This window comes from Coffea arabica, chromosome 6e (assembly GCF_036785885.1).
Source record: "Coffea arabica cultivar ET-39 chromosome 6e, Coffea Arabica ET-39 HiFi, whole genome shotgun sequence".
In the NCBI taxonomy this organism is placed as follows: domain Eukaryota; kingdom Viridiplantae; phylum Streptophyta; class Magnoliopsida; order Gentianales; family Rubiaceae; genus Coffea; species Coffea arabica.
The window spans coordinates 2,914,017-3,139,133 of record NC_092321.1 but is presented as its reverse complement, the minus strand read 5'-3'; the positions used below and the strand labels follow the sequence as shown (position 1 = coordinate 3,139,133).

Sequence of the window (225,117 nt, the reverse complement as noted above, 5' to 3'; positions counted from 1 at the left end):
CTTAACCTTATAAAAATGTATATTTCAACATGAGCCACACACATTTGTTTCCTGAAAAAGTAGGATATGATCAAATTCTTAATCATCTTTGCCACTAAAAGTGTGAGATTTAACCTTTTTTGTACTTAAAAAATGATTGAATGTGAGTCACTTGATGATTTCAGGCTAAAAATTGGTTTGAAACTTATGTTGGGATAAAAAATTGCTATTTTGAAATTGCAAGGAATGTAAAATTAATATTTTAAAAGTGAAGGACAAAAAAATTCATTTGACAAAATGTGATGAATGTTTTGAACAATTGTTCCTATTTTATTACACGTTTCTCTTTTTAGCACTATCACACTTTTGAAACCATTATTATGTTCAAATGAGGTGCCATAAGTGACTCTTTTAATTTCTTAAAACCTCTGTGTGTGTATATATATAGGTTGTAATTGATGAAAAGAGTTTTTTTTTCCTCTCTTTGAAGGCCTGGTGAAAAGAGCGCCTGGTGAAAAGAGCTAAGCTAGAAAGAAGTAAGATATAACTATTTCATTTCACTGAAAAGATGAACAATCCAAAGAAATTTCTGTTAATTTAGATTATCTAGTAAAGAGCACGTACGCAAAGTGCAACAAATTTCGAGGCCTTTAATCTAGTTCTCGCCTTGGGTTCTACACACACATATATATATATATATATATATATATATATATTGGGTATCCCATAAGTAACATTTAAGTTTTTAAAAGAAAATCCAGAGTAGAAGTACTGCACTTATTCTTAAAAATTTCAGAGAGTGCACTAGTACACTTGTAATTTGATGGTTCACCTCTCATGCAAATCTTTTTAGACTCCTTCTCATAGAATAGGAATAAATTAGATAATTGCCGTTTCAGATAAAAGAAAAAAAAGTAGCATTTTAGTTTGAAAAAAAAATGAAGACTAGTGCTATGAGAACATTTATGAGGTAGACCTCCATGACGATAAAGATAACGGATTTATGAGCTACCAAAATTCATGTGCTTTGCTTACATGATAAGGACATGAAAGAAAATTGAAGTAGTATTTATTACGGACTGATGCCTTCAGCATGCTAAAAAAAATTTCAGTCGCTCCTCAACTATCATATTTTGATCGCTGTAAATGACTAAAACACCCACCTATAATTTAACATCTTTAATTTAAAGATTACCGATTTTAGACTCCTTTTCATGGATTGATTGTTTGTTTGTGAAATACCTTCAAATTTATTGTTGGGGGGGGGGGGGTGATAAATACATATCATTAATTGTTGCACTTTGCTTAAGGTATTAGATCTTAAATGATAGTAAAAGATGACTTTTGTGGCTATTTGTTGTCATAGAGAGTGATTTTTATGGGTTTATGACTTTGTATTCAAGAAGAAGTCGTGTTCTTTTAATGCGTTGAAAGGGATATATACAAAGAAAGTTATTCTTTTTTTTTTCATAAGTATTTTGCATGTGGTAAACTCTAAAGTATTTGCGTCTTTTGATCCACAAAAAAACAAAAAAAAAGTGGATGAATTTTTTTTTCAAGGCGTCAAAATCATTAAACTTATTAAAAGAAAGATGGCCGCATACGCATTCAATAACACAAGGCAGCCTTTTTTCACGTTTTTTCATTCGTATTTCCATTGTTAACCAAGCACTCAAAAGCATAACGAATGGAAACTGTCGTAATTACAATATTAGTAGTACAAAAATCCTTCCTTATTTTGAAGCCAATATACGTAACAGCCCATGCAATATACATTAATATATGAAAGTTTTCTTGTTTCTGAAATGGGGACACTTGACTGACTGAGTGCAAACTGACATCATCAGTAAGCAAAAAGGCAAGCCAGCCGAAATAATTAATATTTATAATCCTTGACGTTGTTTAATTACAAGTAATGAGCTGGCAAGCGCATTTCAAGACATCAAACCCCTGCCAAGCCGTCTCAGGTTCCCAAGTCAGTCTTAATAATTCATCGAACGCAGATGGCAGCCCAGACCAAACGCGTCCGAGCGTTAACTGTCATTTTAACACGCAACTCGAGTGGCTTTTTTTTTTTTTTGGGGCGGTGGTAATAATCGGTAAGCATCGAGAATCAAAGAATAAATGAGGCCATTTTTTGGGACAAGCATTTAGGTCCCTGCCTATTGCGTATTCCTGGGGATGATTCCAAGAACTTTACTATGATCCTCATCCTCATCACTGGAAACAGATGGTCACCGAGTGACCCTTTTTTGCAGTGAACATGGTTCAAAGACTTGGCCGAGTCGTCATCGAATTCCATTCCGATGTCAAAACAGGACTTTCTGTTTCGATATCAAAACGAAATGAGTTGACTCCAAGATAATAGATCATCGAAAACTCGATCGAAACGTCTCCGAGATGAATAAAAACGGTCAATCTGCCTCAAATCCAATTTGAACCATGGGAGTGAAATGCCCAAAACCCCAATCCAGATTTTTCTTTCAGAACTATTTAAGATATTCCCGTTGCTGGAGTACTTTCCATCGGAACATGGAGAGTGCAACAGCGACAATATCAATTTTACAAATGAAAGCATAAAAAAAACGTTCCACCGTGTTTTTCTATACATAGAGACGCATTAAAGAACCGATGGACCTTTGGGCATCTCCAAGATCCCTTAAACAACAAATCATATGGTTACCAATCTGACACTTCCACATTTTTTTTACACGTCGAACATTACAGACACCATCTAAATCCTTTCTATCAAATTCAGCACCCAAGCATCTCTTCCCATCCCTAGAAGTTCCTGCAATTCGCATATTTCGCTTGCATTTGATGTAGTTAGACGTCACCAGAGGTAAACGAAAAATTGATAGCCTCTTTCAAGTTTAAAGGTATAATAGAATGGAGTCAAGAAATACCATAGCTTCATCAGTCTATGGAAACACACTAACCTGCTATATATGTACCCAAAAACAAGACCCCCCACAAATCCTCTCATACTCCGGGGGGCCCCATAGCAATCAGTATGTTTTCACATGCTTTGATGACCAGATCCGAACTAACCAACCGCCCTCTACAACCCTTGCGTCCATGATCCTCCTTTTGTTCTTCTTCCCAGCTCCCTCTTCAGTTTCTTTTTGCCCCACAGCCTTCAAAGGGGGGCGAGGACTGCCTATTTCCACCGATGCCGCCACCACTTGGTTTACCATTGCCACCACTTCACTCATTTTTGGGCGTGTTTTTGCATGTCTGGCCAAGCACCGATTGGCGACAAGAGACAGTTTGTGAGCTGACTTGATTAAGTGTTTCCTTTCAAGCCTTGGGTCTAAAATCTGTTGAAACTTTTTAGCATCTGATAAGTATGGCTTTACCCATTCTAAGAGCTTTTGTTCATTTCTGGGTCGATTGCGATCCAATGGCCGTCGTCCTGTGATGAGTTCATATAAAAAGACCCCATAACTCCATACATCACTCTTAGATGTTAGACGACCAGTTTGAATGTATTCTGGAGCTGCATATCCCATTGTTCCAACAACCTGATAAATGCACGTTTGTTTCAAGTAACTAAGTAAGAATGGCCCCATAATTACCTTTCATAAACTTCAATGCTCTTAAGACATTTGCAAAATATATAGATATATATATATATATATATATATATATTAAAACCACACATATGTTTAAAAAATACTGTAGCACTTTTTTGATGTGATATATATGATATAAAAAGGTGGTAAAAAATGTGTTAATAATGCAAGCAAGTCAGTGTGTGTAAATAAGATGTAAATAATGTGCAATCCAAACACATATGTTTCTTTTAAAGAGCTGAAACTAGGACTGTTATGATGTGCTAGTGAAGCTACTCTAAGATTAAAGCGCAGAGTTCCATTCTTCATGAACAACTTCATCACCTGGATTTGTGGATAGTTCAGTAAGAATATACAAAAACATTTTTTCTGAGCAAATGCGCAAAGTTAAATAGCTTGAATCTTTAAAAGTTAGACGCATCCAACTCTGTTACCAGTTTTGATTCATTTGAATTCGTCAGCTGCTACCATTTGAAATAAGATACAACATGTTGAGGTGGCCAAGCTACTCCAATATCATAGATCAACAATTACCATTACAAGTCAGTTTTCTTTTATCGTCAACAGTGGAGGTCATGCAAAAGTTACTCATGTTCAATCACATGATAAGCTGAACAAAAATAAAGATGTCATTTTACACGAAGGATGCAATAATTCATGCACAATGAGGACCGTGTTAGCACTTAACATCTATAAGGGGGATCGCAGCAAACATTTTATGAGCACATACCGCTGTTGAGACATGAGTTAATCCTTCTGAAGGACCCAATCTAGCCAATCCAAAATCTGACAACTTAGCATTCCAATCCTCGTCTAAGAGAATATTCGAAGCTTTGAAATCTCTGAAAATAATCTACAATATTGAAATGGGTCGATAAGACTATGCAAAAAAGTTCTCTTAAATTTGCCTTGAAAGCCAGAATATTAGCACAAAAATAGACACTTAACACATGGAGCATTCAATGGTCTAATTCTAATAACAAAAGAAAGAATAAATAAATGGCCTAATTTTGCTCTGAATGAATTAAAAGAAGAGAAAGATGCACCTAACTATCATCAAATCGGGGGAATGTTAGGAAGGAAAGCAAAATCACCTGAAATTCCATTTCCTCATGTAAGTATGCTAAACCACGAGCAGCATCTTGGGCAATCTTTAATCTCATAGCCCAGGAGAGCGGTGCTTCTGACTTAACTGACAAATGGTCTTCCACACTTCCATTTGGCATAAATTCATAAATAAGAAGCCGCTGGATTCCTCTCTCATCATCCTCTGCACAGTAGCCAATAAGTCTGACAAGATTTGGATGTTCAACAACCCCCAGAACATTAACCTCTGTAATCCACTCCTTGTGACCCTATTTAAGAAAAAGAATATCATGTCAAATACAAACATAAGAAACAAAGGATTAGTTAACTGCTCACGATGTGCAATTGATACCTTGACATAACTGAAGCAGCAACGCGAATAGTAATCTAAGACTTTTATCTATAAATAGCGAGAATTAATTAATTTTTAAGACCATTTAAACTACCAAAGATGCAGGACTACTAATTCTATGACATATGGCAGTTTTGCAATGCTATGTATTGAGAATTTGCAGCAGCAATGCAGTCTTCAATATGATGATGATCATTACAGTTTCATATGTCTCCTTTTCCAATTTCCACTCCTTTCTTCATATCAATAAAACCTTGAATATCAGTTGTACAACACCCGTCAGGTGTTAATGATAGCAGCAATCAAAGCTAACTTGTGTTAGAAAACAAGTACTGGAGCAAATGGAGTACAATCTAGGAATCCAAAATTTCTGTAATTAATGGTCATTTTCTGGTCTGTCAATACAGCAGCTGCTTATATCCTACAGTCTTATGCAGAAAAAAACCAAGATATAAAACCTAGTTTACCTTGCTTGGAAAACTTGTAGAGCATGACAAGGAAGGCATAACTTCTATGAGGAGATTAGGTTGGATGACCTCTAAAAGACAAAGTCAGTCAATTATTCTCGCAGTTAAGTTAGCTGCATATGTTATATCAGTGGGATGAACACAAATAAGAGAGTGAAAATCACGTGAACCTGCAACGAGTTATAACAGGAGCCAACGAACTTAAGTGTTACTATAGAAATCAGGACTACCTTGCTGCCTTGTTAACATGCATGTTGCAAACCACCGAAGGGGAACCTACCAGAAATACTCGACTGAATTCCCTTTTTAAACAAATTCAGTACCTTATTTTCACAAACTGAAATAGAAAACAACATTGAAGTGTTTCTGTATATTTCAATACCAAAGGCTCCATTTTAAAGCTCTTAAGCGAGTTCCATTCTCTAGTTTACAACTATTAGTTGCCATACTCATACCACCCATTAAACAATACTTGCCCTTTGTATGCAGGACACTGGTCCCACCAAAGCTAGCACTCCATGACAATTAGACTACATATTCAATTATACTTGACTAAAGAAGAACTACCCCAAAGAATATCATGAAACACATTAAGTTGCCGAATGCTAGTTGCGTTAAATTAAGAGTTAAAATTATCAACAAGATAAAAGTCATACATGTAAAAGGTTAATAATCTAGGATAAGAGATATTGACGAGAAGTCTTGCCTGCATTCCCCTGCTACCAAGTTGCTTTACAGCTACATCAACTCTTTTAAGAGGATCATCTGAACTCTTGATCACACCTCTATATACACAACCAAAACCACCCTCTCCAAGCTTAGTGGAGCGGCTAAAATTCTTTGTCGCTGCTTTCAGCTCAGCAACAGTGAACACTTGGAGATTGTTGGGCCTTTCAGACAAGCTGGGAAATTGGTTCCTTCCCCTGGACTCTGTACTAGCATCTGACATATTCTGAGAATTAAGTTCAGATCCTGATTGCCTGACATCACGATCAGCGAAAGCAGAACAGGAGGATGGGACCAATGTTGACTTTGTGGTCTTAGGATCATCCTTCCTTTCTCCCAAATAAAACTGGAAACACTTCATAGCCTTCAATACCCTGCAATTCCTCCGTGCAAATCCAACTGTAGGAGCAGAACATCAATACCATGCAACTAATCAAGAAAATATCAGTGAATGAGGTGGAACTAATCCTGTCCAAATTAGGTCAAACATCGCGTTTCCGTAATTGCAAAACAACTAATCGTAGTGGATAAAATTTGCAAACAAAGGAATTTAAGAGTGACATTCCATATTCAAGATGGAAACTTTAATAAGACTGCGTTACCAACAAAGAAACCTACCAACAGCATATACTTTATAACAACCCAAAATACTGCTATATTTTCAAGTATATTGAAGTGAAACCAATACCTCAGAAAGATCCAGAATAATCAACATACTTGTCCACATATCCCAAATTAACCGGTTACCACTAGGGGTGAGCAATTACGGTAATTACCGAATTACCGATCGAAATCGATTTCAATTTGGTAATTCGAATTCGGTAATTCGGTAATTCAGTCGGTAAATCGGTGGTATCGAATTAGTAAGAATCGAATTAGGGTCGAATTTGGTTTTGGGGTTTTTGAATTCGGATTTACCGAATTCGAATTGAATTTTGTAAAACGGTAAAATATTTACTTTCCCAATCAGATTACGATGTACCCTCATTCTCCGCTGCCCATTTATGGTTTCAGCAGCCTGGAATATCCTCCTTGCCATCATTATCCAATACTACCTGCCTCTTGTTTCACTCTTGGCCCTTTGCCATACAACACTGCAATGTTGATGCAAGGGAATTATGTGCAAGCAGCAACTGGCTTTGATAATCATCACCACATCAGTCAACCAGCAAACCTCGTACTTCTTTCTCCGGCTGGGGAGTACGAGGAGAACAACACTAATAATACTGGTGGCTGGTTTCAAGAATCTGATTACCAGTTTTCAAATATCTTCATGCGGATTAGGATTGAGCCAGAAGAAGAGACTGCATTGGTTGAACTGAGTCATGGGCAGGAGCCTACGGTGTTTGATCTGTATGAAGATTCGAATGCTGATGTTGAAGAATCGGATGGCCCTGGAGATGATTGACTGGAAGAAACCATCTCCCAACATCTGAAGACTAGAAGGTATCATACAACACCTGGTGTAAAACAGGCTGAGCGTGAAGAGGCTGAAATTTGTGTGGTGTGCCTGAGTGAGTACGAGAACGAAGAGATATTGGCGACCCTTGCAGTTTTCTGGAATTCGGTAATTCGGTATTTTTTTGTTTACCGAATTGAATTCGGGTTGAATTCGAATTCGGTAGTGTCTAATTCGAATGCGAATTAGGTCGAATATTTCCAGAACCATTTACCGAAAATTACCGATTTCAACCTACCGAATTACCGAATTCGAATTCGATGCTCACCCCTAGTTACCACGCCTATGAGAAGCATAGTAAAACTCCCAACTATAAGTAGTCAACGGGTTGATGTTCATCATAGCCCAGATGAGAGAAAGCAAGGAATTCGTGGCCATCTTTGCAGGAAAAAAAAAAAAAAAAGAAAAAACTATCTTTTCATATCTCTATTGCGCAAAAAATTAAAAAACTCCAGCAGGAACCTATTATGTTTGCAGGACGGGAGCAATTTGCAGCAAAAAAAAACAAAGATAAGAAAAAAGGATTCCACTTTCGGTAGGCACTGAAAAATCCGACAAAACTCACCTTTGGACTATGCAATCTGAGTGGATGAGAAGTATGGTGAAAATACCCAATCTCTGAAAGTATAGAGGAAAAAAAAAACCCAGAACTCCAATAGACGGCCTGAACAAGGGAAGGACGTACGAGTCTTGGTCCCTTTGGATGACTGGAAGAGTGGTCTTCACACGGCAATAGCCCAAAGTCTGCTTTCCAAACAAAGGAATATGAAGAACCCCACACAAAATTACAAAACCAATAATACCTATTTTCGCAGCCCCAAAAAAAAAAAAAAAGAATTCTTAAATTCTTAGAGGATATACAAACGTGTATGAATTATCAATGTACTTAGTTGGATCAAATATAAGAATGATGATGATGGGGAAGCCGCGGCATTAAAAGCGAGTCCAAGGTAAGGTGTGAAGTGTAAAGGCCTTCTTTTTTGAAATACTTAAAATAAGTAGTATTATTATTGTGGGGACATTCTAACGTCGAAGTCAAGACAAACAATGGATTGGAGGAGAGAAAAGGTCTTTAGTCTTTACACAAACGAGTTGGTAGAAGTTAGGACGTGGGGTCAATGGTTCTCCAAGGTAGAATCTTCTCTGGAATGAATTTGCAGAATTTTATTTAAAGCTTTTAGACCAAAGATTTTACCTTTCCACTGCTATTTCTGGGTAATTTGATAGCGGCATGCTTTTTAAGATTAATCGCCATCTCTGGTCGTAGTCTTCCAAGCTTACGCCCGTTTTTCGTTTTGGTTCCTCGTCCATTTCAGGATGCAAAGTCCAATTCCACCAGCAATGTCTAATAACAAGAAGGGCCTCCCCACCGCCATGAATGAAATTATGAAACTAGTTGGTGGGAGATTTCCCCGGGGCCGGGTAGGTAGTCATTTTAATGACATAACTGCTCTTCACTGTTTGGATTAACTGTTTTTTAAAGTTTTTTTAAAAAATTTTACTTTTAGATTATATTTGAAAATTTTATTTTTAAAAATATGATCAATCCAAACAAAAATTTTTTTTTTTGAAAACGTGCTGAAATTTGGACGACATGATCTCCAAGGCCAGATTGCACTGAAAATTTTGCCTGAAGAAGCACCACCATGTTACTTCATTCTCTAATAATCTCTTCTTGACATATGTACAATAAAGGGGGGGATCATTTTCCTTGCAAAAATTCAACAGTTATTTTTTTGAGTCATAATATCCTAATGAAATACAAGGCAAATTTTTGTAATCTCCTGTTTAATAACTCAATTCAACATTTAAATTTAATAAATTTAGATCTTAATATATTTAGACATGTTTGATAACCAACACTATAATATCTTAATTAATCAGGTGGCGTTGAATTTTTTAGAGAAACTTTACTTTAAAATAAGTGATAAATTATTCACTTATCATTTAGCGTGATATACACTCAAACGTATCAAATTTAATACTTAACAATTCAATAATTTAATATATTTTAATTTTAATTTTCAATTTTCAAACTTTAATTTTATCTAATGCATCCTAACATTATCGAAACAAGCATCCCTGATATAGTTATAACCCATGGGCTTGGATAATTCACATATATGTTGAAATAAAAATAAAATATCAATATGCCACTAATTTGATAACAAAGATATGTATATATATATATATATATATATATGTATGAATGTTTACATCCGATATCCATAGCCAAAGTTTATAAAAAATTGTTTTTAATATTCTTATTATTAAGTTAGAACAAATTTCTTGGTTTTCACTCATCTCCTATCGACCCATCGTTTCTTTGTTAATTTTCCGTTCTTTTTCTTTTCTTATCTAATTGGTTTCTATGGTTAAAATTAGGTTTTGGATTCGAGTGCTAGTTTAGGGTCTTGGGTGCCACCTTTGGTGTTCAACGAGTAAACTTAGGAGGCATAATAATAACAAGTTGCAAATTATAGGGGCGGAACGTGCAAATTTTCCAGATGGAAGCTGTTGCGCTTGCGCCTGCCTTAACAGCACAACGTCTGATCAATTGAAGAGGCTCACTGGAGGCCTTTCGGTTGAGAAAAGCACACACTAATCAGTACAAGGTCGTACCAGTGTTTTTCCCCTGAAGCTTGAATATCGCCATGAATCTCTCCGCGCCCTCTCTTTCTCCAGAAACAATGGAGCTCCTTCCCCACCCTAGAAATTTCTCTCTCTATCCAACCCCAAAATGTTTGACCAAAAAAGGTTTTGATTTTTTTGGCTCCTCTGAAGCTCAATCTCCTCGTTTTGACTCGTCTGATCATCAACCTCGTCCAATCTCGGCCCACTCTTCTTCTTTCTCACTTCTGGAAAAAAAAAAGGAGGAAGGTTCCTCACATGTCGAAATTCATCTGATGATCGATGCAATGAAGTCTCGAGATGCCTAAGCCGTTTTCTTGAAATCCCATAGTTTTAGTGGTAAAAAGAACCACTCGAGATTTCGTTGCTTTGATAATATCTCTTACTTGTGTATGAGTGTATTAAATAATTTGAATCAGTGAAATGTGTAGAAGGAGGGACATTTTTGCCTCTTGCACTCCACGCTTGTCGTTGTTGTTTGTTGTAATTGTTTTGTTGGCTGGTTTTCTGGGGCATGCCCGGTGTGCAGATGGGAATGAGGGTAAGACTTCCCCTGCAGCTATACCACTTGTTACAGCCCTCATTTACAGTCAAATTTCCAATCTTACTAAGGTATTCCACAATGATATCACCCAGGCTTTGGGATATTGCATCAAGGATGTGTAAGTTCTTTACTGTTTACCCCCTGAGTTGTCGGGATAGTTTTATTGCTGTGATCATTCTTGATTTAATAGCAGGCACGTGATCTTCTCTCTTCAGGGATGCTGATTTGAATGGAGCTTTCAATTTTACTAATTTGGATTTCTTGAATAATTGTGTCAGAAAGACAAAAGGTATGTATGCGTTTCCTTGCATGGGATCTATTTTAATTATATATGGACAGCCATTGTTTAAAATGGTTTTCAATTTGGTGGACGAAATTTGATTCTTTTAAGTGTATGCTAATGAAATGGGCAGAGATTAGCACTGCTAGTTACGACCTTTGTTTTGAAGTTGAGTGCACTTAAGCTATACATATCGAACTACAACAAGAGAAGTAAAGTACCATACTTCGATTCCACTGGCTAATCAATGATGCTTGAGGAAGCAATCCTTCCCTCACTTTGTTTTTTGAGAGGAAAATTTATTTGAATTGTTGGAGAGAGTTAAACTTGATGCAAGGCTGAAGAAAAGGACTATAAGACTTAAATTGGAATGATTTTAGTGCTTTTATCATGTAAAAAGACTTTCTCCATCGTCTTTGGCTGCATGAACTCCACGCTTGGTCCTCTCTGTCATGTAGTATCTGATTGTATTTTGATTACAATAAACAGATGTCCCCCAGAGATTATGTACAGCAGCAGAGATGAAATTCTACTTCTCCGGCTTTATGGAAAGGAAATCAGCTGAGGCTCAATTTTTGAAACCCAACAGGAACTGTAATTTGACGTCGTGGGTCCCCGGATGTGAGCCTGGATGGGCTTGTAGTGCTGGTTCAAACGTAAAGGTTGACATGAAAAACTCAAAGGATATGCCTGATCGCACACATGATAGTCAACCTTGTTGTGAGGGTTTCTTCTGTCCTCGAGGTCTTACATGCATGATACGTAAGTGGATTTGACAATTTATGATTTTGGATGATTCCCTTAAGCTCTTTACTTTGTCTGCAGTCAACTTTTATTTGTTTGAGTTGAATATTCAATTAGAATGCTTCTCAAGGCTAACTTGCTCCTGATTATTCTGAATCTCTGCTTTTTGTGCAATTTTCAAGTATTTTTTTTAAAATTTTTTTACATGCCAAAGCTCGGCAGGCCACTTAATAGCTTTAAGCTTGCTAACGTATTGAGTTCTCCTTGTGTATGAGAGGCATAGAAATGTGCTTCTAGAATTATGCAGTAACCAAGCTTAGTCTTTATCTGTACTAGTTTAATGCACATTCAAAATGGCGTAACATTCTTATTAAATGATGAGATGGGAAGGTTTCTCCTACTCCAAAAAGTGATTAGAAAAAAGAAACTCGGATCTTTTCAAGTTCCTATGTGATGTTGCTTTTTGTCTTACTAGTTAATTCAGCTGCAACTGATATCCATGATTTTGGTTGCATATGTCTAGCTTGCCCTCTAGGTTCTTACTGCCCACTGGCAAAGCTCAACAAAACTACCGGTATATGTGATCCGTAAGTTCAATTCCCAACTTGACTATGTTTTCTTTATTACATGGAAACATTTTGGTTTTTTATTTATGATCCTTTGATACATATGTTGGTAAAGATAATTTCAGATATCGGTATCAGTTACCTGCTGGCAAGCCAAACCACACTTGTGGTGGAGCAGATATGTGGGCTGGTGTTACAAGCAGTGAGGAGGTGTTCTGCTCTGCAGGATCTTATTGTCCAACTACTACCAAAGAGGTTCTTTGCAGTCAAGGGTATTGATTTAAATCTTGCAGCATTTTTTTTTCCTGGATCACAAGCTACAAAACAGCTGTTATTATCTTATTGTCCTCAATATATATAAAAATTCTCTGCCAACAGCAATTTTATAACTTTGGTTTGATCCTTGGCATCACCATTTGATGGTCTCTTAATTTCATGATTTTCAGACACTATTGCAGGCAGGGCTCTACAGCTGAAAAAGGTAAATATTCAAAATCTCAAAGTTCTGCAAACTCTAGTTTTTTATGTTGTAAGTTATCAACTGCAAGATAACAGAAATTATTACAATGTTATCTGTTTAATCATGTAAAGCAAGAATAACTCCTTTACTGTAATGTCATTTTTCTTCCTTCCTAATTTGACCTTGTTAAATAAACTGATGATCGATTCTCGTTCAAATCTCTCTTCTAAATCACTACTTTCTTAAAGATGGCATATGCTACAATGGTATATATAACCTTTAGGTGCATTTTTGCAGTTTGCTTCAAGTTGAGTACATGCAATCCAAATACAGACACACAAAACCTTCATGCGTACGGGGTCATTCTCATTGTAAGTGATATCTTGCTTAGTTCTGCATGAGTATCTTTGCATGTACTGTTCTATTCTCTGTTTGATATAGTTAAGCACTTGTCATTATTGTTTGCTTGCACTTGCATCTTGTAGTAAATCTCTGTTGGTAAGTTTATGTAGATTTTAAATCGGTTACCCGGCAGATCATAGTTTGAAATTTGATGCAAAATATGTCCTTCTTGCTTTATCCTTGAACAAATAGATGTACTGCATTTCAAGATGCAGTTCACTAGTCGCAGTCTCTTGTCTGGCAACTTTCTTTTTCTACTGTTGTGCTTTAGGATGGAAGAACAACATTTTACTTATTCTTCTCAAGTTAATGGTAACAGTATATTGTGTTTCTTTTGCTGATAAATGCAGGGTGCCTTAAGTTTTATACTTTTCATCTTCTATAATTTCTCCGATCAAGTCATCATGACTCGCTACAGAAGATTAGCAAAGTCCAGGGAAGCTGCAGCAAGAAGTGCCCGAGAAACTGCACAAGCGAGAGAAAGATGGAAGTCTGCTAAAGATGTAGCCAAGAAACGGGCCATGGGGTTGCAACAACAGTTATCCCGCACATTTTCACGGAAAACAAATGGGAAGCAATCTGATCAGTTTCTGCCACCCAAAATTCCAAGTGATTCAACATCACAACAATCACACAAAAAGGAGCCAGGCCACCTCACAAAAATGTTGCAATCTCTCGATAATGATCCAGAAAATCCTGAGGGTTTTAACATGGCAATAGGAGATAAAAATATAAAGAAGCAAAAGGTCAAGCCTAAACAACTGCATACTCGCAGCCAAATTTTTAGATATGCATATGGCCAACTTGAGAAGGAGAAAGCAATGGAGCAGAAAACTCAGAACATGACTTTTTCGGGTGTAATTTCGATGGCCACAGATACTGATGTTAGGAGTCGGCCCACGATTGAGGTTGCTTTCAAAGACTTAACCCTGACTCTGAAAGGGAAAAACAAAAATCTCATGAGGTGTGTTACTGGAAAACTCTTGCCTGGTCGAATTTCAGCTGTAATGGGTCCATCAGGGGCAGGGAAGACAACGTTCCTTTCTGCTGTGTTGGGGAAGGCAACTGGATGCACCATTTCAGGGTCAATTCTCATAAATGGAAGGCCTGATTCCATTCAATGCTACAAGAAAATTATAGGTTTTGTTCCTCAAGATGATATTGTCCATGGAAACTTAACAGTAGAAGAGAACCTACGGTTCAGTGCAAGATGCAGGTTTGTATTTGTTTACTTTATCTACATGCTTATTTACAGTGTTTACTTATTTGACAGTGCCTAACCCGGACTTGATTATGTAATTTGTGATTGTTCCAAGTGATTTATGAGTGCAAAACCTAGCTCAATTGGAAATTGCATTGCCTGGTTGTGTTAAGTAATTTAGAAAGTGTGGGATAACTAAATACTCAGATTTCTTCTTCAAGTTAAAAAATAAAAATCATTTATTATCTCCAAAGTACTAGGCTTCAAAAAATGAGAGGTGACAGGTAATAACATCCAAAATAAATTCTGTGTTGCCTTATTACAAAGTGTGTCATATTGTTTAGCCAAAAATATCTGATGTCTTTGCTCATATTCATGGGGGCATCAACCTTTCCATGTCAGTTTAATGCATCAACCGATTTTACTGGAATTAAGTATCCATCTCTGAACTGTTTTCATATTTATTATGTCATTATTGCATCACTTAAAGTCTACTTGAAATTTCATGTGATTATACATAAGCTGTTTCTTGCTCAAGATTTTGTAGTTTCCTGATCCTGCTGCACATGCATGAACAGTCCCACAGAACACGCTTCTAGCAGCTTCATATTTTCATGTTTTGATGGTTTAGAGTGTGAGTCATCATCTGCCAGTGATCACTTTTTGATTAAGCATTTAGTCTTAAAGTTTGAATCTTCTTTCTTAAAGTTTCACCATGCTAATTCTCCCTTAAAGTTTGAATATTCTTTTGATTTGACATTTAGTTGAATATACTCCACATGGACTGATTATTCTTGTATAAATTTTAATGGACTCGAAAACCATGAAGGCTACCTGCAGATATGCCAAAACCTGATAAGGTTCTTGTGGTTGAAAGAGTCATTGAGTCCCTCGGTCTGCAGGGAGTGAGGGATTCTCTGGTTGGGACGGTTGAGCAGCGTGGAATTTCTGGAGGTCAGAGGAAACGAGTAAATGTTGGACTGGAAATGGTCATGGAACCTTCTCTGTTGATTTTGGATGAGCCAACATCTGGTTTAGATAGTTCATCTTCCAACTTACTTCTCCGGGCTCTTCGACGAGAAGCTCTTGAAGGTGTAAACATTTCCATGGTTGTTCATCAACCCAGGTATGTAATGTTTTGCACCAATGCTCGTTTTGGTTGGGAAGTTGACTATGATATAGCTCAAACTAGAGGTTAAAACTATAAATGGCTAGTACCCCTTTTGGCTCTTTATGGCTAGTGGACTTATGTCTTAAACCACCTAATAGACATGTTAAGGCAGCAAGTGGCAATGCCCTTCCGTACCTTAAAGAGAATAAATAATCTCCTTTCCTTGCATTCAATCAGTGATAGATGAAAAAAAAGCTACTGATGACGTTGTGCACAATCTGGTTGTGCAAACATATGTATACTATTCAGTGCTCTGTATGTTTTATCCTATAAGATCCAGCAAATTAAAAAGTAAACAGAACATACATGTTGTGAGTTCACGTTCTTACGGTTGCCATTTAATTGCTGTTGGAATGTGTTTGTCTTTTTAACCATACATTTGAGATGTCATGACTTGTCCTTTCCTGCTCCAGTTACACATTGTACAAGATGTTTGATGACTTGATACTTCTAGCAAAAGGTGGCCTTATCGTGTACCACGGACCTGTAAAGAAAGTGGAAGAATACTTCGGAAGTATAGGAATCAATGTCCCGGAACGTGCCAATCCTCCAGATCACTTGATTGACATTCTTGAGGGCATAGTGAAACCTGGAGGAGGTGTGACTGTTCAGCAGCTCCCAGTTAGATGGATGCTTCACAAAGGTTATCCAGTACCCAATGATATGATGCAATATTTGGATCAAATTGCTTCATCCTCAACTGGTGTAAATGCGAGTGCTAGTGGAGCCAGTGAACAATCTTTTGTTGGAGATTCATTGCAGGAAAAGCAAGAACATATGCAACATATCTTTTTATCATCCAGTGACTTATCTAATCGAGTCACAGCTGGTGTTCTCCGACAGTACAGATATTACCTTGGGAGGTATTGAAGTTTTGTTCACATCAAATTATACGCTATTGTATTTTTCGACAACCTTAAGACAATACAAATACAAATTGTTAGTTACAAGGAAGAAACTGACTGACAAGTCTACCAATCACCGTAGAGGATTATGTTAAGAGAAATTGTATCATAACACACTTATAAATCACTTATGCAATGCATCTTTCTCTTGAAGATGGTGAATATGACTAGCTTGAATAATCACTTATCATCAGTGGCCTGTTGTCGTAGGTTGCCTTAGTTGTTCTATCTTGTTATTACTGCATTAATGTGCTTTAACGCTACAGGGTTGTCAAGCAGAGATTGCGAGAAGCTAAGATACAAGCAGCGGATTATCTTATCCTTCTGCTTGCTGGAGCATGCTTAGGAACTCTTTCAAAAGTGAAGGGCGACACATTTGGCTATCGTGGTTACATGTATACTGTCATTGCTGTTTGTAAGTAGAACAGTGGCAATATCTGTTTGATTGTGTTCTTATCAATTTCACAGAATCCGAGATTGAATGAACTTCCTAGTTGTTAACTGACATTATCTGTTTGTCATGCTTGTTGTAGAAGCTTCATAAAAGTTAATTTTTTAACTCTCGTGTGAAGTATGGCAGAAAGCTGTTGTGGTTAATTTTCGCTCACATGTTGTATTTTATTTTATGCAATTTACTCAACTTTTTCATCATAACCAATCATTGATTATCTTTAATTTCTAACTTGCAGCTCTCCTCGGCAAGATTGCAGCTTTGCGGTCATTTTCACTGGACAAATTACAATACTGGAGAGAGAGTGGAAGTGGCATGAGCACTTTAGCTTGTTTTCTTGCAAAGGATACCATTGATCACTTCAATACACTAATCAAGCCTTTGGTTTTTCTTTCAATGTTCTTTTTCTTCAACAATCCTAGATCAACCTTCTTGGATAATTACATTGTATTGGTTTGCCTCGTCTACTGTGTGACAGGCATGGCATACGTATTTGCCATCTTACTTGAGCCTAGTCCAGCACAACTGGTATGTACTAGGGGCCATAACATTTAGAAACCTATGACTGGCATATGTGGTTGGTTTGTGTTTATTTTGTCCCACTGATACTAATCTTCCTTGTTCTGGAAATGCAGTGGTGTGTTCTTGTCCCTGTTGTTCTGACACTCGTTGCAAATCAGGACGAAGGAGATAAAATAGGGAGTGCTCTAGCAAACTATTGTTATCCAAAATGGGCACTGGAAGCTTTCGTAATTGCTAATGCTCAAAGGTAGATAAGACACTCTTGTACTTATACTAGTGACTACTGCTCACAGGAGAGGTTCTCTTAAAATGATTTGTGCGGATGAGTTTTTTATGTAACAACAAAAATGATCTGATGTTTAGGCCTGGAAGTGCTCATAATTTGTCTGTCTTTATTTTTCTCTTCAGATATTCTGGAGTGTGGCTGATAACGCGCTGCGGGACGCTACTGCAATATGGTTACAGTCTAAACGATTGGACTCCTTGTCTAGTTTATCTCCTACTCTGTGGCGTAGGTAGTCGTCTATTAGCTTTCTTATGTTTGGTGACTTTTGGGAAGAAATGAGGTCGAAGTTGGGTTCTTGCCAATGATAATTTTTGTACAAATACAGGAGGATTAGTTTTTTTGACAGACTTTGTATCATAGTTACTGAATTTTGGATTGATCAGAGGATAAACAGTTTCTGACTAAGGAATAGGAGATGATAGTGGTCACAGACATTTTTACAACAAAAGGATGTGTATTGAATGCGTCGTCGAGGCTTTTTTGTTTTTTGGTTCTCGCATTCCCTCTTTGTACCTATCCATCCATGTGCACATAAATAATTTTATTAATCTGGTGGCTATTTTACTTATTAGTACTTCTGAACAATTTTTTTTTTTTTTTTTAAAAAAGAAGAAACGACGACGGTGTGTAAGACTCAGATTGAGCTGTTTGTTTGCCCTCCCTCATCTCTCTGCTTTGATCTTTTATCGTTTCAATTGTAATAATGAAACTGAGAGTGCTGATTAGCATATCACATTTTCGACTCCCAACTCTTGTTATAAATTCCAAATTCGTGGATTTCCTTTTTCATTTTGACTACGATGTGCCCTTTTTTTTTCTTTTTTGTGATTCGTTGTAGAAAGGAATTATGGAAAACTAGTCTCCAAGTTGAGAAGTTCACATTGTATATGTATAAAAAAAAAATTAGATTTTTTTTGGGGTGGCATGAATCACAAAAATACATGATCACAATCTACTAGTGAGATTTACTTTTTCGTAATTTTAGTAAAAAAAAAAAAAAAGCTGCAGGGTTGCTTTGAAAGCGAATTTCAATTTACACTACTAATACTTCTGTACCACTCTTTACTCATCAAGTACTAGAAGTCTAGAAGAGTGTAGCTGCCAACTCCCAACCAGTATATGAATCGTAGTGCAACATGAAATCGGTGTTTAGAAACGCCGCCTTCGCTGCAATCTCAGTGTCCCGCTCGTCCTCCTCCTTAAACCCTAAACCCATTTCTCTCTGCTTGTCTCTCTCACTGTTTTCTCCTCCCAAATTCCCTCTCATTTCCAACTCCATTCCCAAAAACGTAACGGTTGCGGGGCTCAGCTCGATTCGCCGCTGTTCTTTCAGTTCTGCAACGTCAATGACGACTGCGCCCGAAGGTGAAGCCCATGCTCCTCCCTCACCCGCTTCTGATAAACTTGAGAAACAGTTCGAGGACTTTCGGCACCATCTAGAAGATTCTGGAAACTTACGCGAACGGATTCGTGCTGTCGCCACGGAAATTGACTCCACTACCAGGCTCATGCACTCTAGCCTCCTTCTCGTTCACCAGACCCGCCCCATCCCAGGTACTCTCTCTTTTTTCTTTTTCCTTTTTTTTTTCTGTTTTTGTTGGGTGGGTGGGTGGGTGGTGGAGAGGGAAAGGGAAAGGGAAGGGGTTTGTAATTTTAGCTATTATCTTTCTTTTACGCCGCAGAATTTGGTTGAGCCATGGTTTTAGTTTAAAGATTCTGCAATTTTTTGTTTCCAATTTTTCTTGGGTTGTGCTATGTGTAGTTGTTCAACAAGCATTGACTTTGAAATTCTGGTTGCAAAATCATGTCAATTATCCTTTAACTGATACCTGTTATGCTCAATCAGAGGTCCTGGAGAAGGCAACGGGCCAGATTGATGTGCTGAGAGATCTTTTTAGTAGGATTGCGGAAATTATCCGTGAATGCCCTGGGCAGTACTATCGGTAAGTGGGAGATTTCAAGTTGTATCTTATTATGTTCTGTAGCTTCTAGTTTCTCACCTGTTACTCGGCCAGTAGTTATAGAAGGTCATGTCCCTTTTAAGCAGGTTTCATGGGGATTGGAGGAGTGAGACCCAGACTGTAGTCTCGTTGCTAGCTTTTATGCATTGGTTAGAAACTGGGACGCTTCTTCTACACGCTGAAGCTCAGGAAAAACTCGCATGTATGTTTTCATTTATGCTTACCTGGAATTATAACTTCCAAATGATAGGTCGATTCTCGAATGCTTTGCGCAGTTTATCTGCATGATGCATATGTCTTTTTTAAGTACAAATTAAAGGATACAAGCTAGAGTTCTTCTATGTTTCCTCAATTTATGTGCTTTTTTCCATTTTCACAATTGGGCATGAGAAAAGCTTCTACTGTGATATCTTAGGCTTCCTCTTTGATGATTTAAGAAGATTCTGTATCGGAAAATATTTGAATGTTTTGTACTACCTCTACTGTTGCTGTTACTGTCACACTTAGGACAGGGGTATCCCTCATTCAACATTTCCTAATGTGTAGGCAACTAATCTTCTGCTTGTACTTTTGTTTGCTTAATTATTTAATTGTCTCATCATTTTGTTTTGTTTACTTTTACCATATCGGTTTAGGTCTGTGTGGAGATTTTTTATTTTATCTTTTGATCCATGATGCAGTAAATTCTTCAGAGTTTGGGCTAGATGTCGAAGACTATCTTATTGGTACGTGATTTCAGGTTTCTGTTATATGAATCTTTCTGTTGACAATGTTAGCAAAGCTAGCTTGGAAAGAAAGATATGTTCTGCTGTTAAAGGCCACACAGTCTTGTGTTCTTTTCTCTGGAGGGCTTATTTGGACTCAACTAGAATGCCATAACTTTGTTGCTACTGATTTACTTTTACTCTAAAAAAAAATTTCAGAATGTCTATTTTGTGTTAAGGCCCTTAGAAGGATATTGAAAGCTGGAACACCAGATTAGAAATTTGTCGTCTTTTTGGAGATAAATATGCATGTGATTGGGTCTTTTTTTATAAATATAATTTTTAAAACTTGTTGGCTTCTTTGTTAGGTGCCATCTAAAGGATTCTTATGTCAATTGAGTTGTGCATTTCTTGTCCTCTAAAATGTTGAGTTTTTGGTCTCCTGTTTCATACTTTGGAGGATATACTGATCTATGATTTTCTGTTGTGCAGGAATTTGTTTTATGTCTAATGAATTGGTAAGCACATTATGGAGGTTGAAAATATTGTCTTTTGGTCTCTTGTTTTGACCTGGAAACTGAAAGTTACTTTTGTTGACATTGTTTTAGCATCAAACTCATCTACAGTAGAAATTACCATAAAAGGCTTTTGGGTTCTGATGGTAATAATATGATCTGAAAGAAGTAAAAAATGAGTTATCTGGCATTAATGAGCATCAAAAGAAGATCTCCCAACTTCTTTAAGAATGCTCACCGCTCACATTAAAAATTAATGTCTGAAAGCAACAAGAAACCTTGGTGTGTTTCTCATTTTGCCAGAAATCCTAAAGGAGCTTTTGCATGAAATCGTGGATGATGTCTGAATGTCTCTCTCTACATCTGTCTTCTTTTTTTTTTTATAATTCCCCTCTGGTGGGACATTATAAAGGCATTGTATGTTTCTCATGTGGATAAATAGTTCTTTTCAACAAAATGAGGGTTTTTTATTGTTTTGATTTATTTTAGCTCATAAATTTTCTCAATAGAAGTAATTCTGATGTGACATATGACATTCTATGAGTTTGCTATACACTGGACGCTGTTTGCATGTCTACAGTGTTTTCGTCAGATAACAGTTATTGGTCCTGCAGCCTAGATATGTGGTGAACCAAGTCACTGCTGGAGATTATGACTGTCCTCGCAAGGTCTTGAAGTTCTTAACGGATCTGCATGCATCGTTTCGCATGCTTAATCTCCGGAATGACTTTTTACGCAAGAAGTTTGATGGTAAGCTAATAATTCTCACATCCGCCATTCATGTTTTAACCTGTCATCGGAAGCCTTCGTGTTTAACCCTTTTTTTCTTGTTTTAAATTTCTTATTTTACTTTATTCTTGTAAAGCTTTTCCTTCTTGTATCTTCCTATGTGCTTGAGAAGGCTACTTAGTCTGCCAGTTCTGATTGCATATTTCTATTAGGTGACTGCCTGAATTTATTATTATTTGGCTTTTCAATGAATTCCTACTTATATATTCTCTGGCTCATGACAGGAATGAAATATGATCTTAGAAGAGTGGAGGAAGTGTATTACGACGTGAAAATTCGAGGCTTGGCAACCAACGGCGAGTTAGACGGAGATAAAGGAATAAAAGATCAAACTTAACTTGCTTTGCTTTTGCTCATTCCTTATACTGTTTTTGATATGAGCCCAATGATTTTTTTTTTTTTTTTTGGGGTTGGTGTTGGAGGGTGTCTACCTTTCAAATTTTATACCATCTAGGATGTAATTTATATCTTTGCAATTATGTTATATTCATGATCTTTTGCATATGATAGTTTCACAAAGACACAGTGATGGTCGATCTAGCTAAAAGAGTGGATAGAATGGTGCTCGTGCGCCTCGAATTCGTTTTGTCGGAATGTCCGGGGATACCCATTCCTCCTGCTTCACTCTCTTATCCCTCGTCGCTTAATTGCACCTGGAAGGGAAGCTTTTAGAGGTTGATGTGAAATTAGGAATTTATTTATTGTAGTATTTCTATTTCATACATCTGTATATTTTCTATCTTTGTCCGTGAAGTTATAATGTATGATAATAAAATATAGTAATTGTGATTTACACAATTAGAAATGATTGAGGGACATGTTTTAGTTTAGGGTAAGTTAAGATAGAGTTTAAGGTGTTGAAATGTTGGAAAAGTAAAGTTGGAAGGGTATGGAGAGGGGTGGGAGGGTTAAAAAAAATTGCTGAAATAGTAAAATTAAATAGAGAAAGTATATTAATGCAAGGTCGGATAATACTAATTGTTAGTGTGTATTTATATGGTAAATCATGTGTAATTTAGATATATTGATGAGGGTTTATTGGGCACCAATTAAAAATTTTTCTTTTAATTTATGGATTTGTTTTTTTAAATGGGTGTTTAGTTTACATTCCTTAACACACTTAAATTTCAAATGATTTACAATATAAATGCATGTATTCACATTTATTGTATTTCTTGTATTTATATGCTTTTCTTAACTAATGACATTTATGTTAAAAAAAAAAAAAAACAAACTTAACAAACAAGTGCCTACATGGCCAATGGCAGAGCCACGACATTTATATAGGGGATGCAATAATAATTTTTTTGTTAAATTTAAAATGTATAGTTTGTGGACTTTGGGTATAGCTAAGTGTTTATTATAAGTTTAATAGGCATAAAATAATTTATCCAAGATTACAAAAATAAAATAAAAACTCTCTTGAACTTATTATTTATTATGTATGGTAAGTTTCAGGTCATTCAATGGCATAAATTTGTAAAATTGTTAATATTACACATAAAAATATAAGATGAATATTCTAGTGTACGTGGCTGAACATACAAGTAAAGTTCACTTTTAAGTAAAATTAAAATTTTATTTTATTTCAATCTTCCATTCTTGAAATAGCAAGGATAATTGTAAAAAATGTCAACACTTCAGGGGACAAATATGGGGCTATATGAAATACTTTTAAAATTTAAGGTACAAAGTGGGGGAAGAGAGGGGATGAGAGGGTAGGGGATGGTAAAGGGTGGTGGCGGTGATAGGTGATGCTAGTGGGTGGTGGTGTTTAATTTTTAAAAAATGCTTTTAAAATTATAAAAATGCCTCAAATACATCTCCAAAGGTACTCCTAAAAATATCTAACCATTTACAAAAAAAAAATTCATATATATCATTATAGTAAATTTTTTAAAAAACACCCTAAAAACACCTAATCCATGTGGTTTGAATCATTCATTTGAAACTTAAATTTTAACATATCCAAAAGAAAAATGTCAATGTATAAAAGTCTAATTTGGAACTCTCTAAAAAAAGGTCCAAGTTGGTTAGTATTTGCCTCGAACTTTTGCGTCCATGATCTCATAATTTTCCTTTCAACCTACAGTTTGATTTGTTTGATGTTAAACCACTTGTTATCTGACAGTCAAAATTTCTTAAAAAAAAAAAAGAATTAATCTTTTATACATTAATAATATATACATCATTACCATGCATGATAATTTATCTAAATTTAAATTTAAATTTTAAATTTTTTTATGTGTCATAAATTCAACCGTGTATGCACAGTAAATATATCTAAGATTTATTAAAAAAAAAAAAAAACTGACAGTCAAATGAAGAGATTAGAGATTCTAAGTTAACTCAAACGACAGTCAAATGAAGAGATCAGAGATTCTAAGTTAAATCAAAGGAGGTCAACTTTAAGGTTGACAGGTCATGGCATCGGCAACAACACTCTAGTCGCTCTCACCACTACGCTCCTACACGCGTCGCCACAGCGGACTCCAAACACTGATTACACTACCAATCTCCTAAACATCTTTTGGATTCCGTCGAGTTAGTGTAGCACTGCAAACCTTGAGTTTCTCTTCTGGATTGCTTCATCTCTTGTTCTAGGAGTAGTGCTAATTGCTATTGTTGAATACTGCGAACTTTACTGCAAGGATTTTTTTTTTCAACCCCCTCTTTGCCGGATATATTCTTTCTCTCACTCACCGTACACTGCTCTGCGGTGGTGGTTAAAAAAAAGGGGAAAAAAAAAGCGACTGAAGTTTTTCAATTGCTGCTTCCAACTTGACATTGGTGTTGAAGCAGGTAAGCTTTTTCCCTCAAATTGTGTTTCTTATGGTTTTATATGTTGATTTTGCTTTCTACATTGCCGCACATGCACCCAATTTGGTTGTTACTTTCCAACAATTGTCACAATGTTGGGTTTTTTTTTTCTCTCTCGTTAAAATTGGCTGTCTTTGTTTTATTTCTTTTTTGGCGTTTTTAATCCTTTTCTGCCTAATTTTTTAATCTCTGTTGTGGGTTTGAGAGGGGGTTGAACGGAATTTGCGTGAAAGCAAGTTGAAATGCTTTTATTCTGTCTATTCCAACTTAATCTGAACATGGTGGAAAAATGTGGTTTAAAGATTTAAGAAGCTGCATTTTTCTGAAGTCTCGAAGGGAAAGAGGAAGTGGTTAAGTTGAAAGAGAATAAGAGAAGCTACATTTTGTTTCCTGCTGTTCTTGATATCAAGATTGTGAAGTTAAATAGATGTCAGATAACTTGGGGAGAAGGAAGTGCTTGGTTCTAACAGTTCCAGACTATTTCTATAATTCTGGATTTTGCTGAAAGAATTGTGAATTTATCATTCAAAAAGTCATGAGCTTTGCGATTTAATGTTTAAAACTATGATTACAATTCCAAATTGAATTTTCATAAGAAGGAAAAGAGGGAGAAGAAAAAAACTTCTCTTAACTTATCTTTTGGGCAAATGGGTCTTGAGAGTATCTTGCAGGTGACTATGTTTGAAAAAGGAAAGGGTCTATACATTTTGTATAAATTAAACAAGAGAGACGAAGAAACAGCAAATCATCTACTTTTCCACTAAAATGTACTGCTTTTGAGAGTATTGAGTCTATTCAATGCTATTAGGTGCTGTCTGGTGGCTTTTGCAAAGGAGGGGCAGAAGGGTTTCTGCAGTCATAGGCACTTTACCAATTTGCAATTTTTGAAATACCCGCAAAGAGAGAAGGGAACCTTAAAAATAGTTAAATGGGGTTGGGGTTGTTTCTTGCTTGTGGTTTCAGGGATGTTACCTGACTCTTTTTCTTCTTTCTGAAGTTTTTGAACACTATGCTTCTTTACGTGGTAGTCCCCTTTGATGCTCATTGTTGGATGTCCTTTACTTGTCAAAATGTTAAAGTTTTGCTAAATTTGAGTTTTGAGTCTTTGTAGACGAACCTTATGGCATGACCATCAGCTGATTCAATGAATGCTCTGAGGAAATAAGTTTTCCACAAACTCTGAGTGATCAATCTATTCAGGGTATATGATTACACCCACGCCAATATACTGTTGTTGGTTGGAGAACTGCTTTCTGCATATCTGATGTGAGAATTTTTCTTGAGTTCAAAATTAATTTGGCACTTGCATGGTCAGTAGCAATTGTTAACTCTACACGACATTCCAAGATCAGGAGTTATTATGTTCTAGCAACCAATCGCAGCTGATTATAATTCCATTCTAGGGACTTGCTGTCCTTTGCGTTGAAGCACCATGCATGTGCCATGTAACTGCTTGACTTAAAATTTTAGTTAGCTTTCTTAATTTGGTATGTAGTTGTTGCGCTAATCCAAAAAAGCTAAAGATATCTATAACAATTACTTCTGACTTGATTGATATTCTTGGCCTTTTGTTTGTGAGACTCTTCATTTATTACTTATCTATCAGGTCATGGAGGATGAATCTGCTATTCCTGTTTTAGAAGATGAGGCAATTCAATTTGAGTGTCTGCTTGTTGAGCCCCAAGATGATCATGTTTCAGTGGATGCTTTCTTATGTTTTCATAGAAATAGCCCAGAGAAGTGCATGGAAATGGAAGATATTCCCTGCAAATTTGGTATAGCCTGGAAACTAGTAGCACTACTGGACTATTCTCTCGTCACCGCCATTTACCTCTTGTTTTAGACAAATGCATTCATGTCTAAACCATGAAACCAATGGGAAGAAACTTTTATCTAGAAATTAATAAGATACTGATAATACCCTTTTTTGCAAGCCTGACACCAAAATTCATTGCGTCATCGATCGTGTACGGATCATAGGAATCTGCTGCTATCTCTGGAATCATACTTTAATTCATCTGCTGCTTGATGGACTTGTTAGTTGCATAAGCTCTCTACTTAATCTACCAGTGTCTGTTTTTCTCAACAGGGGGATAAATCCACTGTGCTAAGTTGGCTGAGTTTTCTCTTTTTGGACTTCTAGATTACTGATGTCTGACTCTTGTAATCTGGACTAAACATTTCCTTTTTGACTTTTGTGGAATTCAATCTGTCTTGACCTTTAAGCTTTAGTAACTGGGGAAATCTTGTCACTTATATTCTACTTTTTCATTTCTTCAGCGAGGAAATTGTACTGGAGAATGATTTTAGTGATGAATGTGATCCATAACACATCAGAAAAAAGGCAGTAGTGATAGTAATGCCGGGCCTGCAGTCAATTGTGCATCATTTCCATTAGTTTGTGCTACGATGTGTTTGAGTGATTTGTGAAATTCTATGTCATTATCATAGCCTAATGTTAACAGCCTATTGTGTTTGCGCATTCCTTTATTTGAATGAATCATTAACAGTTGATTTTTGGTCTATGTATTGGATGCAATAATACTTTGTTAATATGAAAGTTTAGATATTAGCTGTCTCTCCTAACCAATTATACACCAAGTTTTCAAGTTCAGGTGGACTTCTTTAGTAGTCCATATAAATTTCCTTGATGGAAGAAAGACTACGCACATCTTATCTGTATGCCACTATTTCTCATCAAAGTGAAAATAGTGTATATTAGTTCTGCCCCATGTTTCTCTATATGTGGCTAAAAATCATTTGAGGGTGCAAAATTTATGTTGCATTTTGTCCATGTTTGGAATGCAATAGGTCATCCAGTTTAAATGCAACACCATATCACAAGTTCAGGCTTCATCTACGGTCATAAACCCTGGTAGATATGCATAATTGACTTCTTCAAGAATTTGCTTATTGGTCATCAAATGGAAGAACTGTGTTCAGTACTAAAAATAGTTTGTCTGAATATTCCTTAGTTAACAAATAGGATCACTTATAATGTAGATTATTTGTTTACTTGTTTACAAAGGTGGGGACAATTTTGGCACTGATCCTGAGCGGAAACATCTACTGGGACAAGAAGTACGCATTCTATCCTTTCTTTGACTTCTAAATGGTTTTAATCTTCTGCGAATGTTTGTTGCAACCTTGCAGACTTCTGTATCTTGAGCTATTACTTTTGGTGGGAAAATTTCATGGATTTTTAATGGACTTTGACTTCTTCAATTCTCTTTAAGTTAATGCTTTCTTAGGATGTAAAGTATCAAGGTTAGACTGTGGTGTATACTCTACATATGCTTTCCACATCATCTTGTACTGATGCAGCCTGGAGTTGCTGCTTACAATTAGTTCCTCATTCCATATCATGAGAATTTTTAATTGGTTGTGAGTTGCTATGATGTTGACTTGTATTATCTAGCTTATGAAAACTTAATTTGTGCTGACAAGGAAGGTCATGGCACTATGTTGGCTTAATCGGACAGAATGCACTACAAGAACATCTTTATCTGTTTAGTTTGATATATTCTGGGAGATGGGTTATATGAGCTTTCTTTTCTTGCCTAATGCAAAGATAGGCATATTGACTAAGGACATAGATGGTGTTTCCTTCTATGCAAGAAATCCCAAGTCCTGGGGTACTTAGGGTTGGACACTGAAATACTTGAGGGCATAGCATCCATTCTCTTTATTTGTCCGACAATCACTGAGGCATATCTCTTCCTGCATATCTGCACCACTAATCTATTTCTCCAGATTGAGTTTGGAAATTTTACCGTCTGTCAAAACTGCTTCTGGCCTTTCATTTGCTTAGAGCAATATTTCACATGCTTGACATGACATGAATAAAAGGCTATTTGGTTTTATTTTCCGGAACCTTATTAGTTATTACTGTTTTATGGACTGCTGTTTTAGCGGGGACTTGATATAAAGCACAGTGAAATTGAGGCTGAAAATTTTCTAGCACCAAATGGTCCATCTAGTGTATGTGAAGATTATCTTCTAGGTGAGCTTATCTTCTACAGTTACATAGTGTTCCTGTGCCATATTGCTGTTGCTTTAGCTTACCCCACATTTTGTAACATCATTCAGATGCTGACTTTGGAGAAAATGGTAAAAATTTGGATCATGATTCAAGTATAGAATTGCAGAAACTAGTATCAGGAAGTTATGATCCAGCGGACAATGCTGGTGATAATGAGACTTCTCATAAATCAGATTTATCGGGTCCTACTGTTCTGAACAAGTGCATGGGCGATCCTGACATGAATGACAGCACGTCACATGATATTTTTAGCTGCACTGCTGATAGTGAAATGTCGCTTGAGGAGAGGTGGTTCAAATACCCTACATTTACTGTTGAAAATATGGAGGAAGATGTTTCAAGCTTGTTTTTGGAAAGCAATAACAAAACGATGGGTTGCACTCATAATGTTGCATCAGGAGAAGTGCTTTGCCCTTTGACTGCAAATCAAGAAACTAAACATGTCCCGATGGGCGAAAATAAAAATGTGTCTCTTCTAGGGAAGGATGCATCACCATCAAAGAGCCCCATCCAAGCCAGCATTGCTACTCATGCTGAAAAGAGATTGCGTAAGCCCCCACAGAGGTTCATTGATGAACTATCAGAACCTAAATCAAGACCTCCCAAAAGAAGAGAGGTTTCCACTCCATCTTCAAGGGGTAAATTTCCCCGAGTTGGTTCTCACAAGCATTGTGATATTAAATCTAGAGCAGAGAGATTATCTTCTGAGGACTCTGCAGGAAAAGCTATCCAAGTGCCATTCGGTCCTATTGTTCACAAAGAGGGTCGGACAAGTTGTGCTTTGCCTTTGGTACCGAAAGAGAGTCGGGCAAGTCGTGCTCCTATTGTAGCAAAGGTAAGAATGGAATATCATCACCTTTGGCCTCCTCATTGAACTCTGAAGATTTTGATTGATATTTGGCAGTGGGGGTGGGGGGAATACTTGAGTAAGACCACAGCAGTATGATTGAGAGTGACCTAATATTCTGGCATGCACAAGCGATGACAAATTCTGTTTTTCAAGAACAGTTAAATTTCATTCTCATACAGCAACTTGATTTTGCTATTTTGTCAGTGAGCTGGTCATCCATGAAAATTTTAGGACCCTGCACAACCCAAAGCCTCTTAATACGTATGAATGATGAAATATCAAAGTGAATGGAAGGAAAAAGAGAAAACTAAATGGAAGGAAGGAAAATTTATTTTGGAGAATTTTGTACATGTAATTGATGAAATGCTTGTCTAAACCTTCAAATTAGTTGACAATTTCATCTGTTCAGGTGTTACAACTTGATAAAAAACCTTTGTTACAACCCCATAAACAAGCTTTTGTACCACGCCATAAAGAAGCTGTGCTACAACCCCACAAAGAAGCTGTGTTACAACCCCACAATGAAGCTTCAGTGGATGAGTCAGAAGAGGATGATATTGCAGAGGTGAAATTGGGAGAAGATGGTGGCCGACGGAAGCATCATATTTTATGGACTGTTTCTGAGGTCAAAAAGTTGATTGATGGCGTTTCTGAGTATGGGGTTGGAAGATGGAGCCGTATAAAGAAAGACTTGTTTCCATCATCGGCACATCGTACACCTGTAGATCTTAAGGTAAATCCACTCTTGCTTATTTCATTTTAAGAATTTAAGATATCTGAACTCTGAAGCTCTTTATACTGGCTCTCAACATGTTTCAGGACAAATGGAGAAATCTTTTAAAAGCAAGCTGTGCTCAAACAGAAGGCAAGAAAGGGGTTAGTTAAACTATCCTTCTCCTTTTACCATTCTTTTTTCTTTTTCTCATTTTTATTTGTTCATTCTTCTCTTTTTGTTCATATTTTGCTTCTATTAAATATTCTCTTGGTATTGGTTTACATGGCCTTGTATGTTGGCTGACTTGCACCGAAGTTCACATAACCTTTCACATTGGTTGCACATTGTGAAACTTTTGGGAGTTTGTATAACCTGGAGAACTGGAACTTGCTGCAACACCAGTGTGTGATGGTGAACGTGTCCAATTTCCCATATATGTTTATGAATCAAGTGTATTTTTCAAACCTTATTGTCTTGTAAATATTGAGAATCCTGCTTGGATGGCATGTAGGAATAAAGCTTAAAACGTCTCCACTGATGCAATTACCCATAATCTTCAACCCAACCCTTTCATTTGGACTTGTTTCTTTATGCAATATTTGTACCGCATTTATGATGTAGGCATTAATGTAGTAGGATTATCCATGCAGGAAGATAGAAAACGTAATTTGGCTTGGCGTCCTCTGCCGAAAACCATCTTACGACGTGTCAGTGAACTTGCCACCATTCATCCATACCCAAGGGACCTGCGGTCCAAGCACTAGTGCTGCTTTACCATGATTCTTCCTCCTTTTAGCCTTGTTGGCGCAAACTACTGCTGTTAGAGTTGCAACGGAAGGATAGTTTGAAATTGCATCGGCTTGACCAGCCATGGAAAGCTGAAACATTTCTGGCCCCTTTCTCTACTTGTGTAGTTACTTTGTATGGAGAGACATCTAGAAACTTGGAACTTGCTATATTATAGCGTGCACATAGTGACTGCAGTCATTGCCACTGCTTCTAGATCTGCAGGAAAACTCATTAGTTCTGGGGCAATTAGTTTCGTGATCTTTCTTTTTAATCGTCTCTGTATGAAAGATTCTAGTGGATTCAATTCTTGAAAATTGGAATGGAAGTGTTGGATGATTGAAAGAAAAACAATTCTACCACTCGATATTCCGTCACTCCGAAAAGTGACAGTGTATCGCATTATACCGTCCCTTTGACAAAATTGGGATCAATTCCCGCATAAGCCATGACCAAACATGAAAGTCTGCATTGAGAATCCGAAGCTAGCGGAACTAGACATCGGACCTGGGGCGCCCATGCCAAAAGCAAGAAAAGTTCAGTTACATCATATGTTTTTTCCTCGGAAGAAATGCCCAATAAATGAATCGCAGAGAGGAGAACACAACAATAAATTGTGCATTAGTTTCTTCTAATCCAGGAAATCACGCGCAGAATTATATAGCATCTCTTCTATTTGTTACAGCACTTTTTTTTTTTTCTTTTGTTGATAAGTAGAGCGCAGTATATCTGCATTTGGATTGGTCATTTTTTTAAAAATAAGATTTTCATACACAATATTACAGTAATACGTAACAAAAACAATCACAAAAATACCAGAAAAAACTTCAAAAATAACCTCATCTACAGTAAAAGTTTTTCACCTATATTGTTATAGTAAATATTTCAAAAAACATCCTAAAAAACAGTTAATCCAAACGGATTTGATAAAATGCTACTATTTTGGTCTGTCAGAAAAACACTCAACTTTAACATTTTATTCACACCCCCCGCGCGCACATTCTTTTGGTCCTCCAAATCTTCCATGACACTATTGTTCCATTGTTAAAATGTTTTATAGAGGATTCAAGATTCAGTCTTGACACCCGAACTAAAAAAAACTGGTGGTAGCAGTTACAAGGTGAAAAAGATGGCAGTATATGCTGGTAAAGGATGGGCCGATATTTTTTTTATTACATTTATTTATTTATTTTGGAAACGTTAGGCCTAAGCTAATTGCAAGGAACCAAGTCTTGGGGCGGTCGCTCCTCTGCCACCCACTCTTCGTAAACTTGTCAGCTCATCTGGTGGATCCCGGAGCTTCAAAAAGTCTCTATCCAAGCTAATACCTCCCTTCGCTAACCAGTCGGCACACGCATTGGCCTCCCTCCATGCACGGGTAAGCTGACAATCCCAATCCCCGGAAAGCCACTCCTCCAGTTGAGCAATCAAATTGTGATGAGGACCATCCCGGTTATCCTCTGTAATCAACAGAATGCTTGTTTGGGAATCAGACTCCAAAGTAGCAGTAACTTTTCTATACCCCCAACTCCCATGATAATCATAGGCCCATACCATGGATCGAGCATAGCCCAGAGTTCAGCAGCCACGTTGCTTGGCATACGCCTATACCCTCCTTGGCGCAAAAACTACCCTTCCAAAACACTCCCCTTTGCATCTCTCAGTTCAGTAGACCCCCTGCGCCATCATATCCTGGATTTGTTTGACGATGACCTATCTACGTTAACTTTCATCCAACCTTCAGCAGGTTTCAACCGACCAGCTAATGGATCTTACCTCTTTAGGGTTTTGGGTTCACTTTCGAGGATTACACCAGCTGGGCTTGCTTTGCTTCGGCTTCCAGTTCCCGTGCCTTCATTTTCAGTTCCCTGTCATTTCCCACAGCATGAAATTCATTTCTAGCATTCCAAGCAAAGTATGGGACTTTCTGGAAAACGATGGGCCAGACGCTTTGCTGATTCATTCCAATGTCCGAGTTATTCAAGACTCCAGTCCACCCAATGCTGTAATGGTTTGTCAAAAAAATTGCTTCCACAAAGTTTGTCAAAGTTTGTCCACCCAATGCTGTAATGCTGTAATCATTTGACAAAGTTTGTCAAATGAAAGCGAACCCGTAATCAAGCAGGAGATGCCATTGACATACAAACTTACTTTCCAGTACAGAGTACATGCCACTGCAAGCGCCAAGAAAGAAGGCAGACATAGGACTACACACACACAAGTATATATAACTTTGAGGTGCATGGAGTCTCCTTCGTTTAGCGACGCAGAGTCACTTATCACGATACAGAGGGACACTTATTATTAATAACTTAAGATATACAGGAGTGTATCTTATACACACGGTGTTTGTAGCTAATTAACCACCTCCGCTGTCATTATTATCGTTGTTACCATTATCATCACCACTGCTGGAGCCGCTGCCGCTTCCCCACTGATTATAGTCCTGTCTAGGTATATTATGATGATTGTCGGTGCTGCTATAAGGGTTCTCCATTCCCCACTTCTCCCTCACCTTGCTAACAGATGGAAGCACCGACACCGATGTGGAACGGTCCAGGGCGCAACCGCAACTTTGAACCGTGGATGCAACTCCATTTTCAACAGTTACTCTTTCTTCATCGTGCATTCCTCCCATCATAGGTCTACGTGGAGCTGCCAAGCAGGAGCAAACCATCAACCCCACCAAGAGAACTGTAACCACCTTCATATTCTTAGTTTGTAGCTGCAAAACATCAAGAAAAAAGCCCATGATTACACGTAACATATACCCGTAGGAAGCTAAAGCGCTGACTTGTTTTCTTACCGAGCCCCGACGTAAACGAGCTTAGATTTTGCAAATTAAGAATTTGCACCGCATGAGGAGATTCCCCAGCTAGCTCCGTTCGTGCCTGTGTCAAAAGGACTCAGTTCATCAGGATTTTATATAGGCGGATGGGGAGACAAGTGCATTGGTGTTCACGACATCAAAAATCTACTTCATCATGGCGGGCCTTTCCACCAAAAATTGCAAAAGGGTGAGTTGGTTTCCCCTGAGAATTTTTATGTCATACTTTTTCACAGGATTGGACTCATTGTGGGGATAAATTTCTTGCTCATTAATCAGTACCGAGCAGCCAAAACAGGAAAGTTCCACTGAGGAAGTGGGACTACTGCTCAAGAAGTCAGCCTGAGCGTAATGGGGTTTCCTGTTTTACTTGCTTTATGGTTATGACTAATGAAAGCTAGGAATAATTGAATGTGTTTAATCACCCAACAAAGAAAAAGTACTAAAAAGGATTTTAAGTTCGTGGGTTTCAATGGATTATGTCGGAAATGTCTATATATGGGGCATAATGAACTTATTTAATTAGAGGACCATTATCATTATGCATACTAGCTAGCCAAAAAGCCTATTGCTTGGTGGAGGAAAAGCAATCCATTTGAATCTAAGTGCTTGAAACTTGACAATGGTTGTGAGATTCGGTTATTCAGAGACAGCCTCGCTGAGAGCAGAAAATTGGATCAGTTGAGCCTATACATACCGGTAGGGCAGGCGCAGCTGGTACGACAACCACATTGCTCAGGCTCAGCTCTCCTGTTTAACCAAAACCAGCATTCCCTGGCTGATGGAATTTGCCGAAAGCTTAGTGTTTAGTGCATGCACCGACTAGATTAGATGGATTCAGGCGTTCGCAAAATCTGAGTCACCTGGCAGTCCAAGGCCTAAGCAACTACTGGCTAACATGGTTAAATCTTTCTCCCATGCACGTTTGCTTAATTTGATAGGAACAGAGGAAGGTAGGTAATTCTCGTCCAAGATGACCAGCCCTGGCCCTTCAGTTCGTGTCAGCATTCATGTAATTCAATACGAACTTGTAGTACCAATTAACCAAGAAGCAATCATAATTGGCCACTTTGTTTTTAATATTTTCCAGCCAAACAAACTACTCCCTATATTCAAAGAGAAGCAACTTTCACTTCTTCTTTGTATTTCACTCTCTCTTTCAAAGTTTCGATCCGGCAACAAATGAGATAAGCATGATAACCAAAAAAGCTTAAGAATACGCTCACACATGCATTGCATGGTGAAACCGGAGCTCCGATTCCTTGGGTGGAAGACATCGAGAAAGGCAAAATCCCACGGATGGATTGGAGTAGCATGCTCCAATGGGCCATGGCCCAAAGGAGCAGCTAGCAGTCATCAATGACAGGCCTGCAGCCTGCTCAGTTGGACTTATTTCTAATGGAGCCGTGTAATTAAGCTGCGCGACTAGACCGGCTGTCTTAGGATCTTTCTCTGGAAACCGGACAGTAAAACATGAACGGGCCAGTCCCATGCCATGGTGGGTCAAGCATCGTTGTAACGGGCCAACAGCAATGACTTATTGGGTAGTGGAATTGGCAGCTTCATGTCTTGTCTCCCTGACTCTCTCCCCCGATCTTCGCAGTACTAAGAGTAGGAGATATTATCAGATGCTCCGGCCCTTTCCATTTACTGAGAACAACCAATCTAATCGAAGTAAAATACATATATATATATCATAGCATATACATAGGTTCACGGATTTTGGATTCTTGATAATGGACAAGAAACTTAACCACCATAAGGTGGCCTTTTAATTTTTTTTTTTTTTTAAAAAAAAAGAGAGAGAAAGAAAGAAAGAAAAAAAAATCCGAAAAACACAGAACAAGATGAATGAATGCGGCTGGTTGGGTAAATATTGAGTACACTTAGTAGCAGTAGCAGTAGTAGTTGGAATTGTGCAGGTGCCAGCTAGAATAGGCTGCAAAATGCACGTGGAAGCAGAGTGCTGGAGTCCAATCAAATGATTGGGAGGAGGATGATGTATTTATTAGGCAGGAGGACACGAGTGAGTCCGGAAAAGCAAGCAGAGTTGAGGGAGTGAGCGGAGGCGAAAAATAGTGGCAGGAGCCTGAGGTGTCAGAGCAGGAAGCATGTCGTGGGTCGTGGGCCTGCTTAATTTTGTGGCCCAATCCTCATGTGCCAGCCAGCCTCGGCCATTCCTCACTACATGACAACTTAATCCGACTTCCCAAATTCACCTCCCGGCCCTACTCTCTCTCTCTCTCTCAGATTCAGAGCCCAGAGAGTGAGATGGATCAACAGGATTCACCTTACCATCTTTTTTGCGCTTTGGGTTCGGTTCTATCTTCTTATAACTAAGAGATGTTTTAGGACGAACACAAATCAGGCAGATTAAGCATTCATGTACAGCTCTGCAAGTATCATACGTATGTTTCTGGTGTCAGTCAGTCGACCTGTGATTTTGCACAGACGTACCAGTACGTACGTACTGTTCCTCCATATGAAAGCTAAAACGAGCAAATGGTCGTAAAAAAACAGTAGTACTGCATAATTCACTCAATTCTGGAACTCCCAGTCCCAGCCGAAGATTCCAACCGTCTCGATCTCAGGAATTGGGATGTCCAATTAATTATCCGGTTGATAGAGTTCATTACCGGTTGATTGTTGATGCTAATCAGTACTCTCTTTTTTTTTGAGTGTAATTAATGGTCGCGTTTCGGGCTACGTACGTACGTAGTTGAGTGGACAGCTCCCTTTTATACAAGTATATAACCAACCAACCGTGAGTCGGCCAATTGACTGTGAGGAAAGATTTCGTCATGAGGGCCGCAGATGCAAATTAATCAGGCCAACTCAGTAGTCGTGGCTGCATGTCTCTCGCTGTCAGTGTACGCGGCCAATTGCCAGAAACCAAAAAACCCCAGAAGCGGAAATTATTCTGTTCGACTTCGACCGACGCACAAATTAGTTACCATTTAAGTTTCACCTCCAAAGTCCAGCCTCACCGGGGACATACATAGATTAAAATAGTTTCTGCTGTGTGTAATATCTGGCGACCATGAGTAAAAGCATGCTCAGAAACAAAATGTAGATTGTGCATCAGAGTGAGCGTTACATTTTACGAGTTGCGACGACTTTTTTTGTCGATAACGATAATATTTGTATAATTTAATCTATCATGTTCTTATTACGAAACCGAGGAGTCTAACCAAAAAACCCCCCGATTCCCGGCCCACACAAAAAGAATACCACAACCTTGCTCAGCTCTGATCTGTTCTGCTACAGGGGCAGCATGCACGTACGGTACCATAAACATATAGACAAATTGAAATGCCAAAAAAATCACGGAAACAGAGATTGAAATAGTACTAGTTACTATTATGAAATACCAGTCACCAAGTACTACTCTAGCTGCCATCTCAGTCAATCAATTGATCAACAGCTGCCATCTCAGTCACAAAAGTCACAAGCTGGTTGGTGCTCTTAGTGTCATGACGTGCCGTATGATCTTCCTCGTGATCCATTGCCTTTAAAAAGAACACATTTTCCACTGTCTAATTTGACAATCAACTTAAACCGCCGCTAATTTGACTTTTACTTTTGTCTAAACCCTCCACTCCACCCTCTCCTCTTTGAATGCACCAGTATCCTGGCAGTGACTACTAGTGATGGTGGCCCCTTGGAGCCGGCTCGACTGGTGTTGGGGTAGTCTCATTAGGTCCTAGCACCGTGTGATCGCGATTCGACTCTTTCTACCATCTTGTGTATTTTGAGCGACGGGTATACAGCGCATGAAAATTAGTCCGAAAAAGATGCTCAGGAGACGAATGATGACAACAACAACAACAACAAAAAAAAAAAAAACTACTAGTGCTGGTATAGTATTTTACGATATCTGCACATAATGTAACGTGCTACAATTAGAAGTGGGCATCGCACTTTCCCCAAGAAGCTTTATCCCATCCATCATCTTTCCTATACTATTTATCTTATCTTCTCCGTCACTGCAGCTGCTTCTTGTGGGGTCTATGTTTTGACGGCTTCAACCGCCGCTCATATACTGTCATGCCATGCCGTGTTTTTCTTCAATCTTCCCCTCCAAATCTAGCTGCACTGGGAGAGAGAGAGAGTGAATGCGTATGGATTCATGTACGTGCAGTTTACAAAATCATGCAATGCATGTTCGTACAATTTCGTATCCAAAAACAGTTCGAAGAATAGAAAAAAAAAAAAAAAAAGGCTACAGCATGGCAATGCGCAGCCAGCCGTCTTGCAAACGTAAAATATTACCGTCACACCCAGCATGCGGCATAGCTATCTTAGCTACACACGTCAAACATTTAATGAGATCTCCTCAAGCCCTGGCAGCTCTTTCCCTTTCTATATATACCCCGGCAGCCTTTTCCTCATTTCCGTACTATCAATCACACCACCACCCTTTCTTAATCGTCCATCCCTCGATTTCATGCAAGTTCTCCGATTCTTTCATACGCTCGAGCAAAACACAAGCATGAAAGTCATCCAGGGAAAATTTCTCAGGGCCTGCCTACGGAAGTGCAGAAAGTTGGATACAAAAGCAATATCTCCTGCACCCTGTGACAGATGCTGGCAACTGCTTTCATCACGGTCAGTGCGTAAAAAAAAGAAGACCGTTCCCAGGGATGTTCCCAAGGGCCACTTGGCGATCTACGTAGGTGAATTCAGAAAAAGATTTGTGATCAAAATTACCTTACTCGACCACCCACTGTTCAGAGCGTTGCTGGATCACGCTCAAGAAGTATATGATTTCACTGCAGACTCGAAGCTGTGTATCCCTTGCGATGAGAGCATTTTCCTTAGCGTTGTCCGCTGCGCTACATCCCCAGAAAATCAACCAATCTGCATCTCCCTTTGATGGCTCACCTAAGGAGTTTGGATCAGATTTTTGCCAGGATCTTTTTGACTCCCTCGTATATTAGCACGATGTTATATAGCTGTTACTTCTTGTACACCACGCCCAATCGGCTTGTAAGATTCATTTCCTTACTCATGACAATTGAATAGTTTTCTTGACCCCCTCCCTCCCTCCCTCAAAACCCAAAAAAAAAAAAGGTATGAAAAAGAGCAAATCACTCCAGACTTCCTTTAGCAACTACAGTGCGTCATGATGAAGACTTCGCTGGAAAATTTAGCAGTTACTAATACTTTGATTAGGCCAAAAAGGCACTGCTTACTAGTGGCATTTAGCACCCCACAAAAAGGTAAAAATAAATGCCAAAGAAAAACGTCCCAAATCAACTTCTCATGGTTTTCCTCAACGATTTCAGAACATACAAAGATTTAAAAGAAAATAAAAATCGCCTGCAAATTCCAGGAAGACACGAAAACAGCACTTCCTACAACCTTGACATATGGAGTAACTTCAGCAGGGTAAAAACCAGGAAATATTTCATCCATTAACACTTCACACTTCCTTTTTCTTTTCTCTTCATCTGTTGGGTCAGATGAAGGGGCAATTCATTTTCACACTGTCCTAAGCTATCAAGCAAGCAGGCGAAGGGATTCAATTCTATTAAAGCACATTTCATAACTGCTTTTCAATGAGCCTTAGAATTAGGATTCTCACAAGTTCACAACAAGCGAATAAGTGAGTAGAATTTTCTGCAGATACTATAAATCTACAAGTTCTTGAACCACCGAATGTTACAGTTTCTTCGAAGTTTACATTCACTGTTGACAATTTCGCAAGTCTAGCATTCTCTTATTCAACAAAGTCAGGATGGGAAATGGTGAACAGAAATCAACTGATGTTCGTTGTCCTCGAGCAGAGGTGGGCATCATGAACAAGAAACAACTACGTGTGAATCACGGATGATAAATATGATGCTCACACTTGAGTGGGATAGTTATGCTACAGGCCCGACAAGACCTACAAATATATCAATACCCAACTAGAGCTTTTTTACCTGTCAACAAGTTTGGATAATCTCACTGAAAGGGACACCGTGGAGTATGGCTGACTTGTTGCCATAACAGATTCATGTTATAGCATGCAGAAGGCCTACCAGAAGAAATTTCTGGTATGTGCATGTGTATCGCCTACCAGAGACGGTACTTTTGGTCCTATAAGGTAGCAAAAATGTGCCATTTGATTTAAATCCTAATCAACACGTTCCAAACCAGAGAGCTGCACTATTTAAACAGTTTTGATTACTATTGAACACAATCACTGGAGCTATTAAAAAAATCAGCAGCACATAGGATAGTTTAAACAAGAACAGCTAAGAACTTGATCTTATATGACCAAACACATGCAAGATTAGGAAGTAATATAATTTAAATTCTGAACGATAATAGGTAAAATGAGAAAAGAGGTACTGAACAAGCAAAAATTAGCACTACCCCTTCGTAACTCCATGACTACTACTGCTGAAGAGGAAATAGTTAGGGCCAAACCAGCTTAAGCTGTTGGGCAATCTTGTCAGATTAGCAGTGGATAGGTCCTATTTCCAGATACACAAATTCTTCACTTTACAAAACCACAGATGTCTAGTATAATCATGGGAAAAACTGATGATGACAAAATTTATAGAGATTACAGCACAATTATCCTGAATTCCAATTAACAAGTACATTCTCACTCTTTTGTTCCAATGGCACTTGAGAAATATTTCAAAAACAACTTAACTCTATTCTCCCACCTGGTTGGGACAGAATACTCCGTCCTATATCTACATTCGGTGCAGTGAGGACAAATATATACATATCGATATGCCTCACTGTAGTATACTTCAGAAAACCACAGGACAAAAAATAATAAACTTTTGAAGTGGCAAAACTACAAAAGTCAAGTGGTTTCAGAAAACAACCAAAGCCATGTAATATACATCCTTCAAGGAAGCAAATTTGACAAGTAACAGGCCACATGTAATCAATTTAACCCAAAATGAATAAGGGAAACGAAATCCACCCAATTGAACCAATCCAAACAGTAAACATTTATAATCTTGAGCAAAGTTATAGTGACACTATCTCTTATCCCTCCTTCCTCAATCTTCATAAAAAGCATTAAGCAATTGACTGGGTTAAAAGAGGACAATTTGGCAGGCAACAAAGCGATCCTTCTAGGGACAAAGTTTCTGCAAAAAACACCCAAAAGCAAACCAAGTCGTCACAAACTAAGGAATTTGCTTTGTATTGGTAACAAAGAAGAATTAGGTGCTAATTTTCCAAATCCAACATGACATAACCAAAAACTCCATAAAATAAATACTTAATCAAAGATTAACACAATAGTATGAGTTTGCTCAAACAATATATCAATGAATAGCACAGTAATACGATTCACTTAATTGAAAATCCATTAAAAACAAGGATAAGGGCTTCATTCATTTGAAGGTTGTTAGTTCTTTCCAACCTATTAGGCAATGCATCAAACACGTGAATGATAAAACTACAACCTTCACAATAACAGGAGACTGCCAAGGAGTAAAGGAAAAAATGATTTATGTGCTTACAAGTTCAATGTTTACCAAAGACTAGGCAAACCAGCTCAGATGCAATGCAAACTGTAGGTTATACACTTTCGACAACATGAAATGATGAGAACTATTTAGCAATACAACAACCACGTACACCAGCTTTGAATTCATGAGAGCTGAAAACAGAGCGCATTAAATGTGCATTCCATTTGCGGCAAGATAGTCAACGCACATTGAAATCAATTGGCTACTCGTAGCTCCAAAATGAGCACTTTTAAAAATTGCCCTATAAATATCCCATTATGTCATCTGCAAGTATATAACACCTGAGATGTTTACCAAAAAATAAGAGCATCGTGCAACAATCCAAACCATTTCATCCTTTAAGTAAGTCTACTGTACATACTTATGGAACTAAGATAAATGAAGGTGCACTAGGCAATTGAATTCAGCTTCAACTTAAAATAGCAGCACTGGAATTACATTCTTTTGCAATTTCAGCTCACTATAACATCAATGTTACATAGAGAATACAGAGCTCACTCTTTTATCAACAGTCTAGGAACTGCAAAACATATAATGAGAGTAACATCTGACTTACAATCTCTTGAAGAGAGAGAGAGAGAGAGAGAGAGAGAGAGAGAGGGAGAGGGAATAAAAAAGGGGATCTTGAAGTGCACAAGCAACCAGACTGCAATATCTTATACACATGAAGGGTTCTCATGCAGATATACAGATTATATATTGCCTCGTGGTAAACTACATACAAAAGCATGGCTGATGATATCACCAAACAATGGCAGTGTTGAATCATGATCGCTGCAAAGCATTGGATAAAAAGGGCGCCCCTCACTGTAAAACATTTAACAGACCAAGCGCCAAGAAGATTACTGCAGTTTTCAGCATCAGGAATGAGACAAATACTGCTATCTTCTGCAGGACAATTGAGCAGAGAAAGAGGATGCTCAATCAATTTTCACGTAATATCATCTGGTACCCTCAAGGAAGCCCTCCAACTCTCTTTGCCCAAATTCCCTCCCAATTGAATGAGCATCTTTATGCCTTGCAGCCAAGTAAAACAAAAGCCAAGCCACCATGAAATGAACTTCCATGACCGATTGGAAAACCAATGCAAATACGTCTCCAATTACGTGACTCAATAACCATCTTGCAAGAAAACCACAAGCCATCAGTTCCCAGCACTTGATCTCCACAGCAGGGTACAACAGCATTGCCAACAAGTGGCACCCTTCTTTCACTACCTCCCTCCCACTCTTCCTCGAGTCAACAATGGCAACCCACGTATCTATAGCAAAAATAAATGACACAACCAGTTCCACCAGGAACCAGGACGCCATAAACCCCAAGCTCTCTCTCTCATGCCCCAAAACCCAAGGCACGACGTCGGAGAAAGGCATCAATTTCATCCTCATAAAAAACTTGAAAAACTTGTACTGATCATCCATTTCCCCAAAAAAATATATCCCCATGAGTTGAGCCAATGCGTCCCTTACAGCCCACCTCATTAAAACAAATCCAGACAGCCTTCTTATCCCCAAATTTGACCCATCCCAAACAGCCCTGAAAAAGTTCTTGGATTTCCTTAACAAATCATTCAAAACCTGATAAAATACAATTCCATTGACCCAGGTGTAAGTAACCAAGAATGCCAAGATCACGTACCCATATGCAGCTGATAAAATCCCAACAAAGTATATCAATGCCGTGGTGTCGCGGCGGCCTAATTCAAGACCCCTTAGCAAGAAGTGTAAATCAACAACAGCATTTGAATCCTCGGTGGAATCATTAGCATCAGCGGGTAACGAGGCGCTTTCTTGAGGGGTTTCTAATGGCTCTGGAGGGGGTTTAAAGGCAACCACGCCAGAGCGAACTGTTTGAGCGAAAGAGACGCCGTTATCCACAATGGGGTCTGGCGAAAACCCCAGACTGGGGTTGAAATTGGAGAGAATCACAAAGGTCCCATTGAGTTGGAATTTAGTGGTGGGATTGAAGAGGGAGCGGGCGTAATCGGCGTCACCCGAGAAGAAGTCTTCGTCAAGGGTTCCGACACGGGAGAGGTGAAGAAAGGCGCGACGGCGGCGGCGGATATGGAGAGGGTGGCGGTGGTGATGGTGGTAATGCTGGTTGCCAGATAGGTCAAGACGGGAGATGAGGGACTTGAGAGAAGGATCGCCGTCGACGAAAGAGATGAGGTAGTGGGCCCCCTTCTCAACGTTGAAGCGGAAGGCGAAAACGAGGGAGACGAGGAAGATAAAGGTGAAGGGATGTGAAATGAAGAATTGGGTGGTTTTCTTGAAGATTTGAGCCGCCGATTGATTGCTAATCGGGGAGGGAGGCGAAGCTACTGGAGGTGGTTCGGGAGGAGGGTGGCGGTGGTTCATGGCGGAAGTGAGTTTGTCCGATGGATGAGACGAATTCACAGAGCTGTCAGTCGAGGTGGGGTTGAAAGGGGGTTATCGATTTTGTTGTGCGCCATTCATACACACTCAGTGCGAATTTGGATGGAAAAAAAAAAAAAAAAAAAGATATTACTGCTCTACTTGTGCCATACATAGACGAATCAACGACATACTACTACTATTTACCGCTGTGCGCTAATGGGTGAGAAGCGGGGACACTGGAGAATAAAGCAAACTGCTGGCTTTTGATTTTGCTTATTCTTTGAAGGGAAAATGGTCTTTTTCGTCCCTAAACTTTTTTTTCTGTCAATTTAGTCCTTAACTTTTATTTCTGATCAATTTAATACATGAATTTAATTTTCGAGTCCAATTAAGGACTTCTACGGTGGCGCCACTATCTAAAAGCAATTTGACCCCTAATTTAACATCAAACATGGGCATTTTGGGAACTTTGAATTATCTCCTCTCAACGACCAATATTCGCCACCAACCACCCACTTCCTCCTCCTTCTCTTATCCTTCTCTTTCCATCCACCTTTGAGTTTGGACAGGAGGGTGACAATATGGAGAGTCAAGCTGAATTCTGGAAGGGCCAAGGTTGGTGGTGTTAAACCACACGGCTTTGTTGTTAGGCAGCAACTGGAACTGCATGGCTGAAACTCCAGCATTTTCAGAATGAATCTCCCAATGACCTCGGAAATTTGTATGGAATTCCGGTTTCTTGCCAGAGGGCTGCTGGGTGCCATCAGGAGGTTGCTGGAAGCCATTAAAGTTACTGTCATCTTGGCCTCCAAAACCAAATTGAATGCTGCCGAAGGGATTTCTTATGCCAAGGGAGAAGCCATCCTTTTGGACTTGGTTGATGGGTGTCCTGGCAAAGGTACCGAGGAACACAAAGGGAAGAACAAGAAAGGCTTTGAACAGAACAGCCATTAATTCCAAAATCCCCAATATTAGAGAATGCCCTCTCACGGGTTCTGTGAAATATTTGTCTCCCTCTGCATGTCTCAATTTATAGGCCTGGTGCTTGTATGAGGAGTGTCAAATGTGTCGATTAGAGACAGAATATTTGAAGTATATTCCCAAAGAAAGCCATATTCTAGTACAAAAATCTCAATTCTACAAAAGCAGCAGCAGCTTCTAGTCAAGATGTCGGTAAATGGGAAAGGGACAGGAGGTGACTGAGGAAAGGGAAAGGAGTTACTGCCATCTCAATTCTATATCACATCTTTGGTCGGTAAATGGGAAAGGAGGTGACAGAGGAAATTAGTCGACAGAGAAAGGAAAGGAAGGGGAGGGAGGCGGTGGCAGCGGCGGCAAGGAGGAGTGAGGTAGAGGAAAGATTAAGAAGTTAATTAAAAATTCCTTCAAAAAGTTTTAAATTTAAAAATACACCAAATACTAATAATCTTTTTTAATTTACTCAGTTTGATTACAATTCATACCTGAAATTCTCAAAATGCCCTTGTTTGATGTGAAATTAGGGGCCAAATTGTTTTTAGATGATGGCGCAGCCGTAGAAGTCCTTAATTGGACTTGAAAATTAAGTTCATGTATTAAATTGGCCAGAAATAAAAGTTAGGGACTAAATTGACAGAAAAAAAAAAGTTTAGGGACGAAAATGACCATTTTCCCTTCTTTGAACAACTAGAAGGAACCAAACTGGGCAAGCACTGTCTAGGCCTATCTATGATATTATAGCTAAAATTTATTATACTATAATTTGCTTTCAAATAAAAAGAAATTATAATTATCAAAAATGAGTCTAAAAAAGTTTATCTTTAGTGGAATGTTTCAAAAGTTTGCTCTAACTTGCTTATTGTGATGCAATAGAGATATATACTGTATTATATGGACAAATAGCAGCAAAGAATTCAAAAATCAAGCACACGAGAAATACAAAATCGATTCAAGATTAACATAAATGATATATGTGCTTCATAAAACTCAAGTATCATGCTATTATAATTACAAATGCATAAAATTTCACCACTATTTCTTTTTCAAACAAGACACCATCATGTAAAAACTTCTATCTTACAAATTCACAATAAAACTTGCAAGAAAGTTGAATGCAAAGGCTTTTCAATACATAAAAAGAGTACAAAAATTTAGTACCAAAGAATTAGTAAAAGAAGTGCAAGATTCAATTATGCATTAAAAAGGAACTAAAACATCAAATTTGCAAAAAATAAATTTTACATTTAGATTTAAGACAAATCGCACGAAAGAAAAATCGATTTGCAGAACCAAAATAATGAAAGGCTTAATGAATATCAAGGAGATCAATCCCAATAAATAAATACACCAAGGTAACATAATAAAGAGGCAAAAAAAGAAAAATGATAAAAGCTAAATAAAATACATTTAATAAAAAAAAGTTATAAAATACAGTTATAAAAAAAGTTAAGTCCATATTTGGCAGCGTTAAACGAGGGAAGAATAAGAATAAAAAAAATGGAATATACCAGATAATATGAGTAGTGGAGGTAAAATGTCTATTGTCTATGTTTCTCCTAAAAAAAAAGTGATCATAATTCATGAATCATTATTTTTGAACAATGGAATAAAAGAAATATCCATTCTCGTGCACGAAAAACATACATTCAATTAATTATAGAGGAAAAAAGAAAAAATGCATTGATTGAGTGGAACAAGGAAAGGCAAAGAAAAATTAGGATGAAGGAAAAAAAGAAAAGAAAAAGCAAAATACTGGATTAAAGAGTTAAAATTGATGAAATAGGAAGTGACAATATAAATCAGTTGATTGTTGCGACACCTCTCCATAGTCAACAATAATCATCTAAAAAAATAGTAAGAAAATAATTTTAATATAATTAATTATAAAGAAAAATTTTGAAGGGGGAAAAAAGAAAAATGAAGAAAAAAGAGGGAGATAAAGGTTAAAAGTAGATGTAGAAAGAGGAAGAAAAGAAGAATTGGGAGGAGAGATATTTTTTACTTTTAACTACCCAGATGGAGCAAAAATTCAACTATAAATAGAAACTGACACTTATCAAAACAAGAGACTATACACCTGGTAAAAAAGAGGTTACTATAGTAACCCCTATTTCTTTTTATATACAAGGTAGATATAATAATGAATATGGTTTAGAAGAAAAAATCATTGAGTTTTTGTTTTAGGATTTCTGGATACAAAGGGATATCAGTCTGATCTGTCTGTTTTAAGAGGGGAACAGATGCAATTTTCTCGAAGTGTTAAAGTGAAAAACTATCATTTAAACCCTTTTTTTAATTAATCTTATATACATTGTCAGTGTATATACTGTCACCATTAGATATATGATATATGATATATGTACAAAATTTGCATTTAAAAATCAAAATTTGCTCATGTGACATCCATTCAACCGTGATAATGTATACACTAATAGTGTATATAAAATTTACTCATTTTGGGGGGGGGTGAGATTTTAGTTGGCTTCATTTTTATTTTTCCTAACTTTGGAATCAACTCCAATGGGGAGTGGAGTAGACGCTAGATTGGGCAAATTTTTACCAATAATGATCGTTTCAAAAAAATCACAATTTTGATTTTATTTTCTATTTAGAGTCGAAAATGCGACAATCATAAAATATTTTTTCTTTTCAATTTTTTGTTGGTATCAGATTGGGAGAATTTTTTTTATGTGGGAAATTTTTTCTAGAAAAATTTAAAATAGTCCTTGGATGCACGCGACTACAAATATTTAAAAAAAAATTTCTTCAACACATCCAAAGAGATGCAGCCAATGAAATATGAAAATTTTTAAAAAAATATTCCCACAATTTTTTCTGCAACGGTCTGACACAAAAAGTTCAAAAGGAAAAATATTTCATGATCGCCGCATTTCATGAATGCGGAGATCCTAAGTGAGGAGAACATATAATCCTACAAACGCCAAAATTGTGATATTTTTTTTGAATTCATCATTATTCATAGAAATTTGCTGCTCGATAGAGGTGTGTTGGATCTCCATTCAACGTCCTTCCCTAGTGCCAGCAGCCTTTGTGTAGGAATAGTGTGGCAAGTTGAGACGCTGCCATAGTGTGAGGTGTTTGTATTAATCTCGATTTGTATTAGACTTAATTGTCTATTTATTCTACGAATTTCAATAACAACAGAAAACAGCAGCAGCCCTCCCCAAAAAAAAAAAAGTAGCCAAATGTGGATATGGTGTTTGTGTGTGAGAAAATACGAATCCAATTCTAGATTAACACGTTACCAATGAAATAAAGAAAAAAAATAAGTCAGACTCGTACCATAGATGTTAAAATATAAAACTCATCCACATAGTACTATAATTTTTTAAATTAACGTTTTCTACATTGATAGCGTGTATAAGATTTATTCTAACTTTTTCTCCTAATTATCAACGACAAACAAGAAACACGAAAAATTAGAGCTAAAAACTCGCCCCTATGGGCACCTTCAGACTTGAGTCCAGATAGTGTGAGTGGAGGGCGAAGTAGCGATGGAAGGTGAATATCGCTATCGAAGTTGCGAGTAGCAGGCTGTCAGGAACTGATTTTTGGCATAGTGTCGTTTAATTCAATAAAGCGTGTGTTTTGGCCAAAGGCACTGAAGGATGCACGAAACGATGTTGTCCTACTTTAAACTGTCCGTTAGCCATTAATTGTAGTTAGTTAGTGATATTTTCGTATCAAGCCCTACCTTTGTAACAGAAATCAGTTGAACAATTATTACCAAGTTAGTTAATCCGTTTCCCTTTCCTCCCTTCGGTTATATTTTCTTTTTTCTCTCTCACTCTCTCTCTCTCTCTTCTCATTCCTCTCGTCCAGCACCTTTACTCTTAGATTCCGGTGGATATTCCGGCCATTAGAATCTCAGGCCCTAACATTTGGTATCAGAGCCACCGATCCTTGGCTGCTGTGACACTTCCATGGCTGAGAATACCAAGTATCAATCGTTGGAGGAACAGCTTAAGAGACAAGAAGGCAAGCTGCAAGAGCTAACGGAAACCATGGCAGCATTTCAGACCTCCGGCCATGAGGAATTACAGCGGAAGCTTCGTATTGAAATCGAACAAAGTAGTTCAAGATTGGAGGCAGTAGTAGGAACCTTGGATCAGAAATTCAATAAAATGGAGCAAAAGCTCAGCACGTTGTTGAAGGTGATAATGAAGGAGAAAGGAGTCGTGGATGGTGAAGGCTGAGCATCGGAGCCTCTCCTGCAAATTTCTTCCTCACATTTGAGGTTGATGTCCCCAGCGAAGCCGCCAAACCACCAACAAGAGTCTGGAGCAAGAACGCATCTGCCTAATTTGCCAAGGATGGAGATTCCTATATTTTCTTCGGGTAACCCTAGGGAGTGGTTGAGGAAGTGCCAAAAGTACTTCCTGAATTACCAAATTCCTGCGAGGCAGAAAGTAGATTTAGTTGAAATGTTCCTAGAAGGGAAAGCCGACAATTGGTTTCAGGGAGTGAAACTGGCTAGGCCTGAGTTGTCCTGGGAGGAGTTTGGGGAACTGTTGTGTGAGAGGTTCTCTGGGAAGGGTTCCCTTGACGTAGTGGGAGAATTCAACAAATTGCAGCATAAGGGACAGTGGAAGAGTACGAAGAAAAGTTTGAAGAACTAAAAACACTAATGCTAATTGGAAATCCCAGACTAGACGAACCTTATTTTGTTTCCAGCTTCATTAGCGGTCTCAAAGATGAGATCAAGACCATGGTTAAGATGTTTAAACCTCAATCCCTGCCTAAGGCATTTGAGATAGCCGAGTTGCAGGAGTACGCCCTGAAAATTCAATCTAGACAGCCCAAACCTCCTACCAAGGTTGCTCTAGAACCCAAGTTTGGTATGTACAGAAACCAGGCAACTGGTCAGAACCATTCCAATCCCTACAAACTTCCGGCAATTGTCCCTAACACTAGGAAGACTGAGTCAATACATAAGGAGGTGGGAAGGATATCAGCAGAAGAACTGCAGTATAGGCGAAAGCATAATCTGTGTTACAGATGTGGTGAGAGGTTTGGGGTGGGACATCAGTGCAAACCTGGAAATCTGAATTGTAATAGGATTGAGGAGGAGGAAGAGGCAATGTTTGAGGATGCAGTAGGAGAGTAAGATGAACAAACAGGTAGGGTGGGCAAGCTTGCAGAAGTGTCATTGAATGCATTGTCAGAGGCTATCAGGAGGAAGTCGATAATGTTGTTGGGCAATATGGGGGGCTTACCAGTCAAGATCTTGGTCGACATCGAGAGCTCTGATAGTTTCATCCACCATAGGCTAGCCAGTTTGTTGCACCTGCCTTACCAAACTGTGAATCCCTTCATTGTAACACTAGCGGATGGGATAGATATCACAAGTGGAGCCATCTGCCCCAAAGTAGCATGGCATATACAGGATTATCACTTCCAATTCGATTTGAAGGTGATGGAACTAAGAGGATGAGACATCATCCTTGGGGTAGACTGGATGTGCCAATTTAGTCCTATCACCTTTGACTTTCACACTCTCAGTATTGCCCTTAGCAGTAGGGGGAGCTACTCCATCTCCAAGGATTTATTAACCAGCCTGCAATGGAGCTAGTAAGGGGAAAGGATCTCAGGACATTCATTCAGGAGAAGCGCAGGGAGAGTGCATCCCTCCATATGGAGCTCAAAGGTGATCAGATAGGAGACATCCTAGAGCCAGTAGAGGAGGTCCTGCGTCAATATTCCCAGGTGTTTACTACACTAACAGGTCTACCTCAAGAAGGGAGCTAGATCATCAGATCAACCTCAAACCAAGGGCTGAACCTTTCAAACTCAAACCTTACAGGTACCCTCATTCCCGTAAATCTGAAATTGAGAAGCAAGTAGCAGAAATGCTCACCAATGGGATCATTATACATAATACAAGTCCATTTGTCTCACCTGTGTTGTTAGTTAAGAAGAAATACAATTCCTGAAAATTGTGCATAGACTATAGGAAGTTGAATAACATAACCATTAAGGATAGATTTCCCATCCCTAATATTGATGAGTTACTGGACGAATTGCATGGCACCAAATACATATCTAAACTGGACCTCAGGGCTGGCTACCACCAACTGAGAGTTAAGGCAGTGACACTCACAATACTGCTTTTCAAACACACCATGGACACTTTGAGTTATTGGTAATGCCCTTTGGGCTAACAAATGCATCAGCCACGTTCCAATCATTGATGAACAGCATATTTCAGCCTTTCTTAAGGAAGTTTGTGCTAGTATTTTTCTATGACATCTTGATCTATAGCCCTACTTTAGAGTTACATGTACAACATCTGCAAGCAGTTCTTAAGGTTCTGATTGAAAACCAGCTCTATTGTAAGAAATCTAAATGCTCATTTGCTCAAACATCTATAGAGTACTTGGGACATGTGATTTCTGATGTTGGGCTGAGTATGGATTCAGCCAAAGTTGATTGTATCAGGGCTTGGCATATACCTAAGACAGTCAAGGAATTTAGGAGTTTTTTAGGATTGACTGCGTACTATAGAAGATTTATCAAGGGGTACGGGTTGATCTGCAAACCTTTGACACAACTACTTAAGAAAGAAGGCTTTGTATGGGACCATAAAGCCCAGATGGCCTTCGAAGACCTCAAGAAAGCCATGACTACTGCACTAGTACTCAGCATGCCCAACTTTGAGCTTCCTTTTGTAATTGAAACTGATGTCTGTGACATGGGAATTGGAGCAGTTCTAATGCAGCAAGGCCATCCCATCGCATTCCTCAGTAAGGCCTTGTCTCCTCAGAACTTGATATTATCTGTGTATGAAAAAGAACTTTATGCTTTGGTGCTAGCAATTACCAAATGGAAGCACTACTTGGTGGGCCATCACTTTGTCATAAAAACGGATCACCAGGCTCTCAAGCACTTACTGGAACAAAGGCTTACACACCCTTTGTAACATAAGTGGCTCACCAAATTGCTGGGCTTGGATTACGAGACTTAGTACAAGAAAGGCTCCGACAATGGGGCAACGGATGCTCTATCTAGAAGGAAAGTGGAGGAAACCAGTGACTACCATACCTCAGCACATCACATGTGTGCCATTTTCACAGTATAACCAGCTTGGATGCATGAGCTGGTTGAGAGTTATAAGGGTGATCCAGTAGCTCAGCAGAAGATGGCTCAACTGCTCATAGACTCCACTACTGACCCTAATTATCGCTTAGACCAGGGGTTGCTGAAATTTAAAGGAAAGTTATGTGTGGGATCTGCCAACAATATTAGGCACGACCTAATCAAAGCATTGCGTGATTCAGCAGTAGGAGGACACTCTAGTCAGCGAGGGTGCTTACAGAGAATACACGCTATTTTTTACTGGCCGGGGATTAAGAAGGACGTCATTCAGTTTGTACAATCCTGTGACATATGTCAGCGCAACAAGCACGAGACTGTTCCCTATCCTGAACTATTGCAACCCATCCCCATACCTCAGCAGGCTTGGTTACACATTTCCATGGATTTCATTGAGCAGCTGCCCTCATCTCAAGGCTATGATACCATCTTGGTAGTGGTGGATCACTCACCAAATTCAGTCACTTTATACGACTCACACACCCTTACACAGCCCAACAGATAGCTCAGGTTTTCCTTGACAATGTTTACAAGCTACATGGCTTGCCAGAGTCCATAATCTCGGATAGGGACAAGATCTTTATTAGCAGATTCTGGCAGGAGCTGTTCCACATGCTAGGGATTAGCTTACACTATAGTTCTTCTTACCACCCTCAATCTGATGGGCAAAGTGAGAGGGTAAACCAATGCTTGGAGAACTACCTCAGGTGCATGTGCAGTGATCATCCTACTCATTGGAGTAGTTGGTTACCCACAGCTGAACTATGGTACAATACCAACTTCCACACCAGCTTGCAAGTCACTCTTTTTGAAGCACTGTACGGGTATAAACCAAACTACATTCCTCTTGGGCCATTTCATAATAGTGTCATACCTGCTGCAGCTAGCATGTTGCAGGATAGACTCCAAGTACTGTCCCTCATCAAAGAGAACCTGACCAAAGCTCAAAACCACATGAAGTTTTTTGCAGACAAACACAGGACAGAGAGGACTCTACAGGTTGGAGACTGGGTATTCCTCAAGTTGCAGCCGTATAGACAGCAGACAGTGGCTATCCGAAGGAGTTTGAAGCTCAATGCTAAGTTCTATGGACCCTTCCAGATTGTGGCCAAGGTTGGGGCAGTCACCTACAAGTTGTTACTACCTGGCAGAGCTAGAATCCATCCCGTTTTCCATGTGTCTTTATTAAAAAAGAGAGTTGGGAACACCCAAGCTGTTGAGCCTACCTTACCAGCTGTAGATTCAGCTGACCAATGCTTGCTGGAGCCTGAGAAAGTCCTTTGGAGGAGAGCTACCATGAGGAACTCAAAGCCTGTGATCCAATATCTGGTGAAATGGAATCACCTGCCGAAATCGAAATCTTCTTAGGAGGATAAGTCTTTCATTGACAAGCAATTCCCACACTTTCAAGCTTGAGGACAAGCTTTGCCTTAAGGGGGAGGAATTGTCAGGAACTGATTTTTGGCATAGTGTCGTTTAATTCAATAAAGCGTGCGTTTTGGCTAAAGGCACTGAAGGATGCACGAAACGATGTCGTCCTACTTTAAGCTACCCGTTAGCCATTAATTGTAGTTAGTTAGTGATATTTTCGTATCAAGCCTTAGCTTTGTAACAGAAATCAGTTGAACAATTATTACCAAGTTGGTTAATCCGTTTCCCTCTCCTCCCTTCGGTTATACTCTCTTTTTCTCTCTCTTTCCTTTTTCTTTCTCTCTCTCTCTCTCTCTCTCTCTCTCTCTCTCTCTCTCTCTCTCTCTCTCTCTCTCTCTCGTCCAGCACCTTCACTCTTGGATTCCAGTGGATATTCCGGCCATTAGAATCTCAGGCCCTAACACAGGCTAGCAGATGCGGGCTAATGAATTGTCCCAATTGGGAGCTGATCAAGGTGAGTCATTTTTGGTATTTGAGGAAGCTTGCCTCTTTAATAGCTACAGCTTAGTTAATGAAGACTTGAAAGGGACCTGCTTTCCCCTTTGTCTTGGAATTAACTAGATGAGGCTGCCGTAATCGCTTAATATCCTACCGGCCCAATCTTAACGACAGCTCCCCGCAAAATCTGACATAACCCATCTCGATCCATTCACAAGCCTTTCAGCTTTAATTAGCAACTCCTCTTCGACCCCAGACGAGTCATTTGGCTACTAATTCATGAATTTCCATTCTAATTATCTTTTGTTTCTCGGGATGATTAACTTAGCTATGGCGCTACAGTTTTTTTTTTTTTTTGGGAACAAGTATTTGTTTCTAGTTTGCGAAAATGGTCTCTACCGTGTTAGATCGTGGCGAAAATGAAACACATATTATCTCATCCAACTCGCCAAATTTTCATAAGCAGTAAATGGGTAATAATAAAATGACTTTTTACGCAACATGATCCTGGCTCCGTAGACTTGTAAATCCCCTTGGGTGCACACCGGAAAATGGAATCTTAACAAACAGCGATTCATTTCCCCTCGACGACAGACACCGACTTGCATCGAAAAACAGTCTAGAGGCAGGGCTTCATATCAAGAAACATAAACTGGCCAACAAAATAATCCGGGTACAATAGTAATATGATCAATTTATAAAACCATTGGAGACAAGCAGCTAGTGTGCCCTCCAAATAGTTGACAACTATAGGAACGTCACCAACAATAAGAAGAATACGCATCTAATAAGATGGGTAACAAACGAATCCCGTTGATCATTAGGTGAAAATCGAGGAAATAGTGCAACCAAGATGAGCGGAGCAAATAGATGTAGGACTATGCCAACAATGAGTTTCACAATAGGCCAAATGCATAAAGAAAAAGAGAAACTACTTGAATTAAAAAAAAAAATGATGCCTTAATTAAAATCAGGCTTCTCAGGGTAGGTGCAGCCAGACCGCTGAATGATGACATTTGCTGCATAGCAACCACCCCTAACGCAATCCTCAATGGGTTTCTCTCGAACCAATTGTGACAAAAACCCTCCAACAAAAGCATCACCTGGGGAAAATGCAGGAAAAAGGCTGAACTTACAAGTCGTACGAAAATGGCAAAAGTGACAAGCTTATAGCTGTAATGCAAAATAATTAGATAAACAAATATACTTGGTGCTCTTAGACTGGGGTTGTCCTTAATACCAGAAACTATTGATGGAGTATCTGTATTAACAGGTATATGGCATGCTGATATAAGCTCCTGAGTTTGTTTCTCATGTGATTTTTCTTGGGTAAGCTGGTAATGCGTAAATGAGGTAAAAAGAGAAAATACAAAACAAAACAATGTGCATACCTGCCCCATTGGTATCGACAAGTTGCTCTTTTGGCAACTTTATCACAGGGAACAGCTTGACCTTCCCATCCTCTGCAACAACAACTGGATCAGCACCCTGAGTAATGACAGTGATTCTTTTGTGGGTTCCTGATGCCTTGGGCCATTGTGAAATTTTCACAGCTATTTCTTCAACATTATCAGTCTGCACATTCCAGCAGTTAGTTCCACCATAAAATTTGATATATCAAACAAATCAACTGCCATGTATGTAGTCGTTACCTCCCAGCCATGGACTTTTGAAAAGGTTCTTGCTTCTGTCTCATTTCCAAAAACATAGTCCATATACCTACACTCAAAAACAAGCCATTGGCTAATCTGCTTCCTTCCTAATGGATTCATACCTCAAAACTTTAAAAATTACAAAACATCAGCCTTACGGAAGAACTTTTTCTTGTACATCCTTGAAAAATTCACAAATAAATGGCGCAGAAAGATTCATCATGAAAACCTGCAGATGCATTAAATGTTGGAGCTGTCTTAAACAAAGCCTGCTAGCATAACACAAATGAAGGGATTAGCTATGAGGTCAAAAGTTTTACCTTGTTCTTCGCAGCTGCATGCTCAGCAACAAGCTGGATAGACTCTGGGGAAACAGTGAGGAAGAATCCAGCAATATAGTAGTACTTGGCCTTTTCAACTGCCCAAATACCAAGAGAACAGATCAGATATCAGATCACAAGAGAATATAACCTGTAAATGGAAAAAGAAACAGAAACAGAAAAAATGCTTACCTAAGGCCCAATTTTCTGGTCTCTTCAGGTGTTCAGATTTATAGCAGTTTGCAGCTGACAAGTTAGCAACAAGTGACCTGCATAGGGTTTCATTTGTATTCTTATCAATCCAGTCTGTTAATAACAGTCTAAACTTCATGAAAGAAAGGAATAAGACATCTGCTAACTGTCAGATCAGGCACAACAAGCATGACAGCAATGAAGAGACAATTTAAAAATGGGGAAGAAGATCCTTTTTGTTGAGAAGGGAGCTGATATGTGAAGAAGAAGAAGAAGAAGAAGATATTTAGATATCCTAAATTTGTTTACAACAACAAATTTATGATCATCAGAAGTGTCGACATATAGCTGTCTGCAGAAAAGCAAATTACTACCACACTAACCCAGTAAAAGACAAGGTAAATATTTTCACTTTTCACTTCCCCTGTGGACGATAGTTCTTATTAGCAGGGATAGTTCAGGACAAGTTTACAAACTATTCTGTCTAAACCATTTTCAGCAAAACTGACCTTTCACCACCAACAACACAAACAGCACAAGTACCCGTTGGAGCAGACTCGTCCTCATAATAATGAACCTAAACACAAATGGAACAGGGAGAGTATAATTTGATGTTATTCAAGGTACAGTGGATTTCTGTTTATTATAAAACAAAGTAAAACTGAACTAAATATATGGAATACCAAGATTAGGTTCAAAGATAGCAAATGTGACCAATAATCTTGTAACTGAAATAACAAAGCTAGTTTATACATTATGCATAAGAGAAGCAGACAAATCAGATGTGTGACATTACATTTACACCAGCACTATAATTTAATGTTATTCAAGGTACTCTGGATTTCTGTTGATTATAAAACTGAACTAAATATACAGAATACCAAGATTAGGTTCAAAGAGCAAATGTGACCCATAATCTTGTAACTGAAATAAAAAAGCTAGTCAATGCATCATGCATAAGAGAAGCAGATAAATCAGATGTGTGACATTACATTTACACCAGCTTGTGCAGAGTTTTTCTTCATTTCCTCCCCAAACTTGTCTTTTCCAATGCAACCCATGTAACTGGTTACCCCAGGAATTTGAAGCATCCACTGCAGATAACAAACTGCCAGTTAGTCTTCTGAAATAGCTAGACACTCAAATAGTGCCTAAAGAAAGGAACATAAACATACCTGAGCAACCCTGATTGAATTTTGTGTGGCGCCTAAATTGTTAAAAAAATAACATTAGTCAGGAAAGGGCAGTGCTCATTATAATATTCCAGAGCAATCAGCTTGTAAGAGTTAAATCGGTGACATCAGAAAATTACCTCCAGCAATATATTCTACATTAAACTTCGATGCCATCTCTTCATACCTGAGATGGTGAACCAACGGGGAGCTTATTCAGAGGATTCTTAAGGTGAAACATGACCCTTTCAGCAAGCTTATAGAATAAAATTACATAAATCCAGATTACTTACATTGGCAAGTGCTTCTCCTCTGCAAGAATGGCATCATTCAGCTTTATATCATATCTGTTACAACATATTAAAGCAGGCAATGAATACTCCATCACAGTGTCACACCAAGCAATCATAAGGTAAGCATCAATTGGCACCACAACCGACAAAAGCTACATCCACAAAATTCTACAAACTTAAAACAATCCATATACAACGTCACGTGCAAAAAAAGGGCCTAACTGCAGCCAAAAAAAAAAAAAAGACCTGCATCAGGCAATGCGTTCTCCCCAGACCATATTATTGGATCAGAAGTTGTTGAGCTATGCTACTCAAATCAAAGATCCGTAAAAACGAGTTCAGAGTACAGACACACCAAGAAAAATGTGTAAACCAGCTACCCCAATTCCAGGTCCCTAGATCTATCAACTATAAAACCAGAAAAATAAATAGGTAGATCCCTCATGAAGAAGCACTAATCCAAACCGAACGTTTATATAATCGACAAAAATAAAAGCCATCAAAATGAATGCCAAAGAAAATGCAAAGCTCGATGGATCTGGTGTGCAAAAGATACAGAAAAACAAAAAGGAAGTAGTGGAATCCCACTTGTCCAAGAACTCCTGGTCCACAACGGAGGAGATATCCAAGAGGGGATTCCCCATTCCTAAAAGTATTCCCTCCTCGGCTGCCATTTTCTCCTGCAATTATTTTTTTCCTCTGCTAACAGGGCTACCACAGAAAATAGCTAACAAGCCAGAGGATTAGTTGTGGTGGGTAGTGGGGGCGAGAAGACGTCGGTACAATGGCGAGCGCATGTGAGCTTTGGCCTATGTGTATATATATATAGATAATAAAGAGGCAACAGGTTTAATATTGGAGCGACTGTGTGACGAGAGGCGGGGTGGGTGAGGAGAGTGACAGCGGGCAGGACCTTTACCAGATTTTGATTTCCAGATCTGGACTCTTGGACGGCTGGATCCCCTTGATTTTATTTTTGTGATTTTTTTCGCCCCAGCAACCAGCATGCCTTGGTAATGGTAGGCACTAGGTAGTGTAGTTGAGGTGTCTTCAAATTCCGGTGTTCTTTCAAAACGTGTTTTGTGTGCTTTGAACAGCTAAATTTACCAAATTGATCTCTCACATGTTCAGAAAAAAAACTTTTTTTTTAGTCCCTCACATTTAAAATCAGACATAATAATTTCTCAAATACAAAAATGTCCGTCCGATTGGTTTCAAAACTCATTTTCTAACTTTTCCAACAAAAAAATGCATGTCTCTTTCACATGCCCATAATTTTAAGGGCAAAAATAAAAACAAACTTTGTTTCCTCTTTTTTTTTTTAAAAAAAAAAGAAAAATATAAACCACCAATCCTTTCTTCCTCTTTCCCCTATTTTTTTAGGCACAAAAACCCTAATTGTAAGTCACCAAGAGCTAGAAGTCTAGAAAAGACATCTAAGAAAATTGGTATGGAGTGAAATTTGGTTATGTGATATTTTTGCATTTTAGGTAAAATCGTACTTGCCGCTGTTTCAAGTGATATAATCCTCTAATGTGCAGTTAATTGGTGTCAAAAATACTTGACTTGTTCAAAACTATCAATTGACTGAAAGCTGAGCAAAAAAAGAATAATTCGAAAAGGAAAGGCCTTGCTTGGATTGAAGGTTTTCGTCGGAAAATATTATCGTTTTCCGTGATCACATTTCCCTATCACCTTTTTCCCTCACATATATCAAATCGCTACAGTAATTTTTCCATGAAAAATGACGGAAAATGCAATCCAAACACAAAATTTGTTTTGGGCTGCTTTACTTGCTTCTTGGATGAGCAATTTGTCGGTTGTGTTAAGCAAGAGTTTAGCTGCAATCTAAAGAGGAAATAAAACATATAAGCTAAAATGCAATCTGATTTTTGCAAATTCATCGCGGGCGCCGTTGTCAGCATGATATTGAAGAATAAAAAATTTTAAAATTTTCCTTACTTTCTTTTAAAGCCCAAAAAGCTTACGTCAATTTTTACAAACCTAAACCCCGAAGGAACCCAAAAGAAATTTTCCTTACTTAATCGAGATTTATATTTGGAGTTTTGGTGGCGTGGCTATCTGGCTGATACGTTTCTCAAGGAAACGAAATGGTTTTCACTTAAACCATTGAAACTATGGGCTATGTGAGAGAGGTATGCACGTTTTGATCAGAATGGTGAGCAAAAACGAACTTTGGAACTAATGAGATGTACTTCTTTATATCTGAAAAAACTTCTGTAACTAACTTTAAATGTGAAGGACTAAAAAAACTTTTTGTTTTTAAATATGAGAGATTAATTTGACAAATTTTCCTCTCAAACAAACATCTTCAGTAAACTATACCAGCGCTCAAAAAAAGCACACCATTCAAACAGGCTACTAATTGTTATCCCCGTTCACATCTTATTTTTCTTCCCCATTCATCTTTTACACATAAAAAATTTTGAAAAAAAATGTGTTTATAAAATATTAATTTATTTAAAAATACTGTAAAACTTTTTGCAAATGTAATATATACGAGATGAAAAGATGGTTAAAAAAATTAAAAGGCGGTTGAAAACGTATTTGTAGTGTAATATTTTAAAAAAATCACTAATTCATACAAACCTTACACATCAAACAAGCTCTATTACGGAAAAAATATAGCTGTTAAACAAACCAAACTACTCATAAGGTCAGCTCGACTCAACTTGTATATTTATTGGTGCAAAACATAATAATTACAAAAATTAAAGAAAGGAAGTTGGTGGAAAAAAGACAAGAATGATTCGTGTTAAAAAAATAAAAATAAAACATTAAACAGTGGGCAAATAAATTTTGAAATATGTATACATGGCAAAAAAAAACAGGGCTCTATATAGTATAATACGAGAGTAACCAAGTCAATAATTTACCGTGTAAAAAATTAAACAGTGAATTATTATAAGATATATGGTATTGATATGATATGATAAATTCATTGAAATTTATGATAAACATATCGAAATTTAGTAAGATAGGAAATTATTCATATTTTAGTAATAGAATATATAAACAAACCAAATAATAAGGATAGAAAACATGATCAGAAACAAATAAAAAATGGAAACATATGTAGTGATTGACAAAAAGAATTCCGATGGAGTAATTAATAAAAACTCATATAAAGTAAGCAATTAAAATATTAATTGAAAGTTGTTATAGTTGAGGAAGTGAAACAGAAAAAGTGAATAAGTGGGCAAAAAAAATTAAGATGGCTTTCACTTGGCAAAAATTAGAGTAGTCAACTCAACAACCTACTAAAACAATGATTAAACCCCGTTTTTTTTTATATATATACTAGTTTCGTTTGCATGCAATTGTACAGGTCATTTTGCATTCAATAGAATGATTAAATATTTTAACACAAATGTTGAAATCCAAGTATTTATTTAAATAAAACTATTTTCACTAACTATTTTAAAAGGAGTTTGAGAATGAAAAAGGATATGTTATACATAAAACTTAAAATGAGCCAAATTTTGAAAAAATATGCAATATGAATACTAAACAAAAGAAGGATTATGTAGGAATGCCAAACAAAATGTTTTAAACATTCAATATAAAGTTAAGGCAATTAACTAAAACAACATTAACAAACCTTAATCTAAAATTAATTTAGAGACTAATATATAGTTAATTAGAGTTGTACATATGCTTAGGGCAAATATCTTATTTGCTAATAAGAAAGGTAATTGGTTTTACAAAAAAACATTCCAGACGAAGCTTCTTTTTTGCCGTGAGAGAGAGAGAGAGATTAATCAATTACATAGATAAATAGTTCTTATCGTAAATATAAAGAATTATCATAAAATAGAGATATCACATCAATACAATATTTAGATACAAAGTTTTTTTGGGTAGCGATAACATTTGTATCAAAAGGGAGTGTTCTAACATCTCTTTTGATTTTTTTTTTCATTGCAAGTGAGGTTTGAATTTCCGACTTACAATTCAAAAAGTATCAAAAGGGAGTGTTCTAACATCTCTTTTGATTTTTTTTTTCATTGCAAGTGAGGTTTGAACTTCCGACTTACAATTCAAAAAGAGACTGGTGGCCACTGAACCAAAGTTTTGTAGTGGGAAGATACAAAAATTAATGCACATATTCAACGACACTTGTATTCAACAACAAAAAGATGAGTTTCATGTAAATCGGTAGGTCTGTCAACGGATTGGATTTGGATCCGGATCCGATAATTTTTTCGAGTATAGGTTGAGAAATAATTTTGATACCTGGACCCATACACAAAAAAAAGATCAGATACGAAATATAGGATTCTGACCCGTATCCGATTCGAACCCGAATAATATATTAATAATTATAAAATATAAATATTTCTAAATACATTCTTTTATCAAATTATCAATTAAGTAATGACTTTGTAGATTGATTTGTGGTTAATTTTGGATTGACTATTGCAAGTTATTTATAATTTAGTTTTGTAATTTGATTTGTTTTAGTTTTGGATATTAATTTGTGATTGTTTTTGGATTTAGTTTTGAAATAATTGTAATTCATTTTTTCAAACTTCTTAATATGTAGGTAGTTCTGAATCTTATTTTTTGTGAGGTTTTTTTCTTCTCAGATAGACCCAAACCTGACCCAATTTTGAAAATCTAGACTCAAAATCAATCGGATATACAGGTTGGGTCAGAATCAACTATATTAAAACTGATTTGAGTCTAAAATTTTCACTTTCGACCCGAACCCAATCCGTTGAATGGCCTTAAATCAGAGGTAGAAATCATCTTTCACGCTAAAAGACGAGTGTGTACCTAGCTGGCTTCACTATTCACCCTCATCTTGTATCAACTCATCAGTCACCAGCACGCTACAGGAATTAGGACAGCGACACTAAACACTTTATATTTTTATTGCATGCGTTTACATTTTGTTCAGATGTAGCAGGCAAATGGTTGCTATCCCTTCTCACTAAGCAGTCATCAAGAGTGCCTATGCTCAGTTAATAAATTACAGGACGGGAATAATACGAAATGTTACATGTATGTATATTATATGCGACTTTATTTAAAGTATGACTGCAAATTTGGCAAAAAAATATGTCTTTCACAAAATTATGCATATAAATTTGTATGGAAATAATACAAACATATTTGAAAATTATGAAACTAAAAATATGAATAAATTTACTATAGTTTTAAAAGATTGTACCACTTTTATACCAATTTTAAACTTATTTTCATAGATGACACGTTAAATTTATTAAAATCATGTTACCTTCCAACTTAAACAAGTGTGCATCAAAAGTAATTATGATACATATCATTCCTATTTTGTATATAACTAATAGTAAAGAATACCGCTACAGTGTAGAGAAGAAATTTCGTTATTCGCGGGGAGAAAGAATATGGAGCTGACACGTACTGGCAGACAAAATGACGAGACAAATGATTGGTCCGTACAGAGCATGAAAGTTAACTGGGTACCGGGCAGCGAGGTGAAAATGGGCGTTCGCATACTCCACGGCCAACGGTGACAAGGTGTACTATTGGCTCTTCGAGATTTTGGCTGAATATTACACTTTGGCTCTTCAAAAATTAAAATATCCTTTGACGTCCCATTATAACATTAAAGGTTTTTATCGAGTATTACACTTTCCCCCTCAATTTTTACAAAAAGCGTAAAAGTATTCCCTTAAAAATATACATCATTATTGATCCTCCCCCAAATCTTAATCTCCTGTTCCCCTAATTTATTTTAATTCTATGATGATTACCAAATAGCTCAATGTAATTTAGGACACCTCACTATTAAGGTTGGATAAATCATAAAAAGCCTCCAGAATTAAAATATAGTTGAATACCTGAACATCCATATACACTGCTTTATTTGGATTGCATTTTTCTGATTTTTTTTATAAAAAAAACTACTGTAACGATTTGATATATGTGATGTAAAAAATGTGATTAGAAAATGTGTTCGCAAAAAACGTATCAATTTTTTTTTTTTGGTGAAAATCTGCAATCCAAACACTCCATAATACTTTTGAGCATAGCAAGATATTAATAAAGTGCAAACATATCAATATTTAGAGCTATTGCATGCCACTAAGTATGCATCAATAAAACATTTTCACTAACTTGTTCCTATTTCCAAATATTTTACAACTTGTAATGTATTCTCTTTGATTTATTATAAAAAGACTGCAAATAGGGATCTAGTAAAATATAGACATATTGGCTCTTCAAAATGAAAAGCGATTACTTGTAATTACATGACAAGTTCCATTTGACCAAAAAAATTGCATCCCAGGGTGTAGCCATTAGGGGCTGGGAAGGGTAGCCATCACAAAACTAAAAGGAAAAAAACAAACAACTTTTGAGTTATCTATTTGTAACAACTTACTAAAATTTCAACTATTTTGACAACAAATTTTGTTATTAGTTAATTAAAGCACTCATTTTCTTTATACCATTGTTATAATATAACAACTTTCACCTTCCAAACTGGTATAATAATCAAATTTAATTATGAACCTATAGTCTTCTAACTTTAATTAAATGATTTGGTTATTGGGTGCCCAATTGGCCATTCATTAAGCGGGTTTCATGTCGTCTTTTATTTGAAAAAGTGTTAAAATGCAGTGGATGCATTAATTATAATTATATGTATTAAGATGGTAAGTTAAGCATAATACAAGTGTGTTAACCATTGGCCATTAAAAAAACCTAAATGAAGTCACTTCTAAAAAATATAAGGAGATTATAGAAGAAAAGTAGGATCAACATAAAAAGTCAAGCTGTCATCGTGGCAACCACAATTTTAATTGCTATTGTATTATAAATTCGTGTTTTCAACTAAGGTTATCAACACTCCATTGCTCCCAAGGTAAGTTCTAAAACTATTTTTTCTTTAGAAATTCGTCTATTGTATTTTTAATCTCTAAGCATTACAATTTAAACTATTATTTTTATTCTAATTAATTATTTCTCTCAACATCTAACTTGGACATTTATATTTATGACTTGTTAACATATTAGCTTACTTCAGATTTGAATAAAACTTAATTTGTTGGAATTCTAGGATAATTTTTCACAAAAAATGATTTTGCTTATAATTTTGTAGAGATTGGTCCAAAGCATTAGAGTTCTAGTTGCAGTATTTTAAATTAGAATTTAAGGTTTATGTTATAAAGTACGAGTTTGAAATTTTTTCTGTTGAATTAATATTTACTTTTATATATGCTTTTTTTAGTTTATTATATTTTAAGTCAAACACAAAGAATGAATGACACAATACTAAAACAAACACAATTACTATTATTATTTTTTTAAAAAGAGGTAATACTAAACTTGTCTTTTCTTTTAAATAAAGTACTTTATAACATATAAAAGTGAACATTAATCCAACTGAAAAATTTTCAAGAATATAATCTGCAATTTAAATAAAGTACTTTAACTTTCTTTAACTTTTTTTAGAATATAATATAATCTTCAAGAAATTTCAGGTTTTATACAGTACCATTTCTCTGCTTGAGCCTTGTATCGCAGAATGGATTGTCCGATAAAAGGCGCCCTTTTTGCTTTTCCTTCCACGGTACGCGGTCAAAATTTTCCGTAGCTACCACTTTCGATTTTTGGCGCCACGCGCTACGGTACACTTCCTTTTTTTGTTCATAGTTCATACTTTTTTTTTTGCGGTTGCTAACTCCTTCTCTCTCTCTTCATTTAATGTTCTCGATCTCATCGATCTCACCGCTGCGTGTTGTCGTCCTTCCGTTGTTTCTCCCCGCCACGAGGAAAAGGGTGTGTTTGGATTGCAGATTTTTTTAAAAAAATTGTTTTATTTTTTTAATATATTTTTTATTTCATATATATCAAATTATATAATAATATTTTTTCATAAAACAATTCAGGAAAATATAATCCAAACAAAGGTCTTTTCCTCACCAAAGCGTGAACCACTGCTATTATCCTTATTCAAAGTTTATTTTTTTTAAAAATTAAAATATAATTCAGAAAGTATAATATGTTAAAAGTTTATTACATATTTTATATGATTAATTAAAAAAATGAGTATTTTTTAAAATATGTTTTAAATATATGAAATACAAATTTTTTTTAAAGTAATAAGTATGAATATAATATTTTAATATTTACCGACTGGGCTACACTAGGCGACAAAACTTGCAATTCCATAACTCTTTCAAGTACATCTCCACTCTTTACTCTTTAGTTATGCCCTGCCAATTTATATTATTACAGTAACTAAAAGCCAAAATATAATTTGCCCTCAACTGTTCACCGTTCAGGGATACGCAATTATGCTCTCAGTCAAAATTTTGCCAGCATACAACGCAAATCTTCGAATCTTCAACAATTTCTTGATTACTTGTTTCGAGAAATGCTCCGGGATTGTTGAGCCCAGCAGCATCATTCTATGACTTGTATGTTTTTTTATTTTTTATTTTTTGCTTTTTCAAATGTCTGTTCTTAATCTGGTCGCGAGTTGGAAACCCCCTGTTCAACATTCCAGCAGAATTGATAGAAAGAAGAAAAGGGCAAATCATGAATAATCAATTGGAAAGGCTTTGTACTGCTAGAGCATACACTAATATCACTAACCTTTCTTGGGAGCTAAGAAAACTGGGACAGTCGTTCTACTGCTGGAATTTGTATTTGCGTGTATTCTTTATTTTATTTTATTTTTGGGGAATAGTTAGTCCCCTGTTGTTCATTTTACCATCATTCTGTACTGCAGTGGAAATGGCAATGATGGAGCTAAACATGAGTGGTTCTCTCTCCATGTTAGCTTTTTTTCGATGTACTATGGGCTAACATAACGTACCCTCTTATATGTAGGTAGATGGCTGTGCGTTTTTCAAATTTTTTTTTTTTTTGGGTTGTGGAAGTCAGTGAGGGGGATGGAGGTGGAATTCGAAGGTTTTTATTTTTAAGTTATTTCATGGACACCGGCACCAGGAAATCAGCCTTGTGCTGGTGGTATATGGAAGAAGTGGAGAACGCGGTTCAGAGCCTTTCTTTTCGGCTACTGTGTCGAGGAGGGGGCTTTTGGTCAAGGTGGAAGGATTTGTCATGAGCAATTTCGCAATTTCAGGTGCAGGGATTTGCAGTTTGGGATTTTTGAGTTTGCGGGAGGGGGCAAACTAGCGGGGGTTTAACGTACTATAGAGTAATTCTGTGTCTTCGTGAGGTGGTGGAAGGGGGTATTATGAGCCCCTCTTCACTGTTGGAGTGAAATTTTAAGAGTTTTTCGGGCGCCTTTTCTTTATTCGTGGCATTCTGTCATCATTTCACGGACAAGTCCGGCTTAGTTAGAATTTCCAGATACTGATGAACTGTCACCCTTATTGCAGAAGAAAGAGAAATGAGTTGTGTGCCTACTGGTATATCAAATTCTTCTAGCAACTTTTGGAAGCGAAAGGGATACTCTTCCTCCGGTACTTTAGTATTCAGAGAATCAGGTATTGGCTCGAGTTTAGGTGGTATGAAAGGACATAAAATTATTGTTGAGAAGAATGGGATGCATTCCAAATTTGGTACTAGAAAAGGCAAGAAGGGTGAAGAGCCTCTGCACCAAATTAAAAGGAAGGCACTAGATGGCCGCAGATTTAAGGAGTTGTGGAAGAACCGAGCCAAAACAGCCAATGCTTCAGGTAATAGTTCTTACTATGTGTGTGCACACACACACATATTTATTTATTGGACTGTGTCACTATGGCTAAAACGATATCATGTTCTTGACTGTGGCATTGTATCTTCCCTGCCGCACAGCAATCCATTCAAGGTACAATTTAATTGGACTGCTTATGTAATCCATTATTGTATTTGACAGATCTCGTGCTTGAAGAGAGGAATGAGCTGTTTCAACAAGATGGCAGAGTTGCTGAGGCTAATAGTTTAAACAAAATTGGCAAAGCAATTGTTGAGAAACCCCATTCATCTTGTGATGGGAAACGGTATTTTGTTATTCTTCTTGTTTCTTAAACTGCCAGCTTTTGGATGCCTCTTCGTTTATACCATCTTAAACACGCATCTCATTGAGTTGTGACCAAGCAAGATGAAATGGAAGCACAGCATATTGGACATTGAAATTGACAGATCGTAATATTTGAGTATTTTCTCTCACTTTCATTAGTGTGCTCCAGTAACATAGTCCACAACTTTGTCATTTTCAATTTTCCGGCTGTTTTGCCAAACTTTTTATTTAGCTTGTTCGACACATGTTTCTTGTTTCACATCTAGTTTTGTGTCAAAGGGATTGGTACTTTATGTTCAAATGCATTTTGGTGCTCAGATGACAATTGGTGGATGAATTCTTTGGGTTCCCATAATTTTGGTCTTGTCATGAATTGCATTTTAAATTTGTGTCTGTTCTTTGCATGGCATGCATAATCTTTCAGACTTTTCCCTTGTCCTTAAGTTTTCATGACCTCTGGAATCTGTTAACATTCAATATCAATCTATAATTTTTGCAGGATGGTTTCTCACGAAACACAAGAAACATGCTCATGCGATGTGATACAAGGCCCTGATACACTGGGAGTGACTTTTGTTAATGTAAGTACTTTTTATTTGGTTAACATTTTCAGGCATTTTTCTTTCTTTGTTTTGTTGTTTTGTTTAATATAATAATTCAAAAGAGTTGTTTGCAGAAGGAAATGGTGGTTGGGGAATTTTTGTTGTTCTTAAATGTGAAGTATGGTTTTGCAAGAAGCTTGTGTATGCTGATATTCATTAATGGACTTGAAAAACACTTCATAGAATTATTGAACTCAAAAGATAAGTTGTAGACTCTTGTTTGCTTGATGGTCACCTCAACTATCAGTCTAGGTCAATATGAGATCTGTTTACCAATATGGCACAATTTAGTTGTAAAATCTTAATTGGAATGCATTTGAGGTCATAGGTGATTATAATTTGTTCCAACTGCTCTCTTCTTTTGACAGAGAGAAGATAATAAACTTTGACATCCTTTTTTGAGTTCGAGGGAGAAATCATCTTCTTGGTAGAAAAGTTGCTTAAATTTACTGTTTATTGCTAATAAAAAAAGCTGGAAAAGGAAAAATTTATGCATTGAAGATATTGATCATCTATTAAGGAAAACTTGTTACAAACACAGAGCAACAATGCATTTGATTTCATCAAAATTCAATCCAAATCACAATGGTATTCTCTTGTTCTTGAGTGGGTCTCTTTCATCTTTTTAGGTTTATGCTCTACTACAGGTAAAGGTTCACCTGATTTTCATTTGAACATATAGGACAAAGGCCCCATTACCCCATTACCATTTCTTTTTGTTATGACTTTTTCTTTTCTTTTCTTTTTTTAATTTTTTTTATACTTTCTACCAAGTATTTATTAACATTAACCTGCTTGACAAATAAGTCGAAGTGGAATCATTTATGACAGAACTAGTAATCATAGATATATTAACAATCGAATTGGGTGTAACATCCCCGATCTAAGTGGGGTTCGCGATGGTGGAGGCAATGGATTGGAAAAGGGGGGATTCTAGTTGTAAGACAATCAAACAATTCCCAGTCACAGTCTTTGCGGGTTGGATCATCCATATAATATACAAAAAGAAACTCCAAATATTTGAGATCTCTCTCTTTGGATAAATATCAATTCCAGCGGTGGTTTCATTAGATATCTTACAACTAGAATACCCCCTTTTCTGATCCATTTCCTCCACCGTATCTGAATATCTCAAATAATAGACTACTAAGTCTTTGTCCTAGGTCTAATCGCAAACAAGTTTATTTAGGTGTTGCATCTGCATTTCTATATGTGTGGAGGAAGTGTTGGTTTTGGTATTTATTGACTGGAGCTAGTGTTCCATCATATTAGGCTTTTTGACGGCTTAGGTTCCATGTGTAGGATGATGCAAGAAATATCACTTCTAGATATCCATCTGTGGGAGGAATCTTTTAGAACTGGAATGTGGACTCTGCAGAAGCTCATTCTACAGAATCATTATCTTATCTCTTGTCAAAGTATTAGGCTTTGGGCCTATCTTGGACTATTTGAATGTCCAGTAGACAGAGACTCAAGCTACCAATCCTTTTTTAAGTTTAAAAATCTGGTCATAAATTTGGATTGCAAGAATGAATATCTATTTGAGAATTATCTATTCAATTTGCCGTGGGATTCTTACTATCAATCTGACTTTCAATGCTATTGTGGTGCAAAGGAACTACTTAGAATTGGTAAAATATCTAACACTTTGGCTATTTGTGTAGTTGGATCATGATATAGTGTTTAACATATGTAACTGTGGGTTTCAGTTTTTAAGCGTAAGGATTTTGATTCAAATTTTGGCCTAATTAATACTGTCAGTGAACTCTTTTTTTTTTTTTGGTTTATTTACATTTTTGAATTTATTTTAGATTCTACTCAGTTATTTCATCATTGTCTTTTCCTAGTATACTTTTCCTAAAATTTTACCAAATTTCCTGTTGGTTTAGTTCTTTTCTATTCTTGATTATGATGTTGGCTTGTAAATAGTGAACAGCTTCGTTGCATTTGCATTAATCTTATTGCTTCTCTTTCTTATCACTAATCTTAAATCACCTTTTTTATTTTTATTTTTATATAATCTGGGTTTGACCATATGCTCTGTCTTAAAATATCTCGTCTTTTTATTGTGTATGTGCCCTTTGAGATTCATTTTCTGCAATAGATTGAGACACATATCTTTTTTTTACTTGAAAAACTTCAAGCAGAGATGGTCAAGGCTTTCTTATACGACCAAAGTAATTTTTATTGTTGGTATCTTATTGTGCTCTACATGGAAACAGAACACTTTGGATGAACTAAATTGGGAGTCTACAAACAACCAGGATCATGCTCTTCGCTCTGACTCTCAGCAAGATGTTAAGATCAAAAGTGAGGATAAGAGCTGTGTAATCTGTGGCAATGGTGGAAAGCTCCTGTGAGTGTTTCATAATTTATTGTATATGTCCTGCTTTAATTTGTGTTTCATGTTTTCTGCTGATAACTAACATCATCATCATTGTGGAGAACTCAAATTTCCTATTTTCTTGTAATGAAGTATAGTGGAGAACATATGCTGTGATGACATTCAGAGCAGATAGTGTTTTCTTCTAGCCTTCTAAAGATCATGTATATATGTAGATTTCTATGATATTGTTCTCTGAAACTTAAAAAGAATTTGGTGTGGTTGGATAAAATTATTTTAAAAACTTTTTCCTATTATTTCCTAAGCACCTTTTCTGACCATCTTTTTATCTCACATACACTTCACAAACGTGCTACAGTAAATAAAGCAAATGTTACTTTTTCCCCCAAATTATCTGTATCAGGGTGCTTCTACCTGGATCCATCCTTCATGGTTGAACTTATCACCTTTGCGTATGCAACTCCAAAGTTAACTTTGCAATGCTACTTCTTAGTCAGCCTAGGCCAAATCAGTGTCTTGAGTTATACCTGTCGGAAAATTTCCTGAGAGGTTTGCTTACTTATATAACACGGCTGGGGCTTGTAATAACTCTGTCATCCTGATATGCAATATATCCATATTTTCTATGTTCTTTGGAGCAATTGAAAAGCAGGAAAAGTTGGCCATACAGGAGCTGCTAATCCTTCATCCTTGTGACTCACTGAATGCAAAGAAGACCATAAACATTTTTTCAGTTAAAGATTAAGCTGCTTTTCTGTCATACCACAGTCAATTGTTACTTCTGCTGCAATCAATCTAACAGTGGCAAGGATAATATTTTTAGTTGCATCTGTCTAGAATAAAGCGCCTATTGGTTTTACATCGAGCAATTAAAGTGTTAAAAACAACTTTCCTTTAAAACTTTCAAAAAGTTCCGTTTTCTAGCCTTTTTTTTTTTGAAGTTTATATTGGACTTCACTTTTGTTTATATACTTCTCCATTGGGACCATTATAAGTTTACCATTAGCTTTGATCACATTGTATTTATCTAACCTTTCCTTGCTGTTCTAATTGTTTATTTCTTCCACATCTTTCTTTTTGTCTGTGCATGAAGCAATAAGGGGTATGCCTGTTGCTTACACATATTGCCTTTTGTTAGTGGTTCATCTTTTTTTTTTTTTTTTAAATTATGATTTTCGGACTTCAGTGCACTGGTTGAATATTTGGGATTGCTGGACATCGGCAATTACTTTGCATCCCATTGTGCCCTATTAAATGAAGTATTTAGCTATTATCATGATAAATATTGCCATGGTTTCTACTGTTAAAGCTTTGTGGTTTATGATCTTGCATTTGACTCTCAGAAAGAGTATCTGCCACCAGAAAATTGAGTGCTTGGATTTAAAACAATATTGTGCATTTTCTGGTAGGAAGTACCTGTTTCTAGTTGTAGAATGGATATATCTTTATTACATTCTTATATAAAAGATTGATAGTTGTTTGTGCATATAATCATTTAGAACTTTGTTTTATCACAACAATATCTAAGTCTCTGTTAAATGAACTTCAAGTTTGTGCATGCATGGTGCTGCTAGTATCAGTTTCTTTTGTTATAGTAAGTCAGAAAATATAATCTGTACTTTGTTGATCTGATGTATTCAGGTGTTGTGTTGGACAAGGGTGTGGCAGGAGGTTCCATCTGTCTTGTGTCAACCCACCATTTACCTATTTTCCACATGGAGTATGGCACTGTATTTGGTGTGTTAAAAGGAAAATGGAAATGGGTGTACGTACTGTGTCTGAGGGAATAGAGTCTATTTTAGATGTTGAGTGTGTGTCAGCTAATGCAGGTACATGATTTTGCCAATACATCCTCCACAACTTTTGTTTTAAGTTGTTGTATAGCCTGTGCTATTGCTAGATACATTCTGATATCATAGTGGAGTGACTTCTTAACATGATCATAGCAATGCAGAAGCAGTACTTGGTCAAGTACAAAGGTCTAGCTCATGTTCACAATTGTTGGATTCCAGAGGAAAAACTACTCCTGGAGGCTCCAGCACTTTTAGAAAGACACAAGAAAAAAAACCAAGTCAGTTTATCTTTATTCCCACTCCTGTGCCAATAGACTTTGGAAAGTTAAATTGTACTGGCAACTTATTTTATCTTCGTTTTCTTCAGAAACTAAGTTGGAAACCTGAATGGAGTGAGCCACAACGTCTTTTAGCAAAAAGGTTATTACTATTTCCCAGGGAATCCTGTGGCACTCTTCATGAGGATGATCATTGCCAATATGAGTGGCTTGTGAAATGGACAGGGCTTGGCTATGATCAGGCAACATTGGAGTTAGAAAATGCTCCATTTCTCAGGACTCCTAAAGTGATGAAACTCAAAAGTGACTTTGCAATCCGCCATGAAAAAGAAAAAGTAGAGATGCACCATGCTAAGGAAGACAAGGTATTTCCCCTAGTTATCCAAGAAAGAAACTTAAATTATTCACAGGACGAATACTGGTATTCTAAATAGCACAGCTTTATCTTGTGGAGAATTATTTTTTAACATGTAAATGTTATAAATAGTTAAATACCATTTTCTTTCTGATCATACATTGTTTTTGAAATTTTTTACCAGAATTTTTTTTGGAGACGTGAATCGAATTGAATCTGCTTAAACACAATGATTGAGTTTCCAATGAAACTCTCATGATATCTGTGCCAGGCTTTGAGTTTCCAATGAAAGTCTCATTTGTTGCTGTTGATTCTAACTTTATCCTGTCAATGGTTCTCACTTGACCTCTTTCTGAAACGGGATTATACTGACTGATAAGAAAATGCTAGGAAACTTTATATTTGGATGTCAGCTGTATCCTGGTTTAGCACTAAAAATTCTTACTTGTCTATCTTAAGCCTCGTAAGAGTGTTCAAGTTTCATTTTTGGCCCAAGGCTCCTTGGTTGTTATCTTTCTGGAGCTTCATTAGCCTCCTGATAGACACAACTATGAAATTACTTAATACATAGTCTCATGAAATAAACAAACTACAAATGTGGTGTTTTTGTTGAACAAATCCTCTCTTCTTCTCATGCCTGGCAGATTCTAACCAAGAAGAACAAGTAAAAGAATTACTTGGTGGGTTAGTAATGAAAAGAAAAGATGAATTTTATGTTGTAATGTTGCATTCCTTTCTGGTTGGTTTTGGTGCCCGCATACAAGTCATTCTTTATTGAAGTTAATAAGAAGCTTGACATTTTTCAGATCTGTACATGCTTTTTTGCAGAGAAGGAAAATATCACTTTCTGAACTTCCAGAACTTCCTTTCGGAGGTCCAGATAATCTAATTTATGTCAACAAGCTACGCGAGGGCTTGCAAAGGAATCAAAATGCTCTTGTCATTGATCCCCAGGTGGATATTTTCATGGAAAGTTATGTTACATTATATCCCAAATGCATATGCTTATTTCTTACATCATTTTTTTTTTCTTTTTTTCTCATTTTCTCTATACTAAGAAAAGCAGAAAGGGAAGAGAAAGAGATGGGAAAAGGAAAGGAGAGGATAAAATAAAGTTTGTTGAGAATTGCAGTAGATAATTCATCCTTAAAGTAGTTCACCTATACAATAATCACTGTTCAGAGGAATTGCTCAAATTCTTACCATTATTTTGCTACTATATTGCCATTTCTTTTGCTATTCACTTTGAGAAAGCATTATTATAGAAACTAAGCACAACACTCATCTAACGCTTCACTCCTTGAAAAAATTTTTGAAGCATACGAAGGAGTCAGGCTACTTTAGGTTGGCTAATGATGGGCTCAAACCAAGCTCATTTTTGTTTGTCAAGTGCAACTAAGCTCATTTGGAAATGGATTCTATTTGAACAAGCTAAGCTTGAACAAAATTCGAAGCTGTATGAGTAATCAAGTTTGGTCAGATAAGTATTGTACCATGTATTAGCATGACTGCATCCTGAGAATGGAAATGCATTAAGCCGTGAATGTGGTATTAAGCTGAATATATGTTCTGTCTTCGTCTTTGACTGGTTTCAGATTTGCTCGGCTGAGGTCAAAGAGAACCTTCCCTATACCAATTTGCAGGCTGTAGCCCCCTGAATTTCTACTTTGTTTTGATTTGTATCCCTAGTCATTCAGGGTTCTAGAGTTTTCTCAGCTTTAGCATGTCATTCAAGCTTTCTCATCTTAGAATTTTGCTCTATCTCCTCTGTTGCTAGTATTGGCAGTTCTAGAGATTCATTGATGTTGTAGAACTTATTTGTGCAATGTTGGAATCTACAGGAACGAGTTGTGAAGGTGGTCTTATTTGTCTTATCTTTGCTTAAGGAAACTAGTGGTCCTTTTCTGATTATTACTACTTCAACCTCTCTTTCTATGTGGGAAGCTGAGTTTCAGCACTGGGCATCAAATGTGAATCTTCTTGTGTATAAGGGGAGTGGAGATATTCGGGGCATGATAAGGGATTTAGAGTTTTATAACCAAGGTGGCAGCATCATGTTCCAGGTTCTTCTATCACCATCTGTCACTGTTGTTGAGGTACATGTTACCTCATGGTGTGGATTCCTGTAGCATTAAATGATATGTGGATGATAATTGCTGAGGCATCTGAATTTCTTTACTTTCGTTTGATAACTTTTTACGGGTTGTTCTGCTTGAATTGATATTTGTGTGTTCAAATGATGCCTTCATATTGAAACGCTGTTTTCTGTTGAAAATGACTTGGTGCTCTTCATAATAGTTTTTTATACTGGATTCCTTGGAGAATTGTAAGCATTTTCTTGTTTATGGCTTTTCAGGATCTAGAAAATTTAAAGCCCATAAAGTGGGAAGTAATAGCTGTAGATGAGTGCCAACGTCCCACAATGTCAGTTCATTTGGAGCAAATAAAAGATCTAGCTGCTAATATGAGACTGCTACTTGTTAGTAGTCAAATAAAGGTATGCATAATGCATTACTTGGTCATTGATTCTAAGCCACCTCTACATTAATAGATGCCTTCAAAATTGTCAGGATCGGAGCTTCAATTACCTTGATGTTCTTTCTTTGCTTGATCCCTTATATGATGGAGCCAGCAAAAACTGTTTGGGGGCTGATATTTCTAAATTGAAAAAAAGATTGGGAAGTTTTGTTGCATATGAATGCAAACACGAGCAAGTCAAGTTTATGGAGTTTTGGGTTCCAGCCATGCTTACTGAGGTGCAAAGTGAACTGTACTGTGCTTCTTTATATTCGAATTCGGTGGTGCTTTGCTCACGTTTGAGGAGTGATACACATATCTCCATCCACGACCTAGTTGAAACAACCAGAAAGGTTTGCCATTCCTCTTTGAGCGTTAACTGATAAGTTAGCTACATCTAGCTTAAAACTTTTCTTCTGCCTTGCTTCATTTACTGTAATATGCTCTAGATAACATCCTTCTGACTTGACCTTCACAATCAGTGTTGTGATCACCCTTACCTGGTGGATCGGTCTTTGAGAAATTCAGTGCTACAAGATAAACCTGCATCAGACCACTTTGATGTTGAAATTCAGATGAGTGGTAAATTGCAACTTCTGGATAAGATACTTCCAGAAATTAAAAGACGAGGACTGAGAGTGCTCCTTCTTTTTCAGGTATTATATACAATTCGTCATATTTGTTTTAACCGTACTTTTTTAGTTTCATCACTTTCACAACCTGAAGACCCATCTGAAATATTTCTCATGTTGACATATTTGTATACACATTTGGTGTCAGTCATACGATGTCTGTTAAATTTTGTTACACCTCCAAGCATAAAGCACAAAATTTATTATACCACTAGATCCATTTTGTTTGTTAGTAGCACCTAGGACTTTATGTAATCTCAGGTGAAGAACAAGTAATGCTGGTTCATTAGCACGGTGGTTTTCTTGCAATTGGGTTTAGTCTGTCTTTGATGTTGAGTATTTCTGCTTAGATAACTATGTTGAGATGCTGTGTTTTCTTTACTCTCGGTGTGACAGGAAATTGTGGGTTCTGGGAAGATCTCTATCGGAGATATTCTTGATGACTTTATTCATCAAAAATTTGGTACAGATTCTTATGCACGAATTGATGTCGAAATTTCTCGTTCAAAGAAGCGAGCTGCCTTTAACATGTTCAACAACAAAGACAATGGGAATTTTCTATGTTTAATCGAAGCTCGAGCTTGTCTTCCTAGCACTAAGCTTTCATCTGTGGATACAATCATCATATTTAACAGTGACTGGGATCCTGTGAATGACCTAAAAGCTCTGCAAAAGATTACTTTAGATTCACAGTTTGAGCAGTTGAAGATCTTCCGTCTATATTCAGCATATACAGTGGAAGAGAAAGCTTTGATTCTTGCTAAGGAAGGTGTGACTCTTGATAGCAGTATAAATAACATAAAGCAGAGTATTTGTCAGAAGTTACTAGCCTGGGGTGCCCCCCGTCTATTCAGTAAGCTTGATAGCAACCATGAAATTTCTGCATCTTCAAAGCCATTTGACTCTTTTGAGCAGACTCTTTCTGAAGATGTTTTACAAGAGCTGTCAGCCTTACTACCCTGCAATAGCACTGAACAGGGTTCTACTTTCTTCTCTGGCAGAAGAAACAATTCTAAATATGTTTTGATGGTAGAAGAATTTGAAGGGACTGACCATGGAAAAGATCTTTCTTTAATTGGTGAGTTGAAAACCCATTCAGTGGACACTTTCCCTGCAAGTAGACAATTGGGAGAAGATGAATCACCCGATATTTTCTGGACAAATCTGCTTGAAGCGAGGAAGCCCAGGTGGAAATATATGTCTGGGCCATTGCAGAGAAAAAGAAAAGTTACACCTTTTGCGTGTTTGTCCAAGCAAACTGAATACAAAGGAGAGGCTTCAAAGAAAGGCAGGACAGATGCCAAACTTAAACCAACACCAAATGAAAAGCCCATGTTTGAAAGAAGACTCCCTGGAGGAGACAAGAAGAAGAGATTTGCTGGTAGTTCTAGTTCTTTTTAGTTTAGCGCTCTCTTCGTTGAATTTTTTTCAGAAAATTTCCACATATGCTGAGACAGATTCAAGATATATATACATTGAATCTGGTATGACTAGAATCTTTGCTTGCTGCAGGGAATTCTCCAAATTCAGCTGTTAAAGAGTATAGACATTTGCATAAGAGACGTGTCCGAGTAGAACATGGCAAAGAAGCTGCAGTAAGCTCGAGAGATCATGGTAGGAAAATTTACTCCTGCGGTGAGACTGCTACTGCTTGTGATGTTGGAATGCCCGACCATTCTGAGGTATACACAAATTATGTTTGAAGGAGGAATATTGTACTGTTCTATTATTACTCATAGAGGCCAAATTCTTTTTTGAATCACATGCGTGTCCAGAACTCAGGTGATCACAATTTCTGCTAATCCAATTCTCTGCAGTGTCATGCTAGCATAGTTTATTGGCTGCTTTACATAAAGATAGATTGTACGTTCCCCTCTAGCCTCTCTTTTGTTGTCCCTGTAGTAGGTAGGTTAATGTAGCTAACTGTGGCGTAAAGGTTGCCATGCATTTGAGTCAGTAACTAAAGCTCGGAATGTGATTTCTGTTTTTCTTTTTACTTTTGATTCTGGCCTTCAGCCATGAAGTTAATACTGCCATGTTTTATGTCCATGTCTTCTTAATTGTTGTTGGCAACTGTTACAGGTGCCTGTATCTACTAATTCAATCCCTGCTGAACATGAAGAGGGTGAATTTTTGGAATCAAGGGAAAGTCATAATGATAGTCGCAATTTAGTGAATGCCTTTGGTTACCAGGTCCAAGCCACCATACAAACAACCACTGAGGGCTCAACTTGGTCACTTGCTGATGCTGTTCCGCAATTGGTCAGAAATTTGCAACTGCAGCCAGTTATGACTCCTATTGATAGAACTGAACCAGATGCTGCAAATCTTGAAGAGGAGAATTTTTGTCCTGATTTATCAAGTAATCATCCAACTGAAGCATCATCAGGCACATCTGAAGGTCCACAGCCAGCGTGCGTTGACTCACTTCAAAGGGAGATGGAAAGAATACAATTAGCCAGAGAGCATGCTATAAAAATTCATGAAGATATGGTTAGTTCTCTGTTTTTCCTTCTAATCTTCTAAACACGTGCACTTAACATTTCATGAGACACTAAAACCCTTTTTGATAATTATTTTGTAGAAGCTACAGCTTGAAGCTGAGTGTGAAAAAGAATTGGAGGAGATACGTAAGAAGTATGACTTGTTAATTCACAATTCTGAGGTAGTGTTGGCACAAAAGAGAACATTTCTTGACAGTTGCTACCAGATAGCCTGTACACAGAAATTGTTAGCGGAGGTCATGATACTGAATGCAGATGGTTTCCCTGCATCTGAGTCACAAGGAAAGCAGGAAGGTATGCATTTCTTGAATGAAGCCCTTGCTCTGAGCTGGGCATTTGTACTGTTCTGCACATGGATTAAAGGCTGTGCTCTGTGTATAATTTTAACCATGGCAGCCACTATTGATCTTTCCAAAATTAGATTTAGGGTCCGTTTGTTTCGGGTGAAAATGTTTTTCAGGAAAATATTTTCCTAATTTCCCGTGTTTGGTTGCACAAAAGTTACTGAAAACATTTTCCTATGTAAAATATTTTCACTCATCTTATGGAAAACAACTTCCCCAACCCAACCCAACCCAACCCTCCCCCTAGTATATTCAAAATAAAAAAAAACCTCATCCTACTCATCCTATGCCAGTAATTAATTATGTATGATAGGGACATTCTTTTCTAGAGAAACTTTCAGCAGTGAGAGTGCAAGATATATGTCACAATAAGCATTGCATGTGATTGATATTTGACACTAAATGACCAGCAATTTGTTTATTACTTAAGGAGATATTTTTTATTCATATATATATTTCTCCAAGATTTTTTAAAGTTAAACAATGAGATAAATTTTCTTATTTTGCATGGGAAGAAGTATGTAGTTATAATGTGTAGAAAGTAAAGATAGAGATAAAAGTGAAAATATTTCAAAAGTTAAACAAACACCAGAAAAATGAAGTAAGAAAATATTTTCAATAAGCTAACCAAACACCTGAAAATGATGAAAGGGAAATGATTTTCATGAAAAATTACTTCCACGGAAAATATTTTCCCAAGGAAAACATTTTACTTCCAACCAAACAGACCCTTAGTGAAATATGAAATTACATCCTAGCGACATTTTTGCTTTTCCTGTATTCTTCTTGGGAATATGTTACCGCTTTGTGATCTTTACCAGTTATGATGTAAAGTTTTTCTGCCTAACCAATTAGTAGCTTCTGATGCTTTAATTGTGTATGGCAGTGACTCTAGCAACCTTCGTGAGTGACATCTATCAATCTTGCTTTAGACAGCCTAGCTGCAGGACTATGTCGGGGCCTTGCGCACAGGGGAACCCGACACCACCGGTGGTGAGCAACTTATTAGCTGTTCAACAAGCTGCTGCAAGGAATACTGCAATTCCAGAACCAAATTCAATAGAGACTCAGACTTCCAACTTGGTAGGACAGCAAACTGCTGCCCATACTACCCAGAGATCTGAAATATCTTCGTCCAACTTGCCAGTGCCCACGCCACCATCTCAAACCTCTGCAATGGAGGTTATGGCCCATTCATCAGCTATCTCACAAACTGGGACCAATGCAGCATATTCCCCATCTTCAACATGCCTAGCAAAGACTGGTTCCTCTGAGACCCTAACGGGACCATACCATCCATCAGTGCTTTCAACCAGTCATTGCAGGCCACCCTCTATCCCAAACATCCGTCTGTCAGGAAGCTTGAATGCGGGACGTGAAGTAAGGGCACCTGCTCCACATCTAAGACACACCATATGCTCTCCGGAAGTTGTACATTTGATATCCAGGCCTTGCTGAGTGTCACATCAAGGTGGTGTCACCATTCGACATAATGTTGACATGATGTGTGCTCACTCAATTTACCCCAGGATTGCTGAAACGCTCATCTGAATCACCTTGGTAGGATCATCCATCGCTGTGTAGTCGAAGGTTGTCTGATGGATGATGAATCCTTGCTGTATTTAGATTCAGTTTTGTGGGGATCCTTGTATAATAGCTGTTGCTGCTTTGCTTTCTTTTTCGGCATAGGATTAATTTTCTGCTTCTCTAGGTGGATGGTCAGCTGTCTCACTCATTGAAAAGAGCACAAAGGAAGCGCAACGCAATTTACTTGGGTTTCTCCTTTTCTAATTCCTTACTTTATCTGCGTAGCTCGCTGAACTGGAATATTCATTGGAAGAGTAGTTAAATTAAGCATTCCAGACGAGTCGTCCATTGCCCCGGAAAGCCTGATACGTCATGATACTATTTTCGAATTAATCCTTAAGGTGCTCATTGCTTGGGAACTAATATCCATCAATTTCATAATCAGCCCTGCAATAGTCCTGCTGAGCACCTACTTATAGCATAAGCTGCTCGGCAACCTGGAGGCGATGACCGATGACAATCATGCCACATGGGGACATAAGATGGCTGCCTATGAACCCACCTGGCGAAAAAGGTGGGTACTAAGCCAGCCAGCAGTATCATTGCCTTTAAATGGGTCATCCTACACAGGTCAATGACAGGGAACTCATCGAACCCCCAATGTAAATGCTGGCAGACTTTGCTTGTATTTCTTGGTCACAACTGCAAAACAACAATAGATTTCTATGAACCTATAAAGAGGAACGTGTTGGATTCCCAAAATATTGTTGCCAGGGAAGCATTTGGGTTAAACATCCGCCTGTAAGAGGACGATACCTCTGTCTGTGACGGGGTTCACCGGATTTGTTCCCATCCTACCCATTTACTTTAAAGGCCATAGCAGTGGTTTGACGCACTACATTAAACAAACCAGATGTTAATCGTTTTCAAGAGGAAGCATATACACTTTGTCATAGTAAACAATCCGTACATAAAGTATGTACAGTTCGATTATAACACAGCTGGTCCCATGGCTATAGCCATCAATAACAGACATAGAATTTGTACAGACGAAGTAAACAAATACCGCGTTGCGTGCTCCTTTTCATGGAAAAGAAATATAATAAGTACAACCAAAATCGGAAAAAAAATTAAGCAATTCCCTTTCAATAGACCGTGAAATTAAACTTCATTGCCACAAGATGTGTCTCCACCATGACTGTTGAATTTAACTTTAATTTCTCCTATTAATAGGGCATACAGACCGTTGGTAACTATGAGACTGGTAAGCATCTCTAATCCCTTTATCAATAAAACAAATAAAGCGTAAAAGGGACAGAAAAGAAGGGCAGGTTGAATATTGCAAAGATTCATGAAAGAACCACATCAAGAAACTTTTATTTCACAGATAAAGAATAACCCGTCATAGCCCCGGAATGCAGATTGTAGAAGCTGTTCCCACTCCGACGCAGCTCACTGAACATAATCTTGCCACCCATTGATAGATACATTGATAGTGTATTTCCCCATTCAACCGAACCTTTGCATGGAAATACATAACTGGACGACCAATCTTCTTTAATGTGGTCCGGTTCTTCAATAACTAATAGCCATTAATAATCCCTCAAGAAAAATACATCACAAGAAACAACGGTTTGTTGGATTCAGGGCAAAATCAAATATACAAATGTGAAGCCACTGTTTAGAGATGGTCACATATTGCTTTGGTAAAGTCAGATGTTGATGAGCTACCACCAAGGTCTGCAGTTCGGTACTTGCCTTCTGCAATAGTATTCAGGATAGCATCCTGGATACGCTCTGCTTTATCATGAAGCTCCAGATGTCGAAGCATTGTAACAGCACTTAAAAGCAAAGCAGTAGGATTCGCCAAATTCTACAAGTGATGAACCAAGAAAAAATGAGTGTAAGCAGCTAAGATACAATAGACTAATGATGTTGATCAGAACCAGACAGATACCTTAGTTAATGATGAAAGAATTAGACATATCCTCTAATATGCAAAAGAGATGCTTAAATTAACAAACTAAACAACAAATACAGGCTTCAGAATCTTGAACACGATAGCAATTGCACTTTAAGTCAAATAAGAACAATGCTAATGAATAACATGAAACAAAGGGCCACAAAATTAGCCCATAAAACAGCAAGAGATGACATCATCTAGTGCAGCAGCTCCTTCCTTTCACATCCCATCCCCCCTTATAAATGATGAACTTTGAAATCCACTTTAAATTTCTGACTCATTGGTATCTCCGAGGGGATTTTCAAGCTTATATTACAACTCATGTCAAAGTGGAAGCAGGCTGAAATACAATCTTCTTATTGTGTCTCCACAAGGAGTTACTAAAACTTGCTAAAGAAGGCATTTTCTAAAAAAGTTCTAAACATTAAGTGCTAACATAAACTGGATTGTAGATACAAGCATGCAAGTACAATAACCAAATCATCCTCAATGCCTTTCAAAGGACAAAATCATGAAGAGGAGGGGAAAAGAACGGTGCACTGGTTACCAGTCCAATCCAGGATCAACTAAGAGGTTCTCTCTTTGGAGGCAGAACAACATGTTTGGTTGAAAGTTGTTAGAAAAGAAAATAGAAAAGAAAGAATTCACAGTTGGATCAGAACCTTTTCAAGTTTGCCATGTCGTTGATCAATTGATCTCAAACAAGCAAAAAATCAAGCACATTTTTTCATGATAGTTGTGGTGAATGGTGCTACCACAAGGTCCCTGTAAAATACTCCTTTTTAGCAATATGGAAATGCCAAAGTAGGAGATCCAACATAAGGCGCTCTCAATGCCCAAAAGGGCTCAAGACATACCACAGCATATAGGACAAGTTGTTTCTTTTGAGCTACAATAGATCAATCTTACATCAAATTAAGCACCAACAATCTAGGCAAATTTGGAGAGCAAAAAGGAAAAAGATTAAATAGCAACAAAAAAACAGAAACAAGCAGCAATATCGAATTTAATCATTAAGCAGAAATAATGTGGAGAAAATTTAAATGAGAACCTTTCCAGCTATATCTGGTGCTGAACCATGAACAGCCTCAGCAAGAGCAATACCTCCCTCACCGATATTACAGCTGCATAGGAAATCAAATCAAATAGTATCCTTGTGTAAAATTCTTGTGAAAGTGACAGTACAATACTAAGAAAATCTTATCATGCCAGATTTGTGAACTCACAAATAAAAGATGTACCTTGGTGTTAGGCCCAAGCCTCCAATCAAACCAGCACAAAGGTCACTGATTATGTCTCCATAAAGATTGGGCATCACCAAGACATCAAACAGTGCTGGATTCTTCACCAGCTGAGCAAGAAAGAAATGGTTGGTTAGTGCAGTTCTAGCACTCTCCAATACGTGATGATTAAAAAAAGAAAAAGCATCGCAGCATGTTAAGATCATATGAATCTTCTTTACACAACCATCTGATTGCAAAAGGAGACAATCTAGATTGACAGTAAACGCAATTCATACCATCATACAGCAATTGTCAATGACAACTTCCTCATATGTAATCTCGGGGTACTTCTCTGCAACCTCACGACAACACTGGAAGGCAGAGAGAAAACATCAGCAAAAGGGTGCATTAGTAAGTGAACGTGAACTGTAACAAGAATCGAACATAAAACTTGCTTAAGGACCTTAAGGAAGAGGCCATCAGTTTTCTGCATGATATTCGCTTTGTGGATGGCAGATACTCTCTGCCTTCCATGGGTCTTGGCATAGAGGAAAGCATACTCAGCTACCCTCAAACTCGCTTGACGTGTGATAATCTTGAGGCTTTCAACAACACCCCTCACCACCTAACGCCCACCAGATGCAAAGGACTCATTCACATCAACGGTCACAAATATTATGTAAACTAATTTTTCATAGCCACGCAAAGAGAGTGGTGAAAAAACTCACTTGATGCTCCAGACCACTGTACTCGCCTTCCGTGTTTTCCCGGATGGTAACGAGGTCAACATCATCATATCGAGTCTTGTAGCCAGGCAGACTGTAACAAGGTCTAACATTGGCATACAAATTCAGCTCTTTCCTCAAGGTAAGGTTGAGGGAACGGTGGCCTTTTCCAATAGGAGTAGCCATTGGACCTTTTAAACCCACCTTATTACGACGCACAGATTCCAGACTTTCCCATGTCAGGAAACTCTGAGTTCTAGGGTCTATATCCAGCCCCACATAATGTTCTTCCCATTCAATTGGTACGTCAGCAGCTCTAAATACCTACATAAACACCGTTTTCAACATTACAACAAACTAAACCAAGAAACTCCAGTCAGACTCTATTCATATCGAGACCATTCTATTCAATAAAGGAAAGAAACAGAAAGTTCAATAACGGCAGAAAAATATTAGAAATGATACTTTATCCAGAAAATCCTATTATGCAAAAAATTAATTTGAAAAAAAAAAACACACAACACACGTTCGACTTGCAGGGTAAGTTCAACATGGCGCAAATACGGGTACGAATAAGAAAATATAATCATACAGGGGAATAAACGCAGAAAGACAGATTGAGGTGGGGAAGGAAGACTACCTCTTTCACGGACTCGGCAATCTCGGGGCCGATGCCATCGCCGGGGAAGAGAGTGGCGCGAATGAGATTGGACTCCGAGGCAGAGTCGGCGGAGATATTGCGATGGAAAACCCTAGAGAAGCTGCCGGATTTAGGGAAGATAGGATTATGGCGGGTGGTGCTTCGAAGGAGCCGTCCGACGATCTGGGAAGCCATTCTTCTTTGCCAATTTCCGGTGCTGGTCCTCTCTCTCCTTTTCTGATCGTCTCTTAAATTTTTTTGTTACGTGGAATTTTGTAAAAGAAAAAGGAAAAGACGAAAATGGTGGAATTGAATGTGCCATTGGACCGAGCCAACTGGTTTATGTAAGTCAACCAAACGTTGCCAAATAATCCTATGAAGTTGTTTTTTTTTTTTTTTGTGGTAATAGCAACAGTCTATAATACTCATATACTAACCTATGACTCTGTTTGAATTCCTTGTTTTTTAGGTTTTTTTCAAAATCTAATTTTTCAAATACAATAAAATTATTTTAAAAGTACTCTAAAAGATAATCTAAAAATTAGTTTAAATTTTAAAAAATATCTCAAAATATAATCTAGAAACTTTTCTACTCGTAAATATCCCAAAATATTTTTTAAAAATATTTTAAAATATATTCTAAAAAATCTGCTACAACAAAATTTTTCAAAAACATTTCCAAAAACAGTTAATCCAATATGTGGAAAAGAGGCTTGCTTAAGGATTGTGAGCGAAACACCAAACAAAACAAAACAAATGTATTGCTATACTAACTTTCAAAAAGCAAAGAGGGTTGTATGGACTTGAGGTTTGAATCATCAAACCAAATAAGTGCACTATATTATATTTCATTGTGATGTGATCGACAGGATTTGAATCCCAATTTAGTGCACGGAAGAGTTTTAAAGAGTCTTTTCGTGGTAACTTAGATCCTTTAAAAAATACGCGAATAAAGTTGGTTCCATTACAAAAGTAGAAATGTTTAGCTACAAAAAACTATTCTAGCTCTACTAGTTTACTCTAATTTTATTTCTGTATTCTTATATTTTAAGTATTTCCACCTAATACTTGTGCTCGTTGGAAATTGCATTCTCTAAAGGCTCTTCTTCATAACTATGAAGTGGATCATCTGTTAAAAATTCTCCTATCATGGCCGAAAGATGAGGTGGTTTGGCTTTATATATAGAGTGGAAATTTTGAGGTGACATCAGTAGACTACTTGGCAAGGAGGGTGGAAAAGCTGGAAGGGGGGAGGGGAAGAATCTTATTCAAACAGTAAAGCGAAGAACTTTTGGAATGAGTTATGGCAAATTGGCAATTAAATATTCAAAAAAATTGCATAAATCGTGACTCACATATTAGTGATGTGAAAATTTAGTCCCTGAAAATGAAAACGAGTATTTTTAGTCTATTACAAATAAAAAATGATCAATTTCAGTCCCTGCTAACTTTTTCGTTCAAACTCTTGACGAACCCGGTCACGAGAACATCAAGTGACCAACTTTTGAAGGGTAAAAATGACAAGTCACTCATATCTTGACCAAAATGTAAAGAACCAAGTGCTCAACGTCATCCATACTTCCCTTATATGGATCAGGTTCACAACCATTAATGGAGTATTGCTTAAGGTGCATAACGAATACATCAACCATCCCATATTATTTTGGTTAAGATCAGTTTTCACAACCATCCCATCTCTTTATTTTCAACCTCACTAGCCTCATTGTACTTGACTTCTCGTCCAACTTGTTCTATGGAGAAATCTCATCCCGAATTGCTTCGCTTCAGAGGCTCAAAGTCTTAGACTTTGGCGATAATCAGTTGTTCAGCGAGTAACCAAGCCAACTGGGTGAGTTGACTCGTCTTGAAATCCATACCCTTGGTCCCAACCTCTTCACTGGTGTCAATCCGCCGGAGCTCGGAAACTTGGCCAAGTTCAGTTCTCTGAACCTCTCCGGCAATGCACTCACAGGGAATATCCCAACCCAGATTGCCAATCTATCCCACCTGCAAGTATTAGCAATTGGCAACAACCTTCTCTCAGGTTCTTTTTCACCAACTCTCTTTTCAAATCTTCAGTCTTTAACATCTTTAGACGTTTCAAATTACTCTCTCTGGCCACATTCCCCTGGAAGTTAGCAGACTAACAAACCTCACGGACCTTTACCTCGGCATCAACTATTTTTCCGGTGAGTTACCGCCAGAAATCGGTGAACTTTCCAACCTTCAAATTTTTTTTTCACCCTCTTGTTCTTTCAGCGGGCCATTGCCCGCAACGTTCTCCAAGCTCAGGTTCTTGAGTAAGCTTGATCTTTTCTACAACCCTTTAAAGTCTTCAATCCCAAAATCGATAGGGAAGCTTCTAAATTTGACTATAATAAATTTAGTCTACACTGAGTTGAATGGTTTAATACCGCCTGAACTTGGAAGCTGCAGAAATTTGAAAACTGAGAAAGCACATGGTCCTTTACATTTTGGTTAATATCAGAGTGACTTGCCCTTTTTACCCTTCAAAAGTTGGTCACGTGATGTTTTCGTGACTGGATCGGTCAAGAGTTTGAACGGAAAAATTAGCAGGGACTAAAATTAATCATTTTTTTATTTGTAATGGACTAAAAATACTCGTTTTCGTTCTCAGGGACTAAATTTTCACATCGCTAATATGTGAGGGACGATTTGTGCAATTTTCCCTAAATATTCCCTCAAAAATAAGAATTTTTGTATGGAGGGTGTGGACACCTCGGCCTACCCGATCTTGATCAACTCCGTTCATTCTCTTTTCATCGGGGACATCTCGTTTGGGGTATTCTCCGACGAGGTGATTTAGGAGATCACCCTGGAGATATGTTTCACCTTGTTTACTCCTTTGCCAAAAATAACTGACATCTTGGTTGTTTGGATGATTTGTGATTAATAGAGTGATGTGACTACCAGCCACCTTACTAATCAGATTTACATCAGACATCGCCACCTTAGATCGCCTTATGATGGCTGACAGTGGGTAGATCTCATCATTCCATCCATAGCGCATCAACTATAAATACTTATTTATCACTTCCAAATGAGGTGCACAATCTAACCCACATATTCAACTCCCGAACTGTCTCTGACTTTAGCATCGGAGTGAGACAGGAGAACAAAGCCCCTGGCCAGTTGAAATATTGCAGGTGATCTCATCTTTTGGTGACCTTGGCTCATTCATTGAGAATTCACCTCTGCAGAGAGCATGTTCTGGAATACTACCTACTGGACAAAATCTTCAAGCTAGATTGGGAAGAGCAGTGAGAAGATGCAATCAGTGTGAATGACTGATAAAACACATTTCTTGGATTGCGAATTTAGCCAGGGAGTAAGGAAGGGTGTAGAAGGTAAGCAGATTGCAAACATCTCATCTGTGTCCAGCTTCAAGTAGTCGTTCGCCTGCATACTCTACTCAAACGGGGAAGCAGTTAGCAGAATTAGCAGCAGAAATCACATGGCTTATCTGGAAATGCAGAATTGGGAGGACTTTTGAAGAAAAAGCCGAGGAACCAGCAACACAAATTAGTGCATAAGCAGAGGCACTTCTCTAGGAGTATTGGAATCTACGTGGCAGAGAGAGGGTCAGGAAGATTGAAGGCCATAGCAGATGGTTAGCACCTTGGGCTGTAGGTGAGGGTTCAAACCTCATTTGCAGTGAAAAAAATTTAAGGGTTGTGTCATAGCACTCCCTTGGTCTAGTTGGGTCTGTATACCCACTAACTCCCTACCATAGCCTCCTTAGGCTCCCCCTTCCCCCTAGATTAGAATAGAGTAGATTATACAAATGTATCGTTGCTGACAAAAAAAAAAGGAGAGCATTTACAAGATCAATATGGATGGTACATTTTTCGAAGCTGGAATTGGAATATGTTTCGTAGTAAGGAACCAATGGTTGAGAAGATTCCCCGAGCTCTCAATCCTGGGTTGGTGGAATGCTTTAACCTTCCTAAAAGCGTTGCAGTTTGCTAAGAATTTTGGTGTCTCTCATTCATTTTGGAATTTGAGTATGTAAAGGTGTCCCATATAAAGTGCAATAATAACGCCCCTGCTCATCTCATGTCTTAAGTTAATCTTTATCCATTGAGGGGAGTTATATTTGGTTTGTAAATTTTCCGAAGGAAGTCCTGTACGCTGCTGTAGCCGACTTAAAGCAATGAAAGCTCTTTTTCTCCTCAAAAGGAAAAAAAAATTCTAAGCAAACAAATAACAATTGACTGAGTTTTAAAACTAGTTTTAAAGATGCAACATTATCTGATGCTACTAGAATCTTTTTTTTTTTTGGGGGGGTCAACTTTTGGTTAACAATTTGTACAGAATCCTTTATTTTTTGGTCAGTAGTTGGTTTGCAATTTCCAGAGATTGGAGCCATAAATAATATGAAAAATGCCGCGTTTAAAGCCTCTCGTTTCGGGTGCCTTTCCAAAGACCAAATGACGGTTCAGTGGTTCCTCCTCGGTGGTTTTTAGGTTTTCAGAATTATGTACCGGCAAGCTAATAAAGTGGGGATCAAAATAGTTTCCACGTGATCACGCCTTTGAACCAAGATGAGGAGGGGTGTGGGTCTAAGCTTTCAATTTTGCATCTTCAAACGCTTCAACAAGAAAGCTGCAAGCTATTTTACATCCTCGAGTAATAGCAGCCTGTGAGCCTGTCTTGTAATCAGTCTGAAAAAGGTCTGCATGCCTGATTTTGCAATTTCTTAGCTAGTAACCATCTTTAATATAGTTTTAACTGTATTAAGCATGGTTCTAAAGCTACTAAATCAGTAGTCTGGCCACCTTCGTTCACAACGCTCTCAGAAAATGGAAGTAATGTAGGATTGCCTTCATCGGCAATAATCTAGCCGAAAATCAAACAACTCATTAAATGGAAAACAGGGACGATGTTGAAGTTTTTGTTCACATTTTAAGAAACCTTGAGCAATACATGGGTGTTACAGACATATCATTGAATTTGACATACAGATAAATTACATTGAAGGTTTTGACAAACAAATGTTTGAATGGATGAAAGTAAATCAACAGATTGGGAGAGGAGCACCATTCCATTCTTGGAGACATTCCAACAAAGGATCTACAATCTGCCCCTTGCTCATTGCTGTGAACACCTGGTCGAACACCTCACCAGGTGACTGAGCTTTCTCTCCAGACAGCAGTCCTGTCCCCAGCACTTCTCGAACGAACTTGTACAATGGGTAAGATCTGCACTCCCTTATCCGATTAGGGATTGCTGGATTTCCACTCTCCACAGCGCTTCTGGCACTCTCCACTTCTTTTGGTAGGACAGCCTTCAGTTCATCTTCAAATGCTGCAATCTTTTGGAAGATGGAGGTGTTGACGTTCTTCTCCTGATCACCATTCTTCAACGCATGATCCACGAGCACTTGCCTTAACTTTTGCATTAATGGATAGGTAGCGCTGCAAGGGTCGTCCACATAGGCAAAGGCGTATTCGCGGTCCACCACTCTGAGCAAATCCTTGTCACAAAACCGTGAAGGATGCAGTTCTCCATTAGCGCCAATTGTCAGAGTTCGCTTTGCCACTTGGCTGACAATATTCTTAACAGCATTTTTCAAGTTTTCTTCCAAAAACCTCAAATCGATTGCTTGACAAAGAGCCACCAAATAAGTGGATGACATGAGCTTCAAGATATCAATGGCTTCTGCAGTTTTTCTTGAAGAGATTAATCCCAAGGAGTTGACGTCTTGGTTGTGTTGCTCGGCACTCTGGACATGGTTGGTCACTGGATTGCCCAAATACTGGAGTTCAGAACAGTATGCAGCCATAGCAATCTCAGCTCCCTTGAATCCATAGTCCAAACTTGGATTCCTTCCTCCAGAGAGATTGGACGGCAACCCATTGTTGTAGTAATCATTAACAAGCTCGGAAAATTGAGCAAACATCAGTTTGCCGATAGATGCAATGGCCAGTCGAGCGTTGTCCATGCTCACTCCAATGGGGGTGCCCTGGAAGTTGCCGCCATGTAAGGCCTTGTTCCTGGACACATCAATGAGAGGGTTATCATTAACTGAATTGATCTCCCTCTCAATCATTTTTGTTGCTGCGCGAATAACTTCGATTTGTGGACCCAGCCACTGCGGAGATGTCCTGAGAGCGTATCGGGCCAGCTTTGGCTTTTGCAGGGGATCCAACTCATGCAACTTTTGAGCAGCCTTGACGTAAGAGCTTCCATCCAAGATATGTTCCATGATAGCCGCGGCCTCAATTTGGCCGGGATGGTGCTTCAACTTATGCGTCAAATGATCGGTGAACTCGGGCTTGCCATTCATCACTTCAGCAAAGATTGCTGACAGCACTACAGATAAGACAGCAAGCACGTTAGCTTCAAATAGAACAATAGAGGCCAAGCCAGAACCAACTGCTGTTCCGTTAACAAGAGCAAGGCCTTCTTTAGGCTGCAGCTCGAAAAAGCCACCGCTGAGGCCAGCAAGGCGAAATGCTTCTTCGGCGTTTAGAGCTTCTCCGTTGGGTCCAACGGCCTTGGAGTTGGGGCGGCCGGTTAGTAAACCGGCAATGTAGGACAAGGGGACAAGATCACCAGAGGCAGTGATTGTACCGCGAAGAGGCAAGCATGGGGTGATGTTGTGGTTAAGGAAAGTGGTGATGGCTTCCAAGATTTCGAATCTGATCCCGGAATAACCTTGAAGAAGGGTGTTGATTCTTACAAGCATCGCTGCCCTTGTTGCTGAGTGTGGCAAGTTTCCGTGCAGTTTCCGAAGATTCCCGCGTTCAGAAATCTGTCAATTTACACAATAATCCATGCATGTCAGGATCATTCTCCTTTCTATTCCCCTGCACCCGACTCTACAGATTCGTTCGTTTTTTAATTTCCATTTGTTTCGGATGGATCAACGGGCAACCATAGACTGTAGTAAATAAGACAAATAGGGACAAGTGAAAAGGTAAAATATTGTAGTAGCCTTTGTTAATTTCATCAATTTTGCTTTTGAATTTTTTTTTTTGTGGGCTTCCAATATGCCTCCTAATACATACATAATCTTCCACTTCTCCGCTTTTTCTTTATCTTTTTTTTTTCTTCTTCCAAAGACAGAAATGTCTGTGGAGCCAAAAATCAAAATATCAAGATTAGATAATGACAATTCCTCATAGTGATATGGGTGCTCATCTGTAGTATATGTTCTTCTTATTGAGTGCACGCATGCACTGGCGGTAGGTTGGCAACGAATTTTGCTTTTCAGAAGTATCTGCATAATTTTTTACCAACAAGGTCAAATGAATTGGAGCAGGCGAAAATACGCATGCAGGAGAATTGTTTTTTCCCTTGTTCTGCTTTAATTATCTTGATTTATTGGTTTGTGAAAGGCTAAAATAATAATTTCTTAATTTTTCCGGTTATATTATTAGAAGATAATTAAGCGTCTTTTTTCTAACTTCAAACTTATTTAATGATGAAAACTTCTAACGAGAATAAATAAATCTGTCGAAATGAGTTCGGAACAGAAAAAATCCTTTTTTTAAAAAAAAAAAATCATTCACAAAATTCTAGTTTAAACCTTGCTTTGGCTATCTCAGTTAGGATTGTTTGTTTTGGAGTATTTTTAGAAAAAAATTATTGTGACAACATTTATTAGAAAGGAAATAGTGCAAATGAAATATAAAGGTGGTTGAGAGTCTTCTTTTTTATTTATTTTTTTGTTTAGGGGGAAATAGTGGAGTTTTTCAGTAACAATTCAAACAGGTAGTTTATCATCCAGGTTAAATGCAAAAGCCCAATCCCAGCACAGTAAAATTGTGGCCACCATTAACGCCAAAAAAAAAAAAAAAAAAAAAAAAAGAATGACGATGCTGGGATCGACCCATACTATCATCACGAAGAACTAAACTTAAGGAAGAAAAACAGCCAGTGCAGCAATCTTGAAAGTGGTAAAACTTCAGAGGCAAAATTTAAGGGTGAAGCTAAAGCTAATTTATGGTAAAAATTCAGAGGCAAAATTTACCTAGTAAGCTCCTTCTGAAGGGCACCGCCTTGATTGGTCCGCCTGTGTGAAGTGGCACCAAACCCAGTGGTAACTCCGTAACTATCAGTGCCTTTGTTCATACTCTCCATCACCCAGTCGCTGCTTGCCTTCACCCCAGCCCTTGCGTCCTCCGCCAGCTCCACCTTCACACCCTGATCACCTTTGGCGGCAATCGCGGCCACCTGAGCAACGGTCAAGCTCTCACCGCCGAGCTTTACCACCGGCTTCCTAAACTCAGCTACCATGCCCTTCACTTCGTCCAAATGACTTCCCATCAGTGACTCAGCTGCCACTCCCCAGTTCAGAGGATCTGGTTTCAAGCAAAACTCCGAGACTTTCACGCCTTCGTCATGACCATGTTCCATCTTGCAGCTTTCTGTGTTCAGGATTGATGCCACCCAAACAGAAAAATGGCTAGATAGGTCACCACGAAACTAATCGCTAGTTATTCAAGGAAGAGCATCGACTTAATTCATGTAAAGCAAGTGATAAAAGGAACTGAAGCAGTAGCAGTGGTGACTACTAACTAGTAATGGTATATGAGGAGGGTATTTCCAGGTCGGCAGAGCTGGGGTCCCGCCCTATGTCTCTTAGGCTCCGACCACCTCGGCCGTTCGCCATCGCGTTAGGACTTCGGCTTAATTACAGCCTCGGCTAAGGTTTTCCTTTACTTAGCCGAAGTCAATTATGGTGACCAGACAACCGGAGTTGTGAAACATGACCTCTGACACCTCTGATACCTCTGACATTTCTGGCAAAGCTGCTCTGACACGCGCCGACTGACACAGCTGTCCCGGCGCACCTTTCTGCAGAGTCCATTGAGTCACTTTGATACGCTGACTCTGCCAGATCTCTAGGGACCTGTGCAAGCAGTCCCTCTCCCCTGTCCATCCTCTATAAATACTCAAGACTTCTACTGAGAGGGGGACGGCCAAATTTCTGGTAACATTAGCCATATTGCTCTCCAGCATATTGCTCTTTAAAATACCGAACTAACTTAAGCTTCGGAGTTACACCGGGGACTTTAGTCCCTCTTACAATTTGAGCAGGTGACCTCGTCTGAGTCAACCACCTAGGATCAGAGGTCTTCTCCAGCTCGGGTGATCCACTCCAGCAGGACAAAAACGACCTCTTCAATTGGCGCCGTCTGTGGGAAGCGCGAGAATACCAAAATATGAAGCCTACGCGTTCTAAGAGCAGGAGGGCTCTCACCATTGGTGCTGAGCAAAGCAATGCAGCCCAACCGGAAGATATTTCAGAAGGGCAGGAGCCCCCAAGGACTCAGCCCGCAAACGAAGAGGCCATAACGCGTATGGCCGAGTTTGTAACCGAGAATCCCAACATCTTTGAGGAGTTGGGGAGATATTTAAAGAGGCAAGGCAAGCAGAAGGCTGAGACCTCTAAAAGAAAATCAGATGGGTCTCCCGAAGGTTCATCTGACGAAGAATCTGATGGAAGGCGCCTAAGCCGAAGTGCCTCAAAGCGGGCACTTTCTAAGGCCACTTCTAAGGTAGCTTCCATGACCAAGGCATTTTCCCGAGGACTCCTAGGCCGACGACCCGAGGAGGAACCTCGGCCCCTGGGAATACCCGGGGTGAATTATATGAGGGCCCCGCCCTTCACTGATGACATTAACGAGGAAAGGCTTCCTCCAAACTTCAAGCTTCCCTCTATACCATCTTATGACGGCCGAGGTGATCCCGAGGATCACATCCACGCCTTCATCTCGGCTTTCCGTTTATATTGCATCCCTGACCCAGTCATATGCCGAGCTTTTCCAGTGTTCCTCCAGGGCACTGCTCGAAAATGGTTCTGGGGATTGGAACCTAGGAGCATCTCCACCCTGGGGGAACTGGTGGAAAGATTCCTCCATCGATTCATCTCCTCCCGACCTACGACCAGGACCTCGGCTTATCTGCTGAATATGCAGCAAAACCCGGGGGAGTCACTTCGGTCGTACGTCCAGAGGTTCCATGAGGAAAGCGTACAAATACCTAACCCCAATGAGCAAGTCACTATTGCTGCATTCACTCATGGGCTTGTATCTGGAGTGTTCAACACGGGGATCCACAAGAAGTATTCCCGCACACTCCACGAACTGTGGTTGAAGGTCGAAAAGGGCATACAGGCCGAGGACCTCAATCGCATGAAGAAAGAAGTCCAAGCTGCTCGCCCAAGGGCCGACCCCCGAAAAGGGAAGGAGCTTGGCCGAGGTGAAGCTGGGACTGGAAGCGGCTTCCAGAGTCCCGGCCGAGATCGTCGTAGTGTGTTCGACAGGATCTCTAAGGGGAAGTCGCCCATCCCAGAGTCCGAACTGACTCCCCTGAACACCTCCCGATCCCGCGTGCTGTCTATAATGGAACAAAACAACCTCGGAAAGGCCCCTCCCAAAATGTGGGGCAGCAAAGACAAGAGGAACTCGAACCTCTACTGTCTGTATCACCGGGACATCGGACATGAAACAGAGGAATGCAACGATCTCAAAAAGGAGATTGAGAACCTCATCCGACAAGGCCACCTCAAGCAGTTCATTCGCCGAAGTGGAGGTCATTCGCGTGATGAGAATCGACGCGATAAGCGGGGTGACCAACGCCGTGATGAGAGGCGGACGTCAAGAAGCAGTTGCCGACCTCCCGAGGATCCTAGGGAGCCGAAAAGGCCACCCGGAGATGGATCCTCAGGTCAAAGACTGGGATATGGGCCAAATATTGCCGGAGTCATTAACACCATTGCCGGCGGTCCGACGGGAGGAGATAGCCAGAACTCCCGGAAGAGGACCTACAGACAAGCCAACCCGGACCAGGCCGAGGCCAATTCTCGCCTATCCGAAGTGATCACTTACGGGCCTAGTGACCCCGTCCCGGCCGCCTCCAGCAGTCATGAAGCCTTGGTGATTGAAATTCTCACCAATAACTACATCGTGAAAAAGGTTTACATTGACCCGGGAAGTTCAGTGGACGTCATGTACCTCCGCACCTTTGAAAGCCTTAAACTGGCCAGGGAGTGCATGACCCCGGTAAGGACTCCTCTTGTTGGGTTCGGGGGACACATTGTGCACCCCGAAGGGATGGTGGCTCTGACAGTAACTGTAGGGCGTCAGCGGGGGTGACTCCCCGTACAACTTACTCCTCGGCCGGCCTACACTCAATGCTTTGCGGGCAGTGTACTCCACCTATCACTTAAGCTTCAAGTTTCTTACTCCAGCGGGAGTGGCCGAAGTCAGCAGCGACGTCTGCGCTGCCCGAGAATGTTACCTCGCCACTCTACAAGCAACCTTCCCATCAACCTCCGGGGCAAGGCCTGAGAAGAGGTCAAATATCCTTTCGATAGATAGCATTGATCCTCAGCGAGCTGAGAAGATCCCAAGGCTGGAAACTGGGGATGAGGTGGAAGAACTCCCTCTGGACCCCACGAAGCCTGATCAGACAGTTCGCGTTGGTACCCGACTGCCCGATCCTGTTAAAAGAGGTATGGTAGACCTCCTAAGAAGGTACCGGGACGTCTTCACCTGGGCCGCGGAGGAGGTTCAAGGAGTTCCACATCACCTCATGATACATGAGCTGAATGTCGATCCCCAGGTCCGCCCGGTCAAACAAAAACGAAGGCACCTCGGCCCTGAACGCAGCCGAGCTGTTGGCGAAGAAGTGGATAAGCTCCTCCCCGCAAAGATCATCCGGGAGGTCCAATATCCGACCTGGTTATCCAACCCGGTCATGGTGAAGAAGGACACCGGGGCCTGGAGAATGTGCGTCGACTTCACCGACCTCAACAAGGCTTGCCCCAAGGATTGTTACCCATTGCCTAAGGTCGACACCTTGGTGGACTCGGCAATGGGATATGAAGTCCTCTGCTTTTTTGACGCCTTTAAAGGGTACCACCAGATCGGGATGAGTTCGGAGGATCAAGAAAAGACCGCCTTCTATACGGACAAAGGCACATACTGTTACACCACCATGCCTTTCGGACTAAAGAACGCCGGGGCCACGTATCAACGCTTGGTCAACCAAGCTTTTAAATCTCAGATCGGCCGAACTGTCGAGGCCTATGTGGATGACATCCTCCTCAAAAGCCAGACAACTTCAGCATTTCTTGCCGACCTGAAGGAAGTCCTGGAAGTCCTTCGGGAGACCCGAATGATGTTGAACCCCAAGAAATGTGTCCTCGGGGTCACTTCGGGAAAGTTCCTAGGCTACCTCGTCTCCAGGCGGGGTATTGAAGCAAATCCAGACAAGGTGAGGGCCATCCAAGAAATGTCCTCACCACGGTGTGTCCGAGACGTCCAGAGACTGACAGGGCGTCTGGCCGCCTTGAATCGGTTCTTATCGCAGTCAGCCTCCAAGGCACTGCCATTCTTCAAAGTCCTCAAGAAAGCTGACAAATTTTCCTGGACGGAAGAGTGCCAACAGGCGTTTGAACAGTTAAAGGATTACCTCCACCACCTCCCAACACTCACCTCACCTCGCCCAGGGGACAAGTTATTTTTGTACTTATCCGCTGCAGCTGAAGCTGTGAGTGCCGTACTGATAAGGGAGGAGGGTGTCCAAACGCCCGTTTATTATGTCAGCCGAGTCCTCCGAGGTCCTGAGACCAGGTACACTCAGGCGGAGAAACTTGTGCTGGCCTTAATTCACGCAGCTCGTAGGCTTAAGCCGTACTTCTTGGCTCATCACGTCTGTCTACGGACAGATCAACCACTTCGGCAGATCCTGTCGCGACCGGAGGCCTCTGGAAGCCTCACCAAGTGGGCCATCGAGCTGGGAGAGTACGACTTATCTTATGAGCCCCGCACAGCAATTAAAGCCCAGGTTCTCGCAGATTTTCTGGCCGAGCTTACCTTTGAAGAAGTGAGTGAGACCATCCCGGCTACCACCCAGGCTGTCACCCCGTCCACCTCCGAGCCCCAGCGATGGACCTTGCATGTGGATGGCTCATCCAATAGCGAGGGTAGCGGAGCCGGTTTGCTCCTTGAAGATCCCCAAGGGGAAATTTGCTCGTACGCCTTGAGGTTCGATTTTGCCGCTTCCAACAACGAAGCCGAATACGAAGCCGTCATTGCCGGTCTGCAAATAGCTCGTAAGGTCGGGGCCGCGCATATCATGGTCTATAGCGACTCCCAACTCGTCGTGTGCCAAATACTAGGCGAATACGAGGCCAGGGAAGAGGTGATGCAGCGTTACCTCTCCAAGGTACTCCAGCTGGCCACACACTTCGAGTCTTTTGAAATCCAAAGAATACCGCGGTCACAAAACCGAAGGGCTGACGCCCTCTCCCGGCTTGCTTCCACCTCTTTCTCCGATCTGAACAAGACGGTTCTCGTAGAAGTTCTAGCCGAGCCGGGATATTTAGCTGAGGTCGTGTACCCCGTTTACCCTGGGGACACATGGCTGGGGCCCTTGACTCGATATCTCAGTCGGGGTGAGCTCCCCGAAGACCGAGCTGAATCACGGAAGCTTCAACGAAAAGCAGCTCGGTACACCCTCCGGCAGGGCCTCTTGTACAAGAGGTCCTACCTCGGCCCATGGCTACGATGTATCACCCCGGAAGAAGGCGAGAGGATCCTTGAGGACATTCATGAGGGACTCTGTGGTGCCCACGTCGGCTTCAGGATGCTGGTGAAGAAAGCTTTGCTTCTTGGGTACTTTTGGCCCACCATGAAGGTGGACGCCCAGGTCATGGTGCTCTGTTGTCCTTCTTGTCAACACCATGCCCCTGAGCACCACCAACCGACTAATCTTATGATCCCCATCACCTCGCCATGGCCCTTCGAACAATGGGGGACCGACATAATCGGTCCATTCCCTAGGGTCCCAGGCAACTATGCCTACGTGGTGGTGGCGGTAGATTATTTCACTAAATGGGTCGAGGCTGAACCCCTGAGAAGCATCACTGGATTGGCTGTCCAAAAATTTTTCTGGAAAAACGTGGTCTGCCGCTTCGGATTACCTCGAGTTGTGATCTCGGATAATGGAAAGCAGTTTGCTGATAACCCTTTCAAGGCATGGTGCGAGAACTTGGGGATCAAGCAACACTTCACCTCGGTAGGGCACCCTCAGGCGAATGGACAAGCCGAAAACTTCAACCGAACTCTCCTCCATGGCCTCAAGACCAGGCTCCACCGGGCTGGATCATCGTGGATGGAAGAACTCCCCAGCGTGCTGTGGTCCTACCGGACTACGCCGAGGTCAGCGACCCAAGAAACGCCGTTTTCCCTAACTTATGGGTCCGAGGCCGTCGTTCCAGCTGAATTCATCACACCTAGCCCGCGAATGGCTGCGTATGCTGCCGAAGTCAATGAAGAGGAGCGGCGTGTTGACCTCGATCTCGCCGAAGAGAAGCGTGATATGGCCGCGGCCAAAGTTGCGACATACAAAAATATCCTAGCTGGCTATTACAATGCTCGGGTCAAACACTTAAGATTTAGTCCGGGAGACCTTGTGCTCCGGAAAAACTCTGTCAGCCGAGCTGAGCCCCAGGGAAAACTCAACCCCAAGTGGGAGGGACCCTACCGAGTTATTGAGTCCAGCCAAAATGGATATTGTAAACTAGCTTACCGAGATGGTTCGCGGGTGCCCCGAACCTGGTATGCTGAGAACCTTAAGTTGTATTACCCGTGAGGGGTACGTGTTTTTATATCTCACCTCTTTAAATTATTTCTCACTTATTCTCATTCTGTCTTAAGTGAAAAATAAGGGGACAAAGCAGTAGCCAAAAAAGAAGACAAAATGCAAGTCAAAAAACCAGTTATATTGAGATACGAAAAGCAAAAAGCCGAGGTCACATGTGGCCTCGGCTCAGAGTTACAAGCGAATGGCCAAGGTTATCTATGACCTCGGCTAACCTATTGCAAAAATCAGCCTATTATCTACGCGCCCCGTGCTTCGGCTTCCTGGTTATCTCCGGTGGCCTCAGCTCCGCCATCACTTCCGCCATCACCTCCGCCATCACTGCCGATGTCGTCACCTTGGAGTTCGGCCCCGTCCAGATCAAATTCAGATAGCCATTTGTTGAACTCCTCCTTTACCTCGGTCAGATCCCTTCCAGTCCGGATGCCTTCGGCCATACGATCGAATAGTTCCTTGGCATCCTCGTTGAAATGTTCCTTGTCATGAAGGGACTCCAGCTGATCCGGAGTGAGAAAGGGAGCCGTATCGTGAACTGCCGAAGTGTATCCGAACATGAAGCTCGGCAAGGTGAGCTCGCCGAGATCCTTGAGGAAACCCTCTGATTTCCGGAAGGCTTCCAGCGCCGAGGTCCCCGCTTCTTCGATGGCCGCTTTGGTTGACTCTTCTTCCTGAGCCCTTCTATCTTTTTCTTCGGCAAGGGCAGTCATCAAAGAGTTCTTGGTAGCCTCGGCCTGTTCTCACGTTGCTTCGGCCTTGTCGCGCTCCTGCTCGGTCGCCTTCAGTTTTTCTTCAAGCTCGGCAACCTTCTTCTCGAGCTCGGCAGAAGGTTGATAGTTTTCGACCAACTTTGTATAGCGTTGGGTCAGTTCGGCGAGGAAAGCAGTGGTGGATGCCCAGGAGACGGAAGCACTCTGCATCAGTTCGCCTGGGGAAAGCTTCCGGGCGTAGGTATTATCTCGGGGCAGGACTGAGTGGACCAGAAGCTCCTGAGCGACCAAGGGGTCCTTACAGCGGTCATTCACGTTGAGCTCCCACTCCGGACACCATTGCGCGCCGGAGTGCCTTTTATCCTCCCCGGCCTCTTGTGAGGGGACGTTGTGAAGATTAAAGAGAGAGGACCCCGTCACGGGGACCACGGGAAATGCCGTTGTCCCTCTGCCCCGAGGTGGAGTGGCAATTGTTATCCCCCTGATCGGCACCCCAACGGGTATAGCCGAAGTACGACCCACCCCGGCAGGAATCGATGAAGTGCGGGAGCCTTCCCCGGTGATTATCACGGGAGACCCCCGGCTTGCCGTCACCGTAGTGGTGTGGGCCGAGGTGGTCTTCTTCTTCGGCCGAGTGGATGGTTCGGCCTGGTCTTTACGCTTGGACGGCCTCTTGCTGACCCCGGAAGGCCCCGCGGTAATCAGATCGGAAACCTTCTTCACTGCGAAGCATAGAGGGAGAGTTAGTTAGAATCAAGGAAAAAAATAGACGAAGTAAGGAGTAAGGAAGTACAATGCTTTTCAAGCCTATTAGAATAGAATGGCGGACGATCCGGGCTGATAAGAGCTCGGCTGATGCCGCCGTCGACAAGAACTGACTCCGGAAAATCCCAACAATTGATCCAGAGGCCCGACCCCGTCAGCTTTCTGAAGTTATCCTCCTCCAGTTTACCCGGAGAGGTCTCTTTGACCGGAGTAGGCGGCCTCCACCAGAACCCCCTGGGGAAGTCACCAGCCGGGACAAAAATGAAGTTCCTCTTCCATTCTTTGATGGAGGAAGGTGCATCTACCACCAACTTCGGGACTTTGTTCCCGAAGTAGTACCACCCCTTCTCAGTCCCACTATTCTTGAGCGAGTAGCAACGACGGAAGAGGTTGACTGTGGGAGTTATTTCTTGATGTCGGCACAACATCTGGAAGCCGACCAGGACCCGGATTGCGTTGGGGACGAGCTGAGTGATTCTCACCCCCCAATATCTCAGGCAGTCCCGGAGGAACCTTGTGGTTGGAATCCTTAGCCCTGCCTCCAACTGATCGATATATATGGCCACTCTACCTCGTGGAGGGAGCTCGGCTGACTGGTTCGTCTGAGGAGTATAAATACTGTAGTCCCTCCTCCAGGGATACTGACGAACCACCTCGATGATCATTGCTTCAGTCATTACGCTGCCGAATTGAGGAACAATGCCGTAGTCAATTGCTTCCAGGTTCGGAGGAGTAGTAGGCTCTTGCACTCCCTCGTCCCTTGGAACTTCGTCGCCGAGGTCGTCGTTGTAGAGGACCTCCCCCTCGACCTCGGTTCCCTCGCTTTCTCCCTGGGGTGTCCCGGCCTGATGAGACGCTTCGGCCCCCCCTTCCCCGGCCTCAGAAACCGTTCTCTCTTCGGAGGGTTCAGGCCTTTCTGCTTCGGCGAAGTCGGGCCTCACTGTCTCTCTATGAGTACGGGCAGTTCTAGCCATTGCTAGAGGGAGAAATGAAGAAGAAGAAGAAGTGAACTTACTCAGGATGTGGTTTGAAAGTGTGCCGAAGTGAAAAGACGAAGAAATAGAGCTCTGTGGTGATTCTTGATTTCTGGTGAAGAGTAAATTGGTAAAAAGGGACCCCTATTTATAGGCTAACAGGGAGGAGATGAAAGGGCAAAACCTTTGGGATCCGTAAGGACGCAACCTCTCTCCTCATTTAATGAGGACTGTTCATCTGACCGTTGATTTCACGTCCATCCACGGAGTTATCATTATAGCTGACAGCCGTCCTTTCACCCCTCATTCAGTCTCATCCGCACGGTAATGACGTGTCCCAACACTCCGTGTCTTACACCCTTATCAGCCCCGGGAAGTAGCCACTTCGGGGTACCGCGACCTCGCCCTTCCCGAGGCTTGGGGGGCTTAGTGAGGAGGGTATTTCCAGGTCGGCAGAGCTGGGGTCCCGCCCTATGTCTCTTAGGCTCTGACCACCTCGGCCGTTCGCCATCGCGTTAGGACTTCGGCTTAATTACAGCCTCGGCTAAGGTTTTCCTTTACTTAGCCGAAGTCAATTATGGTGACCAGACAACCGGAGTTGTGAAACATGACCTCTGACACCTCTGATACCTCTGACATTTCTGGCAAAGCTGCTCTGACACGCGCCGACTGACACAGCTGTCCCGGCGCACCTTTCTGCAGAGTCCATTGAGTCACTTTGATACGCTGACTCTGCCAGATCTCTAGGGACCTGTGCAAGCAGTCCCTCTCCCCTGTCCATCCTCTATAAATACTCAAGACTTCTACTGAGAGGGGGACGGCCAAATTTCTGGTAACATTAGCCATATTGCTCTCCAGCATATTGCTCTTTAAAATACCGAACTAACTTAAGCTTCGGAGTTACACCGGGGACTTTAGTCCCTCTTACAATTTGAGCAGGTGACCTCGTCTGAGTCAACCACCTAGGATCAGAGGTCTTCTCCAGCTCGGGTGATCCACTCCAGCAGGACAAAAACGACCTCTTCGTATACTACTACTTTGTGTTACGAGAGGAACAACTGCTAATGCCGGTGGGCAGGAAGTTCCAGGGCTGTAGTTGCAAAAGGCCTCCGAAATGTATAGATGCAAGAATTGGTAGGTGAGAATTGAGAGCACAAGGGGGAGAAAGAGTGAGGGCGGGGGATGGTGGCAGTCGTTGCTAAGCAGGCTTGGTTGAATATGAATCAGGACGGCCCCCACGTGAATGAGCTGGTGGTTGGCGCCTCCTCCTCGGGACCGTTAGGTCCTGGGGTCGAACCTCCGCAGCAACATCAGTTCGCCGTGCATTTAACGTGCTAGGTCTGGTTGGGGCGCTGGACCGGGCCGGAGTGGGGATTAGTCGGGCCGCCTTTACGGACTTGACCCGGACACCCCACTCCGTCGACAAAAAAAAAAAAAAAAAAAAAAAAGAATATGAATCAGGACCATTGATCGATCATAAATTGGACGGTTGGTTGGGTATACGTGGGAATGGCATGGTACATGGGCTTTTCACTGATTGTGATTGGTGGCCCGGTGAAAAGATTTGACAATTTTCAGATACTTTCCTGGATAGTTTCCCTGAAAAGTTTCCCTGAAATTTTTAGTCATTACACCAACCCATCATTTGATTGGTAGTTTCCTTGAAATTTTAGTCATTACACCAACCCATCATTTGATTTTATTCTCCTTCACATATCACTTAAGTCTTTTTTTTCAACGCCAGTAAATTGACTTTTGTTGAATTTGATAAACCTAATCCCAGAAGAACCCTCAAAAGCCGGCAACTCTGGAGAGTCTCTAGGGACTTATCTACCCAACTAACCCAACCCCCAACCCCGATGTGGGATAAACTACACTGGAGAGAACCCTGCTACTAAGAGTGTAATAACCCCCAAATTCCCCGGAAAGCACTTAAGTCATGTAGTTAGAAAATAGGGAAAATTTCAGAAACCTCCCCTGAGGAGGCGAGGCAAAGTTCCTGACAATTTCACTCAACTCTTCTAAGATTTGAAAAATTACTTTTACCTTCCTTGATTTGATAGTTTTAATAACAAAGTTTTAAAATAATATTGATTTGATCAAATTTTTAAATGAATATCCAAAAATGCCCTTGTGTAATGGGTTTTAATTTATTTTTCTATATAATTATAAGATTATCTAGTATAATTTTAAGGTAAAGGTGCCAAATTTTTCATGTTCATACCTACTATTTGATGAATGGTTATAAAATAATTTTATCATTATAATATGATACTTTTGATAGTAATTTATTATAGATTTAGATTTATAAGATAGAAAAGAAAATGTTGAAATAATTTATTTAGAATTTATGAATTTTTTCGAGTAGTAAAATTATCATAATTTAGTTGTGTTTCTGGGCCATTTCTTTTTGATTTATTATTAATTTCAATACCAAAAATTTTTGAAATTTTTGGGCCATTTGAAATTTTTGAATGTTGGACATGATGGCTGAGAAATGAATTGGCATTTAGCAAATATAATTTGGTCTTAGATCTATTACAATTAATATGACGTGGTTTACGTGTTATATCATTTTTTTTGTAATGCATGTTTGTACTGTGTAGACGATAGTAGCTAAAACTTGTTTTTTGTTTTAAATTTTTTTCAGCGACGAAGGGATGGGATTTGTACAGGTAGAAGCAAGAAGAGGTAGCTAAAAATTGCTTAACATTTCATAGGCTGAACTATTGTTTATTAAAATTTTTATGTATTATATATTCTCATAACTATTTATTTATTTTCATAACATTCTTTATTGCCGTGCATAGAACGGGTCTTTAGACTAGTCAGTACTAATTAGGAGCGGGGAGTGGGGCTGCGCACAAATGCAGTTGCAATTACATGCGTGATTGAATGGAAGTTCAAAAAACACCGTACAATCGCGAGTGCACTTGGTTTAAGTGTTAGGCACCTTGAACTGGCTTCAAATCCTCTGTCTCCTCTGTCCCTTATTTATACAGTTATCACGTGTCTCTTATTTTTTGTTAATCTAAACTCAAATAAATCAATAATAATCAGTTTACAAATTTGGCCATTATTCCTTTGACTTTTATACCAGCTTCTTCGTGAATTGCGAGATCTTTCACCATCTAATATATGCTATAGCATCATTTACACAAAATTGAAAAATGTATAACCGAGAGTGAGGCTGCAGTTTTACAAGTGTATAAATTTGGAAAGGGAATATGCATGGAATTCAATAATAAGCAATCCGCAATATTCATCATAAATACGACACTTGAAACGTTTCTCATATTTCTAGGAAAACATTTACATAATGCATTAATCTTCAGCTGGGACAAAAGTTAGTGTATACTTTTTGAAAAGAAAATAAAAAAAGAGAGGGCTATATTGTTCATTATTTCAACCTCTAGAGACACATGGCAGCTGTACAAATAAGAGACAGAGGGAAAAGAGATTACTTTGAGGACAGAGGATTTGAAATCCCTTGAACTCGGGTGGCTGCTCTAATTTGTGGATAGTTTAAAAAAAATGTTTTTCCACATGTCTTTGGGAAAGTACAACCAATTAATAGGAATGATAAAGACGAAAAATTAGTCCAGAAAATCTAATTAGATACAGTCTGAACTCATGTTCCTAAATTTGATTTCAAATAATACGCAGATAAAAAAAAATTATTTCTTTTCCATGGTATTGTAGTTGCCGTTCAATCATTTCAGGAAATTCAATTAGATAATCCATTGGTAGTTGGTGAGATGCTGCAGGGAACGAGTTCAGACTCAATCTCTGCTCTGCGGTCAAAGACGATGACTTGCATAATCATCATTAGTAATATATACCATACGAGTTCCTTAAAGTTAGGAATCACCAATAGGGTATAAAGGACGTAGCGTACTTAATACGGTGGCTATTTTTGAAATTTCGCTCCATGTTTATTTTTCTCCTAGTAATTTTAAAGGAAGAGACTTCTGGTAGTCTCTCTCTCTCTCTCTCTCTTTTTTGAGTAAGGTTGGAAGACGTCATTAAGGGATAAACATACAAAGGTTAGTTGACAGTTGACGCTTTGACACATAGGATTATGAGATTCACACAGTTGTCTCCCAGCTTGCCACTTAATTGTGGCTGTCCCTTAACTGTAGCTTTCTTCGATAGAAAATTCCGTCGATTCCCCCTCCCTTAGAGTAAATTATACAAATGTTATCGTTGCGATAAAAAAAAAATTTCTGGAATTTACATTACAACAAGAGAACTTCTCCTTAAATTAGGTTAGGTTAGATTATACAAATGTTATCTTTGAGACAAAAAAAATTCTGGGATTCACATCACAGCAAGAGAACTTCTAAAATTATCTGTCTCGTCACCTAAAATCAACATAATAGGCACCATTTGATACTTTGACAAATCCTAATTCAAAATTTCCTTAATGCTTGTATTACTTAATTCATCCATTATTGAGATGTTCAAAGAACTAGTAAACAAATGAACAAATGTAGAATTTCTCCCCATCTATTTCATTAGTTGACGACGGAGTTACACAGATGGAGATAAAAAGAGAGTTGATGGAGGCCACATGCTGTAGATAAAAAGACAGATAAAAAGAGAGTGAAAATCCAGTTACATGCTGTAATATGAGCCGCACAAAATTCTGAGGCCACATCATGGCCGAGAACCTTAAGGTTCCTGCCCCATTTCCGTTGATGGATGATGTTGATCATTGCATGTAGACTTCACTGGCTGTATCATTTTCTTGCTTTCAATCAATCCTACGGAAAAGCTGGCTTCAGTTCTTATCATCATCATCATCTCCCCATTCTCTCTCTCTTAAAGTGGCAAACTCTACCAAATAAATACCTATCCCTTTCACAGAACGAACGAGATGCATAGTGATTAGTGACGGTGGTGGTGGTTAATCTCCCAGCCTATTCATTTCTAAGTGCACATCATCATCACGTTCACGTACTAGCTGGTCGTAAACACAAAAGGAACCTCCATAATTTAATTTTTGCACAGTAAATTGCTGATCACTGCCTTTTTTTTTGTAGGAGATCATTGTCATTATTTACCTTATTAAGAAGATCTAGAAAACAGTAATCTCTCTGATAAGACAAACATAGAGCAATAATAGTATGTGTTAGTAACTTCTATTCCAACCCCATCCTCCGGCCGGCCCCCTGTATCAAAATCTTCAGCCAGTAGACAGTAGTGCTCCCTCAGCCACCGAATTTGCGCTTTGATACTTTTAAGAAAAAGCGAGGGTGACATTTACCGGTGCTCTTTATCGGAATTGCAGCAAGTGTTCCTTGGATTAACTTAGTAGTGCTAATATTTGTTTAAATTTTCTTTTTTTTATCCATTATCGTCATCTACACTTACTCATACTCTAGTGTATTCTAGGAGGGTAATCCAATAGAATCACGGAGAATCGATTGAAACTAAATCATCATTGGACCACGCGGATGCAAGAAACACCTATATGAATCTAAAAGAATCCACATTAAGTAATAACTTTTGATGAAGGATAATGTTTGAAATCTTGACCTCTTACCCACAAAGACATGTGGTGGTCAACTACGTTAGAGTTAGTTGATTATATTTGTTTAAGTTTTCATTTGGCTTAAAGTAGAACACAACTTATTCATCCGAGTCAATTAGATGAGAGGAATTTATTAGGAGATTATTTATATATTAATCACTTTATTTATTTAAAATAAAAAGAGAAAAGCTGCTTTGTTGGTGGGATGGAGTTGAAATGTACTCCACTTTGCTCATGACCGAATCACATGTGAAACGAAAAAAGAAGAGTTGGTATGTAAAATGAAATTCACGAGCAAAATAGTACTCAGTAGTAAGTATTATAGGGGAAAGAATGAAAGTTGCCGAAACGGGCAATTGTGTTTGGACAGCTATTTTTCGTTAAAAAATTGTTATATTTTTTGTGAACATATTTTTCTATCATTTTTTTACCTCACATACATCAAATCGTTACAATAATTTTTCTACAAAAAGTCTAGAAAAATGCAATCCAAATACAACCTAGCATGTATTGTTGTCAAGTACTCCATAGTAAACGGTAGCGTGGAATGAGACGGTAGTGACATCAGATATGGCTATCCAGTGAAGTAGCTATAGTATGAAACAGACAAAAGAAGTCTCCTCTCCTTCCATCTCAGCAAAAGAAATTGTGAATTGCTTTATTTATGACTCTGTCGCCTTGTTGGCTCTCAAAATTTCCAAACAACCTTTTGCTTTTGGAGGCCCTGTCCCTAAGCAACTGTTTACCTGGTCCTCTTCGCTAAAATTGTGATGCACCAGCGTCCACACTTGCAGGGTAACTTTAACATAGCGCGAAGACGGGCACAAATAAGAAGATATAATTATACAGGGGAATAAACGCAGAGAGACAGATTGAAGTGAGGAAGGAAGACTACTACCTCTTTCAAGGACTCGGCAATTTCGGGGTCGATGCCATCGTCGGGGAAAAGAGTGGCACGAATGAGATTGGACTCAGAGGTAGAGTCGACGGAGATATTGCGATGGAAGAAGCTGCTAGATTTAGGGATGATAGGGTTATGGCGGGTGGTGCTTCGAAGGAGCCGTCCAACGATCTGGGAAGCCATACTTCTTTGCCAATTTCCGGTGCTGGTCCTCTCTTTCCTTTTCTGATCGTCTCTTAAATTTTTTTTTTTACGTGGAATTTTGTAAAAGAAAAAGGAAAAGACGAAAATGGTGGAATTGAATGTGCCATTGGACTGAGCCAACTGGTTTATGTGAGTCAACCAAACGTTGCCAAATAATCCTATGAAGTTTTTTTTTTGTGGTAATAGCAACAGTCTATAATACTCATATACTAATCAATAATATGTGGACAAGAGCGCAACGGATCTTCTGTCCCACATTCTGTGTCATTTTTTGTCCCACTTTTTATTATATTGCTATTTCTCCTTTATAAATATCATGTTTTAGTTCTTTTTTGTTTTCTTAAGATCCAATAACTATTAATTCAGTAATACACAAAATTTAACAAACTCAAAAAATCAAAATGCATAAAAAATGAGATTTTTTATGCATTTTTTGCTGTATTTTTTAATTTTATATTATATATTACTTTTTTGAAACTGTTGTATTTATTTTTTACTGAATTAATAGTTATTGAATCATAAATAAACAAAAAGAACTAAAACATGATGTTTATGAAGGAGAAATAGCAATATAATAAAAAGTGGGACAGAGAATGGCACAGAGTGTGGGACAGAAGATCTGTTGTGGGAAAAGAGGCTTGCATGAGGATTTTGAGTGAAACACCAAACAAAACAAAACAAATGTACTACTATACTAACTTACAGAAACCAAAGAGGGTTGTATGGACTTGAGGTTTGAATCATCAAATCAAATAAGTGCACTATATTATATTTCATTGTGATGTGATGGACAAGATTTGAACATTAATTTAGTGCATGGAAGAGTTCTAAAGAATCTTTTGATGATAATTTAGGTCCTTTCAAGAATACACGGATGAAGTTGGTTCCATTACAAAAGTAGGAATGTTTAGCTACGAAAAACTATTCTAGCCCTACTAGTTTACTCTAATTTTATTTCTGTATTCCTATATTTTAAGTATTTCCACCTCATACTTTTGCCTGTTGGAAATTGCATTCTCGAAAGGCTCTTTCGCGTAACTATGAAATGGATCATCTGTTAAAAATTCTCCTATCATGGCCGAAAGATGAGGTGGTGTGGCTTTATACATAGAGTGGAAATTTTGAGGTCAGTAGATTACTTGGCAAGGAGGGTGGGAAAGCTGGAAGGGGGAGGAGAAGAATCTTATTCAAATAGTAAAGCGAAGAACTTTTGGAATGAGTTATGGTAAATTGGCGCTTAAATATTTCCTCAAAGATAAGAATTTTTGTATGGAGGGTGTAGACACCTCGGCCTACTCGAGCTTGATCAGTCCCGTTCATTCTCTTTCCACTGGGGATATCTCGTTCGGAGTATTTTTCAACGAGGTGATTTATGAGATCACCTTGGAGATATGTTTCATCTCGTCTATTCATTTGCCCAAGACAACTCACATTTTGGTTATTTGAAGTGATTTGTGACTAATGGAGTGATGTGACTATCAGCCAACTTAATAATCAGACTTACACCTGACACTGCCACCCTAAACCGCCTCATGATGGTTGACAGCGGGTAGACCTTATCATTCCATCCATAGGCGCATCCACTATAAATACTCATCTATCACTTCCAAATGAGGTGCGCAATCTAACTCGTATATTCAACTCCCGAACTCTCTCTGACTTTAGCATCGGAGTGAGACCAGAGAACAAAGCCCCTGGTCACTTGAAATTTTGCAGGTGATCTCGTCTCTTGGTGACCTCGGCTCATTCACCGAGAATTCATCTCTTCAGAGGGCATCCTCTGGAATACTGCCTACTGGACAAATCTTCAAGCTCGATTGGGAAGAGTGAGGATGGTCATTTCGGCTCGGATAACCCGAGCCTCGTACTCTGATTCCTCCCGAGGTCCCACCTCGGCACCTTGCTCATCGAGGACGTGAAAGCCTGTGTACCACTTCGGCCTAAGTCTTCAGGACATTAGCCGAGGTGACACCTGATTGATGGACGCCTACGAAAGATGGGAACTGACACTTGATACGCTTGACATCTGATGGACAGCTACTCTGACACACGCCGCCTGAAACTGGCGGATGTCCCATCGAACCTTTTCGTAAAGAGCCGTCCAATCCACCAGATGCACTGACCGTCTCAGATCTTTAGGGACCCGTGATGCCAGTCCCTCTTCCTAACAAATCCCCTATAAATACCCCTGGGTATCCACTAAGAAGGGGGATGATGACCAATTATCTGGTAAAGACATACTGATACTCTCTTCAATTCACATATTCTCTCATTTCCGAACTGACTTAAGTTTTGGAGTTCTACCGGGGGATTCAGCCCCTCTAGTAACTTGAGCAGGTGACCTCGTCCCAGTGGACCACCCAGAGTACTCAGAAGGTTTACTCCAGCGGTACAGAATTCACCTCTTCAATTGGCGCCGTCTGTGGGAAACGTAAAGATACCAAAGTATGAAGCCTACGCGTTCTAAGAGCAGAAAAGCTCTCACCATTGGTACTGAGCAAAGCAATGCAGCCCAACAGGAAGATATTTCAGAAGGGCAGGAGTCCCCAAGGACCCAGCCAGCAAACGAAGAGGCCATAACACGTATGGCCGAGTTTGTAACCGAGAACCCCAACATCTTTAAGGAGTTGGGGAGGTACCTAAAAAGGCAGGGCAAGCAGAAAGCTGAGTCCTCCAAAAGGAAGTCAGAGGGATCCCCTGAAGGTTCATCCGACGAGGAATCTGATGGGAGACGCCTCAGCCGAAGTGCTTTGAAGCGGGCATTTTCTAAGGCCACTTCTAAGGTAGCTTCCATGACCAAGGCATTTTCTCGAGAACTCCTAGGGCGACGACCTGAGGAGGAATCTCGACCCCTGGGAATACCCGGGGTGAATTATATGAGGGCCCCGCCCTTCACTGACGACATTAACGAAGAAAGGTTTCCTCCAAACTTCAAGCTTCCCTCGATACCGTCTTATGACGGTCGAGATGATCCCGAGGATCATATCCATGCCTTCATCTCGGCCTTCCGCTTATATTGCATCCCTGACCCCGTCGTATGCCGAGCCTTCCCAGTATTCCTCCAGGGGACAGCTCGAAAATGGTTCTGGGGATTAGAACCTAGGAGCATCTCAACCCTGGGAGGACTGGTGGAAAGATTTCTCCATAGGTTCATTTCATCCCGACCTACGACCCGAACCTCGGCTTACCTGCTGAACATGCAGCAGAACCCGGGTGAGTCACTTCGGTCGTATGTTCAGAGGTTTCATGAAGAAAGCGTGCAGATACCTGATCCTAATGAGCAGGTTACCATTGCCGCTTTCACCCATGGGCTCGTTTCCGGGGTGTTCAACACGGGGATTCACAAGAAATATCCCCGCACCCTCCACGAGCTGTGGTTAAAGGTTGAGAAGGGCATACAAGCCGAAAACCTCAACCGCATGAAAAAGGAGGTTCAAGCAGCACGCCCGAAAGCCGACCCCCGAAAGGGAAAAGAGCTTGGCCGAACTGAGGTGGGGACAGGAAGTGGCTTCCAAGGCCCTGGCCGAGATCGTCGTAGTGTGTTCGACAGGATATCCAAGGGGAGGTCACCTATCCCTGAGTCCGAGCTGACTCCTTTGAACACTAGTCGGTCTCGGGTGCTGTCCGTGATGGAACAAAACAATCTTGGAAAGGCACCTCCCAAGATGTTCGGCAGCCGGGATAAAAGGAACTCGAACCTCTACTATCTGTATCACCGAGATATTGGGCACGAAACTGAGGACTGCAACGATCTCAAGAAGGAGATCGAGAATCTCATTAGACAGGGGCACTTGAAGCAGTTCATCCGCCGAGCTGGAGGTCAGCAACGTAACGAACCCCGACGGGATAACCAGGGTGATCAACGCCGAGACGAAGTGCGGCCCTCCAGGAGCAGTTGCAGGCCTCCAGAGGATCCTAGGGAGACAAAAAGACCTCCCCGAGACGGATCCTCAGGACAAGGATTAGGGTACGGACCCAATATAGCCGGGGTCATCAATACCCTTGCCGGAGGTCCGACGGGAGGAGACAGTCAAAACTCCCGAAAGAGGACCTACAGGCAAGCTAACCCGGATCAGGCCGAGTCCAGCTCCCGCCTGTCTGAAGTGATTACTTACGGGTCTAGCGACCCCGTCCCAGCTGCTTCGAGCAGTCACGAAACTTTGGTGATTGAAGTGCTCACCAATAACTATATCGTGAAGAAGGTCTACATTGACCCAGGGAGTTCAGTGGATGTCATGTACCTTCGCACGTTTGATAACCTCAAACTGGCTAGGGAAAGTATGACCCCGGTAAGGACTCCTCTTATAGGATTCGGGGGACATGTTGTGCATCCCGAAGGAATGGTGACCCTGACGGTAACCGTGGGGTGCCACCCCCGATGCCGGACCATTCCGGTCAACTTCGCCGTGGTAAGGGCCAACTCCCCATACAACCTTCTCTTAGGTCGGCCCACGCTTAATGCTCTGCAGGGGGTATATTCCACTTATCACCTGAGCTTTAAGTTCCCTACTCCCGCGGGGGTTGCCGAGGTCAGCAGCGACGTTTGTGCAGCCCGGGAGTGTTACCTCGTCACTCTACAAGCAGCCTCCCCATACACCTCCAATGCGAGGTCTGAAAAGAGGTCAGACATTCTCTCGATTGATTGCATCGATCCTCAGCAAACGGTGAAGCTCCAAAGGCTGGAAGCCGGAGATGAGGTGGAGGAGATTCCCCTGAACCCCATAAATCCGGACCAAACGATCCGTGTCGGCACCTGTTTGCCCAACTCAGTTAAGAAAGGAATGGTGAACCTCCTCCGAGAATACCGGGACGTCTTTGCTTGGGCCGCAGAAGAGGTCCAAGGAGTTCCGCATCACCTCATGATACACGAGCTCAATGTTGACCCACAGGCACGCCCTGTCAAACAAAAAAGGAGGCACCTCGGCCCAGAGCGAAACCGGGCTGTCGGAGAAGAGGTGGACAAGCTCTTGCCTGCAAAAATAATCCGAGAAGTCCAATACCCAACATGGTTATCCAACCCGGTCATGGTCAAGAAAGACACCGGGGCTTGGAGGATGTGCGTCGACTTCACCGACCTCAATAAAGCTTGTCCCAAGGACTGCTACCCACTGCCCAAAGTCGACACCTTGGTGGATTCAGCAATGGGCTACGAGGTCCTCTGCTTTCTTGACGCCTTTAAGGGGTACCACCAGATAGGCATGAGTCCAGAGGACCAGGAGAAGACTGCCTTTTACACTGACCGAGGCACCTATTGCTACACCACCATGCCTTTTGGACTAAAGAATGCCGGGGCCACGTACCAACACTTGGTTAACCAAGCCTTCAAATCTCAGATCGGGCGAAATGTCGAAGCCTACGTGGACGACATTCTCCTCAAAAGCCAGACGACCTCTTCCTTCCTCTCTGACCTGAGAGAAGTCTTTGAGGTCCTAAGGAAGACGCGGATGATGCTGAACCCCAAGAAATGCGTCTTCGGTGTCACTTCGTGAAAATTTCTGGGTTACCTCGTCTCGAGACGGGGTATCGAAGCAAACCCAGACAAGGTGAAAGCCATTCAAGAAATGTCTTCACCTCGGTGCATCCGTGATGTCCAGAGACTGACAGGGCGGTTGGCCGCCCTAAATCGGTTCCTATCGCAATCAGCTTCCAAGGCGTTGCCATTTTTCAAGGTTCTAAAAAAGGCGGACAGTTTCTCTTGGACCGAGGAATGTCAACAGGCCTTTGAACAATTGAAAGAATACCTTCACCACCTCCCAACACTCACCTCACCTCGTCCAGGGGACAAGTTGTTCTTGTACTTATCTGCTGCAGCCGAAGCTGTGTGTGCCGTGTTGATAAGGGAGGAAGGTGTACAGATGCCCATCTATTATGTCAGCCGAGTCCTCCGAGGTCCGGAGACCAGATACACCCGGGCGGAGAAGCTCGTGCTGGCCTTAATCCATGCAGCTCGTAGGCTTAAGCCCTACTTTTTAGCCCACCACATTTGCCTAAGAACTGACCAACCACTTCGGCAAATCTTATCACAGCCAGAGGCCTCTGGACGCCTCACCAAGTGGGCTATTGAGCTGGGGGAGTATGACTTGTCTTACGAGTCTCGTACAGCAATCAAGGCTCAGGCCCTCGCAGACTTTCTAGCCGAGTTCACCTTTGATGAGGTGAAGGACAGTACCTCGGCTAACACTTCTCCTACTGCCGAGCCTCAGCGATGGATTCTACATGTGGATGGCTCGTCTAACAGTGGGGATAGTGGAGCAGGTTTGCTCCTCGAAGACCCCCAAGGAGAAATATGTTCATACGCTTTGAGATTTGACTTCGCCGCTTCCAACAATGAGGCTGAGTACGAAGCTGTTATTGCCGGCCTGCAACTAGCTCGTAAGCTAGGGGCCGCGCACATCTTGGCCTATAGTGACTCCCAACTCGTTGTGTGCCAAATACTAGGCGAATACGAGACTAGGAAAGAGGTGATGCATCGCTACCTCTCCAAAGTCCTCCAGCTGGTGGCATACTTCGAGTCCTTTGAAATCCAAAGAATACCGCGGTCACAGAACAGGAGGGCAGATGCCCTCTCTCGGCTCGCTTCTACCTCCTTCTCTGACCTGAACAAGACAGTTCTTGTGAAGGTCTTGGCCGAGCCAGGATATGTGGGGGAAGTTGTATGTCCCATTTATCCAGGGGACACCTGGATGGGACCGCTATTCCGATTTCTCAGCCGGGGTGAACTTCCTGAAGACCGAGCCGAGTCCCGGAAACTGCAACGAAAAACAGCTCGGTACGCTCTTCGGGACGATCTCCTGTACAAGAGGTCATACCTCGGCCCATGGCTGCGATGTATCACTCCGGAAGAAGGGGAGAAGATCCTGCAAGACATTCATGAAGGACTTTGTGGTGCTCACGTCGGCTACAGGATGCTCGTTAAAAAAGCTTTGCTGCTCGGATATTTCTGGCCTACCATGAGGGTGGATGCCCAGGTCATGGTCCTTAGCTGTCCTTCTTGTCAGCATCATGCCCCAGAGCATCACCAGCCAACCAATCTTATGATCCCCATCACTTCGCCATGCCCATTCGAACAGTGGGGGACTGATATAATCGGACCATTTCCCAGGGCCCAAGGCAATTTTGCATACGCGGTGGTGGCGGTAGACTACTTCACCAAATGGGTTGAGGCTGAGCCTTTAAGGAGCATCACTGGATCAGCAGTTCAAAAATTCTTCTGGAAGAGCGTCGTTTGCCGCTTCGGCCTACCCCGGGTGGTCATCTCGGATAATGGAAGACAGTTTGCTGACAACCCTTTCAAGATATGGTGTCAAAACCTGGGAATCAAACAACATTTTACCTCCGTAGGACACCCTCAGGCCAATGGACAGGCCGAAAATTTTAACCGCACTCTCCTCCACTGCCTCAAAACCAGATTACACCGAGCTGGATCGTCATGGGTAGAAGAACTCCCCAGCGTCCTGTGGTCTTACAGGACCACCCCGAGGTCGGCAACCCAAGAGACCCCGTTCTCTTTGACGTATGGGTCAGAAGCTGTGGTCCCAGCCGAGTTCATAACGCCGAGCCCACGGATGGCCGCGTATGCTGCCGAAGTCAACGGAGAGGAACGGCGGGTTGACCTCGACCTCGCCGAGGAGAAACGTGATATGGCCGCGGCCAAAGTTGCTATCTACAAAAATATCCTAGCTGGTTACTACAATACTCGGGTCAAACACCTACGGTTCACCCCAGGAGACCTCGTGCTCCGGAAGAACTCGGTCAGCCGAGCTGAACCTCAGGGCAAACTGAATCCTAAGTGGGAGGGACCCTATCGCGTTGTCGAATCCAGCCAAAATGGATACTGTAAATTAGCGTACCGAGATGGGTCTCGGGTGCCCCGAACTTGGCATGCCGAAAATCTTAAACTGTATTACCCTTGAGGGGTACGTGTTTTTAATTTTAAGTCTTGAGTTATTTTTCACTTCTTCTTGTTTCGTTATAAGTGAAAAATAAGGGGACAAAGCAGCAGTAAAGAAAACAAAACTGAACTGAAGTATGAAGATTGCAAAAACATGGAAGTCTATTGAATTGAAGCAGATAAAAAGTAGAAGACCGAGGTCACGCCTACAAGTACAAAAAAGGGGTGCTTCTAAGCATTCCCTGTGAGGTCATCTATGACCTCGGCCTACAAAAACAAAAAAGGGATGTTTCTAAGCATTCCCTGCCCCGGAGCCTTGCTCCCCTATGGTTTCTCCACCCGCTTCGGCTCCACCCGCTTCGGCTCCACCTGCCTCGGCATCCTGGTGCCCACTAGCCCTGTCGCCGGACTGACCCCCTTCACTACCCTCGCCATCTAGTTCAAATTCCTGGAGCCATTTGTTGAACTCAGCTCGAATCTCGGCTAAGTCTCTCCCGGCCTGGATGCCTGCGGCCATACGGTCGCACAGCTCCTTGGCATCTTCATTGTAGTGAGAAGCGCTTTGAAGGGACTCCAGCTGCTCAAAAGAGATAAAGGGCATTGCATCATTGACAGCCGAAGTGTAGCCAAGCATAAAGGATGGGCGTGTGAGTTCGCCGAGGTCGCGAGTGAAGGACTCCGACTTCCGGAAGGCCTCCACAGCAGTGACTCCGGCTTTGTCCATAGCCTCTTTGTTCGACTGCTCTTCCTGGGCCCTTCTTCCTTTCTCTTCATCAAGGGCAGTGATCAGGGAGTTGTTGGCGACTTCGGCCTTCTTCCTTCCCTTCTCGGCCTTGTCTCGCTCCAGCTCAGTGGCCCTTAGCTTCTCTTCCAGATCGGTGATCCTTTTCTGAAGCTCGGCGGGTGGCTCGTAAGTCTGCATGAAATGTCCATAACGCTGGAGCATCTCGGCAAAGAAAGCCGAGGTAGAGGCCCAGGAGACCGAGGCGCTCTGCATCAGCTCGGCAGGAGTGAGCTTCCTCGCATAGGTATTATCCCTAGGCAGCACGGAGTGCACCAGAAGCTCGTGTGCGACCAAAGGATTTTTGCAGCGGTCGTTGACATTGATGTCCCACTCCGGGCACCAGTGCGCCCCGGGGTGCCTCTTGTCATCCCCGGCCTCCTTCGAGGGTACGTGATGGAGGTTGAACAGTGATGACCCCGTGACAGGTTTCTCCGGGATCACGGTCACGCCTTGACCTCGAGGTGGATTGGCTATCGTCACACCTCGGATAGGAATCCCTACCGGGATGGCAGAGGCCTTGGACTTCCCAGGCGTGGCCGAGATGTGTGAGCCTTCACCTACAATCATCACGGCAGGCTCGCGGCTGCTCATTGCCGCGGTGGACTTCTGCGTTGCCGTGGTGGTCTTCTTACTTGGCCTGGTAGAGGGCTCAGCCGCATCCTTGCGCTTCTTGGGTGCCCTCTTTGCTACCTCGACATCTCCCGAGGTTATCAGGTCGGAAATCTTTGTCACTGCAGTAAGTGAGAGAGTTAGTTAGAACTCAACATGAATATATAAAGAAGGGAAATGTAAAAGTACAAGGTCTTTTCAGCCTAGTCGAAAGGAGGACGGGGTGATTCGAGCTGATCAAGGCTCGGCTGAGGCCGCCTTTCACGAGTACCACTTCGGGAAAATCCCAGCAGTTAATTCTGAGGCCCGACCCCGTCAACTTTTGGAGGTTGCGCTCTTCCAATTTGCCTGGAGACGTCTCTTTAACCGGGGTGGGAGGCCTCCACCAGAACCCCCTGGGGAAGTCCTCGGCCGGGATGAAAAAGAAATTTCTTTTTCACTCCTTTATTGAGCTCGGAGCGTCCACTACTAATTTGGGAACTTTGTTCCCGAAGTAGAACCAGCCCTTTTCACTCCCGCTGTTTTTGAGCGAGTAGCAACGGCGGAAGAGATTGACAGTGGGCTCTATCTCTTGATGTCGGCAAAGCAGCTGGAAGCCGACGAGGACGCGAATGGCATCTGGGGTGAGCTGAGTGATTCTCACTCCCCAGTACCTCAGGCAGTCTCGGAGGAATCTTGTCGTGGGCACCCTGAGCCCGGCCTCCAGCTGTTCTACATAGATGGCCACCCTACCCTTCGGGGGCAGTGCAGCAGACTGGTGTGGCTCGGGTATATAAATGCTGTAGTCCTTCCTCCAGGGATACCTGCGGACCACCTCGGCGACAGAGTCTCGCCCCATGATACTGCGGAAGGCAGGCATCTGTCCGTAGTTGAGCGTCGACACGTTTGGAAGGGTGGATGGTTCTTGTACGCCTGCGTCCTTAGGGACCTCATTACCGAGGTCATCATTATACAGGATCTCGGGTTCGACCTCGATTTCCTCTTGCTGCTCCGCCTCGGCATCCTGCTGCCCTTGAACTGCCCCGGCTTGGTGAGACGCCTCGGCACCCCCATCCCCGACGTCAGCAGTTCTCTCCTCGGTGGGGTCAGGCCTCTCTGCCTCGGTAAAGTCAGGCCTCACCGTTTCCTTGTGTGTGCGGCCCGTTCTGGCCATTACTACAAAGAAGAATGAAGTGGACTTACTTTGAAGCTGTTTGGAAAATTGCCGAAGTGAAGAAGCGCAGGAACAGAGCTCTGAGGTGATTTACAATTTTTGCTGAAAAATGAAACGGTAAAAAGGGCCCCTATTTATAGGCAATTGGGGGAAACCGAAGAGACGGCACCTTTGGGATTCCCTAGAGCGCCCACTCTCTCTCCTCATTAATGAAGATGCTGTTCATCTGACGGCTGATTTTACGGATCCGACGTCAAAACTGACAGCCATCGTTTCACCTTTCTATTAGTCCCATCCATATAGATGACGTGCCCTTACTGTTGCGTGTTTACACGCTCGTCAGCTTCGGGAAGGAACAACCTCGGGAAACCACGACCTCGCCCTTCTCGAAGCTTGGGGGGCTTAGTGAGGATGGTCATTTCGGCTCGGATAACCCGAGCCTCGTACTCTGATTCCTCCCGAGGTCCCACCTCGGCACCTTGCTCATCGAGGACGTCAAAGCCTGTGTACCACTTCGGCCTAAGTCTTCAGGTCATTAGCCGAGGTGACACCTGATTGATGGACGCCTACGAAAGATGGGAACTGACAGTTGATACGCTTGACATCTGATGGACAGCTACTCTGACACACGCCGCCTGAAACTGGCGGATGTCCCATCGAACCTTTTCGTAAAGAGCTGTCCAATCCACCAGATGCACTGACCGTCTCAGATCTTTAGGGACCCGTGATGCCAGTCCCTCTTCCTAACAAATCCCCTATAAATACCCCTGGGTATCCACTGAGAAGGGGGATGATGACCAATTATCTGGTAAAGACATACTGATACTCTCTTCAATTCACATATTCTCTCATTCCCGAACTGACTTAAGCTTCGGAGTTCTACCGGGGGATTCAGCCCCTCTAGTAACTTGAGCAGGTGACCTCGTCCCAGTGGACCACCCAGAGTACTCAGAAGGTTTACTCCAGCGGTACAGAATTCACCTCTTCAAAGAGCAGTGACAAGATGCAATCGGTGTGAATGAATGATAAAACACATTTCTTTGATTGCGAATTTGGCCAGGGAGCATGGAAGGGTGTAGAAGGTAAGCAGATTGCAAACATCTCATCTGTGTCCAGTTTCAAGGAGTGGTTTGCCTACATACTCTACTCAAAGGGGGGAGCAGTTAGCAGAATTAGCAGCAGTAATCACATGGCTTATCTGGAAATGCAGAATTGAGAGGACCTTTGAAGAAAAAGCCGAGGAACCAGCAGCACAAATTAGTGCATAAGCAGAGGTGGTATTGGAATCTACGTGGCAGAGAGAAGGTCAGGAAGATTGAAGGCATAACAGATGGTTAGCGCATGAGGAGAGCATTGACAAGATCAATATGTATGGTACATTTTTCGAAGCTGTAATTGGAATATGTTTTGTAGTAAGGAACCAATGGGAACAAGTAGAGGCTCAGGCAACAATGGTTGAGGAGATTCCCCGAGCTCTCAATCCTGGGTAGGTGGAATGCTTTAACCTTCCTAAAAGCGTTTACAGTTTGCTAAGAATTTTGGTGTCTTCCATTCATTTTGGAATTTGAGTATGTAAAGGTGTCCCATATAAAGAGCAATAATAACGTCCCTGCTCATCTCATGTCTTAAGTTAATCTTTATCCATTGAGGGGAGTTATATTTCGTTTGCAAATTTTCCGAAGGAAGTCCTGTACGCTGCTGTAGTCGACTTAAAGCAATGAAAACTCTTTTTCTTCTAAAAAAAAAATTCTAAGCGAACAAATAACAATTGACCGAGTTTTATAACTAGTTTTATAACAATTGATACTAGAATTTTTTTTTTGAGGTCAACTTTTGGTTAACAATTTGTACAGAATCCTTTATTTTTTGGTCAGTAGTTGGTTTACAATTTCCAGAGATTGGAGCCATAAATAATACTCCCTCCGTCCCACTTTGATAGTCTTGATTTTTTTTTTCACTCAATTTAAGAAAAAGTAGTTAACTTTGTTGCAACAATCAATTTAGGTAGCTATTTTTCTAAAATACTTTCACATTAATTAGAGTACAACTTTATGAGAATTTGAAATCATATTCTTTTGTTGGAATTTCGTTAGAAAAATTGTGGAAATATGGATAGTTTTGAAAATGTTCACTCATGGTTTGTAGCTAATGATGACATAGTTTGTTTCCCTCCTGATATAAATAAGTTTGGAAAATCTAAATGCATTAAACGTGGTAAGTTTATAGTAACAATAACTTACATTGAATAAAGGTATTTTAGGAAAATTAAAATATAACTACATTTTTCAATTGGAAAGTGGACTATAATTTGGGACAGACGAAAAAGGAAAATAGGACTATCAAAGTGGGACGGAGGGAGTATAAAAAACGCCGCGTTTAAAGCCTCTCGTTTCGGTGCCTTTCCAGAGACCAAATGACAGTTCAGTGGTTCCTCCTCCGGTGGTTTTTAGGCTTTCAGTATTATGTACCGGAAAGCTAATAAAGTTGGGATCAAAATAGTTTCCACGTGATCACGCCTTTGAACCAAGATGAGGAGGGTATGGGTCTAAGCTTTCAATTTTGCATCTTCAAACGCTTCAACAAGAAAGCTGCAAGCTATTTTACATCCTCAAGTAATAGCAGCCAGTCTCGTAATCAGTCTGAAAAAGGTACTGTAATTGCATGCCTGATTTTGCAATTTCTTAGCTACTAACCATCCTTAATATAGTTTTAACTGTATTAAGCATGGTTCTAAAACTACTAAATTAGTAGTCTGGCCACCTTCGTTCACAGCTCTCTCAGAAAATGGATGTAATGTAGGATTGCCTTCATTGGCAATCAGCTAGCCGAAAATCAATCAACTCATTAAATGGAGAACAGGGACGATGTTGAAATTTTTGTTCACATTTTAAGAAACCTTGAGCAATACATGGGTGTTACTGACATATCATTGAATTTAAAATACATATAAATTACATTGAAGGATTTGATAAACAAATGTTTGAATGGATGAAAGTAAATCAACAGATTGGGAGAGGAGCACCATTCCATTCTTGGAGACATTCCAACAAAGGATCTACAATCTGCCCCTTGCTCATTGCTGTGAACACCTGGTCGAACACCTCACCAGGTGACTGAGCTTTCTCTCCAGTCAGCAGTCCTGTCCCCAACACTTCTCGAACGAACTTGTACAATGGGTAAGATCTGCACTCCCTTATCCGATTAGGGATTGCTGGATTTCCACTCTCCACAGCGCTTCTGGCACTCTCCACTTCTTTTGGTAGGACAGCCTTCAGTTCATCTTCAAATGCAGCAATCTTTTGGAAGATGGAGGTGTTGACGTTCTTCTCCTGATCACCATTCTTCAACGCATGATCCACGAGCACTTGCCTTAACTTTTGCATTAATGGATAGGTAGCGCTGCAAGGGTCATCCACATAGGCAAAGGCGTATTCGCGGTCCACCACTCTGAGCAAATCCTTCTCACAAAACCGTGAAGGATGCAGTTCTCCATTAGCACCCATTGTCAGAGTTCGCTTTGCCACTTGGCTGACAATATTCTTAACAGCATTTTTCAAGTTTTCTTCCAAAAACCTCAAATCGATTGCTTGACAAAGTGCCACCAAATAAGTGGATGACATAAGCTTCAAGATATCAATGGCTTCTGCCGTTTTTCTTGAAGAGATTAATCCCAAGGAGTTGACGTCTTGGTTGTGTTGCTCGGCACTCTGGACATGGTTGGTCACTGGATTGCCCAAATACTGGAGTTCAGAACAGTATGCAGCCATAGCAATCTCAGCTCCCTTGAATCCATAGTCCAAACTTGGATTCCTTCCTCCAGAGAGATTGGACGGCAACCCATTGTTGTAGTAATCATTAACAAGCTCGGAAAATTGAGCAAACATCAGTTTGCCAATAGATGCAATGGCCAGTCGAGCGTTGTCCATGCTCACTCCAATAGGGGTACCCTGGAAGTTGCCACCATGTAAGGCCTTGTTCCTGGACACATCAATGAGAGGGTTATCATTAACTGAATTGATCTCCCTCTCAATCATTTTTGTTGCTGCACGAATAACTTCGATTTGTGGACCCAGCCACTGCGGAGACGTCCTGAGAGCGTATCGGTCCTGCTTTGGCTTTTGCAGGGGATCCAACTCATGCAACTTTTGAGCAGCCTTGACGTAAGAGCTTCCATCCAAGATATGCTCCATGATAGCCGCGGCCTCAATTTGGCCCGGATGATGCTTCAACTTATGCGTCAAATGATCGGTGAACTCAGGCTTGCCATTCATCACTTCAGCAAAGATTGCTGACAGCACTACAGATAAGACAGCAAGCACGTTAGCCTCAAATAGAACAATAGAGGCCAAGCCAGAACCAACTGCTGTTCCGTTAACAAGAGCAAGGCCTTCTTTAGGCTGCAGCAGGAAAAAGCCACCGCTGAGGCCAGCAAGGCGAAATGCTTCTTCGGCATTGAAAGCTTCTCCGTTGGGCCCAACGGCCTTGGAGTTGGGGCGGCCGGTTAGTAAACCGGCAATGTAGGACAAGGGGACAAGATCACCAGAGGCAGTGATTGTACCGCGAAGAGGCAAGCATGGGGTGATGTTGTGGTTAAGGAAAGTGGTGATGGCTTCCAAGATTTCGAATCTGATCCCGGAATAACCTTGAAGAAGGGTGTTGATTCTTACAAGCATCGCTGCCCTTGTTGCTGAGTGTGGCAGCATGTGGCAAGTTTCCGTGCCGTTTCCGAAGATTCCCGCGTTCAGAAATCTGTCAATTTACACAATAATCCATGCATATGTCAGGATCATTCTCCTTTCTATTCCCCTGCACCCGACTCTACAGATTCGTTCGTTTTGACAAAAGTATTCCATTTGTTTCCGATGGATGAACGGGCAACCATAGACTATAGTAAATAGATAAAATAGGGACAAGTGAAAAGGTAAAATATTGTAGTAGCCTTTGTTAATTTCATCAATTTTGCTTTTGAATTTTTTTTTTTGGGGCTTCCAATATGCCTCCTAATACATACATAATCTTCCACTTCTCCACTTTTTCTTTATCTTTTTTTTTTCTTTTTCCAAAGACAGAAATGTCGGTGGAGCCAAAAATCAAAATATCAAGATTAGATAATGACAATTCCTCATAGTGATATGGGTGCTCATCTTTAGTATATGTTCTTCGTTTTGAGTGCACGCATGCACTGGTTGTAAGTTGGCATCATTTTGATAGAGATGAACCTAACGTCCCTTAATTGTACTAGAAGAGGCAACGAATTTTGCTTTTCAGAAATATCTGCGTGTAAGAGTTCTGTGATCCCCATAGTTTTATTACCAAACAAGGTCAAATGAATTGGAGCAGGCGAAAATACGCATGCAGGAGAATTGTTTTCTCCCTTGCTCTGCTTTAATTATATTGATTTCGGAACACAAAAAATCCTTTATTTAAAAAAAAAAAAATCATTCGTAAAATTCTAGTTTAAACCTTGCTTTGACTATCTCAGTTCGGATTGTTTGTTCTGGAGTATTTTTAGAAAAAAAATATTGTGACAACTTTATTAGAAAGGAAAGAGTGCAAATGAAATATAAAGGTGGTTGATAGTCTTCTTTTTTTTTTTTTTTTTTTTTTGGGGGAAATAGTGGAGTTTTTCAGAAACAAATTCAAACAGGTAGTTTATCATCCAGGTTAAATGCATGAGCCCGATCCCAGCACAGTAAAATTGTGGCCACCATTAACGCAAAAAACAAAAAAGAACTTGAAAGTGGTAAAAATGCAGAGGCAAAATTTAAGGATGAAGCTAAAGCTAATTTACCTAATAAGCTCCTTCTGAAGGGCACCGCCTTGATTGGTCCGCCTGTGTGAAGTGGCACCAAACCCAGTGGTAACTCCGTAACTATCAGTGCCTTTGTTCATACTCTCCATCACCCAGTCGCTGCTTGCCTTCACCCCAGCCCTTGCGTCCTCCGCCAGCTCCACCTTCACACCCTGATCACCTTTGGCGGCAATCGCGGCCACCTGAGCAACGGTCAAGCTCTCACCGCCGAGCTTTACCACCGGCTTCCTAAACTCAGCTACCATGCGCTTCACTTCGTCCAAATGACTTCCCATCAGTGACTCAGCTGCCACTCCCCAGTTCAGAGGATCTGATTTCAAGCAAAACTCCGAGACTTTCACGCCTTCGTCATGACCATTTTCCATCTTGCAGCTTTCTCTGCTCAGGATTGATGCCACCGAAACAGAAAAATGGCTAGACGTGCTAGATAGGTCACCACGAAACTAATCGCTAGGTATTCAAGGAAGAGTATCGACTTAATTCATGTAAAGCAAGTGATAAAAGGAACTGAAGCAGTAGCAGTGGTGACTACTAACTAGTAATGCTATACTACTACTTTGTATTGCGAGAGGAACAACTGCTAATGCTGGTGGGCAGGAAGTTCCTGGGCTATAGTTGCGAAAGGTCTCCGAAATATATAGATGCAGGAATTGGTAGGTGAGACTTGAGAGCACAAGGGAGAGAAAGAGTAAGGGCGGGGGACGGTGGCAGTCGTTGCTAAGCAGGCTTGGTTGAATATGAATCAGGACCATTGATCGGTCATAAATTGGACGGTTGGTAGGGGTATACGTGGGAATGGCATGGTACATGGGCTTTTCACTGATTTGTGGTTGGTGGCCCGGTGAAAAGATTTGACAATTTTCAGATACCTTCCTTGAGCTTTCTGGCAGTTTCCCTGAAATAGTCATTACACCTACCCATCTTTTGATTTTATTCTCTTTCACATGATATACTTAATTCATGCAGTTATAAAATAGGGAAAATTTCAGAAACCTCCTGAGGAGGCGAGGCGAGGTTTCTAATAATTTTATTGAGCTCCCTTAAAATTTGAAAAATTTTACTTACCTTATTTGATTTGATAGTTTTAATAATAAAATCTTAAAATAATATTGACTTGATCAAATTTTTAAATGAATATCCAAAAATACCCTTGTGTAATGGATTTTAATTTATTTTTCTATATAATTATAAGATTATCTAATATAATTTAAGAAAAATGTGTTAAATTTTTTATGTCCATGCCTACTATTTTATGAACAGCTATAATAATAATTTTATCACTATGATATGATACTTTTGATAGTATTTTATTATGGATAGTATTTTATAAGATAGAAAAGAAAATGTTGAAATAGTTTATTTAGAAATTGTGAAATTTTTGAATAGTGGAATGGCCATTTCTTTTTGATTTATCATTAATTTTAATACCAAAAGTTTTTGAAATTTTTGGGCCATTTCTAGAATTTCTTTTTGGGCCATTTGAAATTTTTGAATGTTGGACATGATGGTTGAGAAATGAATTGGCATCTAGCAAATATGATTTGGTCTTAGATCTATTATAATTTAATATGACATGTTTTATGTGTTATACCACCTTTTTTTTGTAATGCATGTTTGTACTTTAGACGACAGTAGCTAAAAATTATTTTTTGTTTTAAATTTGTTTCAGCAACGAAGGGATGGAATTTATAAAGGCAGAAGCAAGAAGGGATAGCTAAAAATTGCTTGACATTTTATAGGTTTAACCATATTGTTTATATATTCTCATAATTATTTATTTATTTTTTCGTAACATTCTTGATTGCCGTGCATAGAACGTGTCTTTAGACTAGTCAGTATTACTTAGGGCATCCACAACGCAGGCGTAATGGTCCCCCATTACACCGCTCCATGACACGACTCCAATGGAGATTACACGCATCATGGATATGATGCGTGTAATCCATTAGAAGGTGGGACCCAGACTAAATGTAAAATAATTCTAGCCACCAACGGTTACATCCAATTTTAGCTTCAATATTATTTGTATTTTATTTGATTTAAATTATGTAATATTATGTTATGGAGTTCAACTAATTACATTCCGAATTATTAATTAAGTATGGATTATTATGATATCTTCGCATTTGAGGTATCAAATATTTGTTTAATTTCCTGCATAATTATTTTTGAAAAATTAACAATATATTATTTTTGAAAGATAGAAAAAGATATATTATTCAAACTTAAAAATTAATAATATCATTTTTAGAAAATAAAAAAATTCAAAATGTAAAAAAATTAGTGAAAGTTAGTACCTTATTTTTTAAAAATAACAAAATTATTTTTAAAAATTACTTTATTTATTTATGGGATATGAGTTATGCATTATTAAAATAAATATTTGATTTAATTGTGGACCCATGCTATTACACCTTGTGGAGTGTAATCCATTGTGAGTGAAAGTGTAATAAAAAAGGAGAAAGTGAAATGCTGACGTGGCATGTGAATTACACTTCACAAGGTGTAATAGCATTATTGTAGATGTCCTTAGGAGCAGGGAGTGGGGCTGCGCACAAATGCAGTTGCAATTATGTGCATGATTGAACGGAAGTTCAAAAAAGACCGTACGATCGCGAGTGCCCTTGGTTCAAGTGTCAGGCACCTTGGACTCGGGTGGCTGCTCTAATTTGTGGATAGTTTTTTTTAAAAAAAAAAAACATTTTTCCACACGTCTTTAGGAAATTACGACCAATTATTAGGAATGATAAAGACGGAAAATTAGGCCAGAAAATCTAATTAGATAGTAAGTTATTTGGGTCTGTTTGGAAAATTAGGCCAGAAAATCTAATTAGATACTGTCTGAAGTCATGTTCCTAAAATTGATTTTAGATATTGCGCAGATAAAAAAAATTATTTCTTTTCAATGGTATTGTAGTTGCGGTTCAATCATTTCAGGAAATTCAATTAGATAATCCAGTGGTAGTTGGTGAGATGCTGCGGGGAACGAGTTCAGACTCAATCTCTGCTCCGCGGTCAAAGAGGATGACGTGTATAATCATCGTTAGTAATAGTATACCAAACGAGTTCCTTAAAGTTAGGAATCACTATACCTGGCAATTGGGCGGGTTGGGCGGATTTTGGGCAGGTTAATGTTGGGTTTTCATTTAAATGGGTTACATCCAACCCGCCCAACTTTAGAGTGGGTTAATTTTGGGTTGGGTCATATTGGGTCATCTCAAACCCATGACCCAAATATGACCCAATATATTAATTAATAGATTTTGATACATAAACTCTCTCAAATACATTTTTACATACAAAAAAAAATAAAAATTCACACACATAAACACATTTTCACATAGATACACATAATTTTACACACTAAAACACTCATAGACACAAAAATATACTCACTTCTTAATCTATTTTGAAATATGTTATTTTTACACATACAAACACATTACAATACACACTAATATACTTTCACAAATACACACACATACTAACTATTTAAACTACTTGGATGAACTCTCTATTTTTTATACAAGTAAGGATTTTCAAACTGGGTATAGCCTTGGTCCAAACTAAGAGATATTTTAAAACTCAAATTCTTATTTATTATTGCATGGGACACATGTCAATCAACTAAATAATGTAACGAGTGTAACGGAAAAAATTATAACAAAGAATCTCTTGTCAAATAATTAGCTTTCAATAAACCATATCTTTATAATTTCAACATTTAGCATAAAAATCTTTAGTGAAAGGATTAACAAAAATTTGGCTATTACTTCAATATTTAATCGCTCCATAAACGAATTTTTACAACACTTGTCTCAGAAATGTTTATTGATATATATTTGCCATAGGGACGACTCTCGGTCAACTAGTCATAGGCTGATGATTCTTGCTCTACAATAGCAGAGGTCAAATTACGTTTAAATGATAATTGCTAACCCCTTTACTAAACCATCAAAAAGTCCAACCAAAATACAGGGAACTTACTCAAAAAATTAACACTTTTTTTTTTTGCCCCGGGTTTTTTTGGGGGGGGGGGTGGTGGTAACACTTTTGTACACAAGAATGTCTTTTTCCATGTGTCAACAGGATGGGTTATACTTGCACAAAAAACATACAAAGAGGGAAAAGTTGGGTAATGGGTGCCCAACACAAATACCCAAACCGCCCAAAATATATATGGGTTTTTATTACCCAACCCAAAATTTACCCAATACCCAACTTACCCAACCCAACCTCTTAAATTAGTGGGTGGGTTGGGTGGGTTGTTGGGTTTTGGGTATAATTGCCAGCTCTAGGAATCACCAATAGGCTATAAAGGACGTAACGTACTTAATACGGTGGCTGTTTTTGAAATTTCCCTCCATGTTTCTGTTTTTTTTTTTTTTTTTTTTTTGAGTAAGGTTGGAAGACGTTACTAAGGAACAAACATACAAAGGTTAGTTGACAGTTGACGCTTTGACAGCATAGGATTCTGGGATTCACATCGCAGCAGCAAGAGAACTTCTCAAATTATCTGTCTCATCACCTAAAATCAACATAACAGGCACCATTTGACAATTCCTACACAAAATTTCTTTAATTTTTTATTCATCCTAATATGATTTTTGGTAATGAATTAGCAAGTAAAAGAAAAAAAAGGGGGGTGGGTTTTCTTTTTCTTTTCTTTTTTTTAGTTAATTTCTATATATGTTTGTTAAGTGTATTTGAGATGTATTTTAAAATGTGTTATCTCCATCTATTTCATTAGCTAACGACGGAGTTACAGAGATGGAGATAAAGAGAGAGTTGGTGGATGATGTTGATCATTGCATGTAGACTTCACCGGCTGTATCATTTTCTTGCTTTCAATAAATCCTGCGGAAGAGCTGGCTTCAATTCTTATCATCATCATCATCATCATCATCATCATCATCATCATCATCATCATCATCATCATCCCTCTCTCTCTCTTAAAGTGGCAAACTCTACCAAATAAATACCTATCCCTTTCACAGAACGAACGAGCTGCATAGTGATTAGTGACGGTGGTGGTGGTTAATCTCCCGGCCCATTCATTTCTAAGTGCTCATCATCATCACGTTCACGTACTAGCTGGTCGTAAACACAAAAGGATCCATAATTTAATTTTTGCACAGTAAATTGCTGATCACTGTCATTATTTGCCTCATTAAGAAGATCTAGGAAACAGTAATCTCTCTGACAAGACAAACATAGAGCAATAATAATAGTAGTATGTGTGAGTAACTTCTATTCCAATCCCCTCCTCCGGCCGGCCCCCTGTATCAAAATCTTCAGTCAGTAGATAAATTATACTAGTAGTGCTTCCTCAACCCCCGAATCTGCGCTTTGATACCTTTAAGAAAAGGAGAGGGTGACATTTACCCGTGCTCTGTATCGGAACTGCAGCAAGCGCGCAACAACCATTTCCTTGGATTTAACTTAGTAGTGCTAGTATTAAATTAATTTAAGTTTTCTTTTTTTTTTTTAATCCATTATCGCGTTTACACTTACTCATACTCTAACATATACTAGAAGGGTAAGATCACGAAAAATCGACTGAAACTAAATCATCATTGGACCATACGAGCGCAAGAAATATCCATATAAATTTAAGAAAAGTTACGTTAAGTGGTAACTTTTGATGAAGAATAATATTTGAAATCTTGACCTTTTACTCACAAAGACATGTGGTGATCAACTAAATTAGAATTAGTTGGTTGTACCATTTGTTTAAGTTTTCATTAGGCCTAAAGTGGAACACAACTTATTCATCCGAGTCAATTAGGTGAGAGGAATCTATTAGTGTAGATTATTTATATATTAATCACTTTATTTATTTAAAATAAAAAGAGAGAAGGTGCTTCGTTGGTGTGATGGGGTTGCAATGTACTTAGCTCATGACCGATTCACATGTGAAACGAAAAAAGAAGAGTTGGTATGTAAAACGAAATTCACGAGCAAAGTTGTAGTACTCAGTAGTAAGTATCGTAGGGAAAAGAGTGAAAGTTGCCGAGACGGGCAACTAACATGGTATTGTTGTCAAATACTCCAGTGGAATGAGACTTCGGTGACATCAGATATGGCCAAGGTGGGGGTGCCTGTGAAGTAGCTGTAGTAGGAAACAGACAAAAGAAGTCTCCTCTCCTTCCATCTCTCAGCAAAAGAAATTGTGAATTGCTTTATTTATGACTCTGTCGCCTTGTTGGCTCTCAAAATTTCCAAACAACCTTTTGCTTTTGGAGGCCCCATCCCTAACTCTAAGCAATTGTTTACCTGGTCCTCTCGGCTAAAATTGTGATGCACCAGCGTCCACACTGCCACTGCCATCCACCACTCCGATCCAGTAGTTCAAGAAAGGATGTTGAGGACATCCTGGTCGTCTTCTTTTAAGGGTCAATTCAGGTCATAAATGGCACCTTTTGTACCAGACAGAGACATTCTTAGTTATTGTGTGGATCAAAGTCTAGATGCGCAGAAGCCGGGCGGAGCAACCCATACTAAAGCCACAGGATGAAGCATAAGGTGCAGATTTGACTGCAAATCAGGTTCAAACCTCTGCACCTGTAATAAAATCAAAGATGTGATGTGTTACAGCGCACCCTTTTGGTTTGGAGGTGAAAATCATCCCAAAGCGTGCTGTAGTGCACCTTTTTAATCTAGAGGTGAAAATCGCTCCGTCTAGCTGCACTTGACCCGTAGATAAATAAGTAGAGTAGGAGTAGAAGTAATCTAGAATTCGACGATTGACCAAAAAAAAAATGGTCTGGATGCACAAAAGCCAGGCATTTAGATGTAGTTAGCTTGAACAATCTTCCATTCTAAACGTAAATGAATCAATTGGAATTACCAGCTTCATGTACTATCAATTCCCCTAGTAATCAATTCTTACTCGGCGATGTATGTATCACAAACAAAATATTTGGTCGGGAACAAGTAGATACTTCGAAGGATCAGAATCGGGAAATGGAAGATGGTTTAATCTAGAGACTAGAGGTGGCAATATGGATAAATGGTTCATAATTGGTTTTGACTTAATGGATGGTGGATGAAATTTATCCAATCCATTTAAATCCATTTAATAAATGGATCTAAATGGATGGATCTAAATGGATTATATAAAATCCAATTATCCATTTATAATCCATTTATATATTTTGGTTACTTTTTTTTTTTTTTTGTATTACCAAGTAACTATACTCATTCCTGATCCTACCAAGTAAGAATTTCATGAAAATACTAAAGTATTTCCATGTAACTGTCATCTTATATGATCCAAGACAAAGAGGACAATCAAATGAACAATATTGCTGGTTGAACGATGTAATGTACAAGACTTATGCAGCAAGAGCCATTGTCCTTGAAGATTTCCGTGCAAGCTCTAGCTTGAACAGCATCCAATCTCTTCCAAGAAGATCCCTCATCTTTGATATTGATTGTCTCTCCTTTAGGAGGAACAGATGAAGGAGTACCTTCATCAATGGCCTCGACTGCCTTCCTACTCACAATGCGGTATATTTGTGTCAGGACTTCAGCAAATGCATTTTCCACTTTGGTTGCTTCCAGTGCAGATGTCTCCATGAAAAAAGAGGCTCTTCCTCTCTGCTAAAGCTTTACCATCCTCAGTTGAAACTGCTACAAGATGTCGAAGATCATATTTGTTTCCAATGAGCATAACTACAACATTAGGGTCAGTATGATCTCTCAATTCCCTCAAACTACCTCTCAACATTCTCAAAGGTAGAACGTCTAGTGACATCATACACGAGTAAAGCACCAACAGCTCCTCTGTAGTAAGCACTGGTAATGGCATGGTACCTGCAGCGGGCAAAGGAAGCATATGAATGCAGAAGTTAAATGCTTTACAATTTATGTATGCAATTCCAACTACTTGTCATAATTCAGAAATGCATTACAGCTCAAGTACTTGATTTCAGCTGTAGTGCATATGAGCTAAATACTCCTTTAACTTCGGCATTAAAAAGAGTTCACAAAAATTAGATTTAAACACAAAAGTTTGCAAGAAATAAGAACAAACAGAAAAAGTGATTAGAGGATGCTATAAAGAAATGCTAATATGATTAAAATTTCTTGGTAGAGATATGGTCTAAACAAAAGTGCAGAGAAAGTATGCATGCTAAAAAATTACACACAACATGGCCTAGGAAGCATATGATGCTGCCACTGAGAAGTTTGTAGTGCTATAGATCATAACCTTCCCAAAACACAGCTCCTCTTTTAGTCCAGCAAGGGCAGTGAATACTAGTCCCTAAGGAGTGAAAGAAGACACGAACAAAGGGCCCCATCAAGAAGCTGCAAAACTAGAAACCATACCAAATAAGCAACAGCTAGGAGTCTACAATCCCATCCAATCATCCATGAAGGCACTCTAATAAAATACTTAATTGCTTCATAAATAAATAACCATATTACCTTTGAGCAATCCAATAAGTCACATGACTAGATTTCCTCTTCGTAAACCTCCCTATTGGAGCCAAGAAGTTTTGTAACTAATGGAGCAAAATCTGTAATTAATGCAGCTTCTTCCTCGGCATTTTCTTGTGAAACTATATTAATATCATAAAACAGCAAATACGTCATTTCTAAATAAAGAAAAATAATAATTTAACTACCGTAAATATTATGTGCAGTAAAAGAAATTTTTAACAAAATAAAGAATATATAAAATACTTACATTTTTCACCATATAACCAATCTTTAGTGCATATTAAAGCTTCTACATTCTCTGGCAAGATGGTACTACGATATTTGTTGATAATCCGACCGCCAACGCTGAAAGCGGACTCTGAAGCCACTGTAGTAATAGGAATACTCAAAATGTCTTGTGCCATCAATGAAATCACTGGATATCGATTTCTATTTTCTTTCCAAAATTGAAGAACATCCAAATCTTCTTTTGCTGGAATCTGTTGATGAAACTCGCTCAACATTGTGCTCTTCTTCTCCTTCCATTTGAACAAGTACCTAATATTCATTGCACCAAAGAATAGAAAAAAAATTCAGATCTCATTAAGTGCAAAATGACAGCAAAAAAATACTAGTTAGAGGAAAGGATTAAGATAACATTAAGCATTTAGAAGTCCAGAAATCCCAAGCTTGCAATTTATCATGCATTACTTACTCTAAAAACTAAATTTTGATCAGTTTGCCAGATTTCGATGCATGCAATCATATGTCATGTCTTCTAATTAATGTTAGACATAGCAACTCTACCTAAATTTCCTAATGTCCTCATCACAGTAATGAATTCAACTAGGAATAAGGACCTGGGAATTAGTTGTCTGCTATAACATGAATCATTCTAGAGAAAAATATTGTACAGAATCTCATTCCAGGTATCAGTGACTCCAGGGATTCTCTCGTTGAAGTATCCATTTTATCTTGTAGTGCCAATTGACAAGTCCCTTCCCAACTTAGTTGGGATTTCTGAACCACAAATTCTGTGGTGCCAGGTTTGCACTCTAATCCTCCACAAGGAATCGTTGGGAAAAAGTAATGGGTTTGCTTCAAAGCCAACCGAATCTCACTCGTTTTAGCATTACAACCAAAAGACCTACAACTCCTAGTCGTCACAGCAGCTAGCTACATGCAAATGAAATGCGATAACCCCAATAATTCAAGTTAATTAGCCAGCCCAAAAGCTTTGATTTAACAAATATTGATTGGAAACTCAACAACCTAGAACCAGAAACAGAGACAAACCCGTTCCCTCCTAATTATCAAACAATTTAAGCGCAAACGGAAAACAAAGACGAAGATATTAGCAAGAAAAGGATGAAGATTTACCCCCGATCACTTGCCCGCAAAATTCATCCTCACTCGATCTGGGATCCTGGGTTGGGTAAAATTTTAGGAGGATGCAGACAGAGAGGATGGATTTAGTTAAGTAGTGATTAGAACAGAGGGGAATGGGAGGCGATGGCGGTGGCGGTGGCCGTGAAGGAGGGAACGAAACCGGTGAAAACGAGGGAGCACGGGGACAGCATTTTCACACCTCAACGTTCAATTTTAGGATAGCTCCTTTTTTAGTCATTTGCTGTCCATTTCTTTTATTTGATTTTTAAGTAAATGGATATATGTGGTTTTTGTGGATAATCCATATAAATCCATTTAATTTAATGGTTTTACTTTGATCATCCATTTAAAACCAATATTATAAATGGATAATCCAAATCCATTTAATTATGGTTTATATGGATGGATAAATGGATTTCAATCCAAATTGCCACCTCTAGTTTAATCTTTTCACAGCCAAAATAACAACTATAGAAGGTGGCAAAACATAGACGGACTAAAATCACTTCGATTAGATTAGATGCTTTCCAAGTTTGTTGCTTCTTAGACCACTCATAACATGGAAGTTTGGTAGTGGTTAACCCCTGCAATAATCATTCTGGCCATCTGCTGTTTTCTTGAGAACTCCTATGTTGCCAGGAGGATTGCATTTTGAACTTCCTTTTCAGTCGTCCATGAGATGCACTTTTCAGGCATTAATTTATAGAAACCATCCATGGCGTGCTTATTGACTAATTAGTAAATTTTAACTCTCTCAACATATTGGATGTTGAAGCAGATACACACATATTTACCACCAACCCAAAAAAAGAACAAAATAATTACAGAAGAATGATACACATGAGAACATACAAGATTAGTACCACTATATCCAGGAAATGAAACTATTACTTCTCCGGAGGTGGGATTTGAGCTGCAATTGGAGGCGCTGGAGGCCCATAATACCGGGGAGGCCTACCAGCAGCCTCTCCTCGGCCGCTTGCCCTACCAAGTAGATAGCAGGCGATGGCAGCTATCAAGAACAGCAGAATCAGAGGCAAAGAGATCACTATCACGTAACCCATCTTTTGCTCCGGATTCCTCCTAGCTGAAATTGTGCTACAACTATTCTTTTTTTGTCCTGTCCTGCATCGGTTAAAGTCACCAAACGAAGGCGATTTAGCCCTCCAAAGTGCGCAATTACGCTAATTCCCCATACGCTTCCCCAATTAAAGTTCAAGCACACCAAAAAGACCGTAACTATTGAACTAAAACTCAAAAGCACAAAAGGAAAAGACCGAAAGGGAGAGCAGTACAAGGACAAATAGAATAATACTAGATAGATACCCAGCTGAAATTCAAGAACGTACGTACCTTCTCTCTCTCTATCTCTCTCTCTCTCTGTGGCTGCGCCAACACAGCCAGACACCTCAAAAAGATTGACGACCTCCCTTCTACTCAGAATTCAGCGCCCGCGGGAAAGATAAAAATGATAAGGTGAGAAATTCGTTAGCGCAAGGGTCAATATGTCCAGGGCCCTAAATCGGGCAACACGTAGATGAGATGGATGGCTAATTTGTAAGGAAAATGATTTCATAAAAAGCAAAATATAAGAATATGTACAAGAAGCTAAAAAGGAGTGATTTCATAAAAAGCAAAATAGTACTACTATATAAGAATAAGAACTACTAGCAGGCAGTGTTGTCGGTAGTTGCAAATTATTTTGACGGCTGCAATTGTTTTTGTTGAAAGAAAACGTTGGCAGGTCATGGCCGTGGCAGATGACGAAACGCATAAATCCAAGTTTGCCTCTCGCGACGGTGGGAGGAGAACGGGCAACTTGATGTCGCGGTTGCAATAATAAATGTGTTTTGAGTTCCCTAGTGGAGTAGTTTTTGTTTTTGGCTTAAGAATAATAGGTAACCCAAGCTTTTCAAGAAAACTAACCCCTAGAAATGCCTCCTCTTCTGACATCACTTTGTCATGTTATTCCACAAAGAAGTGCCGCTGTCTAATTCATCAAAACTTTTGTTTTCTGTAGGCCAGTCCCCCAGTTGGCCACCAGGAGATGAAGGACTTGTGTTTGGACTCCAAAGCCCTCCAACCCATTTTTGATGTCCTAATTCATAATCCTATTGCCAACTGTAATTCATTCTAACAAATTAAGTTACACAACTATCATTGTGAAGCATTTTAGCACAATCCTGGCCCGACTCAATCCTTGGACGATTACAAGTTGGGCCAGTGCTTGCCTTAAATACTGAAGCATTTTAGCCCATGCCCGGCCCAATCCTTGATCCACCCACCATTCCCTACGTGTAGCACAGGTGTGTATACCCCAAACCAAGCTGGAGAGAACGAACAGTGCACCCTTCAACCAACCTTGACGCGAGTTGAAATGAAACACATTCGAACTCTCGAGCTGTTCGAGCTTCAACAAGCCTGTCTCCCTAAATACTGCTCGATTTGTGGAAAGGATGCTGAGTTCAAAATATTTACATCTTCTGAATTGTTAAAAAATATATATAAAACTAACACATCCGCCTCTCCGGAAAAAAAAAAAAAGAAAAAAGAAAAACAACGCAGGCTCAGGCTACAAGTCTAAAAAAGACTAATCTATTTTTACATTTTTCCCGATTTGTCATTTCCTGTGCCTCGTGCTGGTGGGTGGGAACTGCATTTGCAACAATTATCTCTCACCTTTTTCTCTACCCTTCTTTCATTGCTGCAATAACGCATTTAACACACTTTATCCTATGTATACATTGACTTGCAAGAAAAACCGAAGCAGCATCATCAAAGATACAAATGCACATGGAGGGAGGAGGGAGCGCAAGAAAAAGTTCACAGCAACCAAGGACCACTCATGTTTAAGGATAGAGGCATTTCGAATTGAGCAACCTAAATATCATACACCAAGTTGCCATGAACTGAAAACAAGGGCTATAAACCATAATATAAGGATGATGACACCTTGCGTGAACCAGATCCACCATCCTGGGATCCAATTGGCTTATTTGATAAGTGACGTTTGTACCGTTTGAGAACTGATGCCAAATTTTCTTTCCCTTTAGGGAAAGCAACATCACCAGCTGCAGTCCCTGTTCGTCCCTTCCGACAAGAGATGGCAACTTCAATATCCTTTATTATGTCCAAAAGTGATGCTGCAGTCGTGCATTTCCCCCTGCTCTGTTTTGCAGGTGGGGGCAAGCTTCCATTCGAAATTGGTGGACTTGATTTCTGCTGCCATCCAGCTGGGAGTTGAAGGCAAAAGCAGGGAGTCATTGGCGTACGAGGCCTAAAAAATGCCAGAACAACAATCCCCTGTTGCAAATAGAATGCATCACAATCACTTTATCAGCTGATGATTAGATGCAACCAAGTAAAAAGAACTTCTAGGGAAAATCAGGTCACCAAATAAATGACAAGCAACGAGTTTCCAGCAAAATAGTACAAGGGAAGGGCCGGAGAGAATGACAAGAAAAATTTTAGTAACTGCTACAAGTTCTTCAAGCAAATAGCAAGATTAGTTTTTATCAACAAGCTATTTATAGCATTTGCAAAGTAAACTGCAAAAGACAGAGATCCATAGAAGCAGAGAAAAATGTGCTCTCTCTCTCTCTCTCTCTCTCACACACACACACACAATTCATACCTGGAGGCGATTCAGTACGTAAGTATATTTTCCCCAAAGCTCTGGCCTGCTTTCCATAAGCAACAGCTCAAATATCCGATGAATGCACCATACGCCAAAACTAATTATCAGATCTACCTTATAAACACAATCCTCTCCACAGTGTGGAACTGATGTTACTGAGAACTTGGTATAATCTGTGTCATCACTTTTAACTGCAGAACCAGACTTCCTATCAGAGTAAAATTGAGCTTCACCAACATTACTTGGCCAATTCATCGGCACGGTCTCAGCTTCATACAGGAATTTTTCCCTTGCAGCTACACGGTCAATAAGATCCTCATCAGCCCCACCATTCTGTCTAAACAACCAATCAGATCCTTCCAGTTTCAGAAGTTTCACGACACTATGTCTGAAGGACTGAAGAAGCCTTGCTTCAAAATCAATTGCAGAGGCAGACTCTTGAGCATATGAACCTTTCACCTGTTCACCTTCAGCATGAGTTCTATCAGCCACACCAAACTGTTCATAAGGCTGTCTAGACCAAAGAGACCCAGTGCTTGATCTTGAGCTGAATTGTAAAGAAAAAGGCTCTCTACAAACTTTTGAGGGAGAACGTCCATGAAATCCTGGAGGAGCTTCTGTCCGTGACGAAACAGTCAAAGAGGTTCTATCATAGGTTGACCCAACTGACTGCGCATTTACCATTGAATTATCCCATTTACCACTCTTATCTGATAATGTAGACTCTTGATAGGGTACTCGAAAACCAGATATATCGGGCAAGCTGTAAAATTTCTTCAAATTGATTGAACTATTTGGGTTTTCAGTAGGTTTTGGGGAAGTAACGTCGTACATTGATCTCTCTGACTGCAAAAAATTATTCCTAGAAACAGAGACGTTGTGAAAACCAGGCGGCCTTGAGATACTCATCCCATTCTGGGGTCTCTTTCCTACAGGACGAGCAAATGACTCTCTGAAAGATGACGACATAGAGGACGTGGATATTGGTGCTGGTGACTCCATTTGACCATTCAATATCCCGGAACCTGTTTCCTTTGCTATCCAATTGAGATAAGAGGCAAGCTCATGCCCATGAACAGTAACCGGCTGTTGGTCATAGCCATCTGAGGATGCAGGAATATGCATGCTAGAATATCGCCTTTCACCAGAGTCATGAGTGTTGCGACTGGAGTTCCGCACATATGCACCTAAAAGTTGCACAGGCGATGACAACAAGGGAGAGGAACCCCTCTGAACCCCAAAGGAAGGCTCAATCAGACTTTGCCCCATCTGCTGTCTTGGAGAGTTATATAAACTTGAACTGATCAAAGAATCAGATCCCTGTCCACTCAAAGATGGAAAACATCCAGTAAAATCAGCCCTACTGCTGTCCGACTTGACAGATGCTGATGAAGACTTTGCATCTAACTTGAGATCTAACCCCAGTAACAGATCCAGTTTCTTAGCCTTTGCTTCTTTTGTGGCTTGTCCATGTAAATCAAACATTTGTCCCCAGAACTCATCAAGAGCAGCAGCAAATTGGCGCCTTGCTGCACGGCCTAGACCTCCTAATCTCGAGAGACTACCTGTGCCACTTCCAACATCATCGCTTTTTCCACTGAGACTTCTAAATGATCCTGAACCCTCAGATGTCAATGACTGGTTCATCTCGGGAACCTCTTTGGTTGGTTCTTCAAGCTCCCAAGATTCTCCATCATCCTTCACAGTCTGTATGTCCCTCTCTACTTGCAGTGTCTTTTCCGCCAGGTCTGTTGTATCAGTTTTCAAGGCCTGAGAATTCTGTGACTGACCATCAGAAATATCACCATGTATAGGTGCATCCAAATTCCTGTCAAGCACAATTGGAGATGCCTCCTGAGAACAGCCGGGACTTGGAATTGTAACTTCAGATTTATTCTCCTCAATAGTTGTCAAAGGAAGGACATTCTCAGAATCAAAAATTGTCTCTGGCAAACTGAGATTACGACTCGAACCCAAGGATTTCTCGAAAGTCACTGGTGGTTCTTGCTTGCCTGTAGGCTTATCTATCTGATATTTCGGTACAAGGACATCATTTTGCTCTCCTTCTGTACCGGACTCTAGCACAGTAGGATGCATATCCAAGTCCAATGCCTGAGCATCTGTTCTGGAGGTGGCTGATTTCAATGGAGTGGCTGCTAACCAAAGCATCAGAAAGAAGGAGACAGAAGCAGCAAGAAGAAGAGTAACATAAGCAACTGGCACACTACTCCCGATATTCCACCTCAAGTTACTCACCCAATCACTATCACCGAATACTAGCTCTATAAAAAATATAATCTTAAGACCAAGCATACCAATAAATGTGATCAGAGCTAAAAATTCCTCCCGTTGAGAAATTTTATGGATACCCATTAATTGTCTGGAGGAGGCTACTCGGAAGAGAGGGATAACAGAAGATGGAAGCATAAGAGAGACCACAACCTGTGTGAATATCAGCAATTGGTATATACCTTCAGCTCCTGAATTCCACACACAGTAAAGGGCTGGAATGATTGCAATAATTCTGATTGTGGCATGATGAAGCCATCCAGGAATATCCATTTTAAAAAGTTCGCGCACAACAACTTGTCCAGAAAGATTCCAGGTCAATGCAGTCACTTGACTCAAAAGGAACATTAACATTATCAAACAAAATGATGCAATTGAACTCCTAAATGCCTGCATCAATAGTAAGCCAAACTTTAAATGTAGTCCCAGTATTGACATGCATAATGCGTGTTATTAATAAATGAAACTGAGGAGATGAGAGAATCAACCTGATCCAACAGGGACAGTGCATCCTGAAAAGTAAGCAACAAAAGACCGGTACTATAGAACACATTTGCAGCTGAGTTCATAAGCACGTAATTGACCAGGAAAATGCCACTGAAAATGCAAAAAATGGCAAAAAAGTGGTCATGATACAAGGTTTCCTTGGGAACATTGTTTGGCCCCTGATCCAGCTGCAAGGATGGTAAAACATAACAATAAGCAGATACACAAAACATTTCCAAAAAAGAAAAGACCACCGGATGATGGCCATGCATCACAGAGTGCATATGCACGTATTATCTCTCTCTCACACACACGCATGCAGAGAGAGAGAGAGAGAGAGAGAGGGAGGGAGTGGAGAGGAAGAGGGAGAGGAGACCTGCACAACTGAAGAATGCAGGTAAAAGTTGTGAGGCATAATGCTTGCTCCAAGAAGACTCATCAAAGCAAAGGCGCTTTCCCCACTTAACCTTGTCACTGTCCCACCCAAGGGGAGTGGACTTGCCGGTTGACTAACCAATACTCCAAAAATATATGACACTAAGACAAATATTGAGATGCATATGGATAGATATTTTGCTCTGCTGTTTTCCTGGGAATCATAGAAACAAGAATGACAATACTCAGAATAAGATGGACGATAAGAATGATATACTGAAAACACACAGGCAACAAGACCTACAAGGACTGTAGCAAGAAGTGGAAATAAGGCAGCATTAAGAGCAGTCAGAAAGACACCCGTGAAAAGGTCAATTCCGAACAGAACATTAAGCCCATGTGCAGTTCCCAAAACCTGCAATAAAAATAGAAACTGTTATGAATACGAAATGGTCAAAGCCACAGTTTCTAAATAAGTCATGAAATCTTAAAAATTACCATCATTAGGTCCAATGCAATAATTGAGATCTCAGCTTGAACTCCTAATAGCATACAGGTGATTTTGTCATATTCCTCACTGCAAATCTTGGAACACCAAAGAAGCCTCGTCAATCAGTCAGTCAAAGGAGGAATGGGATGATTCAAAAGAAATGTATAGGATATAATAATGATATCATAAAACTTTTAACGGAGGTCGAGAAATAGGGAGCTATGGCGAAAAACACAGAGAGGTGAATATGTGAAATACACTCTTGGCTAGTCTAATAGGCTAATATATATCTCAATCGGCAGGGCTCCATATAACTTTGGGCTGTAAGCATTGTGCTTATTTCGTTGACTGAACAAGGAAACCGGATCAACGACCTTCACAAAACCAAGTGAGTCTAAAGAAGGGAATACAACTTCTGAAGACCTTGCATGACAAAAGTTCATGGTTGGATGAGAATGGTATACATTAACAGATACTAAAAGGTTTTCCTAGTGTAACATTCAAAAAGTTTACTGCCCCAACTACAAGATGTAAAGGGTCATTCAGATGGTGCAATCACTATAGACAAGCAACAAAACCATAACTTAGGTCCTGCAGTGGACACAACAGTATCAACTTCTAGTACAAAAAAGTTCCCATGAGACAAAATATAACAGGAAAGAAGATAAGAACATGTATATGCGAGTCACCAGTACCATATCCATAAATTGGGAATTAGACTGCAAAAAGGATCAGTAAGTACCTGGGCGAGATCTCTACCAGTAACCACCGCTATACGAGCTGATAGGTATTGACAAAGAATGGCAGCAAAATTGAAAATAAGTACTGGAAACACCAAATCAACCCCAAAGTGTGCGCCACCCTCCACAGCTGCAGCCCACTTTCCAGGATCAACATAGCTGATTGCAATAAAAACTACTGGTACAACAGCTGGAAATAGCCGCTGAAGAGTGCTAGGCTGACGGTTGTCCGTCAAAGTGTCAAATTCCATCTTTTTTTTTCCTCCAAAAGAGTTCATTACACAAGATTCTGATTGTTAATTGCGCATCGAGATAGCTGGAGAAGCAACAGATTCTATTAAAGTACTATTTACATAGCCAGTCTTCACAAAAGTAATCTGAGGAGATGCCAATCAACCCCAGCAGTCATGCAGAATAGCACAAGCAACTTGTATGATCAATGTTACTAACTTGGCTCAGACAGAAAAAAAAACCTAATTCCTTCATCATCACTCCAGACTATGAAGAACAAACACAAATCTGACAGCCATGAATTTTAAAAAGAATCTGGCATAACACCTGTAAACTTGATCAAGCCAATAGGAACAACCAGTCAGATTACAACTGATGAACCAAAAAATTTGACTTTGAAGCTAGTAGCACTCACAACCCTTCCCAATTAAATTGATTTCATACACTTCATTTTCTTTGAAGAAAATTCTCTACCAGATCAGAGATGGTTGTGTCCCCCGAAACTCCGGCTAACCAGTTAGATCCACCGTGAAATTAAATACCACCGTTTGAAATCTGGCATGCTGCAAAAAGACTTTTGTCCAAAATGCCCTCCTTGCCAAAACTCCTGACGTAAACCTGATAAAGTAGAATGCATTAAATAGCAACCCTGATCCATGACGCAGATAATTTTCCATCTTGCATGTCAAAAGAAGGTCAAAATGATCGACACCCTAAAAACTGGGTTTACCATAAACATTGATACCTAGCATAGTTGAAAATTACAGATAACTGTGTGAAATTAATCCATCTCAAGTACCACAACTTTCCAATTCCTTGCATAAATTGGCAATGACATTCAAAACCCAGAAGAAAAAATTCCATAAGATTACATGAGAAGAGGCCATTAAAGTAAAAGAGATAATTTGCAAAACTTAAACAAAAAGACTACAGACAAAAGAACACAGCTTTTGGTGTTTGTAGATAAAAGGGTATGCGCATATAATATAGTAATAATCAGTGCGCTGAGTTAGAAACATTCGCCTAATGAATTTCAAGTCATGCATGAAATGCGAGAGCAACAATTTGAAAAAAAAAAAAAAAAAAAAAAGCAAATCAATTCATTTTTTCTTCGACAAAAAAAAACATAAATTTAATTAATCTAATACTGCAAGTGCCTACAAGATTCCATTCAACAAAAACAAGCCCGCAATAAAAGCACCAAAAACAGCAAGCAGGTCTTAAAAGCACAATCAAAATTAAAGCAACCACCAATTGCAGAATCAAAACCCTAATCCTCGAGGCGCAACATTCAATCCCCAACAAACATTTGGAAAATCATTAATTAGACGTAAATTGATACTTACTGCTATGGATCTGAAATCTAGATAGTAAAGAAAATGAACCATTTGACGTATCTCCCAGTAATTAATCCAACAAGACAGAGCAGAAATTAGACACACGTATGCACAGGCGTATATGGATATGTCTACGCAATTACGTATGGGTGTCAGAAACTGATTTGACAAGTGGCAAAGATGTAGTACATGACTTTTTAGGGTTTTGTAAATCTTTTACCTTCTCATCCTCCTCCTCCACCTGGTAAGCCTTTTTCTCTCTTTCTCTTGCCCTTTTTCTCTCTATCTCTCTCCTCCTCTGTTTCACAGCAAAGATCAGAGGCTTTCAACAGGCCACGCGTTGATTAAATTTTACTACAGGAAAGTGAGCTACATGCATCTAGATACAACACTACAAATAAATATAGATATATGTATATATATATATACACACACATATATATTTGTGGGTAATACTTATAGATTATTATTATTATTATGGGTATCCAAACTCGGTGAGTGTGTGCACATCCATGTTATTAGTAGCTGTTAATTTGTGTGTGTGAGTGTGTGTGCAGAGAGAGTGAGAGAGAGTCTGCCAGCATATGTTTTTTAAGTACTGGTGGACGCTATCTTGGAAAGAGAGTAAAAGGGAGAAAAATGAAAACAAAAAATAAAGAAAGAAAATTTCCTGGGGTTTTTTTTTTTTTTTTTTTGAGAACAGAAAAATAAAGGTAACTTTATTTGAACCGAAAGCTACAGTAAAGAGACGTGAAGCAGTATATTAAAAAGAAAGTGCCCTCTCTGTCCCCCATCTGGATCTAATTTCGGGTGCCGGGAAATATGGGGGTTAGGCTGTGTTTGTTATAGAGGTCGAAATGCCCTTTTCTCATTTACGGTTTGGGTTGAGAGAATGGGGAGAAAATAAATAAATAAATAAATTCCCTTATTCAGGAGATGGAAATACAGGTAAGAAGATAACGTTGAGGATTTCCCCTGTTTGTGAGCTTCAAATGGAAAACAAAAGGATAAAATCTCAACAAAACTGTCTCTCCTAAAGTGGAAAGAAAAATGAAAGTGAATATTAAAAGGATTTAAATTACCATAATTATCCATTATAATATACCCGTATGACTTCAAAATGTCTTCCCTTTCTAACTCATCAAGCTTGCAATTCTTTTCTTTTCTTTCCTAAACTCCCAAACTAGTCCTTAAACGCTATGTAATCTTTAAGAGTTTAAAATTTGGGAAACTTTATAATGCGATTAAGTTTTATACTGTTAACTAATAGTATAAGTGACATCTAGATGGCTATTTTATAGGAACTTCTTAATTTTTTTTTTTAATGATCGTTGCATCAAACGTCTTAAGAGTTATGTTTGCTAAGATTTTATGTGGTGTAGTTATGATTAATCTTTCCTACACTGATAAGATATACACTATCAGCGTTGGATGAATGATAACTATGCAAAATTTGAATTTAAAATTCAACTTTTACACGCATGTCATGAATCAAACGGTGACAGTGTATATAAGATTTATTCATGCAGTTATTATCACTCCTTTTTGCTCTCGGCAAGTTGAAACTTTCTTTACTATTTTTTTTGTAGTAGGTTTTTTATTTCTATTTTGGATGGCTTGCCTAAAAAAAATTGTATACCAAATATGCATTCAGTCCACATTTCAGCAGTATCCATCATTGGATTTAGGAATTAAGAGGGAATTATATTAATTATTACATAGCAAAAAAGAAGGCAAAATGGAGTAATATAAATGCATTATGTTTTCCTACACATAAATGGGAAGAAACAAAAATACCAGCCATACGTTAATGGAAAAGAACGATGGACCAAATAGAAATTCATTAAATGTATTTATTTCCTTTCAATTAATTAAGTCCATATTTAGATAAATTTTAAAGCTTCAAATAAAAAAGTTAACCACTATATTCCTTTTCTTTATTTTTACTTCAAAAGAAAGTATCCTCGCGCTCATTTCTTTTGTGAATAGGAATTCCAGTGTGCAAACTCTACAAAATCAAAACATGGACCCATTTGATAGAATTGAAGTTTAAAATTTGAATTCTAAAATATGAAAATTAAGTGCTGAATTGAAATATCATACAAATATTATGTTTCTATCTATAAAAAATATTACTTTTATTTGTATATTTGGAGAGGATAAAAGAAAAGAAAAATGCGTGTGTGAAAGAGAGAAAATAATGAAACAATTCAGAGATAACGTTCAAGTGTGTGTATTTATAAGTAAGAGAGTACGCGTGCATGCTTGTGTGTATATGAAGTAATCGTATACCATTTGCAAAAATGGTACGAGAGCATATTATGTGCGTGATAGGTATAATATGTATAATCAATTTAGAAGATTTAGTGAAAAATTTTCACTTAAAATTCAACGCGTGAATTAAGAAATGTTTAATACATTAAATGTTAAAAGTATTTCTGTTATCAAACATGGGAAATTTCTAAATGTTGAAGAGGTTTGTAGTGATAATCTTCGTTAGCCGTTTCATTACTTTATTGATTTTTCATTTGTTTTTTTTCCCCCTTTGCGTTTGACTTGCACATTATTAATCTATCCAACAAATTTGACATGCCATTCTTTTGCATGTTCCCTTTTTCCTTCCTTCGATAACTATGTATTATTAATAGTTCTCTGTCTCAGATATTGCCTCTAAACATGCAAAAGCCGACCTAAGTCTTCTCTATATCTTGCCAAACAAACGCAAGAACTAGGAAAGTGTAAAGCATCGTTCCAGTTCCATCTAGTTCCCTCAGTCATCTCCTTTCTCTGTTTTAACTAAAAGTATTCTACCGAAGCATTTTTCAGTCTCAGTCTTAATCAAACTTAAGTTTGACAATCGGTTTAGTTGATCAGATATTAGAATCTCCACGCACACAAATTGACTCCAAACGAATAGCAAATCTTTCTACCTTTTTTATTATAAGTATTTCAGGCAGCTACATTATTTTACCAAAACACTGAAAGCAACATTCGAAAAAAACTGCCCTTTTTTTTATCTTACATACATCACATCATAAAAAGTATTACAGTAATTATTCCAAATAATTTCCTATCCAAACTAAGAGTACCATACTATTAGTTTGGTCTTTGGACCACTACGCGAAAGAGACGGGTAAGGAGATATGACGGTATGGCTCTTGGTATAAATTAATACTACTACCGGCACTGTATCACAAGATAAGGCAGTAGCAGAGGGTTTGGAGTTTGGAGAACAAAATGAAATCAATCAATGCATCTTATATATTCAATATCTTCCAGTAAGAGGAAGGGATTGACTTCCATCCATGGTGGTGTAGTATAAATATTAATTTATAGTATAGCCTGTGGTTTCCTCTTGTCAACGGAACGGGACCCCGCCACCCGGATTGGGGGGTTAATAATTATCTGCACAGCATTTAGTATAGTACTGTGACAGAAGCTTTATAACAACAACAGCCAGAGTTTGGGAAGTTTGGACGCCCATCAACATCAAAATTTGTGCTAAGTACAAAGTCTAAATATGGTTCTTTTGGTTATAGAACTTCTTTTCCTCGTTATTGATTGAATTTGGTCCTCAAGAGTGTTCGCGGATGATGGAATCTGTTTTCCCATATAGCAGAAGGAATATATATTTCCCAAACTATTGGCCGAGCATCATGGGACTTGAGAATTATTACCCTTTAAAGTCGGCGTTTAGTCTCCCGAAAGACAGAAGCTTCACGAGTTCTTAAGGGATAAAGTTTAATCTTCAATAAAACTACCGTCACCCTAAAAGTTTTAGGATCTTTTTTTTTTTTAAGATTTTGTTAGTAAGAATTTTTGCACTGATCGCATATTCTTGGTTTCAGGGGGAAAAAGGAAAAGGGCAAAAGCTTTATAACGACAATACAACGCAAATCCACGGGCAGTGGTTGGGAACTTTACAGTTGCCCACCTCACATTTCATACTGAGGCGGGGCCCCACCCGATATCTTCAAAGCTTGTCCCTTCCCTTTGTTCTCTTTTTAACTTTTGGGATAAACATCTTGAATATATGGAGAATTTTTTTTTTTGTTTTTATAAAAAAAAAAATGCACTACATATTTACGAACGGTTGACTTCCATTGTTTAACATTTAAAATAATTCTGAACTTCTGGGTTGACTTATTAGTTTGGTTAGAAAACTTGGCAATCAGAAGAGATTCATTATCGATGGCAGCCGACCCTTCATATGCTTCGATGGTTTGGGAAACAAATTTTTTTTAAAAAAATATCACGGAGTTCGACTAATTGCGGGCTTCTCTTAGAGCACAGCGGAAGTAATGGTTTTCTTGATCTCGTGATTTCAGTATCAAATCGAGTTTAACATATGAACGACAATGGTAAGCGAGTAGCGGTACTTTACTTTAACAAGCTCTTATCTATCAAAATTTTGCACAACAATTAGCTAGGACAAACACACACATGCTTTCACTGCTCGGAACCAAAGCACCAACTTAGACCTATTAATGATCTAGTTGAAATTTGTTAGATACGAATGGCTGATTACAACTTAACACTTTCCAGAAAGGCTCAATAAATAAAACAATCATCCTGTCAGTAAACAAACAACTGATCTTTTTTCTCGTTGAAATTTGTTAGATACAAATGGCTGATTACAGTTTATACTCGAATAGAGTCAATAAACAAAACAACCACACTGCCAGTAACATTTCTAAATTCTGAAATCTGAATTCTGGAGAAGAAGACGAAGATCTACAGCGAACTCGATAGCCTGTTGTAAAAATGAAAAAACAAACTCTTTTTTTTTTTTTGGCCTACGTTCTAAATCCTGAACCAGCTGTTCATCTGATTGCGTGTGCGTATGTGGTGGGGTTGGGAAGGGGCCAGTTACGTGTCAAATATCAGTGAGAGTAAGAGTAGTTTTCAAAAGTCTTGGAACAACAGGACTAACTTTTACTACTCGCACAACTTTCTGGTATTCCGCAGTCTGCACATGGTTGAATCAAAAAGTTGGCTGTTCTACTTATTCAATGCATCAGATCAGGAAGAGCTTCTTACGACTGGAGATCATCACTCACACCTTTTGAAGGGTATTTTTTTTCTTCCCTTTTATTATTGTTATAAAAGTGGGAGCAAATTAGTGGGAGTAACTATTTATGGTTTTAGTGTTGACATTTAATGTTGCTATACTATTATTGTCAGCTGCAATTATTAGTGGTTACAAACATTTGTGGTAGGTATTTTTGGTAGCATATATTTACTCCCCCATAACACATCAAAAAAATAGCACACTAGTACTAAACACCAAAAGCACCCGCCAAAGAAAAAAAAAAATATATATATATATACTAGAAACTTTTTCGGCTGTGCAACGCACAGCCAATGCCCAATGTGTTGGGCTAAATATGCAGGAGAGGTATTTGGTTTTCCTATATAGATGTATGGAGATGCATATCATAAATTTTAAAAATAAAAAATTAAACTACTCGTTTGGAACCTTAAAAAATACTAATCTGATTAGATGATTATTCATTTAAGTTGAATAGAACGTCTAACGATGAAATTGTTGTGCAGAGAATATAGTTGACAACATACAGAATGTAAACCATCCTCATTGGACCATTTACTCATTGCAATACTTGCACCATTTTATATGTGCTAGCATTTCTGGTTGTAGTTACCAGCTTAACTTCTATTTTTGCATGAGCACAAAAAAATCTTGATTCGTACAATATCTCATTCACTCAACGCATAACCCATTAACATGTTTGAACTGATTCTATCTTCCCAATTTTGAGCAAAAACTAAAATATCTGTCCTCTGGAAATCATTTCAATCTAGCAAGTGAAGGACCTCAGGAGTAACAACAGCAACTTCTGATTTCAACCACTCAAAGCATGGGCACAGGCCCCAACAGAACCTAGCCGGATAGTCCTTGAGATAAACTTCTCTACCGTTTCTGATAATATAGAAACTGAAAGAGCAATTATGATGGGCCATAGTCACACGAGTGACTGGGACAATAGAGATGATATGTCTCTCACTATAACCCTTGCAGTATGAGGGACCGAAGCCCTTTCTGCAGTTACTTCAGAGGAAAACTTGTTGAGGAAGAATGAATCGGCAAAAAAAGCAGGAGTGCATTGGTAGGCTTGGGTATTGCACAACTGGATGTCTTGCACTCTGTGGAAAACATCGTCAGGAACTGTAGCAGCTCTACTTGTTGCGCTCACTTCCGAGTTGAAAGTGTTCCTGGACAGCCAAAAACACAGACAAAATGCATAATCGGTACTTAAAACAATTATGTTTTCCTTTATTTCTCCATCATGGCACAACTATGAGGCAGATTGAAATAGGCAAACAGCATAACTTGAAGGAATGCCATGCAAGAAACAACAAAACCGAAACAATAAATCTTGTGGACAGAGTGATTTCAAATTTTCTGGTCGGGTTCACTAAAGTTCTTTTAGCTTTGGTAGGGATCTCAACATAGCATCCAAACACATAAATCACAAGCCAAAGTTGTTGCAGGCTTAAGTGACCTAGTACGCATGTCCACAGGGTGTACTTGGCCATCCATGACAATTACTTCAAAGGAGGGTTTCAAGCCTAGCACATTTAAGTTTGTCCAATGAAGATTCTGTGAATACTTGACTTGCCATTCTTGAATGATCTTGAATGAACCAACATACTTGCCATTCTTGAATGAACCAACAAACTGAAAAAGTAGTTATAAAATTATTCAAAAGAAATCAGATGGCACTGCTTCAATATCTGGCCCTGAACTGACTGTCCAATGGATCATGGACTAAATGGCCCTTACCTATGAGGAATGTGCATAGGGACCAACTTTTAATGACAAACTGAACCCCAACTTTTACTTAGTTATGTTCTTTTAGCATTTTAACAATTTTTTCCCCAAAATGCTTCAGGCTAGATTCAAAATCAATTTACCTATCATGATAACAAGTTCATTTAGTTATGTTCTTTTAAACTAAATCCAAAATGTTCTTTTAGTTATGTCCTAAAATCTATAAGAGATATGGCATGCCAAATATATTGTGCAAAACAACATAGGCCATACCATCTGATAATACCCACTTTGTGAGTCAAAAGAGAACCACCACCCATGCACGTCACACATTTGATAGGCCCACAAGAACCACAAGTTACTCAAGGCACCATACACATCCCATTACATTTTAAGCATCTGCATGGAGATTTTTTGACAAGCTATCAGCTACATAGAAAGTCTTATATCCGATAACAATAATTGCAGAGAGAAAGCTGCTAACGATCAAGATGGGCCTAACATAGCTAAACTATGAAGTGTGTAACTTTCAGTTTATGGTATGAACTCTCCCTACAGATACAACAAAGTCAGAGTATGGAATACAACTTTACATTGTATCAAACCCATCTCTGAGCAATTAGACCCCTCCCATAGCACGCAGGACAATGCATCATTTTATTTTCTTATTTATCTCCCAAAGGCAGAGCATTATTCTTTTCAGAACTTTCCATTGCAGGAACCTCTGATAAGCCTATGTAATCATGTTCCTCAAAAGGCATAGACATCAAAGTCATTTTTAAGAAATCTTAGCTCAGCCACAAAAAAGATTCTGGAAAAGTAACGAAAAGATGAAGAGTTGAAAGTATACATGGACCAAATTGAACTTGAAAGGCATATAAAGGTTGAAAGAATGAACAAAATTTTTCAAAAATCAAACTGAAAGATCAAAATTAAACTTCCATATGACATCTATCACTAGCAAAAATATAGCGAACGTCAACATAGAATGAGCAACATGAGATCAAGATCAGAACCAAAAAAGGTCGAAAAGGAAAGATAAAGTGCCCTAGAAAACACAAAAAGAATTGGCCATAGAAAAAAAAAGGATATAGAGCAAAATAGAATTTACCTGTGTAATCTTTCTCTCCACATTTTCTCTACTAATTATCCCAAGTTTCATATAGACATTTCATCAAACGCTTGATAGTCATTAGTCTATGAGATTTCACATACTTGACTTGTTTGAACATCTGTATTTGCTTGCAACCAAAACAAACACCACCAACCAAAAAAAAAACTCAAACATCAGAACATCATTTAATAAAAAAGATGAGAAAAAGAAATAACAAAATGAAGAACATCTAATAAAAAACTTAAAAAAATGAAACAAACCTTGTCAACGAAGATAAAATCCAAAAAGAGACTATGATCAATAATGTGTATACATTAGTTTCTTTATTTATCTACTATTGGTATTTGTTATGTAAAGAAATTAACAAAAAGTAAAGAAAAAATCTGTCTTACCCAAGAAGGCATCAGAGAAAAAGCAGCGAAGAGCAAGGTGGGATTTTTTGCTGCTCCTATTTCCTTCCAATAGTAAGAGCTCAGATTGCAAGACAAAATAAGGAGTGATAAATATGTATGTTCCCTTTCTGATTCCAGATTTCCCTAAAACGTAAAGACCTAAATTGCTAAGAAGCCTATCTGTCATCATAACTGGAAAATAGATCAAATCTGCAAAAATGTCTTTTTTGCAATAATCACATGATTGAGAGATGAGATAGAATACGATCTTTGTGAATCAAAAGACCAGCCAAAATTTGGGGGAAAAAGTTGTTGACAGAGGAATACCGCAACTAAACCGCTGAACAGAGTTGGCAATCTAAATAGCATGCAGAAGAATCCTATCAGTCAACGTAAAACTATACAAACTATCTAATAAGTGTAATACTGACAGAGGAAAAAATTAGACAAAAAGAAAGGCGTGATTAGTTTTAGTAGGAAAGATTGCAGAGGTACAATCATTTTCAGCCATATTCAGTCAATAAGTGAAACCAAATGAACTTACAACCCAAAAACTACAGTCATTTTAAGCCATGAAACAACACACTTCTGTTGCTTACCAGACAATCTGGCTTCATTAGGTCTGCGCATTTTTTCATGCAAATATCAGGTTGTATGGTTCAAAGTTCATCAAGAAACATATTTCATCAAGGAAACCTCGTGTTTTTTTTAATGTTCCAGCTTTATAGATACTCGGATTTAGAGAAACTGCCATAGATTCTATAATCTTTAATTGGGTGTAATAGTATTCATAGAATCGATTATGCATCACTAACTGTATCCAGAATACGTGAATATTAATAGATCAGCCAACATGTTGTGGTTTTAAGATTTGAGAGTTCTGTGGAACCAGGAACGTTGCCTTTAGAAATAGTTTTGAGAAATTAATATACCACACCTCTAAGCCAGCTACAACAAATCCTAGAAACTCAATATTAGGATTATCAGTTTTAAATTTTGTTTCTTCTATCGCCTACCTAACTTTTGTGCATAATACCTTCAACATGGGGCAAAACCTTAATGTGTAAGACTTTTTATCTTTTATTCTCAGCTTACACTTCAGACTGAGAATTTAACTTGTTTTAGCTTGGTTATCTCTATTCAGAAAGTGGTGACAACCCTTCCTTCAAAATCAGTTGTACATATTATTAACAGGAAAAGAAAAAACAAGAAACTGAAGGACTGAAGAGAGTGACCTGAAATTGAAGCAACTACTTACTGGAAATCTGTGGACGCTTAATTAGAAGTTTTTCTGCACCAATTGTTTCAAAGTGCAATTAACACCCTCAAGAAATTTGGCAACCAAAATAACAAGTAGACAGATTATCCAATCTCTTTAATACTGGTAGGGAAAAAAAATTAAACAAAGAAGAGTAGTAGTTACCTTTAGTACAAAAAGTTGTAGATGACAAGGTTGAAGAAGCGTGAAGTTTTTTGTGACCAGTATTTCTGTTCCTAATATAAAGGCGCAAACTTTCCTTCATTCTAGATAATTTGCCAAGTGGTCAACAATAAGGAAAAGAAAAGGACAAACCTATATCCCTAGCAATGGTATTAGCCATCATGAACAGAGCGGATAAAGATGCAAACTGATAAATTGTCAGAGATTTTTCTTTTGAGTCTCAATAATTTCTCAATCGAAAAATGAAAATGAATACAAAAGGACAAACCACAATCCCATGGTTGGGATATGATAGAGAGCACAGAAGTAAAAAAATTGGATGGATAGCCATAATTTAGGGAAGAAAATCATGAAATGATTGACCGACTGATCTGGAAACAACAGGAGGGGGAAAGTAAAGAACAGCAAACAGAAAAAAAGAGACAAAGCAAGAGGAAAAGAATGGCTGGGGAATAAAAAGGAATGGATAATGACTAACGAAAAAATCCGATGAGCAGCCACAATTTAGCGAAGCCAATCCTGAAATTGTTGACCAATTGTTGGAGGAAGCAGGCGGACAACCCATTTCTTGGCCACTGTTTCTAAAAGCTATTCAGCTGCTTCTGTACTTCTTTTTTTCCACCGAAGAGAAGAATAGTCCAAGAAACGGGAACAATGAAAAGGAAAAGAGGATTATCATCTTTTGTGGAACAATCCCACAGTTCGGATATGGATGGGCAGCCATAATTGACTCTTTGTGGGAGAAAAGAAAGCTGAAAGAAAAATTAACGGTAAACAGAGAGAGACAGAAAGGAAGAAGAAAACAAAAGATGATGGGCTAAAGTTGTAAAATGAAGTAGAAAGGGAGTGTTTTGCTTTCCTGCCATCGATGCACTTCCAGATTTTTATTTGACTTTTTGACTCCTATGGGCTAAAGTTGTAAAAATGAAGTAGAAAGGGAGTGTTTTGCTTTCCTGCCACATCGGTGCACTTCCAGATTTTTATTTGACTTTTTGACTCCTATGACTTCTTGTCTTTGATAACGGAGACAAAGAAGTGAAGAACAACAGAGGTGATGGCAACTACGTCTAAGAAAAGATGACAACTGAGAAATAAAGCAAAAGGCTATTCGCGAGAAGTCAGAAATAGCCCTCAACAGTAAGTTACTGTTTTGGAGTTAGTTATTTTTATCTGGGCAAGATAGTAATTTCATGTGAAAAGACAAAAATGACCTCAACAGTGATACACTGTTCAGAGAACTAATCAAGATTCTCAGGGCATAAACGGAAGAAAATTTTTCTCCCTTCCCTTAGCCTACCACGTGGCTAAACCTGGGAGTAGAAGTCTTAGCTTTTTATATATATGTAAGATATATATATGTTCACATTCGTTGAACTTCGGCTGGCACAATCCTATTAGTAGTATATATAGAAAAGAAAGAACAAGTGACTGCTGTTTTCATCTTTTCTGTTTTTACCATTTTGGTTAACAGTAACAGTAGCGTTGGATAAAAATAAAAGTTCCACCAGAGTCCCATCTCTTTCGGCAGTTGGGAGATACCCATATGGCCAACACACACAACTCAATTCCCTGTGCTCCTGAGAATTATTTTTTTGTTTATGTTAGTTTAGTTTACTGGAATACTGTGATATTTGGGGTTTCGTAAATAAACCACTTATTTGTTTTATCGAGCTCAGAAACGGTTCATTGTACCTACTAGTTTTCTACCTAAGACGCACGTTGTATTCTATCATTTCACTGTAGTTGGCCAAACCAAGCCAGCAAATGTCCTCCTCAGTTATCTTCCTTCTTTTTGGCTCTTTTTATGGTCGTGGAAGCCAAATGTTGGAGTTTAGTGGTACACTGTTAGTTACTATTCTATGGCGATATATATATATATATATATACTAATAATTGCTTCAAGGTCTGCGTATTTTCTTGTCAATGTCGGTTTACTCGTCAGAGTCCGCGTATTTTAAAATTTGGGCTTAAAACTGCTGGCTGAGAAGAGGGGGCTTTGATCAACGTGTTGGGCTCCATGACCGGGTTGTATGAAAGCACAACACTCGTCGATGAGCAAGTCTGGAGTGGAGTGGATTTTCCGTTCGGACAAGATACCTGCCCGGGCCTCCAACTATTAATCTTGTCCACTTTCAGCTCTTTAACTATTATTCGCGTACTTTTAGCCCTCTTATATCTAAAAACATATATATATTTTTAAACCGTTTGTCAATTTTAACTATTACTCCCAACGAAATCTACCTCAAAATGACATAAATTTTATCACTTTCAATCCTCCAATCACATCTAATACCGTTGCAACTACTGCATACTGATCAACGACCATTGATCATTGTTGATCAATAGTTGATCACTATTTTAGTGTTATCAAATTTAAATGAAAGCATACTTTTAGATTCTATTTTTTGAGTAGATTCTGAATCTGAACTCAAATTTTTATGAGTCCTGCTAGTTATGACAAAAACGTTAGAAGTGGTGTGGAAAGTGTACGCCTTTAGAAGTTGGAGGGCTAAAACTATGCAAATAATAATTGGAGGGCTAAAAGCGTGCTAGCCAAATATTTTTTGAGGGCCAACCAGATAATTTGCCCTTTTTGTTCTCTCTCCTTTTTTATTTTCTTTCTTTTTTTTCTTGGCTACTTTTTTCAGCTAGGAAATGACAAAAAAAATGAACTACGACCTCACCCAAATGTACATGCTCGCGCTATATTTGCATACCTATTTCTACTAAGGCAATGTTTGAATTGTAGGAAAGTTTTACGGGAAAGTAAAGTGAATGAAAGAGAGGTAAAAGAAAATGAAAATAAGTTTTCGATATACGTTTGGTTACTAAGAAAAATATTGACAGAATATAGGAAGTTAATATTAGTTAGTATTGCCCCCTGCGGGCCGACAGGTTCCGCCAACAAATCCCGTGATCGTACTATCAATAATAATAATAACAGTTAGTAGCAGTTATTGAAACTTATGTCAAGAAGTTAATAAAAATTAATTGGAGTTATTAAAACTTCTGTGAATAACTAACTATTTTACTTCAAAATCCTGCAAAATTTGTAGGGCACAAAATACAGGAAATTGTAGAAAAATGCATGAAATTTTTTCAACATTCTTGCCAACCAAACATGCATGAAAGAAAAAATAAATAACTTTCTTTTACTTTCCCACACTTTTCCTGTAAAACAAAAACTATCTAAAGGTAAGGTCGATGCTACTTTAGGTCAAAGAAGACGTTATCATACAAGCATGTTTGACTCTTCTGATAATTTTCAGTGTTAATTATTTTCGTAATTTTAATACTTTTTATCTTTTTTTTTTTGATAAGTGGAAGGTCTCAAATCCAAGGTCCCTCACTTACATACCCTCTCTTCCCGTACCACTTAATCTATCCCTTCACTCCTCTTACTTAGATACCCTTATTTTTGCATGTACTTTATCTTAAACACACCTTTAGATATTTCCAATTATGATACATTTGATAAAACTGAAATTTGAAATATGAAATATGAAATTGTTGAGTTATTATATTGTTAAATATTAAAATTTTAACATCTGCATGTATTCTGCATTAAATGATCAGTAACAGTTTATCACTTATTTTTTGGTTGGAGTAAGATTTGCTTGGACAATTCAAATCTCATTAATTAATTAAGATGTTTTATTTTTAGATGTCAAATATGTATGAATATATTAAAACCTGAAATCATTAAATTTAAGTACTTGTACACACACCCAAAAACACACGCTAAGGGTCTACACAAGCGTGGATGTTCAATTTTTTCCGGAGAGTGTGAATGCTCAAACTCAAAGTATATATTTTTCTTTAAAAGTCAAACTTAAAAAATCATTGCTTTAGGCAAACTCCTTTCTTTTTTTCCAAAAAAAAAATTGAATGTTAAAAGTCAAAACTTCCAAATTCTGCCAAATTGATAGTTTCCGGCATATTCTGCCACGTGGACCAGTAATTCTGCGACTCGGTCATTCGTCATTCACGATCAAAAGTCAAAACTACTACAGAATAGCGGATTCATTCTCCACGTAACAATTTCCTAACTAAACTCTCTCTAGGTTGGCTTCCACCTTTTTGTCACCTGAATGGCCTGATTAGTTAATTAATTGCAAATTCTTGATGAGTTAGGAGCTAATCGATTATTGTTGGTTGAAGAAAGGAAATGGGACTCCTTGGGACTTTGGTGGGAATCATAGGCTTTGGCATTGGAGTTCCAATAGGCCTTGTTCTGGGTTATCTCATATTTATCTACTTTGGGCCACAAGATGTTATCAAGGTGATCATACATCGATTCATGCGTAATAGACATCTGTTTTCACATTCTTTTGCACTGTACATAGCCTCCAAAGCCTTCAGGAGTGGCTAGCAAAATGTTTCGAGGAACATTTTTTGCAGAACCAATCAATGCCTTGTTAATTTGTGGTCCACCAATAGCTGGATTGGCACTTGGCTTTGAAGCTACTGATAATTCAACTAGACCAGTTCCCCTGCTGCTTCCTTTTTCCCGATTGTATCTAAATTGGCATCTTTTTTGCATTTATGCATGTCAAAAAAATTCTTGTTTTTCTTCTTTTGCTTGTGTCGGCTTCTGCAACTGATTTTCCAGTCTTGGCTTTTTAGGCATGCAGAAAGAATACCCTTTAATTGTTAGAAGAGCACTGCTATAACTATACAATGGTCCTGGAGCAATAGATAATGCCAGGGACTAACGGATATTTGCAAGAACATTTCACCTGTAGTCAGTGCAGATGTTGTTCAAATATTTTTGCTATGTATTTGAGTAGGAATTTGGAACTGAATCAGCTAGTTGAATATAAATTTGCAGGATCCTGTCAGTAGGGCGCCACTTGAGGAGATAGACTCCAACTCCTTAGTTGATCTACTACCTGAACTTCCACTGTGGGTTATGAAACCAGACTATGAGCGAGTGGGTATCGAGAATAACAAATAAAACTATTTTGTCTGAGTTGAGGTAGATTGTAACTATCCCTCTTTGTAGTTTGTACTGAAGATATCGACATTATGTTGTAGGTGGACTGGTTGAACAAGTTTGTACGTCATATGTGGCCTTACCTCGATAAGGTGATCGAACTTATGATGTCTCGTACGCTTCAGATTATACTGCGTGATCTTAAAGCAGAGTCTCATGTTCTTTTTGTTTGAAATAGTGAAGTCTACAATACAGTTGTAGGCCAAAAAGTTTTATAAACATAATCTCCTTTCCTCTGCAGGCAATTTGTGGGGCCATCAAAAGCGCAATGAAACTTTATCTTGCTGAGTACACTGGCAGATTTAAGTTGGACTCTTTGGAGTTTGAGATCCTTAGCCTTGGAACTCTCCCTCCCTTGATTGATGGTACGTAAGTATAACACTTGTATGCCTATGCCTATTTTCTGGTTAAGGGTCCTTGATCCTAGTCTGGACAAATTCAGGTCCAGACCAATCATGACAAATCTCAGATAAAAGGTTTACAGAAGAAAGTGCAAAGAATTACCCAGTAAACGAGGCAGATCATAATTTGTTTTAAAAAATAACAGTACTGGAAATGGGAGTATGACTTGGAAAAATACAAAAGTGGGTTAAAGAAATGTCAATGGAAAAGGCATGATCAATATGAACTGCTTTGTTTCTATGAATCTCAAAGTTTGTCCATCAACTTGGCACTTGGCAGGTATTAAGGTCTACGAATCGAATGAGAGTCAGCTATTTTTTGAGCTTGCCCTGAGATGGGCTGGGAATCCGAACATGATTCTGGCTGCGAAACTCTTATCTGCGAAAGTCACTGTTCAGGTATATGTCATGCTGCTTAATTTTTGTTTCATCCGAAAAGAAGATAGCCAAAGGTCATGCATTTTTGGCTTCTTATTAAGCATCATATTTTACTGCAAAAAAAAGGCATCCAGGAGCAGCACACACGAAAAAAAAAGACAGATGAATTATATGAACAAGCTCAAATACATCATATTTTTTGTTATGCTTATTGCAGTTGATTGATTTACAAATATCAGCAGCACCAAGGATAATTTTGAGACCTATTGTCCCAACATTCCCATGTTTTTCAAGTGTAGTAGTGTCATTGATGCAGAAGGTAAGAAAAAAGAATTTCGCATATTAATAAAAAGCTTGGACATTACTTTATGGATGTGGAAGAGCTTTAATCAGTATACTCTCCATTTTCTGTAGCCAAAGATAGACTTCGGGCTGAAGGTCATGGGAGGGGATCTGATGGCCATCCCTGGGTTATACCAGTTCGTGCAGGTGGGTCGTCATCTGCCTTTCCATTATATCAAGTAGCCCAGAAAGTTAAAACCTTATCCGTGGTTAGCAACAATTATGTTATCAAGATGCTAAACAACTGAAGCAGAAGTGAAATTCTTATGAAGAATCGAATGTTAAGCGATGCAGAACTTGGAATAGTTGTCTGGAAAAGGTATGGCTCAGAGTCATCCACAAGAAAAGGAGATTTAAGAAAATGAACGATTCACGATTTAAGGGTTATCTTCCTCATATAGTTCCTGGAAAAAAATGCCCGAGGTTATTACACCTTTCCCTGACAGTTCTGTACCCAGTCAGTCTTGTAGATAACTAATAGATAATCCACAATCTTCTTAATTCAACCACATGTATGAATTAACAAATCTTGGCCTGCACCTTGTATCTTCTGTTCTCTTTTTTTTTCTAGGCATAAACGTGCACGTTGATATTTTTCATACTTGCAGTAGAGAATTTGATGTAGCATTTGGTCTTTCCATTGGTTGCAGGAACTTATAAGCAAAGAAGCTGCTAAGCTTTATCTCTGGCCACAAACGCTCGAAATACCTATACTTGACAACTCAAAGTAAGTAGTGAAGCTACTAAAGAATGATTATTTTGCCTCGGATATTACTGGGAATGCCTTTCAGCTTCTTGGCTGAATTACCTGTCATTACCATGCATGAGCAATTTCCGTGATCACGGTTCCGTGCCATATTTTTGTTTTTGCCTTCAAGGAGCATTCATTTCTTCACGTCAATAGCTTAAACCTAGATTAATTCATTCATGTTTACACGATAAGACTAAGACGTTGCTTTCTGCTTTTTGTCGTCTTAGAGCAAGAGTGAAGAAGCCTGTTGGGATATTGCGTGTGAAGGTTTTGAGGGCATACAAACTCTTGAAAAAGGACTTTCTCGGATCATCTGATCCTTACGTTCAACTTAGTCTTAGTGGAGACACGATTCCTGCCAGGAAGACTTCCGTCAAGATGAATAATCTGAACCCCGAATGGAATGAAGAATTCAAGCTCTCAGTGAAGGACCCCTATACTCAAGTTCTCGAGTTACGCCTCTATGACTGGGAGAAGGTTATAAAGCTCTTTCCCTGATAATATTCAACGTGCTCTTAGAACTTCGTTGATGATAGTTAGTCATTAAACTTCATGGTCTTCAAACTACAAGTTTTTCAGGCTTCGACTTCGCTGTTTTTATCTCAATATTGCAATTACGATAGATCACAAAAAATTAACATGTCATTGGACCAACCTTTGCTTTGCAGGTGGGGGCACATGACAATTTGGGAATGCAAGTTGTTCCGCTGAAGCAGCTGACGCCATACGAGAAGAAAGAGCTTACACTTGATCTGCTCAATAGCACAAATAACAGTAGTGATTCCCATGACAAGAAGCCCCGAGGTCAAATCATGTTGGAGATTACCTTTGTGCCTTTCCTAGAAGACAGTAAAAAGTTCAGCGGAGTCCCGGATTATGCTAGAAATGGAAGTACTAAAGAAGCCCCTGCAGACAACTTGTCAGGTGCTGGTTTACTATTGGTGACGGCAATTGGTGCCGAGGACGTTGAGGGCAAAAACCACAATAATCCTTACGCTGTAGTCCTGTTCAAAGGAGAGAAGAAAAAAACTAAGGTAGTTGATTGCTTACTCTTTTCTTTTTTTTTTTTGTTGTTGTCGATCAGTAACATTTATATTGTCGCATTATCACCCATTTAGGCCAATGGGGTGTTCTGGCACACTCTAAAATTTTTTGAGAGCAAGGTGCGAGGTTTGAATCCCTTAATTAAAATCCCTTTTGGCGATCAACTTGTTGGTTGATTAGATCCCACATTTTGTTATAATGGTATGAAAGACATGGTTTGGCATTGGTTTCTTGGGTGCTGAGTTTCGATGTAATATGGTGTCAATTTTCTCTAGTCGATCAGCAAAAACCGGAATCCCACTTGGAATGAGGAATTTCAGTTTGTGCTGGAGGAGGCTCCATCCACGGATCAGATCCATATTGAAGTCCTGAGTAAGCGAAGAGGCATTGGTTTCAGGTCAAAGGTATGGTTCATCAATCAGCCCTACATTTACAACCGAGTTTATAAAACGAGAAATGCAAGCATAACTTTTGTCTGGGGATGCATAGGAATCACTGGGGCATGTTGATATCAATCTTGCTGATGTGGTGCATAATGGGCGAATCAATGAAAAGTACCATCTTATCAATTCCCAGGATGGTAAAATACACCTTGAGATTCAATGGAAGGTTATCTGATATTTGCTGCCTCCATCGTAGTGTCAGTACTAAAGTACAGATTTGAACTTCTTTGTGCCCAATTTTGCATTCTTCAATTGTACATATATGTAAGAAAGGATATGAAGAAGGCAATACTCAATTACAAAAGGTACTTTGATCGTGTTTTGCTTAATTTCTGACATGAAATGTTCCATTTGTGTGTAATCATTGTTTTGTCTGGACTCTGCCTCATACGTTGATGGAGCTTATGTCGGTTGGATCATCTATATATATCACGTAATTCTGAGCAAATGGTTAAACGTAATGGATATATTTATCCAAAAATCAATCTTTTTTTTTCTTTTTCTTTGTTTCGCGAAAGTATGAGGGTAGCCCTTTAAGTTGGCCCAAGACATAATAACAGCAACAAAGATTCATGAGAACTGAAAACGGCCCAAGGAGAATTAAAAGAGAACTAGTGGTGCATACGAGATTAGGTCTAAAGGGACAGCGTCCTTTGAAGACAGAAATGCCCTCGTGTATATATATATATATATCCCCAAATATCTGTCTCATATATATATATATATATATATATATGTATATCTATCCCCAAATATCTGTCTCTCCATTGTTTTTTTTTTTTTAAAACAAAATCAGAGAGGTGGCGGAAGTCGAGCAGAAGGAAAACCTTATCTACTCTGCGTATCCCTCAAACCCTTCAAAACCAGCAGATACTCTGCTACTCATCACTCACTCACTACTGATTCATATCATGGCTGCCTCTGCCTCTTCGCTTCACTTTCTTTCATTCACCCCACAAACTACCCTTTCTCTATCAAAACCCAATGCCACCCATCTTAATTCCCTATCTTTTCTGTCTCCTCCTCCTCCGTCTCTCACCCGCTGCTTATCCCTCAATGCTTTCTCTTCTTTGCACCCGCGGGAGCTTTCCTTGCCTTGGTCCCGCAAAGCGGCCGTTTCCTCTGACTTGGACGAAATCGGAGTTATAGATGGGGAGGAAGAATTAGAAGACGAGGTTCTCGGCGATGGAGGTTCCAGTCCCGAGGAGGAGCCCAGTTTCTCCCCTGACCTTAAACTCTTTGTTGGCAACTTGCCTTTCAGCGTCGACAGCGCTGCTCTTGCTGGCTTGTTCGAACGTGCTGGAAATGTTGAGATGGTTGAGGTACATTCGTTCTATTTCTCGCTTATCTTTTGTAGTTTGACTAGAATCTTGGAGTGAGAGTAATTGGCCCCTTTTATTTTAGTGTAATTTCTTTCGGGAGTCATAGGAATTGGCCCTTTTCTGTTTAGTGTATTTTATTTGCTATGTTTAGTTGCAATTTCAAAGGTTGCACTTTTGAACCTTGTCTGGGTTTATGAGAGTTTATTACAGTTTTATTTACTCATATCTTACTTAGGTAATTTGAAGTAATGGCAGTTTAAGCATCTGGTAGTATATCTGACGCTATCCCTTTTTGTTTACGTCATTATGTGGGTGGTTCATGGTTGAATTGGTGCAAGAAAATTAGAATTGCTTTGCTCTTGCTGACTGGCAAGCTTGGGTTTGCAGGTTATCTATGACAAGGTTACTGGAAGGAGTAGAGGGTTTGGTTTCGTGACCATGTCCACAACTGAGGAAGTTGAAGCTGCTGAACATCAATTCAATGGCTATGTAATTTCTCACTCTTTTAACTATTCATGCATGTCTTTGTTTGCTTTTGTTTGCTTTTGGCTTTGGTGCTTCTCTTAATCCTTTAATAGCTGTTGTGGCTATTATGAGGCAAATTGTAACATTTTGCGTGTTCCAGAAAATGAAGTCACCCGCGTTGAAATTGAACTAAAGCACTGTTTGGAGTTTGTTCCGTCTTACACATTTTCATGTCAAGTTCCATCATGTAGTCTTTAAATAGCATGAAGCTGTGTTGATTTTCATATGGTTTCTGGCTGTTTCGGTTATGCCACTTATTCACAAGTCTGACAAATTTTCAGGAACTTGAGGGGAGGGCATTGAGGGTGAATAGCGGGCCACCACCACCTTCTAGGAGGGAGGCGGGCTCTTTTAGAGGAGCCAGAGGCGGGGCAAGTATTGATAACACCAATAGAGTCTATGTAGGAAACCTTGCATGGGGCGTTGATAATTTGGCTCTGGAAACCTTGTTCAGTGAGCAAGGAAAGGTCGTGGAAGCCAAGGTGGTTTATGACAGAGACAGTGGCAGATCAAGGGGTTTCGGTTTTGTAACTTACAGTTCTGCTGATGAGGTCACAAACGCAATTGAATCTTTGAATGGCGTTGTAAGTTATTGTTCTATAACAACTGCATTATATCTTTTGTTGCTGTATGTAGTGCATATCAATTTATTCTTCTAGGTAACCCTATATCTTTTACACTTCTACGGCCCCTGAATCAGAACTATATTTTGGACTGGCTACTGGTCCGTTTGTCACCTCTTACTGTACTTTTTTCTGGAAAGAGGATGTTAGTATTATCTTTTCACCATGCTGAACTATCAAACACCTTACTGTAATCATACTGGAGCTGTGACGTTCCTTTTTTTTTTTTTGTCTCTTTTGATTTTTTTTGAACCTTAATTTTCTGTGTTAAACTTGAGGATTAAAGAGTACCAAGCTGTTACTGATGCTAAGACTCACAGTGTTTGGCTTTTTCCAAGAATGGAGCACATTAAGCAAGTAATCTGCCTTGATAACACTCTTATGGATATATTGTCCTTGTTATTATTTGCATATCCTACTCTGCTGGTTTTTGTCCTTTGCTTATTTAGTTCATTGCATAGGATTGAAATACTACATAACATGTGGTTGCCAACAGGCATGACCATGCTAGTGCGTTTGATCTGGTTGCTTTAAATTTGTTTCTTGCTGCATCATCTCATTTTGAGCTGTGAATTGCAGGACCTGAATGGAAGGACAATCCGTGTAAGCCCTGCTGAAGCTCGGCCTAGGCGAGACTTTTAAGTGACTTCTTGTTTGGTCATGTTTTTGCTTCTCTCAAGTAAAGGTAAATGTTTTAACATTAAGCCGTTTTGCTGCTGCCTTTAGATACTGGGATTAAAAGCTCGCTTTTTAAAGATGCTCGGTTAATCAGCTTCACCAGAAATTAAGAAATTCTTTTGTATTGTTATGCTTCTTATGTTTATGGCTTAATTTGGCTAGTATGACAAGTAGTACTGTTTTTGATATTTGACGTTAAATGCCTGTAATTTCTGTAACAGTCGTCTAAGTAGCTGAAGTGATTCTGAAGGGCTCACGAATACGCAAAGATTTTGAACAACCTGCTTCACTTTGCGCACCAAAGTTGCAGTATAGATGGTTAATGCTCGCATCCAGATGCTAAAATCCCACACTTGGGAGTTTTGTCGATGCATCTGAACCAAGAGCATGACTAGGTCGCCTGCCTATTCTTTTTTGGGGGAGAAAATCATGAAATTGTTGGATCATTTGCATTCTATTGATATTGGTATGCATAATCAATCAGATGACCTTAAATGTATACTCATCTTGACTTAGCTCTGAGCCTAATCTGTGGCTAAAAAAGATTTATCTATTACTAAGTATGTTGTTGGTCTTGTTTTGAAGAAACTTTTGTTTAAGAGTCGTCTGTTTTCAAGCCAACGCAAACAGGGCAACAAAAATTGCAAAGGATGAAATCGAGCACCCGCCGGGCGTTCGAGTTTGTTGAGTAATGCAGTGGCTGAAACTGGTCACATTTGAAACTGGGCCTAAAGCTCCAGAAGGAAGGCATCACCCAGACCCGGTTATGGGCCCGAGAACCAATAGAGTAGAATCCAGGGCAAACTGGGTTCCTGAATTATTCGGATTAATTGGGCAGGTCTGCACGTTGGTAGTTCCATATCCGACTCCCTTTCCATGGGCCCTGGTCGGAGACAAAAGCAGTGTGCCCGTTCCGGGTGCTCTAAATTGCTTCACGTTTCATGCGGGTTTTAGGAAAGAAAAGAAACGAAAAGATGATCACAAGTTAAAGGGAAGGGAGGAAATGTTCGTATCATAAGGCATACATATTTTATCGCTCTATCTTTACGTTTGCTTATGGGCACATCTAAAATTGTTAAAGCTAAAAAGCTTTAGCAAACAAATCTATCTAACTCCGTAAAACAAAAAAGGCTATTCGAAATTAAAGAAATCTGTCGAATTCTTTTCTTCTATTTTTCAACTTTAAACTCAGTCTTCTGAAATAGGTGAGACCTCTCTCTCTCTCTCTCTCTCCCCGAATTTGTTCTTTTCTCTCCTTTTGTTCCCACTTAAAGCGAAGTCCCAAAAAAAAAATAATTAAGTAGGTGAACATGGGCTGGGCCGGTAATGGATGATGTTATTGCTTGGCCCTGTAATACCCTGAGATGGGAGCCTAATATAACACGAGCCAATGCGCCAGTCCGGACTCCAGAGAGTCCACACTAGAGAAGTTTCACTTTTGTCTGCCAAGTGCAGTTTATTTTCTCATCCAACTGGGAAAAAATTGCATAGGGAATAAATTAATTTTAGTGAATGTTTTGACACCGGAAATTATTGATAGTGGAAAAAGAGAGTAATATTTGCGGGGTTTGCAGTTTTGAGCGGAGGAGGTCTAATTAATTATTCCAAGAATTGAGACATTAATTAATTGTGGAGGGGTGGTGGCTTCATTGGGCAATGATTATTCGTAAATGGCATGTGGAGAATGGCTGTTGTTCCGTTTGATTAATATGAATACTCCATAAAAGTGGCTTAAAATCAAGATTACTATAAAAGACGGACGGACGGACTGGTGACTGGTGAGTGACCTTAATCATTCTCTTGGAATTTTAATGATCATTGCCTTTGACTTGAAAAGCGAGCGACAGAGTAAGTAAGTATTGTTTATGGTAGTAATTAAGCAGGACACATTGTAACTTGTTGCATAGGAGTGGTTGGGACTGGGATGCCTCTGCCAATGATGCTCCTTCATGTTAGAATCATTATTATTATTATTATTGTGGTTTCTCTTCTTCTTCTCTCTATCTATCTATAGACCATTCTTAAAATGAATACTACTGTACTACTACTACTACTACTGCCATACTAGATCCCATCCCGGCCGGCGAAGTCTACTGACGTGACGACCCCCCTGCTACTACTTGTTTTTGACCTTATTTGTCACTTTTGGCCCATATCATCAATGTATATATATATGTATATATGTATATGTATGACTGTGACTGCGTACGTACTTTGCCTAAAACTGGAGATGCAACAACTTTTATTCGTGCTGTAAACTTCGCTTAATTGTGGTCTACAGCCGACACCTTAATTTATGTTAGCAGCTGTTTGTCGTTTCTGTGTGTCTGGCTGAATCAAAATGTTCCAAACTTCACACGCAAGGAAATGTTTCACCTGGCAGCAGAAAATTGTCTCGCCTTTTTCCTCCGGTCAAGAAAGCGTGTTTTAACGATTGGAGAAGAGGAGAGATCGCTTGAAAGTTTCACACCACAGATTTGTAGGCTTTAATTGCTTCACTTTAATCACGCAACGTTTTTGTCTTCCGGCCGGCTAATACTTAATTTAAGAACGCAACCCCAATGGTCTCTCTTCCATTAATTCTTTCTTTTTGTATCTACCTTTCTCTTACTTTCACTTTTGAGTACTTTCTTCTTCTTTTTTTTTGGAGCTATTAGCTCAATACTACTTAAATAAAAGAGAGGAGAAAGAGAATCTTAATATTATAAAGGTCCTGGGATCTTTGCCTGAGAAGGAAATTAATCACTACTCACTGCTAGCTAAGATTTTTTTGGGGGGTTGTGTTCAAAAATGAATTTAAGAAAAAAAAAAAAAGAAGGGCTGGTGGGTGCATGGATGGAAGAAGGAAAACTTGAGAGTGGAATTTGGGAAAGTGGAAGCGGATCGGGGTAGACAAAGTGATGAGCGCGAGACATAAAATAGCTAGTAAAAAGGGCGACAAGATCAGAAAAAGAGTGAAACAATCGTGGGCCCCCAAAACCTAGTCAGAAACCGCCATGTTTCTTTTCTTTTCATCCTGAAGCCTCTCCCCACTCCTCTTCTTCTGCGTTGCTTAATCCATTTAATTTTGCTTCTTCTGTGATGTCACAGTTGGTTAGGCATGGGACCTTGGGCTCCTTGTCATGTTACATGGTACGTGCTCTTTCGGTGGTGAAACGTTGTCACTTCGTCAGCCCACGCGGCCCACTTTGACTTTTTGCTGACCGAGACTTAAGTGTGTTTCCCATTTCTTTTTCCTTTTTCCTTTTCCCTTTTCTTTTCCGTGGGAGTTTTGCCCCGTGGTTAGAGAGATTCGAAGGACCGTCGCTTGAAGGATTTTGGATTCGACTCTTGTAAATGAAAGGAAAACAATCAATCGTCCCCAAATTCGGATTGGTCAGCGTCTGGTGCTGCTGGTATCAGCAGATGCCTAGTTGAAAAATGGTTGAAAAATAGGATATTGGACCAAAATAATATACTTCGGGACCACGTTGGTAGCTCCATTTCCATTGCGTATGTGAGGGACTAAAAGGAGACTTTTCTTTTTTTTTTTTTTTATAATTGTGAGGGACCAAAAAACGCAATATTCCATGTCCAAAGTCAAGAGTGAAAATGAACCGTTTTGAATTTGTAATTTAAGAAGTCAGAGCATTGCAATTTATGTCATTTTCGAATGTGGCTTACAAAAAAGCTAAAAGTATTAGTAATTTTTGTTGACGGCAATGATTTTACTTCATCGTTTCTTCGTGCCAAGAATAGATGCAAGTAGTGAGAAATGATGATAGCGTAGCTTTGCCTTGCAATTAACTTGCGAATTGATCATATGGTAACCTAACGAGTGAAGATGCTTCCGGTTGAAGAAGGAGGGAATCCGAGGGCGGGCGGGGAATTCCCGGTCTCCTCCACGATCAACTGAAAACATACTCCCACTAAGAATGATGCGGTGGGGGTGATTGAACTATTAATTAATGGAACAGCAAGAACAGGTCGAAATAAATACTAACATGTCGTGGATTCCGATAACCCCAGCAAGCAGCTTGTTGGTATTTTAAAAGGCGCTCGTGTCACTTTACTGGTAGTTTAATGAAGCCCGACAGTGGGATTTCTTTTTATTATTATATATATGTATGTATATTAGTACTATATATCATGGCCATGCAGCCTTTGCCTTTCTTTCGATCCCTAATTATTGAGAAATTTAAAAGCAAAAGGGAGGGAAGTGGAACGCCATCCACATTCGCAATGCTTGATCCGCATGCATGCAAATGCAAATGCAAATGCAAATGCAAATTCCTCTGCCGTCATTTTGGACCAAAAGGTAGCGCCATATTTAGCAGACATGCAATGCAATGCAATGCAACCAAGAAGACAGAAAGAGTAGCGCCAAATGGCTAATTAGGCACTACTTTGAATTCTAATTCTGGAAATCAGAACGAAAGAGAACCTTTTTCTGGCCGTTAATCAAGGCAAAATAGTTGGCTGTATCGCTTGTGTGTTACCATAAACTTTTACTTTCATCAAAATTTTCTCCATACTCGAATCCCAACAGTGTCTCGTGTCCGGTTTCTTCTGAATGCCGACTCTTCAACAAAAGCATCACCATTCATTCCGTCTGCAGGATAGTAACCATTGGAATGTCTCTGTCAGTCCCACTAGTGTCTGTCATCTTATTAGACCACTCACACCTCACGAGACAGCAGAACTACTTTTCCAACCATGCCCATATGAGCTCATATTTTTTTTTCCAAACGATAAAAGATTCCATATGAGCTCATATTAAACCAACAGATTTCCCCTAATCCATCACATCATCCCTCTCTTTTTTTTTCTTTCTCTTTTATATATATATATATATAATACTTATTGGAAAAACATTTTATCCAAGAGTTGGTTGGAAAAGGACGACGTAATGAGGATTACCAACCAAGAGCTAAATAGTTGCTTTGGTTGTATTACGGGTCCGTCATGGCCTGGGCTCCCCACAAAAACGCGTAACCAACCACCTTTAAAAAAAAAAAAAAAAAAAGATAGGTTAAATTTGGCCAGGAGAAAGAATAGGAGCGTTCCAATTTGCCTTGATGCGCAGGCATATACCCTATGCGTCCTCTCGCGAAATCAGGACAATTAAGTTGCAGTTTCGAGATTTTAACGGTATTAACTGTCAGATTCCTGATTAAGAAATTAGATGGCGGTAGGGGAGGTACATTACATGATCGAATGAATTGGGGTTGGTGGGGTCCTAGAATCTTGTGGGAGTTTCCTACTGCTTCAAGTTGTCTTTATCGGTTGGTTGATTAGGATTTGGTTAATCAGGTAGTTTAACTGTCAAAACAGATGGCTATGAAGTATTAAAATCCCTAGAGTGTTTTAGAGTTCACATCCTCCGGGTAGTGTCATTAAGTCAAAACGGGGTCAGATTGGATAATTGCACCTCATGACCTAACCTATATACTCCAGAAACTAGCATTACTCTGAGCAGAGGGAAAAGAAAGAAAACTCCCTGTTCCTTTCACCATTCACTGTTTCTTTTGTTTTTTTGGTGGAAGGAAAAGCCTGGAGGCGAGGTACACCTTCTGGTAACCGTCCTGACCAGATCAGTTTGGATTGGAGTTTGCAATTATCATGCATGTCTTTAATCATCGATCGCAACGAGAATTGCAAGAGAGCAACAGGATTTTGGCGCAATAAACCAACGGTCAACGGACTAAATTCCCCTGCTCAGCTTCACCTATGACCAATTTTCTCAATTGGTATCGGCATGGTCTTTTTTTCTTTTTCTTTTTTTGCTTTAAGTATCTGATATTTCCACCCTCAGTAAATCTAATCCGGATTTGATTTGTAAGATCCGATTCTTACTCACGAATGAGTATACGCTCGTGGAATCCGTCGAGAAGCGCCCGTAGGATCCGACTCTTATTTTTTAGTAGAGATGTAACCTAAACCTTTATAAGGCGCCACATATAGAAGTCGAACTTGCGACCTCCCATTGACATTAACAATCCACGTAACAGCTGTCCTAATCTCATGGATTTTGGCATGGGGTCTTTCAGTTTCTCTTTTGAAGCCGCAACCAATTTCACTTGTTACATACTACTAGTAGTAGTATTTTATTGTATCGCCGTACAAATGCATCCAGAAACACAGATGACATTGAACAGGCATTTACTAGATATGTAAGAACTCTTGTACTGTTTTTTTTTTTTTTTGGGTTTCAAGTGTGTTGTTAACTTCTATGTCGCCACATAAAGCCTAGAAGGTGTAATTTGGCATATGATCGAATGTTTCCCAAATTATTTTTCTTTACCATAATCGATTGCGTCCGGTGACAGTTTTTTCTTTTTCCCCCCGGTTCTAGAGGAATATTTGGACCCTGTAAAAGGAATGTCGCAAGTCAAGGCACAACAACAACGAACAACCATGCTCGATCGATGGATAATCAGTCTTTTCCTTGACATGGTCCAGCCGGGATGAAAAAGAGGAGGTCGGGTCAAAAAGCACAGCTATCTCAAATCTCTCCCTCTCCAACCACTGCTTGATCAATCCCTGGAAATTAGGCTTTTACTGACTAACAATAAAACTGCTAATGAGTGATCCAAAATCCAAATTAGTCTTTTAGACTCGAAATCACATATAAGTGCCCTGCATCACATCAGACTCATATCACACTACCAGCAAGCAACCGTGATGCAAGTATCCCGTACTAATCAGGTTTATCACCTCTGGGGCCATCACTAAAATTAAAAATATTCCCTTCGTTCTATTTTGATAGTCCTGTTTTCCTTTTTCGTCTGTTCCAAATTGTAGTCGGCTTTCTAATTGAAGAATGTAGTTATCTTTTGATTTCTCTAAAATACCCTCATTCTACGTAGGTTTTCTTGACCATCAATTCAAATTTTCATAAACCATCAGTTTAAGTTTTCATAAATAATTAATATAAAGTTGTACTCTATTTAATGTAAAGATATTTTAGAAAAATAGCAATCTAAATTTATTTTTTCAATAAAATTAACTACCTTTCATAAATTGCGTGAAGAAAACTATAGGATTATCAAAATGGGACAGAGTGAGTATTAAAATTAATTAAATGCTAGTCCTCTGAGTTTCCTACGTGAAGCGGGAGTTAGTTAATCCAGAGCAGGAAATAAAAAGAAAGGCACACACTTATATGCTACCGGTATTAGGGCTACTGTGTTTTCTTAAGAATGGATGAATATTTACCAGCAATGCTCCCAAAAATGCCTGGTGCTGCGCGTCGCACTCCCGCTAGTGGGAAGTCAATTGGGTATATATCTTCTTTGAAGCTATAATTCACAAACTGTAGTTTATTTATGCTTTTGATTGGAGCGCTGCAGCTCCGCCTGGATATTGTCCAAGATTTTAGCAACTGACAAGAAAACTCATAAAAGTAGAGACCAAAAGTATGGAAATTTTAATGAATATGATGTGATGGGGATTTTTGGCAAGGCTAAAATCCGCAAACAAACAACCTAGAAGCTAGAGCTTGTTTTGCCTTCTTTCCGGGGTACATAACGTGATCTAAACCAAATCTTCTTCAAAATGCTTTACTTTTTTTTTTTGGTTTGGTTGGAGAATAAAATGCTTTACCTTTTAATTATATATATATATATATATATATATAAAATTATGCAGACTTAATTTGCAATTGGTTGTGCGTACCCAAGTCATATTACCAGAAATAAATTTTGATAGGTATTTAAGACCTTGAAATTTTTTTTGTGGGAGAATTACAAGGAAGTTGAAAATTCTTTTAGAAAATATGTTGTAATACATAAGTAATTTAAGTTGTACTAAGGGTCTGTTTGGTTGGAAGTAAAATGTTTTCTTTGAGAAAATATTTTCCGTGGAAGTAATTTTCCATGAAAATCATTTCCCTTTCATCATTTTCAGGTGTCTGGTTAGCTTATTGAAAATATTTTCTTACTTCATTTTTCTGGTGTTTGTTTAACTTTTGAAATATTTTCACTTTTATCTCTATCTTTACTTTCTATACATTATAACTACATACTTCTTCCCATGCAAAATAAGAAAATTTATCTCATTGTTTAACTTTAAAAAATCTTGGAGAAATGTATATATGAATAAAAAATATCTCCTTAAGCAATAAACAAATTGCTGGCCATTTAGTGTCAAATATTAATCACATGCAATGCTTATTGTGACATATATCTTGCATTCTCACTGCTGAAAGTTTCTCTAGAAAAGAATGTCCCTATTATACATAATTAATTATTAGCATAGGATGAGCAGGATGAGATTTTTTTTTATTTTGAATATACTAGGAGGAGGATTGGGTTGGGTTGGGTGGTATGGGGGAGGGAGTGTAAGGAAGATGTCTTGGGTTCGAGTCCTCCTGTTTACACTAAAAAAAAAAAAGAACATACTATAAGATGTTTTCAGTAAATTTGGAACATACTACAGGCGGGATGCATGCATTTTGGAAAACAACTTCAATAAGTTTGGAAGGGAAGTTGTTTTCCATAAGATGAGTGAAAATATTTTACATAGGAAAATGTTTTCAATAACTTTTGTGCAACCAAACACGGGAAATTAGGAAAATATTTTCCTGGAAAACATTTTCACCCTAAACAAGCGGACCCTAAAATTAAAATAATCTCTTCACATGTATGGTTTATAATATAAATCATACTTATAAAAAATTTATAAATTAGTCAAAATTAATCAAAAAATGATCCAATGACTAAATATATATCTAGGAATGTAGTATGCTTTCCAAAACACCTCATTTGTTATACTGGACAATAATTGTTGTATATCTAAAAAATTTACTCATTATTGCATTTATAACTGCTCATGTTTTCACTTTTTAATCTTATTTTATTTTTTATTGTTGTTGTAAGCATCATAAAGTAGGATCACATAAGGGTAGTATTAGAATAAAAAAAATTTCGTTCTTGCATTTCTTCCAAAGGGAGCTAAAAATGTTACAAAAAATATCATTCTTAGGGAGGTATATGAAATTATACCTTATATCTAATCGAAACTTTTAACTAGTAAATGCAGTGGATCAAGCGGTGAAAATAGAGAGCAGTCACACAGACGCATAGTATTATGAGATTGGAAAGGTAATAAGATATAGAAGGGCGGCAACCATTAATTTTTAGTTAACCATTAATGCCTTGTCCTAACAGATTTAGTAGCTTTTCAGAACATGTGTTGATTTTTTTTTTTTTTTTTGTTTAAAATCTTCGAAAGTAAATCATTTTTTTTTTTTTTGAAATTTCATCAAAGCTGCTCTTTTTTTTCCCTTTATTTTTTTTTCTAATGTAAGCGAGAAGCTTTGAACCCAATATCTCTTATTTATATTCCCTTCTTTCGTACCACCTAACCCATTCCTCCACTCTCATCAAAACTACTCTTTTAAGAAGTAAGAACAAGCATTAAGTCATCACTACACAAAGACGTGATGAAAGATAATTGCAGCACAAGCAACTTCGGAGCAATGGTACGTGAATGCATAAACTAATTTATTAAGTTAATTTATGAAAAATGTTTTTTGTCATTTGCACTTCCACCATTTCATTTGTTTTATCATATAATATAATAAATGAAACTATACGATTAAAATAATAGTAGAAGTGTGGTTAACAAAAATGGGAGTGCAAATAATATGCTCATAAAATAGAAGATCACACTCGTGGGAATTGGAAATGTTGAATCGTGCTTGATACGTACAAATTTGAATGACAAATATGTAAAAATTCAATTTTTTTCACATGTATTATGAATCCAACGGTGATAGTGTATATAGTGTCGCAAATCAAACCAAGGCAATCGAATATATTTGCCCCAAATTAAACTACACAATTCAGACCACCTAGAATTATGGGAACATTATAGTTCAATTGTTATTTTAGTTCACACTCTTACCAAGTCACCCTATTTCTCGACTTAGTAACAAAGAAGTCATTGGCTTATAAAAGTTTTCGCGCAAATGGTGGTGACTTAAATCATTTTCTGTTAGGTCTTTGCTTTGACAAATTATAACAGCCAAACTGGTTGGCGTACTCGAAGATGACAAATCGGTCTCCAAGCACAATTAATTCTTCCCATATGGGAAGTGAAAAGGAAAAGTTCGATTTTTTCACATTGATTTCAAAACTGAGTTCCAATTTGCTCACTCGATAATCATTACAAAGCTCATCATAAGTGATTTAAAGTGTTTTTTTTTTCCGTTTTTATAAATTATGCCAGGATGGAGTTCTCGTTGCAGCATCCTCTTCCCTCTATCAAGACAAACACAACACTCCACAAATTAAGAACTCATCAGATCTTCTTCTTTCTTTCTTTCTTTCTTTCTTTTTTTTTTTTAAAAAAAAAAAACACGACATTAGTCAGTTTAATTCACTGATAAATTAACTAGTTAATGATTGTAATTTTCATTTTAACACTTGCCCTGTTTATGTTTTGAAGATCCAGAAAATTATGGGACTCGAATATACAATCCTTATATATATCCATTGGGAAATGATGGAAAATTAAAGGATGGGTCGGATGTTGGTAGGACTAAAAGGGTGATAGATCCAGCAGTCGTGATTTCAGCTCAATCTCTTGCTGCAGAGCGAAGCATGAAGTTTCAGAAATTGTTGCAATAAATTCTTCATAGCTTGTTCTTATTTACTTTGTTCGCATCTCGCGGCATTTCATCTCCTACTGGTGCATTGCCCTTGAACCAAAATACCGATCCATCTTGCATTCAATGTATTAACTCGGTACACTGAAAACGACGAAGAACCACGGTCTCATCATACAGTAGCAATCCTAAAATCTTGTTATGTACAGTAGTATATAGCTGTTCGCCTCATTAGTAGCCTTGGGACTATAGCTCCGAATTAATTGGACGAGGGCCCAGGCAGTTGACGGCCTGGATGAAGCTAAAAAATTTTGTGCGGTTCAGATCACGTCTTGTAATTCGATTTTCACGCCGTGTGGGACCCACAAAAATGGTGTTTTATTTTACTCGCTGTTGTTCAATTGTTACACATTGTATAGATGATGTTACACCATGTACAAATGGTGTTACACCTTCCGGAGCGGTTGTTCTGACAACCGCTCCAGCCCCGCGTCCGAATTAATTGGACCATACGATATTTAGACACGAAAGAAAACAAACAAACAAACAAAACGATTTTCGTATAATGCAAAAGTATTGTAAATAGACCCTGCCATGCCTGCCCAATCCGTCAGTATAGTTTATTCCTTTTGTTCTCCTTTTATTGGTCATTTCTACTTTGATTTTCTTGTATGGGGTAGCTGCAATTTGCACCAGTCAACTATCACTGCTGAGCAATTTAAACCCTCATCAATTTTAGCACTTAAGTACCTTATACCATCAATTTAAATCGCATTGCTCAAGTTGATTGAAAAACAACAACGTAGCCACTTTTGTCTAAAGACTTTACAAACTGTTTCTAAATGAACAAGAAAAACATATCCAAATTGGGGGTACTAAAGATATTCGATTAAAAATGTAGTAAGAAAAGTTCGTGCTATAAAGTGCTAAAATTAATAAGTTTAGGGGTTGAAGCTGCTAATCAGCTATAATTCAAGGATGCAAATTGCAATTAAAACATGTTTTATCATCCAAAATGCGAACTGCTGATCAGATGCCCATACTCAAAACTCCTATCTATACAATGCATAAAACCCTAGAAGCGGCATACATTGAATGTATAAAATTTTATATCATTTTGATTTACGTGAAAAACAAAAAAATAATGTATAAAATTAACTCATTTTAATTATTTATAAATTGTACATACATTGAATGTGCCGTTATCACTACCAGTACTATTAAGTTCTCACAACAAGGAGGAAATTATTTATAAATTAACCGGGCCATGATTGTGCCCTAGTCCGCCGAAGCATTAGAAGACTACTAATTCATTTGAAGTTGCAGAAAGATGTTAAGATTAATGGTGCTCTTATCCCTCGAGAAGTCGGTAAGATGGGTCATTTTCGCATAAAAGGTCGAAAGTTCGGATCCCATTACTGATATGAGGACTATATTGATGGACGATCCGTAAGAATTCTATACATGATATATGGTTCGAGGGTATGTTTTGACTCGCATGTTGATAATCAGAGTCGAATCCATGCAAAATTTTAAAAAAAAAAACTCTTATTATAGCACACCCTAAGAAAAATACAAAAAGAGGAGAAATTGATATAATATTCTAGCTAACCTGTCCCCCGAAGAAAAACTGCAGCCTAACATACGCATACATACATATATGCCCCCCGGTTCACTCACACACAAAAACATGCGATAAATGCGCATGCAAGCATGCACAAGGTACACAAATATTGTATTAGTACATGCTCGACACTAGCAGTAAAAATAGTAATTACACGTTTATAATCTCAATAAGTACCGATTACTGAGTAGTATCCGTAGTGTAGCTAGCTGTAAGTGGATAGATGCCTACACTAAGGGAAATGGAAAGGCAGAAGAGACGGAAAGGCCTAGCCAACTTGGGGATTGGAGAATGCTTGCTTATACATAATTATTTCGTGAATAAATCTAGTTAAGATATAAACATTGGTTTTTCACATCATATCAAAAAATAAAAATGGAGGGGTAGGGTTTCAGTAACTGATCAGTTCCTGCATTCCTGGCAACAATAAAGAACGTAGTATTGCTATTTGGTAAGTATTAAACAATTTCAGGGTGCCACAAGGCCATCCAGTAATTAAGAATTCAAGAAATGCCTTTCATGGTAATAATACTAATATTTTAGCCTCTGTGTGTGTGGTGGGCGGGTGGGTGTTGATCCTGGGCGATGCGCAGATAGCAGTGTGGGAGGACAGCATGCTAAGTGAAGTGATATGGGGAATAGAATGGGGGGCGTGTAATAAAAACGAAATGTTTCCTCCCAATACAACAATTGTGTCTGGCAAATGAAGGGTGGATTTGGGTACAAGGAGAATGGCCATTACCCACATGTTTATTCCAATCATCAATGCACACAACGCTCTATGCCACCATCTCAAAATCCTGAATTTTTTCCTCTTCGTGAGTAGTATTACTTATCAATAAGCCCATACAATTTGGACACCTTACTGACATGCATCTACATTAAATTAGAAAGGGAAAAAAAAAATAAACTATCCCGCAAGTTACTGTGTCCATTAATAAAGCCTTTTTCCAGTTAGAAAGGCGCTAAGCTTTTTTCAAGTTGCAGTCTTGCAGAGACAAAAGGGACGGGCATATGGATCAAGGAATGCATGCAGGGATAGCTTTACTGCTAGTTTATAGGTTAAAACAATGATCAGACAGCAGAAAGGGGTAAAAAAAAAAAAATTGACAAAAACAAAAACAAAGGGTGATGCTGTGTTTAGCAATTACGTCATCCAACCGATTAGTTTCCCAGGGGATGCTTATATGCAGTAGTGTCTTTTTGGTTCGGCACTACATATGCTGAGTGTCTGAGTCGATGATTCAATCAAATGCATTATGTCAACCAACTTGCTTTGGGTTGGTTTGGTCAGCCGATGAAGTATAAGATGCAGGTCAGTAAAATTGAAATAAATGCGCCAATGATAAAAAAAAAAAAAAAAAAAAAATTCAAATGTAGTATGTCATTTTTCAACCGACTGTGCAGTGATGACCCTTATCAACGACAATGCGTGACGGTGGCTGCACTTTATAGTTGCATTATAATAATTTAATATAAATGCCCAGCAATAAGAGCAGTCAAACTTGCGATTGCAACATTTTGGGATAATTTCAGAAAGCTCCCTTTGAATTTTTTGACAATTACACTGACCTCCTTTAAAGTTTAAAAATTTTCACTAATTTCCCTTGCTTTTCAATTTTTGGCAACATATAAGTCTAAGGCCCTGTTTGATAATTTAATTCAATACTTAAATTTAATAGATTCAAATCTTTTGATAACCAAAAATTAAACATCTTAATTAATTAAGTGGCAATTAATTTTCTAAGCAAAACTTATTCTCAAAATTAAGTGATAAACTATTCACTTATCACTGAATGTAATATACACTCAAATATATTAAATTTAATACTTAACAATTCAATAATTTAATGGATTCAGACTTCAAATTTCAAACTTTAATTTTATCAAACACACCCTAAGTCATAAAAAGTATCATTAAAAAGGTAAAAAGGTATTTTGATGAGTGAGACGATAATTTTATTTCACAAATGCCCTATGGATTTTTTTTCTTTAATTTTATTCCATAATTGATTTAGACAATATTTTTTTAATCCACTGGTGCAACAAATTATTAGGCCATATAAGTTATTCAAGCTTGATAATTCAGTTGAAAATTTTCCTTAGTAAGTTTATCAATCTTTTATGACCTCCGTCCCATTTTCCTTCATATTTTGTTTTTAAATCGGTCTCCCGTGATCCATTGTGAGACAAAAATACACTGTAATTCTGTATTTGAATCTTATGGTTTTTAAAATCTTTCATTATTATGTCTTTTGTTCTTTCATTCCTTTGATCTTATATTTTTCCTTTCACCTCCGACAAAAGAAACATTAAAATTCTTTAACGTGCCATAGACCCTTTAAAGAAAAAGGAAAAGAATTGCTAACATATTCACTTAAGTACCAACTTTGTTTCACGACATTATAATTGTGATCAAGTTCCAAATCTTCAAATTCTCTAAATGTCATAATTTTTTATGACTGAAGATATCCTGAAAACTTCAACTTTGGGACATGGAGGTTCAACTTCCAATTCCAGCTGCATTATAACGTTTGAACAACTTATATGGCCTAACAATTTATTGTATGTATAGATTAAAAAGCACCTTGTCTATATCTATTGTGAACTTGTGCTCTGAAACTCAACAAAGTCTCATTTTATTACTAGTTTTTTGTCTTTTAATTACTGCAAAGATTTTTTCCCCTAAACAAATTAAGTTTGTAATAAACCTTGAAGTGTTAGGGTAGAGCAGTGATTTTACCCTGAATGAGGTAAGTAGTGGGTCTCAAATTTTTGATGGGGGAGGTCGGTGAAATTTCTCAAATCTCAAGCAAAATCAATGCAATTGTTAGAAATCTCAAGGGCGATTTCTGAAAACAAGTATATCTTTTAGAGTTTCGTGTTCTTGCTTTCTTCTATTGTTCTTTTTTTTTTCTCCGGAAAATTGACCTAGAAATGCATTTGTTATTTCTTTTTTGTTTTTACCACGAGCTTCGGAAGACACGAAGTCCACCGAATAAGGTTTATTCTTGATTGAAATGATAATAATCTAATCTTGTACACCCAAATATCCGTCAAAATTTTTTTAAAAAAATTTTGCTTTTCTTAATTTGTAACGTGTATTACGAAAGCAGTCCTTCATGTTTTTGGGCCATTATTAATTAGTGGATGCTTGTATTAGTACGAAATTGCGTTTTTTCAGGACATAATAGTGTAAAAATTAGTTCGTAATTTGGATTTTATTTTCTCTTATAGGAGGCAGATTATTTTGGCATTTAAATCAAGTAGACTTTACGATGACCATCCCTCATCTAATCCTTTTTCCCTTTTCCGTTTGAACGAGTAGAAGAAAAATGTAAAAAAGGACAAACGTCATTAAGATTTGGGCAATTTTTCCTCCACACCCATCCATAAAATGGTGTCCGTGATAAGATAGGGACGATATTTTGGGTCTACCCATACCAAATTTAAAATTCTATCCATATGTATTTTAGGATGTCCAGGACTTAAATCCCAGAGAAGGAATTTACAAATAAAAACGCAATTTTTTTTATTTAAAAAAAAAAAGAAGAAAAAGAAGAAAACGAATAGGAGAGGACCAATTAACGTGTGGACCACGTTAATATTAAGCCAAAACAATTAGTAGTAGCATTGCTCAAATTTGGCAAGTGAATGTTAACAATAAATAGGAGGATTAGTAGGACAATGGTCCCACACCCACCAGAGTTGCGAACAAGAGCGTGCTAATACAGTGTCACGTGCGAAGACAGCTCTATATAAACAACCAAGGGCGAGGCCCAAAAGAAGAACCAAAGCCGAAACACAGACGCAAAAATCGTCTTAAAACAAAAAGCTCGCCAGTCGCCATATTCAAAAACTCCATCCTTTGTAGCGTCAGTGTTAGCGGTAGCAGCAGCAGAGTCCTATACGTGCATTGCTTCCTCTGCGGCGCACGTCCGGTGTTACACCTTTGCCAACTGCTACAGGAATTTTATTGTTTTAGGGCCATTTATTCTAATTAGAACACCCCCACCACCACCCCCCCACCCCTTTTCCAACCCCAATACCCTACAAAATAAGAAAAAAAAAAGGTTGTATAGAGACAAAGACGGTGGTAATTTATATATCGAGAGAAAAGAAGAGGAAAATGGAGACGGAATGCGAAACCAAAGAATCAAAGTTCCGGAGGATTTGTGTTTTCTGCGGTAGTAGCCAAGGCAAGAAGACTAGCTACCAAGACGCTGCTATTGAGCTTGGCAGGGAATTGGTATTGCTTTTCTCTCAAAGATGTCGCCTTTCTCCTTTGCTCTTTTCTTTGCTTTCTTTGATTTTGCTATCTTCACCTCAAAATTTTCCAAAATTGGGTCTTTCTTTTTACACATAAATCCTTTCTTTTTTGTTGACCTGGGTTTTTTATCAATGTGCCGTTTTCTATCAAGCGGCGTGCTTCTTCTTTTTCCTTTTCCGCTGGGAAGTGTCGTTTTCAGTTTTTCTGGTGTCTGTGTCAAGTGATTTGAGATGGGTTTCGGTTGAAATCAATCAAAACTTTCTCCGCATTGGTGTATCTATCTCTCTTTTCAAGTTGGTTCATGGCCTTTTTCCAGAATTCCGGAATTCGATGTTGGCTGCTTCCATGACGAGTAGCTTTGGTTTGTCTTCAGTTCATCATGCAAATGCGGTCTTCCTGGGAGTGTTTTTATTTTTCATTTATTCATTTATTTTCTTTCAGGCTTTCGGTGCCTTGCATGTTGTACACTTGTACTCTCTCTCTCTCTCCCGCCAGGGAGAGGGTCACACATTGCTGTATTTTCTTCGACTTGCTTTCCTATTTACACAGGAAAGATAAGATTTTTATTTGTTTTATGATCTGCACCTTCAGTTCTCCAATATGTCCTGTAACTTTCGTCCACAGGTTTTCCTTTCTTTCTTTCGTTCACTCTTTGCTTTTTCTATACCCCTTTTCTCTAACTTGTTCTTGATAGTTATTGATAAGGAGCCCATGGAAAGAATGTACTGAATTGACCTTATCTTTTTATGAGTTCGACAGAACCCATATTTTACCTTCGAGTAAACCTTTTTCATCATTTACAGTATCTAAAGATGTAAAATAAACAGATAAAATTGAAAAAGTAAACCGCCTTTGCATCGAGGGCCCTGAAATAAAAAAAAAATGTTCCTTTTGATTCTCTGCAAAGGGCAAGAACTTGACTAAACTGGAGCTATCATGTGAAACGGTTCCAAAAGCCTGGACTGGCTTTGATAAACCTAAGTCTCCAATTTTTAGTATTGAAATAGCTGCCAATGAAAATTTGAAGTTCTGGGGTTTATGGGTTGTGCCTTTTTTGATGTTCTTGAAGGTCTCCAGGAACATTGATTTGGTCTACGGAGGAGGCAGCATAGGTCTGATGGGTTTGGTTTCACAAGCTGTTCATAATGGTGGTAGGCATGTTCTTGGGTAAGGTTCCTTCCATTCCGTTCCTCGTGTAGTATTTCCCTCACAACTCTCAAAAACAGGGTAAGAGAAAACAGAGGATTGACAGACATAATCAATGAGGAGTTTATGCTTACTTGTTCACTAAAACTAATTTTTGTCATGTTATTGTCTCTCTGTAGAGTTATTCCCAAGACGCTCATGCCTCGAGAGGTAATGTCTGCTATGCCTTAATAAAGTCTTAAGCCTTTTGCCCTTTTCTTAATAGGAGTAGAATAGTATCTTGTGAACAAGAAGCCCCACCGTGCTACTATATTGTCATTCCTCCCCCTGTTTTATGGTTTGAATCAGTTTGTTGTGAGATTTAACTATTCTTATTTGCTTTTTTTTTTTGGTCCTCGTAATCATTGATAGATGGTAGTAATTTTTTCTCATTCTTTCTCTTTCCTCCTTGACTGACTTTAGAATAATAGTTTACAGACTTGTTAATTTAAATGAATGTTGCTTTTATCTGGGCATTTTTTACGTATATCTCTTTTTCATTTTGGCTACTCAGTAGAGTTTATCTCTCCCTGCCTCCTCCGTGGCCTTATCTTTTTGGTGTACTATAATAGCTTGCATTTCGAAACAGCTACTAGTAGTATGAGTTTTTGGGTTCGAAGAATTTTTTCTGATTTTGCCTTTTGTCTTCCCGTCTCTCGTTTACATTGTTTGGCTGTGAGTATTTGCTTCCCTGTAAATTTTTTACGTCGTCTCTTTCTGTGGCTGAAGTTCTCGATTTATGTATGTAAATAAGTCTTAAATTATCTATATCCAGTGGTGCATGACTACTGTCTCTGGCCTCTGGAGACTTTAAAGTGTTCTGGATTAAGTCCACCATTCCTGCATGCCTCATCATTGCTTGACTGCACAAGTGCACAGCACCCCTGTACAAACTTTAATCTCTCTCTCTCTTCATTTCAGTTTCGGAAATTAATAATTTTCTTCCTGGGAATGGGTACCTTTTTCTCAGTTAACTGGTGAACCAGTAGGGGAAGTGAAAGCAGTGGCAGACATGCATCAAAGAAAAGCAGAGATGGCTAGGAACTCAGACGCTTTTATTGCCTTACCAGGTTGGTGTAAAACTTTGCAGAAACTCTCGTATTTGCACTAAAATCTCAAGGCAGATTAATGAAAAGATAGAGCATCCAGGTGCTTTTATTTTTCTAATTTTGGCACCCTGGATTTACCACATCTCTCATGTTATGATTCTTTTCACAGTAAATCAAGTGTCCTACTTACTGAACCACCCCTTGCTTGATTTTTACTTTAAACTGGAGAAAAAGAGAAGAAACTATTTATTAATAATAATCCTTTCCATACTGATGGTCGTCCCCTTTTTATATTTTATATTTTTTGTGGAGGAACACTCATTGCTGAAAATTAACTTGAATAACACTCCTGGATCAAGAAACAGGTTTAAGAAACTAGAACGAGGAGTTGCCTTGTATACGGCTTAGTGTCCGTTGTCTTGGTTGTCTCTCTCAAGAGGGGGGCATCATCAGGGGTGGGAAGGTTTACTTTATTTATTTCTTTTTCAGGGATTTTCTTCAACTGCTACTATTTTGTCAAAATAGAAGTACGTGCTAAAATAGAGGCGTTTATGAGGCCATCTGTTATGTTCCTCATCAGGAAATACGTTTCCTATTGGAAATGGAATACTAAAAGAAAGCTTTCCATTGTGGATTTGCATCTTTTGCATTTTTTTGGTAAAATGGATATGCGTTTCTGATATTGACTAAGTAAAGGCTGTTGTGATGGTATGAAAGCACTGTCCAAGTGTAAATAAATGATCACAAACTTGCTGCTTTCTGTAGCTTGTCACGAACCCCGAGACACATGATTAGAGAGCAACCCTTCAAACCCTAGTTGTTGACCTATCAACATCTTGCACTGAAAATTAGAGCTTCTAATTGTGAAATAAACTCACTTTCACTTTGTGTGTTCAAGTCTTGGATCTAACTAAGTACCTCTTGCTCTGCGAATCCATAGAAGTTCTCTCACATTCAATGGGCTCCACAATGTGTGGGACCTTTTACTTCATGAAACAAAGCTTTTACTGTGGTCATGCCCTCTGGTGCCACCTCACGGATGTTCCTTAGCAAATTATCATTGCGAGGTAGAGGAGAAGAAAGTAGCACAGTTGCCGTAACTGCTTGTGCCTGCTACAGCTCTCTCCTCTGTGGCTCTGTCTCACTACCTGTAGTAATATGTAGATGGTCTTATGCTCATTTCCTGTGGGACTCAGATTCAGTCCTCAAATCAAGGACGCACTCTACTGATTGATTAGTCAACTTTTAGACGCTAGAGTAGCAAGCGATAATTCATCATCCCTATCTTTTCTTTGTCAAAGGTGCATTTGACCTTCTTCTGGTTGCAAGTAATTACCTTATGATGTCTTCAGCTCAACGCAGACATCTCTTTTCTCATTAAAATTTGTACTTGACATGATTATATGATCCTCAACTGCCAATGCGTATCCTAGCATCATTCCGATCACGCAAAGGTATATTATACTAACTGCTCATTGGACCATGTCAATTCACGCAGGTGGTTATGGGACTCTTGAGGAGCTGCTTGAAGTGATAACCTGGGCTCAGCTTGGTATCCATGATAAGCCGGTAGTTTTTGATATTCAACTCTTACATATTTAATCAACATGCTCAGCTGTTATGTAGGGGATCTGAATAGACAACCCTCCGACAGTAAACGCTGGTAAACATTTTGCAGGTGGGATTGCTGAATGTTGATGGTTATTACAATTCATTGTTGTCCTTCATCGACAAAGCTGTGGAGGAAGGATTCATCAGTCCAAGTGCGCGCCATATCATTATTTCTGCACCAACAGCTCAGGAGCTGGTCAAGAAATTGGAGGTAAATGTTTTTAAAAGCTAAACATTAGTTTTTAATGTTGAGCACTTTTCTTCTGAATTGTCGTGTGTGTAAGCAAAATGAAATCCAGTCACTCTACAATTTTGAAAAAGAAGAAGAGCAAAACCTTGGGAAATTAAACTAGTCAACAAGTTTTCTGCATTCACTTTATGAGTTAAGTTTCAAAACAAGTGATGTAAAATTTTATTTGTTCATTTTTTATGAAAGTAGATGGAACTGCGCGCATGCACACGCCATTTAATTTTGGGGGCTGAATTGGCAGCTGCTACTTGTAACCCAAACTAGTGCAGGCAATGCAATAGTTTGACAAACATTTTGTTCATGTGAATTTCTCGTCATTTTTTTCAGGAATATGTTCCTCGCCACGAGGGAGTTGCTTCAAAGTTGAGCTGGGAGATGGAGCAGCTTGGCTATCCTCCAAACTATGATATCTCAAGGTGAAAAATTGGGATTTGCTGCACTCGAGGGAGCTGTTAGATTATTAAATTTATGGCAGCAGTTAAAAAAAAAAAAAGGGTCTGTCTGACTGGAGGGTTCTTGGAATTTTTGTTGCGAGGGGAATTCTTTTGTAAATTTTGAGATGAAAGTGACCTCAATGCTGACATCTGTCTATTCCCTTCGCATAGTTTTCATTGCAAGTTGTAACTAGTAAGTAGGGAAAAGAAAACTCTGGAATTGTCGTATAATCCTCCTGTCTTTAAGAAAGTTCATAGTGGGCTGCATTTACCTATGCAATGTAAGCAATTAAAGTTTCTTGTAATCATACACTAGAGGATTAAAGGGCTGGGTTGGGTTGAGTATAGATAGCTATGGCTGAACCTAGAGCGTGTGAACGAGGTTTATCTTTCACCGTCTGGGTAAAAAAAAAAATGTAGGACCCTAAAAAAGATGAATGTCAAACCCTGAATCTCATGTTTCTGCTAATTCTTTGACTTGATGGTGTTAAGCTCGTACCATGCCCCATTTGGCTTTGACTTGATGGTGTAAAGACTTTAAAATGTGGAATTAATGGATTTTGTTGACAAAAGAACGCAGACTGCCATGTTTCATCTTATCCGATGACTAATCAATCATATGTAGTCAAAATCTGGTTAACAAAAAAATTTAAAAAAAAAAAATGAAAAAAAGAGACTAGCTTCCATGAGTCAAGGGAGGGGACCTGGAAAATTGTGTGCGAGAGAGAGAGGGACTCGTGCAACCGTCCCTGCCAATTTTAGCTCATTTCAACTGCGCGTAACATTGGTTCAACTGCGCGTAACTTTTTTTTCACATGATGTATTTTCACAACAGATAGTGGTGGGCCCCACACTTGGCGCGGATTTCGAGTTACATGGTGTTATTTCAGCCGCACAAAATTTTGAGGGCCAATTTTCAGCCGCACAAATTTTTAACCGTGCAGGGACGGTCATACTGATGACCGTCCCTGCCCCAAATCCGAGAGAGAGAGAGAGATGAATGAATGAATAACAGTAGTGTTGATCAGTTTCAAGTACGAAGTCCTTTGAGCATCATCAGAGACATTGTACCAGAGTAGAGATACAGCTAAGTCACCCATGGCGTGTGGTCAATGTAACAGCGAGAGGAGAGGTCTCCGATGATCACATTCATAAAGGAAAAAAGAAAAGATGGTGACAACTCACCGTCCTTCCTCCTTATCAGACAAACATTCACCACGAGGTTGAACAATAATAATGATCTTCCCCTATAAATGGAAAAAGAAGCATTGCCTCACACATTCCAATTACGTTTTCAGTCTTCAAGTTCTCTGACAGGTTATTATTATCATTGCAGTTTTTAAGAAAAAGAGGATTAGTACCAGTAGCTAGCTACAGTACTAGTAGTATTAATTCCAAACAACACGTTGTTGGGGACCTTACATTTCGATTGCTCCTTATCCCCAAAGAAATGGGCCAGCGTTAGCAGTTGTCCACAAAAAACTAGAGAGAGAGCCAGAGAGGAGGGGGGTGGGGGACCAATCTGTCTTGTTAGAAACATGTTGGAGCCGATTTCAGGGCCCTGATGCCCTGTTTTGCTGTTAAGGTTTAAGTTAGTGCCAACAGACAAAAGTTGATCCAATTCAGGACAGGCAACCCCATTTTACTCTCTACAGGCGAGACTAGATCATTATATGTGGTGAGACAAAGCTTCTTAGAGTTGGCTCGGATGATTTTGGGTTAGTTTAGTTAGGTCTTGAGGTCGCGTGTTCGAATCATCTCTCTACCACTTACTTGTGTATTCTTGGAGAGTCGGGTGAGAGTCGGGTGCACAAGCGCAGGGAGATTAGTCCAGCAAAAAGTTAGAATACTCCCTATGTTGACAAAAAAAAATTATATATGATGAGAGAAAACTCACAACAACAATATTGATTTCTTCTTCTTATATGACTACTATTTTATATATATATATATATGCAAAAGGGTGTGGGCACTCGGCATATTAAAAGTCGAACGTGGCTCTGTTACAATATGGCTAGTGCTGCAGTGAGAACTTATAATACAAAGAGAGAGAGAGAGAGTGCAACGATGGATCAATTTCAACGTAAATCATACTCTTATATTTATTTATATAACAAATATAACATGTGCATCCTTCAATTTGGAATGCCAAAAAAAAATTCCTTTTTAAAGTGTCGCCAATGCAATGCAGAATGAGGAGGGAATTTTATAAAGTTCAGGGGATGCAAATATGGTTTAAATTTAAAAATCTCGAAAAAGGTTTCAAAACCATTATATAATTTTTACCCCACCACACCACACCACAACACACTTGTGTGTGGCTCCGCTACTAATTAAGGGTCCCTGTCTTGTTGTAACAATGGGTGGGAGCGAGTGTTCACCTTTCGCGGACTCGGGGCAGGGACGGTTGCACAGGTGCAACCGTCCCTGACAAATTTTCTCTTCATCAACAGCGCGTAACTTCTTTTGTTCATTGTGTAACTTTTTTTCCACAGGTTGTATTTTCACAACAGATAGTGGTGGGCCCCACACTCGGCGCGGAAATCGAGTTACCACTTGTTATCTGAGCCGCACATTTTTTTGAGGTCCAATCTGGACCATGAACCGTGCAGGGACGGTCATCAGTCATACTGATGACCGTCCCTGCCCCAAATCCACCTTTCGCCCACATGTCAGCACTATTCTCCACTGTTCTTTTATGTTCTTTCTAATAAAAATTGAGCAGAAAAGGAAATCAAAGACACGTCCGTACATTGATGGACAAATGGTGGGTGGATAAAACGTGTCATATGAGGTGGGGAGGGGGAGGTGCCGTGGATGAAACAGGCAGCAACCATGTGCCCGCCTGCTGACAAAATCATAGGCATTAGTAATATGCCTTGGCCTTGGCCTTGCTCTGGTCCCTGTTCCAAAACTACTTCGTACTTGCCACTGTATCTCATACACCTTTTTGTGGTAAATGTCATTCATATATGGGCGTAGTAGGCTTAGCTGATGGGTCTGGTCAGTCGGTTGCTCAGCTACTCTTGCTGATCCATATGCCGCTAATGCCCATTTATTTGCCCAAGCAATTTTGTGATTTGGTGGTTGAAGGGACGGTTCAATGATGTTTTTGTCCCCGAATTATATTCCGACATGGGATTTCCGGATTTACCCAGTTTCTGATTTCTGTCTGCGAGGAAAATTTAGAAATTGGTCTCCATGTCCATCTTCATCGTGACAAGGGAAGAGTCCTCGAACATGCGAAGGAGAATCCAGAAATGGAAAAGGAGATGTGGATAATTAATCAACTCATCTTCCGATGCGGTCTGGTCTGGCCATTTTGTGTAACTCTCGACGTCTTGATATCCTCCGTGTATAGCCGCCAATAACGTTGACCCATTTAAATTTTTCCTCTGCAAAGCAAAGCAATAATTAGATTGTGCAAGAAGGACCATGTGATGTGTGGTCCGATTCTCTCGCAATTTAATTGACGAACTTTTTAAATTTGAAAGCGTAAATAATAGGGGCAACGAGTCCGCAATTGGACCCTCGTCCAGTTACCAATTAGTCGGACGTGGGTTTGTTGTAGGTTTCCTTATATTACTTTTAATTGGATCCTCTAACTACTAACTCTCAAGTATTTTCTAATCCAATTGGGAGTGTGTGATTTTATCTCTCGACAAAAAAAAAGAGTCCGCAATTGGAGATAAGTTCATTATAATAATGCTGATGTCGTGACACTTGTCCGTTGCATGAAATTGATCTCAAACTTTGATCCTATAATTGATTTTAAAGATTCCGAAAGTATCTTTAAGTCTCTGTAGCAAATACTCGTTCTCGTGCAAACACAGCCCCTGTAGACCTTTTAATTCCACAAAAAATAGAAAAAAAGAATGAAAGTGCATGAGGAAGCCAATTAGAGCCGAGCCGAGTCAAACTTCCACCACATTTCACTCTTTGGGTTATGAGAAAAGAATTATAAAATGAAAGTGTACGAGCAAGTAAGTCGAGTCGAGCCAACACAATCATAATTATACCAGTTTAAACAGCATTTTAAGTTTTGCCAAAAATTGCGTAATCATCAATCAACCAAGCCGAAGAAAAATCGGGTAACGTTAGTTTTGTCTTCTGCTCGAGTACTTTGGTTTGTGGTATGGTAGTACAAGATTTCTCATTCCGGGCAGAATTTACAAAAAAAAAAAAAAAAAAATTGATTGTGATGAATTTATCAATACAGCATGGAAGGCAAATTCCATTTGATACACACCAATTCCAATGGAATTGACGGTCTGACAAGCAAATTTCTATGAATTAACATTTGCTGATCTAGTTGTCTACGAAATTGATCGCCATAGATTGTGCAAGAATGTGTGGTGCTCAACATTTCTGGAGGATAAAGAGAAGGGAACGTTCTTTGTGGAGTATTTTACCGGTGTAGATATTATTATATCTGGAAGTGTTGTACAAGAATTTATTTTAAAGAAATATCGTAGAGAAAAGGGCTGAAAGGCATATTAATTAAAGTGAGGACCTTTTATACATTCCAGTTTCTTGTCTCATTCATCTCATATTCCAACAAATAACATGCCAGTACAAATGTATTTTACAGAGTGAAAGTTTTTTGTAGTTTATAGCACATTTTAACAGGCAAGAGTTTGGGTTTAAATTACCATAATATTTTCCCCCTTTCACCATCATTACTTAAGAAGAGAATCTATTGAAACTTAGCAAAGGAGAGAACCCAAGGGAGGGACATGTCTGAACCAAAGATAAAATAGTTGTCTGCGGTTAAGGTGGGAATACACTAGGGCAACAGAGGATACAACGTTGGTCTCCAGTTCTACAGACAAACATAATACAGAATCGACTCGTGGGAATGATTATGTAAAAGAAACGAAGAAAGGTCAGCAATGTGGATCATTCATAACCTGGTCGATCACTTTTGAGGGACTGAAACGCAGGCCGTGATGCATAAGAGATGCCTGCTCGACAAATTAATAGGACAGCGGCACAAGTCCTCTTCTTCCCCACTGCCTTTCCTTCACTCGCCTGTTTGGTGAGGGGCCAAATGCTACACGTGAACCTGGGAATTGTGAGCCACTGTGAATATGATGATGTTGGTCTCTCCTTCCCCCGCCCCACCAAAAGCAACTACAGATATGGCCAAATCCACTACTTTCATATTATTATTCGTCCTACCTGTAACTGCATTTTGTTCATTTCGCGGCCGTCTTTTGGTATTGTGCATTGCGGGTCTGGAATAATTCAAATGCGTTTGTTAGTTGGCAAGTCCACTCAGTTGGTCTACATTCTTCTTCCCTTGCAATTATATATATATATATATTCTTGCACCTTGCTAAAATGTGATGTAGAAAGGATTAAACAGAATTAGCTTTGAGTTGATGCAAATCATGGAATATATAGCGTAAACAAACTCGGAGCGAACCAAAAATTAAACTCTGTAAACAAACAAACTCAAGAGCGATCCAATCAAATCTTTCGCGAGTGGGCAAATCTTTTACAGTCCCATCATCAGCTTTCTTTCCCTTATTTTGTTGGCAATGTTATTGTTGAAAACTCAAAGTACATAAGCCATCAATCAACTCAGAGTAACTAAGCCATCAATCCTCGTGCACATCTTATGCAAGTAATTGTAGATTGTGATCTTCAAGGTGCATGTTTTTTTTCTTTTCTTTTCTGCTTTTGTTGGGGGAAGAAGGAGAAGCGGGGTTGGGGGAGGGTTTGCAATTTGCATTGGCTACGAGAAAAAAGCAGAATCAAATGCTTTTGAGGTTTGATTTTCTAATAATCGAAATCCTCCACAGTCTAAACGCATCCAACAAAATCAACACTTGAAGAGCAAGAAGTAAATAAATGATAAATCCATCGGATCAGCAGTAGTGTTTTTACTAAACTGGATTTTGTACGGCTTTTGTTTGTGAATAGGTTCTTTTTTGATACATTCAGATATTCAATGCAGTAAACAGGTTTCTTTTTCTTTTTCTTTTTATTTTCCTTTTGATACTTACCCAAATTTTTTTTAAAAAAAAAAAAAAGAAAAAGAAGCTGGAATAGGTTTTTTGCACATTCAATGCGGTAAATCCAATATGTATCTTGTGCCTAAACGGGACCAAGAGTACAAACTGCAAATGCCCAGAAGTGGAAATCCAATAAGTATTTTGAATCCCCCATATGATGATGTTAAATCCCCAATTTGTGATGGGCTTGGATCGTCTGGGCCGAGAAGAATGGAGCCTATAGACAAAACCCACCACTGAGTTCCTGGACGGATCCAAAGCTTCCCTAATTGAAAAAAGGCCCAGAGTTCAGTATGTATGAATCTCGATCCAAAAAATCCAAGAGTAGAGATGGGTTGTGGTGGGAGAAACGGCGGAGCAAAGCGACAGAGATTGGAAGCAAGGGCACGGCAAGAAGGGACCAGACATCACCACCACTCACGTCCGGCCATCAGATGACCCACACGCCTTATTATTTACCGATTATGGGAGCCACTCTCCCTCTCTGCGCACTCTGCAGAAGCAGCAGCCCAGTAACTAACCACCTCTCTAGCCTACCACGGATTCCAAAGTAAAAAGGATGTCAACGTCGTTTGCACTCCGCTCCCATTCTACTGCCACTGCCTGACAATACGGCAATTGCCAACTGCCCAACACCCCCACCGCCATCATCCTCCTCCTCCTTGTCTTGTAGCCGTCAACTCAGCCTGTGCTTATTGGTGGACTAACAAAACCAGACTACCACCATTCTGCTGCTACTCCCCTCCGTCGCGCGCACTCTGTCTTTTGTATCCCTTACCGTCTCATCTGCTTATTCGACAAACAACAGGCCATTATTCGAAATATATATTTTATTTAAATCACATCATAAAAATGTTACAGTATTATTTTTAAAAAATTAAATAATTTTGTATGCTTCGCTTGGACATTTTGATTACTTACACTATTCGACAAAATGACATTTGTGTTTATAAAAATTTTGATTACTATAACATTTGTTTTTTTTTTTGTTTAATATAAATATATTTGTACAGTAAGAATGTAATTATACAGCGACAACGGACAACGGTTGTACCAAACTAGACTGATTGCGGCTTTTTAGCGATGACGGTTGGTATCGCAGACAAATGAATTAAATCACTAATTAGCGATGGTAATTACTTTAACCAATTCACTTTAGCAGTAATGGATGCCATCTTGAAGATCACTGTAGCAAGATAAAATCACTCTTTTATGTAAATTAGTTGTGTGATAAAACCATTAAATGTACTCAAATATGGTAGTTTTCTAAATGTAATGTAAACGTACAGCTGATCAATTTACGTGACCGCTTAATCGTTTTGGCGTAAATGCATGCATGCAGTAGAACGCCGAACCGGGGAGGGGAGGGAGGCAATGCGTCCGACCAGGAAACAGATTGTACGGCGTAGGATGATAAAAGCACTCTTGTCCTAGGATGAAACTCCACCAAGTTGTACCAATATAAGTTAGCTCAATTAATAAGAGTAGATTATTTGCTCACAAAAAGTTTTATGTTTGAATGTGGTTGGCTCCTTCAAAAAAAAAAAAAATATTTGTTGATGATATGAGCATTATTACGTTAGTTAGTGGACGAATCGTAAAAACCCTAATGATTTCGAAGACATGTTTTGATCCGTCGAAACTAAATCCATCCAAAAAAGGACGGTTTATGTTGTTGTATCATGTATGAGAATCATTGAAAAAAAGAACCTCAGGACGTCATATTGTAGAATTGCGACCTCAATCTCTCATAACTAGTCAGTCTTAACAGTGTTCTACCCTACCAATTTCCATTACAACGTGCGTAGTCTCGGAGACAAACGAAACACCCTAACCTCTGTACGAAATCAAACGTTTGTACAAGTGGTTTTTTTTTTTTTTGACACGAGCAATCAGTAATGGATACACCATAATATACAGTCGTAGCATAAGAGGGTCAGGTAGCAGCTCCTGGAAATGATAGCGTTCATCAGTCCCTTTCTTTGTAATGTGGGTCGCTGCAGTTAGTGAGAGAGTGGCCATAGTTCCTGACACAATAATTGCCCAGGCCTGACTGCTACATGCTTGCTTGGGTCAGCTCTTAATTGTCCCTTACGAATATTAGTCCACCGGTGATTATGCACTTTTATTATCTTGTACTGTCTTGTCTCCGCCCATTTTTATGTGGTAGTTCACCTTATAGTCTTTTGTTTCTGGGTTGCTTGCAAAATAACCCCCCAGATGCATTTGCAATTATACCTCCTAAACTGATAATTCTAAATTTTGCCCCCTTATTGTATCAGTTACGGCTTGTTGCTACAATCAAATGAATTTGCCATATTTTTCCTCTGAATTTGCCTGACTCCTAGCGGTGTCGTGTTGCCTAAAACAACCCAATATGTATCATCATAGACACTCCAAAAGACTTATTGTTATATCATTAATCTAATGAAAAATTGAGAACATCAGTGATTGATGTCGTACTATAACTGGTATTCTTGTGGTCAGTGTAATAGGTGTTTTCTTTTATGGTTTATATTCTAGATTGGGTTCATCCCTGTAGTGATCGAATGAATTATGTTGTAGATATGAAAGCGTAAGAACTCGGCGGAATTCCATTCTTTCTTTGGCTAATTGAAAAGGGAGAACCCGTTGAGTTCTTTTTTCTGTTGATGTTTTTTGAAAAATGAACTTCATTAAGTGATGCAGAACACTCGCTCCTTGATAGTATCTATCGGTGCTTTCATTTCAAAGCTATAAAAAGAAAGGAATCACTCAATTTCTTGGATGATAGAGTATATAATTTTATAGATTAGATATTTGCAAATACTTACTGTACTAATAGAACGGGAATCACAAAAAAATTCGTTCTCGTCCTCAAGGCTCCACTCGATTAACGAGGATATCGATTGGATGCATGAAATCTCCAATCTGACTCGCAAAATACCCCTTCTGTTTGCTCTTTCCTTTCCGTATAAATCAACAACCCCAATTTCTGTATAAATCAACAATAAAATAAGCTATATATGGTACTTGATAAATCAACTAAACTATATAATGGGATCAATTATGTATCCATGAAGAAAGTACTTCGGCTAAATTACTAAAGTATAACTCGTCCTTATTTTTTTAATTTGCTCCAATTAAATCCTCTGACTATCACCCTGTTTGCTAATCAATTTTTGATCCATAAGTAGAGGCGCCATCTAAAAGGTAAAAATGTCTCCACCATCGACCGATTTGAATAGGAGTAAAATGGGAGATCCAACTCTGCCGATAGCTTCTTGTTCCTAGAAAACACAAACACTTGTAAAAAAAAATAAAGAGAAAACAAAAGTTAACCAAACCAAAAAAGTGAGTCATCTCCATCGTGAAAAAAAGGGGGTAGAGCTCTACCCAAAAAAAAAAAAAAAAAAAAGGGTAAAGGAGTTGGTGAATGAATGAGGGGTATTTGATTGGTAAGAGGATTGAGATGTTCATTGCTGATGCGAGGGGAGGGTCGAAGGCTTGATGATGGGTTTGCTGACTATTGCAATTCATAGGGAGTTTTTTTTTTTTTTTTTTTTTGGGCTTTCCCGACAAAAAAAAAAATTTTTTGATTGCCAGAAAGTGACCCGTTTTTTGTTGCGTTAAATTCTTGTTTAGTTGAGTTCAGATGCTGTCATATCGTTTTTATTCCTCATCTGTCACTCTGTCTTTTGCTTTTCTTGCGATAGATTTTTGTCGCTTGCTTTTTCTCTAGCCATTTGATGATTTTTTAGGAAGGAAAGTATTAAGCATCTTGAAGCTTGGTTTGGTTCTCGTCCTCCTATTACCACCTCCTATGAATCAAGTTTACCGAAATACTAATAGATTAATCTTATATACATATTATCATTATTAGATATATAATACATATATAACATTTAAATTTAAAATTATTTAACTGTAATAATATATATACTGTCAATGTATATAAAATTTACTTAATAATAATAGTAGTAATAATAATAATAATAATAAAGTATGAATTTGGGTTTCCAATACCTACAAAACGGCATCAAAAGCTTCAAGTTTTTCGTTGATAGTTGGAGGAATGAATTGATGCGCAATAAAGTTGGGGATTCATGAAAAAGTTGGAAGACCTCTTTTGTCATCGGTCATTTTCCCTTTTTTTTTTTAAGAAAACTAACGGAATCAAACTCAGAGTTTCCGTTAAGTCAAAGGCAATCCACAAGCCTCAACTAGAGTTAAATTTTGCTTTTTGTTTCATTTTAGCACATTTAGTTTTTTTTTTTTTTTTTTGGGGAGCCAAGGACTTGCCTTAGAGCAGTATTGACTTCCATCCCATGACCATGAGTGATGGGACCCTTAATCCCACGGCCTCGGTGTCCTCAACATCTCACGATATTTTCACTGAAGAAGTCAAATTACCTTTGATTAAATAAATCAAAAGTAAATCCAATTCTGTACCAACAGAATAAGTTTAGTAATTATTTATTCAGTAGATAAATATTTCCCGTACAACACAATAAAACTCTATATATCAATTAATATCATACCATCCACTAATCAAATATGTATATAAAAGTAAAATGGATAGCCTGATTTAAAAATTCTCTGTTGTTTTGCGGGCTTCCCAAGACAGATGGGGCTTCCCCTTCCAGATCCGAAGAAAATGGAAAGAATTGTATAAATAAAAGAAATCCTCTGATGCACCCACGAAAACTGCTACTACTAGTTCAAATTTTTTTTTTTTTTTTTTAAAAAAAAAGTGTTGACAAAGAACTTTTTCATGCGTGTGAAAATACCAGGAGAATAGAAGTGGTTGTGCCGTGCGTGTGAAAGAAGAACTTTTTATGTCTACGACATAAATACATTATACAGATGTTTGGTTGTATATTTGTACATACACACAAGGACAAGTACTACTAGTAGACAGAGAGCTTTATATTAGTATATGGATATTCTCAGACAGAAAGATGACAAAGCGTTGAAGTTTAAAACACATAGCACCATCAGCAAAAGCATTTTTGGGTTTGTTTTCATGAGTTTCTGATACTTCTGTCTAAGGCAGGCTTTTCGGTTTAAGTTATTTTATTTTGTTGAATTTTAGATTAGAGAGTGCTATTTTCATGAGTTTTGGAGTGCTTAAAAAAATCGTGTTGTGTTGTGTTGTGTTGTGTTGTGAACCTTATTTTTTTTACCCAGAAGCCAGTCAAAAGTTGCATTACTCGTGGAGTATTTTGGTTTTGGTAGGGTTTCTCATTCTCTGTAGTTTTGATGATTTTGAGGGCTTTGAAGTGGTCAATTCGAGGAAAATGTGGCGTAGCAGATTGAGATAGCTTAATTTTGAAATATTTTGATGTAAATAATTGAGGGTTTTCTTTAGTTTTAAAACTAAAACTTTTCGTGCATTTGGAGAGCAGCACGCACACGTGGGGCGAGAGACTGTTGTCTTTTAAGCTTTTCGCTCACTTGCCGATAATTTTGTGGATTTGAGGGTGTCTACCTGAGATGGATAGGATTTGTCAGCTGGGCGTTAGTAAAATTAAAGTGAGCAGTTCGAATCCTTGTACTGAGATTGATTTGTCAGCTCGGTGTTAGTAAAATTAAAGTAAGTAGTTCGAATCCTTATACAGTTATTGTTTTCAATAATTCCTTTGTTTTATTCTGTTTGTGTTGTCAATCTCCTCAGATGCCAAGGAATTTTATCGGTCTTTCGATACAATTACTTCTTTTTGTTTTATTCCCTTTTTGTTGTCAATCTCCTCAGGTGCCAAGGAATTTTATTGGTCTTTCAATACATGACAGCATTTCCTAGTATTTTATTTTGTGTGGGAAGTTCTCTCAAGAAGACGGCTAGGATTATTTATGAACTGAGGGGTGGATTCCACAAATCTGTTGTTTGTTTTTACTTGAGATGATTGCGTTTATGGACTCGAAGGATAGAGTACACGAAAATGAAAAGTGCTTGGATTCTCAATTATGGCATGCCTGCGCCGGTAGTATGGTTCAAATGCCGCCGGCGAATTCGAAAGTCTTGTACTTTCCCCAGGGACACGCGGAGCATGCTTGCGGCAATGTGGATTTCCGGAATTGCCCTGTAATTCCAGCCTATACCCGTTGTAGAGTATCTGCTATTAAGTTCATGGCGGATTCCGGGACTGACGAGGTTTTTGCGAAAGTTCAGCTGATTCCCATAGAGGGAAATGGTGCTGATTTTGATGAGGACGGAGTTGGGGGGGTGAGCGGGATGGATAACCGAGAAAAGCCCACCTCCTTTGCCAAGACACTGACACAATCAGATGCAAATAATGGGGGAGGCTTTTCAGTTCCAAGGTATTGTGCAGAGACCATTTTTCCTCGGCTGGACTACTCTGCAGATCCTCCTGTTCAAACCATCCTTGCAAAAGATGTTCATGGGGACACTTGGAAATTCCGGCATATATACAGAGGGACACCTAGGCGTCATCTTTTAACAACTGGATGGAGCTCTTTTGTGAACAGTAAGAAATTGGTTGCTGGGGATTCCATTGTTTTTCTTAGAGCGAAGAATGGGGATCTCTGCGTTGGAATCCGGCGTGCAAGGCGGGGGGTTGGAGGTGGACTTGAACCGTCATCAGGGTGGAATGCGGCAGGAAGGAGTTGTGTCATGCCGCACGGGGGATTTTCAGCATTTCTAAGGGAAGATGAAAGCAAGTTGATGAGGAACGGTAGTGAAAGCAGTAGTGGAACTTCAGTGGGCAGAGGAAGATTGAAGGCGGAATCTGTTACTGAGGCTGCAACTCTTGCAGCCAACGGACAGCCCTTTGAAATAGTTTACTACCCTAGAGCTAGTAATCCGGAGTTCTGTGTGAAGGCCTCCCTTGTAAGGGCAGCATTACAGATCCACTGGTGTTCCGGTATGAGGTTCAAGATGCCCTTTGAAACCGAGGATTCTTCACGAATAAGTTGGTTTATGGGAACCGTATCTTCCGTTCATGTTGCAGATCCCATTCGCTGGCCAGATTCACCTTGGAGACTTCTTCAGGTATTTTATTTTCTCATTATTGCATCTCCTTGTTTTCTGAAAATAGGACTTCCTTCGAATGTTGTGGGCGTATAAGATATGCTCCTGCATGGTTGATTTTCTTACTATTATGGTTTCATGGCAAACTCTTTTTGATTTGGGGGATCATTTTTTGAAGTTATGAACTTGAGACTGCAGGGGAATCTGTAGATGTACTCTTATCTTTAATTACATGTTTGCTCCCATATGCTGGTGATAGGCTTTTAGTTGTTATGACTTTAATCTGTATGACGTTACTTCTACCTTTATTGCATCGTATGAATATTTGCCAGTTTGAGTTGCGGAAGAAGTTTAATTGGGGGAAGTGCCCTGAAATTCAGGCTCTAATTTGGTGATTATTCAATTTTTCCCCCCTAAATGAACAGATTGTCAATTAGAGAGTTAGAATGAAATGAATCTCTACACATCCGGATTTCGTCTTGCAAGTCTAACCAAGCTGTGTGTTTTTGTGATCTTGTTTATTGATGTTCTCTCATTTCTGTGGTAAATCAATTCAGGTGAGCTGGGATGAGCCAGATTTGCTTCAGAACGTGAAAAGAGTCAGTCCGTGGCTGGTAGAATTAGTGTCGAACATGCCTACCATTCATCTCTTCCCCTTCTCTCCTCCTCGGAAAAAATTGAGATTACCACAACATTCACAGTTTCCTCTTGATGGTCAACTTCCAGCGCCAACATTTTCTGGAAACCACCTTCTTGGGCCCAGCAGCCATTTTGGTTGTCTACCTGACAACACTCCTGCTGGCATGCAGGGAGCCAGGCATGCTCAATATGGATTATCATTATCTGATCTCCACTTCAATAAACTGCAGTCAGGTCTGTTTCCGGTAGGTCTTCAGCCTCTTTATCCTACTGCTATACCTGGGCACTCCAATCGTCCAATCATTCACAAGCCCAGCAGCGGTGAGAATATTTCCTGCCTGCTAACCGCGGGAAGTTCTGCTCAAAGTCCAGAGAAAATTGGTAGCTGCAAGGCACCCCAATTTGTTCTATTTGGTCAACCAATTCTAACTGAGCAGCAAATCTCGCTGAGCTGCTCCGGAGATGCAGTTTCACCAGTTCGCATAGGCAACAGTTCTTCTGATGATAATGCAGATAAGATGGGAAATACTTCTGATGTTTCAGGTTGTGCACTTAATCTAGAACGTGTGAATGAACGGTCCTCGTGTGAAGGGTCTGAGGATAACTTGGATATTGGTCACTGTAAGGTATTCATGGAGTCGGAAGATGTAGGTCGTACGCTGGACCTCTCATTGCTGGAATCTTATGAGCAACTGTATGAGAAATTAGCGGACATGTTTGGCGTTGGGACTTCAGAGGTGTTGAACCATGTGCTTTACCGGGATAGGACAGGTGCTGTAAGGCAACTTGGTGATGAAACGTTTAGGTGAGTAGCATGATCCTTATTAACAACCTATTTGTACAACATTTTTAAATCATTGGTACGATTCGAAATGAGAGTGTCATCTAAATTGTATTAAAATTCTATGTTCTTGATTGAAGATGTAATTTTCTGTTGATGTTGCAGTGTTTTCGCCAAAACAGCGAGAAGGTTGACAATTCTAACAGATTCGAGCAGTGACAATGTAGGGCCGTATACGGCAGAGATAATGAGGAAAACATCCGTTTCCAACTGTATGGCCGGATGACTAAATGCTTGTTCCTAAAGTGTTTACTCTTGTTAGATGTCTGAAGTGAAATCCATCATTACCCAAAGTGATGCTCTTGGACTGCATTCGGAGGAGCTCACTATAGGTATCTTAAAGTTGCGCCTGCTTAGACGGTTCTTGTAAAGACGATCACTTTGAAATGTTGCATTATTCTGAAGCTTTTACTTGTAGCCTTCCAAGGAGGAGGCCATTTTAGCTCCTGGGATGAAGGGGGGGGGGGGAGATTCTCCTGTTTCAATTGGCAAATAATTCCTGAATTCATCATGTGTACAGTCACAAAGTTAGACCAAGCGAAGAAATGGTTCACCCCAATCCGTTTTCAGCCAGATTGTTGGTTTCTGTACATTTGATTTTGTTTGCAGGTTTTGTAAACGTATCCTGGGTACTACGTAAGGGAAACGCAGCAAAGCTGTCAGGGTTACAGAATTTGGTGGCAGCTGGAACAAAAGCAGAAGTCAACAAGAATTTGGTAGCTGCTGGAACGTGGACAAACCTTGCTCCTCCCAGGATCCTGGTTGATTTGTCATGTCATTCGTTGGAATGGATAGGTGTAGCTGCTGTTTAGGAATAGGAGGAGGAGAATCAGAAGAATTGTTGGCTCTGATTTTGGCGTGCACGACTAATGTTTTCAGTGAAGACTGGCGCTCAAATTGACCAGCCAGGCTAGCGTATACTAGTGGAAGAAATGTACTAGTCTAATAAAATATACGTTGGCCAAGTTAGACTGGATTTGCTGGTGAGATGTCTTCAAAACGGCAGCTCATAAGAAGAGGCAAAAGATCCATGGATCTTTTTGTCAGCTGAACAAAGTCATTATATTAATATATTGTGTATGATTATTATGTTGTGTATGGGTATGGCTTTTGAAGTGTCTTCGCAGAGTCCATTTATCGAAACACTCATACAAAAAACTGTGAGTTATGAAAGGGGGTATGGGTATGACGAATATCTGTTCCCTTCCAAGCCACAGCACCCTCGCAAGTAAATTACTTGGGAACGCAAGTCACATGGATCATGGATGGAAGACCAAACCCGCAGGCCTCCTTATTATTATTTGGGTTGATGTTTTCCTATTCTATTGCCGCAAGTCTTGGGTTTTCCACAGCCAGTAGATCGCTTTCATTAAATAACTACTTTTTACAAGTTTTGGGATTAGAGCAAATTAACATACTACTCCATGAGTCCTCCTCAAATTTTGCAATTCAAGCTTTTATTAATTAGCATCAGTTTTCAGTAACAAGTGATTTGCGGCGTTTAAAAAGAGCGTGCTGTTTGTTGCTAATTCCTGCTGCCTCTTGCACCAAAATCTAAACGTAAATTGCACTTTGCCTCCCAAAAAAAAAAAAAAACACTTTTGGATCGTTTGCCTTCGAGAAATCTTTTAAACTGTAACTGTAACAGATTTGTTTGGATAGGGTATTATTTGGAATAATTACTGTAGTACTTTTTATTATGTGATGTATGTGAGATAAAAAGGTAGGTTGGAAAATGTGTTTGTGATGCAAGCAAAATATTATTTGGGATAAGTTCACTCTCCAATATTATGATAAAATTGATCTCTCTGCGGTGGACAAGGCCTCGTATACATGTATATCAACTCTTATCTTCTTGGGAATAATTAGAATACAAAAATATCTGGAGATATCCTATTCGACTACCGTCTGCAGCAGTTTCTCTGTGAATTTTTCACACGGACAATCAAAAGCCCAGAAGAATCTTCTTTAGTCTAATGAATCTAATGACGACGAAGAATTTTTGATATGGAATGGTGGGCTGGATTGCATTGTTGTACGCCGGAAGCTCGGAATCGTTAAATCGAGATGCCCCTTTTTACATACGCTAGGTACGAAGACGTGATTGGATATATTGCAATTTTGGCACCGACGAGAAAAAGGCAAACCCAGCAAGACTCTAGTAACTAGCAAGCGATGACATCGTACTGCCATCATCACCCTTCTCTTCTGGTTTTTCTAAAGTTAAAAGAAATTAAGTAAACGTACTAGTTAATTTGTTAAGAGTGTGTTTTTTTTTTTTTCTTTTGCCTTACATGTTGGAAAAGTGGAAGAAATAAAATCTGGAATCAGCTTCCACGAAGGAAAATTGGAATCAAATCTCCCCTGCCTTCTTCTAATCCTTAAAACAAACAGGAACAACTTCGAAGTGCCTTGAGTTGACTTTTAAAAGTTAGACAAGATGGAAAACAGGTGGTTGTAAAATCCCTATGGACATGAATAAATTTGCCCTTCTGGTCCGATATTTCTTTCTGTCTTTTTGCCCACCAGTATTAATCTATGGTCAGTTCCAAACATTTAAGCAACAGTCTAGCTGGCCCCTTGAAGTTAATACTACAGGGCCCGTGTCGGGTATCAAAGTTTCAGGCCCGCCGTCGGGGGGTTTAGTGATGGTGTAGGTACGTGCATATCTCAGAGAATAATCACTGGTCAGCGTCAGCCTGGACGGAAAAATGGAAACGGCCGGATCATATTTGCAATGAACCGTACATTATTATATACTCCCTCCCTTTTTTTATAACTGACGTTTAAGAAATTTGTTTTTAAGTACTTTTATCTGTCGTTGTATTATTCCCATGCAGCATTAATTATTTTTTCACAATTTTACCCCATGCAGCATTTAGTTTGGTGGGAGTTAGTTTGCATTGCTTTTGGTCTAGTAAAACAGCACCATTTAGTACTCTAGTGAGAGAAAATATTGGTGAATTGGACAAATAATGAGGGTACAAAAGGAAAGTAGTGTATAGATTTAAACAATGAAAAACTTTTCTTAATTGGTGTGCAAAACCTTAAACGTCAGTTATAAAAAAAGGGAGGGAGTACTCTGTATTACACTTTCCAAAGCTTTGTTTGCATTTTACGGGAGTACATTATATATTCTGAAGGTTACGTGCATTTTACACACGGCGTAATTCTGTTTGTAATTGTTATAACTTATTTTCAACAACATGTAATTTTAGAACAGCAACCGTTCCTGAAAGTTATGTGCATTTTACACACGGCGTAATTCTGTTCGTACATGGTGTAATTTACTTTTAACAACATGTAATTTTAGAATAAAATTTCATGGGTCCTACACATGTTAAAAAAGAGGTACAAAATGAGATTTGGACAGTATAATTTTTTTTGATCAAATCTTGACCGTGAACTGCTTACGAACGATTCGCCTAATGATCGTCCCTGACTCAAATCCGCATTTTACTAGTACTGGTTTTCAACTGACAATGGGGCTGTGTTTTCAGTACCTACAGCTTCCACCATACATGCCATGGTTTCTGCCAAGGTTCAAGTGACAGATTTCACACGAGGGAAACAAACTCCACAGACGTCGCATGAGGAGGTTCCATGATCCATCCGTGATATTTTTTTCTTCTTCTATTTTTTTTTTTTTTTTTGCAAATTAATTGGTGAATTATATGCACACATGGGGATTTAATAACCTGGCTACGATAATAATAATAATAATGTTGGAAGTGAGTGAATGGGCGGGGAGACATCAATAGGACAAGGCAAAGTCGTTCGTTCTTATTTTCCGTTGATTGATTAATGGGAAACTTGAAAGAAGATCCGAGGCCACGCCAAACGTGGGGCTTTGTTCCTGGGACAGGTATGTCATCGTCACCATTCAGTGACTTTAGTTAGCTTGTCCTCAGTCCTCCCACACAAAACAAAGAAATTAATTCCACTCCAAACAACACGCGACACGAAATTGATCAATACTTATTGTGGAACAAAAGAGAGAGAGAAAACAAACATTAAGCTCAACCCAGGCAGGATTAGGAATATCTTCGCAAGCGCTGAGTCACCACCATTGTCTTAACTCTAAAGGGCGCGTCACTCATCATCCACGTGCCTCAAACCTGACGTGTACAAATAGACCATCAACAAGTTTGGTCAAGAAACGCTAGGGCACCGGTGAAAATTAGAGTCTTGTATAATTGCTGATACACAAAGTCGCATGGATTAAAAGAGATTGTTGGACTTGGATCTCATTTGTATAAGTTTGCAATTCAAGTTTATGGGGAGAGTGACTGGACAGAAACGTGAAGGGCTATTTACGTTTATCTCCCTCGAGATTTGGCCAAACTATTAGTCAATTCTTGAAGTTTGATCAAATTACATTCACCTCCCTTGCCAGGGACATCAATCTATTTTACAACCTACTGTTGGGAATTTGGGTTTTATTAATTAAAACCAAGTTGTGGAATTTGTTCATGATAGACATTAATCTATTTTATAGGATTTCATGAACTTTTGAATTTCATAAATGTGTACTGAGCTGTAGTTTTGATTTAAAAATCGATATGCAAAATTAGGGAGAAGGGACCCAAAACAAAAAAAAAAGAGCCGTTATAATTGTTTGAGAAGAAGAGATCGATGGCTTTAGAGAGGTAGAAAAAATCTAGACGATAATTGCCAAGCACAAAATACAGAAGGAAAAAGCCAAAAAAAAAAAGAGGGAATGATTAAAGATGAAAGAGTTAAGGGTATTTTTGGAGTTTTATTACATATTTTCGGCTGACATCACCAAAATAAATGGTCAAACATTTGTTGCCTCACGGTGAGGGAGTTTTTGGTATGAACTTATTGGTGGGAAGGTTTGTTTTGTTATTTGGCCACACCTTGGGGACTAATTGGTAGTTTGGACAAATTTTAAGGGAGGCAAATTCTGAAATTTTTTAAAAAAAATTCTTGATATCCAAACACATCTATTTGTTTTACGCATTAAAAAAAAAAACAAAAAAACAACGCGCACTCGTTCTGGTGTGAGCCTGACACGTAGAAAAAGAAAGGCAGGCCCACTCTTCATGGATTCTGTCGTCTCACTTCCAGATCATTGTTGTTAAAATGGTCCATTCACCGGGCCCAAAGCGACAGAGATTCGGAAAGCTCCTCGAATGCATGTGTCAAGTCTGGAGAGGGTCCCAGGCTATGTTTTCAGAACCGGACCGGATATCGACTCGGCCAAGGTCAGGAGTCAGGGGTCAATGGGTTCGACCGGGGGTCGATAGGGGTCGAATCGGATAACGTCATAAATAAAAATTATTTAAAAATTAAAATATTATATATAAAATATCTAATAATATGTTAATATTAATAAAGGTATATTCATATATATTTGATGTTTCAAATATATTTAACAAAAAAATACAAAGAAATTAGAACAATCAAGTAGCAATTTATGTTATTTAATAAATATTAACAAGTTTAGAATTAAAATTATGAATTTAATTGAAAAATAACATCAAATTTTAGGACAATATTTATAAAGTATGAAATATTTGAAGTATATTAATAAGTTTTAACAATTTAGGGGGCCAAAACATAATATTGAAAATATTGAATTTTTTTTTTTAAAAAAAATGCCCATTGAACCGGAAAAATCGATTTTTTTCCAGTCAAATCCGGTTTTTGATCGGCTTTGACCGGGCTTTAAATTTCCAGTTTTTTACCATGACTCGGACCGGACACTTGGCCGATTCCCGGTTCAACCGGTTCGACCAGCCGATCCGGTCCGAGTTTCAAAACAGAGGTCCCAGGCCGCCTCCCAGCAAACTGTAATTACTGTATCTCTTCTAATCTCTCTGTCTTTTGCTAGTGCTATCATTTTTCACCCCACTAGTCTATTACAATGCTACCTTTTTCTTTGCCCCTCCCCCTTCTCGCGATGTATTAGGAATTTGGGTTGGCAGGGGCTCATGTTAAATGGAGTATCTTGCTTTAGTCATCTTTATTATTGACTATTAGCAATCAAAATTCTACCCCAAATTTTTAAAAAAAATCTCCATTTTTAAAATTTTTTTGATAGCTCAATTGTCAGTTGAGTTGAAAGTGGAAACATGGGGCTTACCACTTAGCGAGACGCTGCGACTATAACTTGTTTGGATTGTTAATTTTTGAAAATTTTATAAACAAATGTATTGTAACAATTTGATATATATGAGATACAAGATAATAAAAATATGCATTTACGGAAAACGAAGAACTATTTTTTGGAAAAAAATGACTTTCCAAACGAGGCAAGGCTTTGATTTCACGGTATGAGGTTCGATCTTCTGCATGTGCTACTACACCCAAGGAAAGCAATCTTCGGCCATTTGCAGAGACCACTTGCAAAAATGTCTACTAAATTTATGATATGTCTAAATGATAGATACATATGTAGAAATTCTTAAAATCAGAGAAATGAACCATCAATTAGTTTGTGTCTGTTCCTCCATGGGGGGTATGTAATTTTCACGTCCAAACACCAAGCATTTTGTTTCTCCTTATCTCCTTCGGAAGAGTTTATGGGCCTAAGTTTTGGGGACAACCTAAGTTTTAGGAATCCTTTTGATGAGTCCAAAAACACTTTTTGTAATGTCAAACAAATGATCTCGCTAAAACCGTGTGACTTCTACTTACATTCAATCACAATGCAAACGTAGCCCACCCCAACCCGAGTATGCGTCCTAGTTTTTACATTAACCGATTGTAGGAAGCGTAGAAAAAATATTGCTTGGGACAGAATTTGGAAGTTAAAGGGACATACTCGTTGGCAATTCCAACTGTGGCCAGTGCGGCGTGCTGGATTTATTAACTAATGAAGAAATTTTTTTTTAAAAAAAAGAAGAAAAATTTTAAACGTGCGAAAATTTGCAAGATGTTACACCTATTTCACAGAATTATACGAAAGTCGGTCACACCTAGTCCAACACTAATTGGGATAAATCCACGTGGAATCTTTGGTTATGCTGTTCTCTCACAGAGAAATTGAGCTTATTTGAGACTCTCCGTAGCTTTGTAAGAAATGTGTTAACCTGCCCTTGTTTCAGTTGTTTGCTCCAATTGCTTGATTTGAATTTACAAAATTCATAAGACAATGTTGGGTCAAGTGGAATTTGGATGGATCTGCAGTGGGCAGTCCAGGTTCGGCAGGGGGAGGATGCAACTAGTCTAGTTGCGGAATTACGGGCATTATAGCAGGGTTTGCAATGGGCTTGGGATATGGGCTTTGAACAGTTGGAAGTAGAATCCGATTCCCAAATGGGAGTACGTTTGGTCCAGAATGCTTCTGAGGAGAACTCTGTTGTGTTTTCTTAAGTACAGATTTAGAATGCCGTTTGTCTCACTTTTGGAGAGAACCAAAAAAAAAAACTAGTGCTGATGTTGTGGCAAAGATGAGCCTCAAATCTGCAATTAAGAGTTGTATTCGAATGCAATTTTTCGATAAAAAATTGTTTTTAATTATTTTTTCACATATATCAAATTATTATAATATATTTTTTAATAAAAATTTCAAAAAATAGCAATTCAGCTCTTAGGTTACAACTTATCTTATGGGTGGTACCATTACCTGGGGCAAAAAATTATCATGAACATGGAAAATCATGTCCCATAGGATTGCAAAAAACAAAAACGTTAAAAAAAAGGAAAAATTACGTTTGGATTGCATTTTTCGTCATTTTTCCATGAAAAATGACTGTAACGATTTGATATATGTGAGGGAAAAAAATGATAGGGAAATGTGATCACAAAAAATGATAATATTTTCCGACGAAAACAAGCAAGCATAAGTGAGTAAAGTACCGCGGCAAAGCTACAATTGGTCATTGCAGGCAGCGGACATCAACTCAACTGAACACAGTAACTGACAGACTAGGAGACTAGGAGAGTATGGTTTTTGGTTCTCCAAAGTCCGATGCCACTTTTACTTTTACCCTTTTCATTGAAAAATTTGTGGTAGCCTCTTCACACAACACTCAACAGCAGTACAGTCCATCAGCTACATAGGGAGAAATTTTTTTTAAAAAAAAAAAAGAAAAAAAGGGAAAAAAAGATTCCCTGAGCTAGCTCCGAGTGCAAAAGTCCGATCGTCACCGAATTAGGGTTTCTGAATTACCTAGAGAGACGGATACACAAGTGGCAAATTTTCATGCTCAGACCCAGTACGAAAAGTACCAGTGAGCTGTGAAAATTTGGAGCTGGATTGAGGCAGCACTTGGAAGATGATGAGCAGGCCCTCGGTGCACCCGGTGGACGCACCTTCATTGACCAACGATGCAGCTGCCGTGATGCCTAGAGTGAGGATGAAAGACTTTCAAGGCATGGGTGGTACTCTTGGTGGCCTCCTCCTTCGCCTCTGCCAGTTCGGCTTCGCCGTCGTTTCTCTCTGCGTCATGGCCACTACCTCCGATTTCCCCTCCGTCACCGCCTTTAGGTTCCTTAACTTACCCTTTTAACCTTATCTTTCTGCTTTTTGCTTCCGTGTACAATCATTAACATCTCTATGTGGTCTCTGCAGTTGATTTGGTTTATACTGGCTAGTTTCCGTGCTTTAGGCATCATTCTCTCTCCGAGAGATGTCTGATTTCGAGGGATCATGTTTAGCTATGATTCTTCTCTTTCTTTTTTTTTGTCAAAATGTTTTTCTTCTTTTTCTCTGTGCAAAGTTTACAGTTGCTGCAGCAATGATCAAGTTAGCAATGATTCTTTCTGGATGTTAGTGTGATAGATATACGTGGATTGTATATTTAGAGCTTTGGCCGGTAAAACAATGATTCTCCTACTATCTTTTTGGTATGCTTTAGTTTTGGTTTAATTTTCCAACTCTGACTCTGTAACTAGAGGTATTCCAGTGGGATGCATGAGAAAGGATCTATGGTTTGCTAGTTGAAGGGGTTCCAGATGTGTGGATATCAAATCCTCTAGGGTCTAGACAACATTGATGATCCACATGTAGATGATCACATGTAGTAGCTTAAGTAATCACAATTTGCAAAGTTTTGAATGAAGTGATGGGATTGACTAGTACAGATTGAATTTACTTGTCTTGTTGCCTTGAACCCCGTTATTCTTGACTTAAAAGCATAAGCTTTTGACCACATGCAATTAGATTTCGCAGCAGCTTCTTGCTATGATACAGTGCTCTTACTTGTTTTTCAAATATGGATTTTTGGTGTAGCACGATTTTAGATGTTTGCCTTGAGTTCCTTCATTGCTGTTGCATTGTTCTCTTGTCAATCTTATCTGAACTATATAACTAAGGGTACTGAGGATAGCCCAATTTGGTTACCATTTTGAGTTGGGCTTATGCATTTGACAAGGTGGTTAAGTACTGATTTCATAGTTGTCGCTACAAAATACTAAATAACTGCCAGTGCATTAAAGATTAAAAACAGGCAAGTTGGATGTCTTTATCTGTTTTTTTTTCACTCGTATCTTGACAAGAGTGATACTATAGCTTTATCATGCTTTCTGTATCTTTGGTGTCTTGAAATTAGAGATCTAAGACTAAATTACTCTTTGGTTGCCTAGCTACCTCGTTGCTGCTGTTAGCTTACAAAGTTTGTGGAGCCTGTTGCTGGCAATTGCTGATATTTATGCACTTTTAGTTAGAAGAAGTTTTCGGAATCCTGGACTGGTCAGTTTTTTTACCATTGGCGATGCGGTAAGAAAAAAGTTTTAACACTTTGAACTTTTTGTCATTGTTATTTTTCTTGGCACAGAATTTTGATTTTGTTTGATCATCTAACTATGTAAAGCATCAAGATTTGATTTTTCAGTGTGCACAAAGGGAAGGTGTTGAATTGTATCTAATGCAGCTAGCAACCATTTATGCCAACTGTTATGTAATTGAAAAGTGTTTTTTTCTTTTTGGTGACTATTGTAAGAAGTTCTTGACATTACATGGTTTTGAGGTAGGTATAGCCGTACGCCAGAAACCAGAGTGGTATTGACCTTCTTGGATACAGAGCAACCTAATTCGAGTGTCGGGTCTCAACCTCCTGCTTGTTAATGCCTTTTGATGCTTCAGTCACTTTTCTCATAGTTTGATGGCAATACTCATGTACATTAAATGCTCATTCAACTTCTATTAGTATATTAACACTTTGGAGATAGGCATATGCGGCTCCAGTTGATGATGTAGCGTTCCATCTTTGTCATTCTGAAATGTCTTTGGATGAAAAGCTGGCGGTGTCATGCTGCTTAATGATTCTGTAATTGGATTATCACTTGTTCTCTCTTGTGGGGTTGTCAATTTGGCAATTACATTCAAGCTGTAGTGTTTCAAATCAAAGTTGCATGGTTCTCTTTGCATCAAAGACCCAGAGGTTCCAGTCTTATGGCTCCTAAAAATTCAATCTTGAGTGGAATCTTTGGCATGAAGATATGAATTGGAATTTTACCGTCAATGTCAGATGAGTTTTTGTCACCTGGAATGTAATGAAATTTTTGTCCCCTAGAAACTTCTCTTGAATGTTTTGGAAATCAAACCAAATGGCTAACCTAGTTTTTGCACTTGTTGTGACTGGTTTAATATGATTGAAATGTCAATACATTCCTTTTGCAGAGTCCTATATAAGCTAAAATAACAAAAGCATGGGGAAGTTCATTTTGCATCTTTTCGAGCAAATATAGATTTTCCTATCTGAATTTCATATTTATCTATAAGGTGCTTCATCCTGTCTTTACCAGAAGCAAACATATCTATAGCATACTTGGTATTCGATGGATTCTCATGTTCATAACTGTCCGTTTCTCCTTTCTTTTGGGAAGCACTTTTGACAATATGTTTCATCTCTTGTGTAGATTACTTCCACTCTTACATTTGCTGCTGCCTGTGCATCTGCTGGTATTACGGTCCTTATTGGCAATGATCTTGATAAATGCAGCATGAATCACTGCAAAAGATTTATGTCTGCTACAGCTATGGCTTTTCTGAGCTGGTTTGCAGTATCTCCGTCATTTTTCTTGAACTTTTGGTCATTGGCTTCCCAGTAGAGTCAGGTCTTAGAAAGTGCTTTGGATTGCAGGAAGAGCTTGCAGGGCCCCGGGGAAAAAGAGGAGGGGGGCGGTAGGGGGAGGGGTCTGTTAGATACATATTATCAACATTTAGCTCATCTGCCTTGTTGCTTGATCGAGGTTCTCATTTGTTACTCCAACGAGTGAGATTTTGTAGACCATAATGTTATGTGCCGGTAAATTTTTGTGATAACGAAATTATGAAGTCTTATTTTGTTTCTAATGGTATCTTTTTAGAGGGTGAGGTACGAAAGGCTCAAAATTGGTTCACCAGGACTTCTGATAAGGTGAAAAGATGCTGCGTCAATCTTCGGGTGTAAGTTTCTCCCCAAAACAAAAAAAAAAATTCTATGAGTGCAAGTAAATCAAGCTACTTGTGAATAGCGTGATGCTCGACTCAACTCGATTTTGTTGTGTTTGAGAAATTGAAGTAGCAAATTGAGTCAGATCAAGCTTTAAAATGTTATGCTTGCAAGCTATGAGAGTTTAATTGAGTATATTATTTTTTAATTTTTAATTTTTACTTTGAGACTTTTACATTTACAAAAAAATTTTAGTTTTTGGTTTTAAATGTTGTATTGAAGAAATCACTCTGCTTCTATTTAGACATGGCTAATTTGTTTTCATCATTTTAATATTAGTTCAAGTGTTTTGGCTTTTATAATTGCGCATGAAATATTGAAAAATTGGAATAGAATTTTTTTTATATAAAAAAATCAAACATGCTAAATTAAGCTCGATTTTTATTTCAAGCACTACTCGAGTTTAAAAAAAAAAAGAAAAAAGAAGAAGGTACTCGATGAGCTCGAACTCGTGTTCTCGAATATTTCATAGTATTTGTTAATCGAGTCAAGCTCTGCCCAAGCAAAACAAGTTGACTTCTGGGTGGTACTCGGAACTCCCCGCTCGACTCGATTCATCTAATCCGTGGCTGATTTGTTTCGAGTTCATTTCTGCAAGCGTGATTGGTCGTTGAGTTGGATGTACGTTATTTCGAAGAGGAGTCCGCTTGATTGGTGCAACGATCAGGTTTGAGAAGCTGTCTATTCGAGTTTTAAACGTCTATCAAATTGTTAGCCATGCTACTACATTTTCTTCTTTTTTTTTTTTCCAATCTTTTGCCCCCTTAGGTTTGAGAAGCTGTCTATTCGAGTTTTAAAGTCTGTCAAATTGTTAGCCATGCTACTACATTTTCTTCTCTCTTTTTTTTTTCCAATCTTTTGCCCCCTCTATTTATGTCGAGGAAGCACAGCGGAGCTTTAAATTGTTGAGGCTTCAATTTTGGCTTTTCATTTTTCATCTTACATTTGTCTAAGCAGCAAGCACTATGCATTTTCTCCCCAAAAGCAATGAATTAAGAACTATAAGTTGCCAACTTAGGATCAGCAGAGAGACGTTGGTGACATCACATCGAGGTAGATTTTAGCGTAAGCACAACGTAACCACCGACCGACAAGTCATTAGGGGGCATCTATAACTGAAAACCGTTTACTTGTTTACCGCGACGATTTATTCTTTCTGGACATTGGGCAGGATATGTAAAAGCAACCCGAATGAATGCAAAGGTTGTGTGACAAAAACCAGTAGTTTATAGGCTTTCTTTTCTTTGCGGAAATTCGATTTTGGAGTCTGATTTAGAGAACAATAAACAAAGGAACGGACAATTAGAGATGGTCATTACCATAACGGTTTTGCTTTTTATGTCCTCCTCCACCGTGAAGTGTGGACAGCATGGTTGAAAGTCTTGCCAACCGGCAAAGGACGTCATACTGACGACCACCTAGTTGAATTGTTGATTATATATATATATATATATTCTTTCCCGGGTGTTGTACTCTGAAAAATGAATTACTGGAATTTTTTGACATGGCGAGAAGTTCTAATGCATCTATTTTTTGATTATTACGTCTAATTTCGACACACTTCTTTCGCTTTTCAACTCTCTCTCTCTATATATGTATACACACACACACACACACAGACACACAAGTAGCATGGATTTGACCACCATGTTGCCGTGAAATACAGTTCAGAACAATAAAACAGACGAAGCAAAAAACACAGAGAAAATGGACAAGCGCTTGGAAACGTCCGAGGAAGAATGTGTTGTGGAGACGAGGCAGAATGCATGTCTTGTGAAATTTGAAAAAATTGTAAACCAGGTTCTGATCAATCATCCATCATCTGTTTTTATATATCTGTGTGTGTACGCAACGATTTTGTTAATGTTTTTCCTTGGGAGCATGCATGCTTCTTGAGTTAATCCTCCTAGCTTACACTATTTGTATCTGCATGACTCTAAGTTGATGAAAGTAGAAAGCGTTAGGCTTTCCAATTTAAATAAATTAAGGCTAACTATGTGTATATATATATATATATATATGTAACATGCCTCTTTCTTTTTCTTTCTTTCACTGATCATTCGTTGTACTTTCTTTTGGGTGGGTGATCAGTTTGAGGAGTTGATGGAGACGGTGGACTCCGTAACCCAATCGCGGAAGCGTCGAAAAGCCTCCGTAAGTTTTCTTCTAGCTACTACCTTTCTCTTCTCCGATCCCTACCATATGATATAAGAAGGTATACCACTTCTGAAATTTGCAGAAATACTAATAATAGTGCACGGAGGCATTGATAACAGTAACACACATATGTGTATATATATATATATGTGCATATATATATATATGTATATTAAAAAACAAGTGCGTATTTGAGATGAATGATGAATGCCGAAGGCGAGGCTTTGCGAACTTTACTTGGACTTGGGGGCTGCCAACCATCGAGGTTGGGATGGGAATATTTGGAGAAATAGAAGCCCCTTCTTAATCGCAGCCATGTTTTTCCTTTTCTGGAAATAACGCCTGGATTTCGTCGCGCGATAATGATTTGTACGTGGCTGGCCAGTCCAAGATCATAAAAATTGTTCTTGTGCCGCCAATTTCCTCATCTTTACATGTAATGTGAATTTGCTCGTTCATTTGCGTGCTAATTTGTTAATGCCGAGTATCGTCGATTTATGTCTATTGAGGTGCTAATAAGTGTGAGCTGTAACAACTCTTCGACACTTCTAAATTCCAGAACCCTCAAAGAAAGAAATCTGCTGCCGGTGCTGCAGCAATCAATTCAGCTACTTCAACCGGTCAGATGAATTCTCAACAAACGGAGGTCGGTGAGGGTGACAGTTCCGCAATGTCTTCAGCAAGCCAAGCTGAGAAAACTGCAGCATTGGAGCAGATCATAACAAAACACCTGTCTGAATTGCAATCTGATCAGCCTTTGGATATGGATTCCAACAAATGATATCGCTCGGATTTTAGCCTAAAAAATAATTAATGATGAAACACCTGCTTCCATATTGTGGCATGGGCATAATCATCTCGAACTAAAAGTCCATCTCAATAATTACTACTTATTTTGACATGGTGTTAAACTCCATTTCAGTTCTCCACCAAAACCAAAAACCTCTTTTTCCCGATACAGGTTATGACCATAAATTCTCATTTTCTTTTAGAGTCTCACTAGCTTAAACTACTCTAAAGCTAAACAGACAACAGAATGCCAAAGCGAACGCAATACGAGGATGACATGTAATGAAGGTGTATCATATTACAAAATGTGAATTACATGATCGATCCCCACAACACGCTCCCAGAGATCTAGAGTAACTTCAACAATGAGCAATCAGGAAAGCTCTCACAATACCTTCTCTGGTAAGAATATAAGGTTAGCCTCTTTAGCTGCCAGATGTCTCCAGAACATGTCATGATCAGAAATTGGAGCCCATCTGAAGTTGGACGAAGTCGCCATCCAACCACATAAGCAGGAAAATTCAGTAAATGTCTACTCTTCCTGTGAAGCAAGTCATGCCATATCAATGGCATATGCACGTATGCATTCTTGGCCTATGTTCTTCTCGTGATTAATCAGCTTCTCCAAACAAAGAAAAGTTGTGAACTCCATCAAAATCTGAGTAACATCATATTCAGATAACATTCTCCAAAACTCCAGACACCAGATAACACCTAAATATGTCGCATGCTGCAGTTAAACTTCTCTGCTTCAAGCTCTTGTTTCAGTATCTCTATTTGTTCAAGCAGGTCCATATTTTCCTTGTAATAGTTCAAAAATGTTCAATAATTAGTATCGGTTTAACTGCATAAACAATAGTTACCTCTATGGGGCTTCCATTAGACTAGTTTTCATGACATCTGTGTGGATCAACAGAAGAAATAATTCAGACAAAACCTAAAATAAGAGCCTTGAGCAATCACCTTCTCCAACAACTCCAATTTCTTGTTGATACCAGCCGCACTCGCAGCCTGGCGAGATTCCTTGATCTATGAGGCAAACACTTGGATTAAATGCAGAGGTTAAAACAACCAACAACAGATTAGGTTTTTTGATGTGCATGGCCAAAAGAGGAGACAATTAAAAGAATTTCCTATACAAAAGTAACTGGATGGGGCTTCAATCACATTGACTAACAATCCAATGAATGAAAGCTGGTAGGTCACAAGTGTGTGGTAAGTTAATTTGTGCTTGACAGTTTCACATTTGAGTACCACAAACAAGCCTTTCACACAGAAAAATCAAGATCCAGGTACTTTTTTTCTTCGCATGCATTTCCCTGCCAAGCAGATTTGGACAAGATAATACTGTTCCAGCTGCTAAGCTTTTTGGTTCCTATTAATTACTTTTCTGCACTAATGGAAGATTTTGAAACAAAAAAAAAGTGAAAAAAACCCAAAAAAATGAATTGCACAGAACTGACAGAAATATTTTGGTTTAGTTAATCTCCATTATGCTATCATACTCGGACCAGTTTGAGTTTTAGGGAAGCCTAGGTACAATATCTCAGATTTTTCATTTGTTGAACTCTATGAAAACCAACAAATTTTTTTTTTCCATTTCTGATAAAAAAGACAATATTTAGATAAATAATCCTTCTGAAAGCACCATAGGAAACTCAAATTTATAGACAATAAAGCCATCAATAACCTGACCAAGGAAAAAATTAGCTACTGATCATTTCAAATAAGACTGAAAGTAGCTCCATAGTGTATTTTACACGATACATGCATATTGGTTACTGAAGCAAGCTCACAGAAATGATATTCATATCCAGGTTGAGCAATTTTACAGTGTCAAGTAACAACATAACAGTTCCGCAAACCAGTATCACCTACTTGTCATGGATCATGTTCCTCAAATGAAGACATAGATATGACATTATAGCAAAAAACTCCACAAACAGAGCATACTTGATCGAGTTCCTTGATGCACATTTGACTCTTCTCGACCTCCATATCAAACCTCTGCCTCCACTCTGCAGATTCATCCATGGCTTCTCTGTGGGCAAGATCAAACTGTTGCCTACAAGTGGTCAGTCAACAGATACAATTACACATTTCAGGACGAGAATAACCAAATATATTTACAGAAGAGGAATTGTACTGGAATGGTAATGTAATGAGCCGAGGATAGAACTCAATAGCATAAACTACATAAAATACTCTTTTTTTTTTAAATTTTTTCCTGCAAGGGAGGGGTGGGATTTAAGAAGTGGGGAGGGAGAAGGGAAGATGAACCCAAGACCTATACGTCCTGAAGCCTCAACCTTAACCACTAGACCAAGGCCTCCTCGGCCCCAAACCTTACTACATAAACTACATTTGACCTTATTGAGTGTTTGTTTACCATTCTTAGGTCCTTTTACTTCTGTAAGCCGAATTTGCATTTCCTCTTTTTTCCAGAGACTGGAGTTTCCACATAGCAAGAGGTAATGCTTAGACTTGTCTAAAATCTTTCTTGTCATATTCTTTTGGTTTCAGTTACGTATTACTGGACGGTACGAGGAACAACACGTATATGCCACTCACATTCCTTTAGCTGATTTGATCAAGTAAATGAAATCAAAGCACGTGAACCAATAATGCCCGTTCTTTAAATATAATAAGAAAAAAAATAAAAAGACTAAAGTAATAAGCTGGTTACCCTCTTCTAAATATTCATTAGCAACAAAATTGACTATGGATTTTTACGAATAGGGTACAGGTTAAGTACTGTGAAATTAATCTGGCAGAATTTAATTCCGGAAGAGGCAATTCCCTGTGATATTTTCTCAAGAATCCAAGCAATTATATTTTGGTATAAAAAAAAAAGCCCGCATTTTCTGAATTATTTACCAAACCATACATCTCTGACTAGGAGACAGAAAGAATGAAAAGGGGAAACGCGAAATGACGAAAGGGGAGCAGCAAGGGTAGACGAGACGATTACAGTATAGTGACCTTAGCAACAGGGATTCCTGGGAAGAGATCCGATAGTCGATGGTCCAAATCTTGATGTAGGCAGCGATGGCCATCAGCATAATCACCACGAAGGCTATCAAGATTCTGCTGCTCTTTCTTCCCATTGCTACCTCTTTGGTTTCTCTTGCTGTAACAATATCCATTTTGGCCCTAAATGTCTCTTTTTATACTACTACTAGTAGTAATCTTATAACAAATCCGAAATTAGGGAAGGCCCATCTCTCCCAAAATCTACCTATCACTATTGACTCTGCAGCGATATGAAGCTGTAGGAGGGCGAGTAGCAGGAGGCGTTGGAGCGAGGATGGTCATTAGGAATATTTGGGTCTATACAAGGCTTTATTTTTTTCGCCCGAGTCTGATAACAGAGCCAGCCCCGAAGCTGAAACATTTGCCAACGGTCCAACGCCACTGCACCGCCTACAATGCAAGGGGACATCTCATTTCTTTTTGTTTTTTATTTTATTTTATTTTATTTTATTCTTCCGACTTACAGCAGTACAAACTTTTTGAAAAAAACAAAAAAAAGTTATAGCAGTGCAAATGAGCTGAACAAAGAAGCCACCAGCTGAAAGGTGGCCACCATCAAGCCTTTAAGGTTTGGTGTGAGAGGCAAGGTTTCAAGCCCATCAATTACCACATTAAAATATGGATTTGATTCAAAAAATTCAGGTGAGTGTGCAGTGCACCCATTTAGTCCGGTGGTGGTTCAGTTCTCTCCGAATTACCCTTGAACCTCCATAAATCCACCCCCTCCCCCTAGTATAGGATAAATTAGAATATATTGTAATTGTCGTCTCCGAAAAAAAAAAAAAAAAGAACAGAGAAGGCCTCCTTTGACATGAAGGTCATTAGGTCAATGCCCTCCTACACCAATCCTGTAATTTGGCCAAATTACAATGACCCTTTATGAGTCATGGCGTTCAAAACCAACTAACGGAAATATATGGGATTCATTTTGTCATTTGAACAAACCTCAAAGGAGGTAAACATAAGTTGGATAAATTTCAAGGGAGGTAATTTTAATCAACACAATTTACAAAAGGGTATTTTGGTGCTTTCAGACATGTATTTTGATGATGCAAACACTATTTCTAATTATGGTTAATGTGAGGTGGGCATTTGATAAACATTTTGACATTCAAGGGGTTTGACTATAATTTAATTAACCATATAGTTCATTTGATAATATGGTCAAAACACAGGGATGGTAAATGTAATAATAAAACAAAAAGAGTAAACAAAAGTAAAATGGTTGACCAAGAAAGTAAAATCCTAAAGCTACGAGGGATTTTGAAAATGCAAAGGCAAACAAATGTGAGTGTCATACCTTTTGTTTGGTGAATTGGAAATAATAATAATAATAGAACACTTTCGATTGTGCCGGTTGCTTGCTGTAAGTTTTCGATGATATGTTTAATTTACTAATATCAGAGAAATCATGATTTATGCACGATTAGTACCATGAAACTATTCTGAAAGAGAAACTTTCCCTTCGCAACAGAAAATTTCTTACACATGAAATTAATCAACAACTCCCCTCGTGCATCATATGGGTCGACCGAAATTGGTTCAGTTGTGAATGCGACTGAGTTAAATTGTTTCAATTGTACACGAAAGTGAGTCATGTAGATAACTTAGTGCAGTAATCCGCCAGATAAAAGTGCTACGAAACAACTTTGAACTTTGAAGGGTCTTTTTTTTTTTATATATAGTTTATATATCTTAAGAGAAACCAATTAGGCACTCAAAGAGTAATTGACTAAGTGTCATTGGAAGCCGATATCTTTTAACAAGACTCCTCTGGAGTGTCTGTCGAGCATGGCTTGCCTAGCGCATCTTACTTTTTCGTGTAATTGGCGGATGAGGCAGAGAATTTACCTAGTACGTATTCTCAAATAGCGACTGCAAATTCCCTTGTCGATAAAAAAAAAAAAAAAAAAAAAAAAGACTCTTGTGAAGAAAATTTCAAAAAACAATAGTACGTTAACATCCTTCATCTTTAGAAACAAAACATAGCAATAGCGGTTAAATTTCATAATTTATGTTTGTCGTGAAAAGAGGAAGGACAGCCAATTGTTTACGTGGTGCTGTATTAGTTTGTCTCGTGGATCACCTTTTTCTTCTGTGTTCCCACCATGGGTGGCCGGTGGCTAGTGTGTGGGAACGGAAGGTTGCATGTTATGACAAACGTCCATGCATGGTCAGAACTGAACACATCACTAGTTTGGATATCGATCAGGTTATGGAAGTTAAAATAGTGACTACGCAACAGTTTTGGACTTTTGATGTTATTGGAGAGCAAGCAGTTACAATACAAACAAGCGTTAAATTAAGGATTAAGGATATCGGGCACTGGGAAGCATCCATCCCATCCAAGTTAGCACGCAAACACCAACCTTGATAGATTAGACTAAAGTGCCAATGGCTGCCTCATCTAATCAAACGTCTCACTGCTACATTAGTAGTAGTCTGTATTATTACACTAAGTGAGATCAGGTGGTGTCTCATCTCGTGGTTTGTCAAATAAAATGACAAATTACTTTAATACTATGTCCTAACATTATGGTAAACAATTAATTGCCAAGCACAGAATGATAATAGGGAAAATTTCAAGCGTCATTTCCTGATCACTAAATCGACCCTAGTGGTTGCAGGAATTAACTTAAACAACTAATTGGCCGCAAAATCAACCGATGCCATTTTCTTTCATCATACACTTCATAACCATCACACAGAGATCAGGTCGTAGTTTTGCGGGGTGCTGCCAATGCATTTAATCTGTACGCGGCACGTACAGAGATTGTACAAGGAGTTTCGATGCTAATCGTAAATTCAATTTGTACGGGGGTAGATACGAAATTAACTTGGTTGGTTGGTTTGATATTTACTCTCTGCATTATTATGATCATTTAATTCAGCGCAATAAATACAGGACACGAGAATGTTTAATTTGTAAACACTCGGTGATAAGAAGTATTAAGATCTTATCAAAAGTTTTTTCTTTTCTTTTTTTTTTCTAAAAATTCAAAACTGTTCACATAAGGAATACATACATGCACTTTATTATATAGATTGAACTTTGTGCTGGCATCGATTGACAGTCTCCTCCTTTTATAATTAAGGGCTAATTTCAGAAACCTCCCTTGAGGTTTCTAACAATTTTACTGAGTTCTCCTCAAGTTTGAAAAATTACATATACCTCCCTTGTCATTTAAAATGATGATTTTATCCTTAAATATTTTAATGAAATTCTCTTATTTGGTATGCTTATACTTAGAATGAGTTTTAAAATTATTTTTTCATTCTTTTTCCTTTTTTTTCAAATTTTTCGCCAATAAAACTATAGAACTACCACTATTGCCCCTAATTTCTATATAACCAAATATCGAACTAGTGATTTTTTTGACGAGTTAATTTTATATGTAATCCAATGTTTTTGATGATCTTTGTTTTCTATTTTTGGTATTAAAATTAACAATAAAAAAAAAATAGCCCAAAAGCACTACTAAATTATGATAATTCCACTACTCCAAAAATTCATAAACTCTAAATGAATTATTTCAACATTTTCTTTTCTATCTTATAAATCTAAATCTATAATAAAATACCATCAAAAGTATCATATCATAATAATTTTATTATTATTATAGTTGTTTATCAAATAGTAGATATGAACATGAAAATTTTGGTACCTTTTTCTTATAATTATACTAAATAATCTTATAATTGTATACGAAAATAAATTAAAACTCATTACCAGAGGCCATTTTTGGGTATTCATTTAAAAAATTGATCAAATCAATATTATTATAAGATTTTGTTACTAAAACTATCAAATCAATGGAGGTAAGTATAATTTTTCAAATCTTAGAAGAGCTCAGTAAAATTATCAAAAAACTCATGAGAGGTTTATGAAATTATCCCTATAATTAACATTTGGTGATGTGTAAGTTTCATTTGGCGGCCCATGCTAAGAGCCTAAAACTAGGATAGGAGGAATATGTAGGAGAATGTCAATTTATTAGCGTCATTCACAAACATGAAAGACTTCCAGTCCGATCCAAATAGATAGATAAGATTAGAAAACCAAAAAAATAAAAAGTATTAGTACTAGGAAAGATGAAGAAGCAAAAGAGAGGCATATTTTAGTATATATTTGTCGTTTACAAGAGGATGGATGATGAATTTTACTTCAAGGGTGGTCTTAGAATTTAGTCGTTTAGATAGGCTGTTGCTTTCTCACCTAACGCTGAATGAAAGGTCGAAACAAACAATCCGCTAAAAGTCTACAAATCTGCCTTCGTTTCTACCGCTACGCCATCTATCTACCAAAGGCATCCCTCGTTGCAATCGCTTCAATGTCTTAAACCATATGCCAAAAACCATACTTGTCGACTCGATGCCAACAACAAAGAAAGAATGCAACTCCTCCATTGTTTAGCAGAAAAACAGTAGCTATGATCATCAGTCATCACTCACTGGAAGTTTCAAATTTACCAATTGCATGCCATGCATGGATTGTTCGACCCATCCTTTAATTAATTGTAATGCCCACGGCAACACTCGATCTGCAAAACTTCCAAGAGTTCTTTTTTTTTTTTTTTTTGTAAACAATAAAAGGGGGGATGAAAATTTCTAAAAATGCAGCGATGTTACATTGATCATTATGAGTTGATGCAAGAAGACATTAGAACTGGCTAGCTAAGTATCAAATGATTCTTGGGAAAAACAGTAGCGGTAATAATTAACTCAAGCAGTGAGATTTGGGGCAAATCTCAGAGTTAGAAAGTTTACATGCTTGCACCTAGCGGTGATCCTCTGGACTGAAATGGCAACCACAAAAAACCACCCAAAATTAGAGGATCTGAGGCTACACTAGATAATACATACTACCAGCCCCGAAAGCCAGTCTGAAGCAGATGATGGTGAAGCAAAAATAAAAATATATCTACTCCTTCCAAAAAAAAAAAAAAATAGAGAGAGAGAGAGAGAGAGGATTGGGGTGTGTTCGGGTGCTAATCTTCAAAGCCGGTCTGTTTCCAGACCGCGTTTCTGACCCTACTCAGGTCTCTCCCTTTGAGCGTCCTCCCAATGCCTTCTTGAACGGAAAACGACCAACCTGATCTCGTCCTGGCCGCCAGATACTCATGGGGAGGTAACTTACCATCCTCATCCTTGTCATCCTCGCCGTCCTCGTGCTCTCTCCCGTTGCTGCCGCGGCTTTTGTACTCATCTCCCAGTATTCTGGACCAATCCGGTACGTTTACCGGCAATGATGTTGAGGCGGCAGCAGCAGCAGCAATTGACCTGTGATTGGCAGCGTGACTAAAGCTGCCGCCACCGCCGCCGCTCTTTCTTGTCGGTTTCTTCAAAGGACGTGAATTGTTGTTGTTTTTGCTCATCATCATCATGGATTTCTTATTACCCTGATCTGACGTGGGAACTTTTCCAACACCATCCGTATTGGAATCCCAGACATCGGACTCATCAAAATCCAAATCAGCTTCAAGATCATCGTCATCAACTCTTTCTGCTCCTCCTCCTCCTCCTCCCCCTCCAAAATAATTCAGAAAACTCTTCCTAGCAGCAGCAGAAGCCATCATTATCACAACTATATACGTATGTAATTACGACTCAGGAAGCCTGGTGGTTGGATTGTGTGGGAAAATACATGTGTATGTGTATATATATATAAGCAGTGTCTGTGTTAAAGAGGAGTTAGGTGTCTCTCTCTGGTCTGTCTGAGTAGAGTAGCAATGGTAGAGAAGCAGGGCTGATTTGGTAGCGTGAGGCATGGGCTCATAGCTTCATATATAGATTATTATTATTATTATAGAGAGTGTCGTGTAACGGATAAGCTCTGTTTCAATTTCATCTCCATTACCAAATAAAAAGTTACGATATCCCACTGCTACTACTTAATACTCCTGTTAACAAAAGGTGACAGCATTGGATAAGGACGGCCTCACGAAATATCCCGTGAGTCAGCCATCGGACATTCCTATTAACGCCTGATCCTTTCCTTTCAGATTTTCAGCTCCCATTTCATTCGAGCGTTAGCAGACCGCAAAAGAGGAAATGTGCGAGCCCCTATATTGCCTCCATCATATTATCAGTGTGGTTCCTAGTAATTTGTTTAGAGAAAGCAAGAAATTTATCGGATTGTTGTCAATTGTTGTGCTTTGTTTCTAACATCATATTAGGAAAGCGTAAACTCAGCGTCAATTATGGATATTGGGGATCCAATTAGATGCTACATTGGCACGTCAGGAGATGGTTTTATCTATTTATTTTGAGATTTTTTTTTCTAATAATAGGTGTCAGCGTACTCGTTAGTACGATGAATCAAGTACTCGTTAGTATCCTGAATCAAATTTGATTTATCATGTGAATTCACACACTTGTATCTATTCACTTCTGCATCTACACAATTCCCGAAATTGATTTACTTTTGTCAAAAAAAAAAATAATAACACCTAAAATTCAGCTTAACGTGTGACCGAGACACCTGTTAGCTAAAAATTAGGATTAGAAGACGAACCAAATTACTAGATACTTAGAATCGAGTTTAGTTAGGTGACAGCATTTCAAATTTGGTTTGCCAATTAATTAAATTAAACTTGAACAGCATTTTGCATTCAATAAATCTTTAGGATTGGTTGTATTAGCATAAAATCGAGTTTACTATTATTTTTTTGAAATTTATAAGTAATAAATTCCAGCTATTCGACTTTGACTCAATAAAAACTTGTTTTGGTTCAGTTTGATAGATAAACGATCCAAACTTAAAACATAATTTCAAACTTGATAAAAAAAAATCAAATAAATTTAAACACTCTAAGTGTTCGATCGCAAGAAATTACAAGAGTCGATGACAATCTTGTAATTTTCATGATGATGTTTCATTTAAAGCAATTCGCCCCCAAACTAATTTTTTTCTCTTATTTAATTTGACCAATTTTTGTAGGGACT

General features: G+C 38.9%; 20 protein-coding genes, 2 long non-coding RNA genes and 1 pseudogene across 55 annotated transcripts; 11 read left to right on the top strand and 12 right to left on the bottom strand.

Moving 5' to 3' along the window:
* Positions 1-2,433: 2,433 nt before the first annotated feature.
* Positions 2,434-8,577, bottom strand: LOC113696254 (serine/threonine-protein kinase PCRK1). 5 transcript variants are annotated; one of them, XR_003449719.2, is made up of 6 exons: positions 8,210-8,565; positions 6,166-6,584; positions 4,649-4,909; positions 4,285-4,407; positions 2,919-3,503; positions 2,434-2,770 (listed from the first exon to the last, which is right to left on the bottom strand). XR_003449719.2 is itself a non-coding variant. In XM_072054442.1 (5 exons), the coding sequence occupies exons 2-5, from the start codon at positions 6,544-6,546 to the stop codon at positions 2,988-2,990; spliced, it is 1,281 nt and encodes a 426-aa protein (XP_071910543.1). In that variant the 5' UTR covers positions 6,547-6,614; positions 8,210-8,566; the 3' UTR covers positions 2,434-2,987. The 5 variants fall into 5 exon arrangements, 4 of the variants coding, with proteins under 4 accessions (XP_071910543.1, XP_027071476.1, XP_071910545.1 ...); XM_072054442.1 differs by having other exon boundaries at positions 2,434-3,503; positions 6,166-6,614; positions 8,210-8,566; XM_027215675.2 differs by having other exon boundaries at positions 2,434-3,503; positions 8,210-8,564.
* Positions 8,578-10,068: 1,491 nt separating this feature from the next.
* LOC113696213 (ABC transporter G family member 28-like) lies at positions 10,069-18,292 on the top strand. Its single transcript, XM_072054441.1, has 14 exons — positions 10,069-10,937; positions 11,035-11,108; positions 11,589-11,861; positions 12,367-12,430; positions 12,535-12,681; positions 12,856-12,890; positions 13,167-13,240; positions 13,622-14,487; positions 15,302-15,598; positions 16,057-16,506; positions 16,815-16,963; positions 17,238-17,527; positions 17,635-17,768; positions 17,930-18,292. The coding sequence occupies exons 1-14, from the start codon at positions 10,699-10,701 to the stop codon at positions 18,084-18,086; spliced, it is 3,249 nt and encodes a 1,082-aa protein (XP_071910542.1). The 5' UTR covers positions 10,069-10,698; the 3' UTR covers positions 18,087-18,292.
* A 587-nt stretch (positions 18,293-18,879) lies between these two features.
* LOC113694944 (uncharacterized) lies at positions 18,880-22,278 on the top strand. The gene is made up of 7 exons (XM_027213870.2): positions 18,880-19,361; positions 19,654-19,750; positions 19,855-19,970; positions 20,449-20,493; positions 20,965-20,990; positions 21,602-21,737; positions 22,001-22,278. Exons 1-7 carry the CDS (start codon positions 18,944-18,946, stop codon positions 22,111-22,113), a joined length of 951 nt encoding a protein of 316 aa, XP_027069671.1. The 5' UTR covers positions 18,880-18,943; the 3' UTR covers positions 22,114-22,278.
* Positions 22,279-24,193: 1,915 nt separating this feature from the next.
* LOC113695979 (uncharacterized) lies at positions 24,194-31,306 on the top strand. 3 transcript variants are annotated; one of them, XM_027215245.2, is made up of 9 exons: positions 24,194-24,578; positions 25,708-25,797; positions 26,203-26,371; positions 27,625-27,677; positions 28,509-28,599; positions 28,686-29,473; positions 29,898-30,221; positions 30,308-30,364; positions 30,854-31,306. In XM_027215245.2, the coding sequence occupies exons 3-9, from the start codon at positions 26,206-26,208 to the stop codon at positions 30,965-30,967; spliced, it is 1,593 nt and encodes a 530-aa protein (XP_027071046.1). In that variant the 5' UTR covers positions 24,194-24,578; positions 25,708-25,797; positions 26,203-26,205; the 3' UTR covers positions 30,968-31,306. The 3 variants fall into 3 exon arrangements, with proteins under 3 accessions (XP_027071046.1, XP_027071045.1, XP_027071043.1); XM_027215244.2 differs by having other exon boundaries at positions 25,708-25,862; XM_027215242.2 differs by lacking the exon at positions 25,708-25,797 and having other exon boundaries at positions 24,195-24,578.
* A 6,857-nt stretch (positions 31,307-38,163) lies between these two features.
* LOC113697515 (auxin-responsive protein SAUR50) lies at positions 38,164-38,850 on the top strand. Its single transcript, XM_027217168.2, has one exon. The coding sequence runs from the start codon at positions 38,264-38,266 to the stop codon at positions 38,690-38,692; it is 429 nt and encodes a 142-aa protein (XP_027072969.2). The 5' UTR covers positions 38,164-38,263; the 3' UTR covers positions 38,693-38,850.
* Positions 38,851-42,244: 3,394 nt separating this feature from the next.
* Positions 42,245-43,660, bottom strand: LOC113695702 (uncharacterized). The gene has a single exon (XM_027214841.2). The coding sequence runs from the start codon at positions 43,658-43,660 to the stop codon at positions 42,245-42,247; it is 1,416 nt and encodes a 471-aa protein (XP_027070642.2).
* A 10,748-nt stretch (positions 43,661-54,408) lies between these two features.
* On the bottom strand, positions 54,409-58,187 carry LOC140009304 (adenosine kinase 2). The gene is made up of 12 exons (XM_072054438.1): positions 57,838-58,187; positions 57,250-57,303; positions 57,097-57,143; positions 56,960-56,991; positions 56,777-56,878; positions 56,294-56,361; positions 55,785-55,861; positions 55,593-55,690; positions 55,431-55,501; positions 55,273-55,339; positions 55,012-55,195; positions 54,409-54,723 (listed from the first exon to the last, which is right to left on the bottom strand). The coding sequence occupies exons 1-12, from the start codon at positions 57,921-57,923 to the stop codon at positions 54,581-54,583; spliced, it is 1,029 nt and encodes a 342-aa protein (XP_071910539.1). The 5' UTR covers positions 57,924-58,187; the 3' UTR covers positions 54,409-54,580.
* An 8,015-nt stretch (positions 58,188-66,202) lies between these two features.
* Positions 66,203-80,381, top strand: LOC113695607 (uncharacterized). Its single transcript, XM_027214734.2, has 18 exons — positions 66,203-66,352; positions 66,612-66,911; positions 67,091-67,214; positions 67,734-67,815; positions 70,059-70,192; positions 71,822-72,009; positions 72,127-72,251; positions 72,341-72,616; positions 73,435-73,560; positions 74,448-74,702; positions 74,963-75,103; positions 75,177-75,476; positions 75,606-75,779; positions 76,152-77,136; positions 77,268-77,437; positions 77,838-78,248; positions 78,340-78,553; positions 79,490-80,381. The coding sequence occupies exons 1-18, from the start codon at positions 66,331-66,333 to the stop codon at positions 80,059-80,061; spliced, it is 4,599 nt and encodes a 1,532-aa protein (XP_027070535.1). The 5' UTR covers positions 66,203-66,330; the 3' UTR covers positions 80,062-80,381.
* Positions 80,382-81,279: 898 nt separating this feature from the next.
* On the bottom strand, positions 81,280-85,001 carry LOC140009303 (isocitrate dehydrogenase [NAD] catalytic subunit 5, mitochondrial-like). Its single transcript, XM_072054437.1, has 7 exons — positions 84,682-85,001; positions 84,045-84,365; positions 83,780-83,941; positions 83,613-83,687; positions 83,335-83,444; positions 83,145-83,217; positions 81,280-82,003 (listed from the first exon to the last, which is right to left on the bottom strand). Exons 1-7 carry the CDS (start codon positions 84,874-84,876, stop codon positions 81,812-81,814), a joined length of 1,128 nt encoding a protein of 375 aa, XP_071910538.1. The 5' UTR covers positions 84,877-85,001; the 3' UTR covers positions 81,280-81,811.
* Positions 85,002-89,605: 4,604 nt separating this feature from the next.
* On the bottom strand, positions 89,606-93,242 carry LOC140009302 (phenylalanine ammonia-lyase-like; annotated as a pseudogene).
* A 17,616-nt stretch (positions 93,243-110,858) lies between these two features.
* On the top strand, positions 110,859-113,900 carry LOC140009610 (uncharacterized). Its single transcript, XM_072055696.1, has one exon. It carries the CDS (start codon positions 110,859-110,861, stop codon positions 113,898-113,900), a length of 3,042 nt encoding a protein of 1,013 aa, XP_071911797.1.
* A 7,811-nt stretch (positions 113,901-121,711) lies between these two features.
* On the bottom strand, positions 121,712-125,393 carry LOC113695918 (phenylalanine ammonia-lyase). The gene is made up of 2 exons (XM_027215125.2): positions 124,640-125,393; positions 121,712-123,597 (listed from the first exon to the last, which is right to left on the bottom strand). The coding sequence occupies exons 1-2, from the start codon at positions 125,023-125,025 to the stop codon at positions 121,848-121,850; spliced, it is 2,136 nt and encodes a 711-aa protein (XP_027070926.1). The 5' UTR covers positions 125,026-125,393; the 3' UTR covers positions 121,712-121,847.
* Positions 125,394-132,085: 6,692 nt separating this feature from the next.
* LOC140009300 (uncharacterized) lies at positions 132,086-133,571 on the bottom strand. Its single transcript, XR_011816719.1, has 4 exons — positions 133,356-133,571; positions 133,094-133,227; positions 132,876-132,981; positions 132,086-132,478 (listed from the first exon to the last, which is right to left on the bottom strand). It is a non-coding gene; the product is annotated as an uncharacterized lncRNA (long non-coding RNA).
* A 1,604-nt stretch (positions 133,572-135,175) lies between these two features.
* Positions 135,176-136,070, bottom strand: LOC140009301 (uncharacterized). The gene is made up of 2 exons (XR_011816720.1): positions 135,830-136,070; positions 135,176-135,601 (listed from the first exon to the last, which is right to left on the bottom strand). It is a non-coding gene; the product is annotated as an uncharacterized lncRNA (long non-coding RNA).
* A 1,064-nt stretch (positions 136,071-137,134) lies between these two features.
* Positions 137,135-144,671, bottom strand: LOC113695947 (ethylene-insensitive protein 2.2). 3 transcript variants are annotated; one of them, XM_027215185.2, is made up of 9 exons: positions 144,282-144,671; positions 143,199-143,342; positions 142,496-142,809; positions 141,762-141,848; positions 141,568-141,678; positions 141,265-141,477; positions 140,891-141,076; positions 138,111-140,792; positions 137,135-137,779 (listed from the first exon to the last, which is right to left on the bottom strand). In XM_027215185.2, exons 3-9 carry the CDS (start codon positions 142,769-142,771, stop codon positions 137,399-137,401), a joined length of 3,936 nt encoding a protein of 1,311 aa, XP_027070986.1. In that variant the 5' UTR covers positions 142,772-142,809; positions 143,199-143,342; positions 144,282-144,671; the 3' UTR covers positions 137,135-137,398. The 3 variants fall into 3 exon arrangements, with proteins under 3 accessions (XP_027070986.1, XP_027070987.1, XP_071910537.1); XM_027215186.2 differs by having other exon boundaries at positions 143,052-143,342; positions 144,282-144,614; XM_072054436.1 differs by lacking the exon at positions 144,282-144,671 and adding an exon at positions 144,071-144,210.
* Positions 144,672-149,639: 4,968 nt separating this feature from the next.
* On the bottom strand, positions 149,640-154,836 carry LOC140009299 (uncharacterized). Of its 23 annotated transcripts, XM_072054434.1 has the most exons (8): positions 154,280-154,836; positions 153,784-153,884; positions 153,619-153,651; positions 152,361-152,504; positions 152,229-152,259; positions 151,966-152,086; positions 151,128-151,253; positions 149,640-150,295 (listed from the first exon to the last, which is right to left on the bottom strand). In XM_072054434.1, the coding sequence occupies exons 2-6, from the start codon at positions 153,881-153,883 to the stop codon at positions 152,062-152,064; spliced, it is 333 nt and encodes a 110-aa protein (XP_071910535.1). In that variant the 5' UTR covers position 153,884; positions 154,280-154,836; the 3' UTR covers positions 149,640-150,295; positions 151,128-151,253; positions 151,966-152,061. The 23 variants fall into 23 exon arrangements, 3 of the variants coding, with proteins under 3 accessions (XP_071910535.1, XP_071910533.1, XP_071910534.1); XR_011816716.1 differs by lacking the exon at positions 152,229-152,259 and having other exon boundaries at positions 152,361-152,718; positions 153,596-153,651; positions 153,784-153,854; positions 154,280-154,606; XR_011816717.1 differs by lacking the exon at positions 152,229-152,259 and having other exon boundaries at positions 152,361-152,718; positions 153,784-153,854; positions 154,280-154,605.
* A 3,041-nt stretch (positions 154,837-157,877) lies between these two features.
* LOC113697565 (synaptotagmin-3) lies at positions 157,878-162,481 on the top strand. The gene is made up of 12 exons (XM_027217241.2): positions 157,878-158,083; positions 158,633-158,734; positions 158,839-158,889; positions 159,039-159,162; positions 159,479-159,597; positions 159,794-159,895; positions 159,991-160,065; positions 160,569-160,645; positions 160,897-161,146; positions 161,338-161,703; positions 161,989-162,117; positions 162,203-162,481. The coding sequence occupies exons 1-12, from the start codon at positions 157,970-157,972 to the stop codon at positions 162,329-162,331; spliced, it is 1,638 nt and encodes a 545-aa protein (XP_027073042.2). The 5' UTR covers positions 157,878-157,969; the 3' UTR covers positions 162,332-162,481.
* A 440-nt stretch (positions 162,482-162,921) lies between these two features.
* LOC113696177 (29 kDa ribonucleoprotein A, chloroplastic) lies at positions 162,922-165,892 on the top strand. Its single transcript, XM_027215553.2, has 5 exons — positions 162,922-163,478; positions 163,866-163,967; positions 164,285-164,587; positions 165,206-165,311; positions 165,526-165,892. The coding sequence occupies exons 1-4, from the start codon at positions 163,068-163,070 to the stop codon at positions 165,266-165,268; spliced, it is 879 nt and encodes a 292-aa protein (XP_027071354.1). The 5' UTR covers positions 162,922-163,067; the 3' UTR covers positions 165,269-165,311; positions 165,526-165,892.
* Positions 165,893-181,312: 15,420 nt separating this feature from the next.
* On the top strand, positions 181,313-186,626 carry LOC140009298 (cytokinin riboside 5'-monophosphate phosphoribohydrolase LOG1-like). Of its 2 annotated transcripts, none has more exons than XM_072054430.1 (7): positions 181,313-181,768; positions 182,859-182,956; positions 183,115-183,145; positions 183,945-184,044; positions 185,522-185,592; positions 185,702-185,845; positions 186,212-186,626. In XM_072054430.1, exons 1-7 carry the CDS (start codon positions 181,649-181,651, stop codon positions 186,302-186,304), a joined length of 657 nt encoding a protein of 218 aa, XP_071910531.1. In that variant the 5' UTR covers positions 181,313-181,648; the 3' UTR covers positions 186,305-186,626. The 2 variants fall into 2 exon arrangements, with proteins under 2 accessions (XP_071910531.1, XP_071910532.1); XM_072054431.1 differs by lacking the exon at positions 181,313-181,768 and adding an exon at positions 182,277-182,413 and having other exon boundaries at positions 186,212-186,488.
* A 10,571-nt stretch (positions 186,627-197,197) lies between these two features.
* Positions 197,198-201,886, top strand: LOC140009297 (auxin response factor 18-like). Of its 2 annotated transcripts, XR_011816698.1 has the most exons (5): positions 197,198-197,913; positions 198,073-199,329; positions 199,866-200,752; positions 200,894-201,120; positions 201,398-201,886. XR_011816698.1 is itself a non-coding variant. In XM_072054429.1 (4 exons), exons 2-4 carry the CDS (start codon positions 198,220-198,222, stop codon positions 201,012-201,014), a joined length of 2,118 nt encoding a protein of 705 aa, XP_071910530.1. In that variant the 5' UTR covers positions 197,198-197,913; positions 198,073-198,219; the 3' UTR covers positions 201,015-201,886. The 2 variants fall into 2 exon arrangements, 1 of the variants encoding a protein (XP_071910530.1); XM_072054429.1 differs by having other exon boundaries at positions 200,894-201,886.
* A 6,759-nt stretch (positions 201,887-208,645) lies between these two features.
* Positions 208,646-212,054, top strand: LOC140009296 (CASP-like protein 5A2). Its single transcript, XM_072054428.1, has 3 exons — positions 208,646-209,246; positions 210,344-210,476; positions 211,619-212,054. The coding sequence occupies exons 1-3, from the start codon at positions 209,035-209,037 to the stop codon at positions 211,808-211,810; spliced, it is 537 nt and encodes a 178-aa protein (XP_071910529.1). The 5' UTR covers positions 208,646-209,034; the 3' UTR covers positions 211,811-212,054.
* Positions 212,055-215,387: 3,333 nt separating this feature from the next.
* LOC140009295 (uncharacterized) lies at positions 215,388-218,549 on the bottom strand. 2 transcript variants are annotated; one of them, XM_072054427.1, is made up of 4 exons: positions 218,111-218,549; positions 217,093-217,204; positions 216,103-216,168; positions 215,388-215,940 (listed from the first exon to the last, which is right to left on the bottom strand). In XM_072054427.1, exons 1-4 carry the CDS (start codon positions 218,283-218,285, stop codon positions 215,913-215,915), a joined length of 381 nt encoding a protein of 126 aa, XP_071910528.1. In that variant the 5' UTR covers positions 218,286-218,549; the 3' UTR covers positions 215,388-215,912. The 2 variants fall into 2 exon arrangements, with proteins under 2 accessions (XP_071910528.1, XP_071910527.1); XM_072054426.1 differs by having other exon boundaries at positions 218,122-218,546.
* Positions 218,550-222,861: 4,312 nt separating this feature from the next.
* On the bottom strand, positions 222,862-224,030 carry LOC113695329 (uncharacterized). Its single transcript, XM_027214377.2, has one exon. It carries the CDS (start codon positions 223,746-223,748, stop codon positions 223,161-223,163), a length of 588 nt encoding a protein of 195 aa, XP_027070178.2. The 5' UTR covers positions 223,749-224,030; the 3' UTR covers positions 222,862-223,160.
* Positions 224,031-225,117: the final 1,087 nt, after the last annotated feature.

Excerpts from the sequence above, each read along its gene's own strand:
- LOC113694944 (XM_027213870.2), top strand. The coding sequence starts at position 18,944 with ATGAAATCGGTGTTTAGAAACGCCGCCTTCGCTGCAATCTCAGTGTCC. Across the intron at positions 20,991-21,601 it reads GTTTTATGTCTAATGAATTG|CCTAGATATGTGGTGAACCA; the intron begins GTAAGCACATTA and ends TTGGTCCTGCAG. Across the intron at positions 21,738-22,000 it reads TTTACGCAAGAAGTTTGATG|GAATGAAATATGATCTTAGA; the intron begins GTAAGCTAATAA and ends GGCTCATGACAG.
- LOC113696254 (XM_072054442.1), bottom strand. The coding sequence starts at position 6,546 with ATGAAGTGTTTCCAGTTTTATTTGGGAGAAAGGAAGGATGATCCTAAG. Across the intron at positions 4,408-4,648 it reads ATGAGGAAATGGAATTTCAG|ATTATTTTCAGAGATTTCAA; the intron begins GTGATTTTGCTT and ends TCAATATTGTAG. Across the intron at positions 3,504-4,284 it reads TAACTCATGTCTCAACAGCG|GTTGTTGGAACAATGGGATA; the intron begins GTATGTGCTCAT and ends TGCATTTATCAG.
- LOC140009303 (XM_072054437.1), bottom strand. The coding sequence starts at position 84,876 with ATGGCTTCCCAGATCGTCGGACGGCTCCTTCGAAGCACCACCCGCCAT. Across the intron at positions 83,445-83,612 it reads TTGACAATTGCTGTATGATG|CTGGTGAAGAATCCAGCACT; the intron begins GTATGAATTGCG and ends TTTCTTGCTCAG. Across the intron at positions 82,004-83,144 it reads CACCAGATATAGCTGGAAAG|AATTTGGCGAATCCTACTGC; the intron begins GTTCTCATTTAA and ends CATCACTTGTAG.
- LOC140009299 (XM_072054434.1), bottom strand. The coding sequence starts at position 153,883 with ATGAAGGAAAGTTTGCGCCTTTATATTAGGAACAGAAATACTGGTCAC. Across the intron at positions 153,652-153,783 it reads TACAACTTTTTGTACTAAAG|AAAAACTTCTAATTAAGCGT; the intron begins GTAACTACTACT and ends CAATTGGTGCAG. Across the intron at positions 152,087-152,228 it reads ATTTTATCTTCGTTGACAAG|ATGTTCAAACAAGTCAAGTA; the intron begins GTTTGTTTCATT and ends AAGCAAATACAG.
- LOC113697515 (XM_027217168.2), top strand. The coding sequence starts at position 38,264 with ATGCAAGTTCTCCGATTCTTTCATACGCTCGAGCAAAACACAAGCATG.
- LOC140009297 (XM_072054429.1), top strand. The coding sequence starts at position 198,220 with ATGATTGCGTTTATGGACTCGAAGGATAGAGTACACGAAAATGAAAAG. Across the intron at positions 199,330-199,865 it reads CACCTTGGAGACTTCTTCAG|GTGAGCTGGGATGAGCCAGA; the intron begins GTATTTTATTTT and ends AAATCAATTCAG. Across the intron at positions 200,753-200,893 it reads CTTGGTGATGAAACGTTTAG|TGTTTTCGCCAAAACAGCGA; the intron begins GTGAGTAGCATG and ends TTGATGTTGCAG.
- LOC113695702 (XM_027214841.2), bottom strand. The coding sequence starts at position 43,660 with ATGAACCACCGCCACCCTCCTCCCGAACCACCTCCAGTAGCTTCGCCT.
- LOC113697565 (XM_027217241.2), top strand. The coding sequence starts at position 157,970 with ATGGGACTCCTTGGGACTTTGGTGGGAATCATAGGCTTTGGCATTGGA. Across the intron at positions 158,890-159,038 it reads TGTGGCCTTACCTCGATAAG|GCAATTTGTGGGGCCATCAA; the intron begins GTGATCGAACTT and ends TTTCCTCTGCAG. Across the intron at positions 160,646-160,896 it reads CCTATACTTGACAACTCAAA|AGCAAGAGTGAAGAAGCCTG; the intron begins GTAAGTAGTGAA and ends TTGTCGTCTTAG.
- LOC113695329 (XM_027214377.2), bottom strand. The coding sequence starts at position 223,748 with ATGATGGCTTCTGCTGCTGCTAGGAAGAGTTTTCTGAATTATTTTGGA.
- LOC113695947 (XM_027215185.2), bottom strand. The coding sequence starts at position 142,771 with ATGAACTCTTTTGGAGGAAAAAAAAAGATGGAATTTGACACTTTGACG. Across the intron at positions 141,849-142,495 it reads CTGGTAGAGATCTCGCCCAG|ATTTGCAGTGAGGAATATGA; the intron begins GTACTTACTGAT and ends TGGTGTTCCAAG. Across the intron at positions 141,679-141,761 it reads TTGCATTGGACCTAATGATG|GTTTTGGGAACTGCACATGG; the intron begins GTAATTTTTAAG and ends TTTTTATTGCAG.
- LOC113695607 (XM_027214734.2), top strand. The coding sequence starts at position 66,331 with ATGAGCAATTTCGCAATTTCAG. Across the intron at positions 70,193-71,821 it reads GGCAATGGTGGAAAGCTCCT|GTGTTGTGTTGGACAAGGGT; the intron begins GTGAGTGTTTCA and ends TGATGTATTCAG. Across the intron at positions 75,780-76,151 it reads GAGTGCTCCTTCTTTTTCAG|GAAATTGTGGGTTCTGGGAA; the intron begins GTATTATATACA and ends TCGGTGTGACAG.
- LOC113696213 (XM_072054441.1), top strand. The coding sequence starts at position 10,699 with ATGTGTAGAAGGAGGGACATTTTTGCCTCTTGCACTCCACGCTTGTCG. Across the intron at positions 13,241-13,621 it reads CGTACGGGGTCATTCTCATT|GGTGCCTTAAGTTTTATACT; the intron begins GTAAGTGATATC and ends TGATAAATGCAG. Across the intron at positions 15,599-16,056 it reads ATGGTTGTTCATCAACCCAG|TTACACATTGTACAAGATGT; the intron begins GTATGTAATGTT and ends TTCCTGCTCCAG.
- LOC140009298 (XM_072054430.1), top strand. The coding sequence starts at position 181,649 with ATGGAGACGGAATGCGAAACCAAAGAATCAAAGTTCCGGAGGATTTGT. Across the intron at positions 185,593-185,701 it reads TTGGTATCCATGATAAGCCG|GTGGGATTGCTGAATGTTGA; the intron begins GTAGTTTTTGAT and ends AACATTTTGCAG. Across the intron at positions 185,846-186,211 it reads AGCTGGTCAAGAAATTGGAG|GAATATGTTCCTCGCCACGA; the intron begins GTAAATGTTTTT and ends CATTTTTTTCAG.
- LOC113696177 (XM_027215553.2), top strand. The coding sequence starts at position 163,068 with ATGGCTGCCTCTGCCTCTTCGCTTCACTTTCTTTCATTCACCCCACAA. Across the intron at positions 163,479-163,865 it reads GAAATGTTGAGATGGTTGAG|GTTATCTATGACAAGGTTAC; the intron begins GTACATTCGTTC and ends TTGGGTTTGCAG. Across the intron at positions 164,588-165,205 it reads TTGAATCTTTGAATGGCGTT|GACCTGAATGGAAGGACAAT; the intron begins GTAAGTTATTGT and ends TGTGAATTGCAG.
- LOC140009295 (XM_072054426.1), bottom strand. The coding sequence starts at position 218,285 with ATGGATATTGTTACAGCAAGAGAAACCAAAGAGGTAGCAATGGGAAGA. Across the intron at positions 217,205-218,121 it reads CAGGAATCCCTGTTGCTAAG|GCAACAGTTTGATCTTGCCC; the intron begins GTCACTATACTG and ends GACCACTTGTAG. Across the intron at positions 215,941-216,102 it reads AATTGGAGTTGTTGGAGAAG|GAAAATATGGACCTGCTTGA; the intron begins GTGATTGCTCAA and ends AACTATTACAAG.
- LOC113695918 (XM_027215125.2), bottom strand. The coding sequence starts at position 125,025 with ATGGAAAATGGTCATGACGAAGGCGTGAAAGTCTCGGAGTTTTGCTTG. Across the intron at positions 123,598-124,639 it reads CTTCAGAAGGAGCTTATTAG|ATTTCTGAACGCGGGAATCT; the intron begins GTAAATTAGCTT and ends GTAAATTGACAG.
- LOC140009610 (XM_072055696.1), top strand. The coding sequence starts at position 110,859 with ATGAAGCCTACGCGTTCTAAGAGCAGAAAAGCTCTCACCATTGGTACT.
- LOC113695979 (XM_027215245.2), top strand. The coding sequence starts at position 26,206 with ATGGAGGATGAATCTGCTATTCCTGTTTTAGAAGATGAGGCAATTCAA. Across the intron at positions 27,678-28,508 it reads AACATCTACTGGGACAAGAA|CGGGGACTTGATATAAAGCA; the intron begins GTACGCATTCTA and ends CTGCTGTTTTAG. Across the intron at positions 30,365-30,853 it reads AAACAGAAGGCAAGAAAGGG|GAAGATAGAAAACGTAATTT; the intron begins GTTAGTTAAACT and ends TTATCCATGCAG.
- LOC140009296 (XM_072054428.1), top strand. The coding sequence starts at position 209,035 with ATGATGAGCAGGCCCTCGGTGCACCCGGTGGACGCACCTTCATTGACC. Across the intron at positions 209,247-210,343 it reads CCCTCCGTCACCGCCTTTAG|CTACCTCGTTGCTGCTGTTA; the intron begins GTTCCTTAACTT and ends TTGGTTGCCTAG. Across the intron at positions 210,477-211,618 it reads TTTTTACCATTGGCGATGCG|ATTACTTCCACTCTTACATT; the intron begins GTAAGAAAAAAG and ends TCTCTTGTGTAG.
- LOC140009304 (XM_072054438.1), bottom strand. The coding sequence starts at position 57,923 with ATGGCAGCCGAGGAGGGAATACTTTTAGGAATGGGGAATCCCCTCTTG. Across the intron at positions 57,144-57,249 it reads GAGGAGAAGCACTTGCCAAT|GTATGAAGAGATGGCATCGA; the intron begins GTAAGTAATCTG and ends TCACCATCTCAG. Across the intron at positions 55,502-55,592 it reads ATGCAGCTGCGAAGAACAAG|GTTTTCATGATGAATCTTTC; the intron begins GTAAAACTTTTG and ends ATGCATCTGCAG.